The 288,358-nt window shown below is 42.5% G+C and overlaps 2 protein-coding genes, 1 long non-coding RNA gene and 1 other non-coding gene across 5 annotated transcripts; 2 read left to right on the plus strand and 2 right to left on the minus strand.

Annotated features, from left to right (window-relative positions):
• Positions 1–17,707: 17,707 nt before the first annotated feature.
• LOC144683333 (short transient receptor potential channel 5-like) lies at positions 17,708–115,837 on the plus strand. Its single transcript, XM_078546267.1, has 12 exons — positions 17,708–18,504; positions 52,442–52,841; positions 75,832–76,353; positions 81,285–81,621; positions 84,788–84,927; positions 92,155–92,477; positions 97,221–97,416; positions 101,005–101,208; positions 104,794–104,835; positions 110,528–110,617; positions 113,947–114,073; positions 114,116–115,837. Exons 2-12 carry the CDS (start codon positions 52,464–52,466, stop codon positions 114,691–114,693), a joined length of 2,937 nt encoding a protein of 978 aa, XP_078402393.1. The 5' UTR covers positions 17,708–18,504; positions 52,442–52,463; the 3' UTR covers positions 114,694–115,837.
• Positions 115,838–129,501: 13,664 nt separating this feature from the next.
• On the minus strand, positions 129,502–234,757 carry LOC144683214 (UDP-N-acetylglucosamine transferase subunit ALG13-like). Its single transcript, XM_078546171.1, has 25 exons — positions 234,568–234,757; positions 226,275–226,437; positions 224,319–224,457; positions 218,926–219,034; positions 204,681–204,792; positions 203,500–203,681; positions 203,168–203,251; positions 200,521–200,571; positions 190,159–190,205; positions 188,328–188,400; positions 182,882–182,963; positions 180,521–180,677; positions 178,059–178,137; positions 176,160–176,268; positions 175,489–175,553; positions 169,617–169,717; positions 166,245–166,372; positions 165,460–165,706; positions 164,824–164,943; positions 154,715–154,871; positions 137,553–137,727; positions 133,667–133,771; positions 133,537–133,577; positions 132,779–132,956; positions 129,502–129,842 (listed from the first exon to the last, which is right to left on the minus strand). The coding sequence occupies exons 1-25, from the start codon at positions 234,646–234,648 to the stop codon at positions 129,589–129,591; spliced, it is 3,039 nt and encodes a 1,012-aa protein (XP_078402297.1). The 5' UTR covers positions 234,649–234,757; the 3' UTR covers positions 129,502–129,588.
• On the minus strand, positions 139,459–149,435 carry LOC144683925 (uncharacterized). Of its 2 annotated transcripts, XR_013577366.1 has the most exons (4): positions 149,316–149,435; positions 147,166–147,201; positions 146,074–146,129; positions 139,459–139,536 (listed from the first exon to the last, which is right to left on the minus strand). It is a non-coding gene; the product is annotated as an uncharacterized LOC144683925 (long non-coding RNA). The 2 variants fall into 2 exon arrangements; XR_013577365.1 differs by lacking the exon at positions 149,316–149,435 and having other exon boundaries at positions 147,166–147,242.
• Positions 164,602–164,741, plus strand: LOC144684126 (U11 spliceosomal RNA). Its single transcript, XR_013577412.1, has one exon. It is a non-coding gene; the product is annotated as a U11 spliceosomal RNA (small nuclear RNA).
• Positions 234,758–288,358: the final 53,601 nt, after the last annotated feature.

The following is a 288,358-nucleotide window of genomic DNA, read 5'->3' on the forward strand; positions in this document are numbered from 1 at the left end:
TTGGGTACGGGCATTGAAGATTGATACAATGTATGAAGCTCTTAGGGAAGTAATTCTCTTGGAAGAATTTAAAGGTTCACTCCCTCCTGTAGTTAGAACTCATGTTGAAGACCAGACTAAACAAAAAAAAAGTTAGGATCAATCAAGCTAGGTTCCACCTTGGGATTTGGTTTGTCCAGTAGTAACATCAGCTGGGATTATAACATCTCATACAGTATAAATTGTTGTTTTTCCCTTATATGGTATTCTTGCCAAATGTCCTGATGAGTGCAAGATGAAAAGCTTTGATGTGTCTCTTTGTTCAGCAATACTCAAGTTCTGTACTACCAAACAACTAAATATCAGGAATATTGGATATTTTGTTGTATGACACTAGTGTGGAACAGTTGCTCTCTGTTGCCTTTTATTTTAAGATTGTAGCCAAGAGGACGCTATGATGGTTAGGAACAGAGGGGTGGTAAGGTGTGGAACATTGAGCAATAATGATCTAGGAGTTTACTCATGGGAGCTGGAGTTGAATGATGCACTCATGGACAGTCCATCTGGAAAATGGATGTGTAGGCTGCTTCCTCCCTTCCTCCTCTTTCTCCTCCACCTCCTTCTGAGGTGCTCATTGAATATGTGGTGATAAGGCTTGTGCCCTCATGATGGCCAGGCTTTGGAGGATGCAGCAGACCACCACGAGTCAGGGCACTTTCACCAACGAGTACTGGGGATGGAGAGGCAACTGAGCCATCACTTCAGGACCCCAATTGGCTACTCAATAACATTCTTCATGGCAGCATAGCTCTCATTATATGAGTGCTGGCCACATATGGTTGGTTTGCGTAGGGGTTTTCATCAGCCAGGTGTAGAGTGGATGTCCCACATTGCTAAGCAGCCACCCTCGGGGTTGAAATGGTGTCTGATGTCATGAAATATAATAATTTTCATAATATTATTGTGATTTAATGTAAAAGTAGGTTAATAGTGGGGTTCGGATTAGTTTCTCTATGTGAAGTTGTGTGTATGGGGGTTTTAATTGAATTGCAGACAGCTAGTCTGGAGCTTTTGAGTCATCAAAAGGGAAGCTAGGTTTGAAATGCTAAATACATAAACATGGCTGACGTTTTAGAATGTAAGGTGTGAAGAACATTTACATTTTTAGATAAGTCAGAGTCGTACATTTCAAAGAGATGGTAAGGTGTTACACCTAGCCAACAGAGGCTAAGCCAAACAGTGTGTTTATTTTTCCCAAACATTACTGAATATATGAGTACTATGGAAGATTTATATTATGGAAAAAGTAAACTTGCAAAGCTATATTGGGATAACGGAAGGGGGAGAAACCTGTATAAAGGAGATGAGGTTATGTGTAAGGAGAAGGAATTCTAAGATCTAACAAGTGTGAAAATCCTCTAGTTTCTATGCATCAAGCTGCTGTCTACAGGAACCGAAGCTAAGAAAACTCATTGTGAATATCCCTGTCCAGGTATTGTGTGCTTTGCCTGGGTCTGTTGAAATCTATCTTGTTTTACTGTTGCCTTGATGGAAGTTTAACTGGGAGTCAGATTAATTAGGGGAGCTAGGAGTTATCATAGTATTAATTTGTAGGCCTATGTATGTGCTTAAAATCATTTATTTTATTAATAAATGTTTAATTTAGTTTTGTAAAAAAAACCTCCAAGAATTGGTGGACTTATTACTAATGAATTCAAGGCACGCGTCTCGAAATAAAAATACAAGTAGCAAAAACAGTTGTGGCAGCTGTTTCATGTTTCCCTCTGGGATTTGAGCAGCTCAGCATTTACCATCTGTGCCAGAACACTGAATGATTGCTGAAACAGTGGGCTGGTGCAGGATGAAAGCATCATGATCTCTGCTAGAATAGCAGGCATTCACCAGCACATTGTGCTGGGCACGGTCGCACACTAACTGCAGATTGAATGATACCCTTTGTGGTTTCACTACATCTCACCATTGAGATGTGGCACCCACAAAGTGCAGTCGATGGCACCTGGCATCATTGGGCAACCAGCTATCCTGGCAAAACCATATGTGTGCTCCTCTTGCTTCTTGCTGTTCTGAGAGAAGACAATGAAGTTTCCTCTACTGGTTTACAGAACCTTTGTCACCTGCTGCGATATGCAGCGATAGACAGTAAAGTGCAAGATGTTAACTGTGTTGCCTGTTCCAGCTGATCGCTCACAAAGAAGATCAGGGCCACAGCCACCTTGACGACCATTGACAATGCCACTCTCACTCTGCTCTGAGACTGCAGACTGTTTCAGATGGCACAGTTCTGAAATCACCTCCCTGGCGAATCGCAGTCACTCAATCACTGCTCCAGACTTAGGTAGAGATAGGGGCAGTGATCTTAGAAGACCCCAGGTGAATAAGAACTTCTGCTGAGAGGCCTTATCCCACTCCTCAACATCCCTCTTTGAGAAGCATATCTTCTTTGCTGCCACTGCTCCACATCCCTCTGACGCAGGATTTCATCGGTGCAGGTCATGTGCTCAAAGCTCTTGTAATAGCAACCAATGCCTTCTCCACATGCAGCATCACACCCTGCAGACTTCACTGACTATTATCAACTCCTTCAAACACCTAGTACCTCCACAAACTCTACAAGAGCCAGTAGAAAATAAATAGCAACAAACCTGCATGTTTTTAATAACCCTTTTAAATGTCACTGGAGGGGTGTCCTTCATGCTGCTGAATGCATCTTCAGCTGTTCAATGCCTAAAAGAGACGGCATTAACTAGAGCGATGAGGATGAAAATACCAGGCGCTAGATGCTGACTGATGTCACAATCTGCCTAACTGGCGTACTTGATCGCACCCACCCTAATGCCCTCAACAAGGTGGCATTCAGCACGTAGCATGGTAGGGTGCAGACATAATTTTTCTACTAAATTGACACCCTAGCGCCAAAACCACCAGCGCTATAGAGCTGAATTTTGTAGCCATAATGTTTTAAATTTTGCGTATTTTCTTGGTTAATGCAATAATTTCCATAAATAGAAGTTACATAGAATATTTGTGCAGGGACTTTTCAGGTAGCATTCAGCACTTGATATAACATATATTATCAAGAATGTCCGCAAAAGGCTTTTTTTTAGTTGTCCTATAAGTGTAAGGGAACCTTTAAAAAAAGACTCTTTCAAACATAGCAGAAATTTCTTAGAATGGTCGGGGTATAAACTTTGTATTATTTGGTGCCAGCTCTGTTTGCATCTATAATACAGTAAATCACATTCCTGTCACACGTTTGCTATGATATTTGTCCTGTCACGCTTTATTGACCGCATCTCCAATGCTTTAAGCAATCCAACTTCCAATTTGCTGTAAGCCAAACTACAGGAGATAATTAATTACTTAATCAGATCTCCCATTGCTTTGCTTATAGTAAGTCAGAAGTTTGATTAAAACCAAGAGATTAGTTATACCAATTTATCAACACCAAGGGTAGCCCTGGGATCTGGAAAGTCTGGGAACAAACACAGGGAAACAGCACTGGGATGAAAGTCTCATTGCCTGAGAATATTGGTAGGCTGTTTCTAGGAACATTAGTAGGTCCTGAGATCTGGGATCATTGGGAAGAAAAGTCTCAGGATCTAGGGGAATTGTGGTGGTCCTGGAAATGAAGTTGGGGACAGCAGTGGGTTTGTGAGCATTTGAGAGGTGGTCCTGGGACCTCCGAGTAAAGATACATGAGGAGGGGATTCTTGGGGATTGGCAGGAGCAGGAAGGGAATGATGGAGCATTGCAGAGGGGAGTAGAGTCTGATAATGTTGAAATTGTTGGGATATGACACTACTAAAGTTTTAACAGACGTGTGTGGTAGGAAATCTAGGAAAATGAGACCCCTTTAAGATCATCCATGTTACTCACACACTGACATCACTATTGTCAGTCAGTTCCTGTCTTTACATTTATATACCAAAGCACTTTAGAGTAAATTTTCTTCTTAAAATTAATGTGGTCCAAGGCAGGAGCACCTATGTGGGAAAATTACACCTCAATGCTCAATTAGTGATTGTTAACATATACAGACTTCAAAAACAAGATATTTTCCAAGCTCTGGAATTTCTTCTCTATATCTATTCCCTATTTTCTCTCCTCCATTAAGGTGCTTGTTAAAACCTATCTCTTTGACCAAGCTTTTGGTCATTTATCCTAATACCTCCTTATGTGCCTTGCTGTCAGATCTTGCTTGATGCTGTTCTTGTGAAGCACCTTGTGGCATTTTACTGTGTTAAATGTACTAACTAAATGCAAGCTTTTGTTGCAAACAAATAGAAATCACAACATAGAATACCAAAACACTCATCATTTATAGTTTCTAAGAGCTTAATATGTAAAAAAAACAGTTGTTTAGATCTGAGAAATATTTAGCAGAATTTTAAACTAAACATAATCAGTTAACAAGAGCAACAAATAGGATACTGACAATATTTGCCTCTTAAGAAACAATCTCTTTGTTTTATGTTCTAACCATCAACAAAGAATGTGCTGTTAACCACAAGTCTTGTTGATTACAGAGGCAGAATTTTCCGTTTGACGTGTGAGGGGCGGGCGCCGCACGTCTGCGCGTAAAATGACGCATGGTGACGTCGGGCAAGCGTCCCGTCACTGCACGCCATTGCGATATTTCGCTGGGTGGGCGCGCAATGAAGTCCAACGGGTGCCCGCCATTAATCAATGGGCCACTTAAGGCCTTTAGTCTTCAATCAATGCCAATTTTTCGGCGCCCATGCGATCTTCAGGTTGGCGCACGGGCGCAACGGGCAGGCAGGTAGGAGACATTTGTATTAACCTCATCCACGGGCAGGATAAGAGGGCTCAGTGGGGTCGTGAATCTGCTCTGTGAAGTATTTATTGGTGAAAGTTTTTCAAACTTGCCTGTGTGATCTGCAGTACTTCAGAACGCATCCCAGCTGCTTTTTCTGGACTCTTAACCTTCAGGTCAGCACTCTGCAGTGAGGAATCTTTTCTGGGCCTGCAGGTTTCAGGATCCTTTGCCTGGGTATGGAATCTGATCTGTCCACTGGAGGCAGCTCCTCTGAGAAGAAAGGAGGGCTAGAAGGGGAAGGAGGCCAGGAATGCACATTTAGCCTCCAAGGGAGCCATCTTTGGGAGGTCAGGCGCAGGCTCAAGGGGCCCAGGGCCAAGAGGTAGACCAAGGTGGAAGGGGTCACAGAAGACACCACTATCCTGCTTCCAGGATATACAGGCGGCAAAGCAGCTACCTCAATATGTCTGAGGTGCAGTGCCGAAGGAGGCTCCGACTCAAGGGAGACAGTCAACTATATCTGTCAGATGATTGGGCCTGAGATCTCCGCCAACTGTGTGGGTGGACACCCCATGCCCGCGGCTCTAAAGTTCACAGCTGCCCTCAACTTCTATGCTTCTGGCTCTTTCCAGGGCTCAGTGGATGATCTTTGCGGTGTCTCCCAATCAACTGTCCACACTTGTGTCAAGCAGGTTACAGACGCTCTGTTCAGGTGTGCGTTGACCTTCATCCACTTCCGTTGCGACCAGGCAAGCCAGACACAGCGAGCCAGAGGCTTCGTGGTGATTGCTGGCTTCCCCCACATCCAGGGTGCAATCGACTGCACACATGTGGCCATCAAGGTGCCAGCAAGTGAGCCCGGTGCCTTCATCAACAGGAAGGGCTTCCACTCCATAAACGTGCAGATAGTGTGTGATCACAGGATGCAGATTCTGCAAGTCTGTGCAAGGTTCCCAGGCAGCTCCCACGATGCCTACATCCTCAGACACTCCCAGGTGCTGGGGCTCTTCAGTGCTCCAGCCTGGCTGGATGGGTGGCTGCTGGATGACAAGGGCTATCCACTCAGAAGGTGGCTCATGACGCCTCTCCGCCAACCAAGAACAGAAGCTGAGCAGCGGTACAATAGGAGCCACGCCTCCACAAGGGCTGTGGTGGAGAGAGCCATTGATCTTCTCAAGATGCACTTCCGATGCCTGGACCGCTCAGGGGGCGCACTCCAGTAATCCCCAGATCATGTCTTGGTGATAGTGGTTGCATGCTGCACTCTCCATAATCTTGCACTGGAAAGGGGGGGAACGCAGTGGACGATGACAGCTGCACACGAGTCCAGCAGTGATTCCGAGGATGAGCAGGCACAGGAAAATGCTAAGAGGGTAGACGCTGACCTGGGACTACTCCTTAAATACCTGGCCATGGCACCCCAGCCTCACTGACACCAGTAGACCTTGGTACATGGCGCCTCTCTAGTTCAAGGGCCTCCTGCTCGAAGCGGCTTAATATGGAGAGCTGTGCCTGGCTGCCTCCAGTCCTCACATGCTTGGCCATGTAATGAGCATTCTTCTCCTGAAAATTGATTAGGACAAATTGCACATGGGCTCTGCTCACGCATGGCACACCCCAACCAGAGTGGGACATATCAGGCCTCCAGTGCCTCCTCACCCCACTGCTGCTGATCACTCAGACAAAGATGCTAGGCCTGCTCCCCACACCCGCACCGCCCCCTTGGACACATGCTGCCTACATCACATTAGGAACCACATGGTGTTTCCTCCCATAGCAAGGAGGCGCAAGCACGTGGAGCGTAAAGTGCAGCAGATGGTTCGTTGCCACACGACCTTGAGGCTCCCCTTCCACCATCTCATCACCCTGACTAGGACATGTCCTAGAGTTCTGAGTCTGCGTCTAGGTGCAGCTCCTCCAGGTTGCCCCCAAACCAGTCATGTGGGACTAAGATCAACACATGCTGCAGGGGAAAACTCATCTCCTCATGACCCACTCAGGCTGACCTCAGCATTGGCACTATCTTCTTGCTCACCCGGCAAAGGAAAATTACCCTCAATGATTCAGACTTGAGGGGCCGGGCGGGGTGGGGTCACAGAGGGTAAGGCTACCTGCTGGGCTAAGTGACCAATGCCAACATGGTCCTCACCCTGCCAGAGCACAACAAATCATTGAAGCGCTTGCGACACTGGATCCAGGTGCACCGCACCACGACACGGGAGCTCACCACCTCCGCCACCTCCTCCCAGGCACGTTTTGTCATGTGGTGGGGGGGCCTCCTCCTCCCATCCTGGGGGACCAGCACCTCCCACCGTGCTGCCACCTCCTTGAGGGCGGCAGCAAGGCAGTCATCGGAAAAACGAGGGGCGCATTCCCCCCCCCCCCCACCCCTGCTGGCCTACCCTCCAGCCTGGCCTGCTCACCTGAACCCCTCTGCCGACGCCTGGAACTGGCCATTGTGAGCAGCCTACAAAAAGCTGCCAGGCCTTCTTTAAAACAAACTGCCGGGTCGCCATTGCACCTGGTGGTCTGTGCACACCCACCGCCGCCCACACACTCTTGCTACCCACAGGAGTCGGCAAATACGCTGAGCGGGTCTTAATTGGCCCACCCGCGTAACATGGTGGCACAAATGCCCACCGCACCCGCTCCCCAACCCCCTGCCAAACGGAAAATCCTGGCCCAGGTATTGTACAGATGAACACATGAAAAAGGGCAGGAATAGGCCAGAAAGCCCATCGAACCTGTCCCATACTATACGTTGCAACCTGCAAGGACAATTAAACCTATCCCACAACACATCAACCAAGCCTCCATTCTCCTCACCCCAATCCCTTCCCAGCAGCCAGGGGAAAAGTTAGACTCTAGGAATTTCCTTTTGAATTCCTGGGGGAGATCAAGCAAGCTCTGAGAGACTATGGTGAGTGATATCTCTATCTCCATCAACCCACCTATCTTCTACAACTCAAGATGTCTTGAGCTACCCAGCTCTCTTTTGAACAACTGCAGCAAACTCACAATAAATAGCCTGTCAGAGCAGTTCCAAGTAGAGCTTCTTTTCTCTTCCCATGCCTAGTGGCGTATGAGGCAGACAAAGCCAAAACAGAACACAATGCTGGTAATTTTGACTTCGTGAGTTGAGAAAAATGAATGATAGTGAATCTGCAGCCATTTGACATGTCTCTGGATTTTTATTCCCATTGACTTCAATGCTAATGAAACTCAGCAGTGATGTAAAATGTAGAACTTTTGATGTTCTATCATCTGCTTTACACTATTGCACAAAGACAACATTACATGTGTTATTAATGTCAGAATAATCTGAAATGAAATTTTAAGAATTTGACCTCCAGTTTATTTCAGTCTTTTGAAAAAAAAGCAAATAAACTCACTGAATGAAGGAACACACAGTTCTCCCTTTCAAGTCATTCTGATGCACTGATCAAATTCAGCGAAGTGCACATGGTAAGAATGCACAGGTGTAATTGAGACACCTCTCCAGCTGTAACGAGGCAAAACTAGAATATTTAAATTGAAATTTTTACCAGAAGATCTCAACCTGTCTCGAAAGCCTGGGTTACATTTAGATATTTCAAATTTACAGCCGCTAAAAGAAATTTTCAATCACACCTGTGCATTCTGAGAATGTACAGTTTACTGAATTTCCCAGAAAGTAATCAGGTGTATCAACAGGACTTGAAGTGCAGTGTCCCCTTCCTCTTTTAAAGATTTGATAGTCACTTTGCTTTTTGCAGAAACGCTTTGAAAGGAACCGAAAATTGAACGTTTTGATTTTAGACAATTGACGAATTCACAATCGGCCTGAAAAGAATCTGCTCAAAAATCTTTGCTAGGGTCCTCAGGGTGACAGCACTTCCTGTCTGTGTGCATGTGCGTGTGTGCATGAGATCACAGGCACGATTGTGCGCATCTGTATGTTTTTATGATAATTGTATACACGTGAGGGAGATGGGTCGGATTTTCAATTACCGGCCGGGTTGAGCTCTGGAATGGGTGTAATTTAAAAATCACATGTTCCAGAAGGCAACTGCCTATAGGACAGACCACAATTTTCAAATGGAGGGTGGTGGGGTGGGTGGGGGAGTTGGGGGGGTATGGGGGCAGGGGGGCACTCACCTCCTATTAATGACCCACCCACCTCCCCAAGGAGCATGTTAACAGGTGAGGGAGGGTGAGTAAAGGGTTTTCAATTGTCAATTCAGCAAACCCAAAGAGTCTGGTGTACTTTAGTGCAGAACTGTCAGGTTCATTGTGGGGAGATCGGGAAGTTTACTTTTAATAGATGAAAAGTGTCCATTCATGGGGCATCTTGTGCTGGGCGGAGCACATTACATTTATTTTGGCCGCATGGCCACTTTCCTTTGGCTTAGTGCCGCTGGGCCTCCGAGGTGCTGCCTACTCTCGTTGCAAGGCAGCGGCAGCGGCAGGCCTCATCATGGCTGCTGTCTGCTTTTGCTGCTGGCGCTCTGTGGGCAACTCCCACCTCCTGGAGACGCTCAGTGCCACAAGTGGGTGCCAAGCTCGCCTCTTGGCCAATTAGGATATTAACATTTCAAAATAGTGTCACATGAACAACACAGTGGTCGTGCGGGGCCAGGACCTGCAATTTCACCTGAGGATCACGTTCCCAACCCAAATTTGAAAATCCGGCCCATTGTGTATTGTGCGAGTCAGATTATATGTGTCTGTGCATTTAAGATCTGTGTTGCCAGTCAAAACAATGTTCTCTTGAAGGGTCAAGTTGATATATTTTCTCTACTAGATGCTGACTTGACTTAATATGCATTTCCAGAATTTTCTGTTTTTATTTCGTGTTTTCAGTATTCTCAGCCTTTCTTTCAAGCTATACAAAATATCAAAGCAGTTTCTTTTCTTAAACTCTTTGCCATGGCATATTACTTTAGTCTTATAAGAAAAACTTTTAACTAAATTGCAGAACTCCCAGTTGCATCAACTTTAATTTTAGAAATAAGTGATATCTTTCGAGCTTTACGCCAGCCTTTAGGGGCTGATGGTTTTTGTTCGGGTTATATACATTACAATCACAGATACAGTAAGGTTTCTTCCCCAAAGAGCAAAAGGAACATTAAAGACTTACCTTATAATTGAAAATCAAAAACAAAGCCTTCAGTGTATTTGAGAAACACAGCAGTAAATATAACAATGCCATCAGTTGTCAGTTTTTGCTAAGAATACAATTTAGATTTAACTTAGGACGAATCAGATACGTAGCTTCAAAATAACTAATGCCTACAAAAAGTTCAAGCCCTATAGCCTCTTTCCCCTTTGCTCTTTTCCTTAAGAGATGAACGCATGCTGGGGACAGGACAATTATAGGCCTTGTGCAAGCAAAGGAAGTGAATTGCTAAAATAATCTATCTGAAGGACATGAATGCTGAGCCCAGCGCTGACTGTCATCACCCAATGTCCATATACCAGGACCTCTCAGCAGGAGTAGTGATCAGGTCCAAGAACCATGACTTATTGCCCCTTTGCAGGGGGAAGCCTCATCGGGACAGCTCCCTGTTGCATTTCTGCCTCCAGGGTACTTTTCCGTGCCCGCAGAGGGGTTTCCCCTCCAACCTGATGGCGCTACCAGCTTTGGGTCTCTTTATTTGATTACTTCTATGCAGGCAACTGAGGGTACCTTGATGTTGAGGTGCCCTCGAGCTCACCTGCTTGCCTCTGCAGCCCCACCTAGTGAGGCTGCCGGCCTAGCATCATTGCAGGGCCTCTGATTGTCCTCCAGCTTTGGAAGCCCACCTGCCATGCTTAATAGAATGGGGAGCATGGAGACCTTCAATTAGGAGGCCACCTCCGAGAAGGTTGCACCAGCAGGCATGCTGATGACATGGGTGCGTTTGCAACCCCCATCTGTGTGTCTAGAGTCACATGCTCAGGTAAGGATAGCAAATTTCCTTTCCAAAAGAACATTAGTAAACTAGATGGGTTTAATTTTTACAATAACCTGGTAGCTTCATGTTTACCATTGTCAGTTTATTATTCCAGATTTACTTAATTAATTGAATTTAAATTCCTCAGCTGCCATAGTGGGATTTGAACTCAAGTTTAGTCCAGGCCTTTGGATTCCTAGTCTAGTAACATAACCAATATCATACTGTACATCATTCTTATAAAATTACGTATTATCCAATGTGTTGTGAGAAATGTTACGGAGATCCAGCAGTATTACAGATAATGTCAAATAGTCAAGGTGTGTGAAAGGAATTAATTTAATTTTTGAGTTTTAATGTCATTTATAAACAGCTCAAGTTTGTCTTGCTCGGTTTATGTCATCTGATGACCTCTGATTGACTTACTGGCTGTCATATGTCATCTTACAATTATCCAACACTGATCTCAACTCCTAGCTGTGGTCTTTCCTTCTAGATAGATAGAATTAAAAGCCAAGTTTAACATAATGTATCTACCATTTCTGAATTCACTTCACCTTTGGGCCTTCATCATGGTCATTGATATTTCTACAGGGTTTATTAATTTTAAAAAGCTCTTGAAATATAAGGTAAACAAGTGCGAAAAAAGCTGATTTGTCTATTTAATTGGGCCTGCATTGTAGGCCCATGTAAAGGTCTGCTTGGATCCATTTTGTCACATCCCAGCTGTGAAAGCAAGTTTATATCCCCATTTCCTTCTTTCTTAAATTTTCCAATTGACTACAAACATTTTGTGCCTGGACTACTTAGTAGTGATCCCACAAGTATACTTCTCACCTACTATATTGTTATCGCACCTATCCTCACATTTTTGTTATCTGTGCAGATGACGTAAACATAACAATTGTGATGGAATTCAGCCTTCACCAGATCACCGACTTTCCCTTTCATTCTTTTTACACCCTTGCCCCTTTCACTTGCTTAAAATCTATGACATCTCTAACTTTTCTCAGTTTTGACAAAAGGCCATCAACCTGAAACTCTGCTATCTCTATTTCTCTCTTCACAGATGCTGTCTGACCTGCTGAGTATATCCAGAATTTTCAACCATAGATACAGTTGGGTGGGAGGGATGGAAATAGAGGAGCAGGCAAATCACAGTTAGCAATAGAGAAGGGCACAGAGCCCGAAGGCAAAAGGGAACAGAGCCAGAGGTTGAAGGAAGCCGGGGCTAATGGGCAGAGCAGAGCCAGGTGAAGAGGGTGCAGAGTCCAGAAATAGAGGCAAAAAAGAGGCAAACAACAATCTGTTGGGGTGGGATCTTGAGGAGGAAACCAGATCCAAGGGAATTTTAACAAGATGTGAGCAAGAAATACAAAGAAGAACAAATGGAGAGAGAAATGGAGAGAGAGAGAGAGAAAATGAACAAGATTAAATGGGATCTGTGGAAGCTCCATTATCCACTATAATGGATGACTGAATTTGACAAACAACTGAATTTGGTAGATAACAAGAGACCTCAAACTTGAGTGAAGTATTACTCGTGAAATACATTAGTGAAGACTAGTAAAGTACAAATATCATAAACTCAACATAGTATTTGCTGGATTTTGAGCTTGATTTATGATAGGAAGGAGGAATTGTCATTAGTGATTCTTCATTCAAGCGATGTCTGTCACAAAAAAATTGACAGATAATTAGGAAGGCAAATAATTGGAACCTGGATGATGCAGGTTCTCCTGCAGTAGAATTGTAATGGTTTCCAACGTAGAGTGATGCCTGTCCAATAGAATGATACAGCTGGACAATACATAGTCAAAAGCATCTACTTATTAACAGAACCATCGTCACTTGATTTCAGATGGTTTTCAATAATTGACTTTAGTTTCTGTCAAAATACAATTTACATCTTGTCATCCTGTATGACAGCAACAGACTCCGCCAATGGCTCTTTATATCATCTACTGGATTTAAACTAAATTAGTCACAATGATAGAGTCATTCATGCATAGTGACAATCAAACTAAGATTTGCCAAGTACCACTCACGGGAGTGACGATTGAATAATTTTGATTTAAATATGTGGCTTATTTCGATGGCCATCGCTCATAAGCTGGCTTGCAATCTGTGTGACACTACTGATCCTGAATGTCATCCCTAGATAGCTCTGAATCATGAGTATAGCTATTAGAATGCAATCAAAATTAAAGATTTAATAGTGAATAAATACTCTATAGTCTGTGTAACCATTATCTTGATCTACTTCCAATTGGCATCGATGTTGTGATAGCAATATTAAGGCTCCTGCCTAAGGGGGAGCCATCAGCCAATATACCAACTTAAATTTTGGTTTGTTGACACTGAAGCAATGAGTCAGCTAATTGGATCTTAGAAATCTATGTAGAAGACACCAGGAAAATTATTATGAGCTATGGATATGCAGATCTACTTTTTAATGAGTTCTACCTAACTTGTGCAGTAAGTCTGTAGGAACCTTGTTTGCTAGGATTTTAATGCTGGCATGGGGCAATTGACGAAAAAAAAATATCAATGGGAACGCTCCTAGAGGGGCATTATGATTATAGTAAGGAGCTTTCAGCTAAGCACAATCCTTACAATAATCAGGATCAACCTGCTCCAAAAATGCTGCCTTGTTGGTGGCCAGGGATAGCTTGCACTGCAACATCAATGATATCAATTTTCCATGCTTTGATCTTTTTTATTGAGAGTATTATAGGAAGATAAATGACTTCTTCTAGGTGAATTTGAAAATAAAACCTATAGTAATATCCATATACATTAGTTGTGCATATCTTGAATAGAAAGTTAAATTGGCAAAGAAACAACAAAGGACCGCAAGTTGTTAATGTGGGATCTTTCAATCTTCTTCCTGCATCCATATAGAACAGGCTTTAATCTAGCTGTCCCTGGTTATGTTTTTAAGCAAAGCATGTAAATTGTCTGCGTGACAACTATACAGGAAGGAATGACCTTAAACCCTCTTAAAAACAAAATTACCAAAGTACTGGAGAAAACAGTTGAAGATATTACAATCATCAAATTTGGATGATTTGGTGGTGCAGATACTTTGCAGTGTGGTTTATGCTTCTGTTGAGTAAGACCTGTTTGAAGGCCTTCATTTGCTCAACCCTTGGCTTTTGTGGTGTGAAACAGAGGTCACAGCAATTTGATATCAGGAGTGTTTACCAATTTTTTTGTACAACATCATTGAAACAATTTTATTGCTTCCTTGTTTCCACATTGAAATGACCTTTGATTTCATGCAACACAAATGAAAAGACTATATTGAGGTTTTTGTTAAATCTAAGTGGTCAGTGTGACCCTGCTGCCAGACACTGGCTGGTGTTCCGTGACCAGCCATTGGGGATGATGGTCTTGGATCTTCCTTTTATTTCCTTCTAGCTCCCTTTGACTGGCAATCAGTATTTCTTTACAATGATACAGCCAAGGTAATGAACTCAGTTGATGAGAGATTTCAGCTGTAAAACTGTATTGATTGTTTTAAGATTTAATTTTTTTCTATCATGCCATTTTGCTGCCACCTATCTTGTGATGACTAAGTATTCTAACATCTAATAGTCCATATTTCCTAAATATTTGAACTGGTTTCAAATATATATATAACTTCAAAATGAAAAACATTATTTATTGATATCTTGCATCTGATCTCTAAATTGCGTTTGAATGTTGTTGCAAAGTTATAACAACAGGTACAATCTTGAAGGGATGCAGTCTTTTTTTCCCTTGTGCTCTTCCTCAAACTCTCTCCTTCCCTCTCTCCCTTTCTATCCTGCCCCACCCCCACCCCAGCTCTAAAGATTCTAGAGAATTCAGGTTAGGCAATCTCAATTATGTTCTAAGTAAACATTAGCTCCTGAAATTGACAATCTCATTCAAATAACACATAAAGATTGCTGATGTGAGAAATGGACATGTCACAGTATGAGTTCCTGTTCTGAGACTGAAGATTTGTTGCCGTAACATATTCAGCATTAAATATTGTGCCTATGCTCTGTGCATGTTCATGTATGAATAATAATATTAGGAAAAATTTCTTACATTTCATTCAGGTTCATTTAATTTTCAAATTGCCTCTAGAATCATGCAATGCTAGAGGACATAAGAGAGACATTTGAGAAAATGTGACTGAGTTTAGATTGCCTATGAAGATGCTTAGATGCCCCTGAGTACTCTTCTAATTGTGATAATGTGTTTAATCTTTTGTCTGCACACTATCAATGAAGTCTAGATTGTTAAAAAAATGCTTGATAACAGTTGTCAGAAGGAGAGATCATATCCATCCTTCAGTAACATTAAAGTTGGATTTACCAAGGTTTACAAATGACGCTTGAGTTCTACTATAATTGACGTGTCAGTACTAATAGGATTAAGATAAACAGAATATTTTTTCCTATGTTTTCTCTCAATTTTATCTCAATCTCGCCTGAAAATGCAAACACCGTATCAAGGTACAGTTTCAAAGGAGCCTGCTCACCCCTTGACTAAGTGGGCGTTCTTCACCCATTAGCCTTGACAGTGAGTTTGGGTATTCTATTCCAATGGGTGGCTGGGGTTTGGGGGAGAAATCAGTGCTGGTATTTATACAAGTACACTTTCCTGAAGGAGGCACTGAATAAGTATCAGGCTTGGGACACTTGGTTGATTATCCCCCTCCCTAGCCGGGCTGGTGAGGCCAATTGTAACACTCCCAAGTGCCATGCTGGTGAAAATCTGCTAACTGAACACAGATTGGGGTTCAAACCTGGGATCCACCCAATTGTGTGTACCTCAGTATTGCATCGGTCAGTGCACTTAAATCTAACAGATGGAAACCTTAAACTGATTCTTTGCAATTTTGCTACAGGGAAAATGCATAAAGGAAATCGCCACCACTTGGCAAACAATATTCAAGAGGATGGAGGCACTGTGTGAGGTTTCTAGAAATAGGACTGGTAACATGATTATAAACATAATAAAACACAAGTGAAACCTAAAAGAGAGCACAAGTGTACTTTTCTTTCCATTTGGTAAAGTAAAGTAATTACAAAAAGGAATTAAAGGTATTAAATTGATTTTCTCTTTTTCCCACAGAGACATAAGAACATGATGAATAGGGGTAGGAGTAAGCCATATGGTCCCTTGGGTCTGAACCTCTATCTCAACTCAATTTTCCCGCTCAATCTCATACTTCTTGATTCTCTTAGTGCCCAAGAATCTATTGATCTCTGTCTTGAATACACTCAACGACAGAAGATTCACAGCCCTCTGGGGTAGACAATCCCAAAGATTCAAAGATTCATAACTCTCTTAATGAAGAAATTTCTCCTCATCTCAGTCTCAAATGGCCAACCCCTTTATTTGAGACTGTGACTTCTAAGTCCAAACTCTCTAGCCAGGGGAACTAACCTCTGAACATCTATCTTCCGAGTCATCTAAGAATTTTATACATTTCTACGAGATCACCTTTCATTCTTCTAAACACCAAAGAATATAGGCAAGTTCTACTCAATCCCAACTTGAAGGACAGCCCTCTCATCTTTTGTCATGCCCTGCCAAAGGCAAATCTATTCTTCCTTAGGTCAGGAGAGCAAAACTGCACATAATACTCTAGGTATGGTTTGGAAAAACAAATTTAATTTTAAATATTGAATTTTTAAAAAAAATAATTTTGATTGATGGTTGAGGGGTACTTAAATGAAAATTATCCTCTTAATCTTTGCTGTCTGCTTTTAACACATAATTATTTTACACTCAAGAACTGATGAAATATGCGACGCACTAACAAGGATTGCTGAGTTAGCTGAAGCATTCAACATTGAAATTGGATTTTGATTCAGTAATGAGCAGGAGACCCCAAACCTGGCACCAAAATCTCTGCGTTTGTCCTAAATGTGGACAAAACAACTGCTTTCTTGATTTACCTGGGGCCAATCTACCCTATTGTACACTCTCTCCAATTTACTTAATTTGTTAAAGGAAAGTTTTGCTTAAAGGCCTCTGATTCCCAATGGTTATCATGAAAAAGAACTCCAGAATGCTCATGCATCTCCACTGTTCAACTCTTTTTGCTATCCTGATTGGGCAGCAATTTCTCCCAGTCCCCATCCCCACCACCCCCTCCCCCCGCCCCATCAACCTATGTCAGTTCAGTCAGTATAGCTTGTATGTAGAGAAGTTAAATGACTGTATTCTGAAATTGAAAATAATCCAGTTATAACAAATGCCTAATCTCTTTACAAATCAATAATCATTTATTCACTTTTAATTCCACTTTTAACCCAGGTCCACATTATTTTGCCCTCCTTGCCAGCACTTGCATATAATGATGTTAAGACAATAATTTTGTGGAGATTGGTAGATTAGCAGTTGTAATTCTAAATAAAAGACTGTATACTCTGCTCTTTGTCAGTGCCACCCTTGGTTCAGTGTATCAGGCTTGCCTCTGAATCAGGAATCAGCCTCTGAATCAGGAATCATGAGTTCAAGTCCCACCCATGAGACCTGAGCACAGAATCAAGGCTGGCACTTCAATGCAGTACTGCAGGAGGTGCCATCTTTACGATGAAGTGTTAAAACGAGGCCCCGTGGATGTAAAATATCCCATGGCACTATTCAAAGAGGAGCAGGAGAGGAGTCCTACCAGCAATTATCAAACACCTAGGAACAGGTGATCTGGCTATTTATTCCAGTGTTGTATGTGGAACCTTGTGCACAAATTGGCTGCTCCATTTCCTACATCATAGCAGTGACTGGACTTCAAAAGAAAGTCATTGGCTATAAGGTGCGTTTGAGTGTCCTAAGGTGGAGAAAGATACGGTGTGAATCCAAGTTCGATTCTTCTTTTGGAGATTGTGAGGGTCAATCCAATTTCTGCCAGTGGCCAGTACCATGTTGGTTAAGGATTGGTCCAGAACATGTCCTGAATTTTGTCTATTCTGAGCTGTAAAAGGACGGGGGAATATCTAACAGATTCTCTCCTCCTGAGCTGCGCGGTGCAAGCTATATCATAGCACCACATGGACACTGGAGTCTGCAGTGTTGTCTCCCACTGCCCAAACACCGGATACAATTATTTTTCAAAGGACAAGGACGGACAAAAGGGAGAAAGAAAGAGATTGAATGAAAGTGACAGAAAGAAGCAAAGGCAAAAGGTGATTTGAATGAAAGAACCTCGTAATTTACCTGTCACCGTTCCTGTGTGATAAACAGGCAGCCCCCGCTTCTGTTGCATGCACTGTGACACAGACGGACTCGGGTACTGCTTCTTATCGAAGAGTGATTGACTGACGGCTCTGTCACGCCAATGCAGAACCGGACCTATATTACTGATCAATCGAAAATCCTGCTCAGCCAAAGATTTCTGCCGGGTTTCTCGCTTAGGCGCAGGGTGCAATCCGAAGGCTCGGATTGAAAAGCCAGCTTCTGGCTTCGCTATCTCGATGGAGAACAACGCGACCAGGTTCCTAAGGAGGATCTGAGAAAGGGAGAGGGGACTGAGAGCAACAAGCCTCGATCCTGCACTTTTACAAGGGAACCGGACCTGTAGGATATAATAACGCTTTCGACACGTTAAAATAAACAGTGTCTTAGGAAGGATCGCAAGGCTGGAAAAGTTCATTTTGACAATCGTGTGAAGATGTGAATTTTAAACGATTTGGGATCCTACGATCATCAGCGTTTTACATTTTATTGCCTTCCAGAATAACAACGTTAGTACAATTGCTGCGTTTTGAATGACCAGATAACTACACCGATATATAAGGGGTAAACCACGGGGAACCTAGCGTACAGGTAAATATGTGTTTTAAACTATTCCAACAGGTTTGGTTGTTTATCTTTAAAACAATATATATATATATATATTACAAATTGACAGTATTTAGGGTTTGGAAAGATGCCATTGCGGTGAGAGGTTATTTTTCAACGTTCTTGTTTGAAACACATAAGAATTGGATGGAATTGAAAAATGCCATTTTTTTTTATTAAAAACACCGAAATGGACCCAGAAGGCACGGAATCGGAACCGGTCCATCCAATAGCAGCCCTTGCTGGCAGCCTTGGATTGAGGAGATGTTGGGTCTGGTCTGATGGACCTGCGTGCAGAGGTTGGAGTGAGAAACCGTAGGCAATCTTATTTCATTTGCAATTTCCGAAGAACTCTTTAACAATCACAGCTTCTTTTTACAAGTCTACTGAGTCAGAGGGAGAAGAATCAGCTCAGTAAGCTTTCATTAAACCCGTCTGGAAAATTGCACTTTAGAAAAATCTGCTGACTGTGGACAGATCTCGCCTTTGGTGGCCGAATCTGAATTCATTTATGGAACCCAGGCGTGTAAAAGTCCCACTGATTTTAGCTTGTTTATTTTGGGGGTGGGACACACCTTCCCATAATTTCACAGAAAGAAAATGTAAGCCTCTCAGTTTAAGCTCTTGTAAAATTGTTGATTGTTTTAGGATGTTCGTCCTTGTGGTATTGTTTTTCGTGGTATATAAAATGTAATGTTACTGCCTGCCACAATAAGGGATCATGTTAGCACCCAACATGCCAGAGATTTATGAACTTTTAATGGGGCTGACAGGATACCCGGATGTCCACCTTATTGAAGACTCACTCAAGCCATTCCTGGGACTGTGGAATACTCCCCTCTCCCAATTAAAAAGGTTCAGTGTATAACCTCACTGCTGAATGTCACATGCAGTGCGGAAACTACTGAGGGCTGATTTTTAAAACGCTGTGGAAGAAAACAGCCTGAATATTTACCTTTGACCAAACCCACAATCGTGACTATATTCCTGAAATTTTCCATTTACCCTCAGGCAATTACACGAGTAAACATGCACAGCTGTGATTGTGGCCAGAGCCCCTGGTTCTGAAATGATGTTATGGTCTCTGTTGCTACAATAAATGGTACGAAGCATGAAGGCTAGGGAGCGGGCTTTGCACTAGACTTAATTATGAATTACTTGTTCAGGTGTTAAATATTGAATATTTAACCAATGTTCGCAAACATCATCCTGAGGATTTGATATCAGTGGAGCAGAGTTTCCATACATGACCGAAGGGGGGGCTGAAAACAAATGATTAATCCAGGATGGATGAAAGACACCCCAAGATAGTCAAAAGACTGGGGAGGAGATTTGTGAAGCTCTGTTGTACTGAGCGAACCCCACGAGCATGAGGTTCATTCTGAGACCTGGTTCCCATACAGAAGGGAGTCACACCTGCAACGTTAGCCTCAATAAAAAAAACCTCACCATATCATAAGCAAAAGTGAAAATGCTCTGCATGGAGATAACTCAGTAAAATAACAGACTTTTAGAAGAGATCTTATCGGGTCAACCTCAAATCCGCTGCCCCAAGATATTGGGAGGAATCCGTATAACGTATTGGGGAATGTAACGGAGGTTGCGGCTGCCAATTTCAGCGGGAAAAGGCGCGGAAATCCCGGAATAAAACGTTTTCACGGCGCTTCCGCCAAATTTACGTCGGCAGGCGAGCGGGGGGGACTCGCACAGACATTCACCCCGTACACCTAGACTTGTAAAAACTAACTGATGATATGATATGTAATAAACTCCTTTATTAACTAGGTTCAGCGGGTTTCATAATTGAATACAGAAGAAATTTTGGGGGTGGGGGTGGGGGGGTGTCCTGTGACGCAGTGAGCTGTACCCCTGCCTCCTAACCAGAAGATCCGGCCTCGAACCCCGCCCCAGAACTAGATGGCCATGGGAGGTACTTTCCAACGTAGCCAAATAAGTCAACTTGTAAAACCTTCTCATACACCCTGATGTGGAGCGGCACCCCTCAAAACCATAGGCTGCTGACTAGGGTTGCCAACTGTGACTAAATGTATTCCTGGAGGTTTTATCACATGACTTGCCCCACGCTCCAGACATTGCTTAGCCAACACATCCATCCTTGTGACCCACTGCTTTCCTGGCCAGTTGGAAAGCCACAATAGTCCTTAGCCCATTGGATGATGCTTGCCTGTCAGCCGAACAGTCCTCTCCCTGCCCCCATTTTCAATATTTTTATATCTGGTGAAGAGAAGTGTTCAAAGAAAATTACAAACATAACCAACCTTTTTTAATGTCCCAATGATTTTTCTCCAGGGTTGCAGACAGCAGTGTCCTAGAGATTGATCCTCAATTCCTGGAGACGCCATGGCCAATCCTGGAGGGTTGACAACCCTACTTGGTGACCTGTTCCAGGAAAATTTGGCTACTGAAACAGACATAAACATGCATTTTGTCTGTGCCAATAGACACAAGAAGCTTCTAGGCCTAAGAATAAATCAGAAGAGGCGCATGATCACAATGGCAGAGATACAATGCAGGATGCACCAGGGGTCCTGATCTGGAATGACATTAGGTAATTAAATTCACCAATAAACATAATGCTTGGAAGGAGAAAGAGGCAAGTAACATTTTGTAGAAAGAGCTCAACAAAGTATGCACTTGGAAAAATCAATGGTAAATGAAATTCAATATGGACAATTGAAATTTTGTATTGGAAGTAATATGTAAGAGACACATCTATTCCACAACTTGACCAAGGAGGTATATAAATGATATGTAGTGGAGTTGGCTCATCATTCACCATGTCTAAATGTGAAGCGGTGACAATAAATAAGGTTGCTGTCTTACATTGCTAAATCAATACAGTTCAAGCTGTAAGGAGCCTTTGCTGAAACTGTACAATATTCTTATCAGACCAGTCTTGGAGTACTGCATACAGCTCTGCTCACTCTAATATAAAGAGCCACTTGGGTCACAGAGATAGGTTACCTGTGTACTGTGGGGCTGATCGCTAATATTGGAAAGAAGAATTTTAAGGAATAGTTTTCTAAGCTAGATCTCTTCATCCTCAGAAAGGGATATCTTCGGAAAGACGTTACAGCCATATTTAATATACTTAACAAAAGAGAAAGTACCAAAACTTTATCATTATTTGATAAGATAGCACCACAGAACAAGGAGATTTAGGTTCAGCCCATGTGGGTAAATTTAGGGCAGAGATCAGGATGCATTTATTTATACTGACAGTGATCAGCAACTGGACTGTCAGGAAGGTTTGTAGATGTCAGGACACTGAATTTATTTAAGAAGTAACTCTGTAAGGTTCGTGTTCTGGAAGGATGAAAATAGCTATTCTCATTGAGCCTGTCTTGTGAACTCAATAAACTATGAGTTGAGAAGTGTAAGAATAGCCCAGCATAAAAGAGACAAATTTCCTGTCATCCCATGTTTTGATTCTTACCTGTAGAACTACCAAAGAAAGTAGGTACGGAAGATCATGCTCAAAAAGGGAAGGAAACAAAATATGATTGGCACACACACACACTATAAGTTAGGGATAAACAATCCTACTGAGAATTGAATACAGTTTTGTCATTAGGCATATTGATGATTGAGATGCTGTTGAACGATTATCATTTAGATGGAAGATAAAATAAGGATAACACAACTTAATTAGAATTCTCTCCGTGCCTATTGCTTGAAATACTGGAAAGTTTCCAGGATTTCCCAGGAGAAAGGAGAAGGAGAAATGCATTGAATTTATTCAAGACTGAGTTAAACAAATTTTTGATTGACAAGGGAGTCAAGGGTTATGGGGGACAGGCAGGAAAGTGGAATTAAGGCCACAATCTGATCAGCCATGATCCTATTGAATGGTAGAGCTGGCTCGATGGGCCAAATGGCCCACTCCTCCTATTTCTTATGATCGTATGGGAGGCTGTCCAGAAAAGTGGGTGAAAATTGGGATTAGAGAAATAAAATGAATGACAATTGAGAAGGTAAAGAATAATGATTCCCCAAAGCAATTAAAGGAAAACATTAGTCACTCAGTTTATAAATTTATTGTAAACTATACGTTCATTATAAAAACAACAAAATATTGAGATATGGCAAAGTGTTTGTGTCTGAAAGGTGAAGAATTTAACCCTTCATCAGAACAGAAGATGGAATTGAAAATCATAATGTAAAGAGAAATAGAACGTCACCTGTGCAGATATAGCAGGAAGCTACGTGGAAGGAATTCAAATAGTAGACAGAAAAACTATGGACACTTGTAGTCTGGTAATATTTCCATGGGGAGTTGTCAGAATTTGGTGTTGTGATTTCGGTCGAACCTGTAGAAATACAAGATGAACAGGTCTTCCACTGAAAGCGCTGCAGGAGATTGGAAGAACCACTGTGGAAAACCTTCCCCCAAAATATCAGAAATACACAACAGTTGAAGGGTTTGCAGTATTTCTTGTTATGTCTCATATGGCTTTCTCCCAACACTTTTTATTTACGTTTATAGCAATAGGCAGTTTCCATAAGTAGGACAGCATCCTCTAAGACCTGAAACCTTTTTGATGCCATATAATGGATAGGGAATGCAGAGCGAACAATTATTCTTTATCAACATGTTAATTTTCAGTGTTCTACATGGTTTACAAGCCATGCAATCCTGTACTCCAAAGGGAGAAAGTAACACACTGTCAGACTTTATTATTCAGGCTAAATCTATGATTACTTATTTAGACTTGGTGCCTCTGGTCCCATGCAGGACAGTGGACAGCAAAACTCTGCCACTGGCCCTGGTCCATCGCTGTCTCTTTCGCTGCAGCTCAGGTGGTGTCCCTCTCTTGGAAGCCCTCCTTAAATGTACTTCACCAGGTCTTCTTTCAGAAAGATGATTTTCCACTTCTATTGTGCTTGCATTTAACATTTCAAAGGCAAGGTAATTTCTGATGCATTTATCTTCTGAATGCAGACATATGGGGCCAGAACTTGGGAGGAACGGAAATCGCAGTTGGATTGCCACTCCGCTGCTTTTTCCCTACCTTAGTCGGGAGCTGCACCTTCCTCGCTCAACCTTCCAACTCTGGCTGGGTGAGAAAAGTGCAGTGCAGCAGGTTCCTAAAGCCTTCAGTGCAGTGCGGCAGAGTCGAGGGAAGTGAAGCCATGTCCCCTTTTTCCCTCACTAGCTGCCCTAAAGCAGACAAGTTTAAAGGTCCAACCACTTTCAGAAGCCAGGAAGAAGGTAAGTGAGTAAGGTAAGTGATGGGGTTGGGGGGGGGAGCGAAGTGGGGGAGTGGGGTCTTGTGGTCGGTCGGCAGGGGTGAGCCGGAGGCATAGGATTGGTTGGGGGGGGAGGGGGAGGGTGGTAAGTCAGGCCGTCAGGAGGGTAGTCGGGGGTTAGTCGGAGGATGGGAAATAATCGGCAGGTCGGGAGGGTAGTCAGGAAGTTGGGGGGGAGTTGGGAAGTTGGGAGGGTAGTCGGGGGCTGGTGGCTAGTCGGTGGGTCAGGTGGGTAGTCGGGGTTGGTGGGGAGGGAGTAAGGCCAGGCAGGTAGTCAGGTGAGAGGTAATTGGGGGTTTGCAAAGGTAGTCAGAGTGTCAGGAGGGCAGTTGGAGGGGTGGGGGTGTTAGTAGAGGGGTCAGGAGGGTAGCAGGAGGGGTTGGGATAGTTGTTGGGGGATGAGGGATGGAGGGAGTAGTCGGGAGTTAGTCAGGGTTGGGGTGGTAGTCAGGGGATCAGGGGGTGGTCAGGGGGTCCAATGAAGGGGTTGGGGGGTGCAGTCAGTGCTATAGTTACTCAGGAAGTGGTTTTAATCCTTTTAACTTTTCCTGGGTAACTATTCTGTTAAGACAGTCGGAACCATCCGAAGTCTCTGACTTAAATCAGAGTATCAGATGGTTCCCAGTGCAGGGTGATTGCCCATCAGAAGTTTGAACTTCCTGGGCAATTCCCCTGCAATTCTTGCTTGGGGACTTCCCAGCACATGTTCTCGTGTACCCACCCCCCCACCCCCCACCCCCACCACCCCCCCACCCCTGGGTACGACCCTCCAGAGATCAGAAGTTAAGGGCCATGATATAATTGGCAAACTGACTGGCTTTGTAGGGCACTCTGCAGGTGTATTTTAGTGTGTAACTTACCTGGGGTGTCAAGGGAAAGGGCTTCTTAAGAAAAGGTAACTAAAATGCCTTTTAGGGCATGAAAATCCTCCTGTGATCTAAGGCTATCCTCCTCACTATTTACCACCCCACCAATTTTCGTGTCACCCGCAAACTTACTGACCAACTCCCCTACATTCAAGTCTACATCGTTTATATATACCACAAACAGTAAGGGACCCAACACCGATCCCTGTGGCACCCTACTGGACACAGGCATCCAGTCACAAAAACACCCCTCGACCATCACTCTCTGCTTCCTGCCACTCAGCCAATTCTGGATCCAATTTGCCAAATTGCCTTGGATCTCATGGGCTCTTACCTTCATTTTCAGTCTCCCATGCAGGACCTTATCAAAAGCCTTGCTGACTGTCCTTGATTAATCCTTGCCTTTCCAAGTGTAGATTAATTCTGTCCCTCAGAACTGCTTCCAATAGTTTCCCCACCACTGAGGTTAGAGTGACTGGCCTGTAGTTCCCTGGTTTATTCCTTCCTCCCTTCTTGAATAACGGTACCACATTGGCTTTCCTCCAGTCCTCTGGCACCTCTCCTGAGGCCAGAGAGGTATTGAAAATTATTGCCAGTGCCCCTGCTATCTCCCCCCTTGCCTCACTCAACAGCTTGGGATGCATTTCATCTGGGCCTGGAGATTTATCTACTTTTAAGCCTGCCAGACCACTTAGAACCTCCTCCCTTTCTATGCTAATTTCTTTAATTATATCACAGTCCTTCTGCTTGATTTCCATACCCACATCGTCCCTCTCACTTGTGAACACCGACACAAAGTATTAATTTAGAACCTTACCTACGTCTTCCGGCTCCAAACACAAATTACCACAATGGTCCTCATAGCTGCCAGATTTGTGGAGGATGATGATGACATGCAGTGAGGTGTCCTCGTAGATCCTCACATCGCAGTTGCGAATATTTGACTCCAGTCTGGCTTATCGCAGCACAAATACCCTTTGTGAGAATGTTCATGTCATGGAGATGCAGTGGAGGCCCTAATAGTCATTTAGTTACAGGAGAATGATGACAACATGCAGTGAGGACACTCCATAGATCTTCACATGACCTCTGAGAATGGCTGACTCCTGTCTGGCCGAGGGCAGCTGGCTTGCGCTCTGTGATCAGGGCCATCTCAAAGATGCTGCCATGAAACTTTAGATGCATCTGATGCTGTGTCCACCTTCAGCACCTCAGCCCTTCAGGAGTTGGTGCACAGCATCACTGGTCGCAGATGCTGGTGTGCTGGGGGCCTGCCCCACCTAAAGTTGCTGAGAGCACACAGAGAGTATGCTACATTCTGGCAGCAATGACTAGCACCACCGAGGTGCAGGCATCAGTAATGTTTCCAGGGAGTGTGAGGCTGGACCATCACTGTGGTTTGAAGGCCGCACAGAGAGCACAGGAAAGCAGCCCTGGACTGAGACATCTGCCTTTTATCTTGTGCAGAAAGGTTTCACATCTGAGTGACAAGAACACTGCTCATCAGAACAAGGAGCCACAGGCAGGGAGACATTCTTAGGAGTTTATTGACAACAGTGAACAGTATGTACAAGTGATCAACACCCGTGCCCAGGCTGTGCAACTATTTTTACTTAACTTTCCTAACCCTGCCACCACGTCTTGGTGCTCCCCAGACAGCCACATCGGAGGTGGAGGCAGCCTGCTGACTGTGACACCCTGTCTGTGATGACTTTGGCAAGTGTCCTCTGGAGGGCCGAGATTGGTGGGCCCTGGCCTGCTTTCGAGGTCCTGCTGTGTGGCAGTCACACCCTCCTTGACCTGTGAAGCTGGATCTGCGGAGGTCACAGGAAGAGGGGAGTCAGATGGGCCGGTCACTCCCAGAGTCACCTGGCCGGACGGCCCAGAGTGTGCACCTACTGATCCTCCTCCCTATGGGTACCCGAGGGCCCCTGGCTGCCTCCGTGAGCGGAAGGGGTAGCTGGAGTGAAATCGAGTTGCTCAGCATCCCTCTAGTGTACACACTGTTGGAGGCCAATTATGGCATCAGTGATGGAGTTAAACCCAGGCAGCAGTGCGGGAGTGACATCCTGGACCAAGACCTCCATAGCAGCCGCCATCCTGCCAGTGTTGACCTCAGTGCGTTGCAATGCCGGTGCTATCACCTCAGCCTAAAGACGGATGGACTCCTCCATCGTGCCTTGCAATCTGAGGAGTGCAGCGGACATCCTTTCCTGATGTTCCCGAGCTTGCCTTTGCCGCTCCAGCAACTGTGACATGACCGAGTCCAGAGGCTCATCATCTGACTCGGACTCAGCAACGTTCTGGCCTCCAGCAGTCCTCTGAGTGCCAGGGGCCTGGGAAGTCCCTGCCTCTGCCTGCTGTGGATCAGAAAGTGTGGTGTGCTCACCAGATTGTGATCCCAAGGCTACTCTAAAGCTAGGTCACACCGAGGTGTGTGTCTCTGCGCTGGTGACAGTTAACTGTCAATCACCTGAAGCCTGTTTAGGGCCTGAATAGGTGTTGATTACTATTTGAAGCTTAACTAGTGTGAGTCATCTCAGCTCTATTTAAGAAAGGGTCTATTTAGAAGCACACTACGGTGTGCTTGCCCAAGAACAGGGGAGAGAGTTCATCGTGAGTGAGACATAGCCAGAGTGAGTATGGGTATTGCAATTTGGTGCACAGTGGGAATTTGGTGCAGAGGAGATGAGGTGCTCCTTGTATCTTTTTCTTTGCTATCCAACTTCTTAAATCTTCAGAGAGTGGTCTTGCCCTGCTGCAGCAGTAGAGGCTACAAGACTGGTAAGTAGTGGGTAAGGTCGGGTAAGTATTTACTACTTTCATCGCATATAGTTTAAGGTCTTTTTGTGGTTTATAGTTTGTATATTCTGTAGTAACGAGGATCAGGAAAGAAGGGCCCTAGAGTAATTGATTTAAAAGGTTTAATTTAAAGGGATAAGTCATGGCAGGAGAGCTCAAAGCCCTGTGGTGTGCTCCTCGTGCTCCATGTGGGAAGCTGGGAATGTTTCCAGTGCCCAGGACCAGCATGTGTGCAGGAAGTGTGTCCAGCTGCAGCTCCTGGAAGCTCGGGTTTCAGAGCTGGAATGGCGGCTGGGGACACTGTGGAGCATCCGCGAGTCTGACAGCATCGTGGATAGCACGTTTAGAGAGGTGGTCACACCGCAGATGAAGGGACTTGAGGAAGGAATGGAATGGGTGACCATCAGGCAGTCCAAGAGAAACAGGCAGGTAGTTCAGGAGTCCCCTGGGGTCCCACTCGCAAATCGGTATTCCATTTTAGAGGCTGATGAGGGCACTGGTTCCTCCAGACAGAGCCAAGATTCTGGCACCACAAGCAGCCTGTCTGTACAGGAGGGGAGGAAGGGAGGAAGAGCAATAGTAATAGGGGATTATATAGTCAGGGGAACAGATAGGCACTACTGTGGCCGTCAATGTGACTCCAGGATGGTGTGTTGCCTCCCTGGTGCCAGGGTCCGGGATGTCACTGAATGGCTGCAGGGCATCCTGAAGGGAGGGTGATAAGGCAGAGGTCATGGTACATGTTGGTACCAATGACATAGGTAGAAAGAGGGATGAGGTCTTGCATCAAGAATTAGGCAGTAGACTAAAAAGCATGACCTCAGGTTGTTATCTTTGGATTACTCCCAGTGCCACGTGCTAGCGAGTTCAGAAATAGGAGAATAACGCAGATGAATACGTGGCTTAAGAGTTGGTGCAGGAGGGAGGGTTTTAGATTCCTGGATCACTGGGACCATTTCTGGGGAAGGTGGGACCTGTACAAGCGGGATGGTCTACTTCTGAACCAGAGTGGGACTAACATCCTTGCGGGTGGGTTTGCTAGTGCTGTTGGGAGGAGTTTAAACTAATTCGGCAGGGGGAGGGGACACGGAATGTGAGCAGAATAGGGACACATCATAATACAGTAAAACAATCAAGTCATATGGAGTACAGCTGCATTAAGTTTCAAGGGAGTAAGGCAAGGCTGGATGGCCTCTACTTTAATGCCAGGAGTATTACAGGTAAAACGAATGAGTTAAGGGTGAGGATTGACATGTGGAATTGTGATATAGTAGCCATCACTGAGACGTGGTTGAGTGAGGGGCAGGATTGGCAGCTCAACATTCCGGGATATAGAATCTTCAGGTGAGACAAGGGAGGGGGTAAAAGAGGAGGAGGCATTGCATTATTAGTTAAGGAGTCAGTTACTGCAGTAAGGAGAGATGGTATCTTGGAGGGGGTATCGAATAAATCTTTGTGGGTAGAGCTTAGGAATAAAAAAGGGGCAGCCACATTGTTAGGTGTTTATTATAGACCCTCAGATAGCCAGCGGGAAATTGAGGAGCAAATAGGTGCACAATTTGTGAAGATGTGTAAAAGCAATTCCAATAGGGTAATTATATTAGGTGATTTAAACTTTCCCAGCATTAATTGGGAAAGACATAGTGTTAAGGGCTTGGATGGAGTGGATTTATTGAAATGTGCAGAGGAGAACTTTTTAGGCCAATATGTAGAGGGTCCAACAAGGGACGGCGCAGTGCTGGACCTAATTCTGGGGAATGAAGCCGGACAGGTGGCTGAGATGGTGGTGGGGGAGCATTTTAGTGATAGCAACCACAACATGGTACAGTTTAAGTTTGTTATGGACAAAGAAATAGACAAGTTGCCAAAAAATGTTTTGGATTGGGGGAGAGTGGATTTTAATTAAATACGGCAGGATCTGGCCAAGGTAGACTGGGAACAGCTACTTCTGGGAAAATCTACAGAGGAGCAGTGGGGGGCATTTAAAAAGGAAATGGGGAGGGTACAGGCTCAACATGTTCCCTCTAGGGTGATAGGAAGGAGTAACAAGCCCAGAGAATCATGAATGACCAGAGATATTCAGGCTACGATGAGAAGGAAAAGAGAGGCTTTTAGCAGGTACAAGGGGAGCAAATCAGCGGAGGCATTAGTGGAGTAGAGAAAGTGCAGGGTGGAGCTTAGGAAAGCAATTAGGAGAGCAAAGAGGGGATATGAGAAAGCTCTGGCTGGTAAAAGTATGGAAAATCCCAAGATATTCTATAAGTATATCAATGGGAAGAGGATAACCAGGGAAAGAGTAGGGCCCATTAGGGACCAAGGGAGCAATCTATGGGTGGAGCCAGAGGACATCGGTAGAGTGTTGAACAAATACTTCACATCCGTCTTCACCCAAGAGAATGAGGATGAAGGTATCGAACTTGGGGAGAGAGACTGCAAGGTTCTTAAGCAAATTGATATAGGGAGTGACAAGGTATTGGAGGTGTTGACAGGTTTAAAAGTGGACAAATCTCCAGGTCCGGATGATTTGTGTCCCAGACTGCTGAGGGAGGCAAGGGAGGAGATCGCAAGGGCTCTGACCCAAATTTTTAATTCCTCTCTGGCCGCAGGTGAGGTGCCAGAGGACTGGAGAACAGCTAATGTGGTTCCGCTATTTAAGAAGGGTTGTAGAGAGAAGCCAGGGAAATACAGACCAGTGAGTCTCACGTCAGTTGTAAGGAAACTATTGGAGAAAACTCTGAAGGAGAGAATCTATCTCCACTTGGAGAGGTAAAGCTTGATCAGAGATAGTCAGCATGGCTTTGTCAGAGGGAGGTAATGCCTAACGAATTTGATTGAATTTTTTGAGGAGGTGACCAGTTGTGTAGATGAGGGTAGTGTAGTTGATGTAGTTTATATGGATTTCAGCAAAGCCTTTGACAAGGTCCCACATGGGGGACTTATAAAGAAGGCAAATGCACATGGGATACAGGGTAATTTGATAAGGTGTATTCAAAATTGGCTTAGTTGTAGGAGACAGAGGGTGATGACAGAAGGAGGCTTTGGTGACTGGAAGTCAGTGTCCATTGGCGTACCACAGGGATCTGTACTGGATCCCCTATTATTCATAATTTATATAAATGACATAGATGACTATGTGGGAGGGTAGGATTAGTAAGTTTGTGATGCCACAAAGATTGGCCGGGTGGTTAACAGTGAGGTTGAATGTCTTGGGCTACAGGAAGATATAGACAGGATGGTCAAATGGGCAGATAAGTGGCAGATGGAATTTAACCCTGAAAAGTGTGAGGTAATACACTTTGGAGGGAGTAATTTGACAAGGAAGTATTCAATGAACGGCATGACACTAGGAAGTTCTGAGGAACAAAGGGACCTTGGCGTGTGTCCATAGATCTCTGAAGGTGGAGGGGCATGTTAGTGGGCCGGTGAAAAAGGCATATGCAATACTTGCCTTTATCAATCGAGGCATAGATTACAAAAGTAGGGAGGTCATGTTGGAGTTGTATAGAACCTTGGTGAGGCCACAGCTGGAGTACTGTGTGCAGTTCTGGTCGCCACATTATAGGAAGGATGTGATTGCACTGGAGGGGGTGCAGAGGAGATTCACCAGGATGTTGCCTGGGATGAAGCATTTAAGTTACGAAGGGAGGTTGGATAGACTTGGGTTGTTTTCGTTGGAGCAGAGAAGACTGAGGGGCGACGTGAAAGAGGTGTACAAGATTATGAGGGGCATGGATAGGGTGGATAGGGAGCAGCTATTCCCCTTAGTTGAAGGGTCAGTCACAAGGGGACATAAGTTCAAGGTGAGGGACAGGAGGTTTAGGGCGAATGTGAGGAAAAACCTTTTTACCCAGAGGGTGGTGACGGTCTGGAATGCGCTGCCTGGGAGGGTGGTGGAGGCGGGTTGCCTCACACACTTTAAAAAGTACCTGGATGAGCACTTGGCACGTCATAACATTCAAGGCTATGAGCCAAGTGCTGGTAAATGGGATTAGGTAGATAGGTCAGGTGTTTCTCACGTGTCGGTGCAGACTCGATGGGCCGAAGGGCCTCTTTTGCACTGTGATTCTGTGATCTTATGATTCTGTGGTGGAGGGTGAGGGTGAGCGCTGTGACGGGACTTCAGGGAGGCTGCCTTCAGATTCCTCTTCACAGGTTTCTTCAGGGCTTGATTGGAGGCCCTGGGTCATGAACTCTGTTGGCTGTTTGGCAGATGTGCCTGTGAAAGCAAGGGGAGATAATTAGTGCATGGCAGAGGCCTGTGAAAGAGGACACATCACTCACAGCATGGTTGCCTGATGGATGTTGCACTGCTGGATCCTCACTTAGTAGAGCAGCACTGACCTCAATATCAGCACAGGACCGGTCCAGATCCTCACCGGCCAGCTGGATAGCCCTGATTTTGAATTCTGTCAGATCTTTGTTCTCCGGCATCCCTCCATCTGTTTACGACCTTTCCCTCCTGTTGTGTGTTGGTTTGTCCTGCATGGATAGAGATGGGGAGAGTGTATCAGGATGCCTGCCGGGCCAGATGATAAGTATGCCTGGCCTGTGTGGGTGGTGAATGGTCCCATGGACAGGATGAGGACAATGATGTTGTGTGTGACAGAGTGAATGGTGATGTCCATTACACTGGCAGTGAGTGAGGGCCCTGTGGATGTGTGATGGGTTTCTGAGTGTGTGAGTTGGGAGTGATGAAAAGAGTGACTTACCCTGGCGGAACAGAAGAGATCATTCATCCTTTCACAGCATTGAGTCGCTGCCCTCCGCTGCAGGACATTTGCACTGACCACCACTGCCACTGCCTCCCAAGCCAGGTTGGTGACTTTGCTGACCATCCTGCGGCCAGAGCAGGGTTAGAGCACATCTTGCTGGGCCTCCACGGCATCCAGCAGTTGCTCGAGGGACCCATTTTTGAAGCAGGGGGGCTGCAGTCTTTTTTCCTTTGTTGACCATGTCTCCTGGGCAGCGGTGGTGAGCTGGTGGTGATGAGCGCTTTGCTGGTGGCTGCCTTTTAAAGATGGCAGCCAGCGTGATGCAACAGCGGAGTGATGACGGGCGGGCGAATGAGAGCCCGCCCACCATGGAAACGACGTGTTTCGCTGGAGTGAACTAAATAATGAAGTGGGCTTTGGACGATACGGTGTGAAAACCTGCCATTTTTGTCGGCGGGTAGGACTGCATTTTACCCACCCGCACTTAATGCAATACTGGGAAAATTACATCCTATGATAATAAAAATTCTGTCAAAACATTTTTTTAAAAATTATTCCCGGAAAACTCATCCCACCCATGGATGAGGTTTCCTCCGAAATCCAAAGGCTACCTCGCTGATTCATCTTCCCACCAACCCTGAATATGCTGACTGTCACTGGAGTACACTTCCTGAATGTGCTGACTCTCACTGGAGTACAGTTCCTGAAGGTGCTGACTCTCACTGGAGTACAGTTCCTGAATGTGCTGACTCTCACTGGAGTACAGTTCCTGAAGGTGCTGACTCTCACTGGAGTACAGTTCCTGAAGGTGCTGACTCTCACTGGAGTACAGTTCCTGAATGTGCTGACTCTCACTGGAGTACAGTTCCTGAAGGTGCTGACTCTCACTGGGGTACAGTTCCTGAAGGTGCTGACTCTCACTGGGGTACAGTTCCTGAAGGTGCTGACTCTCACTAGGGTACGGTTCCTGAATGTGCTGACTCTCACTAGGATACAGTTCCTGAAGGTGCTGACTCTCACTGGAGTACAGTTCCTGAATGTGCTGACTCTCACTAGGATACAGTTCCTGAATGTGCTGACTCTCACTAGGATACAGTTCCTGAATGTGCTGACTCTCACTGGGATACAGTTCCTGAAGGTGCTGACTCTCACTAGGATACAGTTCCTGAAGGTGCTGACTCTCACTAGGATACAGTTCCTGAAGGTGCTGACTCTCACTGGAGTACAGTTCCTGAATGTGCTGACTCTCACTGGGATACAGTTCCTGAATGTGCTGACTCTCACTGGGATACAGTTCCTGAAGGTGCTGACTCTCACTGGGATACAGTTCCTGAAGGTGCTGACTCTCACTAGGGTACAGTTCCTGAAGGTGCTGACTCTCACTGGGATACAGTTCTTGAAGGTGCTGACTCTCACTGGGATACAGTTCCTGAAGGTGCTGACTCTCACTAGGATACAGTTCCTGAAGGTGCTGACTCTCACTGGAGTACAGTTCCTGAATGTGCTGACTCTCACTAGGATACAGTTCCTGAAGGTGCTGACTCTCACTAGGATACAGTTCCTGAATGTGCTGACTCTCACTAGGATACAGTTCCTGAAGGTGCTGACTCTCACTAGGATACAGTTCCTGAAGGTGCTGACTCTCATTAGGGTACAGTTCCTGAAGGTGCTGACTCTCACTGGGATACAGTTCCTGAAGGTGCTGACTCTCACTAGGATACAGTTCCTGAAGGTGCTGACTCTCACTGGGATACAGTTCCTGAATGTGCTGACTCTCACTGGGATACAGTTCCTGAATGTGCTGATTCTCACTGGAGTACAGTTCCTGAATGTGCTGACTCTCACTGGAGTACAGTTCCTGAATGTGCTGACTCTCACTGGGATACAGTTCCTGAAGGTGCTGACTCTCACTAGGATACAGTTCCTGAATGTGCTGACTCTCACTGGGATACAGTTCCTGAAGGTGCTGACTCTCACTGGGATACAGTTCCTGAAGGTGCTGACTCTCACTGGAGTACAGTTCCTGAAGGTGCTGACCCTCACTGGAGTACAGTTCCTGAAGGTGCTGACTCTCACTAGGATACAGTTCCTGAATGTGCTGACTCTCACTAGGATACAGTTCCTGAATGTGCTGACTCTCACTGGGATACAGTTCCTGAATGTGCTGACTCTCACTGGAGTACAGTTCCTGAAGGTGCTGACTCTCACTGGAGTACAGTTCCTGAATGTGCTGACTCTCACTGGGATACAGTTCCTGAAGGTGCTGACTCTCACTAGGATACAGTTCCTGAATGTGCTGACTCTCACTGGGATACAGTTCCTGAAGGTGCTGACTCTCACTAGGGTACGGTTCCTGAAGGTGCTGACTCTCACTGGGATACGGTTCCTGAAGGTGCTGACTCTCACTGGGATACGGTTCCTGAAGCTGCTGACTCTCACTAGGGTGTATTTCCTGAATGTGCTGACTCTCACTAGGATACAGTTCCTGAAGCTGCTGACTCTCACTGGGATACGGTTCCTGAAGCTGCTGACTCTCACTAGGGTGTATTTCCTGAAGGTGCTGACTCTCACTAGGGTACGGTTCCTGAAGGTGCTGACTCTCACTGGGATACGGTTCCTGAAGCTGCTGACTCTCACTAGGGTGTATTTCCTGAATGTGCTGACTCTCACTAGGATACAGTTCCTGAAGCTGCTGACTCTCACTGGGGAACAGTTCCTAATGGTGGTGAGTCTCACTGGGGTACTGTTTGTGAAGGTGCTGATTCTCATTGGCACGCAGCGGAAAATCGCTCTTAATTAATGCATTAATGGTCTTAATAGGCCTCTTAATTGTTGGCGGGTGCGCTACCAACTCTCGTGCGCGCCTGCAGACCAAAGTATCGCACGCTATTTTACCCCCGATCGGGTCAGGCTTGCATCCGCCCGCGAGACGTAACATTCTGCCCATGGATTACTTGTTCAAGTGGCCATCCCTTACATGTGGCTCCAGCAATGGCTGTTTGCAGAAGTTTCACTGGAGACTTGAGTCTCCAGTGAAACATCTGCAAAGAACTGGAACATTAAGCAGCTGCAGGATTGATATTGACAATGATATTCTGTATACTTGGTAACTGAAGCAGCTCTGACAGAGTGGCCTGGAATATCAGAGTATTCATTATGTTTATCCTGGTAATATGATATTCAAATAGATTGGAACATTAACACCATAATGGCAGAGTGCAAGGGGCTATAGACAAACCAGAGATTATAAATGCCCTTTAGTAAATGTTAACGTTTCAATTAAACCAAAATCATGTACCAGGAATTCACCACGGCTCCTTCATCAGCACCTTTCAAACCCACGACCACTACCATCTAGAAGGACAAGGGCAGCAAATAGATGGGAACACCACCACCTGGAAGTTCCCCTCCAAGCCATTCACTGTCCTGGCTTGGAAATATATCACCGTTCCTTCACTGTCGCTGGCTCAAAATCCTGGAACTCCCTCCTTAACAGCACTGTGGGTGTACCTACACCACAGGGACTGCAGCGATTCAAGAAGGCAGCTCACCACCACCTTCTCAAGGGCAACCGGGATGGACAATAAATGCTGGCCCAGCCAGCGAAGCCCACACTCCATGAATGAATTTTTTTTAAAAATTCTCAAATCCTGAGCAGACACGTATTAGCATGAAATGTAAATCCACTGTTTCCGGGTTCAAATCTTGAAACCCCATTTATAATTTTATTACTATGTGTATGAACCACTAACGTTGCGTGTGTGCACATATACAGTGTTTTGTAAACTAGAACATTTGACATTTTCTATCTGGTAGGATCATTCCTGCTGGTGTAAAATGGGTGTGCAAAGACCACTGGAATACCCTAACATGCAATTTTCTAGTCTAGCTTAACAACTGATTGACTGCCCTTGCATATTTTGTGCAAGGGCCTTTGTATACTATTCAAATAAGATGATAATATATGTAAATCAGATTGCATGCAATTTCCTGTCATTCATAGTGGAATCATGCTGTGTGTTGAACCCATCTGGTATGCGTATAAAGAGAGGTTCCAATTTCAAAAGAATTCTTACAGGAACAAAACATTTTTAATGAATATTTTTCCTTTTTTTCCCCCCAATGGTCTTTTACTTTTTTTTTAAGCACTGTCAATATCATTTTTCTGTATTTCTTCCTTTTTTTCAGTTTGTTTCTTTGTGGACTATTTTCTTTCCTTTTTGGAATCAGATCATATGGGAAAGCTTATGTGGTATCAGAAACAGTCGAATATTGACTGCAGACTGCAAAGAAGCCAACTACAATTAAAACAGTTACAAATGTTGAACAAAATAGACAAATATAGTGAAAGGAGAATGGACATAAAAACATTCACCCCAGCTCAGGAAGTAACAAGTCATCTAATTACAAGCTACAGAACCCCATGCCAGTTGACCAAAAACATTATATTAATGATAGCAATTGCTGTCGGTACCCAGGTCATATTATTTCACGGTAAAAGTGGTACAAAATAAAATAAATCATGCTTGATGGGCCATATAGCCTAGTCCTGCTCCCATTTCCTGTGTTCCTATAACTGGACCACTGGCAGTCACCGTGATACCACCAGCTATGTATGCAGGCCCTGTCGTAACTACTACGTAATAACACTCTCCCAGACTCTCAGCATAGAACCAGAGCCACCGCTGCACCATTTGAATCCAAACTTCAATAGAATATTCCAGTGGCAGTCAAGGTTATCACTGTCCTCAAATGTTTGAATGCACTTCCCTCCAGGTTACGTAGAGATCATCTACAACATCAACCAATGTGCTGGCTATGTACCTATCAGACAGGTGACAGATATATTGATCAGCACGGTCAGTATTTTCACATCCTTTCTCACTGAATAACAACAGGAGCATGACACAGCTACCCAGTTTCACTCCATTACCATATTTCTCAAATACCATCTGGATAGCTGGTTACTAGTCCTCCTCTGCTACCATCACATGCTCTTCCTACTGTAAACTATGACTCAGTCACTACTAGCTTCTGAAGTTCATTAACTCACTGTGTAAAATCTGGTTCTGGTGCTTACAAATGTTATTAAGAGGGATGAAGGGCATTGGTTTCTTGGATGGCAGTTGCTGTTTCTTGAAGAATACCTATGGAAAAATAAAAGAAAGAAACTTGGGCATGTTCCCCTTTCAGGTATTAATTGAATGTGTGGCATGGGGCTGTGCTTGACTGTTTATTGCCTTACAATGAGTGAGTGTGCGGATAAGAGAGTATGAGAAAAATGGTAATTTTGGAATAATGGATAAAGGAATCCTCCCCCTTCACAATGTATGACCTCTTTAATCACAGGGTTTATAAAAAGGTGTTCAGGGAGAAATAATTCCAAATCCTATAGTTCTGGTTTGCTCCTCACCATTATTGCCACTTTGCCCTATAAGTCAACAAGCAGCTTTGACGTGTTGGAAACATATAAAGTGACACCCAATCTTCCATGCCAGAACCCGTCCTACATGTGAGTACATGAACTGCTTCACACAGACAGGCTTTGTTAGAGGAATTTGTTGCATGAATTTGTTGAGATTTTATGTTGTCAATATGCCAAGAGTAGCAGCAATAAGTTACAGCAAGAATTGGTGCGCTACTTCCATTTGGAATGCATGACGAAACATTCAAAGAAATACGTGCTTTATGTGAGGCTTTAGTCAATGTGTCGGAACACTTTGTCCATCTCTTTGGTAAGAAGTATAAGTGGATAGCTTAACCTTGGCTGATTTATTTAAGTCTGCAAATTTTCCTGATTTGGTTCAATCCCTCTGTGTAATGCAAATTTTTTTGATCCTTGCATTATATTTGGTCAGGTGCTATGTACCATTATTTTTTTCCCTCCTTTCTGATGCTGCTATAAAAGGGCTGCTGCATTTTTCTTGCACTATTAGGAAATTTGGGTCCTCTGTCTTGCCAGTGTTCGATTATAAATAAGTCTGTGAACTGCAAATAAGTAATTGAATCTTCCTTCTATCGGTTCGCTTGAAGAACTATCTTTCCCTTTAAATGACAATTAGAACCAATTTAAATAGATACAGCAATCTACAATATCCCACTCCAAATCTATGATTTCACTCTAATGGGTGATTACATGCCAGCGGCTTGCAGGAAATATATAATTAAGGTTGGTCCTGGAACATTATTTGGGGCCAAGCATATGTTACTCAGTGGGTATACACCTCAGTACAAAATCTTATCACCATTCAAGAACGTGACACCAAATTGGGCTTAATGTGTTATTGCCCTATTAGGGGAGCCAGTTTTGCGAGCACAACATGATTTTATACTGGACAAATCTTTGAAACTATTCATGTGCACAACAAATATAAAAGTTTTATCACTTCAACAAATATTAGAATAGTCAAGAAAAAAGTTCACACCCCATATAAAAAATATTTCTTTCTTAATTAATGTCAAATTCTCCACAATACTTTTAACAATAATTTTGGACTCTACAAAGCTAGAATGTAATTTAAATACGAACACAATAAGTTTCGGAAAACTCTCTCATTAATTTAAAAGTACACAAGAAATTAGACTCAATAAATTCCAATTTTTCTGACTGTTGCAGATATTAAAGAGAATTTGCTCAGTAATGTTATGGCAGGTTGGTGATTCATCTCATAGAAGAATACCGGTTGCATAGAGTTCATTGCATGGATGTTAGACAAATAAAGGATTGATCTAAAGTTATACGCCACCCAAATTGAAGCACTACAGTGTGAATCACATAATACAGTAACGCTACATTTTTTTTGAGTCACAAAATAGAGTGTAGCCAAGCTATTTTCAGTTCAACCCTGTAATTAATTTTTATGAAATAGTCATATCTAATAAAGAACAGTGCCTTTCAATCTATGTTACATGGTGGTTGCAGTGTGTTTAGATGACATTGATAAAGCACTTCAAAGTCCATCTGATCTCCTTAATATCTTACCGGCTTGTAGCATAAATAAAAATACAACCTTGTAATGATTTCTTAGCGATCTTTTATTCATTATATAAATGATGGATGGCAACACAACCCATCTGGTACACATCATTGGGTTAAGTAGAATTTCAGCTTTTTCAGGTATTAGGTGAAATATAAGGAAAATTGTCTCTAATTTTCTCTTAATACGAATCATAACCTTTACTTTAAAAATTGGTGTCCAGTTGTTTTAGTGTGAATGTAGTGGGGCTGAATAATAAGATATTTCTGCCAGTATGCATCAGGGAGGCTTAAGTTCAAGGAGACATAACATGAGAGGAAACTGAAATTGAAAGGGCAAATTCCATTTCAATGTGGTGAGCTGAAGGAGAGCCAGATCAGTGTGGCCGTACCTCGAAGCATCATAACCTCCACTATGACCGTTTTCTCTCCCCGAATTTTCCATTGATGCAGTTTCTATGAAACAATTTTATAAATAATGACTTGGTCACACAATTGGAAAGTGATCTTTTCAGTGCTATCAAGTCACGCTGTCTAATGACTTTTAAGTACTCAGCTTAACTGACCTGCACATTTGAGAACATAACATGACTCACAGCCTCTTTCCTCTCACAGTAACTCAAAGAATGATCTTTGGCAGTGAATTAGTGCAGCACTGGTTTTTCTGCAGCACAAGTCAGTTTCCGAGTGGCAGTTCCTTGTCCCGGTTGTTCGAAAACCTCAGCTAAATTCATCTGGTTAACAAACAAGCAGAACCAAGAGGGTTCAATTCATAAAGAGCAGGAGGATGGAATGTGAGAATCAACTTAAATCAATCGCTCATTTATTTGGTTACAGAATGCCAATGTGGTGCCTGGAAAGTTGTCCTAAGAATATGAAACGTGGAACAGCAACAAAAAAATTATTTAGCGTAACAAGCTGAATCCTTCTAAACACCAAGTGCAATGCATTCTGTTGTCCTCTACTCAACCTATGTCATCCTCTAAGAAATGTTTCTACAAAGTTTTGCCATGTTCTCCTCCCCACAAATGGTAAATCAAATAAAACACCAAAATGTGGACCTAAGTCTGCATCCGATATTATATATTCTGAACAACTCTTTTCCTAGGCTTGAAGTGTCGACAGACTCAATAGCTCAGGCGTCATTTGTGTGAATTTAGCAGGAGGAATGACAGTGAACTGTCAATGTTCGCCGTTATTATGCCTTTGAAACTGACAGCAACATCGAGGGTCTGCATTTAATTGCAGAAATCCCAAAGTTTTTGTCAGTGATTCTACTCTTCTCTTGAGGGTATGTATGTTGTTGAAGCCCCCACAGACTACATTCAATTAGAAATCATTGAACCGACGAAAATTTCCACCCTTACACTAGGGCTGCCACACACCTTTATTTTTCAAGGACAGTCCCTGGATGAGGTTCTGTGTTTCTGGGCAAATAATGTCCCTGGAAGAGCCCCTCATTCACAAAAATCATCCCGAGTACCCTAACATTTAATTTCTCATGCTGGAAAACATCCAATGCATAAGTGAGATATGTAGAGTGTGTTGTCTTAGGGTACCAGATAAATATTTAAAAGGCAATAATAAATGCAATAGAAAGAAATACCAGATTGTTTCTACTACAGTAATTAATACCATTAGTTATTACATAGATGGGAACAGCACTATTACAGTTGCCGTAGCTATGACGCTGACTGAATGCCATCTGACGTAGAACACACGCAAGATTCGAGATTTGTTGTAAAGTGAAAATTGTGTTCTCAAAAAGGCATAATTGCTGCTTTAATAACCAGCTCTAAAAGATTTTTCATATTTACAGCCAGCCAGAAAAGAAACATCTCTATTAAGTTCAATATGCCAATCAGCACTTCCTGTTTCAAGCAAAGGCAGGCATCTATAAAAGGACACAATGAAAAGACCACTAAACACAAAGCTGATCTTACCTCACATGCTGATTCAAGTTCTGTTACTGATCTTTTTTTCGGATAGTTGAGACAGCAGCGAACAGGCCACATAGGGTACAAAAAGCTGATCTTCCTGCATTGTGTTATTGTATTATTTATACGCAATGTCCGAACGTGCTTAAAGAATGTGACGTCACATCCAGGGGAATGATATCCACATCGGTTTTGCATTTACAGTGTATATGTATATAGTGTATATAGTGTATAGTGTATATGTGTAGGCTGCTAAAGGTATTTTCCAGACTATGCTGGGCAACCTACATTTTCCATCCTGGCTACTTTGCCGTGCTCCCACTCTGTGTGCCCCTGCATCCAGTTGAGAAAATATTGTCATCCTGCTTTACACTCTTCAGGCTGAATTATCCCTGAATTGCACTAAGTGCAGTAGCGGACGGATAAAATGGAGTCCTACCCGCCGACGAAAATGGTGGGTTTTCATGGCATATCTTCCTGGGCCTACCTCATTATTTATGCATTCCCAGGAAACAAGCTGTTTCCATGGTGGGCAGGCTCACATTCACCAGCCCGCCATCACTCCGCTGTTGCATCACGCTGGCCGCCATCTTTAAAAGGCAGCCACTAGCAAAGCGCTCATCACTACCAGCTCACCACCGCTGCCCGGGAGACATGGCCAGCAAAAATACTGCAGCCCCCCTCCCGCTTCAATGACAGGTCCCTCGAGCGACTGCTGGATGCCGTGGAGGCTCCCGGGATGTGCTCTACCCCTGCTCTGGCCGCAGGATGGGCAGCAATGTCACCAACCTGACTTGGGAGGTAGTGGCAGCAGCAGTCAGTGCGAATGCCCTGCAGAAGAGGACAGCCACTCAGTGCCACAAAAGGATGAATGATCTCCTCCGTTCCGCCAGGGTAAGTCATTCTTTTCATTCTTCCCAACTCACACACTCACAAACCCATCATACACCCACAGGGCCCTCACTCGTTGCCAGTGTAAGGGACATCACCATTCACTCTTTCACACACACCATCATTGTCCTCATCCAGTCCATGGGACCACTCACCACCCACACACAGGCCAGGCATACTTAGCATCTGGCCCAGCAGGAGTCCTGCTACACTCTCTCTATCTCTATCCATGCAGGACAAACTGGCTCACAACAGGAGGGAAAGGTCACAGACAGGTGGAGGGATGCCAGAAATCAAAGTTCTCACAGAATTTGAAAACAGAGCCATCCAGCTGGCCGGCGATGACCGGGACCAGTCCTGTGCTGACGGTGAGGTCGGCGCTGCTCTACCAAGTGAGGATCCAGTAGTGCAACATCCATCAGACCACCATGCTGTGAGTGATGTGTCCTGTTTCACAGGCCACTGCCATGCACTAATTATCTCCCCTTGCTTTCGCAGGCACATCTGCTAAACATCCGACAGAGTCCATGACCCAGGGCCTCCAAGTAAGTTCCAAAGAAACCTCCGAAGAGGAATCTGAAGGCACCCTCCCTGAAGTCCTGCAACAGCACTCACCCACACCCTCCACCAGCGCAGAGACACACACGTCGATGGGACCTATCTTTAGAGTAGCCTCGGGATCACAATCTGGTGAACACATCGCACTTTCTGATCCACAGCAGGCTGAGGCAGGGACTTCCCAGGTCCCCAGCACTCAAAGGATTGCTGGAAGCCAGAACGTTGCTGAGTCCAAGAAGGATGACGAGTCTCTGGACTCGATCATGTTACAGTTGCTGGAACTGCAAAGACAAGCTCTGGAACAGCAGGAAGGGATGTGCTCTGCATTCCTTAGCTTGCAAGGCACGAGGGGGGAGTCTGTCCATCTTCAGGCTGAGGTGATAGTGCCGGCATTGCAACGCGCCGAGGTCAACACTGGCAGGATGGCGGCCACCTGGAGACTTTGGTCCAGGACGTCACTCCTGCACTGCTGCGCGGGCTCCATTGCTGATGCCATAGTTGGCCTCCGACAGTGTCTACGCGAGTGGGGTGCTGGACAGTACGATCTCGCTCCAGCTACCCCTTCCGCTCACACAGTCAGTCAGGGGCCCTCGGACACCCATAGGGGAGGAGGATCAGCAGGTGCACACTCCGGGGCCATTCACCCAGGTGACTGACCCATCTGAATCCCATCTTCCTGCAACCTCCGCAGATCCGGCTTCACAGGCCGAGGAGGGTACCACTGCCACACAGCAAGACCCCAAAAGCAGGCCGGGGCCCTCCAAGTCTTGGCTCTCCAGAGGACGCCCGCCAAAGTCATCACAGACAGGGTGCCACAGACAGCAGGCTGCCTCCACCGCTGCTGTGGATGTCCGGGGAGCAACAAGATGTTGCAGCAGGGTTAGGAAAGTTAGGTAAAAATAGTTGCACAGCCTGGCCATGGGTGTTGACCTCTTGTACATACTGTTCACTATTGTCAATAAACTAAGAATGTAACCCTGCCTGTGACTCCTAAGCAGTGTTCTTGTCACTCAGATGTGAAACCTTTCTGCACAAGATAAAAGGCGGGTGTCTCAGTCCAGGGCCTCTTTTCTGTGCGGCCTTCAGGCCACAGTGATGGTCCAGCCTCACACTCCCTGGAAACATTACTGATGGCTGCACCTCAGTGGTGCTGATCATTGCTGTCAGAATGTAGTGTGCAGGTGCCACAGAGTCCTCTCATTCTCTCTGTGTGCTCTCAGCACCTTTAAGTTGGGGCTGGCCCCCATCACACCAGCATCTGCGACCAGTGATGCTGTGCACCAACTCCTGAAGGGCTGAGGTGCTGACGCATCAGATGCGTCTAAAGTTTCATGGCTGCGTCTCTGAGATGGCCCTGATCATGGAGCGCAAGCGAGCTGCCCTCGGCCAGACAGGAGTCAGACATTCTCATGAGGCCAAGTGAAGATCCATGGAGTGCGCTCACTGCATGTTGTCATCATTCTCCTGCGATCGAACAACTATTAAGGCCTCCACTGCATCTCCATGACAAAAGCATCCTCACAGAGGGTATTGGCGCTGAGATAAGCCAGACTGGAGTCAAACATTCACAACTGCGATGTGAGGATCTACGGGGACACCTCACTGCACGTTGTCATCATCCTCCACAAATCTGGCAGCTATGAGCACCTCCCGAGTGCGCCTGCCTCATCTGGCCAGTGCAAGAGCTTCATCCCCATTGTCGTCACCACTGAGGACCCCCTCATCTTCATCCCCGTTGGCATCCTCTTCATCGGAGGAGACTTACAGCTCCTCCATCTCCTCCACAGCCAGCTCCTCACACCGTTGCAGTGCCAGGTTGTAAAGGGCGCAGCAGACGACGACGATGCGTGACACCCTCTGTGGACTGTATTGCAGGGCTCTACCAGACCAGCCCTGGCACCGGAACATCTGCAGCATCCCGATGGTTTGCTCCACCAAGTTGCGAGCTGCTGCATGAGCCTCATTATAGCGTCACTCTGCTGCAGTCTGAGGCTGCCGCAAGGGTGTCATCAGCCACGGCCTCTTGTCCCCAAGGAGCCAACCCTGCAGCCTCTGTGGACCCTGGAAGACTGCAGGGATCTGCGAGTGACTCAGGATGTAGGCGTCGTGCACAATCCCTGGAAACCATGCGCATATCTGCAGGATGCGTTTCTGGTGGTTGCATACCAGCTGCATGTTCAGTGAGTGGAAGCCCTTGTGGTTGATGAAGTCCACTGAGTGTAGCGATGGAGGCCTGAGCGCCACATGAGTGCAGTCAATCGCACCCTTACCTGTGGGAATCCCGAGATCAGGGCGAATCCAATGGCCCTTGCATCCTGGCTATCCCGGTCCCGGGCGAAATGCACAAAGTTGTGTGCCATGGAGAAGATGGTATCCGTGACCTCGTTGATGCATTTGTGGCGGATTGTGAAATCTCACAGAGATCACCTGCAAAGCCCTGAAAGGAGCCACTGGCGTATAAATTATTAACCACGGTCACTTTCACAGCCACTGGCAGTGGATGCCCTCCATGTCCCTTTGGCATCAAATCCTGCAGCAAGTGGCAGATGTGAGCCACCAGGTCCCTAGACATATGCAGTCGTCGGCGACACTGATTTTCAGTCATCTGCAGGAATGGCAGATGGTGTCTGTAGACCCTCACTGTCGCTCCTGGGCAGTGTGTGCAGGAGCACCTATTGCCCTTCGTGAGGTTGCTGCTCCTGTCTGCGCAGCCAGGAGCTTCAGTCATTCTCTCCTCCATCTTCTACGGTCTCTGTAGGCCATCAGGCATACAGCTAGATCACCAGGATCCATGATCCTGACGTGGCCTCCTGCAGCATGAAAGAGAGAGAGACATGATTTTCATGGCTGTACTTAGCACCTTTCCTGGCCCTGTGTGTCCGCCCCTTAATGCTTCCCGGAGATTGCTGGTCACCCCTGGATGGCCAGAGATGTCTGCGCTGCATACTGCCCTGTCAACCTGCGACATGGGGGACACTGGTCCAAAGCAGGGTGCTGAGATTGCAAGGAGCTGTGAATGCCTCCAGCAGTGACTGTTACATGGCCAGTGTCGGCGAGGAGATTGTACAACATGTACAGTCCAAATGTTCCGCGGTCCAATAAAGTTCTGGCAGACTCGAAGTCTGTGCCAGGGGGTGGGGGTGGGCGGGGTGCAGGGGGTTTGGTGGGGTAAAGTATGGAGCGCTTGGTGGCCCTTTGGTGCCTCCGCATTGCTTTCATGAGCCCAACCCCAATCATATCACTGTGGCTGTGCTGGATCTGTCTTGATTGCCTGTGCATGGGATGCAGTGCCAGGACAGCACTTGACCTCCCCCCCCTCCTCACAGTCACCTCTGAGGCTGGCCAGCACTTGCCCCCGGACACTCCCACTTCAGCAGTCGCCTCCGAGGCTGGCCAGCACTTGCCCCTGGACATGACCGCCCCTCAGCAGTTGCCTCCGGGACCAGGCATCAGTTGCCCCCGTTCCCCGGCACCCCGAGGCCTGTAAACAACAGGCGAGCCGTGGAGAACGCTGCTGGTCACTCACCTCAGTTCCTCCAAAGTGAAGGCCGCCAAGTGCACATCGCCTGCGTGCTGTTGTGAAACATGTCGGCGGGAAAGCACGGACGATATGACGGGGTTCCAAGAGCCTGGCGGGATGGCCTTTTAATTATATGCTGATGTATTACAATTAGCTCCCCGCTGACCGATGGTGGGAAACGTGGCCCACCATTGGCGGGCTGAGCGGACGATCGCGACCTGCCTTCATGTCATTGTGAAGCAGGTCGCGCCATATTTTCCCCGCACGCCGCCTAGCACACCCATCACTAGCGGGCTCGGAATATTCCACCCTTCATCTTTTTGTAAAAATCCTTGAAAAATTTACACTTTGTTGAAATGAGATGTGACTAGATTTTTAACAGCATAATAAGTTCATAATTACTGCTAAACACCCTCACTGACACTGAAAGAATAATTTTCTGTTTGTCGAACGTCAAAATTCTCCATTATGATAAAAAATTCCACCTATTTTTAAAATAATATTTTAAAAAGTTTTGTTCATGATACTTTAGCTTCTACCTTTATCCCAAATGCGTGTCCCAACCATTTATTTTGCTATCTGTAAAAATTTTTAAATTGAAAATGGAAATGGTGTTTTTCTTCTTTGTTTGCTCACTGTGAGAATACTTCAATGTGATTTGCTGCTTACCCTGCTTGATGGCATCATTGTTGCTGGACCCTGGAAATCCCTTTGACTTGGTGCCAGATTCAAACTGATGTCGGGAAAGTGGAATCCATGCCACAGAGATCAGTGGATCTTGGAAGGCAACTCTCTTCAAGGTCAGCAGCAAGTGCCATCACTTTGCCACTGACTGCAAAAAATCTGCCCTGTTATGTTCCTCGCAGCATTTGTTTTCTTACCTGCCCTTATCCTTATAATTGTGTTCCTAAACGGTTAGTCATGTAACCATTTCTTTCATTAAAAGTTAAATAGGAGCAGGAGTAGGCCATTTGGCCCAATGAGCCAATAATCCGCGATTCAATAAGATCATGGCTGATCTGATTGTGTCCTTAACTCCACTTTCCTGTCTCTCTCCATAACCTTTGACTCCCTCGTAGATCAAAAATCTGTCTAACTCAGCCTTGAATGTATTAAATGATCCAGCCTCCAATACTCTCAGGGGTAGAGAATTCCAAAGATTAACGACCCTCTAAGAGAAAGGAAATGCCTCCTCACCCCTTTTTTAAATGGAAGATCTTTTATTTTGGAACTATGCCCCTAGTTCTAGACTTCCCCACAAGGGAAATATCCTCCCTGTCAAGTCCTCTCAATTTCTTATATGTTTCAATAAAATTGCCTCTCATTCTTCTAAACTCCGTGAGTATAGGCCCAGTCTGATCAACCTTTCCTCACAAGACAACCCCTTCATCCCAGGAATCAGCCTAGTGGTTCTTTTCTGAACTGCATCCAATGTAAGTATATCCCTCCTTAAGTAAGGAGACCAAAACTGTACACAGTATTCTAGGTGCAGTCTCATCAATGCTCCGTAGAATTAGCAAGGCTTCTTTGATACTCAATCCCCCTTGAAATACAGGCCAATATTCCATTTGCCTTCCTGATTACTTTCCAACTATGCCAACATTTTGTGATTCACACACAAGGACACCCAGATCCCTCTGTACCACAGCATTCTGCAATCTCATTTTATTTATATAATGTCCTGCTTTTCTATTTGTCCCGTCAAAGTGGGCGACATCATATTTTCTCATGTTATATTCCATCTGCCAAGTTTTTGCCCACTTACTTAACCTGTCTGTATTACCATTCAAACCTTGCAGATTTTTTTGAGTCTTGCTCACAACTTGCTTTCCTGCTTATTTTTGTATCATCAGAAAATTTTGGTAAGGTACACTTGGTCCCTTCACCTAAGTCATTAGTATAGATTGTAAATAGTTGAGGCCCCAACATTGATGTCTGTGGCACTCCACTCATTACAGTCTGGCAACCTGAAAATGACCCATTTATCCTGACTGTCTGGCTGGGATTTTCTGGCCCCCATCATTGGCAGGCCCAGCTGTGGGCGAGGTGGCACCCCAGCCAGAAGCCCATTGACTTGTGGCGGGACTGGAAGATCTTGGTGGTAGGCGGATGCGGAAAATCCTGCTCTCTGTTTCGTGTTAGTTAGCCAATCCTCTATCCATGCCAATATATTAAAACCAACACCATAAGCTCTTATCTTGTGCAGTAACCTTTTATCAGGCACCTTGTCAAATGATGTTTGGAAATCTAAATACACTAGATCTACTGGTTCCCCTTTATCTGCCTTATTGTTACATCTTCAATGAACTCAATATATTTGTCAAACATGATGTCCCTTTCATAAAACCACATTGATTCTGCCTGATTGTAGTTTAAGTTTCTAAATCTCTTGTTATTACTTCCTTAATAATGGATTTCAGCATTTCCCCAAAGACAGATGTTAGGCTAACTGGCCTATAGTTTCTTGCTTTCTGTCTCCCTCCTTTCTTGACTTGAGATGTTACATTTGTGGTTTTCCAATCTGCTGGGGCCTTTCTGGAAGCTAGAGATTTTGGGTGATTCACTTTCTCTGTAGCTACTTCTTTTAAGACAGCCATCTGGTCCATCGGACCCGTCAGCCTTTAGTCCTATTAGTTTTCCCATTACTTTTTCTCTAGTGATAGTGATTGTTTTAAGTTCCTCCCTCCCTTTTTCCCCTTGATTTTCCACTACTATTATTTGGATGCTTTTTGTGTCTTCTAGCATGAAGACAGACACAAAATCCTTATTCAAAGCCTCTGCCATTTCCTTGTTTCTCATTATTAATTCCTTAGTCTCCTCCTCTAAGGGACCAATGCTTACTTTAGCTACTCTCTTCCTTTTTATATACTTGTAGAGCTCTTACTGTCTGTTTTTATATTTCTTGCTGGTTTACTTTCATAGTTTAATTTCTCCCTCTATTATATTTTGGTCATCCTTTGCTGGTTTCTAAAACTTTACTAATCTTCTGGCTTACCTCTAATCTTTGCAGCATTATATGTCTTTTCTTTCAATTTTACACCTTCCTTAACTTCCTTTGTTAGCCATGGATGGTACATCCTTCTCATAGAATCTTTCTTTCTCAATGGAACATATCTTGGTTGAGAGTTATTAAATATCTACTTAAATATCTGAGACTGCTTCTCTACTGTCTTACCATGCAACCTATTTTCACAGTCCACTGTAGCCAACTCTGTCTTAATATCTTTGTAATTGTTTTTATTCAAGTGAAAGACACCAGTTTTAGACACAAGTTTCTCACCATCAAACTGAATGTGAAATTCTATCATGCTATGATCACTCTTACCCTTCAAGTGAATTAATGGATATAGTGCTAACTACTTTATCTGGAGTCTGTTCTACATGTGCAAAAGGAAACATACATTAATCTTAAGCTCATTCCACGGGGATAGGACATGCCTGACCTCAACCCGAAAAGTGAATTCTCAGTTGGTTTCATATGGGTTGAGCTATTCGCCTGGAGGGGCGGAAACTCTCGACATTCATGGGACATAAAACTTCCTTTGTTAGCCATGGATGTGCATTCTTCTTGTAGAGTCTTTCTCAATGGAATATATCTTTGTTGAGAGTTATGAAATAGCCCCTTAAATGTCTGCGACTGCTTAATAACAGAGGCCATTATTCCCAATAAAATGGAATGAAAGTGACTCCACTAGAGTGGTACAGGTTTGAGAAGCAGTTTGGACACCAGAAATAATAAGAGTTTTTGTTTAAATACCTAACAGATCAGACCTTAACCAAGTGGAGTTTTTAGCCTGACGATAGGCAGATGCAGTGTTTCTGACTGTATGAGGCAGGCCGGTGCCTGACTTATACCTGTAGTGGTACAGGCTTCCACCAACCACATGCAGGTGCAGTGCCTACCCACTGACCCCAGCAACTCCAGTGTACTCAGCACTGGAGGGTACCAACAGTCAGGATCACAGCTGTTGCATTTCAGAGCCTCAATTTTTAGGCACTTTGGTGAAGCACCAGGGCCATGGAACTCCACTCCAACAAAAATGAGGCAATTAAAGGGAAGAAAGGAAACACTACATTGCCTTGTCTCTTAGTTGGAATCTTGAATGTAATCCTAAATCATTTATTTCTGTTCTTCCCCTACAACCGAGGCCCGTTTGAACTCTTGGTTCAAGTATTTCTGGGTATTTTGAAATAATGTGAAGTAGAGTAAAAACATCCCAAGGCATTTCCCAAAGGTGTAAACATATAAAAAAAAACATGATGCTGAGCCAGAGAAGGAGATATTATGAAGAGTGACCAAAAGTTTGATCGCAAAGGTGTCTTTTAAAGGGGAGAGAATGACAGAGGGGCTGAGAGGTTAAGGGAGGGAAATCCAGTGTGTGGGGCCTTGGGAGCAAATGGAGAAGCCAGAGTGAGAGGAACATAACAATGACAATTTTAAGTTTTTAAATTGAAGGCTTTGGAGAGTGCAAACAAATGTTTTTCAGAAACGATAAGGGTGATGGGTAAGTTGGACTTGGTGCAGGAGGAGCTATGGGCAACAGAGCTTTAGATGGGCTGATGTGTGGAGGGAGAAAAAGAAAGACTTGCATTTATATAGCGCTCTTCACGACCACTGACCATCTCAAAGTGCTTTACAGCCAATGAAGTACTTTTGAAGGATAGTCACTGTTATAATGTAGGAAATGCTGCAGCCAATTTTTGCACAGCAAATTCCCACAAACAGCAATGTTATAATGACTAGATAATCTGTTTTTGGTAATGTTGATTAAGGATAAATATTGGCCAGGACATTAGGGATAACTCTCCAGCTCTTCTTCAAAATAGTGCCATGTGATCTTTTATATCCACCTGAGCAGGCAGTTGGGGCCTCAGTTTAACATCTCAACCAAAATACAGCACACCTCACAGTGACACTGGAGTGTCAGCACAGAGGTTTGTGCTGATGCCATGAGTGGGACTTGAACCCAGGACCTCGTGGCGAAGCTGCTACTGGCGGAGTCACGGCTGACATGATGGAATAGGTAGCAAGTATACAGAATATATGGTGGTCATCCCAATATTTGGCTAGAGGAAATTGTGACATATCCAAGATTGGACACAGAGGCAATGGAATGCTCGAGAGAAGTGCTGGAGAGTAGAGCTGGGCATTGATGGCTGATTCTATATCAGCGAATCATATTACCAGGGTGCAGTGTGTAGATGAGGAAGAGGAGGAGGCAGGAAATTGATCCTTAGGAACCTTTGTTTAGGGGTAGGAAGAGAAGCCATTGCTGGAAAACTGTGACTACAATAAGGATAAGTGGATCACATCAAAGTTTATCCCTTTTCTTATAAATATTCATAAATAAATATTTATCTCCCTGCCCTCCCCCACCCTCATCCCAGGAAATTATGTGAGAGGATGAGTGGATCCCACAGTGTCTTTGCAAATGAACGGAAGAAATTTGACTCAAAAAGGAAAAGAAAACAATCTATATAAGATATTTCATGATGTCAAGACATCCCAAAGCACTGAATAGTCAATGAGGTACTTTAAAAGTTGCACTACTATTGTACTTAAGGGAGGCATGGCATCCAATTTGTTTACTGTAAGGTTCCACAAAGAGCAATTAATTAATGACTAGGTGTTCTTTTTCAGGGACAAAGTTTGCACCACACGTTTCCCCAACAACAAATATTATTCCTATAGCACACATTGTGTAAAAAGCAGAGCAATTTACTGAGCAGCAATAAGAAAAGTGAACAACATAAGAGTGAAAAGGGAAAATATTGTGATTGGCAGACACTCAAAGAGAAGGGTTTTTAGAAAGGAAGGTGCCAAAGATAGACAGGGTTAGGGATGGTGTTTCAGAAGACATGTTCACAAACTTCAATAAATATCTCACCAAAGATAGTGAGCATTGAGTGGGAAAGATTCTTAATTGACCAGAGATGGAGCCACTAGTGAGGTTTTATTCTCACTTCTTTCCAAACTTTCTTCCCTGTTCTCCTCATGGTGCTGACTTTTCTGTATTTCCATAGACATCAGCCATTCTTTGGTAGCTCATCCAAGTGATCAGCCTTTGTGTATGAGCCAAGAGGGCTGGCAGGCTATTTGGCTGTGAAAGGCATCATGAGCAACCTAATCCTGTCCACATACGCATACACACAGGTCCTGGGTAGTGATTAAGAGTGAGAATCCTGGGTGTCTTTTTTCCTCTCCCTAATCTTGGAGTACAAAGGCCAATGGTAGCCTCTCCCTCCTCCCCCACCACCCCAAATGAGGTCAGCTAATTCTGCTTTTTTAATAAAAATGCTTCATAGCACTCAAAGAGTCAATTTGAATCAGTTCTACTCTAAAAGCTAAGCTAAGCTTCCAGAATTTTCTTTTTCTCATTTTAAAACAGGGTCCATGCGGCACAATGAACAATGGCCCAGCAGTACTACAAAAAGGTCAACTATTCTCCATACATAGACCGGATTCCATTGCAGATAGTGCGGGCAGAAAATGAGCTCTCGCTGGAGGAAAAAGCTTACCTGAATGCAGTGGAAAAAGGGGACTATGCAACAGTGAAGCAGGCTCTGGAGGAAGCTGAAATCTACTTTAATATTAATATCAACTGCACAGATCCTCTGGGACGGAGCGCACTCCTCATAGCAATTGAAAATGAAAACTTGGAGATCATGGAGCTGCTCCTGAGTTTCAGTAGCTATGTGGGGGATGCGTTGCTCTACGCTATACGAAAGGAGGTTGTTGGAGCCGTCGAGCTTCTGCTGCATTATAGGAAACCAAGTGGAGAAAAGCAGGTAATTAATCTACTTACAAATTATGTCAGCACGTTTGAATATGTGATCCTGCAGAGTGGCATGTTGAGGTAAGAGATTGGATGGTAAGCCATCTGCTATAGGAACAGGACTCATGTTCACATGCATAATTCTACCTCATGGTGAGTTTCTCCAATGTTCCTCACATCAGCCACTTTTCCACATATGCTGACTATCACAGGCCACATCCCAGATACAGAGCAACCTGGGAGCTGGTCTCTTGACCACTCTGTTTCCAAAATGTGCTGCATGATAATTGGCACTTGAATAGGAAACTGGAAGGGGAATCAACATTAAATACTCGCATTAATAAAAACAATAGGATAGAAATTTGTTACAGCCAGTTTTTGGGTTCAAAACCAATGGTGTGCAAACAACAGAAATTTGAAACAGGAGGCTCAAGATTTGCCTTAAATTAGGCCTCAGGCCTCAATTCAGTAATTTGTCTGGGTCACCAGTGCCAGCCACACCTCCTGAAACAGATTAACCATTTCAAGGGGATCAGCTTTGAGCTTTTTGTCTCACTGACAGTGGTCCTAATGTCAATCGGGGGGAGGTTGGCAGGGGGGTAGGTGAGGAACAATAGCAGGAGGACAACAGGGTGGGGTTGCTTGCAGGCCAGCTGTGGCTCTCAGAGTGCTTTGGGGCCAAGGAAAATGGGAACCGTGGAGATTCAGGAGCACTTCTGCTTCTCCTGGCTCCACATCAAACTTATTTTAAAAAATGCACTTACTCTCCTGACAGGAGTTGGCCTAGCACCAGCCAATTTAGAAGAGGGCTCCTAAAAGAGATACAATGTAAGGCTCTTCATTTACATATGAAAGAGGCCTAACCCCTGTTTCAGCTGGCCACCGGGGTGTCTGGAAAATTGTCCAGGGTTAGCATGAAATTGGTGCTTCTTGTCCCCCTTCTGCTTGTTTCCGAAAAACAGGTATGGTGGGGCCCAATGGGACTGTGATCAACAAGCTCAGGTTAAACAGGTATGGATTAACAGCAGGAGCATTGCAAAACAAAATCTGACACCGAGCCACAGAAGGAGATATTAGGTCAGATGACGAATAGCTTGGTCAAAGAGGTAGGTTTTAAGGAGCGTCTTAATGGAGGAAAGTAAGGGAGAGAGGCGGTGAGGTTTATGGAGGGAATTCCAGAGCTTAGGGACCAGGCAGCTGAAAGCACAGCCATGAAAGGCGGTGCAATTAAAATCAGGGATGCTCAAGAGACTGAAATCAGGTGAGCACAGATATCTCGGTTGGTTCTGGGGCTGGAGGAGATTACAGAGATAGGGAGAGGGTGAGGCCATGGAAGGATTTAAAAATGAGGATGAGAATTTTAAAATCAAGATGTTGCTTGACCAAAAGCCATTAGAGTTCAGTGAGCACAGGTATGATAGGTGAATGGGTATTGGTGCAAGTTAGAACATGGGCAACAAGATTTTGGATGACCTCAAGCTTATGCAGGATAGAACGTGAGAGGCCAGCCAGGAATGTATTGGAATCGATAAGTCTAGAGGTAACAAAAGAATGTGTCGCAGACAGAATGTTTGTGTTCTCTTACTGCCCAAGATCAGTATGTTTGTGATGAAAGGTGGTGTGTGTTTTCTTACCCTCGGAGTGTGCATCCCAATTAAATAATTCCAGCAGCAACCTTCTGTGAATTTTAAAATAAAGGAGGTTATTTATTCTCATATACTTACCTCGAATCAAACACAATGTATCACACACATAGATTAGATACAGGTGAAGGCAATGTACTGTTACAGTTTACAGTTACCTCAAACTCTAGTTTATGAGCTGCGGCTCCCATGTGGCAGGCCTATAGTTTTTTGGATAGTTTCAATGCTTTACAGTTGAAGCATGGGCCTTGAAAAGTGAAGGATTCTCAGCAGGATGTGAGGTTTCTTGTAGTCCAGTTTCTAGGAGGTTGGTTCTTAGGTGAACTTGAAGTTGGAACAGGATGGGAGCATCCTTCTGCCTGTTGGGCTCTCTCATTTACAAGGTATTGCCGTTAATTACCTTGGCTGCTTGCATTACTTGAAGCTAGTTTGATGGTTTTAGGTGGAACTATCTGCAAACAACTTGTGCTGATTTTTTAAAAAGCGGACAGAAACATGGGCCTGAATTTTTCCGTCGGCGAGTTGGGGGCGGGGCCCACTCGCCGACGCGAAAATGATGCGGGATGACATCGGGCGGAACCCCCGACGTCATCCCGCCCCATTTAAATCTTCAGGAAGGCGGGGGGACAGCGCGATCAGCTGTCTGCCCGCCGACCTGTCAATGGCCAATTGAGGTCATTGACAAGATAATTAAGGCAATTAAAAGCCCTGCCCATCCAACCTTAAGGCTGGCAGGCAGGCCAGGAGCTCCAGCGGGCTTCTGAAAAAACATGAAACCTCATCCACTGGCGGGATGAGGTTTCATGTCTGTTTTTAAAAAGTTTAATAAAGTTTTAGTCATATTTCTTAATTTCTTAACATGTCCTATCTTGTGTGACATTGTCACATGAGGGGGACATGTTAATAATTTTTAAATTATTCTATTTTTGATATTTAAAACACTGTCAATGATCTCCCTGAGACAGTACTTAGTCTCAGGGAGCAGTACACTCTTTCGTGCGCATGCGCGAAAGAGCGCACTCTGACAGTTGGGGAATCCCTTCCCCCTCCCCCTCACACAGGAAGCGCATAGCACTTCCTGTCAGGCAGCCCGCTGGGCGGGCCTTAATTGGCCCACCCACTTAAAATGGCGTTGGGGCCCGTTTTGGTGGCTCCGATCAGCTGCCCGTTGGCCGCCAAGCCTGTGGGGCCCGCCCACCCATCAAGGGCAAATTTCTGCCCATGGCTACTGCATCATGTGAATTTCTACAAGTCCATTTCATTTTCCAAATAAGAATGGTGTTCATGTTGATTCCAACATCCTGTGTTATGGTTTAACAGCTTGAGGCTTTGAGACAGTCAGTGTCTTTGTTTTTGAATGACTCATTAAATTTAATAACCTTTTTGGATTGGTTTCAGGAAAGGGCATTGATTCACATCAATCTGGAACATTCCTTTAGTTTCATCTTGAGATAAGGGACTGGTTTCAATCCACAAAAGAATTCAGGTGATCCTTGGGGTGGGGGGCATCTTTTCAGCCTTTTGGGTCCAGTTTTAAAATATAAAAACTAGTTTGAAGTTCAGAAAAGGACATGTTGATACTGAACATAACACATGAATGAGGGTTTCAGCAGCCCACAGTGGTGAAGTTGAGCGACATTACAGAGGTGGAAATGGTGATGATGTGAATATGTAGTTAGATGCTTATCTCAAGGTCAAATGTGGCACCAAGATTATGAACAGTCTGGTTCGCTCTCAGCCAGTTGCCAGCGCAAGTGATAGAGTCGGTAGCCAGGGAAGAGAGTTTGCAGTGGGGACCGAAAACATTAGCTGCAGCCTTCCCAATATTTATGTGAAAACTAAAGCTGTGCTTTTGATAATGTCACTAAGGGGCAGCATGGACATGAGAAATAGTAGGGGCCAAGATGGATCCTTGGGGGACATCAGAGATAATGACGGTAGGAGCAGGAAGAGAAGCCATTGCAAGTGATACCCTTGCTTTGGTTAGATAGATAAGAATGGAACTAGACAAGAGCAGTTCCACCCAGCTGGACAACAATGGAGAGATATTGGAGGAAGATGCTGTATTCAACTGTGTCAATGGTGCAGACAAGTTCAAGAAGGATGAGGAGGGAAAGTTTACCTTTGTTGTAGTCGCACAGGATGCAATTTGTGACTTTGATAAGAGCTGTTTCAACACTGTGGCGGTGTTGCAATTTGATTAGAGGGATTCAAACATGGAGTTCTAAGAAAGATAGACACAGAAGGGCTTTGGAGAGGAAAGGGAGGGCAGAGATTGGATGTAGTTTACAAGGATGGTGGGTTCAAGAGTTGGTTTTTTGAGGAGAGGGATGATGATGACAGATTTAAAGGAGGGAGGGACAACACCTGAAGAGAGAGAACCATTTACAACATTGGCTAACATGGGAAACAGGGAAGTTGGGTGTTCAGCAGTGTAGTGGCAATAAGGTCAAGTGAGCAAGAAGCGGGTCTCATTGAGAAGAGCTCAAAGGGGGAAGGATATTGGGGACAAACTAGAGAAAGATAGAGAAAGGAGGACCGGAGCAGCTGGGAACCTTATAGTAGTTTCACTCGGTGGGCTAGTGTAAGAGAGGGGCGCTGCAGAGGCAGCTGATTCGATGGCCTCAATCTTAGTGACAAACAGCTTGGTGAGATCCTCGGATTTATTGTTGAAGGTAAGGGTGGAGGATACAGGGTAAAGGGGTTCAAGAAGATGGTTTGCTGCAGAGAAAATATGCCAGGAGTTATCGTTGCATTCCAAGATGATCCCGGAACAGTGAGCAAGTGTGGCAGATGAGAAAAGAACTGGCTATGCTTTTATGGTCCAGCCAGGCCTGTAAAATAATTAAGTTAGGAGTAAATTTCAGTAGAATCCATATCCAAGCATTCAACACAAAAGAGGATAATTCTCCCTTACTACAAGAAGTGAAAGCCCAAGTCAACTGTAGGAAATCCTAACTTCCAAAAGGCATTTGACACATTACATGTGAAAGGTTACTGGTTATGTTCAAATCTATAGAAACTCAGGGCAAAGTTGGTGAATGAAGAGAAAATACAGTTACCTCAAGGGTAGAAAAAAAATAGGTTCTAGATAAAGGTTTATACCAGTATGGAGTGAGTTTGCCCAGGGCTCAGTGTTGCTACTATTTCTAATTTACAACATTGGATTCTGAAAATTAATACAATTTGGTCAAATTTGCGAGCATTACCAAATTGGAATTGAAAGAAACAAACTACCGGTTACAGAATTCGTTAAACAAAGTATGTTGGGCCCAAACAGTGACAGATGAGTGTAAAGTATTGTATAAAGGAAGGAGGAATTGGCAACATATCTATTCCATGAACAGTGCTGAAATAGATAAAGAGGAAATAGAGAGAGGCCCCAAAGTTTTAGGAGATTTAACATCCAATAGGGGCAATCTTATCAGCCATGTGGAGGAGGCTTTGGAGGTGGGGGTGTGGGGAATTTAGAAAGATGTGTGCCCGTCACCTACCCGGGTGATCCCACCTCCAAGTGATCTCGCCAGAGGCAGTGTCAGGCTGGTATCTGCAATCTGCCTGACAGACAGGGTAGCTAATTAGTAGTTATTGTGGTTACTTAGGGCCAGATTGGTGATGCTGCCAAGATCTTCCTGACAACAGTCAGGCCCCCAACTGAAAGGGTAGCCTGGCAGGTGGCTTCAGGTGGCCTCCCAGTAGCAGGCTGTGAGGCCAGCAAGGCGTCCTTTAATTCTGGCCTTGCCATTGTGGCCAACCTTTATTTTATAAATATTGATAAGTGTTCAGAGTCCCCTCCATCTTGCAGCACCTGGTGATCTCCCACCTACAGTAGCAGTGCTCACCTCTACCGGTGGGGCTGTTGGCCACCTACAATCTTGGGCCCTCCGATTAGCCCTTCCAACTTTGCAGCCTGCCCGCTGTCTTCAATTGGATGGGGACCCTGGAGGTATCCTGTTAATTGGCAGCCTCCAGGAAGACCAACGGGATGGGCGGACTCGAAAACCATCAGGATCAGGACCTGGAAATGGTCCAACCCCTCCTTCAGGAACTACGTCGACAAGATCCCACCCAACATGTTCAACCAATACAAATCAGAGGAAGTTGTGATCAAGTTGTACAGTGCTGTGATCACACCTTGAGTTGTGTCCAATTCATGATGTTGAGAAATAAGAGAGGCATTCAAGCCCTGGAAGCAGTGCAATGAAGAACAATTTGGCTGATTACTAATCTCACAGGAGTGAGTCATGACAAAAACTGGAGAGGCTTTTTTTTAGCTTGGAAGGGAGGCATCACAGAGGTGATGTTATCGAGGTATATCAGATAAATATAAGGTGTATAAATTAAATATGCAGACAAATTAGGGAAATGAGTAAAAAACATAGAATAATCATTGGGAATTTAAACTACCCCTATGTTAATTGGACAATAGGAAAAGTATATCCAGAATGCCACTATCAATTGGACCGGGTGAATAGGGTGAAAGAACACAGGATTGAATCAGTAAAAAATAACTTTAGGAATAATATCAGGAGGCTCTTCAATACGGGAGCAATCAACACTTGGAATGGGTGTTGGGGCAGATTAGGGGAGGTGTAAATCTAGTATCATAAGGAATGAGGAGAGTGTAGGATTATTTTGAATAGATGAATTAAGAATGGCCAAAAACCCTTCCTCATCCATAAGTATTTTATGACCTTATGATCTAGTCACTACAAGACATTAGCTGAATTTCCTGATAGATCAGGTGCTTTCTCATTTAATATGGTTTTTGCTTCTGTGAATTGTGGATATCCTTACAATGGAAATTATGGAAAATAAGGAAGGAGGATGAATCCATCAGTCTTATGCATTTTTCAGTTCCCAACTTCAGAGAAGCCCTTAGGCGAGTCACTAAGTAGCTGTAAGACACATCCCCATAGGGGTAAAACTTAACATTGACAAGTGTCCAACACAAGCGAGGGGATTACGATGGCAGCTGATGTTTTGTGCCCCTGCCAAAATTGAACTTGACCCTGAATAAGAGGGTGAGTGAGTTGTTGAACCAGGTAACAGACTGACATTGCAGAGGCATGGTACTAGATAGACTACATATCCTCTTTGTTATGAATTAATATGTAACCTGGGAAGGAAATGGGAAAAGGCATATTTTCCTAGAAATGTGTCTTGTGAGACTCATTAAATCTTCTAACGTTCATAAAGTTTCTATGGTTCCAAACATGAATGACTATATCTATAACATCTCAGGCCACACAATTAGCATTAACTATTGGATAAAGTCGCTGTCACCACCACTTTCTCAAGTGAAACTAGGGATGGGCAATAAATGCTGGCCTAGCCAGTGACACCCACGTCCCATAAGTGAATTAAAAAAAAAACCCACTGTGATGTCACTTGTCTGGGAATATGAGGCATACTAAAAAACAGATTTATTTTTCATCACAAATTTTTGTTTATGCATGAACTTTGACAGGTAGTGTTGACAGAGTATTTCAACATGAGGGATATTGAAGTGGAACCCAAACTCCTTATTGGACATACACAAATATGTGCTCTCTAAGTTCTTCATCAACAGGAGTAATTGAACAGCAATTAATTTTGCCCCTCAATAGCCCAGGCAGGTGGTGGGGGGAAATTGCTGAGACTAATTTTAACACCCTTCCTTCTTCCCAGCCATCCCACCACTGCCCCTCGTTGAAATCAGCTAGCCCCACTTAAGCAAAGGTTGTATCTGGGAGCCTCTGGGGCAGGATTTTCCCCCCGTTGGGGACAAAGTTGAAGGGCAGGCGCGCACAGGCGTGCTTCCAATCGGTGCCCCCAAGTGGGGGCGCGGCACCATTTTACACGGGCAGGCCAATTAAGGCCCGCCCAGCGTGATGTCCGCACAGAAGTGCTGTGCGCTCTGCACGAAAGAGCACAGTCATCTCCCTGAGGCTAAGTGCTGCCTCAGGGAGATCGGCTCTAAATGTAAAAAAGCTAAAAATAGAATAATAAAATTTCCCTAACATGTCTCCTCATATGACACTGTCACATGAGTTGGGACATGTCCATAATCTTGACAAAAACTTAATTAAAAATTTTTAAAACCTACATGAAACCTCATCCCTCCTGTGGATGAGGTTTCATGCTTTTTCTAATTCCCGCCAGGGCTCCTGGCCTGCCCGCCAACCTTAAGGTTGGATGGGCAGGTCCACTAATTAGTTTAATTACTCTGTCAATGGCCTCAATTGGCCATTGACAGGTCGGCGGGCACGCAGCTGATTTTGCTGCGCCCCCGCCTACCAGAAAATTTAATGGGGCAGGATGACGTCGGGAGTTCCGCCCCCCCACTCGCCAACGGGAAAATCCTGCCCCTGATCTGTGTGGCTCAACTGCTTCATGGAAAAATTCGCTGAACTGACAGCAGATCCAGAAAAGCTTTATTTAAACTTTTATGAAATAATCTAATGCTCCCTAGCAAATAGGCCAATGTCGCTAATGGAACAGGAATCCCTTCAGTCTTAAGTTTACATCCTGAGCTAGTAAAAGGTTTTGTTTGCAATGCCTAAATGATGGATTGAGGCCTAACTTGGGTCCCCATCAGATTATGTACTTCCACAGTTTTAATTTCCTCAGGGCTTAGGTATGACATCAGTAGACTTTTAACTGCCTGTTAACAAAAATGGCACATCACTGCTTTGCTTGATAAATCATAAGCAAATTACTGAGTCATGACTGCAAGGAATCAAAGGCTCTGATACCCTTCAGGAGTTTTGACATAGGATTACATAGAATATATGGCACAGAAATAGACCATTCAGCTGAACCGGTTATATCAGTGTTGATGCTACACTCAAGCTACCTCCCGTCATTTCTCATCTAAATATATCAGTGTAAGTATAATCCCTTCTCCTTCATATGCTTGTCTAGCTTCCCCTTAAATACATCTATACCGTTTGTTTCAACCACTCCCCATGGTCATGAGTTCCATATTCTCACTTCTCTGTTGGTAAAGAATTTTCTTCTGAATTCCTTGTTGGATTTGTTGCTGACTATCTTATATTGATGGCCTCTAATTGTGTTCTTCCCCACGAGTGGAAACATTCTCTGTATCCACTTGATCAAAACCTTTAATAATTTTAAAGATCTCTATTAGGTAACCCAACAGCCTTTTTTTAAGAGAAAAGACAACCAACCTGTCAATGCTTTCCTGATATGTATACCTAAACATTTCTGGTATCATCCATGTAAATTTTCTCTGCACCCTGTCTAGTGCCGATATATCCTTTTCATAATATAGCAAACAGAGCTACACCCAGTACTCTAAATGTCTTTAAAATTATGATAAGTTTTAATCAAGTGCCTGTAAAGAGAATATTTCCACTTGTGGGAAAGAGCATAACTAGAGGCCATCGACATAAGTTAATGGTCTAAATGTGATCTAACCAAGTTTCGACACCGTTTAGCATAACTTCCCACTTTTCAATTCTATCCTTCTTGTTTTAATCCCAGCTGTGATTACCCCTGGACAAACCTGATCCCAGGGTGGAACCCAAATTGATAGATCCTAACTTTTATTTGTTTGTTTAGATACGTTAAAGAGGGACATGTATGTTTAGAGAGGGACTACTGAACAGAGCCACCGGAGGCAGCTAACAAACTTTTAACAAAAGCATAGAACATTTATTAAACAAGAAAAAATGAACTATATTACAATACTCCTTCATTCACAACTATATCTTTACAGATTTATACAGATTTGTAAGGATAACACAAGTTACAAAAGTTATCTTATACTCTAATATTCCCAGTAGGTACACATTCCATGTAAATCTATGCCACCCTATGGTCAGACACACCATACTCTCACAGATGCCACCTCAACCAGATGCTATGGATCTCTCCTAACTACCCCCCAGATGCTTGTCCCACCACGAGCCAACTGGTCTCACTAAACTCTGTTTTTCACACAAGGGCTTTCAATCTCCACTCTCCACTCTTTGGAATCTTCTCCCAAACCGACACTTTCTCTCAGACACCTTCCGCAAGAGTACGTCTTCAGGGTTTTGAACTCTCCTTCCGATGTTCCTTTCCCCAGGTCACCACATGCATTCAAGCTGTCCTCCATGTGCCCAGTCTCACTGACTTAGTTATCAACAGTACCACTGCTTCATGTGCCCATAGCAAAGAGTTACAGGCCTTCAGTTGTCTCTTTGGACCTTCTTGCCTCTTGGAAGCTGTTCTCACTTAAATCTGCTTTCTGTAGCTTTTGTCTCCTTAAATCTGAAGCTTAGAAAGCTTGGAGCCTTTCCCTCTGCACCCCCCCCCCACCCCCCCCAACCCCGCTCTTAGCTTCACTTAACAGGGCCTATTCCAGGTTCCTGTCTTTCCTTTGACTAGAAGGTCTACTTGGGACTTTCCCCTGTTCCACTCCCTTGGATTTTGGGATCTTTTATTCAGCTTGGGACTGGCTATCTGCCCCCTTTGCTCCAGTCTCTCCTGGCAGCTACTTTCAAAACCAACTGAACTCAAACAGCTTCCAAAATCAAACTGCTGTTTCTCTTCTGTGTGTGAGTCTGTGGGAGGGATCTGTCTCTCTGGACCCCTGTTGCTAGGCAACAGCACTGTTTTTTTCTACTCTTGTTTGTTTACCTTAGTTGCAACAGTTGTAAAAACCTCATTCGAAATGCAAGCACCTTTTAAAGTGAAACTAAAACTCAATTTGACCTTTTCCTAACACACAAGTACAGAAATACAAATCAAACTTAAACTTTAAAGCTACAACTCATTCCTAACACCTACAGATACCAATATAACTTAAATTGTCTCTGCTTCCCAACACTCTAGAAATAAAGTGTAGTGCTTGGTTTGCTATTTTTATAGCCTTGCTAACCTGTGGCACAATTTTTAGTGTTTAGTGTAATAGTACTCCAAAATCCTTGTTCCCTTACCTAGACTCACATCTTCCAAGTTTTTGCTCCCTATTTTTCTACCAAAATGTACTACTCCACATTTATCTGTGCTGAACTTCATTTGCTAATTATTTTCCTATTCTGCAAGTTTATTAATGATCTGATTCCAAAGTCTAATATATGAACGCAAGTTGTGCACAGTACTTGTCCCAGCACTGGTCCTTGTGGAACCCCACCTTCTGCCACTCTGAATAACTACCCTTTACTCCCACTGCCTGCTTTGTGTCTTGAAGCCAGCCAGCAATTCATTCTGCGTCTTGTCCCCTGACTCTGCCTTCTCTGACCTTATTCGTTAGCCTATTCTGGGGCACCTTATCTGGGCCATTTGAAAATCCAGATAAATTACATCTGCTACATTACCATTGTCTACCCTCTCTGTTACCTTCTCAAAAAATTCAATAAGGTTGGTCAAGTAAGATCTTCCCATTTGATAACCATGATTATATTGCTTTGTTTCTATTCTCTCCTTTAGTAAGGATTCCATTATTTTCCTACCACTGACGTTAAGCTGACTGGCCTATAATTCCCTGGACATGTTCTATTCCCTTTCTTAAATATAGGAATTTCATTATCCAGCTGCCAGACCTCTGGCATTGCACCATTTTCTAACAAATTATTAAATATGTGTAGCAATGCCTCTGCTATCCTAACCCTAGATTATTTTAAAATATGTGGATGTAATCCACCTGGACCAGGGATTTTATCCTCTTTGAGCTTGATTGGTTTAGTTAATACATCATTTTTTTAAAAATTAAGTGGACATATCACACCACTTATCTCATTATTCAATGTCATGTCTGCCTGTTCGATCTCCATGATAAATACCAGAGTGAAACATTTATTTAGTACTTCTGCCATCTCTCTGTCATTACCTGTGGTATTATCCTGTCTATCCCTTAATGGCCCTATTCCCATTGCAACCTTCCTTTTATATTGATGCGCCTGTACAATATTTTAGTATTTTGCTTTATGTTCTTCAATAATTTAATTTCATAGTTCTTCTTTGCCTTCCTAATTGTTTTCTTTCACTTCTCTCCTAATCTTTTCATATTGTCTCTTATCATGAACCCCTCTGCTGTCTATGTCCTTAATGTGCCTTTCCTAACCCTCAAATGTCTTTATTCATCCATGGATTTTCATTCGTGTTTAGTTTCTTCTTTTCTTTTAGCAGAATAGATTTTTCCTGCATTCTGTTAAACACTGTTTTAAATGTTGTTATTCTACATCGTTGTTTGCCAATATTATGTAACTCACTTTATTTTCCAACAGCTCCAGTCTCAGCCCCTCAAAATCTGCTTTTCTCCAATATATTAATCAGGTTTTCATTACACTCCATCCTGCCCATGGGTGAGATTTCCTCAAAAATGCAAAGGTCGCCTGGCCGATTCGCCCACCAACCGTAATGTTGGACAGGCAACGAAAAATCTCTCTTAACTAATAAATTAATGGCCTTAATAAGCCTCTTACTTGTTGGCGGGCGCGCTGCCGACTCTCGCACGCGGCCGCCGACCGAAATATTGCACAAGTGCGCGATGATGTCATCACACTCGCCTGATGTCATCGCACGCAATTTTATGCCCGGTCGGGTCGGGCGTGCACCCGCCCACAGGATGTAAAATTCTGCCGTATGTTTTTTACTCAATTCCCTAATTGTCTGCATTTTTCTTCCTCCATCTTCCTTCCACTATTAGCTGGTCTGTAAACCGCATATACTTGTATGATTGACCATTTATTATATTTTATCTCTATCATCTATCTATGGATTCTATTTTTGTCTTTCTGATAGTTGTGTCCCTTTTTTCTTACTTGCATGATGTTATTCCTAATAAGAGTAAGTACTCCATCCCTTTCTTCTTTTCTATCTTTTCTAAAATGTTATACACGTAATGTTTAATTCCCAATCCTGAATTTTTTGTAGCCATGTCTCAGTAATTCTTACTATGTCTGGCCCCTCCCAATGCATGATCGCTTCCAGTTCCCATTTTATTAATGACACTATGTACATTGTTGTACAGTTGCCCTATTTTAATAGGATTTCCTCTCTGTTTAACCATCTGTTTAGAATCCTTTTCTATAACTCTATATACTCCCTTGCCATTAACATCCTCCTTGCTTTATTTTTCCTTATGCTTTCCTTTGTTGTTTTGGTTACATTTAGGCTGCTAATATTTCTTGTAGATCCCTCCCCGTCTATTAACTTAAAACTTTTTCCACCTCCTTGTTCACCCTTTCTGCTGGGACATGGATCCCATCCCAGCTCAGGTGGAGCCTGGCCTATAGGTACTGCTCCTTCTTGACACAGAACTGGTGCCAGTGTCCTATGAAAAGGATGCCCTCTTTCCTATACCAACCCTTTAGACAGATGTTAATTTGCATATAGTTTGGACAATAATCCAGAAATTATTACCCTCAAGGTCCTGCCTAACTCTCTTAGTAGGACCTCCTCCCTCTTCTTACCTATGTTGTTCATTCCAATGTGTACCCAGACAACTTGATATACCCCTTCCCTTTCCAAGTTGCCCCCCAGCTGCCATGAGATGTCCATTGTTTTTGGTCCTCGCTCCAAACTCCGTTCCTTAGCTACTGACTTCATCCCTGGAAACATTCTCAGGCTAAGCCAGTCTGTACGCAATCATCCTGGGGAGAATTTTCTTCCCATCAGCGGGGTTGTGCGGGTGCGGGCATGGGCATGCACGCAGCCGCCATTTTACCCGGAAGTGCTGAGTGCTCCCTGTGTGGGCAAGGGGGGTGTTGCCTGAGTTGGGGCCTGCGCAGAAATCTCCCTGAGGCATAGAGCTGCCTCAGGAAGATTAATTTAAGTTTTAAAAATTTTAATAAAGGAGAAAAAAAAATTTAGGACATGTCCCCTCATGTGAAACTGCCACATGAGCTCGGACATGTCTATGAATTTTTACTTAAAAATTTTTCAAACCTTTAAAAACCTCATGAAACCTCATCCCACCAGTGTCATGTGATGGGGGCAAAGCCTGATGAAATTGGACCTTAATGTTCCTGCTTCATATTCAAAATAATGGCACAATGAGACCCAATTTTACTTACTGTATATCAAACACTCCTCAGTCGTGTATAACGTGAGTTAGATGCCGAGTTAAACCAAAAGATCTGCCAGAAAATATTTTCTTGTGCGCTATGTGTGGTGAAATCATAAATCTTCACATAGAAATATATTTTGAATTTTGCTACACACATTGTACACAAGAAGCCGGATTTTCAAAGCAGGGCCAGGAACCTGAGTGCCAGATGAATTCAGGGTCCCAACCCTGTGCCTCAACTGTGTCATTCTCACAATGCTATTTTTGAATATAAATATCCTAATTGGGCAGGAGGCAGGCTCGGCGCCCAGTTAGTGGTGCTTAGCGTCTCTTGGAGGCACAAGCTTCCTTCTTGATGCCAGTGAAAGCACGTCAGCATTGGGTTCCAGCCCCACTGGCATTTCAAAACACAGCCCAAGAAATTTACAGGAGAAAGCAGCAATGAAGAAAAATCGTAAGCTCAGGTATCTTTAAAATTTATTCTCGGGGTGTTGGCAAAACCAGTATTTCTTGCCTATTCCCGATTGCCTGAGAAGGTGAAGCTGGGCTGCCTTCTTGAACTGCTGCAATTCTATGTAGAGTGTGATACAACCAAATGGCTTGCTGGGCCACTTCAGAGAGCAGTTAAGCATCAACAACAGCAGAATCACATATAGCTCAGGCTGGATAAGGATAGCAAATTTCCTTCCCTAAAAGACATTAGTGAACTAACTGGGTTTTTACAATAATCCAAAAGCTTCTTGCTAACTTGATATCAAATTATTTTTCCAGTTTTTTTTTAACCGAGGTCAAATTCTCAAATTGCCATAGTGGAGTCTGAACTCATCCTTTCTATTTTAATAGTTCAGTAGCTGCAGTTCCTAAAGAAATTAACAATTGGATGTAAAAACACAAATTGGTTCCATTTTAAAATATACTGGGCCAGAGTCCCATTTTACTTAGTTTATTCATTATAATCTTTCTTGGTCATATTATTTAAATATTATATAAGAATGAGGATTACAAATTCCTCTGGCCGCTTTTTCTAGTAACATTAGAAATGCACTTGTTAAGTTTTCCTCTGGCATTTAGTGAAAGGATGAATGATTTCCTTCAGAATGTGTGTGTAATTTTGTAACGAAGGGAGGAGCTCTTTGGAAACATATTTCTCAACAGATTGACCAGAGGAACTCCTACCCCTATAATTTTGAAATTTTGTATTAGCAATTTAAGTCCATTAATATTATCAATATAATTTCTGGTTTGTAGTGACTATTATTTCAGACGAATCCAATTTGGCAGTGATCTTAAATCCTTTAGTGTGAATATGAGCATGCATCAGATTCACAGATGCACTTTTGCTGTGAGCCTTGATGTCTTCTGTCAACAATGAAAAATGAATATATTATACAAAGATAATTGGCACATGGGATTGATTTCAAGACTGTTAATCTTATTTTTGTTTATGTAATTTAATATAATGAAAACCCTTTGATTGAATCACGGCTATACTATGAACTGCACATTCTGTCTATTTGATACATAACCTATAAAGAACATTCTGTTTTAAAATTGTAACCTCCTAAATTCAGAGAATTCTACACTTGCAATACATGCGTGAAGCCTCAAACATTTCTTCACAAAATGGCTTCTGCGTATTTTGAGTAAATACTCCAGACTGCAGAAGGGAGCCATTTACTGACCTGCATATCCTGACTTTTCAACATTCATTGCTTAACATTCAAACAAATCTGATCCGATATGTGTGCCATACAGCAAAAATGATTTATTTCATAGAAGTGACAGCATAGCACCAAAAAAATTGTGCTTCATAAATGAGCAATAAAAAGAATATGCGCACATGTGAATTAAAGCATAGCTGTTGATGACTGCCTGCAATATTCCAGAATAAGTGCAGAATCAATACATTTCCTCGTGGGCAGAAAATCATTCCAGCGATTCACATACTGAGGAGAAAGATCACTGAAACTCACTTAAGATCAATGAATTTGTTGTATATTGATTAATGTTGATAACAATGTTATTTAAATTACTTTATGGTGAACTATCTACTTACTAAGGGCAGGGATGTCAATACTGAGGAATGGAAAGCTTTCATTTTTCAAACCCATTTGAAAACATCAAGCAAATTGAGCTCAGGGAGAACCAAAACTGTAAGGAGGAATCGAATGAGAAAAATACATTCATCAAGTTCGCAGACCATGTACAAACCATCCTCTCATGCATTCTAACTCATTTATTAGTCACCTGCAGAAAAGTTCTTCAAAGTTCACATGTCATCCAAAAAAAAGTTCGATAAAACACCACACAATCTGTCTATGTCCACACCTCTATTACCTAATATTGACCAGTTGATTTTCACAGCTGATATTTCCATATTTGCAGCACAGGAAACCATCATGTTCCATCAGCATTTGATGATCTCTATCTGTACTTATCTACATAACCTTAAATTGCTATTATAAACTGATATATTCTAGTTAATTTTGAAGGAGTTAATCAACAGGTTAGTTATTCATTTGAGATCCAGAGTAAACATTTCTCTCTACTATGCCACACTACTAGTTTAAGTAGGTACCCATAATGTGCATATAAAAGAAATGACAGCAGTCTTTCTGAAGAAGGATTCCAATTAAGTGCCAGTTAATGATGAATTATGGTTAGTTTTGGTGTGGTAGATTAACTAGGAATTAGATTGATAGAAACTCACTCTAATTAGCATATTTATGGCCAGCAGTGACAGAAGACATTCATCCCATTAACCTGGGTTGAAATTTTCAGACCAAGGTCCCAGGGGCAAGATGGCAGTGATCTAACTCCTGATATAATATTTTATTAGCAATAGAGAACTAATTGCGACTGTTTCTTTTCTGTGAGCATGTGGATTTGGTTGCCTCTTCGCTGAGCATATGTAATGAGTGGTTCAGCATAACCCCGGAAGAGGATTAGTTAGGAACATGCCATATGGTCTTCGTACCCTGCTGCTCAAGCAGAGCTACATTCAAATCAATTTTGAAAACGTGAATGTGCATCCTCCTGCTTGGTAGAATCCTTCAGCTGTGAATTGAAATTAAAATAAAGCAATGTTAAAGAATTACTAGGCTGGTAGCTGTAGTTAGTACTTCAGTTTTCTTGTTGCTTTATCTGCAATGCACATGCAGAATCCATGCCACATGCTCTTCAACATCAAACTTTTGACTGTTAGCATATGTGACTTGTCATGTGGCATCTCTCTGCTGTGCACCACACTCATGATCAACCTCAGGTGATCACACATGGCTAGTTATGAGACTCAGATTGCCAACTCTGTCTGGGTGTATTACTGGAAGATTCAAAACATAACCTTCTATCTCGAACCAGTCCACCCCCAACATTCATGTCAAATTGGTCAATTATCCAGGCACATTTCCTTCCCACAGCAATTTGGAAGGAAACAGTTACCCAATTGAATTAATCTTGACTGTTGGTGAAACAGCCTTTCCTCCCCATCTCTAATACTTAAATATGTAATAAATAAAGATGCTCAATTTTATTTAATGCCCCTACGGTTTTCCTCCGGGATTGCTTGCCGCAGTGTTCTGGAGATTAACCTTCAATACCTGGATATTAATTCTAGGACAATCCTGGAAGGTTAGCCTGAGTGACACTTAATACTTAATAGGCTTCCCTAAAAGAGGTGACGTGAGGCTCTCACTGTCTATCCAGCTGGCAGGCGAGACCCCGTCACCTTTATTTAATATTGTCCTCTGTCCACACAGTTGGCCCAGCTGCTCTGGCCTTTTTTCAGGTGTGAATATTTTGCACCTTTCTCCCAGAAAGTCTCAACCTGAACCCCACCCCCCTCCGTCACCATGGTAGCTAAGCCACACTGGCTTGTTGTCGGGCATGAATTCATAGCAGATCACATGACTCTCTTCATTCCTCCATTTTACCTTGAGTTAAAGAGACATTCCAAAATATAACCATCTAAAAAACAAACCCCCAATATATTACTGCTATCTGCTTCAATCGCTCCATATGGCAGAGGATTCCACATTTTCTCCACTTCCTGTGGAAAGACATTCCTTCAAAATTATCGTTCGATCTCTTAGTAGCTATTTTATATCTATGTTCCCTAGTTGTGGATTTATACTAATGGAAACAGTTTCTCCAAATTTGCGATAACAAATCCCTTGACAGGGTAGACACTGACAGCTTGCTTCTGCTGGCTGGGGAATCTAGGACACAGGGGCACAGTTTCGAGCTAAGAAGGACTGAGATGAGGAAAAATTTATTTATTCAAGGGCTTGTGAATCTTTGGGATTTTTTTACCCCAGAGGATTGTGGATGCTTCATCACTGAATATATTTAAGGCTGGGATGGACAGATGTTTTGTCTTTCAGTGAATCAAGGGAAAATGAAGTTGAGACCGAAGATCAGCCAAGATCATACTGAATGACAGGGCAGGCTCAAGGGGCCAAATGGTCTACTCCTGCTCCTATTTGCTATGTTCTTTTGCTCTTATGTTGATAATGATTTCAGGGATTCCATCAATTCTCCTCTGAATCTTCTCTTTTCCAGAGTAAAACTTCCAGCCTGCTCCATCTTTCTAATAGTTGCATCCCCTTATTTGTAGTAACCTGTAAATCTTTCCTGCTCTTTCTGCAGTATGTCACAACTCTTTTTATAACATGAAGACCAGAACTGCACACAGCACTCCAAATATGAGTGAACCAAGGTTTTATGCAAATTTAACATGACATCCCTGCTTTTGTATTCTACTTCTCTAGAAATGAACCCTATTACATTGTTTGCACTCTTACTGGCCTTATTATCTTGTGTTGTTACTTTTAGTAATTTAAAAATCTGTATTCCAAGATCACTTGAAAGTCCATGAGCACTGCATCCATTGTATTGTCTTTGTCTACTTTTTCTGTTATTTCATCTGGGGAGGTGGTGGAATAGCAGTATTGTCACTGAGGTAGTATTCCAGGGTAATGCCCTGGGAACTTGGGTTTGAATCCCATCACAGCAGATGGTGAAATTTGAGTTCAATAAAAATCTCGAAATAAAAGCCTGATGATGACCATGGGTAGAATTTTACCTATGGTGGGCGGGGGCAGAGCCGACTGCGCGCCGCCATTTAATGTGGGCGGGCCAAATAAGGCTCAGCGCTACCTGTGCAGGCAGGGGGAGAAGGAAGAGTTGGCGCCTGCGCTCTTTCGTGTGCGCGAAATAGAGCATCAATCTCCCTGAGGCACGGAACTGCCTCAGAGAAATTAGGTGGATAATAAAAATTTTTTAAATAAAGTAAAAAATTATTTAAACATGTCATGAGCCGGGACATGTTTGTGAAGTTGACAAAATTTATTTGTTAATTTTATAAAACCTTCAGGAAACCTCATCCCGCCCGTGGATGAGGTTTCCTGGAAAACCTTAAGGTTGGACAGGCAGCATTGTTAATAGGGTAAATTGCTTTCTTAATGGCCTTAATAGGCCGTTAACAGTTCAGCGGGCATCATCTTGCGTCATTTTGCGGGTCAGTGTGTCGGGCCCACCCCCGCACATTGACGGCAATATTGCCAATTGTTGTAAAAACCTGTCTGGTTCACTAATGTCCTTTAGGGAAGGAAATCTGCTGTCCTTACCTGGTCTGGCCTACACGTGACTCCAGACCCACAGCAATGTGTTAACTCTTAAATGCCCTCTGAGCAAGGGCTGTTGGGGATGGGCAATAAATGCTGGTCTAGCCAGAGATACACACATCCCATGAACGAATAAAACACAAGGTCGGTTAAGCATGGTTTTTCCTTTTCAAAATCCACGGTGGCTATTACTGTTATATTCTACTTCTGTGGATGGTTTGTTACTTGATCTTTTGCAAATATTTTGGTTTGTTTCGCACCACTGATTCTAAGGTCTATGACTGCGTTTTTGAAGATAGAAATTACATTTGCTGAAAGATGAAAAGTGAGAAAAGGAGAAATCAAGTGAAATATGTGAAGGAAGAAGGAAAGAGAAACAAAATTAAGTGAAATCAAACAGAAACAGAGTGATAACATTGACTTTAAACATATAGGGCCAAATCTTTCGCTTGGCAGGCAAGTACGCACCAGACCCACTCAAGCTTGAAATGAAACGCATTGATGTCAGCCGAGTGTGCCAATGTCAATGCGCAGTCTCATGATAGCTCGGTAGACGGGCGTGCGCCAGAGTCAGCAGCGCGCCCGCCGAAAATTTAAAGGACTGTTAAGGCCATTAAATAATCAATTAACTTTAATTTTTCGCTGCCCATCCAACCTAGTGGTTGACGGGCAGGCGAAAAGGCCAAGCGGCCTTTGCATTTTTTGGGAAACCTCATCCACAGGCGGGATGGGGTTTCCAAAAGCAAATAAAAATAAAATAAAATTTAATTAATAATATGAGCAACATGAGCAGGGACATGTTTTATTACATTTTTATTTTCTGTTTTAAAAACGCTTCATCTCCCTGAGGCAGCTCTATGCCTCAGGGAGGCTTTCGAGCGCTTGCTCGCGTGCATGTGCGAAATTCGTGCTCGGCCCACTCTCCCTCTTCCCCCCCCCACCCCACACACAGGCAGCGCTGGGTGGTGCCACTCGCGTTTCGAGCTGGGCAGGCCTTAATTGGCCCAAATGCGTGAATTCGCAGACCAGCCCTGATCATGGGCGGTGGTCTGCTTCCTAACTGCCCCCGCCCGCCCCCACCGAGGCTGCCCGACAAGGGCAAAACCCTGCCCATAGATAGTATCAAATCTTGGATTGACAGTTTAGCATCACAGGAATGAAATTTAGGCACTGCCACTGGACCCTCTAACCAATTAGTTAGCTAATTGTTGGGAATAGAATTTGGCTCTTTGAAAAGAAGTCTAACGCTTAACTGAAACATGAAAGGCTCTCCCTCGAAGAACTAATCCTTTCACTTTCCAGATTTTAAGGCTCATCCCCAATCCCACTCTGATTTTCCATTAATGTTCCCATTAATTATCTGTCCTCTGGGCCAGGATTTTTACCTTGTCGGGCGAGCGCGATGAGCTGGCCCAGGAGCGGTCGTGAGGGTGACCGCCGCCCGTAATCGGGCCCCAACATCGATTTCACACTGGCTGCCCAATTAGTGGCCAGCCAATGTGAAACGCCCGCTGCAGCGCTGCCGGGGTGGGGGGCGGGAGGAGGGCAAACACAGAAGGTTGTGCAAGTGCACACAGTGAAAGCTCCATGAGGCATTGAGTTGCAGCTCTGTGCCTCCGGGAGCTGAAGATTTAAAAACACAAAAATAAAAAAACTTCCATTGTTAAAAACATGTCCCCTCATGTGACCCTGTGACATCACGGTTGGCGGGCAGGCGAAAAGGCCAAGCTGCCTTTGGATTTTTTTAGGAATCCTCATCCATGGGACTCTGTCACATGAGCAGGGACATGTTATGAATAAAAATAAAATAAAAGTTTTAAAATTTCAGCCAATTATTACTTTAATGGCCTTCATCGGCCTGTTAATTGCCAGCAGGCATGTTGCTGACTCCCCTGCGCTCCTGCCAATGAAATATAGCGCGAGTGCGTGATGACATCGAGAAACCTGCCCAACGTCATCACGCAGCATTTTACGCTCGAGCACAAATTTCTGCCACTGGTTTCACATATATAACCACGTGTACAGAAACAAGACACACATACATACAAATACACTGTTGGTACAATTATGTTATTAGCATATACAGTGATTGCAAACATTCACACCACACAAGTGTCAGGCAATGACCATCTCCAACAAGAGAGAATCTAACCATCTCCCCTTGATGTTCAATGGCGTTACCACTGCTGAATCCCCCACTATCAACCTCCTGGGGGTTACCATTGACCAGAAACTGAACTGGACCAGCCATATAAATACTGTGGCTACAAAGGCATGCCAGAGGTTGGGAATTCCATGTGAGTACCTCACTCCCTGATTCCCAAAGCCTGTCCACAAATCAGATGTGTGATGGAATACTCTCAAGTTGCCTGGTTGATTGCAGATCCAAAAACACTGAATAAGCTTGACATCATCCAGGACAAAGCAGCCTGCTTGATTGGCATCCCTTCCACCAGCTTAAACATTCACTCCCTCCATCACCGACATACAGTGACAGCAGTGTGTACCATCTACAAGGTGCACTGCAGAAACTTAGCAAGGCTCTTTTGACATCATCTTCCAAACCTGCAGCCTCTACAGCCTAGAAGGACAAGGGCAGCAGATGCATGGGAACACCACCACCTGCAAGTTCCCCTCCAAGACATTCACCATCCTGACTTGGAAATATATTGCCGTTCCTGCACTGTCACTGGACCAAAGCCCTTCCTAACAGCACTGTGGGTGTACCCGCACCACATGGACTGCAGCCATTCAAGAAGGCAGCTCACCATTGCCTCCTCAAGGGCAATTAGCGATGGGCAATAAATGCTGGCCTAGTCAGTGATGCCTACACCCTGTGAACGAATAAATAAGAAAAACATTGCATTTGAAGTATAGGTCCTATAGTTAAAACTGTAAGCATCATTCTTCCAATGGATCCTGAAATTATCCCCCAAATCAGAGAGTGCAAAATAATTGCCAACCTTAGGCTGTGCAGCGCATGTGCACAAGATTGTGACCAGAGATGGAGTACAGGTATTGAACGTGAGAGTGTAAGGATGCATTTAATCAGTTTTGGATAGTTATTTTTACAAATCCAGCATAAAATAAGTCATCACCTTGGACTATAAATGTTGAAAATAAAAGGATTTAAGTTGCCATTTTATTAAGGACTGGATAGGTCAGTGAAAAATGTTGCTTTTTGGGAAGAGAAGGAATTGAATTGAACATTTGAAGAATATGCAGTTCAAATCTTTATTTTATTAGGGGCAGTAAGAGCCTCAAAGTCTGGTCAGTAACCTTACTGACCTGTTTCATTTTAAAACAGACTTACTGCCAAGTATCTAAAATGTTCTACTTCAGATGGTAGGGCTCCTTTTAGTATAGAAAACAGGGTCCTATGATGTAAGTAGAACCCCAACTGCTATTTTAGATGAAAACTGGGCAAGGAAAGGGAAGAGGCCCTCTAAAAGCAAGTGTTCAATTATTTTTGTTTACTCTGGAGGAGCAGGGATCTTCCTCAGAGACCTGCCAGAATAATTTGGGTCTCTGTGGCCCCAGAACCTCAAGCCTCTAAATCAAACTCTAAATCACAAGGACTACCTCATCACTGGGACCACGCTCTCCATCAAAAGCCCAAAGCAAGCCCATTCTGTCTGCTGACTACAACATTTCATGTTGTGTAACCTATTCTTTGATTTGCTTTGATACTCTGAGAAAATCATTATTGATTAATTATTTTTCTCTGCTTGGCAGGTCCTTCCTTTACTGATGGATGCCCAGTTTTCAGAATTCACTCCAGATATTACGCCCATAATGCTTGCTGCACATACCAATAACTATGAAATTATAAAACTGTTGGTACACGGAGGAGTCTCCATCCCTCGACCTCACCAAGTCAGGTGCAACTGCGTGGAGTGTGTTTCCAGTTCAGAAGTTGACAGCCTCCGTCACTCGAGGTCACGGCTGAATATATACCGTGCTCTTGCCAGCCCCTCATTAATAGCCTTGTCAAGTGAAGATCCGATCCTTACAGCCTTTCAACTGGGTTGGGAACTGAAGGAGCTCAGCAAAGTGGAGAATGAGTTCAAAGCTGAATACGAAGAGCTGTCACAGCAGTGCAAGCACTTTGCCAAAGACCTGCTGGATCAGGCTCGAAGTTCCAGGGAACTGGAGATCATATTGAACCACAGAGATGACCAAAGTGATGAGTTAGATCCCCAAAAATGCCATGATCTAGCCAAACTAAAGGTAGCCATCAAGTACCATCAGAAAGAGGTAGGACTAAGACATGGTCATATCTACTCGTACGTAAATCTAAGTAAGTTAACTCATGTCAGAAGCAAGATTTTAAGTCATCATATAATTGGCTCCTTCCTTAAGTTTCTATTCATCAACACTGTTACAACTAGGTTAGGAGGGAAGAGCTGACTCCTCTCTTTATCTCACACCTGGGTTGGTTATAACAGATTTTGAATTTTTAAAAAAATGTGATATTGCCTATCCAATAAGTAAACATATTTTCCAGAAGGAAAATGAGTTCAGGCCAGTATTCCTATTTGCCAGCTTTTACTGTTTTTTCCTTTTGGGTAACTGTGTATAGCTCAGGTGTAAGAATTAAACCAGCCAGATTCTTTGAGTTAACTTGAGTAGTTAGGTTTATTACTGAAACTCACTCAGGTAAAAATACAGAAATTATCAACAAAAAGGTTCAAAATGTAGAAATAGGTCCCATCAACCCACTAATCTAAAAAACACATACACATCTCCCCCAGGCATTAACAAAAGAAAATAAACTTTATAGAGTATCAGATGTTAAAACTTGGACAAGTAAAACGGGTAAAGTCAGAGAAATTATTCATGGATTATCTGAATGCTTGTCCATAGCTAAAGAGTCTCTTTCCATGGTGGCTGCTGAGACTTTGATTTCTCATTGAAGCAATCGCTCTGCAATCATGGCTGATTGATTCTCTTTTCTCTTGAAGACAGTGATGTTGAGTTGGAATCCTCCTTTAAGAACTCTCAGTTTGCAGCAATGAGTTCTTCTGGTGGGTTTTCAAACCACAAACAGGACTTAGCTTTGTTGAGAGAGGAGGGAAGGTTGTTGCTCCTACTGTCCCTGTCTCTTAGTTCAAAACCAGTATATTTTATACCCAAGCGATGGGTCACATGATCTCTCTCTGGTTTCAATATGGTGCTTATCTTGTCCATTATCTCTGAAAGCTCTGTAGACTCTATGTCTCCATAAAGTGGCTTGTGGCGTTTGCAAATGCAACTTAGTTGCTGCTGCAGGCCAGTGTCCTTTGGTTAGTAAAAAATGTTATTTTCAAAAAGTTCTATATATTTATCCAGCAGATTATATTACATCTTCTAAACAACACCCATTCTTTGGAAATAATTCCTAACCTGACAAAATGTAAAGTAGCACAGGCTTTGTAAGCATGATGCCAGGTGGTGCAGGGAGCTCAGTGTCCTACTTAGCTTGCTATATGTATGTTCAAGATATATACTAATTGTTCACTGATAATGTTGTGCATCGTAAGTTAAGACCAAGTGTCATACTCAGGTGAAGTGGGGTTAGAGGGTGGATGATATTTGAACCAGTGCATGTAGACATAATTCAGTCTCCATTTAAAAGTTAAGGGCGCAATTTTTTGTTGCCTACTTCCCATCCGAAAACCAGGCAGCCAACAGTTGAAAACGGGAGGTAGCGGCTGGTGAGGAGGGAGGGACACAACTGTCACCTCATTGATACCGTCTGCAATTTTCAGGCAGAGCTGTGAATGAAGGAACAGCCAGGAATAGTTATAAAGCTACAAATAGATACAAGTTCACTTCCAGTGCCAGTTGTAAGGTTCCGATTGCTAATTCCAGGTTCAAATGAGTGCTGCTTGCATCTTGAATGCTCTGTCTATTTATAGAAGTGTTGAGCGGCCTAACCAGTGGTTGAGACTGCTGGAGGCCAGTTAGTAAACTGTCCAGAAAATGTTTTAATTTTTATTTTTGTGAGGCAGGTGCACTTCTCTTGGTCCCCCTCAAAATCCCTGATCTGTTGCTGGCCATGCGAGGCCCTTCCTTGGGATTGCCTGGGTTCTCTGATTTCCCATTCACCCCAGCCAGAGAGTTACAATCGAATGTCTATTTGGCTGCAGCTCACTGGCAGCATTTAAATGCCACCTGGCACAGGCCTTAGGTTGATTTTGTGCCAATTTCAGGCAATTACAACCTCCCGCTAGTGGTAGCACTGTAGTGTCTTCATTGACAAGTGAGTATGGTTACATTTACCTATCAATTTCCAATGCACCTGTAAGTATAGAACATTATGGTAGATAATTTTGCAGGACTAGGGTAGGAAGAAAGATGAAATGAACCAAATGAAAATGGAAGCTTGGCATTTAAACTTGTAGATTATAGACAGAAGAAAGACAAGGGAAAGAGCCAAGATTCAGGGAAAGAATGAGACAGAATGATGTAGGGCAGGAGATAGCAAGGGTGCAGAGAGGAAGAAAACCAATCGTCTAAAGAAAGACTATAGTCATTTGTTCACATAAAACGTCACCCTCAAAAAAAAACATCGCATGCCTGGATATGAAGGATGATCACCTGCTGGAATGATGATCTGAGACTTCGTGTAGTAATGATGTTCTCTATGAATGTGGACTATTAATGGAGAGGTGAGTGTGAAGTTGTACTGGATTTTGTAAAACACTAAAGGATCGGCTCAGACTTGCCAGCAAATATGACTTCTTACTTTATTTTATATCAACAGCTATTGTTTCTAGAATTTACAAAGAATCCTGATATGTGTTGTGTCACATCCTGAAGCTACTCATTTGTGATTCAGTCACTTGTTAGCAAAGCAGGAAACAGCGTTTGTCTGGTCCTAAAGGAAAATTAACGTCTCATTTTGCATTGCGATTTAAACTGAACTAAAGGGTAAAATTGGCAACATGTTGGGAAGCCGGCTGCAACACGCTGACTTTGACTTTAGCACGTTAGACTTCCTGTGCAGAACCCCTTTGGGAAAGGTTGGTTTTCAGTTTCCGTATATTAATCATTCAATTACATAGGAACATACGAATTAGGAGCAGAAGTAGACCACTCAGCCCCTCAAGCCTGCTCTGCCATTCAGTAAGATCATGGCTGATCTGATTGTAACCTCAACCCCACATTCCTGCCTACCCCTGACAACCTTTCACCCCCTTGCTTATCAAGAATCTAGCTACCTCTGCCTTAAAAAAATTGAAAGACACTGCTTCCACTTGCCTTTTGAGGAAGAGAGTTCCAAAGACTCACGACCCTCTGAGAGAAAAAAATTCTCCTCATCATGTGGTGAGACCACATCTGGAGTATTGTGTACAGTACTGGTTTCCTTATTTAAAGAAAGATGTAAATACGTTAGAAGCAGTTTAGAGAAGGTTTACTAGACTAATACAGGAATGGGTAGGTTGTCTTACGGGGAAAGGGTGGACAGGTTAGGCTTGTATCCACTGGAATTTAGAAGAGTAAGAGGTAACTTAAATGAAACCTTTAAGATCCTGAGGGGTCGTGACAGGGCGGATGTGGAGAGGATATTTCCTCTTGTGCATGAATCTAGAACAAGGGGTCACTGTTTAAAAATAAGGGGTCGCTCATTTAAGACAGAGATGAGGAGAAAAAGCAGGAGAAATCAGGGGATAAATTGGAAAATCTGATAAGAGCAGAAAAATATCAGCTTTTGGAAGATTGCACAAAGCCAATAAACTGAGAACTAAAGGAAAAAGCTAACATAATCCCAGTACCAGGTGATCAACCCTCATATCCAGGCCTGGGATGATTTTTAAAAAAATTATGACATGTGATATGAACGAGTGACTCCAGCTTTCTTTGTATAATTGGTCCTCCTGTCTATGCCCTCACTATCTCCAACTCTACATCAATGATGAACTTTGAACCTAAGCTGTTAAGGTAGAAATAAGGTTCTATCGCAGAGATCAAAGGACACTGTTAATTCACAGCACCACCTTTAATGTTTCTTTAAGTTTTCCGGGGTGATGGTGCTTTTTTTATTTGACCTGATGTCATTGGGGGTCCAAACATTGCATTGAAGGAAGTAGCTGTTCAAATTGTTCTATCTTTTTTTCTGCCCAGGAGCAGCAGTTATCAAATGGGATCTCTTTCTGGATGCAAACACTATTGGTGGCTGAAGCACTAAGGCATGGGATCTTCAGGACCTTTGGCACTCTGAAAACCCGCTCATATGCAAAGATTTTTGATGCATTCTGGGGCCAGCCTTAGTTCAAGTGGTTGGAACCAACAGAAACATGCCTACGAGGCATTTAAAACTATCCACTGCCTACATAAAACAAGGTTGCTTCCCCTGACATTGGTATTCTTGCAATTGTCCTGATGAGTGCAAGACGAAAAGTGTTGACAAAATGTCTTTTTTCAGCAATACTCAAAATGCAGAGAGTGCAAGTCTACAGCTGCTACATGAGCATAACATAACCATCCTCTGGCCTCTCTCAGGGGGAGTGGCCATGCATCACTACAGAATACAGGAATAGTTTTGTGATTTGCTTCCCTGTTTATCAGAAGCTGGGTTTATTAGTACTATATCCATGAAACCACTGCTTGTTGTTCCCCTGGCACAGATCAGCTATTATCACAAGAACCATCTGTGCTATTTTTGGGTTAGTCATTGGAATAGGGTGGAGTTTGCTTGGATCAATTAGAAACAGTCAGCTCTTAATAGCATGATACTCTTTTCAAGTTATCAACAGTCACAGATTGCAACTCTTTTGAGTACAATCACAGTTCTTGGTTTCTGGGAGTGGGACATGAACCCACAACCCTCTGATTCAAAGGCGAGGGTGCTATGAACTGAGCCATGCAGCTCATTGGAAATGCAGTAAATTGGAACACTAATATGTTATGACATGGGATGATGAAGCCAGTATAGTGCCAATGATTCCATTAAGAACTAAATTATGGATCTCAGCTGTGCAGCATAGGAAAGCAGTGAGCAAGAGCAGCTGCTTTTCCACATGGACAGAATAACTGGATATGCTCTTGCACACCCCTGGCCAGGTGATCCTCTTAGGTCCAAATGATGTAAGGGGATAGGGGGAGAAAAATACCTTGAACTGAGGGCTATTAAAGCTCAAAAGGAGAAAAAGTAATATTGTTCTGATTCTAGTGATTTTTATGTATTTTTGTTTTCTTCACAGTTTGTTGCTCAGCCAAATTGCCAACAATTACTGGCTACGTTATGGTATGATGGATTCCCAGGCTGGCGTCGCCATCACTGGGCAGTCAAGCTCCTAGCCTGCATTACCATCGGGTTTCTATTTCCAATACTCTCCGTGGTTTATCTGGTGGCACCAAAGAGCAGGATGGGACTGTTCATTCGGAACCCTTTTATTAAGTTTATCTGCCACACAGGCTCCTACTTGACGTTCCTTTTCCTGCTGTTGTTGGCATCTCAGCACATTGTCAAGACAGACCTTCACATGCAGGGGCCACCACCAACTATTGTCGAGTGGATGATATTACCATGGGTTTTAGGTAAACGTTTCTCTATACACTCACTTCTTCATTTAGAAGAAATTAACATGTTGTTTCATATCATAGAATCTTACAGCACATCATGGAAATGCTGTCTCTTTGGAAGAGTCATCCAACTAGTTGCACACCCCTGCTCTTTCCCCATGACCCAGCAAGTTTTTCCTTCTCAAGTGTGTATCCAATTCCCTCTTGAACGTTACTGTTGAATCTACTTCCACATCTCTTTCAGGCCATGCAGCCCAGATGATAACATCACAGATTTTGGTGTAGCAGGGCATCCAATGACACCTGCCATTAGTTAGATTTGCCCTGTACCCACAAAGTTCTGAAAGTGCAAACTGTTAATGGTGCAGTAATGCAGCACCAGAACCTGAGTGAACTGAATAATCAACCAGCTATCTCATGAACCAATCAGATTGACAGATTGAGAAATAAACAGAGGAAGGATTGAGAAGGAGGGCGAAAAAGAGTGGGTGAATTCAATGTACAATCAGGTAAAGGAAGAGAAGAGGAAAAGGAAGATCAGATTATAAGAGAGAGAAAGAAAGAAAAAGTCAAAAAGAAAATGTAAACAAAACTGTTTAAATTTTAAATTTTACACTTTTTAGATCTCCAAAAACAATACCTGAAGGAATGAAATGCCACACATGTAATAGGTCACTTTCAGTGCCAGAAAACCAACAATTAAGAATTATCACATAGGTAAAGATGTACTTCTGCTTGAAATAACAAGACTTCACTTTCTGTGGTGAATGTAGTTTGTATTGACTGCACAAATGCAGCACCTGCATAGTATTTCATATATTTCAATGCTGAGGCCAAGACTGAAATGCTGCTTTTTTACAGATAATAGTGGAGTGGCATATTTTGGACAACAGCAATTGGTATTTGCATTCAGTCATGCATCTGCTCCTCACCTGAAGTTGATGCACCATTTACACATAAACAAGGACACATGCCATTAGCCTGACCATTAATTTAACAATAAAATCTGGCCCAGCAACTCACTGTATAAAGAAAATTCTCCCCATCTCCCCTCTAATGCTTTTATCAATTATCTGCATTGTCTAGTGGGGTGGCATGGTGGCGCACTGGTTAACACTGCAGCCTCACAACTCCAGGGACCTGAGTTCGATCTATCTATCACGTTCTCCCTGTGTCTGTGTGGGTTTCTGCAGGGTGCTCTGGCTTCCTTCCACTGTTTAAAGATGTGCTGGTTAGGTGGATTGGCTTTGGGAAATTCTCCCCCAGTGTTTGTGTGCCCTGTGATGGACTGATGTGTATCCTACCTAGCACCCATTGCCTGTTGGGATAGGCTCCAACTCCCTGCGACCCTGAATTGGATGAAGCAGTTCTGGGAATAGTGAGTTTATTGTCTAGTTATTGACCCTCCAACAGTGGGGACAGTATCTTCTTTATCAAACCCTCCATGATTGTTAATACCTCTATTAAATACATCCTCAATATTCTCTGCTCTAAGGAGAATAATCTCAATTTCTCAAGGCCTTAGTACCCTTCTTAAAGGGTGGTGCCCAGAATTGGACACAATACTCTAGCTGAGGCCTAACCAGTGATTTATAAAGGCTTAGCACAACTTCCTTGCTTTTGTACTAAATGCTCCTATTTATAAAGCTCAGGAATCCCCTATGCTTTTTAACAGCATCATCAACTTGTTCTGCCATCTTCAAAGTTTTGTGAATGTGAATCCTCAGGCTTCTTTGGTCCTATACCCCTTTTAAATTGCACCATTTAATTTATAACAAAAACAGAATTACCTGGAAAAACTCAGCAGGTCTGGCAGCATCGGCGGAGAAGAAAAGAGTTGACGTTTCGAGTCTTCATGACCCTTCAGCAGAACTGAGTATAGTTAGGAGAGGGGTGAAATATAAGCTGGTTTGGGGGGGGGGGGGGAGAGAGAGAGAGAGAGAGAAGTTGGGGGGGGTGGTTGTAGGGACAAGCAAGCAGTGATAGGAGCAGATAATCAAAAGATGTCACAGATAAAAGAAACAAAGAGGTGTTGAAGGTGGTGGTATTATCTAAGAAAATGTGCTAATTAAGAATGGATGGCAGGACACTCAAGGTACAGCTCTAGTGGGGGTGGGGTGGAAAGACTGACAGGGTATTACCGTTATAGATTTAAAAATAATGGAAATAGGTGGGAAAAGAAAAATCTATATAAATTATTGAAAAAAAACAAAGGGAGGGGGAAGAAACGGGAAGGGGGGTGGGGATGGGGGAGGGAGTTTAAGATCTAAAGTTGTTGAATTCAATATTCAGCCCGGAAGGCTGTAAAGTGCCTAGTCGGAAGATGAGGTGCTGTTCCTCCAGTTTGCGTTGAGCTTCACTGGAACATTGCAGCAAGCCAAGGACAGACATGTGGGCAAGAGAGCAGGGTGGAGTGTTAAAATGGCAAGCGACAGGGAGGTTTGGGTCTTTCTTGCGGACAGACCGCAGGTGTTCTGCAAAGCGGTCGCCCAGTTTGCGTTTGGTCTCTCCAATGTAGAGGAGACCGCATTGGGAGCAACGAATGCAGTAGACTAAGTTAGGGGAAATGCAAGTGAAATGCTGCTTCACTTGAAAGGAGTGTTTGGCCCTTGGACGGTGAGGAGAGAGGAAGTGAAGGGGCAGGTGTTGCATCTTCTGCGTGGGCATGGGGAGGTGCCATAAGTGGGGGTTGAGGAGTAATTTAATTTAATTTATATTGCCTCTCATCCTTCTTCCTTCTAAAATACATCATTTTGCATATTAATTTACATCTACATATTTCGCCAGAGTCTCTATGCCCTCCTGATGTATCCTTCTCACTGTTTGTTTACTACACTTTGAACTCAAGTGTCTTCTGAAAACTTTGAAATTTTGCTTCTTATACTCAAGTACAGTTCATGAATAAAAATGAAAAAAAATAGTGGCCTTAATACCGAGCCCTTTATCATCATTGCTACATTTAAAATGCTTTATCAAAATACATATATGATTGTCTATTTTTAGCTTACAGGCTTACAAACTGAACAGAATAAAAACAGGTCTTAAAGAATAAAATCTCGGGAACAGTTTAAATAAAATAGAAGGAATTAAAACTGAAGACCAATGATACTGAATTCAAATGAAAAGCAGATCTGAATGAAGTGCCAGTTATATAGATACAAAAATATATCTCTTTTTCCAGGTTTTATATGGGCTGAAATCAAAGAAATGTGGGATGGTGGGTTTACTGAATATGTACATGACTGGTGGAACCTGATGGACTTTGCAATGAATTCCTTGTATTTAGCCACTATCACACTGAAGATTGTTGCCTATCTGAAGGTGAGTAGTCAGTCCATGATTTGTCACAGGAACTTAAGTAAACAATAACAATGGCTGTGTGAATTTTTGATACTATGTCTATTTGATCTGTGAAAAAAAGTATTCAATAGTATAGCAATAAATTGTGTCCAACCAAATGTGGACTGTCAGGGGACAATATCTTGAGTTACACATATGCAGAAAGTTGAAGGTGGTGGAAGCAATTTGAACTGAGGAATTCAGAGTATTAAACAACTAATGCTTTCCCAGTATTTAAAGATGTTAGTTTAACTATTCTATATACCAATATGCTAATTAGCCCACATAAATTATGTTTGAGGGGTGATCAATGAACAATTTGAGTCTGCAGAATGACTGCCCTTCATTAATAGGTTGACAGCAGGGTTTTTTTGTGTTTGCTTGCTGCAGCTGTGATCAGGCATTTTCAATTTTATCAGGCTCCGAGGGCTAAATGGCTTTTATGGCTTTTCTTTTTTCACATGTTCTTGGACATTTTTTTTAACAGTGGGCATAGTGACTTGGTGTTAACAATGTCCTTGTGCAACAAACCACCAGTTATCTTCCAACAAGGAAGCAGGAAAGGGGTTGGCGGTGAAGGGTGGGGGAATGGGATCAAGGGGGTGCCTACCTTGTACCCAATGATTGAATCGGGTGGGTTCAAGTGAGATTCTTCTTTTGCCTTTATTGTTTTTTATTTATGCACCCTTGTAAAACCTATAATACCTATCCTTATTGTACACCAATCCCTGACTGAGAAAACAGGACTTCTCTATTACTGCCCTTGACCCTCAAAACCAGAGCTTTTTACCCACATATTTTATCTTAATTACTTGTAAGTGTTGGTATTCCCCTCGAATTACTGTTATTTAGCATAGTTTCATAATTAGCTTTATGAACTTTCAATACAGTTTTCATTTACAAAGGTCTTCAGTTATTTTTTTCTTTTCTTGTTCATTTTCCCATCTCTAAGTCACCACGGGCAAGGCATCAGTCTATTTGCTCAGTCTGAGCTGCAAGGATAGCCTGGGTGAATCTGCCTCCCATTGTAAAAGTGACTAGTCTCTACCTGGTGCCTCCCCACTCGATGACAACTTAGATCAAGGGAAATTGCAGGAAGAAGACTATGGCTACCATTCTGTGGAAAACTACTTTGCAGTCCAGTGTGTTACACCCAGCCGTTCCTATGTTTTCACAAGAAAGCCTGAATGTCCCCCACAGCCTTTGCTGATGGCAAAGTTTTTTTTAAAAATCTGCAATGGCAAAGTGTAAATTTGTACAACAGGCTGCTGTTTATTTATCCAGATGGCAAATTGTCCAATCGAGTAAAAGCATTTCTCCTCAGAAAACACAGGGACGTGTAGAGAATGCATCCATGCTTAAGCAGTGTCAGTCAAATTTCCAGCTCAGTTCAGTTAATAAGATTACATTTTTTATGGAGTTACGTTGTGAATTTCAGGAAGCAGAACTGCAAGTGGGAAGCGAGCCCACATCAGCCACTAGTGAGACTCTGTGGTGGCATATTGCAAATTAGTGGCTGCTGCCAGGGTCACCATCCAATTAAGGACAAGTCGCCCCCTCCCACTCAGAAGTTGCCAGGTCAATCAGTAGGCATTGGCAGCAGATTTCTGTCATGATCAATGCCAGCAGTGTAGCCCTAAAGATCTGGAGGCAGTGCTGCATGAAATTCAGTGACCTCACACAAGTGATCAAATTCAGTGACTGCATCTTCAAATGCCATATCCTTACAACTGAACCATTAGTCTCAGACAGTGATAAACTCACCAAACTCCCTGAACTCACCCACCAACAATCTCCGTCAGCCATGACTCATACCTCACACCTCACATCATGGCATCATCTCACCCTCACACACTTAAACACTGATGCAAGCTTCACATCCACATCTTTTTTTTATTCATTCATGGGAAATGGGCTTCGCTGGCTGGGCCAGCATTTATTGCCCATCCCTAATTGCCCTTGAGAAGGTGGTGGTGAGCTGACTTCTTGAGCTGCTGCAGTCCACCCACAATGCTGTTAGCAAGGGAGCACCAGGATTTTGACCCACCAACAATGAAGGAACAGTGATATATTTCCAAGTCAGGATGGTGAGTGGCTTGGAGAGGAACTTCCAGGTGGTGGTATTTTCATTTATCTGCTGCCCTTGTGCTTCTAGATGGTAGTGGTCGTGGGTTTGGAAGGTGCTGTCAAAGAAGCCAAGGTGAGTTGGTACAATGCATCTTGTCGATGGTACACACAGCTGCTATTGTACATTGGTGGTGGAGGGAGTGAATGTTTGTGGATGTGGTGCCAATCAAGCAGTCTGCTTTGTCCTGGATGGTGTCAAGCTTCTTGAGTGTTGTTGGCACTGCTCTCATCCAGGCAAGTGGAGAATATTCCATCACACTCCTGACTTGTGCCTTGTAGATGATGGACAGGCTTTGGGGAGTCAGGAGGTGAGTTACTCACTGCAGGATTCCTAGCCTCTGACCTGCTCTTGTAGCTACAGTATTTATATGGCTAGTTCAGTTCAGTTTCTGGTCAATGGTAACCCCCAGGATGTTGATAGCGAGGGATTCAGCAATGGTAATGCCAATGAATGTCAAGGGGTGATGGTTATATTCTCTCTTGTTGGAGATGGTCATTGCCTGGCACTTGTGTGGCATGAATGTTACTTGCCACTTGTCAGCCCAAACCTGGATATTGTGCAGGTCTTGCTGCATTTGGACATGGACTGCTTCAGTATCTGAGGAGTCGCGAATGGTGCTGAACATTGCGCAATTATCAATGAATATCCCCGCTTCTGACGTCATGATGGAAGGAAGGTCATTGATGAAGCAGCTGAAGATGGTTAGGCCTAGGACACTACCCTGAGGAGCTCCTGCAGTGATGTCCTGGAGCTGAGATGACTGACCTCCAACAACCAAAACATCTTCCTTTGTGTTAGGTATTATTCCAACCAGTGGAGAGTTTTCCCCCGATTCCCATTGAATCCAGTTTTGCTAGGGTTCCTTGATGCCACACTCGGTCAAATGCTGCCTTGATGTTAAGGGCAGTCAATCTCACCTCACCTCTGGAGTTTAGCTCTTTTGTCCATGTTTGAACCAAGGCTGTAATGTAGTCAGGAGCTGAGTAACCCTGGCGGAATCCAAACTAAGCGTCAGTAAGTAGGTTATTGCTAAGCAAGTGCCGCTTGATAGCATTGTTGATGACCCTTTCCGTATCACAGCTTAAACAGACTGCCTCCTATTCAACCATGACAGACACATCACCCAAACACATTACAGCACATTCCCACACTTCCCTCTCTCTTGCAAGACAAGGTGGTGCAGAAGTACAGACAGCAGCACCAACGGCTGCCTGCTCTCACCCTGATGAAGGGAATGGTGCTCACCATCATTGGAGGGGCCATTACTGAGACCAGCAATGGGACTGAAACCATAGAAGATGATGTTATGTTCATAAATAATCCTCCTTCTTACATCTCCCTTCCTCCTTATCCCACAATTTGTTCCAAGTTACAAGCTGAAGATGATCTAAGTATGCCCGTCTCGCTCCCACCTTTACTGTCATTACTACCCTACCCTTGTGCCTTTCCCCTTTCAGATACCCAAGAACTGCAACCTGGTCAGGCAGTGGTGCAGGAGCAAGAAATAGGTGATAATGATGAAGAGACATTGTCACTCAGTCCCATGCTCTCAGCCACCAGCTCAGACACTGGCACTCTGCAATTTGGGGTGCAGCTTAGAGGCAGGATCTGCATATGGTTAGACACCGGGCATGCAGCCAGGACAGAGGGAAAATGTAGCACGGGTGCCAGTTCACTGGATGGCGAGTTCACACGAGTTCCGCTGCAGAGGATTTTGATGAAGTGGTATACAGAAAATGCCTGATCAGAATGTATACAGAAATGCTTAGTGCTTTAGTAAGCTTGCCAGAATGCCTGTGTTCAAGGAACATGGAGGAGTCCGGCACCCACCCAGGGCAGGGCTCTGCATAGAGCTTGGAATCACCTCCATCCTGTCCACTGTGGAACTAGTGACCAACCCCAGAAGAATGCTTGTGGATCTAGCCATGATGCAGTGCTTGATGGCTGATGTCATTGCAGCACAAGCAGAAGCTAGATAACATCTGGATAAGCTCAGTAGAAGCTCAGAGTGAAGTCATGAAATTTCAGCTCATTGCCATGGAAGTGCAGCTTGTTGCCACATAAGCTCAGACTATTGCCAGTTTGCAAAGAAGTTTGCAGGTCTCCCAGCAATCTGTCCTCCAACCCCTTGCTGGAATTGCACCATCCCAAGGGAATGTCATTGGCTCCATGGAGAGCAAACCTGCTGTCCTCCCCAGGATGGCGGCATTTGTGCTCCCATCACTGCGGCCCCTCCTGGCCCCTAGCTGTTGCCTGTAGTCAGCCAACCCAGACAACTGCTGCCATCCATGGAGGCAATGCAAACAGAAGCCAGGTCTTCTAGGGCCACAGTTGCGTGAAGTTGTCCTTCAAGACCATCTGCGGCCTGCCCTAGTTAAAGCCAGCAGCCTTCCGCCAGCCATGCTGCAATTACTGAGGTAGCATTGAGTAGGAGAACTAGGTCAAGGAAAAGCATATTGAAGACAGGTACTAAGGGAATGCACAAGGGTGATTAGTTGAGTTTTGTATGGGATATTGGATGATTTGTGTTATAAAGCTGGTTTCAATGCTTGCCCTGTGCGGACATTGTGACCAATGGAACATTGTTATGGTAAGTTACAGAGGAAAAGTAAGGTGTGGCAGTAATGTTGAATGAGGAATTGGGATTGTGTTCATTCATACTGCTGGTCACACACAGTCCAGCAGGAAAAGGGATTTGTTGGTTGCCTCTTCTCTTCCTCCCCTTCCTTCTCCTCCTGCTTCTCAACTGTTCATTATATACCTGCTGGTATAGGTTGTGCCCACATGATGCTACGGTTCTGCAAGATGCAGCAAGCCAAGATGAATCACGACATGCACTCTGGAGACAACTGCAGGGCTACTCTAGAGTGCTCTCTTGTTATTTGCGTGTTTCCCCAAGTGTGCATAGCTTGCACACTAAAACTATGAGCCAGGTGGTCAGCAGATAGCCCTTGTCGTCCAGCAGCCACCCTCAGGCATAGCTGTCCAGAGCAGAATACTGGCATCATGGCTGCTGTCACAATATCGGGCATTGATTGCATGATACTTTGCATATGATTACGCATCAGCTGGATGTTGAGGGAGTGAAATTCTTTCCGACTGTGGTACATCTCTGAATATATATGTGACACATGCAAATTGACAGGTATACTGTCAATGGCATCCTCCACCGTGGAGAAGCCTACTATCTTGGCAAAACCATGTTCTGATTGCATATTTCCCTCTGAATGAATGAGACTGAATGAAATATATTCAGTTCCCTTAATAAAGCCTCAGTGATCTCCTTGACACTGCAGCGGATGGTGAACTGGGAGATGTTGTACATATTGCCTGCTCCTAAAGTTTGGAAGGAGCCCAGAGCAAAAAAAAAGGCTTGTGGTCACAGTCACCATCACACCTACTGGCAATGCTCTCCTGGCCCTGCTCTCAGGCTGCAGTTCAGGCTGCAAAAGCTGGCAGATTTCAGTGAGCACCCCCTCATTGAAATGGAGACATTTCCCCCCCCTGTAGATCCTGGGTGGATATGGCCTCCTGCTGAGAGCCTTTTTCCCCCTCCTCCTCCTTCTTGGAGCAGCTTGTCCTCCTCCATGTTGCCGCTGGTCATTCCCCTTGACTTGCTGCAGGTCACAAGTGCACTCATGACTTGGAGTCTGAGTACTGGTCTGAGCAGAATGGTGAGATGAGAACTAAGGCCTTCCCCACATGTCACACCACGCCCTGTCAACTTTAACAACTTTAAATAGCAGTAAAAACCTCCAAACACTGTTGCTAACTCAACAACAACAGATAGAAATCAGCAACTAGCCTGAAAGCTGTTGATGATCTCTTTGCATAGAGCTGGTGGGGGGTTGGGGTGGGGGGGAGGGGGTTGGTGTGCAGGGGTACAGGGTCCTACTTGCTCCTAAATGCATGTGCAGCTGTGCAAAGTTGAGAGATGGCGTTTGCTGGAGAGTTGAGGTTGAAAATGGCGTGCTGATGTGAAATCAGGGCTCCATGCTGACTGACACCACAATCTGCCAGCTTTGCATACTTCTGGCACGTGCTCCCAGCACCCATGTTAACAACCTCACCAAAATGACGCCCGGCACGGCCCAACCAGCAGTATTTGTGTGTGAATGCATGGCATTTTGGTAGCAAAACGGATCCTATGTCTGAAAATAGGGTACTACACTATGGAATTTTGCAGCAAGAATCTCTTGTCAGTATTATCAATTTGCTGTCGACACATGAACAGGCTTGTTTTAGCTCACTAGTGCCACATCAGTGAGTTTTTACATTCAAGAAAGATTTTAGGCCTTTTTCATGGTTTTTGATGCAATAAATTGTATTTCTCCTATTTTAGTCATTTTCTTCAAAAGTACAGCAAGAGTTCAGCAGGCTTGGGCATTATAGTTGCTGGTTCCAGAGGCAGTTTGATAGCTTCAATGGGAGAGCATTGGACTGCTCACCAATAGGATGGGTTTTGACCCAACTTAAGCTGCTACTTGATCGTCTTCTCTGTACAGCTGTTATGTGAAGCGTTTGACAGTAGAAATGCAGTTGATCTTGCAATGTAGGTATAGTTAACAGGACTAGTATATCTCCGTGAATGCCCTCCCTGTTAGAATTGGCAGTCATAGCAAATTTGGACTGGGGTATGAAGCAGACGATCCCATCCTCCAGGATGGAGTACAAACATGCCGGCTGGCAGAATGGGGGAATCTTGGTGGGAAGGACACATTGAACAAAACTACGTTGTATAGAGAGAAGGCTCATGTTCCCTGGGTGAAATTCCAGGATACCTGGGATAAGTCAATTTTAGAGCCAATCACATTGGCTGTGAGACAGTTTAGCTGATTCAGGGTGTACAAGTTTGTTTCTTATGTTGCTACAAGTTGATGATTAACTTAAGAGGAACGAAACATCTGACCTTCCTCTCTGGGTCAGGGAGGTGGGAGAGAGATGTGAGGTGACTGCACTTTCCAAAACTTTAGGGATCTCCAAGTCTTAGAATCAGGAGCAGCTTATTGCTTGTCAAATGCTAAGTTCATCCAGACAGTCAATTAGATTCTCCAGCCCTAACCTGTTGCTTTGTTTTAAAGTACAATGGCTCACGCCCTCGTGAGGAGTGGGAGATGTGGCACCCAACGCTGATTGCAGAAGCCCTGTTTGCAATAGCCAATATCTTCAGCTCCCTTCGTTTGATCTCGCTTTTCACTGCGAACTCTCACCTGGGACCACTACAGATTTCGCTGGGCCGCATGCTCCTTGATATCCTCAAGTTCCTCTTCATTTATTGCCTGGTGCTGCTTGCGTTTGCAAATGGACTGAATCAGCTGTACTTTTACTATGAGACCAGCACTTCTGAAGAGCCCAATAATTGCAAGGGAATACGGTGTGAGAAGCAAAACAATGCATTCTCAACGTAAGTCCACTTATTAAAGATTTATAACCAGTAAAGCGAATATCATCATCAAATAACCTTTAAAAAAATTCTAAGTACGGGTAGACTCATGTTATTTTTTCATATCTATCTTTCCTGTCTATTCCGGTGACTTGCTTTTGAGAAACTATTTGTTTTAACTAATAAATCTACTGTAGAACTGCTCACAAGTCATCTGGCACTTGAATGTGGTTTTTGATGTTTACCATGGGTCCTGTTGCAACCCAAAAATGATAGCAATTCACCTTATATTGTAAACCAGCAAACTAACTGAAACAATATATAACATAACTGATACCATATGAAAAAAAGCTTATATTTGTAACATTGCTTATTTAGCAGTTTGCAAAAAAACATGCTTACAGTAAAATACATTTGTTCTTCTTTTCACAAAACCTGTTCCAATTATTTACATTAGAAAATATTTGTTTGATGTTCCACCTCCCAAGGTCATTTGGAGTACTTTTTTAATTCATTCACCAGACGTGGGCTTCGCTGACAGGGCAAGCATTTATGGCCCATCCCTTAATTACCCTTGAGAAATGGTGGTGAGCTGCCTTAGTGGTTTGCTTGGCCATTTCATACGGCAGTTAAGAGTCAACCACATTCACGTATAAGCCAGACCTAGTGACGACAGCAGGTTTCCTCCCCTAAAGGACATTAGTGAACTAATTCGGTTTTTATAACAGCCTTTGTGGTCACCAGCTTTTTATTGCAGGTTTATTTAATTAACTAAATTCAATTCACAATCTGCCGGGATGGGATTTGAACTCATATCGTCAGATTAGTAGTCTCGCAAATAGTTATTAGTTCAGTAGCATAATCACTATGCTGCTGTACCCAGAGAAATCATCCCCCAAACCTTTTCCCTTTTTTCCGCATTTATGCAATTATAAAAGTTACTCTTTTTGCCCATTCCTTCCCACAGTGGATTTGTAGCTCTTATTGAAGCGTTTATTAGCAAAGCACTGCCCAAGCAGGTTTCTGCCACTGACGAGTGTCCTGTGACCTGTACCTCAAAATGAAGTAATCCCTAATGGTCTGGTCTTTGATGATTGCTGGGACCCTGGCCACATTGTCCTGGATCAGTATCAAAGTGCCTTGTAAAAGTCCTTTTCTGACCTCATCATAAACATTAGTTTCCTTCACTCATGCTATCAATACCTGACAAGCTTTACTTAATGGTCAAATTTGTAAGAAATGCTGCAGTTTTTTTTAAATTTTGATTTTTTTCTCTAAATTTTCATGCTGGTATGCACTGTGCACTAAGGGGTGGATTTCTGTGGGGTGTTCCTCTTGACTGTTATAACTTTGATGGGAGATCCACAGAAACCCCATAGCAGGGTAAAAGCTACAATTTGAATGATGTATCTTACAAACTTACATACAATTAGCCCATAGGAGCTATAATTCTCCACTCCTTTCCTACCTGTTTGTCATGTGGTACGAGTTGTTGTGATATACTGAGAATTGTAGGAGCATAGTGAAAACTACAACTCCTACAATACAGAATTTATCCACAGCAGATAGGAATCCTCAGCACATGTGTCAGGTGCAACAACAAACTCAAGCCTTAGATTCCTGACAGTGGTGCAGGCATAAATGGGGCAGACTGCTTACAGGCATTTCTAAAATTAAACAACCAATTTCATGGGCAGGTTTCATGATCTTTTTCATATTTGCGTAATTTTTTTTATGTGTTATGTATTAAATTCTACTTGTGATTGAAACATTCATGTGAAGAAGAAAATGGTGTCTGAAAACATTGTGGGGAAATTATTTGACTGGTTGGCTTATGTTACTTTCATATTTCATTGCTTTGAGGAAATTGAAGGGTTTGTTTACTAAATTTCAATTGGTTACCCATTCCTCACTAACATTTTTGATATTTTCGACCTATTCCCAGTCACTTGGTTATATGATTATCAACAGGCAAGTGGATGTTTGAGCCATTAGTGGATGATTGCCACTGTGAGATGTGACACTCCCTGAGGCCACACTTCTAGGATTTGGCACTAGATAAAAGACTTCTAATTTTAAAATAAGAAAATGGCGATGACATTGAGAAAGGTCTGGAAGATCAATTTTTTCATCTGATAGTCTCCCTTTCTTAAAGCTGGCAACACTTGCCGAGCTTTGGTTTCACGGGATCTAGCTGCTCTCTATTACTAACGGCCAATTCATTCATTGAGCCTGGAGAATGGAGTGTTGATCTTTTTTTTTAACAGAATGAGTTGCCCAGTTTCATACTAATGTATTATTCTAGCAAGGCTCACTAGATAGCAGTCAAGAGTGGGAACACTAGTCAATTTTATCTCCCTATCCCAAGAACGCTATAGCTGGTTACAGTGCTACTGCCACCGTCTGGTTGAGATCAATTGACACAGCAAAGAGGAAAACCGTGCGTGTTCCTGTTCTGCATTACTCAGCTGATTCATTGAAGGGTTTTGTATTTTTATGATGGCACACTACTGTTTAATTCTCATGCTGCAATTTGAGATTGAGGGAATTTGACAAAGAAAAGCAAATCATTACGTTAGCCTCAAATTTTGTTATGAACACTAAATTCCTTCTAGATTCGCTGCCCCACTCTGGCAAACTCCCAAAGCCCGGTCTTATCGAAATAAACGGACTCTCCAAAATCAGCTGAGTACACTAACATTTAGACAGGTGCCAATCATGCACTGCCTATTCAATGCCCAATCAAAGGTCCCAGTGGACAATCTAGGCTGTAGTGAATCATTAAAAGAAACAGAAATTGCTGAAACATTTACCTTAGATTGTAGTTTCTAGATTGTTTTGAGGGATGAATAAAAGCTCGGGAATATATTGATCTCAGAAATATTTTTGATCCACTTTAGGGAGAACATCTGTGTGTTGCTCCTGCAATAATGCTGTTATGTTTTTTTGTCAGTCCCATTTATCACTAAGGTTCAAGTTTCAGCTTCAGCTAGAGTGCAAAAATATACAATCACAATTTGGGTATGTTGAAGTGAATAATTAACACAGCAGTGACAAGGCTGAACAACTAAATGTATTATGACAGAATTCAACTGGAATGATAAGGGTTTTCATTTTCTGCTGTTGCAGATCCAGATGCATGACGTTGTCATGTCAGGATTTATAGAATACAATAAGAAATGTAATTATAATCAGTCAACCCACTGTCAACTTGCCGTGAGAGCATGACTGTAGTCTAACAAGAAACTTAATGATTAAAAAACAGATTTTGATCAGTGTTTTCTGTTGTGTTTAGGTTGAATCTTTGTATGTTAACTTAGATATGGGAAACAGATTTACAATTTTTGGTTGCAATTTATAGAAATTCATAATTCGCGCAGAATTTTATTTTTGAGAAAGCAGCTAGGATTCAGCTGTCCTGGGTTCTTCACTAAACAAACAAGGGAATTTTAGTGCTACATTGGATTTTTTTTTTTGTTCCTTTACATAATTGCATAGTAATTAACAATTTATAGCTAAAATTTGCAATTCTAAGCTGGCAGAATCAGAGCTGAAGAATGGGACAAAGAATAAATCACCTTTTTTAAATGTTTCTGCAATGATGACAGGAGGGTGATCTGCTTGAGAGGAAGTTTCAGAGCTTTATACCATGCTGATATCTTTTACTGATCTATGCTGCTCAGCTTGCTGAAAATGAAGAACTGTATTGTTGTTGTGAGTCTAACTAATTTTTATAGGTTTTCCTGATTTTGCAAGAATTTTTTATTTCCCTTAAAAACAAAATCCATTCCAAAAAGTGACAGCTGGTTATAAGTTATCAAATCTGCATAGAATCCTACCAAAGGGAACAATAGTATGGTGGTAATGTTCCTGGGTTAGTAGCCCAGCAGTCTGAAGGTATGAGTTCAAATCCCACCACTACAAATTAATTCAAATCAATTAATGAATAAATTTGAAATAAGAAGTATTATTCTATATAAGGAACATTACTGGATTGTCCTAACACTACCCCCCTCCATGTTACACACCATCCTAACTTGGAACTATATTGCTGTTACTGGGTCAAAAACTTGGAACTCTCTCCCTAACAGCACTGTGGGTGTACCTGCATCACATGGAGTGCAGTGGTTCAAGAAGATGGCTCACCATCACCTTCTCAAGGGCAATTAGAGATGGGGGAATAAATATTAGCCTTGCCAGTGCTACTCTCATCCCATGAACAAATATTTTAAAAAGGAATATAGGATCATATAGCACAGAAGGAGACCAGATCCCAGGGTAATCACTAGGATTGTACATTGATTTCCCAAGCTTTTCACTTGTGGATATCAGAACTCTATGACGCATGAGATCAGCACAAAATCAATGTTGTATTTGTTAGTTTTTGTCTATACTCTTTTGTGTTAAAGTTTTGGAAATGGGATTTTAAAAATACATTACTTCCCAGTGTCAGTGATAAACCTATTTCCTTGTTTTGTACCCAGAGTCAGTAGCTGGCACAGTTCCTCATGTGCAGAGTAAAGTCTTCAATAATCTAAAAAAACAATGTGCCTTAACTTTTTGTGGTTTCCAAAAAAAAGTTGTTGAGTATGTGAAATCCATTAGCATTTTGACATCAGCAGTGAATCACTGATTAGAAGTCATTTCTGAATGTTATATGTTAGACCACTTAACAGAAATGTGGTCCTTGGTTCAACTGATGCTGCCATTTCTTTGTGCATAGTCAGAAATGATAACATTGTTACATATCTGTCTGTTATGCAGATTATTTGAGACATTACAATCCCTATTCTGGTCAGTTTTTGGTCTGTTGAATTTGTACGTCACCAATGTGAAAGCTCGGCATGAGTTTACAGAGTTTGTTGGAGCCACCATGTTTGGAACTTACAATGTCATCTCCTTGGTTGTCTTGCTCAACATGCTGATCGCCATGATGAATAACTCTTACCAGCTCATTGCAGTAAGTTAACTCTAATGATTCTTTACAACATAATAATTAGCCAATACATTTAAAAGAATAGGAATTGGATGTAATGCTGTTCTGTGCCGCAAAGTATAAGAGAAAAAAAGTTGCATTTATTTAGCACCTTTCACATCTTCATGAACTTTCACTGTTGTTTTGGAGGTGAAAACAAAAATAGCCAATTTGCTGACCACAAAGTTCTCTCAAACATCAATGATATAAACAAGCACTTAATTTGTTTCAGTGATGTTGGTTTAAGAATGAATGTTGTCCGGGGGTTTTCCCCTAGCTGCTCTTCTTTGAAAAATGCCATGTGATCTTTTGCAATTAGTTATATATTGTGACTTTCCAATTTGCCAAGCTACTTGAGGAAATGGTGCACAGTGAAGGCCAAACACTGAACTGCAAGAGGAGGTAAAAATGTGAGGAGGGAATTAAATCAGGCCACACATTGTAGTGCCTAGCTCATAAATGGCTTTGGTGGAGGCATATGAGATAGATTAGCTGTCACCTGCATCTTAGTTGGAGAATGATGATGTGAGGAGCCAAATATGTAAGGAAGAGCCAAAATAATTAAAACTTCGAAGGGTATAAATTAGGAAATGCCAGTCTGTATTACAGACTAAAACAAACTGTCTTAAGGAATTCAGTATGTTCCGGCATTAAAAATATCTGCGATATGTGATGGTTGAAACAGTAAAACCCACAGATGAACTCAGCTAGGAGCTCATCAGCTAGCAATCCGTGCTCAGGGCAGGGAAAGTTAGCTGCGGGTATCCACTCCTATTTGCAACTTTTACGGTAAGCGCATTTGCAGGAGTTAGGACAGGGTCACAGTGACACCAGCGGGTATCCAGTGCCTTTGCAACTGCACCCCAACTGAGGCAGTCACTACCTTCAGGAGGAAATAAGAGGTGAGAAAATATTAAAAGGGTATGAGGAAAGGGCGAGGGAACAGGACTGAGTGGAAAGTTCTCTCAGGAAGCCAGAACAGGCAAACTGAGCCAAATAACTTCCTTCTGCGTCCCATAAAATTCTTTAATTCTCAAATTGGAGGGAAAAAAAGGGTAAGAAGCTGACATAGTGGAGTTCAAAGCTAAATACCTTGCAATAGAAGTGCCAAGCTGATATCTCACACTACACAGATTCTGGCCCAGATCTTCCAGTCTTCAGATGGTTGGAGACCAGATGTACCCTGGAGGACGCACTATGGGGCCCCTTAAAGTCCCAACGCAAGGACTCCGCGAGAATTGCCCAGGAAGTTTCAACTTATGATGGGCAATTCCTCTGCGTCTGGACCGCTTTGTAGAAGTCTCCAACTGTGAGTTAGAGTCAGAGATTTCTGAGGGCTCCAACTCGGATATCTGGATAGTTACTCAGAAAATATTAGACAGGAAAATCTATGTCTAACTCCTGGGTAACTGACTCCCTAACCTGATAGCACCCCCAATCCCCTAACCCTCTGAACCCCCTTTACCCTCCAATTCCCCAATCCTGCATCTCCCCACAACCCTCTGACTTCCACCAACTCCCCCGAGCTTGCATTTCCCCCCCGAGCCTCCAGCTCCACTCTGACCTCCCCGTGACCCTGAATCCCCTGACCCTCTGATCCCCTCTGACCCTCCAACTCACCCCCTATAGAACCCCCTAATTCCCCACCTGACCCCTCGAATCCCCCCTTGACCCAGATCCTCCGACTCCTCTCCTGACCCTTTGTCTGCCCCCAACTCTCTGACTGCGCCTGACCCTCTGACTACCCCCAACCCTCTGATTCCCCTACGACTCTGCCACTGACCCTCCAAGTTCTCCCTGATCCTCCAACTCACGCCCCAAACATGCCCCCCTCCAGCCCCCATTGACACACTGACTTGGCCCTCCAACCCCCTTGGACCCTCCAACTCTCCCACGATCCTGCAATTCCCCTCTGTCTTCCTCCAGGCCTGACCTCACCACCCTAGCCCTTGCCACTACCACCCAACATGGCTGGATCAAAATCCTGGAACTCCCTCCCTAACAGAACTATACCATATGGCCTGCAGTGGCTCAAGAAGGCAGCTCACCACCACCTTCTCAAGGGCAGTTAGGGATGGGCAATAAATGCTGGCCTAGACAGCAATGCCCACCCATGAATGAATAAAAACACCCTGTCACTCTACCCACCCTGCCACCCTACACATCTGGCACCCTACCCACACTACCCCCTACCCACTTAGTTACACTCATTCACTAACACACTAAAAAGTCATTTAAATATCCAAAAGCTTTATAATGGGTCAGTGAATGAAGACTTACCAAAATATGGCAGCTGGTGTTGTAAAAAGGGGTGTGGCTTGGCTTTCTTCTGACAATCCTGTACTACGAAGAAAGACTCCCAGAACAAGAACACTCCGTAGTTCTAAAGAGGCCTTGTACAGATGTACGGGCCAGAAGTGCTGAGCTCCATCTTAGTGTAAGAAAATAGGAGCAGAGTGGCAATCCGATGGTGATTACCACTCTTCATAGGATTCAGCCCAATATTACATAGTAAATGGCTGGTATCAAATGATACAAAATTTGTAATTATTACCTTATCTTACACACACAGTTAATACTTAATTCACATATGCTTTCTTACAAAATAAATAACATAGCTCACTCATATTTCACAATGAGGTTCGTTTATAACGTGTAGCTAATCTCATACAATGATTCTCAGTTTCCTTCATCCATACAGATAACCGCGTGCTTGCTTTTTTTTGTATTTATGATTACATTGATCTAATCAATGATAAGAGAGAAGCAGAAGATACCAGCTACATGTGATATGACAGAAAATATGGGAAAGATCTAGTTCCACTTGTCTATTTTCAAAGATTCAGCTTAGATTCAGTACTCCCAGAGTTGCATCATGTGACATTATTCCACACAACATGCTATTTTTCTACAGTACTCTTTGAAGGCTACCAACATTTTAAACAGGAATCAAAATGAGACATTTAGGCAAGAATTTTAATCACGCACTTTAATCATTGAAGATTGATTGCATCTGCCAGCTCAGAGCTCCAGCACTCTGTTGCTCGATGCCAGTAACTTGCGCTGTAGATTTCTGTGACATTTAACAAAATATGATCAAAATCAGGCCGCTAATATATTAGGATTAGTATTTGGATGTTGATCTGATCTAGAAATACAGATTTGATTTAGGTTGTAAAGTTTAACATTTGCGGAATAAAGTATAATTGTGAGGCATTACAGTTGACAGAGAATGCATATTACAGAGAGACACATTATAGGCACCAGGAATCATAGACAGCAGACATGCTACAGTCACCAGGAATCTCAGACAGCAGACGGAGGCACTACAGTCACCAAGAATCACAGACAGCAGGCAGAGACACTACATTCACCAGGAATCACAGAAAGCAGGTAGAGATGCTGCAGTCAGCAGGAATGACAAACTGCAGACATGCTACAGTCACCAGGAATCACAGAAGCAGACAGTGACACTACAGTCACCAGGCAACATTAGTTAACAGAAACAGAACAGCAGTTGATATTGTTGACAAGGTTTGTTCATCACCATCTGTGTCTTTGATTCACTTGCAGGACCATGCTGACATTGAATGGAAATTTGCCAGAACTAAACTTTGGATGAGTTATTTCGATGAAGGTGCAACTCTTCCACCTCCTTTCAACATCATCCCCAGCCCAAAGTCCTTCTGGTACCTCTGTAAATGGCTGCACTCTCACATCTGTCCAAGCAGAAATTCGGAGAATGAGCAAAAGCGCGAGAATCTCAGGGAATTTACAGTATGACATTTTCTCTCTTTAATATATTCTATCAAATGCCATATTAACCAAGAATTCACATTTCCCTTCCCTCTCAGCTCTGTGCAAATATAAGTGGCACATCAGTGTGCAAGAGCTGGGGAGGTAAAGTTCGTCATTAAGTTACACTGAGTCCAGTGTAGGGCCTGAAGTTGGAGAGTGGAAAGTACACTTCCCACTGCAAAACCTTGCAGTAATAAACCAAGGCTTGGTTCTATTCACCTATAATTAGTCAGTTAATCCTGTCACAGGAGATTAAACAGTTAGGGTAGAATCCATGACAAGCAAACGTTGGAGTGTTGTGTAAGCATTGGGCTTGACTGGCCAAATAGCCCATCCTTGCCCCATCTTTACAGATGCACATCCTTCTTAATCTATTAAAGGGTAACCCTCAGAGTAAAATATTGGCAATGATAAGCATTCATCAACCAACATCTCTCCAGTTCAATCAAAAAAGCAAGAAAGGCAAGTTTTCTGATTGCACACTCCTGTAACAGAGTGTTTTTTCAAAACTCATTCATGGGGTGTGGGCGTTGCTGGCTAGGCCAACATTTATTACCGATCCTTAATCGCCCTCTTTCAGAGGGCATTTAAGAGTCAACCACATTGCTGTGGTTGTCTGGAGTCACCTGTGGGCCAGACCAGGTAAGGACGGCAGATTTCCTTCCCTAAACGGCATTAATGAGCCAGATGGGTTTTTACGACAATCATCATCAGACTTTTAATTCTAGATTTTTATTGAATTCAAATTTCACCATCTGCTGTGGTAGAATTCAAACCCCAGTCCCCGGAGCATTGCCCTGAGGCTCTGGAATACTAGTCCAGTGGAAATACCCACTGTGCCACGACTTCCCCTTTTTCCACTAGGAGAGGATATCAGGAAATCAGGCATGTGAAGTTCATAATTTTCCATCCAAGTTTACCTTAAGAGCTTTTGGGCAGGGTTTTCATCCTCACATGGGGGTGAGTATGGAGGTGGGCGAGGGCTAAAATTTGCACTGCCAGGTGGTGTGCTAATTTGCCAGCATCATTGTACCTCCAGGATTGGCATTGGAAGAGCCACACACTCACAAGCAGTGGGTAGACTATTAAGGCCGATTGTTTGAGGCTGACTAGAAAATTCCAGTCAGCCTGCGAGGCACCCAAGGCATCGGGACCTAGGCCAGCTGCCTAGAGGCAGCCTCCCAGCGCCAGACTCTGGGTGGACCAACGTTCCAGCCAGGCTTTGAGGCCCCCCGGCCTGCCTGGCCACAGCTACAGCCGCAAGCTGCTCCATGGACGAGTTTAACTTGCTGAGGCCATTTTTCAGTTTAAAGCTTTTATAAGTTCCAGAGAGGGTGTCTCAAAATGGAGGCACCCCCTCTCTATCTATCTCTCTCTCTCTTACCTGAATTACAGTCTGTTACTCCTTCCTTGTTGGAGGGCCTCCTATTAGTCCTCCAGCTTAGAGAGGCTGTCAGCCATCCCCATTTGGAAGGCAAGCCTGCCCTCTGGCCACTAATTGACCAAATCAGGGAAAATCACTGCCAGTGACTGTTTCCCATACAGTGCAGGATCATGACCGCCATTTGACGCCGATATCAGGGTTATGAGCTAAAAGGCAAAGTCTTGCTCTTTATTTCTCAAAATAATTGTATTTGCTGAAGTCGCTATTCTTGTATTTTGTTCTGACAATGAAGGCTGTAGAAATATCTAGGCAACTGCTGCCACTGAGATGAATAACTGCAGAAAATTCAGCATTTCCCTTCATTTCTGCTGAGCCTACTTTTGTGAAATACCTGGCAGAGACTTAAAAGGAAAATGCACAAATTGTCTCAATGGCAAATTGCACTGCCATTTTGGGTGCAAAACATGCATGTTCTGCCGAAGGGTCATGAGGACTCGAAACGTTAACTGATTTCTTCTCCACCGATGCTGCTGAGTTTTTCCAGGTAATTCTGTATTTGTTTTGGATTTCCAGCATCTGCAGTAGCTTTTAGCTTTTTGTTTTTATATGCGGAGAATGTGGCTCCAATTTCAATCTCCATCTTTGCTGAGCTACCTGATCTCAGTTGGGATAGGAATGTGGAAATGAGAGTTGGCCCCTGAGCAGTTGACACAACAGAGTTCATCATGCTGTTTGCTATCTCATGCCCACCTTTTGAAAGTGCAAATTAGTGGACAGTAAATGAGGAGAAGATCAAGTCTCACTCCTAATATGATACCCACCCTACCAAATGGTTAAATAACCTGCCAACATTCATAGTCTGAGCTCACAAATGAAGAATGACTATGTCAGTAAGCTACCAAAGCAGCCAGCGTATGTGGAAGCATTGGCCAGCTTGTACCAAAAAGGAAGGGGACAAAATTAAAATAGACACTGCAAAATCCACAGAGGGGAGGGCATTTGTTCAGCTAATGTTAGTCCGACGTGTCCACTCTGTCATTCTCAGCATAAAATTAATTAACAAAAATCGTCATGTGGGAGCCCCACAAATAGAATCATTTTCAAAATATTTAAAAATACAGTGCAGATAATCTAATGGTGAGAGCCTTCCACTAACAGTACCATTGTGTAGACTTCCTTCTCCCTGCTTGGCCCAGGACATAATCTGATTAAAGATAAATGTCTGATCTACACTTTTGCCAACTCTCTGCGGGCCCAAATATTCTATAACACCACTGAGATCTAGTTACCGTGAAATTCTGTGTCATTTTAACATGAGATTAAAAACGATTGGTAAAATATACTGACTGCTATTATATTCATCTGTCCATTCTTCATAAGACTATGGTAGAAGTGACATTGCATTGATCACATAAGAACAAAATAATAATGCCATTTAAATAGAAGCCAATAAGGAACCAAGCAAGCTTTAGAAACAGGGAGCACCAAATATGCCTCAAAAGGTTCGTCTTTTTTGATAGACTAATCCAGTTATATGCATTTTCACCACAAGAGAGATTTTAACTCCCTGTTTGGCAGATTTGGGGCAATAGCAAGAGTTAAGATTGAGACGGTCAACTCACCATTCCATTCCCATTCTGCCAGTGTCTTCTGCTGGATGGCCCGTGCGGCACCTGAGTCAAACAGGACCTTCCATTGATCTGTACAAATTGGGGGATTCTAATACACAAAGGATACCGATCCAATTTCAGTGGCCTACTGGATTCAGTGTGTATGATCCATTCAGTTAAACTGGGTGAAGAAGCAGCTTCTTTACTAAGGCTGAAGACACGTTGAGAATCATATTCTTAAATCTGCAGTTTCATAGCCTCTGAGCTTGTAATACCCTTTATAAAGAGCCGGAATAAACAGAGGTAAAAGAGCCAAAGCATGTCCCTTCCTCTGCAGCATCGAGGCACGTAAACCTCGGCAGTTTTCCATTGTACTTTGGGACATCCCTGAGGTTTCTCAGATGACAGGGATTTTATTGACAAGTATTTAACCCTATTAATTCCAATCTGTTTATTTTTGAACTTTTGTTGCGCTGTCAATGAAGCATGTGTGCACCTGCAGTTGCGGTGCCCACTGTTTCTGTTTTTTTTTTGATAAATTAAATTCTGAAAACTATTTTCTTCTTTCAGGAACGTCATGCGGATGACTTGATCCAAAACCAACACTACCAGGTTTGCTGACCAGTCAGTATTACAGAGAAATCGCATAAAATCAACTCTCATAAATGCAAATCCTCACTAAGAATCAAAATTCATCCACAAAACCATTCTATTCATAGCCTTCATTTTTAACCTCTTGCCTCTGATCCTTCACTCAGTCAGTCCTTATTCTGCCTCACTATTATATTACAGTCAATGGCTGTCTGAACTTTCCTTTCTTGTTCCTCCTATATTTTAAATACAGCAATTTACATGCTTTATCTTCACTGCCCAGTGCATCAACTCCTATTGAGCCATGTCAAATGCCATTGTCAGGAACAAATTTGCTAAGGCACACTCCCAATGACCATTAAGATAAAAGCAAAAAACTGCGGATGCTGGAAATCGAAAACAAAAATAAAAATACCTGGAAAAACTCAGCAGGTCTGGCAGCATCTGCGGAGAGGAACACAGTTAACCTTTCGAGTCCATATGACTCTTCAACAGAACTGCCAGACCTGCTGAGTTTTTCCAGGTATTTTTATTTTTGTTCCCAATGACCATATTGTGTGACCCTGAAAATTTAGATTATGGTCATGTGGAACCCAGAAGTGATCCCCAATCTACAAATTATTAAATTTGTGTCGTTTTCATGGCTACAGATGAAATCTGCACATCCTTACTAAATAACTTGAATAAAAAAATGGTAGCTATATCATTATTACCAGTTCAACGGAATTCTTGAAAAGGATTAGGCATTTTCAAATATCATGTTACGCGAGCAAAGCATGTACTTCATTATTGGAAGGTTAATGTGATGCTGTTTCTTCTAGTGTTTAAGATTTGTCCTTGTGAATTGTCAGTGGAAGAATAGTAGTAAAGAAAATACCAAATATGTACAGTAGGTAACAACTGTTGTAAGTTTTATGTTACTTAAGGAAATGTGTTCTATGTATCAAGTGAATTGTTCAGTTAAATACAAATTGTTAGAATTAATTTTGTGATTAAAAGCAAGGAAGTTATCTAAATCTTTATAAGGTTATGGGCCATGTGTTCTCTGCATTAAGTCTACAGCATAAATCTGCTCAAAATTCAACACAAATTGCCAGTAGATTATCAGTCTAATTCAGAGTAGCCACAAAGACGGCTAGTGTGGGAGATGTAAATGTCTCATTCCTGCAGTAGAGGATGTTTTTGTCAGGAAACACATCTGACAATATTTCAGGAGTGATAAATGGTCCCCAGAAATATAAATCTGAAAATTTGAAAATATAGGTTCCATGAGATTCAGGCAAGTGGGAATATGTGAATTAAAAAAAAGCTTAAAAGTATCATAAGGACCTAACTAGGTGAAGGTGAAAATTATTTATAATCCCTGGAACATCCTTCTTTCCGCATCTTTTTGCATCTAGGGCAACATAAGCCAGCAGGAGACTATGTTACAGCCCAAGTATTGACAATGCATTATACTCTGAAGTTGGCATCACTGGATCACGAGATATCTAAAGATGAAGAAGGCTATTCAGCCCATCTCAAATTGCATAGTATTTACTGCACAGAAACAGGTCACTCAGTCAAACAGGTCATGCCACAATTAATATTCCTGATAAATTGCCTCCCATCCTTATTCACCTAACCTGTCAACATTCCTTCTGTTCCTTTCTCTCTCAAATGCTTATCCAGTTTCCTCTTAAATGCATCTCAACCACAATCTGTGACCTCATAGCCCGGTATATCCTCCACTCTACCATTCACACCACGGCAGGGAATCAACCCTGATTGAATGAAGTGTGCAGGAGGACAAACCAGGAGCAACACCAGATATAGTTAACGAGGTGTCAACCTGATGAAGCTACAACACAGGACTACTTGTGTGCTAAACAGCATAAGCAGCAAGCGATAGCCAGAGCTAAGCTGAAAAAAAACATTTTGTCGAAGCTTTTCGTCTTGCACTCGTCAGGACAACTGCAAGAATACCAATGTTAAGGGAAGCAACAACTTTATACTGTATGAGAAATATATCCCCATCCTCAATGATGGAGGAGTCCAGCACATCAGTGCAAAATATAAGACTGAAGCATTTGCAACAATCTTCGGCCAGAAGTGCCAAGTGGATGATCCATCTCGATTTCCTCCGGGAGTCCCCAGCATCACAGAATCCAATCTTCAGCCAATTCGATTCATTGCACATGATAACAAGAAATGGCTGAAGGCACTGGATACTGCAAAGGCTATGGACCCTGACAATATTCAGGCAATAGCACTGAAGACTTATACTTTAGAACTTGCAGCGCCCCTAGCTAAGCTGTTCCAGTACAACTAAAACACTGGCATCTACCCGGCAATGTGGATATTTGCCTGTAAGATTTCGGGGTTCAGGGGCCACAGACACCTAAATAGGCAGTCGACTAATCATAAAGTAATTTTAGGGTGGTTTATTAGGTTTATTAAGAAACAACAATTCAGATTTGATATATTAAAGAATTAAACAGGAAAAGTATATGACCCGTATCAGTTTGTGATAACAGCATTCCATCTCTAGTCAATGTGTGAGGAAATGCATCCCTTCATCTCTCGACCTTCCTCCTCCTCCTTCTCCGGCCCATCTTCCACCTGAAGAAGGCAGCTGCCCAATGAGCACTGCCACCTCACCAGCACCTCAGTCTCCTACCATCAATATGACACCTGTATATAGCCTTAACCCAGTGTCAATCATCTATCTAACTATTCTGACTAATGGATACAGGTACTCAAAACATCAGAGTGGTTACCACACCCCACCTTGTGCATCACATTGCTCGAGGTCAGCTTTTTAGTTTACATCATGTTGAGGGTCATGTCCTGGTTCTTTCTAAACAATTTCATAGATAAGGGGGGATACACAAGATGCTGCTCTAACAGCTTGGGAGTGTCAACATGGCAGCCTGAACTAAGACTGTTTAGAGGTCAAAGTGTCTAGAAATCCTCTTTCCAGAGAGAGAATCAATGCTGTTTAGTTAATCCCATAAAATGCAGAAAATACCCATTTTTAAAGACCCCAATTTCTTACATGCCCAGCTATGTCCTACCCACAAAGAGCAGGACAAATCCGACCTGATCAATGACACCCCATCAGTCCACTCTCCATCATCAGCAAAATGATGGAAGATGTGCTATAAAGCAGCACTTGCTTAGAAATAAGCTGCCCACTGATGCTCAGTTTGAGTTCACCAGAGTAACTCAGCTCCTGACCTCATTACAGCCTTGGTTCAAACATGGTCAAAAGAGCTGAATTCCAGAGGTGAGGTGAGAGTGACTGCTCTTGACATCAAGGCAGCATTTGACCAAGTGTGGCATCAAGGAGCCCTAACAAAACTGGAGTCAATGGGAATCAGGGGGAAAACTGTCCGCTGGTTGGAGTTATACCTAGCACAAAGGAAAATGGTTGTGATTTTTCGAGGTCAGTCATCTCACTTTAAGGACATCACTTCAGGAGTTCCTCAGGGTAGTGTCCTAGGCCCAACCATCTTCAGCTGAAGTGGGGATGTTTGCACAATGTTCAGCACAGTTGCGACTCCTCAGATATTGAAGTAGTCCACCTCCAAGTGCAGCAAGACCTGGACAATATCCGGGCTTAGCCTGACAAGTGGCAAGTAACATTCACGCCACACAAGTGCCAGGCAATGGCCAAGACAGAATCTAACCATCGCCCCTTGACATTCAATGACATTACCATCACTGAATTCCACACTATCAACATACTGGGAGTTACCATTGACCAGAAACTGAACTGGACTAGCCATATAAACACTGGAGGCTAGGAATCCTGTGGCGAGTAACTCACCTCCTGATTCCCCAAAATCTGTCCACAAGGCACAAGTCAGGAATGTGATGGAATAATCTCCACTTACCTGGGTGAGTGCAGCTCCAACACCAAAGAAGTATAACACCATCCAGGACAAAGCAGACTGCTTGATTGGCACCCCATCCATAACCATTCACTCCCTCCACCACTAACGTACAGTGGCAGTGTGTACCATTTACAAGATGCCGGAACTCACCAAGGACCAAGGCTCCAAACCCACGACCGCTACCATCTAGAAAGACAAGGCAACAGACACATGGGAACACCACCACCTGGAAGTTCCCCTCCAAGTCACTCGCCATCCTGATTTGGAAATATATCGCCGTTCCTTCACTGTTGCTGGGTCAAAATCCTGGAACTCCCTCCCTAACAAGGCTGTGAGTGTACCTACATCACATGGACTGCAGCGGTTCCAGAGGGTAGTTCACTACCACCTTCTCAAGGGCAGTTAAGGATGGGCAATAAATGCTGGTCTAGCCAGCGACGCCCACACCCCATGAATGAATTTTTAAAAATCTACACAAGTAGGCTCTACTTGTGTTAGCAAGTTCCACATCCTAAACACTGTCTGGGTAAAAGAAATTTCTCCTGAATTCCCTATTGGATTTTTAAAGCAACTATCTTATATTTATGGCCCTTAGTACCGGTCTTCTCCGTTCATATCTTATAGACTTCTCTCGGGTCACATCTCAGTCTTCTAGGGAAAAGTGCCTCAATCAGCTTAATCTTTCCTGATAGGCTTAAGCTCTAAGTCCTAGTATCATCATAGAAAATCATTTTCGCATCTTCTCCATTGCCTCTGTATCCTTTTTATAACATGGCAACCCAATTAATCACAGGACTACAAGTGTGGTCTAACCAAACTGTCCATCCAGAGACACTCTACTGCGTCCCAATGCTGTTTCTGATTAGGTTTCTTAGACATTTCTAGGCTGTTTATCTCTGCCATTCTATTACATGTTACTCTGCATGAAGAACTTCCTGATATAATCCTGAAAATATTTATATACTGATTTGCACACGCGTCACTTGTCCTACTCTCACATTTTAATATAAAGTACCGTAGTATTCTGGATTAAACTTCCTACATTGTACCTTTATGATTAACTCCATGATGCCTCCATTCCAGGTTGAAAAGCCCAACTTTCTTCAATTTTTCCTTTTAACTTGGAGACCCTGGGGCAAGTGATCAGCTTTCTGGTTTTCCTTTGCACAGTCTCCAGCACTTCAATATCAGTCTGTTTGCTCAATGAGCAAAACTTGACACAATACTTGAAGTGCAGCATTGTACAGTTTGACTTGGTATTACACAATCGATACAGATGGGGCCAATTCTACAGCAATCAGTGCAGCATGATAAAAGAGCTACAAGCTCCTGTTTGGTAATTATTTGCTGACATTTTAATGTTGCTTAAAAATGTGACCATCTTCATCAAGAAATAAAAGATTTGCCAAATTTTGATGTTTTTCCAAAATCGGAGCCATGTGGCCCAGTTGTGCGATATTGCATGGTGAAGATGTTACCCGATTGCTTTCACAAAACTTTGCCATTAAAATGATTCTAATCTCCCTTATCTCTCTATTGATGAAGCCAAGGTCTCTATGGTATAGTTATGCAACAAGTTTAGTGGCAGGGCTAGACAGTCTTGGCTTTCCACCATTAATATGAACCTGATTGCGAGGCCTCAGCTTACTCCAAAATTAAGCAGACTGAGACTTTCTTGTCCAGGGACTCTCCCTATTTCTTACTCTAGCATCAGGTGAGGCCCTCATCTGCTTAATATTTTAACAATGCAGCTGATGGTTCAAATTAGTTACAGTAGCAACTATAGTGAAATAATGGACACTGATTTTATAGCATTGTTCCCTTTCATTTGGCAGGAGGTTATTAAAAATTTAGTGAAAAGATACATTGCAGCTATGATCAGAAGTGCCAAAACTGATGAAGGACTTACAGAAGAGAACTTCAAGGTAAACATAGTACTTGCTTCTATAGGTCTTACCTTCTGGTACTTGTGGCTTTCAAGCCTTCAAATTTTTAAGCATACATTTGTTGTCCTGTACACTCAGTTCTACTGGGAATTTGATAGAGACAACCAGTGCGGTATACAATTTGGATTCAAAAATTCATCCTCTTTTTCTCTTGTAAATACCTTGACCTGTTCACTTCCAAATCAGCACCCAGGTCAATAAGACCCGGTTCAAAGACAAATCTTGCCCATGGGCTTCTTTGCTTCCACTTTTACATTACATGACTATCATCATTGCTAGCCAAGACTTAAACTGCACTGGAGTAGTGGTACTGCTGCCTCTGGAGAGATAGAGACCCAACTCAAGAGGTATTTTTCTGTGCTTTGTGAAGGGCAGCAGTGCCAGGTACAATAGCTTTCACAATTTTCTGTTTGCTGGGTTGTATGGAGTTATTCCAACCAACAGGGACAGACTGCTGGCAGAAGTATTGCTGCCTGTGCTGTGGAAATCAATCCACAATGTAAATGGTCAGATTCCAGGACATTGAGTGCCTCAGCATTTTACAGAGACATACCTACATAAAGCAGCTTTGTAATAAATTTCAAGCAATAATTTTTCCGTTTCATTTCAGGTTCTTCTAATGCCATAAAAAACACAAGGTGGAAATATTTGTAGAGCTATAGGGAAAGAGGAGTGGGACTAAATGGATAGCTCCTTCAAAGAGCTGTCACAGGCACAATGAGCTGGATTGCTTCCTTCTGTGTTTTATCATTTTAAGAATCTATAAAAGAAAGATATTCAAAAGTAACTATGGCTGTTCACATGTAAATCTTTGAAACTAAATAAAGCACAAATGCACATAACGGCCTGGTATCAGGCAACTGTGAATTGATGATGGGAGGGTAGAATAGAATAAAAGCATTCAAATGTATAGTTTTTAAAATGTGTCATCTGGGACTTTCTAAACAGAAACTTAAATGTTGAATTAACCATCACTGGCTGCATAAGGGCTGCTAGTAATAAACTAAGCTATTGGAAATCTGAACCCTGGTATAATCTTTCCATATCTTTGTGCTTCTAGCAAGTACCAGGTCAAATTTGTGTTGCATCTCGTAGTTGCTTCAATGCCAGGTAATGTTGGAAGAAAATTACAGATTCCTTCAATGTTCTAGTGATTAAACTGGTTATTCGATTTCATGCTAAGCCATACAGACCAGAGGGTTGCAGGTTTTCAAGACTAGGTTTAGATATTTGCTGTTGAGTCAACCTTCTTCTTCCTATGTTTTTTTTAATATTCATTCATGGGATGTGGGCATCGCTGGCTAGGCCAGCATACATTGCCCATCCTTAATTGCCCTGTTCAGAGGGCATTTAAGAGTCAAGCACATTGCTGTGGGTCTGGAGTCACATGTAGGTCAGACCAGGTAAGGACAGCAGATCTCCTTCCCTATAGGACATTAGTGAACCAGATGGATTTTTACAACAATCGGCAATTGGTTTCATGGTCATCATCAGACTTTTCATTTCAGATTTTTATTGAATTCAAATTTCACCATCTGCCATGGTGGGATTCGAACCCAGGTGGGTCCCAAGAGAATCACCCTGGGTCTTCTGGAATACTAGACAATCCCACTGTGCCACCACCTTCCTCATTTATGTTACGTGCTTTGAGTAAGGCATTCACGACACAGTTTGCATATACCAAACAGGCTTTATTAATACAGCATAGGTGATCAGACCATGCAGTTATAAAGGGTAGATTTGGGTTTCTGTCATTTCAATTCTCTGACTCGCCCTGAAAAAGCAGCCTTATAGATCCCAGTCGTCTAGTTCAAGGGAACATTTCCCAGATAACACTTCATGATTTATCTGTTCTCGAACCTTCCCAAAGACAGTTTATTTACTTAAACTGGATATACTTCTATTCTATACTACAGTTAATTGATCCTTCTGCCTATTTTTATTAAACTAAAGCTATAATCACTTATGGTTTTTGTCATTACAGTTACATCTCCTTTTATGGGCATTCCTTGTAGCTGATAATCAGGCATCGGGAGTGGAAGAGAACTTATACCCCCTTGCTTATAGGATCCCGCTGTTCCCCTGTTATCCTTAGAAAGGCCTTTTGTTCAATGCCAGACATATGAACATACGAACTAAGAGCAGGAGTAGGCCACTCGGCCCTTCGAGCCTGCTCTGCCATTCAATAAGATCATGGCTGATCTCACTGTAACCTCCCACCTACCTCCGGTAACCTTTCACCCCAGTGTTTGTCAAGAATCTATCTACCTCTGCCTTAAAAACAAAGACTCTGCTTCCACTGCCTTTTGAGGAAAGGAGGTCCAAAGACTGAGAAAAAATTTCTTCTCATCTCTGTCTTAAATGGGCAACCCTTTATTTTTAAACAGTGACCCTAGTTCTAGATTCTCCCACAAGACAAAAAATCGTCTCCACATTCACCCCGTCAAGACCTCTTAGGATTTTATATGTTTCAATCAAATCGCCTTTTACTCTTCTGAACTCCAACAGATACAAGCCTAACCTGCTCAATCTTTCGTCATAAGACAACCTGCTCATTCCTGGTATTAGTTTAATAAACCTTGTCTATACAATTTAGTAAACTGTATACAGTTTGCTTGACTATTAACTCCAAACTCTCCAATATGTTGGTAACAGCCAGCAGTTGAGGGGGGGTTTGGGGGGCTCTATTAGTTGAGATTTCTGCAGAGCTCTTGCCTATAGCACACTGAAACCTAAAAAGTTGTTTCCTCTAGCATAGGGAGCAGTGTTGTAAAAGGAGCAATATCCTTTCAGGCATATTAGCAGCTGATTTGGGTAAGTGTGTTGTTGGGGGTACATATATACTTCAAAAGTAAACACTGAATAGAAATGTGAGGAAGTAGACTAGATCAGATTTGACAACAGTACTGGGGACTGCATTTACAAAATTACTGAAACATTAAGTTAGGCTATGACTGTAAATTCAGTTCTTTCACATCATTAAGTTTAGTAACTAGACCCAGCCATCACCAAGTGTTGCCATTGTATTTCTGTGACGGTGAACCTAATAGCACACAACAATTGAACACCTCTTCTGAATATCTTCATTCCAATAATGAACACATCTTTACAATCCAACTGAGATTATATCTGAATTCCTTCTGGTCTGTATGACTTCGAACCTCAATTGGCAGGGAATTTACCAAATAAATGATAAGATTTGGAGAGGAGAAGCATCCTCTGATGTATCACAAGGTAAGATACTAGAATCTGAATTTGATCTGTCCAGTTTATGTAAAGTACAATAACAGGGTTTGTTGTTATCATAGGAACTGAAACAGGATATCTCCAGTTTTCGCTATGAGGTTCTTGACCTTTTAGGAAACAGAAAATCGTCTCGAAGAACATATTCTACCAGTAGCGATGGGATGCAAATAGGAGACTTGGAGGAAGATAGTGCAGAAGAAATGAAAAAAATTGTGTCATTCAATTTGGCAGGTGAAAGCAATGAAAGGAAGAAGCTCAAAATGAACTCTTTCAGTGTTTCAGCTCTAATCAAATCAGTTTCTGGAATTGACCTTAATGAAGAGAAATCGAAAAATAATAGACTGAGTAAACAACCTTCATCGGTCAGAAATGGCAATCGATTCCAGAGATACCCAAACTCTAAGAAGGATTCTTTTAAAAGGCTTGGCCTCTTGTTTAGCAAGATGAATGGGCAACTCTCTGAACCAAGTCCAGAGCCTGTGTCAAGCATTTCTGATGGACTACTTCAAGCACACAATGTGTGGCAGGACTTCAAGTATTCCCAAATTTCCAGTCCTAACCATATAACAAAGAGTGAGAGTAGTCTTAATGCTGTTGGTCTTAATGAGGTGAACAGAAGAAACAGAATTGAAAGCCATTGTTCAGCTAACCATAATGACTCCTTTAATTGCTCTTCCAATATCAGTACCTCCAATAACAAACTCATTGACTCATCAAGTGATGTCTATGACTCCTGGGGGGACGCCTGTGACTTGCTAATGACCAGGTGGAACAGTCGTCAAGAGGACTATGTAACAACTCAGTTATAATAGTATAATATATCTAGATACTACTTTATCACAAGGGGCTTTGGGTCATGTCCATGAGGAATTATTTTTAAAACTATTAAATATATAGAATATGTGGCTGTGAGGGTGTTTTCTAAAGAGAAATGCTGCTTTCTGTAAATTACAACAACTTGTATTTGTATAGCACCATTAATGTAATAAAATGTCCCAAGGCGCTTCACAGGAGCGTTTTAAGACAAAATATGACACTGAGCCATGTAAGGCAATAGTAAGTCAGATTGGTCAAAGAGGTAGATTTTAGGAGCATCTTAAAGGGGGAAAGAGACGGAGAGAGGTGGCAAAGTTTAAGGAAGGAATCCCTGACCTTAGGCCTTGGCAGGGGTGAAGGCACAGCCATCAAAGGTGGAGCAAATAAAATCGGGGGGTGCTCAGGAGACCAGAATTCGAGCAGCACAGGTATCTTGGAGGGTTGTGTGGCTGGAGACAATCACAGAGATAGGGAGAGGCAAGGCCATGGAATCATTTTAAGACACAGATGAGAATTTTAGAATCAAGACGTTGCTTTACCAAGAATTAATGTGGGTCAACAAGCAGCAGGACAATGGGTGAATGTGACTTGGACCAAGGACACAGACTGCAGAGCTTTAGATTACTGCAAGTTTATGGAGTGTAGAATGTGTGAGGTGTGCATTGGAATATTCAAGTCTAGAGGTAAGAAGGCATAATTGAGCATTTCAGGAACAGATGAGCTATGTCAAGGATAGAGCCAGGTGATGATGTGGGGGAAATAGGCAGGCTTAGTGATGGTGCAGATGTGTGGTTGGAAGCTCATCTCAATATCACATCAAGAAATAGATAAAAGCAAAATACTGCGGATGCTGGAAATCTGAAAGAAAAACAGAAAATGCTGGAAAAACTCAGCAGGTCTGACAGCATCTGTGGAAATATCAACTCTGTTTTTCTCTCCACAGATGCTGTCAGACCTGCTGAATTTTTCCAGCATTTTCTGTTTTTCTTTCACATCAAGAAATATTGGGTTAATTTCATCCTCCCTCATTATCCCAGATGTGATATGATCAGACCTCAATACAGACTTCAGTGGTTCTTGAAAGCAGCCCATTACCACCTTCTCAAAGCAACTAGGAATGAGAAATAAATGCTGCTTACCTGTAAAGCCTACATCCTAAGATTGAATTTATTAAATAATGAAGTCAAGTTAACCTAGTGGTGTTACTGAAGTGGTAATCCGGAGGCCTGTACTAATAACACAGAGACACGAGTTCAAATACCACTACAATGGCTGGATAATTTAAGTTGTTAATTAAATAAATCGTGAATAAAAAAAACAGTAATGCTGCCCAAGAAAGTTCCAGATTGTTGCGAAAACCCAACTAATACATTAATGTCCTTTCGGGAAGGAAACCTGTGTTACAATCACTGCAGAGGCAGTTAACTTTTAAAAAGAAATCAGAATTCCCCACAACCCATAAAAAGGAATTATACGACAAGATTTCAAGTAACTGTAACAAGCAAGCTAAAAGCAACATTGACTAAACTTTATTTCATGGACAATTTGCACTTTAAACTTCAGAAAAGAATTTCCCTTTTTAACATTTTAAATGACTCAAAAATCTCCCACTCTACAGTTATACTTCACACTGTTTCAAGTAGACATTCAATTCCCCCAGGACCAGTTCAAAAGTGAGTCTCAGTTCCTGAGGGCCTACTTCCATTCTTTTCCTATCCCAACCCAACGACTTTTAACCCCAGATCTATATTTCATAATTGGAGTTTTCCTGCAGATTCTCCCTCTAGCTGAAACTAGGTGAATCTTTCAGCCTCATTTTAAATCCTCACAAATTGGATCTTTTCAATCTGAGTGCAAGCTCCTACCCGCCTCTGCAGAGAACCATTAGAGACTTGCTGCCTCTAGCTGTTCTCGCGCGCTCTCTCGCATCCTTGCAGGCTGGCCGGTCTCTTAAATTCAGGGATATCTTTTAGGAGAACCTTGTAATATGACCCCATAATGGCTTCCTGTGCACCCTTCCCCTCTCAAAGCCATTGAATTTTACATGAATTTACATTAAATTTCATATGATTGAATTTTACATTCAGTTTGAGGGGGAGAAGAGTGGGTCTATTTTAAATTTAAATAAGGACAATTATGAGGACATGAAAGCAGGGTCATCTAAAGTGAACTGGTAAATTAAGTTAAGAGATAGGTCAATAAAGATGCAGTGGCAGACATTCAAGGGGATATTTCAGAATACACAGAATTGATACATTCCAACGAGAAAGAAAAATTCCAAGGAGAGGACCCACCATCTGTGGTTAACTAAAAAAGTTAAAGATAAGTTTAAAGATAAGTCATATAATTGTGCAAAGATGGGTGACAAGTCAGAAGATTGTATAGAATATAAAAAAGAATAACAAAGGTTAATAAGGAGGGAAAAATTAGAGTAAGAGAGAATGCTAGCTAGAAATATAAAGACAGATAGTAAGAGTTTCTACAGATACTTAAAAAAGAAAAGTTAAAGTGACCGTTGGTCCTAGAGAAAGTGAGTCTGGAGAATCAATAATGGAAAATAATGAGATAACAGATAAATTGAACAGGTATTTTGCTTATGTTTTCACGATAGAGGATACAAGTAATATCCCAGGAAATGGAAGGGAGGGAGGAGCTCAAGAAAATTATAATCGCCAGGGAAGTGGTACTGAGCAAATTGTTGAAGCTGCATGCTGACAAGTCCCCAGGTCCTGATGGATTTCATCCTAGCGTCTTAAAAAAGTGACTAGTCAGATAGTTGATGCGTTAGTTTAAATTTTCCAATCTTCCCCGGATTCAGCGAAGGTTCAATTAGATTAGAAAATAAAGAATACAACTCCTTTGTTCAAAAAGGTAGACAAGACAGGTAACTATAGACCAGTTAGCTTAACATCTGTCATAGGGAAAATGTTGGAAGATATTATTAAAGATGTTATGGCAGAGCACTTAGAAAAATTCAAGGTAATCAGGCAGAGTCAACATGGTTTTAAGAGAGGGGAATCATGTTTAACCAATGTATTGGAGTTATTTTAAAGAGTAACAAGTCCTGCGGTTAAAGGGGAACTGGTGGGTGTACTGTACTTAGATTTCCAGAAGGCTTTTGATTAGGTGCAGAAAATAAAAGCTCATGTTGTAGGGGGTAACACATTAGCATGGATAGATTGGCTAGCTAAAAGCAAAGTGTAGGCATAAATGGGTCATTTTTTGGCTGGCAAGATGTAACTGGCGGTGTGCCACAGGGATCAGTGCTGGGGCCTCAACTTTTTACACTTTATACAAATGACTTGGATGAAGGGACCAAAGGTATGGTTGCTAAATTTGCTGTTGAAACAAAGATAGGTAAGGAAGGTAAGTTGTGAAGAGGGCATAAGGAGGTTACAAAGGGATATAGATAGGTTAATTGAGTGGGCAAAGATCTGGCAAATAGTGTATAATGTGGAAAAATGTGAAATTTTCCATTTTGGCAGGAAGAATATAAAAGCATATTAGTGGTAATGTTGGTCTAGTAATCCAGAGACCCAGGCTAATGCTCTGGGGACATGGGTTCAAATGTCACCACAGCAGCTAGTGGAATTTGAATTCAGCTAATAAATCTGGAACTTAAGCTAGTCTCAGTGATGATGACCATGAAACTATCATCGGTTGTTGTAAAAACCCATCTGGTTCACTAATGTCCTTTAGGGAAGGAAATCTGCCATCCTTACCTGGTCTGGACTACATGCGATTCTAGGCCTTAGCAAGATCAGTTCAAGGGCAATTAGGGATGAGCAAATGCTGGCTGCCAGCGACACCTACATCCCATGAAAGAATAAAGAACGCTGTTTAAAAAAAGGGTCACCCATTTAAGACAGATGAGAATTTCTTTCTCTGAGGGTTGTGTCTTTGGAACTCTCTTCCTCAAAAGATGGTGGAAGCAGAGCCTTTGAATATTTTTAAGGCATATAGATTCATGATAAGCAAGGAGGGGTGAAAGGTTATCAGGGGTAGTCGGGAATGTGGAATTGAGGTTTCAATCAGATCTGCCAAGATCTTATTGAATAGTGGAGCAGGCTCGAGGGGCTGAGTGGCCTACTCCTGCTCCTCATTCGTATGTTTGTATATAAAGCCAATCTCCATGGTAATGTGAATCACATGGGCCTTGTATCCAGTTAGAAATGATGATTAGCTTTCCTTTAGACTCCAACTTAAGAATTTAACATAAGAACTAGGAGCAGGAGTCGGCAATTCAGCCCCTCGAGCCTGCCCCGCCATTCATTACAATCATGGCTGATCTCATTTCAGCCTCAACTCCAATTTCCTGCCCTCTCCTCATAACCTTTCAACCCATTACTAATTAAAAATCTGACTATCTCCTTAAATTTATTCAGCAGCCCGGCATCCACTGCACTCTGAGGTAGTGAATTCCATTCATTCTAACTTGAAATTAAATAGATAGTTAAAAGTATAACTGTTTACAAAACCTGATATTTTTAATGCCTTCCTGGGAATTGAGACACTTAGTGTATTCACTGTCAGCACAGATGCTTCTGCCATCGTCTACAAGCGTAAACCCCTACCTTGTACCTGCTTCCCAATAAGACTATCTGGGCCGTCCTATCATCGTCATCAAACCAAAAGTTTGCTGTCAGCAGAATTCATAAGCCACATGTCAACCTGCATTCCTCCATTTAACCCTATATTGAAATACAGTCCCAAAACACAATTTTATAAAACCTTACATTTCTAACACCTGTCGTCCTTACCTGCTCTGACTGAGACTCGACTGATTGTTAACTGCAAGCTACTTGAAACCGCAATGAAAATCTGTAACCTACACAAGCTGCAGCGGTTCAAGAGTGTGGCTTACCACCACTTTCTCAAGGGCAAATATGGACGGGCATTAAATGTTGATCTTTCCATGAATGATAAAACAAAAAAAACCCACATTTTTTGCTCTCAAGATTGAACTGCTGTAGCCTTGTACTACTAATGATAATGATGCAAGTATCTTTTCTATGCAAATTACTTGAAAAACCAGAAGTTGATTTTTAACTAAATCTAGCCACATGCATGACAAAGCAAAGTCAATTTCTACTGTGCACTATGTTGGAGAAAGAGATGGAGAACAGCAGCAGTGGATCACTGCATGCAGTCTTAATGCTGAGCCATTTGAGAATCAGCAGCATCGCTTCTACATGCAATCACAGGCCCCCTCTCCACATTCCCACCCAAAATATATTCTAAGTTTGCACCAAGAGATCAGCACGCATACACAAATTGTGTTTCCCGATGGCAGGCTGGTACTCAGTATTCCAGTCTCTAAGGCCACTTTGGATCTAATTAAGCTGCTTCATGGATAAATCTTAAGCACTTTCCTGACGCCCTGATGTTTCGGTCAAAAGGTAAGGTGGGTCAAAACAGACCCTTTGTAAATTTGATTATTTAATGCCAACATTTAATTTCTATAAGTCTTGTTGGTTTTAAGGAATTTTTTTGACAAATTTATGCTAGCAATAAATCTATCCAGTAGACCCATCAGTTAAAAATGAATTGATATAGTAGATATACAGAGCATCACTTAGAACTCAGCCCTTATGACCTTTTCGACTTGATCCAGACAGCTTATTTATTTAGAATGACAGAATTTAGCTTGACAACATGCCTACGGGATTCATGCAATATCCAACTTTACTTTAAAAAGTTTCGCCTCCTTGTGATTCACCCACAAATCAAGGTAGTTGACTACTCACATCACTGCTCATTATCAGAAGACAGCCTGGGTTGACTCATTTCTGGCAGGAGATGGGTGTGGGGTAACAAACTTCTGTAGAGTAATACAGCCAAATTGAGTCAAACATTAAAGTAGGGAAACAGCAGGCACAAACCAGCCATCTCCCACCACAGCCTGTTCTCACTAAAAATGCTCAACACTAAAATGCAAGCGAAAAGCAAAAAAGAAACAAAACCATTTCAGTCACATTACTAAAATTTTTTGAGCAATGGTATATGGTTAAAACTACCTCGACTCAATTTGGATGTTGGCCTCCAGTCCAGGATACAGTGTTCTATTTATTAAGAGATCTTATGTCGTACATTTGAGTGTCTTTTCTCCACAATGTCACTGTCCGAGCAAGGTTTCTGGATCACTCCCAACAAACTTGAAAGGAGAAAATGTTTCATTACACAGCCCAGAAAAACCCACATAGAAAGACAACAAATTTTCTCCAGCTTCACCTTTCCTTAGATTTAGACATAGCAGATGTCCTAGGATGATTGGCAGATTCAAGTTTCGGAAAAACTCTAACCTCATTGAGCCTGCCTACACTTGTAATTCCTACTTCACAAGCAACAAAATTTGCACTGCTACACTCCCTTTAATGTAGAAAGGCACCTCGACACTTTGGACATGCAATCGAAAATGATAAACGCTGAGCCAAACCAGGTGGAAATGAGGACAGTTACGAAGTCCAAATAGTTGATCTTAAGTATGGTTTTAAAGGGGTATTACACAGGGCCTAGCTATCTTAAGGCACGTGACATCTTAAGACAAGGGAAGTGCATATCTCTGAGAAACTAAACCATGAACACTAAATACCAGCACCCATGGAAGTAAGCAAAGGCAGACTATTCAGGTAAAAGAATCCTTCTTCAGAATTGAAATAGAGTTAGAAAAAAAGGGAGGGCAAAGAACAAATTCCAATGACGGAGGTTGTTAACAAGTTGTATGATCTGTAATCTGGAAAGTGGGCTATTTAGACTTCTCATTCATGGGATGTAAGTATCACCGGCAAGGCCAGCATTTACCAATCATTCCTAACTGCCCTTGGTAAGGTGGCGGTGAGCTGCCTTTTTGATGGCTGCAAGCCACGTGGTATAGGTACACCACAATGTTATTACAGAGAAAGTTCCAGGAAAAAGTGTGAAGGAAAAGTGATATCTTTCCAAATGAGGATGTTATGTGACTCAGAAGGGGACTTACAGGCGGTGGTGTTCCTGCTGCATTTGTCCTTCCAGGTGGTTTAGGTCACAGGTTTGGAAGGTGCTTTTGAAGGAGCCTTGGTGAGTTACTATATTACATCTTGTAAATGGTACACTGCTGTCACTATGCAAAAGTGGTGGAGGGAGGTGTAGGGACCAATGACGTGGATAGGAAGGAGGAGGAGGTCCTGCAAAGAGAGTTTAGGGAGTTAGGTGCAAAGTTGAAGGACAGGACCTCCAGGGTTACGATCTCAGGAGTGCTACCTGTGCTACGTGCTAGTGAGGCTAGAAATAGGAGGATAATGCAGCTAAATACGTGGCTAAGGAGATGGTGCAGGAGGGAGGGCTTCATGTTTCTCGACAATTGGGCTCTTTTCCAGGGAAGGTGGCACCCGTTCCGACGGGACGGTTTGCACCTGAACTGGAGGGGGACTAACATCCTTGCGGGTAGGTTTGCTAGTGCTGCTCCGATGCGTTTAAACTAAATGTGCAGGGGGAGGGGAACCAGAGTGTTAGAGCAGATAGTGAGGTGGAGGAGGATAAAGGTCAAGCGAGGAATGCATGTATTGACAGAAATCAAGGGTCCGTACGTGATAGAAATGTTCTCAGGTGCATCTATTTCAATGCAAGGAGTATTGTCGGAAAGGCAGATGAGCTTAGGGCATGGATTGGCACGTGGGAATACGACATTATTGCTGTTAGTGAGACTTGGTTGCAGGAGGAGCAGGACTGGCAGCTCAATGTTCCAGGGTTCCATTGTTTCAGACGTGATAGAGGGGGAGGGATGAAAGGGAGAGGAGTGGCATTACTAGTCAGGGAAAATATCACAGCTGTGCATAAGCAGGACAGCCCAGAGGGCTCGTCTATAGAGGCCATGTGGGTGGAGCTGAAGAATGGGAAAGGTGCGACCACACTAATAGGGTTGTATTATAGACCACCCAATAGTCAGAGAGAATTAGAGGAACAAATCTGTAGAGAGACAGACCGATGTAAGAAACAGAAAGTTGTGATAGTAGGAGATTTTAACTTTCCACATATTGACTGGGACTTCCATACTGTAAAAAGGGCTGGATGGCTTGGAGTTTGTCAAATCTGTTCAGGAAAGTTTTCTAAATCAATATATAGAGGTACCAACGAGAGAGGATGCAATACTTGATCTCCTATTAGGGAACCAGACAGGTCAGGTGACAGAAGTATGTGTAGGCGAGCATTTTGGGTCCAGTGACCACAATGTCATTAGTTTTAAGCTAATTATGGATAAGGATAGGTCTGGTCCTTGAGTTGAGATTCTAAATTGGAGAAAGGCCAATTTTGTGGAAATGAGAAAGGGTCTAGGAAGAGTGGATTGGCATAAGTTGTTTTCTGGCAAGGATGTGTTCAGTAAGTGGAAGGCATTCACAGGCGAAATTTTGAGAGTGCAGAGTTTGTATGTTCCTGTCAGGATTAAAGGCAAAGTTAACAGGCATAGGGAACCTTGGTTTTCAAGGGATATTAGCAATCTGGTTAAGAAGAGAGAGGTGTATAGCAGGTATAGGCAACAAGAAGCAAATGAGGTACTTGTATAGAAAATGTAAGAAAATACTAAAAAAGGAAATCAGGAAGGCAAAAAGACATGAGGTTGCTTTGGCAGATAATGTGAAGGTAAACCCGAAGAGTTTCTACAAGTATATTAAGAGTAAAAGGATAGTAAGGGACACAATTGGTCCCCTTGAAGATCAGAGTGGTCGTCTATGTGTGGAGCCTCACGAGATGGGGGAGATCTTAAACAGTTTTTTTGAACCAGTATTTACTCAGGAAACTGGCATAGTGTATAAGGAAGGGAAACAAGCAGTAGTTTCATGGAACATGTAGAGATTAAAGAGGAGGTGCTTTCTGCCTTACAGCAAATAAAGGTAGATAAATCCCCCAGGCCTGACATGATATTCCCTCAGACCTTGAGGGAGACTAGTGTAGAAATTGCAGGGCCCTGGCAGAAATATTTAAAATGTCCTTAGCCACGGGTGAGGTGCCAGAGGATTGGAGGGTAGCTCATGTTGTTCCGTTGTTTAAAAAAGGCTCCAAAAGTAAACCAGGTAATTACAGGCCAGTGAGTCAGTAGTAGGTAAATTATTGGAAGGTGTTCTGAGAGATCGGCTGTATAATTATTTGGACAGCCAAGGGCTGATTAAGGATAGTCAGCATGGCTTTGTGCGTGGTAGGTCGTGTTTAACAAACCTTGTAGAGTTTTTTGAGGAGGTTACCAAGAAAGTAGATGAAGGAAAGGCTGTGGATGTTGTCTACATGGACTTTAGTAAGGCCTTTGACAAGGTCCCACATGGGAGGTTAGTTCAGAAGGTTCAGACACTTGGTATCCATGGAGAGGATGCAAACTGGATTCAAAATTGGCTGTGTGGGAGAAGACAGAGAGTGGTACTGGATGATTGCTTCTCAGACTGGAGGTCTGTGACTAGTGGTGTGCCTCAGGGATCTGTACTGGGACCATTGTTGTTTGTTGTCTATATCAATGATCTGGATGATAATGTGGTGAATTGGATCAGCAAGTTTGCTGATGACACTAAGTTTGGAGGCGTTGACAGCGAGGAAGGCTTTCAAAGCTTGCAGAGAGATCTGGACCAACTGGAAAAATGGGCCAGAAAATGGCAGATGGAATTTAATGCGGAAAAGTGTGAGGTGTTACATTTTGGAAGGTCAAACCAAGGTAGGACATACACAGTAAATGGTAGGGCACTGAGGAGTGCGGAGGAACAAAGGGATCTGGGAGTTCAGATACATAATTCCCTGAAAGTGGCGTCACAGGTAGACAAGGTTGTAAAGAAAGCTTTTGGCATACTGGCCTTCATAAATCAAAGTATTGAGTATAGGAGTTGGGATGTTATGGTGAGGTTGTATAAGACATTGGTGAGGCCAACTTTGGAGCATTGTGTGCAGTTCTGGTCACCTAACTACAGGAAGGATATCAGTAAGATTGAGAGAGTGCAGAGAAGATTTACTAGGATGTTGCCGGGTCTTAAGGATTTGAGTTACAGGGAAAGATTAAACAGGTTAGGACTTTATTCCTTGGAGCGTAGAAGAATGAGGGGAGATTTGATAGAAGTTTACAAAATTGTGAGGGGTATAGACAGAGTAAATGCGAGTAGGCTCTTTCCACTTAGATTAGGAGAAATAAACACGAGAGGACATGGCTTTAGGGTGAAAGGGGAAAGGTTTAGGGGGAACATTAGGGGGAACTTCTTCACTCAGAGTGGTGAGTGTGTGGAACGAGCTACCAACTGATGTGGTAAATGCGGACTCACTCTTAAGTTTTAAGAATAAATTAGGTAGATACATGGATGGGAGAGGTCTGGAGGGTTATGGACTAGGTACAGGTCAATGGGACTAGCGGAATAATATTTCGGCACAGACTAGAAGGGCTGAATGGCCTGTTTTCTGTGCTGTAGTGTTCTATGGTTCTATGGAGTGAATGTTAAGATGGTAGATGGGGTACCAATTAAGTGGGCTGCTATGTCCTGGATATTCCATCACACTCCTGACTTGTGGTTTGTAGATGGTGGACAGGCTTTGGGGAGTCAGGAGGAGAGTTACTCACCACAGAATTCCCAGCCTCTGACTTGTTCTTGCAGATGTGGTATTTATTGGCTGGTCATTAATTTACTGATCAATGGTAAACCACCCCCCCCACCCTGCCCCAAGAATGTTGATGGTGGGAGATTCAGCAATCGTAAAAACTGTTGAACGTCAAAGGTCAGATTCTCTTTTGTTGAAGTTTGTCAATTCCTGACACTTGTATGGCACAAATGTTACTCACCACTTATCAGCCCAAGCCTGAATGTTGGCTAGGTCTTGCTACATGAAAGCATGGATTGCTTCAGTATCTGAGAAGTCTCAAATGATACTGAACACTGTTCAATCAATAACAACCATTCCACTTTTGACCTTGTGTTGGTGGGAAGATCATTGTTGAAGCAGTTGTAGACAGTTAAGTATAGGACACCACCCTTAGGAACTCCTGCAGTGAAGTTCTCAAGCTGAGATAACTGGATTCCAACATTCACCACAATCTACCTTCGTGCTAAGTATGACTTCAAACCTTTCCCTTCCCCAATTCCCACTGACTTCAATTTTGCTAGGGCTCTTTGATGCCACACTTGGTCAAATGCTGCCTTGATGTGAAGGGCATTCACTCTAATCTCACCTCTAGAATTCAGCTCTTTTGGACCAAGGCTGTAATGAGACCTGGAGCAGAGTAGCCCTAGTAGAACCCAAACTGAACAATGGTGGGCAGGTTATTACTGAGTTAAGTGTCCCTTGATAGTGCTGTCAATGACACCTTCCATCTGTTACAAAAACAAAATACTGCAGATGCTGGAAATCCAGAATAAAAACCAAAAACACTGGGAATACTCAGCAGGTCTGGCAGCAGTTAACACTTCAGGTCAATCACCTTTTATCAGATTATTTTTCATTTAGATGTAAATTTAGTACATAAGTGGGGAGGGACACAGGGAAAACAGATGCAGGTTTCGATGAAAATGAGATGCTGGAAAAATGGCATCAGTCTTGTAAAACAAGCCAACATCTTCTACACCCAAGAGTATCCACCTGCCTTTCTCCTGTTTACTGGGGACATTTGACTGGCCTCTCCCTGTATCACTAGCCTCCCCTTGCAGTAAGAAAATGGAGTAACATAACAAAAGTTCAAACTAACTAATGCTTAGGCCAGCGCACTGCAGAGTGTGTCCAGGGAAAAGATTAAATACTGCTCCCAAAGATTGTAATAAGCTTGGCTGGGACAGGAGAAGGTCAAAGATTTTTCAGTTAGCTTCCTGCTTCCCAAGATAAATGCTCATTATAGACCAGTGTTTACTATGACAACTTCCCGGTGAAATATTAGCTAGACCTAAAACTAAACCTTGCAATGGCTAATACCTCAATAATCCGTCACTTGTGGGCACAGAGAAGATTGCATTCTTCTCAGAGAAGAACAAGAAAATTTAGTAAGAGGTGTTTAAAATGCTTAAGGATTTAGATAGAGCACAACTATTTTCAAATGGCTGAAGGATCAATAATCAGAGGATACAGATTTATGACTGGCAAAAGACCGGAGGCGACAAGAAGAAAAAAAATCTTTTTGCACTGCCTGATTAAAGTGATGGAAACAGATTCATTACAGTATTAAAAACAAAAAGCTAAAAGCTACTGCGGATGCTGGAAATCCAAAACAAAAACGTTGGGACCTGGAAAAATTTATTAATTTTGCTTCTAATCTCCACCCCTCCATCATTTTCACATGGTCCATCTCTGACACTTCTCTTCCCTTCCTTGACCTCTCTGTCTCAATTTCTGATGATAGACTGTCCACCAATATCCATTACAAGCCTACCGACTCCCACAGCTACCTCAACTACAGCTCCTCACACCCCGCTTCCTGTAAAGACTCCATCCCATTCTCTCAGTTCCTTCGCCTCCGTCGCTTCTGTTCTGATGACGCTACCTTCAAAAACAGCTCCTCTGACATGTCCTCCTTCTTCCTTAACCGAGGTTTTCCATCCACGGTCGTTGACAACCATGTCCGGCCCATATCCCACACATCCACCCTCACGCCTTCTCCTCCCTCCCAGAAACATGATAGGGTCCCCCTTGTCCTCATTTATCACCCCACCAGCCTCCGCATTCAAAGGATCATCCTCCGCCATTTCCGTCAACTCCAGCATGATGCCACCACCAAACACATCTTCCCTTCACCTCCCCTGGCGGCATTCTGTAGAGATCGTTCCCTCCGGGGCACAGTGGTCCACTCCTCCATCACCCCCTACTCCTCAACCCCCACCTATGGCACCTCCCAATGCCCACGCAGAAGATGCAACACCTGCCCCTTCACTTCCTCTCTCCGCACCGTCCAAGGGCCCAAACACTCCTTTCAAGTGAAGCAGCATTTCACTTGCATTTCCCCTTAGTCTACTGCATCCGTTGCTCCCAATGCGGTCTCCTCTACATTGGAGAGACGAAACGCAAACTGAGCGACCGCTTTGCAGAACACCTGCGGTCTGTCCGCAAGAAAGACCCAAACCTCCCTGACGCTTGCCATTTTAACACGCAACCCTGCTCTCTTGCCCACATGTCTGTCCTTGGCTTGCTGCATTGTTCCAGTGAAGTCCAACGCAAACTGGAGGAACAGCACCTCATCTTCTGACTAGGCACTTTACAGCCTTCCGGGCTGAATATTGAATTCAACAACTTTAGATCTTAAACTCCCCCTCCCCCCATCCCCACCCCGTTTCTTCCCCCTCCCTTTTGTTTTTTTTTTCAATAATTTATATAGATTCTTTTCCCACTTATTTCCATTATTTTTAAATCTACAACTAATACCTTGTTAGTCTTTCCACCCCACCCCCACTAGAGCTGTACCTTGAGCATCCTGCCATCCATTCTTAATTAGCACTTTTCTTAGATAATATCACCACCTTCAACACCTCTTTGATCCTTTTGTCTGTGACATCTTTTGATTATCTGCTCCTATCACTGCTTGCTTGTCCCCACAACCACCCCACCCTCAACTTCTCTCTCCCCCCGCCCACCACCTTAAACCAGCTTATATTTCACCTCTCTCCTAACTATACTTCAGTTCTGTTGAAGGGTCATGTTGGACTCGAAACGTCAACTCTTTTCTTCTCCATCGATGCTGCCAGACCTGCTGAGTTTTTCCAGGTAATTCTGTTTTTGTTTTCATTACAGTTTTAGCTTTCAAAAGGGAATTAGATAAATACTTGGGAGTAAAAAATATCTGCAGGTGTAAGGGGAAAGAGCAGAGACTAACTGGACTGCTCGTCGAAAGAACCAACTGGCATCCTTTGCTGTTATTATTCTCTGATAACAGTAGCTTCAAGTGGCTGCCATCAAGACTATCTTTCCATTTCTTCCCTCAGCCTCGTTTCAGTTTACTAATTCAAATTTCTGCTCTATGATTATGAAAATTTAGATTGAAGAGTCAATACAAGATTACTGCACTGCAACATTCACTGATGAGTTGTCACTGGGTTACACGCAAAAGCAGCACATTGACACAAATAGGTTGCAGTGCTCAGATTTTATTACTTAACATTTTTAAATAAAGGTGAACCCACAACCACACACCATTTCTTATAGAACTGTACTCAAGAACAGAGCAGCAATCATCAACAGTCTGAAACAAAAAAAATCAATGCCAAATATTTTTTCTCTGGCCCTACAAAACTAATAAGAGGAAGTCAACATATTGAGCAGAACTGGATACCTTATAAAAATACACAGGCTTTCACAAACTAAAGGCATTGCAAACATCAAGGTTTTTAAACATGAGGTAGAAGTGGTACAGATTGTATGGTAGAATCATTGGCTAACTTAAACAGGAAAAGGTGGTGAAAAACGGTAATCAATGTCACTTAGGAGTAATTTTCCTTCTTTGAAGGATAGTCCTTCAACTGATTTCCGAAGACAGCCATCACACTCAAGGGGAAGTTGAAATTCTGTTGATACTGTGCAGTGTGGAAAATGAGAGAATTAGCCTTTGATATTGTGCAGTGTGGTAAACTTGTATAGAAGTATACCTACTGGCTAGCAACATTTACCTTATTTTTTGGTCTACAAATCCAATTGGGAATTTTACTGGAAAGTGAAAAAATCTCAGTATTGAGATGAAAGCCACTCCCATAAAAGACCATATATACAATTATTTCAGGCAAATGCAGAGAAAAAAGGTAGAAGATTTCTTGCCTAATTGAATAGAAAGAATCTATAGAAAAGTATTCAATAAAGTTGAACCTTCAGAATTATGGCAATTAAAGGATCTGATACACAATAATGGGGGATTGTGTGGGCAAGCAGGTCAATAATTCACTCCTTTAGTTGGGTCTGTTAAATCCAATTTTTTTTGTACTCTAGTGAGATACATAATGTGTAGGCTGATTGGCAGGTCCAACATAATTTAATGGAGCAGGAGGTGCTGGGCTCTGCAGCCTTGAAGAATTGTTACACATCTGGTTTGTTGGGTACCAGGGACCAACAAAATGAAGTGTGGATGTTACAGGGACACAGGGATCATAAGCAGGTGCTGGAATGTACTGGTCTGTCAGCACTGGATAATACACCGTTGAATGAGGAACTGGTTGAGGCTCCACAGTAGGATAAGAACCTGCAGGGAAAAAAGGAGCCCATTAGTATTGAAAAAAGCTATTCACTTTCCCCAAAGAAAAGCTGTAAGATATTATCACTTAAAAAGAATTTATAGGGACCAAAGACTATTTACAAGATCTCTCAACTTGAACAAATTGACCTTCTGTCCAATTGTGGAAAATGTATTATTATGCCCCAAAGCATCTCTTCTGGTGCAAGAGTCGGGGGCGGGGGGGGGTGTCAGATATGGTGTTCAGATAGAGTTTCAGAGCAACATATATTTATTAGTTTTCATCCAGATTTTAAATCATCTGAATGAGTTATACAGGACCACCTACCTTTTGAAATGGTTTATAAGAATTCTGTAATTATCACATCTAATTCTGCCCAAATATTACTTTGCCATATGTCACACTCAACAATCTTTTTCTAAATTCCTTATTGGGATATGGGCACTGCTGGCAAGGTCAGCATTAATTGCCCATTCCCAAATTGCCCTCAATGTGGTGGTGGAGCTGTCATCTTCGACCCCTGGAGTCCACATGAGATGCTGGAAAGCCCACTTTGTTGTTGGGTAGTGTGTCTCAGGATTTTGACCCACTGATAAAGGAACAATGCTGTATTTCCAATTAAGGATGGTATGGGACTTGGGAGGGTACCTGCAGGTGGTGCCCCCATGTGCCTGCTGCCCTTGTCCTTCTATGTGGTAGAGGTCACGAAGAAATCTTGGTGAGTTTCTGCAGTGTATCTTGTAGATAGTACACACTGCAATCATAGCACACCTGTGGTTGGCAGTGAATGCTTGAGGTGATGGATGGGGTGCCAATCTAGCAAGTGCTTTCTTCTGGATAGCATCAAGCAATTAATAGATCTATATTCATCCAGGCAATTGGAAAGGGTTCCATCACACTCTTGACTTTTGCCATTCCAGATGGTAGAAGGGCTTTGGAGTCAGTTGAGTTATTTGCCACAGATTACTCCGCTTCTGACCAGCTCTTGTACCCATAGTATTTATGTGGCTTTTGCAGTTTAATTTTCTTGTTTATGGTTTGGGGTTCAGAGATGATAATCCTGTTCAATGCCAAAAGGGAGATGGTTAGATTCTCGCTTGTTGGAGATGGTCATTACCTGGCACTTGTGTGGCATGAATATTACTTGCCACTTAGCAACCCAAGCCTGAATATTGTCCAGGTCTTGCTGCACAAGGGCACAGACTGCTTCATTATCTGAGGAGCCATGAATGGAACTGAACAATTTACAATTATCAGTGAACATCTCCACTTCTGACCTTATGACGGAGGGAAGGTTATTAATGAAGCAACTAAAGATGGCTGGGCCCAGGACACAACCATGAGAAACTGCTGCAGCGATACCCTGAGGCCGAGATAACTGTTCTCCAACAATGCCAACAACCGTCTACCTTGTGCTAAGTGTAACTCCAGGCAGCAGAGGTTTCTCCCTAATTCCCAGCAACTTCACTTTTACTAGGGATCCATGAGGCCACATTCTGACGCTGCCTTGACATCAAGAGCAGTCACTCCCACCTCACCTCAGGAATTCGGCCCATTTGTCCTTGTTTGGACCAAGGCAGTAATGTGGTCTGGAGCAGAGTCATCCTGGTGGAACCATACAATTACATTCAGTGCCCTTTAAAAACCAATCTCATCATTTGTGTTTATTTTTATAATGCAAAACATTAATGTTTTTTAAATTGATGGAGGGTTGATGAGATGTTTCTGAAGATAGCGAATAGGAGCTTATAGATGACCATCTACTAAAATCAGTTCAACCTTCGTCCAGACTGCTTTAGCAGAGCAATTCTGCATAAACAGTTCCCATTTCAGTATTCACTAGACTCAGACAAACCACAAGTTAGTCATTTTGTTATCTAAAAGTCTGAAATAAGCGATGAGGATCAATCGCTGTTCCCCATTTAGTTAGGTTCTAAACCCTGAGCACATGGCCAACTCCTAGATCATTATTCAGAAAAAGTGTGTTAAAATTGCCTCAGCCTCCAAGACTATTGGGTACGCTTGCTCAGAAAAGCGGCTTCTAATTTTGCCCGGTGGTCATAGGCCTGGCTGACCACAGCCGAGAATTTTCAGGTTTTTCAAAACTGAAATCCTAATTTAATGTTTTAAGTCATTAGCTCAACTTAAAAAAAAACATTGTTGCGAACTTTAATGCCTAGAACTCATTCTGGTTCCTTTTGTGTTTGTTATGGAATATGATTCACATACCTGTCTTGAGTTCAGAACAGAATTGCTTAATCATTTTAAATAGCTTGGTTTAAATCATGGGGAGTGGGGGGACAGAAGGGGTGGGGAGGGGAAGTTGGGAATTGGTGAAAGAAGTGCCAAATCCACTGCGCTGCCCAATCAGCCACACTGTTATGATCATAAGTCTTTCTGCGAGAGTCCCATGAGAAATAAGATTAAGTGGTGTCAATCTGGTTCTGCCCACCTATTACTAAACCCGATAATTAATTGCTGCATCTGAAGAATCACATTCGGCATCCTTTAAAAGCAACTTTAACATTTAGTTTAGTAAAGTGGGAACAGCTATGGAGAGTGTTTCTTTTTTAAAATTCAGAGCATGAATGACACGCCAGGGATAGTTATTGAAAGTTTATGTATGAAGCTGAAAAATATTTCACATAATGTGGTCATGTGGGCAGCACCCCAAGAACTGGACATAATTCAGAGCTACTGGTCACTCTCAGAATGGCTAAGGTGGAAAATGGATAAAATGTGAAACTGGTGCAGTCAGGATTAAGGGTGTGGTTCTTGGAGTAGAATACAATGAGCTTTACATATAGTGAAGCCATTCCTGACCAGAGTGCATGATACTCTATAAAAACGAGAGATTTGGACAATTTCCCTTCCCGAAACTGATTGAAAATTCAGACAGACATGGGTTTTTGTATTAAAATCTGAAAATATAAAATAAACTTGCCATTAGACATAGTGTCAGAGGAACTTTGATGGTCCTCATTTCTCCCGCTGTCACCATACACATGTGGCATGGTTGACTGTTCAATAAACTGGGAAGCTGCAGGGAATGCTGGGTATACATCCATTGGTTGCTGTTGAGGCACATAGACCACTGAGTGCCAATAGTTTTGGTGGCAACACTAGAAACAAGAGAGAAATGAACTCAAAACTGACCAGAACCAAGAAAATTATGATTTTCAACTTGCTTTGTACAAAAAAAAGCGCTGAATTTTCAACATGGGTTTTACCAATAAATATGAACTCAAAATAGTTATATAAATATACATTGAAAATTCAGGTTGTAACCCACACACTTATAATCAAACTCAAATAGTGTTTACTACTAATCTCCCCAAAAGACAATTTATATCATTAACCCATTAAGTAATAATTTTGTTCCACTTGACCAACGTACGCTAAAGTCTCAATCAATCTAGTGGTCTCAGCTTTAAATGGAAATTTAAGTCAAGTGTTGCTTTAACAGCATCAAGAGGTTTGCAGAGAACTTCATGTATATTCATATACATAAATCTTGTATAAAAGTTATGGGCCACCATTTAAAATGAAGTATGTGCGTGTTAGTAAAACTAAGTACTGAAAAGATGTTCTGAAGTTCTACAGAATGGATGGCTCATTTGAACAGTTTTTGAAAAATGTCAGAAAGGACGGTGGATTTTGACATTTGTGGAACCACGTGCCTGCAATTCCCATTAAACTCACCTGCAAGCCAAGGTTGAAGTAATACTGAACCACCTTTCTATCTAAAAAGAGACATCAAATAGACTTTTGTTACTATAAATCTTGAGCATTTGTGAACTTTGGTTTTGTGCCAAGTGAAAGGGTCTCTCACCTCGAGGGAGATCATTGCCATTGGGATCACAGGAATATGGTGGAGGTGCTGGTGGTGCAGGAGAACTCATAGTTTCACCCATTTCATTGACAGGAAGGGGAGGACCTGAATGGAAGTGAAAACAAAATACATATTAGAAAGCACTACTACCAAAAGGGGGGGGGCGGGGGGGGCGCGGAACAGGAAACATGTTCCAGTTCCAGGTCACTGCTGGAGCATGCATAATTTGAGTGCAGATTGTACATGGGACAGTACTGGGCTAAATGGGATGATTAACCATTATACCAACATTCATTGCACCAGTTTAGGATGTGAACAGTAGTCAACAGTGAAATATCCTGGGGTTACCAGTGCCTTTGGATCCATACCCTAAGCAAATGCTGACCTTGACTAGAGAAGGGAAGGTGGCTAACTAACAAAAGCAGATTTCACTTTGTGCTGGTGATCAGTGGGCCAGTATATAGCAAAATAAAATTAGGCTTTAATTTCAAGCAACTTGTATTCCATGTTTAGTGATAAAAGTTTACACGTGAATACTTGTAGTATGAAAACGGTCACTAAGACCTAAAACAAAGCCTTGACAAAAAAGTGTTTATTTACTCAGGATGTATTTTTTTTTAAAAAGAGAGGAACAATTACAAGGACACATCGAAGATCCCTGCATCAATCCACCGGATCAACTTTATATTTTTAGAACTTTGTGCAGATCATGGTTTGTGAATTATATTTCAGGGCAGGAAAACCTTACAACTGATTCAAAGAATCCTTACGCAATATTTACTTTCCCCTTCACCCTCACTACCATCAAGGATACGATGAGAGGGATACAATGAGAGGTATAAAAGTAACTAACACTGGACAGGAAAGCGTGGTGCTTTTTCTTCCCCTGACCTTTCACTATGTCATGGAGTCAATGAAAGCACATGCTAGCTGTTTTACAATATATGAAGAAAGGAGAAATGACTGCTCTAATCAAATTAAATTTAAACAAAAAAAAAGTCATAACCCTAAGTGCTTTTGGTTCAGGGACAAATGATTTCAGGCATCGTTTTTGCAACAATCAATTCTAATATTTTATAATTTGTAATGCTTCCAATTGAAACACTAAAGTATAAAAATCAATACAAAAAAACTGAACTCATGTTAGCTTAAAGTAGGAAAATTGGAGCTTTGGCTGCCGTCATATTTCTGAAAGACTAAGAAAAGAGTACCATCTACTGGAGTTTAAAAATAGTGCAAGAGGTACTAAGTGGCTAGATTTCTTTTTCCACCTCAAATGATCTGCTCTGCAAGCCATGGGAAAATATATTGTGCGCCAGTGTAAGAAAACCTTTTTGTAAACTGGTTTATAATTTCATTATCGCTTTAAATAACTGCATATACAGAGCACCTCATCACTTCCTCAGGCCAACCCAAAGTGTTATACAACTGCTGCTGCTTGTAGCAGGTCCCATCAAGGTATGTCATGCTTGTCTGTCTCGTGCCATCCTCACATATTCACTGTAGCTTGTCTGCAATCGGCCTGTGACATCCGTCAGCCAACTACACCTAGGTCGATCTCTCTTTCTGCTGCCCTCCACTTTGCCCTCTAGAAGAGATCTCTGTAGCTTTTCAGCTCTGATCAAATGGCCGAAATACTGACATACAATACTGATATACAACTAGTGGATTATTTTTAAGTTCAATAAACATTACACAGGCAACAGTGGAGGCCAATTTGGTCATAAGGATCCCAACAAATAAATGAAGAGATGATTCACTTATGACAATATTAGTTGCAAAGAAACAGACTAGGGGCAGGATTTTGCCCTTGATTGGAGTGCTCTGCGGGGGCGGGCAGGAAGCAGACCACTGCCTGAAATTGGCACCGCACCAAGGTTTCACGCTGGCGGGCCAATTAAGGCCTGCCCAGTGTGAAACGTGAGCCAAGTGCTGCCTGTGCGGGGGGGGTGGAGTGCGAGCTGGCTGAGCACAGCCTTCGCGCATGCTCACAACTGAGCACTGCATAATCCCCGAGGCACGGAGCTGTCTCAGGGAGATGAAGAGATATTTTAAAAATAAAAATATAATAAAACATGTCCCCTCATATGACTCTGTCATGTGAGCAGGGACATGTGATGAAAAATTGAAGTTTTTATTTTTATTTGCTTTTGGAAACCTAATCCCGCCCGTGGATGAGGTTTCCAAAAAAATGCAAAGGCCACTTGGCCTTTTCGCCTTCCCCACCAACCGTTGGGCGAGCAGCAAAAAAACTGTGTTAATTGATAACTCAATGGCCTTAACAGACCTTTTCATTGTCGATGGGTGTGCTGCCGGCTCCAGCATGCGCCCAACGACTGAACTATTGCATGACTGCGCGTTGACGTGGGCACGCTTGGCTCAACGCGTGTCATTTCACACTCAAGCACGTTGGGCACGTGCCCGCCCGCCAAGCAAAAATCTCTGCCCTAGGAGAACTTGCTGCTTTTATTTGAATAGTGCCGTGCATTTGCATCCACAACTTAAAGTGTTAAGTCAGATGAATTTTCAGATGTGCCATTTAAAAGTGTCAAAATGATTTGATAGGGTAGACAGAAACTATATTTCCTGCTTTGGGAAATTTAAAACAAGGCGACATGAAATCATAAGTAGGTTATTCAGGAGTGAGATAAGGTCGCACTTCCCCCCGCCTCCCCCCTCCCTCCCTCTTACACAATGGATGGTGGAAATCTGAAAAACCCTCCCTCAGAAAGGCTATAATTTCTAGAATAGGTGGAGCGTTTAAAACAGAGATAGATTTTTGTTAGGCAAGAGTATCAAGGCACGTGACGCAGACAGGCAAACAGCGTTGAGGCACAGATCAGTTATGATTTGATTGAATTTTGGAGCAGTTTAAAAGGGAGCTGAATGGTGTAATACTGTCCTTCTTCCCATGAAATTTGGTGCATATAGTTGGTGTATAATTTGCTGCTGTACTTGGAACACTTTCAGCTTCTAGTACAGACATGTTTGTGCAAAAGCAATTTACCCATTATATGTATTGGGCTCGCTTCATCAATTTAGTGAAGAGGGGGCCTCGAGTCTAGGCTCAGAAAAGCGCACATTCATCAATTTAGCCACAATGATTTCCCTAGAGCCATTTGAGTGATTGTCATTTTTTAAGGGCAGATGAAAGGTGACCCAGAATCTGGTGCAATCTGTAAAAAGTGTCGCCAATTTCTCAATAACTATCCTTTTTAATTGCAATTGTCTTTCAATTACTCTTATGGTGGTTATTAATAGCTTGACAGCGTAAATGTTTATTGAAAAATAATGAATACCACTGGCGTCGTCCCACATAAGGTCAAACTTTGATACAGGACTGGGGTTGTTTAAGGCTTAATGACAGGTGATCACACTTTAAAACGAGAGGTGAACAGCTACTTGAACTGCTCATTTGATATGGTTTAATTTAATGCAATGATAATGAAAAAAATGGTTAGTACCATTTGTCTGATGTAGGTGGCTAACTGGGATAAACAGGAATGGTATAAATGGTGGGGATTATACTAGGGATGCTTTCCTACTTCTGGTTATCTCAGACCCCCCCGCCCTTTTTCTCTTCTCCACTAAGAAATATGCTGGCGGTATATTTTTCCTCCATTAAACGATCTCTGTTTTTCTGTTGTGAGTGGAATACCAAGTATGAAGATTTCCACGTTTCTATCAGCAGCCAAGTGAATAGGTTTTTGTTATTCATGATATTATGGATTTGCACTACTGATGGCTTTTGCATGGTGTAACAAGAATTTATGATTAGTAATTACTTTGAAAAAACAAGCACTTTGTTCCAATCACAGCTAGAAATGTCAGACTACATGTACAGAAGCATCAAAACTCAGAATGCGTCAATTTTTGGATTATATACCTGGCCTCCCAACAGGATGAGAAGGTACAAGGACAGGTGATACAACAGTCTGCTGTGGCATCGTGGTGTAGGTGACCGAAGTTTGGCTCATTTCTGCCGAGTTAGTGGAGAAACCTGCAACTGGGGGTGAGCTGCCACAGTTGGATGTTGATTCCACTGATGAATTTACCATCATCTAGGATTAATAAGAAAAAACACAACATACATATATTTCAAAAATAAACACACCGCTTAATTATAAATTCAAAAGTTTACAGCTGCAATGTTTTAATAACTGTTTATAAGAGAATACTGATGCCATGATCAATACTCTAAATTACTGGTACCAAGGCAAGTATCATGCATGTCACACAAGTGCCAGGCAATGATCATCTCCAATAATAGTCTAAACCACCTGCTCTTGTTATTTAATTGCATTACCATCACCAAATCCCCCTTCAAAAACATTCTGGAGGTCACAATTGACCAGAAACTTAATTGAATCAGTCACAAACAACTGTGGCTACGAGAGCAGGTTAAAGGCTGGGTATGCAGCAGTGAATATACTTCCTGACTCCCCAAAATTTTCCACCATTTATAAAAGACAAGTCAGGAGTGTGATGGAATGCTCTCCACTTGCCTGGATGAGTGCCGCATCAATACTCAAGAAACTTGACATCATCCAGGACAAAGTAGCCTGCTTGATCAGCACCCCAGCCACCACCTTAAAACATTCACTCCCTCCAACAATGGTGTACACTCAGCATGCACCATCACTGCAGCAACTCACCAAGGTGCCTCTAACAGTATCTCCCAAACCACATTGAAGGCAAAATAAAGCAGATGCATGGGAACATGATCACCTGCAAGTTCCCTTCCAAGTCATACAACATCCTAACTCAGAACTATATCACTGTCCCTTCACAGTCGCCGGGTCAAAATCCTGGCACTTACATCCTTAACAACACTGTGGGTGGTGCCTACACTACATGGACTACAGCAGTTCAAGGCAGCAGCTCACCATAACCTTCTCAAGGCCAATTAACATTAACTAATACTGACTTTACCAGCACAGCCACATTTCAAGAACAACTAATTTTAGAAAGCCACTCATCACCAATAGAACAGACTACTTTCATTTAGGGAACAGTGCCATGTTATCTTCATGGATCATACAGGTCAGATTCACAACAAAATCAGAGACTCCGTGTTGTTCAATCTTCACAGGGTCTTTGAACAACTCTTTAAATTACAGCCTAAGAAAATTGATTAAGTTTAACAGACTACAATTGAGCTGGTCAATTTCTTTATGCCATCAAGTGATCCAGTCAGTGATCTCATTTTCACCACAAAGTGCTCAACTCACAATAATACCAGTAATCATACGCATTAGTAGCAAAATCATTTTTAAACTCCTGCACATGGTCAGTCAAAAATATGCAGTGTATCAGATGTCACACAATGCGTCTGGGAGGATTCACATGCTGTTACTAATATTGTCAAAACTTAAACTAATTTGCTCTGGTATTGGCTAGTTTGGAAATAGATTTCACCTCTTCCAATTCCTAAATTAAATAACAAGCAGTGGATGAATCAGCTAAGTTTATGGCGAAACAATCAGGTTTAAAAACATTAGAATTTTTGCAAGATATGGAATGAAATAGATTATATGTTATCAATGGTCAAAATTTGGCCTGTAGGCCAGGCATTCAACAGTTACAAGCATTTTGTTATGCAATTTCCAGGAGGTAAAACATACACCAACTCACTTGCTAATGTAATTGTTACATCCATTAAACAGAACAGTTTGAAAAGTGGAACTATATTCAGTTGTTTTATTAAAAGAAATCAATATTTACCCCTATTCAACACCAGATTAAGGACAGGAATAAAACCTACTGCTTTCTTCTAGGAAAAAAAAGTGTACCTGCTGTGAATAACTGAAATGTGCGTCAACCTGGCCCTCCTGGGGTGACTCTGCAGCAGAACATCCTTCCTGAAGAGACTACAAGACAAACAAATCATTTTTTTGTCCCACACCTCCCACTATTCCTCAGCTAAGGCCTATGAAGCCAGACCATCAGTCCAATTGAGACACTTAGAGACTACTTAAAAAAACAACTCTCACTATCCGATTTGGATGATACAGGTGTACACATTAAAAGGGTAACCAGTAACCATCGAGATTCTGTATTGCAGCAGTGATCTGTAAGGCAGCAGCCTGATAATTCTGAACTCAAGTTCAGCAGTTCACAAAGATCAGAACCTCAAAGCTGAGTTACTGGCTTCAACTTTAAGCATTTTATTTTAAATCAATGAAAGGTAATGCAATCTGATATCTAGGACTTAAAACATATCACAAGACATGAAAAAATGTCAATGTTCCCCATACAGCTTAAATTGCAAACTATTTTCTGGGTATTAAACGTACAAAGGACAAGTTGGAAACATTTTACTCCTTCCCTTGCTCTTAAAGGATGTGGATGAGGAACTTCAGTTGTGTTGACAGATTGGAGAAGTTGGGACTGTCTTCCTTGAAGAGAAGGTTGAGAAGAGATTTGATGGAGGTTTAATAAAATGAGGGGCCTGGACAGAGTAGATAAGGAAAAACGGTGGAAGGATTGAGAACAAAGCAGCACAGATTTAAGATAATTGGCAAAAGAAACAATGGCAACATGAAGGAAATCCTTTTTATACAGTGAGTGGTTAGGATCTGGAATGCACTGCCTGAGTGCGCACTGGGGGCAAGTTCAATCGAGGCATTCAAGAGGGAAAAAGGAAGAACATGCAGGGCTACAGGAAAGCAGCGGAGGAGTGACACTAGGTAAACTGCTCCTATGGAGAGTCAACACAGACACAATGGGCCGAATAGCCTCCTTCTGTGCTGCAACAATTCTGTGATTCTGGAAAGCACATTAGTTTCTTGAATTTTCAGCTCAAGGTCCAAAAGGAACCCCATCCATTTGGGCAATCCTAAATTTCAACTGCAATGCAACCTGGTTTCTTGAATTGCACATGGTATTCAGGACAACGTGTTTTTGACATTATTTCTCCCGGCAGTTTGTTTCTCCATACATAATGGGTATCTGCATGGCACGTGTCATATAAAGTTAATAGTTCCATTCTCAAAATCACAAAGATTCACTGTAGGTGTTGGAAAACAGTAGACAGGGTGGTTCATACCACAGATTTTGGCATGGCCATTTAATGCCTGGTCAGGATTGGAGAACAAATTAAAAATATTAGCATGAGTAACACTTTTATTCAGATTTTGATTCCCAAAAACAGTCAGAAGGTCATCATCTTTCTGGCCATCACAGTCTGCATGAGCTTCATCCCATCCCCAGCTTCATCTTACCACACCAGCAGATCCTTCTACCCTTTTCTTCCCATATGCTTATCCAAATTCCTCTTAAATACATCTGTGCTACTCACCTCTAATCCTTGTGGTAGCATGTTTCACATTTATAGCATTAAAGAAGTTTCTCCTGAATTTTGTATTGGATTTGTTACTGACTAGCTTATATTTCTGACCTCCATTTTGGACTCTCCAGAAGTGAAACCTTCTCTCTATAAATACCCTGTAAGATTCCTTTCAAAATCTTAAAGACCACTACCAGGACAAAAGAGCTGAACCTCAAAGGTGAGGTGCGAGTGACTTGCCCTTGACATCAAGACAGCATTTGACCGAGTGTGGCATCAAGGCGTCCTAGCGAAACTGAAGTTAATGGGAATCAGGAGGGAAACGCTCTGCTGATTGGAGTCATATCTACCACAAAGGTGGTTGGGGTTGTTGGAGCTCAATCATCTCAGTCCCAGGACATCATTGCAGGAGTTCCTCAGGGTAGTGTGCTAGCCCCAATCATTGTCAGCTGCTCCATCAATGACCTTCCCTCCACAAAGTCAGAAGTAGGGATGTTCGCTGATGATTGCACAATGTTCAGCTCCATTCGCGACTGCTCAAATACTGAAGCAGTCTGTGCCCATATGCAGCAAAACCTGGACAAGATTCAGGCTTGGGCTGACAAGTGGTAAATAACATTTGCGCCACACAAGTGCCGAACAATGACCAACTCCAACAAGAGAGAATCCAACCATCTCCCCTTGACATTCAATGGCATTACCATTGCTGAATCCTCCACTATCAACATCCTTGGTTTGGGGGGGGGGGGGGGGGGGGTTACCATTGACCAGAAACTGAATTGGACTAGTCATATAAATACTGTGGCTACAAGAGCAGGTCAGAGACTGGGAATTCTGCAGCAAGTAACTCACCACCTGACTCCTCAAAGGCTGTCCACCATCTGCAAGGCACAAGTCAGGAGTGTAATGGAATACTCTCCACTTTTCTGGATGAGTGCAACTCCAACAATACAAGAAGCTCCATACCATCCAAAACAAAGCAGCCCGCTTGATTGGCACCCAATTCACCACCTTCAACATCCACTCCCTTCACCACCGACGCACAGTAGCAGCAGTGTATACCATCTACAAGATGCACTGCAGCAATTCACCACGGCTCCTTCAACAGCATCTTTCAAACTTGTGGCCTCTACCACATCGAAGGACTAGGGTAGCAGATGCATGGCAACACCATCAACTGCAAGTTCCCTTCCAAGTCACACACCATCCTGTCTTGAAACTATATCGCCATTCCTTCACTATTGCTGGGTCAAAATCCTGGAACTCCTTCCCTGGCGGCATTGTGGGTGTTTCTACACATGGGCTGCAGCGATTCAAGGCGCTGGCTCACCACCACTTTTCCAAGGACAATTCAGGATGGGCAACAGAAAAGCACTGGACTAGCCAGCAACACCCACATCCCATTAAAGGATTTTAAAATGTCTCCCCTTAGACTATTTTTCTGGAGGAATAAAAACAACCGCCTGTTTAGCTTTTCCTGATAAACATATCTTCTCAACTCTGATACCATTCTTGTGAATCTTTTTTGCACCTTGATCAGTGCCTAAACCCAAGAAGGGAGGTGTTGAAAAGGGGTCAGGTGAAGGAAGGTTTATAAATCTGAAGGCAAAGGTCAAGGCAATAGAGCACGGTAGCAATTTGGGTAAAGATAGGCAGAGTGTGACGGGAAAGGATAGAGAGTTTAATAGTAATAGTGCATCAGTGAATAAGGTCCATGCGAAGAATAGTTAGATAAAATTAAAGGCTTTTTGAACCGATGAAGCATTCTTCATAAGATAGATGACTAGTGCCAAAGAGAGATAAAAGGTTTAGATCTAATCATCATTACAGAGACGTGGTTACAAGGTGAGTAAAGTCGGAAAAAAAATTGAAAGCTACACAGCATTTTGAAAAGACAAAGGAAAAGGAGGAGTAGGCCTCATAGTAAAAGATGACAAGAGCAAGAAAGGATCTTGGTACAGAACCAGTATGTGTGGCGATTTGGCGAAACAGGGGTCAGAAAATGCCTTTGGAGTTGCCTTCAGGCCCCCTTACAATAGTTATACTGTTGGTCAGAGCATTGAGTAAAAAGAGAGTTTATAAAAGGAGGCAATGTAATAATCTTGGGGGACTTTAATCTTCACATAAACTGAATAAAATTGGCAAAGGTAATTTGGAAATGAGTTTGTAGAATGCTTTTGCAATAATTTACTGAACAATACCTTGTGGGAAAAAACTAGGGATAAATCAATTTTAGATCTAGCGCTTGTAATGAGGCAGTGTTATTTTGTAATCCCACAGCAAAAGATCTGGGAGGAAAAAAGTGATCATAATACAATTGAATTTCACATTGTGACTGGAGTTTGGTGCTCCTGAACTCAAACAAAAATCTTTAAAAACAGTCAATTATATAGGTTGGAAGGGAAACCTGGCTGGATAAATAGACTAAAAGGTATGGTAGTCAATAGGGTAACATTTAAAGAAACAATTCAAAATGTTCAACAAAAATACATTCCACCAAAAAACAAAAACTCAGCAAGGTAGAGTTATCCTTGGGTTATTAAGGGAAGTTAAGGATAGCAGTAGATTTAAAGAAAAGGCTATATACTGTTGCAAAGAATAGTGGTAAGTTTTAGAATTAGGAGTGTTTTACTCCTAATAATGCTCAAAATAAAAGCGGAAATTTTAAATGACATGCGGCTTCCTTCAGGCTGTGATGCGAGGGCATTTGTCAGCTTTTAGTCCCTTAAATCTCTCCAAAATTTTGCCTCTGCTGATATTAATTACCTTAAGTTTCTCTTATTAGCCCCTTGGTTACCCTCTATTTCTGGTATGTAATTTGTGCCCTCTACCATGAAGACAAATGAAAATATTTGTTCAATGTCTCTGCTGTTTCTTCATTCCATGATGATTTTTCTTGTCTCCCTCTAAGGGGTCAATGATTATTTTAGCTGCTCTCCTGTTTATATACACTGGGGAGTTGGGGGGACTCTTACAATCTGTTTTTATATTCCTGGTTAGTTTTTTCGCTTTTTAAAAAAAAAAGTCAACTTTTTCGTTGCCCTTTGCCGGTTTCAAAAAACAATCCCCAGGACCTGATCACCTAACATTCTGGAGTTCTGAAAGAAGTAGCTACAGAGAAGGTTATGTTTTTCCAAAAATACCTAGATACTAGAATGGCCCCAGTTAATAAATGTAATACCTCTATTCCAAGAGAGGAAAAAGGGCAGAAAAATCAGGGAACAACAGGCCAGTTAGACCGACAGCTACTGGGAAAATGCTGGAATCTATTATTAAGGAAGGTACTTAGAGTCACTGTACAATCAGACAGAGTCAACGTGGTTTTACAAAAGGGAAACAGCGTTTGACAAATGTATTAGAGTTTTTGAGAATGTAAATAGTAGGGTAGATACAGGGGAGTCAGTAGGTGTGGCATAATTGAATTTCCATAAGTTATTTGGTTAAGGTACTCCACAAAAGGTTAATTCACAAGAGTAGGGCTCATCAGGGGTAATATATTAACATGGATGAAGAATTGATGAACAGACAGGAAGCAGAGAGTAGGGATAAATGGGTCATTTTCAAGTTGCCAAGCTGTAACTAGTGGATTACTGCAAGTATTAGAGCTGAGGCCTCAGCTATTTATTATCTATATTAGTGAAGTGGACGAAGAGACCGATAGCAACGTATCTAAGTTTGCTGATATGAAGCTAGGTGGGAATGTAAGCTGTGAGGAGGACAGAAAGAGTCTGCAAAGATATAGGCAGGTTAAGTGAGTGGGCAAAAAAGTGGCAGGTGGGCTACAATGTGGGGAAGTGAGAGGTTACTCACTTTGGTAGTAAGAATAGAAAAGCATATATTCCACAAAGGCGTAAAACTTGTAAATGTTGATGCTTAGAGACAGACTTGCTTATGCTCGTACAAAGAACACAAAGTTAGTATGAGGTACAGCAAGCAATTAGGAAAACTAAAGGCATGTTGGCCTTTATTGTAAGGGGATTGGAGCACAATTATAAGGAAGTCTTGCCACAATTGTATAGGGCTTTGGTGAGACCAAAGCTGGAAAACTCCGCAGAGTTTTTTTTTTCCAGAACTAAGGAAAATACTTACATTGGGGGCATTACATTGCAGGTTCACTAGATTGGTTCCTGGGGTGAGAGATGGTTGTTCTATGATGCGAGGCTGAGTAAATTGTGCCTATACTCTTTAGAGTGTAGAAGAATGAGAGGTGTCCCATTGAAATATAAAAGATTTGAAGGGGCCTGACAGGGTAGACAGAAGTGGTTTCCACTGGCTGGGAATTTCTAGAACACAGGGCCACAGCCTCAGGGTAAGGGGTTGATCTTGGAGATGAGGAGAAATTTCATCCTTAAAGGGTTGTGAATCTTTGGATTTGTCTACATCAGAGTACATGGGTGCTCCAGGAATATTTAAGGCTAAGACAAGACAGCCTTTTTTATTTCAGGGGGTTAAGGAAAGTAAGCAGTGGGTGAGAAAGTGGAGTCAAGGAAGAAGACTCACTGCTTGGTTTGCTTTTTTTAAAAAAAAAATGGAAAAGTAGCCTTATTAACACGTATCACTACTTTTAGTGCTTTGTATACCTGTACCCCTAGATCTTTTTGCTCCTCTACTCCATTTAGACTATTATCCAAGCAGTACATGGCCTCATTCTTCCTAACAAGATCCACCATCTCACAATTGCGCATATTGGAAATCATCTGCCAATTATGTCCCCATTTAATGCCAACATTGTGGAAAATTCTCATATGATTAGTGGTTCCTGAGGATATATGGTACTATCCAAGGTAAAGGTTTCTGGGCGGTCTTAAAAGGGAATATATGTTAAACAAACATTAACATTAATGTGGAATGATGACATATTTGCTAAAAAAAGAAAAATACTATTTGAATAATAAATACATATAATGGAAAACTATCTAGTACATTTTGAATGTCTTGCTATCAGGTGCATCATGCATTGTCACTAAAATTAAAACTATACAAATATTGAGTTGGTTATTTGGTCTATTAGGCATAAAACTTTTGAAATTTAATTTATGCTCAAATTTAGCACCTTATTCAAAAACACAGGTAAAAGAGGCTACCTTAAAATGAAAATTATTAATTGAAGCATACTTACTAGGTTAGCTGTGGATTCTGCTGTACTATACACTGTTGGATCTGAATATCCTGAATCTGTGAAAGAATTGAAGTTATGCATTTTTGGAAACCAGCAAGGCAAAGAACCAATTACACTTAAAATAATAAAGAGTATTTGACTGAAATGCTGAATATCCAAAATAACATTTTGTCAGCTTAAAATTGAAACCGGTGAGCTTGTTTCCTACCGATATGCTCTGGTTGCTTGGAGATGTGTAAAAAACATGCTGCCTATAATTGCACATTCTCAGAGGAGGAGCAAGGAACAAGTTATAGACAAGGGGAAGGAGAAAACAAAAGTCACCAAGCCCCCTCATGTCTTAGAACCTTAGTGCAGAAGGGGGCCCATTCAGCCAGTTGTGCCTGTGCTTACTTTTTGGAAGAGCTGTTAAAGTCTCATGCCAGCGTTCTCCACATATCTGTCTGCTTAGCAGGAACTGCATTTGGTTGGCAGTGTCACATCAAGACTGTGGCTACAAAAATAGGACAAAGGCTGGATGCTGTGCAATGAATGATTTATCCTCTGACCTGTCAAAGCCTTTCCCCACCATCTATAAAGACTCAAATACATAGGGTGATGAAGTAGTCACCATTCACCTGGAAGATGTCCAACACATAGCGGCTGAGCTGGTCACTTGACTGTGCCCTTGTCATTTCTCAGTCATTCAGCTGATGTAATTACAGTATGCAAGATCTATGTATGCACTGTAGCAACTCATCTTTACATCAGGAAAAGAGCAGAAATGTCTTGGAATCACTACCTCCATTTGCCCCTCCGTCATAAATCATCCTAACTTGGACTTTTACTGCCAGTCAATATCCTGGAATTCCCCATTTAACTATAGGAGCACATGACCACCACCAAAATCTATGGGCATGAGGGGGTGAACAATAAATGTGGCCTGGCCAACAATGCCCATATCCAGAGAAAAATAAAATTCAATACAACTTCATAAACTTCTTTTAGAACTCTACAACAGAAAAAAAATATTTATTAATAGAGCTTATTGAAGTTTCATTAACATTGCTGTAACTTCACTGCAAACTCTACTACTGTGTACACCATACCAACCTGTTGCTGCATAAATAAAGTCTTCATGATATTCTCCTGAGAACAGAAATAGCAGTCAAATTTTCTGGAGATGAAAATTTGTGAAACTCATAAGAAAAAGCAGGCATCAGCAAGAAGCCACGTTAAAAAGGATCAACATGTCCAAGCCAGCTCTTTTACTCAGTGAAGCTAGAATTTAAAAATATTTGAGCAATCTGCTCAAACAAAAAAATTTATTGCTTCAAGATTAAATGGTTACAACATCTGAAAAGCAAAAAAAAAAACAAAATTGTAATCAGAAAACCAAATTACTAAAACAAACATCGTCACTTTTCACCCAGTAGGCTTAATGTATCTTTCACTATATATAACATGAAGCCAGATGAGACTTAAATGGATAGAACATGCCTCCGCTGAACTGATGGAACATACAAGTTCCATCAGTTCAGTGCAGGTATGTAGAAAAAAAAAGAATCACTGGTGACCTGCCAGTATTGAAGATACAATATCAATGGCAAATATGCACAAATGGCTACTTTAAATTTCAGTGTAAAATTTATACATAGCCACTCAATATCTGTGACGGTTCAGTAAATAAATGCAATGTCACTGGTGGAAAATCCTTCAGACACCTTGGTTCTACTCAATGGAATTCCCTCCAAGTCTCTGCTTTTGCACCTGTCTTTATAGGCAAAGAATCTATAGGAGATAGGGTTAGAAACCTGTTAGAAAGGAGGAAGACATGAAGTAGGAATTCATGGCAGTTCCTTAGCGAGTAGCTGAAATTGGGTAATAATCTCTCTTTGCGCTCTGTTTTGTGGCTACTTCTATAAATTAAGTACATCAATGATGTGGCAAGATAGCTGGGGGTGGGGGGGGAATCCAAATTCACAGACAAAACCAAAATAGGAAGATAAGTAAATAATTCTGCAGCACAAAAGCTACAAAGTGATGAAAAAGGCGAAACATAAAAGTGGCAGATAAATTTCAGTGCAAGTGTGCAGTGGCTATTTGGACTTAAAATAACTGAATATTGGGGGAATATTGGATGATGTAGAAAAGCAGATTGATTTAAGGCTCTGGTTTACAAAACATAAAACAGCACCTGAAGTAGAGACAACCACCGATAAGATCAGCTGAATACTTGGTTTAAATGGCAGAAGATATAGAATATACAAGTCAAGATAGAATGATAAATCTATATATAAAACCTTAGTACAGTCACATGTGGAGCAGTGGCTCCACATTGTAGGCTGGTGTTGAGGCAAGAGGATGTGTAGTACAGGTTCCATACATGTTGTATGGTATGAGGAAATACAAATTAGGAGGTTTTAACAGCTGAGGCTGTTGTCATTACAACAGAGAAGATTATGGGAACAAGATACAAATGGACTGCTTTCAGTGTGTGGTCCCTTTAAATTTTGTTGGTCCTGCAGAACAAGGCCTGAGCAGTGTCGTCCAACTCAACTTTCCAGTGGTTGTGAGGCTTATGGAATGTGTTTTGGAGCTGAAAACTGAAGCAATATTTTTTTTTTTAAAGAATATATTAGATAGGCAATTGAATGAAAGGCAGGTAAAAAGGATATAGGTGTAGGGTTAGCATACTGGCGTAGGGCTTGTGTGGACGACATAACATCAAGATCAACTATTTCAGTTGAACGGCCTGCTTATTTGTTGAATTTCTGTGCTTTTACCCTTCTTAGGTTTTGCTTTCCAATGAAGGTGACCAACTTAGTCAACTTTTATAACACAGCATTAAGTCCTAGAATCTTCCTGGTCAGCAGTATAAGTCTGCTTGTCAAACATACATATGATGAATCTAATCATGGAAGATCATAAACCCACTTGATCGTCTGGTTACTGTAAAGGCAGTCACATTTTGAGGCACCCAGACAGTGGGATCAAAATTGAATCTTAGTCTCGACTAGTTTTCAAACTTGACTATCCTCCATGATGTATATATACACACAAGTTTTGATAGATAAAGCAAGGAAAGCAACCCTGCCAGTCAGTCATTCGTGTTATGGTAAAGCCCACAAATACAATATGCACCCACCATCCCAACTAACTGACAGTACTGAAACCAGATTTAAGAAATTCACAAGTGACAATTTACAAAATAAAACTAGTGCAACTAGATTGATGGAAACTCTTCATACGTTTCTACTCACCACCATCACTTGGCTCATCAGCCTCTTCAGAGGAGGAATTGACTTGTTTACCAACAGAGACTGGGCTTCCTCTTCTGGTTACCCAGTACCCAGGTGGAGCTGGTAAAATTGGAGAGGAAGCTGACTGGTTCTGGAAATGAGAAGTACAAGGGCACAATTAATTTAGCGATCTTCAGTTTTTGATGCATCATTTTTGAATTAAATTGAATATTCGTGGAAACTTTACATCAATGAAATTAAGATCAAGTAAGCTGCATCTCATAACACTGAAGTCCCATCATAATGCAACCAGAAATTAATGCCACATATTGTTGCACAATACTAAGTATTGAAGAATGGCAAACACTGAAAAAAGGTCTACAAAAAGTAAAGCAAACCAACTTCTGCAAGGAAGTATGGAAATCTTGTGCTACCCAGAGAGAAATCTGTCTTTCTACAAGTGCCTGAAAACTGCAATGAAGTACAGTCTTGTCATACAAGTGAAGACTGCAACCAATTTAAACTTTATGCACATTGTGCCACAAACAATAATATGCAATTGAGAAATAAATACTGTCTGGGACGTGTGCTCTTGGCACACATTTCCAGTACAGCTCCAGCATTGGCATCTACTTAACAAAGTGGAAAATTGCCCAGGTATGCCCTGTCCACCAAAAGCAGAACAAATTCATTCCAGTCAATTACCACCCCATCTGTCTGCTCTCAAACATTTGCAATGCAATGGAAGATGTTGTTGACAGAGCTATCAAGCAGCACCTGCTCACTGATGCTCACAGTTTGGATTCCGCTAGGACTACTCAGCTGCAGGTCTCATTACAGCCTTGGTTCAAATAGGGTCAAAAGAGCTGAATTCCAGAGCTGAGGTACATGTGTCTGCCTTTGAGTTCATGGCAGCATTCGACTGTGTGAGACAGAGTCCTATTAAAATCGAAATGCAATGGGAACAAGAGGGAAAACTTTCCACCAGTTCAAGCCATACCTAATAAAAAGGAAGATGGTTGTGGTTGTCAGGGCCAAATCAGCTCAGCCCTAGGGCATCTTATGAAAAAGTCTAACCATCTCTTCAGCTGCTTCAATGACCTTCCCACCATATGGTCAACTTGGAGATATTCACTGATGATTTCAGTGCTCAGTACCATTCATAACTCTTCAGGTAATAAAGCAGTATGCGGCAAGACCTGGATAAACATTCAGGCTTGGGCTGATGCGTGCTGTGAATGTTACTTGCCACTTAAGTGCCAGACAGTGATTATTGCCAACAAGAGAAAGTTTAGCCACCTCCACTTGACATTCAATAGATTTCCATCCTTAATGGGACCATGTAAATACTGTGGCCACAACAACCTATGGTGAGTAACTCAGTTCCTGACTCCCTAAAGTGTTTTCACCATTCACGAGACATTAATCAAGCGTGTGATGGAATGTGTTTCCCATGCCTGGATCAATGCAGCTCCAATAATACTCAAGGAGCTCATCATCATCCAGGACAAAGTAGCCTGCTTGACTGGCATCCCATCCAACACTGGCACACAGTGGCTTCAGTATGTAACATTAACAAGGTGCACTGTACAACTCTCCAAGGCTCCTTTCATCATTGGCCAAATCCATGACCTCCACCACCTACAGGGGAAAAAAAAGGACAGCTGGTGCATGTGAACACCATCACCAAGTTTACCTCCAAGTCACACACCATCCCGACTTAGAACTATAATTGCTGTTCCATCCCAGTTGCTGGGTCAAAAACCTGGAACTCCTTTCCTAGCAGCACTATGAGAGTATCTACACCACATGCACTGTAGTGGTTCAAGGTGATGGGCCACCACCTTCTCAAAGGCAATAGGAAATAAATGCTGACCCTTGCCAGTGGTGCCCACATCTCCTGAATGAATTAAAAAAAAACACTATGGTTTTTTTTGATATCCACGTGAAACACCCAAGTGAATCGAGCCTAGGTTTACTATCAGATCTGAAGAATTTGACAAGAAGTCCTCTGTCAACACTACATTGAATTGTCAGGCTACGTTTGTGCTCACTTTAGGAAATGCACTCAGTTGTAAGACTGTTTTTATGTGTTCCGTATTAGAATAGTTGATTATGAGTTGATTCTTAAATTGAATAGCTGGTACGCAATTCCATTACTATCCAGATGCTTTTCCATGTTTAATCAATTTTGCACCAACTTTGGCTGCTCAATAATCAGTTATGCCCATTTCTTCGGCTGTTGATCCTAGAAAAGTCCTGTCTCTATCTCGGCTCTACACTAAGATTATTAGGTTATTAACAAGAACACTAATTGTTAAAATCTAACTTTATTATCAGAAACTAACATCTAATCTTACAGTTTACTAACACTTGACTTTATAGATACCCCTCTTTGTAGGATAGTATAGTAAGGAAACTTAAGAATTAGATCACCGTACAGAAAAGATGTCAAGGTAGAGGGGACTCTGGGAGTTTACATCAAGCGATAAGCAGCTTGGTCACAGCAAAAATGGACAAGATCTTGAAGGCTGTCTGTGGAAAAACTGCTTTGTGAGAGTAGAATGTAGATGTTTCTCTACCAGATAAGGAACCATGGCATGTAAAAGCATTGAGATAGAAAGAACACTTTACTTATGCAAATATGTAAGGTTAGCAACAGCCACATTTAAATATTCCTGGTTGGTCAAGGAAAGTCAGCTCACACACAGGGCTGAAGATGCTGGGGAGGGGAGGGGGGGTGGGGTGGTGGTGGAGGAGAGAGAGAAATAGAGTGACAGAGAGGGCAAGAGTGAGAGAAACCATTTTGTGTGCTCTACCATCCAGATTGTCACATGGGAGTATGTTCTGCATTAAAGTCTAAATCACTGCCCAAGTTTGTTGACATAGTTTATCTGAGAGCTTAATAAACTTGTTCTCACTTTGAGCAAAGTCAATTCACAACAAGGCTTTGCTGCAATGTCTGTTCCTGCCTTAAAGGGGTGAAAGACCCCCCAAAACTTCACAACTCTGTTCCTACAAATTGTTGACTGCTCCTTACAACATGCCTTTCTCTCCACGTTGTGCTCTGGCTGCCATTTCCCTCTCAAGGAGGATCATGTTAGTATACAATTGAGAGGATCAAATTAGGAAGGGAAAGGGAGACGTAAAAGTGAAGGCAAGAAAGTGGGACAGGTTGTAACTGGGCAAAAATGAGAATGAGGAGGTGCATCAGACAAAGACCAGGAGGGAAAGTGCACAGAGTCAAAAAAAGCCAGCACAAGTGGCAAAATAGACAGCAGACTTAGATGTTCAAGTGGACAGAGGATTACCCAACTTAAAAGTAAAATAGAAACAAAAGTACTTGGGTGCAGAACAGTGTCTCCTTTCATTCAGATTGAGGTAGAGAGATGTAAAGGCATTGCAGAACACACAGGAAAGCAAGTTATCTTATTGCCTTCATATTGGTTTCCACAACCATCCTGGCGATGTCCTTTGTGTCCCTCAAGAGTGTAAAAGAACACTGACAACCAAAAAATACAACAGAAGAAACGAGACACACAAGGGTATCCCCACAATCATAAGCTCCAACATTTTAACTCACATAGGCAAGAGACAGCATGCATTGTGACTTTTTTATTCAATCTTGGGATGTGTCCGCTGTTAGCAAGGTCAGCATTTATTGTTCATCCTTAATTGCCCTTGAAACTGTGGTGGTGAACCACCTTCTTGAACTGCTGCAGTCCATGTGGTGTAGGTACATGTTGGTGCTAAGGAGGGAGTTCCAGGATTTGACCTAGCAACAGTAAATAAATGGTGAAATAGTTCCAAGCTGCTGTATGGATGAATGGATGGTATGTGACTTGGAGGATGTGTCCCTGTGTTTATTGCCCCTGTTCTTCTAAATGGAAGATGTTAAGGGTTTGGAAGTGTTGTCCAAGGAGCCTCGGTGAGTTGCTGCAAATGGTACACACTGCTGCCATTGTGTGGCAGTGGTGGAGGGAGTGAATGTTTTAAGGTGGTGGATGGCATGCCAATCAGGTGGACTGCTTTGTCCTGATGGTGTCGAATCTCTTGAATGTTGTTGGAGCTACACTCATCCAGACAAGTGGCGAGTATTCCATCATAGTCCAGGCTTGAGTCTTGCAGATGGTGAACAGGCTTTGAGAGATCTGGTGGTGAGTTTGTCCCCGCAGAATTCCAGCTTTTGACCTGCCCTTGCAGCCAATGTATTTATTTAGCTAGTCCAGTTAACTTTCTGATCAATGGTAACCGCAGGTGGTGATGATGGGGAATCAGCAATGGTAACCAAGGGGAGATGGTTAGATTCTGTCTTGTTGGAGATGGTCATTGTCTGACACTTGGATGGCACAAATGTTGCTTGTTATCTGCGCAAGCCTGAATATTGCCCAGGTCTTGCTGCATGCGGGCAAGGACTGCTTCAACATCTGAGGGGTATGAATGATACTGAACACTGTTCAATTATCAGCAAACATCACCCACTTTTGACCTTGTGTTAGGGTGGGGAGGGGCGAGATCACTGGTGAAGCAGCTGAAAATGTTTGGGCTGAGGGCACTACCCAGAGGAACTCCTGCAGTAATGTCCTGAGACTGAGATGATTGGCCTTCAGCAGCCACAGCATCTTTCTTCATGCTAGGTATGACTCCAAAACAGTGGAGAGATTTCCCCCACCAATTCCCATTGACTCCAGTTTTGTTAGGGCTCCTTCATGCCACACTTGGTCAAGTGCTGCTTTGACGTCAAGGTCAGTCACTCTCACCATATCTCTGGAATTCAGCTCTTTTGTCCATGTTTGGCTCAAGGCTGTAGTGGGGTTTGGAGCCAAGCAGTCCTGGTAGAACCAAAACTGCCCATTGCTGAGCAGACTGCTACTAAGTGAGGGCTGCTTGGCAATACTGTCAATGACACATTCCATCTACTTTGCTGGTGAATGAGTGTTGACTAATGGGGCAGTAATTTGCTGGATCAGATTGTCCTGCTTCTTGTGGACAGGATATATTTGGGCAATTTTCCACATCGTCAGGTAGATGGCATTGTAGCTTACCATAACCAATACCACGGGAGATCAACCTACATTAACCCTTGACTAAGGCACACACATTTATTAGTATTCTGCAACACTTCCCATTTCATAAAAATATATCCTCTAACATACTGAGCAATGCCACTGAGATATGCTCTTTAAAGATATAGATAAATGTGCATATAGCTTGTAAACACAAGTTTAATGCTAACCTTAGCATTAACACAAAAGCAAAATGCTGCAGGTGCTGGAAAGTTGAATTAAAAATAGTGGTGGAGAAAATGTTACCCAGAGTTTGATGCTGCCTGCGCTGAACATTTCCAGCATTTCTGTTTTTAACCATAAGATTTTTTGTCATCAAATATAAAAAAGGATATGCTGCAGCTCTTCACTCACATGTACAACAGGGAAAGTTGGCTCATTTCCTTCTTCAATTTCATAGAAAGTTACAGTTTCTTCAGTTGCTCTTGGTTCTTCCTCATTCTCTGGCATATAGCCAAACTGGCAATCCTTGTTAACATATTGAATGGGTTTACGACTTCTGCTGTAACAGCTAGTGGAAAATGGGAAAAGTTCACAAGCCACAATTAAAGCTATGAGAATACAGCAAACTAATTCTGTATATTTGAGGCTTACCAGTAGAAGGAACCCTTTCTCTTATGTAAAGGATGACATTTTGTACTTTAGCCATAATGAATCAAATGTACCATCCTTTAATTGTAATTTATGTCCATGCTTATTTTGGCCCCTATTTGTCAGAAACAATCCGCTGCTACAAATACTAGATTCATTCCAAAATCAGTTTAAGAAAAATAACAGCTATGCGATATGTCCTAATGCCAGAAAGTGCATCAGTTTCCCTTGAAGATGCCAAGATACTCTACTGTGGAAAATTGCAAAATTTTAGCCAGCAGGAATAATTGGGAAGGAAGAACAACATATTCTGAAGATCCAAGTCAATAAATAGCATTAGGAAAATCATGGAAGTTACATAGATTAACTTCTTGTCTAGCTTGCATTTGTAATGAGTTGAAAATCATATAAAACAAAGGAAGAGGAAACTTAATGGAGTGCATACTTTCACCACACTGTGCTAACCCAGTGCTATTACAATTACACAGCTCTTCTTCAAAGCTCGAACTACAAAGCTGAAAAATGAATTTTTATTAAGAGCTTCCATCTCACTGAGGACGCTATAAAGCAATTCACATCGAACAACCTGCTCTGAAATCTCTGCTCATTTTGTGACAGCAGTGACAAATTCCACAGCAGCTGAGAGAATCCACAACATTCTAAATAAAAAAAAAATAATATTCTGTCAAATCTTCCTATCATACAATGCTAACAGATTCTTTAAAAAAATTCCAGTATTCAGAGCTGCATCTTTGCCAAAAACTAATCAGCTCTTCCTTGGGCCAAGTTTTTGTACCAAGTTGTGTTGAAATCTGTCCAATAGTTTGAGAAATATTGTTTACAGATTAACAGGAGTGAAAACATTACCTCCACCCACCTTCAGTGGTGGGGCTGGAGGGAATTAAGGTGCCCCCAATATGTCTGTCCTTCACTTCCCCTCTGAATTTATTTTCTTCAGTTGTTCCTCCTTCAAGTCTTCCCTATCAAGGAACATTAGCAGGTCATCTGGTCTTGTACATTTACTAAAGCTGTTCCATAATTAATTAACTGGAAGCATCATAAATGGTCCAGACACACACTAACTCCAATTTTAGCTCTTGAGGGGGATCCAAGAATTCATTCGGCATCTTCCCCCAACCCTCCCCACTAGTACAAAAGCAAGACCCAGCATAACTATTTCAAAATAATCCAGAGTCGAAATCAGTGTTTCTAATTAAGTTTTATATTGTAAAAACATAATGCAGGTACACTTGAACTACACAATCATTTCTAAGAAATGCCAGTCTGCTCACATGCAACTGAAACTAGCTCATTTCAAGGCAACACCCAGAAGCAAGTTATCTGCCCGCAGGCATGAGGTATACGTCCATGTGTGAGGGAAAAGCAGTACTGCAGGACTTCAACATATGCAATAATGTGCCATCATTCTACACACTCCAATAGGCGGAGTAATGAGATTTTTAATTGGAATAGTGGGACATTTAGCCCCAAGCTTGTTCCGCTTGATCTGCAATCCAACTCCATATACTCATTTTTAGTTGGCAAGATGTGACGAGTGGTGTGTCACAGGGAACAGTGCTGAGGCCTCAATTATTTACAACTGATATCAATGACTTGGATGAAAGGATAGAATGGTATCGCTGCTAAATTTTCTGATACAAAGATAGCTAGGAAGGCAAATTGTGAAGAAGACATAATGATTCTGCAAAGGAATATATATAGGTTAAGTGAATCGGCAAAGGTTTGGTAGCTGGAGTATAATCTGGGAAAATGTGAACTTGTCCACTTTTGTCAGGAAGAATAGTAAAGTGGCATATTATTTAAATGAAGTGTGATTGCACAATGCTACAGTACAGAGGGATGTGTGTGGCCTGGTACATGAATCACAAAGTTATTACGCAGGTACAGCAAGTGATTAGGAAAGCAAATTGAATATTGTCATTGATTGCAAGGGGAATGGAATTTAAAAGTCAGGAAGTTTTTCTACATTTGAATAAGGCATTAGTGAGATCACATCTGGAGTACTGTGTTAGTTTTGGTCTCCTTATTTAAAAGATATAAGTACATTAGAAGCAGTTCAGAGAAGGCTCACTCAGCTGATACCTGGGATTGGGGGGTGGGGGGTGGTCTTTTGAAGAAAGGTTGGACAGGCTGGACCTGTATCCATTGGACTTCGTAAGAATGAGAGGTGATTTTATTGAAGCATAAGACCCTGACGGAACTTGACAGGTGGATCTGAAAGGATGTTGCCCTTTTGGGAGAGACTAGAACTAGGGAACACACTTTAAAATATAAAGGGGCCTCCCATTTAGACTGAGATGAGGACAATTTTTTTTTCCCCCCCGAGGGTAGTGAATCTTTGGAATTCTCTTCCCAAGAGCACAGTGGAGGCAGGGTCATTGAGTATTTTTAAGGCAGAGAAAAAGAGATTCTTGGCTAACAAGGGATTCAAAGGTTACCAGGGGAAGGCACGAATGTGAAATTGAGGCCATAATCAGATCAGTCATGATCTTATCATACATAGAAACATACACAGAAAATAAGAGTGGGCCATTCAGCCCATCGAGCCTGCTCTGCCATTCATTATCATGGTTGATCATCCAACTCAATAGCCTGTTCCCGCTTTCTCCCCATATCCTTTGATCCCTTTCGCCCCAAGAGCTATATCTAACTCCTTCTTGAAAACATACACTGTTTTGGCCTCAACTACTTTCCATGGTAGTGAATTCTACAGGCTCATCACTCTCTGGGTAAAGAAATTTCTCCTCATCTCAGTCCTAAATTGTCTACCCCATATCCTCAGACTGTGACCCCTTGGTTCTGGACTCCCCCACCATCAGGAACATCCTTCCTGCATGTACCCTGTCTAGTCCTGTTAGAATTTTATAGGTTTCAATGAGATTCCCCCTTCATTCTTCTGAGCTTCAGCAAATATAATCCTAACTGACTCAATCTCTCCTCCTTTGTCAGTCCTGCCATCCCAGGAATCAGTCTGGTAAACCTTCGCTGCACTTCCTCTATAGCAAGAACATCCTTCCTCAGATAAGGAGACCAAAACTTACACAATATTACAGGTGTGGTCTCACCAAGGCTCTGTATAATTGCAGAAAGACATCCCTGCTCCTGTACTCGACTCCTCTCGCTATGAAGGCCAACATACCATTTGCCTTCTTTACCGCCTATTGCACCTGCATGCTTACCTTCAGCGACTGGTGTACGAGGACACCATTATCGAACGGCAGAGCAGGCTCAAGGGGCCATTTGGCCTATTCATGCTCCTAATTCTATGACTGTATGTATGTATTTTAGCCCTGTATTCTTTAATCCTTTGGTTAACAAAATTCTATCAATCTCAGATTTAAATTAATTGACCCAACAAAATTGCTCTTTTCAGAAAGTGTTTCAAACTTCTACCACCCTTTGCATGTAGCACTGATTTCCAAATTCACTCTTGAAAGATTTAGCTCCATTTTAAACCATGCGCCCTACTTCAAGAATCCCCAACCAGCAAAAATACCAATCTACCCGATCTGTCCCCCCTAATATCTTGGGGAAAAAAAGAGGGGTCTCTAATTTCCAGGGAATTTGGAAGTTAACCATTGGAGTTTAGGTATAGCATATTCTGGTAAATCTACACTACACTCCTCCACGGCCAATATAGCTTTCATAAGGTGTGGTGTGCAGAACTGCCCACTGTAGTCCAGGTGTGGTCTAAGGTTTTTAATATAGCTGAAGCAGAATGTTTATCCTCTAATATTCTAGTCCTCTTGATATAAAGGCCAGTATTACCACTAGCCTTTTTGATTGTACTTTATCACATTTTAACGATCTTTGTACATGGACACCTCTACGCCCCTGCCCCAAAAGTTGCTTTCGACCTCCACTGCTTTTAACTTTTCTCCAGTTAGAAAATACTCTGTTCTATCCTTTTTAGGTTCAAAGTACATGACTTCGCATTTGCTGACAATGAAATCCATTTGCACACTGAATATTTTTGTAATTTTATGCTTCCATCTACACTGCTTACAATGCCAGCTATCTTTGCTTCATTGGCAAACTTGAACATATGGCTTTCTACCCTAAGTTGCTGATAAATACCATAACTAGTTGAGGCCCTAAAATAGATGTGACACTGCTTGTCACAATCTGCCAATAAGTACCTACCCATTATTCCTACTGTGCCTGCTGCTCAGCTCGTGTCTTAACCAGATAGATAATTTACCCTCTATTTTAATGAACTCCAACTTTAGCTAACAGTCTAGTCTAAAGGACTTTAACAAATTTCTTCTGGAAGTCCATATTCTGGAAGCCCATATAAATATTCACAGACAATACCCAAATCAATACTTTGATTCAGGTTAATTAGGCATGACCTGCCCTTTACAAATCATCACTTGCTGTTTCCGATCCAGCTGAAAATTCTTTTCCTTTGGATAAAGGAAAGACTCTAGCAATTTCCTAATAGATGTTAGGCTAACTGGTCTATAATTCCTAGTTTTCCTCTCAGCTTTCTTAAATGGTGGAATGACATGTGCAATTTTCCAATCTAAAGGAACGGTTCAGCTCATTTATACAATAAAAATGAGAATACTTGATATTTTATAAACTTGAAACTGAAATAATTGCTTTAGTAACTTGGAGATTAAACTAAAATTCATCATAAATGCAACTCTCAATCAAAAGATGACCTTTTGTGGAGTTTTTAGAATCAGAACTCAATCTATTGCAGAACCTCAAATTATGGTGTTTTGAAGGTGAAGATTTATTGATTGTTGGGCTACAGCAAGATTCCTAGTTCAGTAAAACTATTACATTCCTTAATTTATCAATCACTTCAAAAAATGTTAAAAACAACTTGCTTTTCATAAATATGTCTAGGCTTCTCTCAACTATCCAATGCATTTCTAACTGATCATGAATTGCATCTCAAATTATGGATTTTGAAAAATTTGCTCACAACTGCTAGACAAGTTTATAGTTATCCTCTACTCTTAATTGCTAATCTGTGCTTAGGTAACCCAGTGTCGTCCCAATCAAAATTTAACAGAAGTGCCCCGTTATTGGTAAAAACGGAGCACAAACAATACATAGCAAATCTGCAACTCACTGCCTAAAAGGGTGGTAGAGGCAGAAACCCTCATGACATTTAAGTAGTATTTGGATGTGCACTTGCAATGCCATGGCATATAAGGCTATGGGCCCAGTGCTGAAAAACAGGGTTAGAATAGTTAGGTACTTGTTTGGCTGGCGCAGACTCGATGGGCTGAAGGGCCTTTTTCTGTGCTGTAAACCTCTTATAGCTAAAAGCAAACTTATCAATTTAAAACCCATATTACTGGTGTCCACTGTGCAGTTCTATCTCTCCGTCATCCACTGTTACTCTCTGCTCTAGCAGGAGACTCCTGTCCCTTTACATTCCCCACCTCTGACAATACAGCAGTTCTCCTGGTTCAAAGAAGAGTGCAGGAGAGCATGCCAGGAGCAGCACCAGGCATACCTAAAAATCAAGTGTGAATCTCGTCAAGCTACAACACAGGACTACTTGCATGCCAAACAGCATAAGCAGCAAGTGATAGACAGAGCTAAGCAATTCCAAAACCAACAGATCAGATCTAAACTCTGCAGTCCTACCACATCCAATTGTGAATGGTGGTGAACAACTGAACAACTCAACAACTCACTGGAGGAGGCTCCACAAATATCCCATCTTCATTGATGGGGGAGCACAGCTTATCAGTGCAAAAGATAAGACTAAAGCATTTGCTACAATCTTCAGCCAAAAGTGCCGAGTGGATGACCCATCTTGGCCTCCTCCAGAAGTCCCCAGCATCACAGATGCCAGTCTTCAGCCAACTGAATTGACTCCACATGATATGAAGAAACAGCTGAAGACACTGGATGCTGCAAAGGCTATGGGCCCTGACAACATTCTGGCAATAGTGCTGAAGACTTGTGCTCCAGAACTTGCTGCACCTCTAGCCAAGCTGTTTCAGTACAGCTACAATACTGGCATCTACTCAGCAATGTGGAAAATTGCACAGGCATGTCCCGTACACAAAAAGCAGGACAAATCCAACCCTGCCAATTAACCGGTCTACTCTCCCATCAGTCAACTCTCCATCATTGGTAAAGTGATGGAAGGGGTCATTAGCAGTGCTATCAAGCAGCACTTACTTAGCAATAGCCTGCTCACTGGCACTCAGTTTGTGTTCCACCAGGGTCACTCAGCTCCTGACCTCATTACAGCCTTGGCTCAAACATGCACAAAAGAGCTGAACTCCAGACGCGAGGTGAGAGCGACAGCCCTTCATATCAAGGTAGCATTTGACCGAGTGTGGCATCAAGGAGCCCTAGCAAAACTGGAGTCAAGGAAAACTCACTGCAGGTTGCAGTCATACATAGCACACAAGATAGCTGTGGTTGTTGGAGGTCAGTCATCTCAGCTCCAGGACATCACTGCAGGAGCTCCTCAGGGTAGTGTTCTCAGCCCAACCATCTTCAGCTGCTTCATCAATGACTTTCCTTCCATCATAGGATCAGAATTGGGGATATTTACTGATGATTGCACAATTTGACCATTCGCGACTCTCAGATACTGAAACCGTGCATGGGCAAATGCAGCAAGACCTAGACAATACCCAGGCTTGGGCTGACAAGTGGTAAGTAACATTCAGGCGATGACCAACTCCAACGAGAGAGAATCTAACCATCATCCCTTGACATTCAATGGCATTACTATCACTGAATCTCCCACTATCATCCTGGGGGTTATCATTGACCAGAACCTGAAGTGTACTAGCCATATAAATAATGTGGCTACAAGAGCAGGTCAGAGGCTGGGAATTCTGCAGAGAGTAACTTCACCTCCTGACTCCCCAAAACCTTTCCACCATCTACAAGGCACAAGTCAGGAGTGTGATGGAATACTCCCCACTTGCCTAGAGGACAGCAGCTCCATCAAAACTCAAGTAGCTCGACATCATCCAGGACAAAGCAGCCAGCTTGATTGGCACCCCATCCATAGTCACTCTTTCCGCCACTGACGCATAGTGGCAGCAGCATACACCATCTATAAGATGCACTGCAAACTCACCAAGCCTCCTTAGACAATACCTTCCAAACTCGTGACCACTACCATCTAGAAGGACAAGGGCAGCAGACACATGGGAACACCAGCCTGGAAGTGCCCCTCCGAGCCACTAACCATCCTGACTTGGAAATATGTCGCCATTCCTTCAATGTCACTGAGTCAAAATCCTGGAACTCCCTCCTTAACAGCACTGTGGGTGTACCTACACCACATGGACTGCAGCGGTTCAAAGCAACAGCTCACCACCACCTTCTCAAAGGCAATTAGGGAAAGGCAATAAATGGTGCCCTAACCAGCGATGCTCACTTCCCATGAATGAATAAAAAAATTTAAAAATCTGAATTTCAACACACCCCATAAATCATTCCCCTGGTTAGTACTTCAAAGGCCTCATCAAAAACTACTTCTGACATCTTCCCTCATCATGCACTATAATCTTTGATTCAGTGAAGCCCCTTAAAGCATTTTATTAAATTATACGCTAAATAATAAAAAAGCCTATGGGCAGCTGACAGCAACTATCCTATAGGGCAGAAGACTTCAGAACTAACTGCACCCCTAGCCAAGCTGCTCCAATACAGCTATACCACTAGCATATGGAAATTGTCCAGGTATCAACTGTCCACAAAGTGCAAGAGAAAGCCAATCTGGCTAATTATCACCCAGTCTACTCTCAATCAGCAAATTAATGGAAGGTGTCATCAATAGCACCATCAAATGCTACTAACTCATCCACGCTCGGGCTGAGTTCTGCCAGGATCATTCTGCTTCAAGTCTCATTACAGTCTTGGTCCATGTTTGGACCAAAGAGCCAAATTCCAGAAGTGAGGTGAGAAGGACTCTCCTTGATGTCAAGGTAGCATCTGAAAGAGCGTGACATCAAGGAGCCCTAGTAAAATTGAAATTAATGGGAATCGGGGAAAAATCCTCCAATGATTGGAGTCATGCCAAGCACAAAGGAAGATGGTTGAGGTTGTCAGAGACCAATTATCTCAGCCCCAGGAGTTCCTTAGGGCAGGGTCCTAGGCAAAACCATTTTCAGCTGCTTCTATGACCTTCCATTCAACATAAGGGAATTGGGAATGGTAGCTGATGATTGTACAATGTTCAGTGCCATTCTCGACTTCTCATAATGAAACTACCCATGCCTTCATACAGCAAGACCTGGATAATATTCAGGCTAGCATGATAAGGAGCAAGTAATATCATGCCACACAAGTGTTGGGCAATGACCATCTCCAATAAGAGAGAATTTAACCATCTCCACTAGGAGCGAATCTAACCATCTACACTTGACATTCATTACCATCACTGAATCCACCACCATCTTCATCCTAGGGGTTACCATTGACTAGACAATGACTGGAGCAGCCATATAAGTGCTGTGACTGCACAAGTAAATCAAAGATTGAGAATTCTGCAGCAGGCACCTCACCTCCTGGCTCCCCAAGTCTGTTCACTATCTACAAGGCCCAAATCATAAGAGAATACGCCTGGATGAATGCAACTCCAACAACACTCAAGGAGCTCACCATCATTCAGGCCAAAGCAGCCCACTTGATTTACACCCCATTCACCATCTTAAAACATTCACTTTCTCTGCTACTGGCACACCATGGCAGCAATGTGGACCTTATGCACTGTAGAAGCTCAGGTTTCCTTCAATAACACCTTCCATTTCCACACCTTTACCACCCAGAAGAACAAAGGCAGCAAGTACATGGGGACACTGCCTGTTAAGTTCCCCTCAAAGACACACCATACTGACTTGGATCTACATCACTGCTCCTTCACCATCAATGGGTTAATATCCTGGAACTCCTTCCCTAACAGCTCCACATGGACTGCATTGGTTCAAGGCGGCTGCTCACCACCACCTTCAAGGGCAATTAATGATGACATTGCAGCGATGCCCAAATCCTATGAATGAATAAAAAAAATGAATTTTGATGTACAATACAAATTCCAAATGGCTACAGAATGGGAGTATTGGAATGTAAAGAAATAGATCTGAACCTCAATATAAAAGCAAAACACTGCAGCTGATGGTAATCTGAAATAAAAACAGAAAATGCTAGAAATAGTCAGCAGGTCTTTCTGATTGCTGAGCTGAAACATTAACTCTTTCTTTGTCCCCAGGTGCTGCCAGACCTGGTAAATATTTCCAGCATATTTGGTTTTTATTTCTGAACCTCTCACATTTATGAACATCTGGTTACAGGATAGTATTGGTAAAGACCGTGCAACCATGCATTTATCTGTCCTCATTATTAATAATGGTGCACGCCAAGATGGGCTACAATACTGCCAAGTATAAACAGATAATTCCAGGAATACACAACATATACAGCAGCATCTGAAAGAGAGAGTTTGTTTAGCACTTCAAGCATAAATCTTCATAAACCACCTTTTCTCTGTTAAACACTGATCAACATACTGTGCACTCTCAGAATTCTGTTTTTTCCTTATGGGCTCTACATTTCATGACACTTGAGTCCTCTGCAGATAAGGAGAAATCAGCTTCAAATACTCATCTCACCAATAGCAGAATGTTTTAAAGATAATGGGCCTACTTTAAAAAAAATGTAGCAGATGGACGAGGCGCTTGCGCTTTATCCGTGCGGAATCAATATCAAGAGATTTCGGAAGCACAATTTTTGTTTCTTGGAGCTGCTAGTGATCGTTTGTCTCGGCGCTCCGCAAAAAAGAAAAAAAAACCCCCAACCTTACGGTCACGTAATCCGACCAAGTTATTTCAAAACATAAGCTTAAAACATATTACCGAGATCTATAGGTGAAATTGTCATATTGTTGATAACATCTCTTTCCTGAGCCAGAAAAGCCATAGATGTAGTCAGGATCAACAAAGCCGTGTTGACTCACAAATCGAGTGGCCTGATTCCTGGAAAAGATCAGAAAACTGTGATTTTCCTTCCATATGTTTTCTTAATATTTAAGAGTACTTGGCTTGTAACAAAACACGTAAGCTAGTCATTGCTGATAAGTGACCATGTCTGACTCATTACTCCTACTTCCCACTAATTCCATCCCTCTCAGCTGCACAAATAATTGCATTTAAATATATTCGTTTCATGATACAAACTCCGCTGTAAGATAAGTTTTTCCACTGGCCCAGCAATACTTGCATCTATTAATTTATTACCCTCATTTTATTGTGCTTCATTGGAACTTTCAATTAAAACCACAAGAATACTGAAGAATCCTCAACCATCACTCTACTTCACATTTGAGAGGGGCCACTACACCCATGCTAACATAACAAATGGAGCTACTCAAATCTGCAAAATTTAAAATACTAGACAACATGGCCAGTTTTATTTTTGACAGCATCAACTGACTTATTTCCCCAAGTCTAAATCCCAAAAGTTGCAACCCTAAATGCTCGTTATCTACAAACCTGGATGGGGCATAGTTGTTTCTTCCAGTTCTTTGAGGTGGTGGAGGGACCCGGTACTGATCGTAATGAGCAAAGTTGCCACTTTGGGGTGAAGGAAGGGAAGATGATCTTCCCGACGGAACATTATGTTGTAAGCGTGGAGGAAGTACAGACTGACCCCTGCCATAAGCAAAAGCCATAAAAACCTGTTTCCCTCGAATCTTCTTTATAAACCGTCTGCGAGACTTTGGATCAAGGTCTGTCATAAAAGAAACATTAGCAGGTAGAGTACAGAACTGACCAAACAAACACTTCTAGTATCAATTCTCTTACGAGTTGGCCAGCAATTTAATGGATTTTATTATACTGGGTCATAAGCTGCCCTCCCTCTGGGAGCCAGGAGCAAACAATAACAGAGTATAACATTTTAAATGAAAGAAAACCAAGTCAGATTAATTAGACCGTAGAATGGAAAACAATGATCAGACCACAAAACCAATGGCTGGGGAGCTAAATAAGAAAGCAGCAGGGGGAGAGCCAAACACTAGTTGGGCTGATTTCCATTAAGAACAGAGCAATAAAAGAAAGAAATGTTATCCATTTCCTATTCCTAAGTACCACTTCAATTTCAAACTCTGAAGAATTTAGTAATAATACATCTACGTTGATAATTTGATAATGCCTAAAGAAATGCTTCAATTAGGTGATCAGTATGACTCGAGCTGCAAACTTGCAGTTAATCAGTAAATAGTAATGTCAAGTTTCAATATTTAATCGATTATGATTGCATGCTCCTTATTACTAACCTAACTCTGAAACATATCCACTAGGTATCTTCTGGTAGTTTCCACCTTTTCTGTTTGAAACAATATTCCAGGCAGGAACCGGTGTTACTTGAGTCACAGGCTTCAGGTTTGACAAAGGAACAGTGTGCCTGGGAGTAATTAAAATTCTTTTCACAAAACTTCAAGATAAACCTCAATGTGATTATTCTAACAAACTTTGCATTTGAACCACATGCTATGCCATTTCTCAATTATTCATCTTGTAACACTTCATTTATCTCACTCAGCAATGCAACAACTTTTCCTTTAGGAAAAGAACAGTTTAGACGCCTTTTCTTACATATTTGTTTTTAAATCAATAGGCAAAAAAAATTGTCTAGAAAACTGTGGACACTGCCACTTCATACAAGCTTGGCATAATCCAGTCATCCTTCCCAGAGGTACAAAAAAGAAATGGAATGAGAAGACAATGCAATACCACAAGCGTTTTTCTTCTCTCCAATATCTTCCTTTTACTCCTGCATGCTGAAGCATGGCTCCACAAGCAGCAGCCACCTTCCATTACCTTGCTCAAGTACCCATTATACACGTGAGCCTTGACAACAGATGAGCTTGACCTGTTCTCAATTGATGTGTACACACTTCCACCAGGAGAAATGAAACAGCAATCCAATTAAAATCTTTACATATCAGGCACAAAATCAAGTAGCACACATATGCTGTTGCCGTGTGTTATTAACTCAATATGGATTAGAGATTAGGCTTGGGATCCTCTTGTTCTGTATGGTTTAATTGTTCACTGAATAAACTTGGGGAACGCCAAGTTGCATTTCTATACAATACTGGAAATACACAGCAAGTCCATCAGCATTCATCATTAAAGGCAAGTTAATATCTGGATATATCTATTAAGTTTTCAATTGTGCTAAAAAGATAAACATGCTGTTAAATAGGATTGAAATAAAAAATGGACAAAAAGAGATAACTCAGAAAGGGCAAGTTAATTGGTTAAATAAACCTCAAATTCCTCAATAAAGTGCAAATCTGTTAAATATAAAATCCACCACCAAACACCACATTTGCTTCCTGTGCTCATATTTATATATCCAGGATAAAAAAAAAAGGCCAGTCTCCATCATTTAGTTAATTTTATTTCTGTTCAAGAAATCATCACACTCCCCAAAAACTATATTGGGAGCAGCAGACTTTTAAAAATTGTTCTCTAATCCCCTTAAGTAGGGGTGCTCCAGATCCATTAAACTTTTTGTTCAAATAATTTCCTCTTGCTGCAATCACTTGAGCTTTGCAGAAATCTCTCTCACTTTCTGGATTGCAAAGGATCAGCTATTACTACCAGCATCCCTTCTGGAGTCCTGTTTCACCCTTCAGGAACAATAAACCTTTTGGAGACTTCTCTCACTGTTTCCCCCGTTTAGATGATTGACCATGTATTCCACACAACCCATCACTCTAAACACACTATTTGCACACTGTCTATGTCTTTAATAATCTGCTCTAGTCCTCCATCTTTTTACTAAGTACAACCCAAGGCACCAAGGTCCATCTTCATAGGTCAGTGATCTCATATTGGACTCCCCCAAAATTCCAAAGTCTATCCTGAGGTGGGAGAATCTAAAATATTCCAAATGAGGCCTTACTAATGCTGTCGTAATAACAATCCACGAGAGAAATGTATTTGCCTTGTTCTTTTTCGATCCTTATCTTTCAGTAGCCATTTTTTATCAAAAGGATTATATTCAAAATGTTGTTTTTCCTCTTCATAGGTACTGATTGACCTACTGTAAGTTTATTCAATTGTTCCCTTTTATTGAAAAGATTCAAACATCTGATTTATAAACAAGCCTTTGAAGTTTGGTAATAATCTACTTTAACAGGGTAGCCTATGCTGAAAATTGCTCTAATTTCCTCTACATCGAGATGTAGCAAAGCAAGCAAACTTCAAAACCCTGTATACCTAGTTTTTCAAAATAAATGGACCCAGCAGCACTGATCAGACCAACAGGTTACCTAGCCCAAAGGATTGCCTAGATGTAGGGTTCAAGCAGCAAAAAAAATATATAATTTGTGGTATTTTCAATACAAAACTACAGTCCTCTTATGAAGAGGTAGTCATAAAGACTGTGGCAACATTAATACATTTACTGTCAATGCGAAATGCAAAGCAAAGGCTGTCCATTTGCAGATAACATTTCACAGCTATCTGCACTAGGTGGTGCACAAGAGTAGTTAGTAATGAATTTGGAGATCACAGGCAAACAATTCAGTAAATATTTCACCTCTTTTCTATTTTTCCTTTGTTCTGTTGAAGAGTCATATGGACTCGAAACGTTAACTGTGTTCCTCTCCACAGATGCTGTCAGACCTGCTGAGTTTTTCCAGGTATTTTTGTTTTGGATTTCCAGCATCCGCAGTTTTTTTGCTTTTATCTCAGTAAAATGGCTTGCCTGCTTAGACAGGAAACAGAGATTTGTTTTTTTTTTAAAAATTGCTCCATGTAGAGTGGGGTGCGGAACAATTGAAGTAGGGATGGAGCAGGGATGCAAGAATTTAAACAAGCCAGTTCTATTGTGGCCAAAACAAAAGTAAAATGCTGCGAATGTCGGAAAGCAAACAAAAACAGTAACTGCAGAAAATACTCAGCAGTTTTGGCTGCACCTGTGGAGAAAGAAACAGAGTTAACATTCAGGGAGAGGTTTACTGATCTGAAACAACTGTTTCTTTCTCTACAGATGCTACCCGAGCTGCTGGCTAATTCTCGCATTTTGGTTTTATTTCAATCACAAGCAACCTTTCCCCCCATTACTGGCAATGCTAATATATCATCTGCCAACTTTGGCAATACAGTATTAGATTGGAGCTTTACGGTAAAAAAAGATTTAATTCAGCATTTAGAAACTGTTTCAAGTTGCGATGTTTTGTTTTATAGAACCTATTTTTGAGAAAAAATATTGCTTCACATTCTTATATTAGTGCTATTAACTTCAAATACCTTATAGCAAGTTGGCTTCAAACAGTTATGTTAAAACAAGTGCACTTGGTTCAATATCCTTTAATTTAATCTCACACATATTGTAGATCTGGGCTCGGTTTTGGCAACTGTAATCTAACGGTTTCACTTTTATGAAGTGTAGAAGGTGTACAATTTGTTACAACTCCAATTATATTCCCTACCCCCAGGGTGAAAAGATAGTGCTCCATTTAAACAAATAGAGTCCCTTACTCTTGATGGGGGTAAACACAAAATTGCTACATGTGCCAGTTTCTTCTACTCTTGCCACAATTACATAACTAGGTGATATTACAAAAATGTTTGATAATTATAGATGTTGAACCAGTAAAGCATCGTGGCTGTTGTAGTGAATAAAAGCTAACTTTTCAGCTAGTTCTTCTATGAAAACAGTCACCGAGTTGCCATCTTGTCCTGCTTCTTGAATATGAGCATTGTAGTATTTTTCTCCTTGCTCAAGTTTCACCTGTAGAGAGATACTTCTTTTGAATTGAATTTGAAGGTGTTAAAGTACAAATTACTTAACTGGATTAATTTAAAATATTTCACAAAATTAGATGTAAAAATACCTGGAAACATCTATTGCTACATGATGCTTACAAGTTTCTTAACCATTCAGCTTTTAACATGCATAGAGAGCAGAATAAACAACAAAGAGATAGCTAAATAATGAACTGGAGCTGTGTTTGAGGCAGAATATTGAAATTATAATGGCTCTCAAAACTAACTTTTTTTTCAAGCCAATTATGACATGGTTTCCTACTTCGATTCACAGTCCATCTCCCCAAGCTCATTTAAAATCCTTAACATTTTAAAGGTGGTGATAAGATGTGCATGTGTACTTTTGCTCAGCTCGAGGGCACCCTATTTCACTCAAGCGAGAAATGACTGGGGCAACTATGCACCTTGAGGTGGCACTGTAAGCGACATGGAGTCTGGTGGCCTTTCCACAACAAAACGGTTTTCAAGCTTGTGCATTTCAAAGAAGTTCAAATTTTTAAGTTAGTGGCTCATCTGCTATTTTTAAACTATTCCTACCACTTCCATTCACAATGATTAGCTAGTTATTTCTCTCAATTGTCTTTATCAGGACCATGTTGTATACAAAATAGTTGCTACATTTGTCTGCAGAGCTCAAAAAACTATTCATGAGCAATGCTAAAACAGCATGAAGGAGTTATACGAATGCAATTTCTTTATTTTGCAAAAGTCACATTCAAGGTCAATGTCAGTGTGGTAATGTGATGTGTAATATACCTTTACGAAGAATGTGTTAATGGAAGATCGCATAATCTTAGCATCCAATAGCGGAATAGTGCAGGCTACCTTAGTAATCAGTAGGAGTAGTCTACAGTTAGAGTCTGTAATGTAGAGACAGGGTTTGAGTTGTAAACACACAAGTGTAGCTGTTGAGTTCATTTGTAAATAAATAGAATGTGTTCTATACAAGAGCTGCTGATCTACTCTATGGTGACAACTTGGCCATCCCAAGCGTGCAACCCAGATCCATTAGCCCAACTAAACTAGTGGCCAGGATATAACAAACTAGCGGAGAGGAAAAAGAAAAAGCAAGGAAAAAAAAAAAAGAAAAAGCAAGGAAGGAAATCCAGTGAACCAAATTACCTCACACGTTAATTGTCCTAATCATTGAAGCAATCCCCTTGAAACGTGCCACAGTTTGGAAGAGTTGATTCTTTTGATCCAACTGCAGATAATTGGTCTTATGTTGCATTCTTTTTCCAAGCTAACGACATTATGGGGGAGGAGGAGAGGCGAGCAATCCTCGTATCCATGTGTGGGAGTAAGGCCAATGGGTTGATTTGCAGTTTGATGGCACGCAGTGCCCTGGATTCTAAACGTTTTGATGACTTAGTGAACCTCGTGAAGGGTCATTACCAGCCCAAGCCCTCGGTAATGATGCAACGGTTCAAATTTAATTAAAAAAGAGCCCCAGTTGCTTGCTATGTGACAAGTCTGAAACAGTTAACAAAATATTGCAAGTTTGGAACATCTATAAATGATATGCTTAGAAACTGTTTCATGTGCGGTATAAATGAAGATGCAATTCAGAAGAGATTACTGTCTGAAACAAATTAGGATTTTCAGAAGGTGCTAGAAATAGCACTGGCCATGGGAAGCGCAGTGAGGGACTCTAAAGCCATACAGGGAGCGCAAAATGGCACTGGCCTCCACATTGGGCAGGGAGTCCCGGCCAAAAAGGGCGTGAAAATGCACAGCTCTGATGAGAAGCAGGAAGCAGCCACCACTTGCAAACAAATAAAAATAAACGACTTAGCAGCGAAAACAATAATGGTAACAAGAGGTGAAGCAGACAACGTTGTAATGAATGGAAGTTTTAAAAACAATCGAATGTTTTTACTGTCATCAAAACAGACATCTTGTGAGACATTGCATGGATAGAATCAGAATCAGACAGATTTTCAATCAAATAAAAAAACCCTGTGGGATCCATAATGTAAAAGAGCCTGAAGTAACAGATTCAGATATTTATTTGTTGTATAATTTAAAAGGTAGGAAGAACGGAACCAATCCATATAACAATGAGGGTGAATGATAGACTTATCAGAATGGAGGTGGACACAGAAGCTTCCACTACAGTAATGTGAGCATACCTTCACATACCTGAATTATGGGGGATGTAAATTAAATTTGTAAGAAACAGGTGCCAAATTGAATACTTACACGGGAGAAGAATCAAAATCAAAGGCATAAGCAGGGTTACTGTACAGTACGAAAGTCAATCAGTAAAATTACCCTTGATGGTGGTAGGAGAGGGGCCAGGCCTCCTTGGATGAAACTGGCTGAAAGAAATTAAATTGGATTGGGCTGAGATCTTCCAGCTGAGAGCCAGTGAGCTACCACAAAAATGCGCCTCAGTTTTCGAAGATGAACTCTGAAAGGTTCTGGGGCTACAAGCAAAAATTCATGTGGACCCAGACGCTACCCCCTCCGCCCCCCACCCACCCAACCAATTTATGAAGGCAAGACCGGTACCTTATGCAATGCAGGAAAAGGTAGATGCCGAATTGGATAGATGAGAAAAACTGGAGGTTATACAACCTGTGGAGTTCTCAGGATGGGCAGCACTAATAGTCTCCATACTTAGACCCGACCAAAGCGTTCGAATTTGTGGAGTCTACAAATTGACTGTTAATAAAGTGGCTAAGTTGGACAGGCATCCAATACCAAAAATTGAAGACTTGTATGCTAAGCTGGCAGGTGGAACTGCCTACTCAAAGCTTGATATGAGTCAGGCTTATCAATAATTGGAGTTAGAGAAGGCCTCCCAGGAATTTGTCACAATGAATACACACAAAGGGTTGTACCAATATACCCGTTTGCCTTTTGGTGTATCCTCAGCTTGCGCCATATTCCAGAGAACAATGGAGAGTATACGGCAGGGAATGCCCCACGTTGTAGTTTATTTAGATGATGTTCTGATGGCAAGACTCACTGAAAAGGAGCATTTGGCAAACTTGGAAGAAGTTTTGAAATGGTTCGCATAGGTGGGAGTGCGTTTAAAAAAAGTGCACATTGCAAGAGAAAGAGGTAATTTATTTAAGTCACAGGGCCTCCACCTGGTTGAGGAAAAAGTAAGAGCCATTAGAGAGGTACCAGCGCCAAAGAGCACCTCTGCGCTCAAATCATTCTTGGGGATGATCAATTACTATGGACGCTTCTTGCCTAATTTGTTGACAGAACTGGCACCCCTCTATTATCTACTCAAGAAAAACCAACATTGGTCTTGGCAAACACCACAAAAAGCTTTCACAAAGGTTCTGTTGCATTTATCCACCCTATTAGTACATTTTGACCAAAGAAAAGAGTTAGTTTTGACATGTGACACATCTCCCTATGGAGTGGGAGTAGTGCTCTCCCATCGAATGGATGATGGCCTACTGGAGATGTATCAAGAATGCTCAACACAGCAGAAAAGGGTACTCACAGATAGAAAAAGGCGGCTTGTCAATCATCTTTGGTGTCAAGAAATTTTACCAGTACGTACATGGTTGTCATTTTATTATTGTTCCGGGCCACAAGCTTTAGCTAGGATTGATCAGCGAGGACAAGGCTATACCACCCATTGCTTCAGAAAGAATACAGAGATGGGCATTGATCATGGCAGTGTATGAGTATACATTCATTCACAGGCCTGGAAATCAGATCGAAAACACTAATACACTTAGTCATTTGTCTTTGAAAGAAAATGATGAGGATGTTCCACTTCCTCAAGGTCTCGTTTTGTTATTGAACTTCTTAGATTCATCACCGGTACGTGCTAGACAGATCAGAGATTGGACAAGTTGAGACCCAATCTTATCCAAAGTATGAGAACAAGTTCTTCATGGTTGGTCACAAGAACAGGAATCTGATGCAATGAAACCGTATTTTCACAGACAATATGAGATAACCAGCCAGGATGGTTATCTCATTATGGGGAGCTCAAGTGATTGTAATCCAAAAGGACGGAAGCCTTTGTTAACTGAACTACATAGTGCACATTGAGGTACTTCCCAAATGAAGACCATAGCATGCAGCTACCTATGGTGGCCTGGAATGGATGGAGAAAGAGAGCTCAGTGAGAAGTTGTATGCAATGTCAGCAAGTGCAGAAGTTACCTCCAATAGCTCCGTTACACTCTTGGGGGTGGCCAGGAAAGGCCATGGGTGCAATTGCATATCGATTATGCGTTCCCATAAAAGTTCCCAATGTTTCTCCTTATTGTCGATGCTTACTCAAAATGGATGGACAGATAGGAGGTGAAGTCACCAACATCTTTTGCTACAATTGACAAGCTATGCCAAAGTTTCACCATCAACGGGCTACCAGAAGTGGTCGTATCAGACAACAGCATGGCATTTACGAGTGCTGAGTTTCAATGGTTTATCAGCCTCAACGGTACCACTCGGGAAAACTTTATTGTACCACCCTCCCTCGAATTCACCGGCTGACAGCGCAGTTCAAACATTCAAAACTGGCATGAAGAAATTAACTGGAGACTCCATAGAGACCAAGCTAGCAGGTTTTTTTTTCCATTATAGAACCACCCCTCATACGACAACAGGTGCCACACCTGCAGAATTGTTGATGAAACACCATCTCAGAATGAGATTGAGCTTAATAATGCCAAATTTAAGGGGGGGTGGGAAAAAGAGGTGGAAAGGAGTCAGGGAAGTCAGAAAACTGGACAGGACTGGCATAGTCGTGACAAAGTTTACTGTAGGAGAGAGGGTGGGTATATGTGAAAAATTTTGGTGAAGGACCCAAGTGGTTATCAGGTGAAATAAGTGCAGTGACTAGACCTCTTTCTTACCACGCGTTAAGTGGAAGACTGAGTCATATGGAGACATATAGATCATATAAGGAGGAGAGAAACAAAGTATCAGGAAATGATTCCTCCAGTGTTCATGACTGCGTCAACATCTCCTGTTGAAAGAACACAACTGAGTACAGATGTGTCTGAAGGATCAGCTGTACCTGCAAGAGTTGAGGAAGGTGCCCACTGAAGAACCCAATGTTCAGGCAACACCAGAAAAGGAGGTTCCTGACAAAGCATCTGAAGCTGTAGAACTGAGACGTTCTACACGCATAAGAGAACCCCCAGAAAGACTGAATTTGTAAATAACTTCTGTGTAAATAACTTGATATTTTGAGAATAATTGTAATTGTAACTGTGAAAAGTATTTCTGAGTAAAGGGGGAAGGGTGTGGTAATCTGATGTGTAATATACCTTTAGGGAGGTTATAATGGAAGATCACATGATCTTAGTATCCAATAGCAGAGTAGCGTGGGCGACCTTATAGTCAATAATCAGTAGTCATCGTCTAGAGTTAAAGTCTGTACTGTAGAGACAGGGTTTGAGCTGTAAGCACACAAGTGTAGCTGCTGAGTTCCTTTGTAAATAAATAGAATATGCTCTACATAAGAACTGTCTGCTGATCTACTTTATCTATGGTACCAACTCAGCCATCCCGAAACAAGCATGTAACCCGGATCCATTAGTCCAACTAAACTAGTGACCAGGATCCAACAGTCAAATGTGACTGAGACAGTCACTGCTAACAGAATAAAAACAGGCAAATTCTGGACAGTGACACAGTCAACAGCTTAAATCTGATGGCCAAGAATGAAGTATTTTTCATAAAAATTTCAGAAATTTCCTGCTAATTAAAACTATTTAAAGCATATTAAACATATTAACATTTGGTAACTCACCTGACATTTGTCACCTAAACAGTATTGTCTTCCAGAAACCACCATATAGTCCACCTTCTGTTGCTCTGTAACAAGAATAAAACACTGATGCCTTGTAAAATGTAACAAAAATATTGTTAGTCACCTGGCATGAGAGGTTTTACCTCAATCTTCACCAAAAAAATAAGCACACAAATTAATCTAGTTGTATACTTTAAATAGTATCTATTTGTTAACAAAGAAAAACCAACCAAAGGTGGTACAGTTTCAGACTAGAAATAGGACATGGGAAGTTACAAATTGATAAATATCAGGGGTACACAGTTCAATCAGTATAGAGCACAAAAGGGGCAAAGAGATTTATTCAAATACACAATGTAATTTACTCCCACAAAATCAAACACTGGTTAGCTAACAAGCAGCAGTAGATTCCTAGTCAGACTACACAGAAACTGTGTTTTGTGGATTCCAGTACAACCATCAGAAGTCAGATAAAGGTTGACTGTAGTCCTACATTAGCATTTTAAAACCATTATATCAGTGATTCTAGCATCAAACACAACCTTGCCACATTTGTTCTTTCCATGTTAGAGCTGTGCTTCAGTAATTAAATACCTTCAGGCATTTGGCTAAATTTACATGCCTTGCCTCTATCCTCCCCAAAACCAAGAAAATGTGGCTTTGGCTTATACCTTTCCTGCTATCAAGCCAGACATCAAACTCCACATTGCGGTAAATTTCTGAATCCAATGCCTTCAACACCTTAAAAGGAAATGGCATCTTTGATGGCCCATCAGCAGTCTGAAATACAGAAATCAATTGAATGCTAGAACCCCAAAATTTCCAACAGGTGACAACAGGCAACTTGTAAATCTGAGTGTAAATACAGAAATAAAATCTTAATAGAATAGAATCATAGAATTGTTACAGCAAAGACAGCCATTCAGCCCATCGTGTCCGTGCTGGTGCTCCCAAGAAGCAATTTGTACACTGCCACTCCGTACATCCTTGTACATTCCTCCTACAGCTTCTAAATATCTGAAAAGAAATATTTACAGCGCAGAAGGAGCCCATCATGTCCACGCCTGCCAAAAAACGAGCCACCCAACCTATTCCCATTTTCCAGCACTTGGTCCGTAGCCCTGGAGGTTATGGGGGTTCAGGAGCATAGATGGATACCTTTTAAATGAGTTCAGGATTTTTACCTCTACTACCCTTTCAGGCAGTGACTTCCAAGCCACTGCCACTCTCAGTGAAAACATTTTTCCTCATCTCCCCTCTAATCCTTCTACCAATCATTTGAAATTTATGCCCCCTTAGCCACTGACCCCTCTTGCTAAGGAAAACAGGTCCTTCCCATGCACTCTATCCAGGCCCCTCAACTTTGTAAAACTCAATCAAATCTCTCCTCAGCCTCCTCTGTTCCAGGGAAAACAACCCTAGCCTATCCAATCTTTCCTCATACCTACAGTTTTCCGAACCTGGCAACATCCTCAAATCTCCTCTGTACCCTCTCTAATGCAATTACATCCTTTCTATAAGAAAGTGGCCAGAACTGCACACAGTACTCAAGTTGTGGCCCAACTAGTGTTTAAATATAGCTCCAGCATAACCTCCCTGCTCTTAAATTCTGTGTTACATTCTATATTTTTAATGTGCAATCATAACTTTTATTCCTACCAAAGTCATTCAGAATTTTCAATACTGGACATCTCTGCATTTTGACTGAGCAGAATTTTAAACAAGTAATAGAAATTCTGTAAGATGTTGAGAGCGAAATTGGATCATTTCCTCCACAATAGTTGTGGCCATATAACGCAACTCATCTTGTTTGTTCAAGCACCCAAAGCTTGTTTTTCAAAACTGTAACAAAGATCACTGCAGGAGGACTGGGAACAGAGGTCAAAGGAATTGTCAAGGTAAATTAATCTAGGAAATAGGTCTGAAGCCAAAAACCAAAAAGTGAAATTTACCAAACCATATAACTGCCCCTATTTTACATGTTTTCCAAACAAAATACAATCGTCTATTCCAAACTAGAACATTTCAACCATTTCTATCCTCAACTTGGTATTTTTGATAAAGTTCTAAATCCCCAAAAAGTAATCCTGTACTCAAGCTAAGCATAACTTCAGACAAGGTGAAAGTGTTCCCATCTTTGTTTGCTTCTTAAGTTATCCTTAGCTTGAGCGAATCAACCAACTGCTGTAACACTTTAGTGACAGAATGTTTCACAACATGGCTGGACAAAATCCTTTCGCAAAAAATACTACAAACCACAGAAACACTGTGGCAACTGAAGTTTGAGTTTTACTTTCTTAAATTTCAGAGTGATACCACTTTACGGACTGCAGAACTTCGTGACATCCTGATGTGAAAGCATATATGTTAACATTAGCTTCTTTCTTGTTATCTACAAATGATTGCTAAACACAAGATATTCTCTTCACACATGTGCCAGTGGAAATGGCCAGCTACTAAGAAAAATGTAGTACTGAAATTAACCGTTATTCCTTGACGGCCTTTATAAGTGTTAAGTCTATTAACTTTCCCAAAACCCCTTTCGTGGCAAAATTATGAAACATTAATACCTTTATTTCTTCTGCTCCAGGTTTTGCTGTTTTGTCTTCTGGTGAGCTCTCGTGATCACTATTTTCTGTCTCGCTCTTCCTACAATAGATGCAACCAAAACAATTTTTTTTTAATTTCTAAAAAGGTCACCTCAAAATTTCAATAACAAAAATAGTTCATTTAAAACCAAAGATGCACTGGCTGATTCAAGAATGAGACCCACAACCCACAGTATGTGCTCAAATTTGTGGAAAAACTGCCAAGTTGACAAGTAGCATCTTAAGTGAATCCATTTGATGAAAAATTACAGAGCAATAGTAAGTCAGGTTCATTTAATTCAATCGATACAACTTAATGTTCTGTGATAACATGAACATAGCATCTGCTATACTACTCCAATTTAATGGATCATCTTGGATGCAGATCAACTTCCCTGCATTCTGCCTTTATAGCTACCACTTTTGGAGTGCAGCTCCTGCTGCCAGAAGTTAAATTATCATTTTTATTCTAAACTATATATTCAAAAAGCTCCCAACACAATGAGAGATCAAATTGATTTACAATCTACTGTTAAACAGATAGTTTATTAGCACAGAGATAAAAACAAAAAACTACTGCGGATGCTGGAAATCCAAAACAAAAACAAAAACAGACTTACCTGGAAAAACTCAGCAAGTCTGGCAGCATCGGTGGAGAAGAGTTGACGTTTCGAGTCCAATGACCCTTCAACAGAACAGGTCTGTTGAAGGGTCATTGGACTCGAAACGTCAACTCTTCTCTTCTCCACCGATGCTGCCAGACTTGCTGAGTTTTTCCAGGTAATTCTGTTTTTGTTTTTGTTTTAGTTTATTAGCATGTTATTCCCCCAGCATCTCAGATCCCCTTACTTGCAGTAATATAGAAGTGGGGCATCCAGTCCCTCAAACTTGTTCCACCATTTGTTGAGATCATGACTGACCTACATCTTAACTCCATATTTATTAATTCTCTTGACTGGCAAAAATCTTATCAATCCCAGATTTAAAATTAATTAGTTGAACTAGCATCTACTGCTTTTTGTAGGAGGAAGTTCTATATTGACCACCATTGTGTTTTCCAGCTTCTCTCCCGAAAGGCCTGGCTGATTATGCCCTGGTAGACTTACCCACCATCGGAGGCAGTTTCTTTATCCGCCCTATCATTTCCTTTCAAAAATCCTAAAATCTCAATCAACTCATCCCCTAAACCCTCTATATTCCTGAAGCACAAGCTTAGTTTATATCATCGCTTAGAATATAATCCTTGGAGCCACAATAAGATTTTAATGAATATGCACTTCAAGCTTTTCAAGATCAATATATCCTCTCTTAGTACTGTACACAATACTCTAGATGTGGTCTAATCAGGGCTTTACGTAGCTGTAGAAAAACTTCTTCTCCTTTATATTCTAACACTCTGGACATAAAAGCTAACATTCCATCAATGTTTTTTTTTTGGTAACTGATGAATACAAAGTTTATAAGATGATTTTTTTGGACTCACTCTTTCATTCCAGGTAAAATGGAGTAGTGAAGAGGGTCAAGTGATCTGCTTCGAATTCTGCCTGGCAACAAGTCTGAGTGGCTTAGATACTTTGTGGACAGGGAGGGAGATAGGAGGGAACTGAAACAATCGTCACAATTCTTTACTTTGGACTTTACTGCTGATATCGAGTTCGGGACTTCTCCATGAATGGAGAGACATGCCTCTTGGCAGTCACTATGTTACAACTCAGTGAAACAGGAGAAACAGACCCTTTAGAAGCTGGAAATGATGTCAGACTGGTTCCTGCAAAAACTGCTACACTGCCTTTCTGCAGACAAATATAACTTGCAATGGGATTTTTGGTTGTACAATATTTTCATTTCATGCTATGAAACATCTTTGGCTTCCAAATCTATCTTGTAGAAACATCAGTGCTTTCAAATTTAAATAACCTTCAATTACACTGCTCAAACCATTAAAACTGTACCAATTTCAACCAAAATTAGATTGCAACTATTTTAAAACATCTCCAGGTAACAATTTTACAATGGATTACCCAAGTATCAGTGTGAAAAACAGATTCATCGAGCTTTTAAAAAATGTATTACTCATGTCGCAGTTGTCTTCCTGTCATTCCTGATAATTAAGATATTAATCAGTAATATTTCATAATTTACTTGACTAATACTACTCACTGAGTTATTAAGTGGCGCTGGAAAACAAAGTCAACTAATAAGATACCAATTTTGCATCTAACAAAAAAAAAACTGAAGATAGCACCTCTATTCAGAAGGTTAGCCACATATTTGATTTTTCAGAAAATCTTCAGTCACCAGAACTTCAAATTGTCATTTAAGCTTTCATCATGAGCAGAAAATCCGGATACTAATATTGTCCCTCACCCCACCAAGAGATCACCAACTCAACCATTATTATCAATCAGCACCCCAAAATTGGCGGTCTAGTTAAACCCACATACCGGACAACCTTTTCAGAAAGATATTCAGCATCATCATTTCCTTGAGAAATACTTCTTCTGGTTTTCTTGCCGTGACTGCGGAACAGTTCCACTGCTGCTCGCAGTTCTTCCTCATCCACTCCAAAGACATCTCTGTACAGCATTTCATACACAACCGCTGAAATAAAATATTTAATATATACATTTATTATATATTTAGTTCATGCATAGTAGAAGCAAATGAACATGTGTCAGCTGCAGGGCAGACACAGGTTTCCACATCAATGAGCTGAGCCAATGAGATGCCAGTATTTGATGAAGTGGAATTTGTTGAAAAAGTACTGTCGAGCTGCCACCTTTTACCAAAACCAAAACACAGAGGGACAGGGATGAGGCACTGAGTTAATTTATAACGCCTGCGGTTTTGTTTAAAAATCCCTCCTTCTCCAAATTATTTTCACTTTACTTTTTCAATGAGGAAAGTTTCCACATTACACCACATCTTTTTATAAAGGCTAAAACTTGGTTATTTATTAGGTTCTATATAACACATGTATTGAAGACCTACATTGTAGATTACATTAATAAAACATACAGTGCATGCCAGAAACAGCAACCATTACTTTATTACCTTAAAATGCCCTTGTTACGATCTCGGTGGAGACCAGCAACTTTTAAAAAGAAATTCAAACTCCAAGTTATTAACTGAAAAAATTACACCAAGATTTCATGTTTTAAACGAAACAATTCTGCTACACAAGTTAAGCAAAGCTACTACTAACTTAATACTATAAGCTTTAAACATGAAAATCCCATTCTACTTTTGTTTCCACCTAAGAGTTCTTCTATGCTTCACAGGATCTTGAGGGTTTCTTCACTTCTCCTAGGACCAAATTAACGTGCCACAGCTCTCAGGAATTCACTTTGGCTCTCCACAAGTGTTCCCACTATCCTCATGAGGTTATGAGATTTCTTGGGGTCCTTCCACTAGCATTCAGCTAGGTGACTCTCCAACTCTCTCCTCATGATTGTGGATTCCCAGCTCAAGCATGGGCCTCACTTTTTTTTTGTGACTTTAAAAATCAGAAAGCAACCTTGGTTTTCAACAACACTCTGTTCTTGGTCCACAGCTGATTTACAGCTCCTGGCCCACTCTTCAGCTGCCTGCTTCAAAGCAGCTTCCAAGCAGAATGCCTGTTTCTGTGAGAAATCACACAGATAAAATCCCAAAATAAAAAAAACCTCTCTGCAATCTAGCCCCAAGGCAACATGGCATACCTGGGATGCACCAGATAGAAATTAAAACTAATTAACTTTACCTTCAAAGCATCACTTTGATTATGGGACCACATGGATTAGTTCTCTCTAATGGGGACAACTACAATCTTACAAGTTTCACTGATTCCATTACAAAGCTAAGAGAGGACCACCTCTCTTTTCACATCTCTGACTATAACCCCTTTAAGTAAACATGGAGCATCACTCGAATTGTAATTACCTTAGTGGTACTTTTCAGATTTTCAAACCTAAACTTATTCCATTTACATTACATTTAAAGATTCGATTCCCAAAAGTTACTAACATATGAAGAATCATAAAATTATACATTCATAACACCTTAAGTTCTAAACTTGCAAATTTTGATGAGATTTGTGCTGAATGCAGCATCTACGGCAGTATCGCTTTCTCAGCCTTTATACCAAAACATAAATCTGCATCAGTTGATAACAAAAGCACGCACAATGATTGGGCACTTCACTGTCACTGAAGAGTTAAAACTTAAAGGGTGATACTGTCTGGACTTAGGTGCTTCCTCAGATCTGAAACTATTGTACAAATTTCCTTGTAGGAAAATAAGATTATTCAACTCTTCATGCTTAGAGAAAACTTGTTACCTTAGTGGTTACTAGGCAGCAAACTTTAGTTTAAGAAACTGCTGCTACAGAAAGCGAGAAAAATTTAAAAGTCAGAAAATTATACCATATTGTTTTACCCCTTTTTAACCACCTGTTTTGCTAGAGTTGGAAGAGAAAACTAGCCTGCAGGTTTCTCCAAGCTGCCCTCATCCAAGAAAAGCAGTGGTCAGCAACTCACCCTTTGCGTTCATGGGAAATGTGCCTCTCACCGAGGTGCGTGCAAAGTCCAGTCGGTGGCATAAATTAACGTCAAGAATTTAGGGTCTAGAAACACAACTGTCATTGGACCTGTGCAAGATATCTATTTATGAGCTAATGTTTTACAGTAGATTAAGCAAGTATCCACAAACTGTATGTGACACCATTAGTCTAATTGATTTGTTCTTGCAAATAAATTTGTTTTAATGATAAGGCAGTCAACTCAAGATGGCAGTAGTTTTCTAATTTAGCCTAAAGACAAACTTACCTTGACAAGTGGCTGCATGCCCTTGAAACTGCTTTGTAAACACACTATCATAATGGCCATTGTTGGAACAGCAAAGCAAGATCTTTAAAAAAAAAAGAGAAACACCATTTCATTTCTTTACTTTTTTTTTGTTAATCCCGCAACATTTAAATAAAGTCCAGAAAGTGAAGTCAATAAATAGGCTTGAAAATCAACTAGGAATCAATTAACTTAAAAGCAAAATACTGCAGGTGCTGGAACCATGAAAACAAAACCTGACAGGCTGGAAATAATCGGCAGGTCGGGTATCAGCTATGGAGAAAAACACAGTTAACAATTTGAGGTTGATGGCCTTTCATCAGAAAATCCTGATGTTGTTAAGTTTTAATAAGTTTATTTTTTTTTTACAATTCCCATCCCCTCTTCTCCTCTGTTCCCACAAATATTATCTTTCCCACTCAAAAATTCTAAAGACAGTGATAAGGAAGAAACTGAGCTCAGGAAAAACTGAAGTACATGGGGGTGGGGGGCAGTGTTGGGACAGGGAGCAGGGGTCAAGTGAGCAAGACAGCAGTTGGAAATAAACAAAGATGGGTCAATTTGCAAGACCAAACTCTGTGCCTTTAGCAGCGGGGCAACAGTTTGGTTCCACTTGTCCTCTCTGCAGCACACTCATTTGGCTTCACTTCACTCACTCTGTTTTAGCCCCATTTCCGACTGCCCAACCCTGACTTGTTCTCAAGCCCAGAAGATTACCCCCTCTGCTTTTATCTTGTGCCTTTGAGCAGTCATCACATTGTCTTGAACATAAATGAGAGGCACAACTTCTGCATCTTTCCCTGCCACATTTCTGCTGTTGCACACTTATTGAATCTGCATTTCCTTGTTTACTAATGCACTCTCCTACATTACCAAAGATTCATTTCTGCTGTTGCTGCCCACCACTATTCCTTTCGACTTCCCCACTGCCACAATCTTCAGCCAGAAGTGCCAAGTGGATGACCCATCTCGGCCTCCTCCAAAGGTCCCCAGCATCACAGAAGCCAGTCTTCAGCTAATTCAATTCACTCCCCTGTGATATCCAGAAACAGCTGAAGGCACTGGATACTGCAAAGGCTATGGGCCCTGACAATATTCCGGCAACAGTGCTGAAGACTTGCACTCCAGAACTTGCCGCACCCCTAGCCAAGCTGTTCCAGTACAGCTACAACACTGGCATCTACCTGGCAATGTGAAAGGTTGCACAGGTATGTCCTGTAGACAAAGCAGGGCATATCCAACCGAGCCAATTACCGCTCCAACAGTCTACTCTCAAAGTAATGGAAGGGGTCATCAACAGTGCTATCGAGCGGCACATGCTTAGCAATAAACTGCTCACAGATGCTCAGTTAGTGTTCCACCAGGGCCACACAGCTCTTGACCTCATTACAGCCTTGGTTCAAACATGGACAAAAGAGCTGAATTCCCGAGGCGACGTGAGGTGAGGCGAGGAGAGAATGACTGCCCTTAACATCAAGGCCGCATTTGACCAAGCGTGGCATCAAGGAGCACTAGCAAAACTGGAGTCAATGGAAATCAAGGGGAAATCACTCCGCTGGTTGGAGTCATACCTAGCGCAAAGGAAGATGATTGTGGTTGTTGGAGGTCAGTCTTCTCAGCTCCAGGACAATACTGCAGGAGTTCCTCAGGGTAGTGTCCTCAGTCCAACCATCTTCAGCTGCTTCATCAATGACCTTCCTTCCATCATAAGGTCAGAAGTGGGGATGTTTGCTGATGATTGCACAATGCTCAGCACCACTCATGACTCCTCAAGATACTGAAGCAGTCCATGGCCAAATGCAGCAAGACCTGGACAATATTCAGGCTTGGGCTGACAAGTAACATTCGCACCACACAAGTGCTAGGCAATAACTATCTCCAACAAGAGAGAATCCAACCATTGCCCCTTGATGTTCAATGGCATTACCATCACTGAATCCCCCACTATCAACATCATGGGGGTTACCATTGACCAGAAACTGAACTAATACTAATATATAGAAATATAAATACCGTGGCTACAAGAGGTCAGAGGCTAGGAATCATGTGACGAGTAACTGACCTCCCGACTCCCCAAAGCCTGTCCACCTTCTACAAGGAACAAGTCAGGAGTGTGATGGAATGCTCCCCACTTTTGTGGATGAGTGCAGCTCCCACAACACAAGCCCAAGACAAAGCATCCCACTTGATTGGCACCACATCCACAAACATTCACTCCCTCCACCACCATTGCACAGTAGTAGCAGTGCGTATCATCTACAAGATGCACTGCAGGAATTCACCAAGGATCCTTCGACGGTACCTTCCAAACCCAGGACCACTACCATCTAGAAGGTCAAGAGCAGCAGATAGATGGGAACACCACCACCTGGAAGTTCCCCTCCAAGTCACTCACCAACCTGACTTGGAAATATATCGCCATTCCTTCACTGTTGCTGGATCAAAATCCTGGAACACTTTTCCTAACAGCACTGTGGGTGTACCTACACCACATGGACTGCAGCAGTTCAAGATAGCAGCTCACCACCACCTTCTCAAGGGCAATTAAGGATGGGCAATAAATGCTGGCCCAGCCAGCAAAGTCTACATCCCATGAATGAATTTAAAAAAAGAGACAATTCAGAAAGGATATAAACATGGATTTATTGCAGCCATTGCCTTTGGATCTGAACAGGTCAAGTATTTGGGATAGATTAATGACAAGTTATTTAATTCAAATATGGATATCCAATTAGGTTAATTGTAGGATACTTGCTTGATATCTGTATTTATGTGGGTAAACAAAATTTTGAGAACTGCAGAAGACTACCCATCTAATCTAGTTAGAAAAGCTGCTAATTTCTAATGTCTCTTCACTCTCAGACACCTTCAAAGGAATTTGAAAGTATATTACATAGGATATAGAGCACAGAAACAGGCCATCCGGCCCCATTAAGCTTCCTCCAATCTTTCATCAGAATCTATATTCTATTCCAGCAATTCCAAATGGGTCACAACCCCAATTTGAGTCACAGAAAGAGTGACTGGGGTCGCGAGCTCCCCCCTCTACTGAGATTGTGCCCTGCACCAGTCCTGTGGCCCAGGTGGCATCTGGCCCTGCCCTTAACTTGCTTGTCTCTCTCCAGGCGATCCATCCCGTTTTTCCCAATTGTTCCTCCCCAGACATCGGAGTCACAGCCAACCATGGCGTTAAAAGTTCAACTTTCTTGGAGTTTATGTTTTTGGGATGGCAGTGAGGATTTACCAAGGTCAGAATAGAACTTTTCCCTAACACCTTCATCGGAGTCAAGGGTTTGGGCACAAGTGCTGCTGACGCTGGCATACCGATTATAATTGAGCTGTACGTGAAGTGCCATGAGCCTTTCATTTAGACAACTGGGGAGTTCTGGCAGCGTATCCAAGATTCTATTCCAGATTGTAAAACCAACTCCACGGACACGAGGGTTACTGCCAACCTCTCTTTTCCAGTAGAAGGTGCATCCCCCTGTATGTTCGTTCAGCTGCCCCTACCAAGGGAGGCATGTCTCATTGAGGGTGGCAATGTCAATTTGGAGTCGATAGTTCACATGCAGGACTGCAGTTCTTCTTTCCAGACAGTCTTTCTTGAGATTATCCACGAGCGTTCTAACATTCCAAGTAGCAAAATGACCACAAAGACGGTGATGCTATAGGGTGTGGCTCTCCAGGCAGGGGAGGGTGGAACAGCCCTTTTTTTTTAAGGGCATCTTTTCTAAACCTCTCCCCATTTGGGGTGAACAGGGGGTATCCTGAAGAGGGCTGCTCAGTCAGATGCTGCTGCCCAAAGGCACCTCAGTTCCAACACAGGTGCCAAACAATCTTCATGCATCCATGTCCTGCATGTAGATTTTGACTAGGGACTTCTAGGTTCACAGCCGTGCCCCCATCACTAATTCTCCTCTGCCACAGGACCTGGCAAATCAACCCCGGGAGAAGCCTGTGATTTATTTTGTTTAACATGGGGACCTTGGGATGCCGTCATTGTCCACACAATCTTGATGGGCTGATGGTTAGGTTTCAGTGATGTGTCAAACCACGTGACACATCTTTCACCGATCTTTCCCCAGCCGTGGCTCAGTAATTCCTACTATAACTGTTTTTCCCCCCAGTCTATGTTAGTCAACATGGAATAAAGACAGAAATAGGGGACTCAATGGTTAATAGACAACCCAAAATGAACCATTTCAAGGATAAACAATGTTGAGACTAGTGCAAGGAAAACATCTTGCTGCTTTTGGTCAATTAGTGCTTTGCAATTACTATTTGTAATGAATATTTAAGTAGCCATGTAACGTTCAGTAAATTTTTCTAAATAACTGGAGCCATGTTCCAATAGTGTTTATTCCTCCACCTACCAAAGTTGAAGGGAAATCACGTGATGGCCAGGTTAGTAAAAATCTTGTTTAATTAATTAGAGTCTTGCTCCCTTACTTAGATATAGGGCAGGTTAAGGCACAATACCTACCCTTGATCTAAAAATACATTTTGTGTTTAAAAGCATGTCAGCCCATTGATAAGCACCAAGGGTAAGGGTACAAATAATGCCCAACCTAATACAAGAATTAGGAATTTCACCATCCAAATCCTAACAGGAGCCAGAATTTTATGAAATGTAAGCAGAAAACAAATATTTGCTTTTAAACATGATCAATTTTAAATAACATTAATGTGTTGTTAGCTAACTGAAGGTATAAAAAGGTGATTTTTTTTCCACCCCCAAAAAAATATATTAGACTGGTTTGCCTCTCTCCATTAAGCTTAAAATATGAGCAAATGAAATAATTTTGCATTTTTGCCAATTAGATAAGTGGGGAAAGAGAGTGGGAAATTAATTGTTTTGGGACAAAATTTGAATAAAACGATGATCTTGAATAAAATGATGATCAGTGAATCAGCAAAATTCCCTTAGGTTCTTAATATTTTTAACATGATTCATGAAGAATCATGCAGCAATTATGCAGTTAGATAGGTTTTAGTCAGTACACCATCCAAAAATGATTTGCTTAAGGTGTCTGCAATGAGTGCCTGACTGCCGACCCCTTGCAGTTCTCAGCAAAAAAAGACTATAAGCGCAAATTAAGCTATTTTATTCAGAATTATTTAATATATGGGTTTGTTACAAATAATACTTCTAGTTGAGAGTAAATTGAAAATGGCAATTTCAATAAACCTCAAAAGGGATTGGTTGGTGCTTCTGAATCAATTACAAAGAATCAGACGGTCTTCAGATACCTTAGTAATTTCTGAATTGCAGTTTCCCATGTGCTCTCTCCAGCTGCTATTTTTTCTCTTTTGGTTCATAAATTGCCTAACTTGACTCTGATTTGTTGCCAGTTTACTCTAAGTTTCTGCACACAGACATCATATATGGATGTGTATTACAATACATTCAAGGTAAGGTTTTTCTTACCTTCTTCCCAAATCCACTATTAGTAGCTTGTATGGGTGGTTTTCCAGGATACCGGTAAATGAGAAAATCACAACTTGAGATTTGGAAAAAAAAAAAGTGAATTGATAAATGTTTGAAAACAACTCATTAGTTTGCTTTCTAATTCGGCTAGAAAACAAACAATTTGCTATTAAAATCCACTGCAATATCAGTATTTCTTTCCCTAAAGCACCACCCACACCCCCACAAGTCTGTGGCTCTTGAAACGTTAATTCAGTTTTTTTTTGCAATTATAACAATACTGCACTAAAGAGACTGAGCAGGCTGGAGCTCTGCTCTAGGAAGAAAAAAAGGCTGAGGGCTGACCTGATATAGGATAACAAAAAGGTTTAATATGATGGAGGTGGAGAATTTTTTTCCTTTTGTGGGGGAGACTAAACTAAAGACCCTAAGTGCAAGATTGTCACTAATACTTCTAATAGGAATTGAAGAGAAACTTCTTTACCCAGAGTGGTAGGAATGTTGAATGCTTTCACATGGAGTAGTTGAGGCAAATAAGATTGAACCATAAGGGGTTCAAGGGGAAGCTAGATAAGCAGAGGGAAAAAGGAGAAGGGAATGCTGATAAGGCAGGAGGAAGCCCATTTGGAGCAGAAACCAGCATAGATGAGCTGGGCCAAATGATTCGTTTCTGTGCTGCAGGCTGAAAGTAATGAATATAAATAAACTTATTTGTTTACTATATTTCTTTCTAGCATATCTAACACCACAGTAAAGGACTTAAAAGCTCAAACATTTGAAGGGATTAATAGTACTAAAGTTGCTGGCAACAATGAACTATGTTTGATGGCAAACGAGCACTTGGAAATTTGCAACATCTGGCAAGGCTGAAGCTACTCAAACACCTGGACTAATTATTGACCAAAGGCACTGATTATCGATTAGAAGAAGGTAACATTTCATGATTTCACTTTTCTCTCGATTTCCCCCACCCCACCCAAAAAGACTATTGTAGTGTTCTTTCAAAAGTTGGTTTCACTCAAGTCTTACAACATGGTTTGCTAAGTTTACATATATCCTTGTCACTTACGTTTTAGCCAATGGATGTTTGCTGGAACTAACAATACCACCTCTCCGGTGCCACTTTGTTGACTCATTTTGCACCCAAGCAACAAACCCAGATTGCTATTTTTTGTGGCAATTAAAATAAAGGTTGAATTGTGCTAATGTGCCATCTGTTTCTTGCCTAAACTAAACATCCACTCTGCTACAGAAACGAATGGAAAATTGCACCCATCAACATCTAAATCCTGGACCTATTAAAAAGAGTATTACCAGGACTAGAGAATTTTAACTATTGGGAAAGATTCAAGAGGCTGAGGTTGTTTTCTTTAGAACAGAGAAGGCGGAGAGAAGATTTAATTGAGCTGTATAAAATTAAGACAGGTCTGGATAACATTGACAGGAGGGACCTATTTCCTTTAGAGAAGGCAATAACCAGGGTGCATAAATTTAAAGTAATTTGTAGAAAGATTAGAGGGAACTCAGGAGGAAGTTTCTTTTCACCCAAGGGGTGGAGGAGAACTGGAGCTCACTGCTTGAAAGGGCGGTAGAGGTAGAAACCCTCTTGTGAAAGTACTTGGATGTGCACTTGAAGTGCTATTTCATACAAGGCTACAGACCAAGAGTTGGAATAGATCAGATATCTCTCTGATGAGATTCGATTCGATGATTCAAGTCAGAGTACTTGTCCTCTATATTATAGATATTTGGCCATTGAACTTTTAATTTGCCACTGGCTACACATTTATAGTTGATGTTCAGTTGTTTATTCAATCGGCTTAGCACTTACTTGTACATCAGTGATAGAGCATTCATCTCCAACACACCAGCCCATTCCTATAATAAAATATTGCAGACAGTTTTAATGCAAGCTACAAACATCAGTTAAAATTTCAGGCAGTAAACACTTGTAGTATAGTAATTTGCTCAGCATTCAGCACATTGCCAAGATGTTTCATTAAATCTATGAACTTCAAAAACATAATGACAATATAATTGGAGGATAGAGATACAAACTACAATTAAAAGGATACATTGAAAAACCTACATTTTTTCTGAAAAAAAATGGCATTACTAAAGTAGTAACAGAATTGTGCACTTCTAAGCATCCTGGGCAAACCTCAAAGGCTTGATTAACGAGATTCCCCTGTCTTTATCCTCCCAAGCCATTGCTAAACCCTACCTGTCCCAACAATGGATCAAGCATTTGTAGGATATACACTTGTTACAGCACAATATATGACTTCAACTAGAATTGGGAAAGCACTATTGCTGTAATCTGATGTGTAATATGCCTTTAAGAAGTTATAATAGAAGATCACATGATCTTATTATCCAATGACAGAGTAGCACGGGCTACCTTAGTAGTCTGTAGTTAGTAGTCTAGAGTAGGACTCTAATGTAGAGACAGGGTTTTAGTTGTAAGTACAGAAGTGTAGCGCCTGAGTTCCTTTGTAAATAAATAGAACGTGTTTTACACAAGAAATGTCTACTGATCTGCGATGTTGACGGTACCAACTCGGTCATCGCGAAACAAGTGTGCAACCCGGATCCATTAGTCCAACTAAATTAGTGACTGAGGATCCAATAAACTGGCGACGAGGTGAAGAAAAAAGCAAGAGAAAGCAGGAAGGATGAAAAAAAAAAGTAAGAAAAGCGAGGAAGGAAATCAAGTGAACTGAAATCAGGCCGTACCTCTCACGGTAATTGTAAGTAGAGTTTCCATCCTAATCGTCGGAGCAGTCCCCTCGAAGCATGTCACCGCTTGGAAGAGTTGATTCTTTTGACCCAACTGTGGATGATTGGTCTCATTACTTTGAATGCCTCGCATTCTTTTTCCAAGCTAACGACATTGCGGGAAGAGGCAAACAATCCTCTTATCCATGTGTGGGAGTATTTGATTGATCCGAAGTTTAATGGCACCTAGTGCCCCAGATTCAAAACGGTTTGACGATTTAGTGAACCTTGTGAAGAATCATTACCAGCCCAAGCCTTTGGTAATGATGCAACAGCTCAAATTTAACAAGAAATAGAGTCGCAAGGGAGACAATTGCTTGTTATGTGGCAAGTCTGAAACAGTTAACATAATATTGCGAGTTTGGTACTTCTATAAATGAAATGCTTAGAGATCGTTTGGTGTGCAGTATAAATGAAGATGAAATTCAGGAGAGATTATTGTCTGAAACAAATTTGGATTTTCAGAAGGTGCAGGAAATAGCACTGGCTATGGAAGGCGCAGTGAGGAACTCGAAAACCTTACAAGGAGCACAAAATGGTGCTGTCCTTCACGTTGGGCGGGAGCCCCAGCCAAAAGGGGCGGAAAAAGGTACAGGTCCGACGAGAAGTGGAACCAGCCACAGCTTACGGACAAAAAAAAATGACTTAGCAGCGAAAACATGGAACGATGGTAACAGAGGTGGAAGCAGACAACCTTGTAATAAATCTATGTTTTAAAAAAGTCGAATGTTTTTACTGTCATCGATACGGACACCTCATGAAACACTGCAAGGATAGAATCATGCAGACTTTCAATGAAAAGAAAAAAACCCGTGAGATTCATAACATAGAAGCGCCTGTAGTAAGAGATTCCACTATTTATTCATTGTATATTTTAAAGGCAGGTAAGAAGAACAGAACCAATCTATGTAACTATGAGGTGAATAATAGGCCTACCAGAATGGAGGTGGACACAGGTGATAGGTGAGCATACTTTTAAATATCTCAATCATGGGGAATGTAAATTAAATTTGGAAAAACGGATGCCAAATTTAAAAAAAACTTATACAGGAGGAGACATCAAAATCAAAGACATAAGCAGGGTTACTATACAGTATGGAAGTCAAATCAGTGAAATTACCATTGACTGTTGCAGCAGGTGAGGCGCCAAGTTTCCTTGGGTGAAACTGGCTGAAAGAAATTAAGTTGGATTGGACTGAGATCTTCAAACCGAGAGCCACCAAGTTACCTGAGCTACTACAAAAATAGGCCTCAGTTTTCCAAGATGAATTCAGGAAGATCAAAGGGCTACAAGCAAAAATTCATGTTGATCCAGCAGCTCCATTACACCAGTGGGAATGGCCCGGAAGGCCTATGTAGGACCTTTTATGGGAACAATGTTTCTCCTTATTGTTGATGCTCACTCAAAATGGATGGACATGAGGTATAGTCACCAACATCTGCTACACTTGACAAGCTACAAGTTTCATCATCAACAGACTACCAGAAGTCATCGTATATCAAACAACGGCATGGCATTTATGAGTGCTGGAGTTTCAACGGTTTATCAGCCTCAACGATATTACTCATGGAAAAACTTCACCGTACCACCGTTCTTCAAGTGGGATGGCCATGCGAGCAGTTCAAACATTCAAAATTAACTGGAGACTCCATAGTGACCAAGTTAGCACATTTTCTTTTCCATTATAGAACCACCCACCACACACCAACAAGTGTCACACCTGCGGAATTGTTGATGAACCGCCGTCTCAGAATGAGATTGACTTTAGTAATGCCAAATTTTGGGAGGGGTGGGGGAGGAGAAGAGGAGAGGGGAAAAAAGAGGGGGAAAAAGGTAGAAAAGAGTAGTCAAGGAAGTCACAAAATTGTACATGATTGGCACAGTCGTGACAAACTTTACCATAGGAGAGAGGGTATATGTGAAAAATTTCGGTGAAGGACCCAAGTGGTTATAAGGTGAAGTAAGTGAAGTCACTGGATCTCTTTCTTACCACGTGAAAAGTAGAAGACCGAATCATATGGAGACATATAGGCCAAATAAGGAGGAAAGAAACAAAGTATCAGGAAATGATTCCTTCGGTGTTCACGACTGCGTCAACATCTCCTGCTTAAAGATCTCAACTGAGTACAGACATATTTGAAGGATTTGCTATACCTGCAAGAGCTGAGGCAACAGATTTGCAGGTGCCCACCAAAGAACCACTAGAAAAGCAGGTTCCTGACAAGGCATCTGAAGCTGTAGAGCCGAGATGTTCTACACATAAGGAAACCCCAGAAAGACTGAATTTGTAAACTACTAATCTGTGTAAATAATTTGAGAAAAATCATAACTAAAATATATTTCTGAGTAAAGGGGGAGGAATGTGGTAACCTGATGTATAGTATACCTTTAAAGAAAAATGTTATTGAATAATATCTCACATGATATTATTCAATGACAGTAGCGCAGGCTACCTTAGTAGTCAGTAGTCTAAAGTAACAGTCTGTAATGCAGAGACCAGGTTAGATTTAAGTACACAAGTGTAGCTGCTGAGTTCCTTTGTAAATAAATAGAATGTGTTCTACATAAGAACGGTCTGACCTGCTATGTCTATGGTACCAACTTGGTCATCCTGAAACAAGCGTGCAACACAGATCCACTAGTCCAACTAAACTAGCAATCAAGGATCCGACAACTATGCAGCCTGAATCTCTTTCCTAGAAGTTCGTGTAATGAAAGGCATCACATTACAATAATATATAAACACTCCCAAGGCCCACTTAAAATGCAGCAAAGCAATTTGGGTGTATTAGCAGACTAGATAATAAGAGCTGACTAGCATACATTCCTTTTACCTCAAACTTGGATTTAGTTAAATTCTCCTTTTTGCCCCAGTGTTAGCAAGCTATTTGATCACAGGGACTTCACTGACAAGCTGGTTCCACGCCTAATCTTCAGCTCCTTTACTAGAGCTTTTGTCCATCATATGATTAGAGGCGAGATCGATCCTAGTGTTTAACACAACTTATAAATTCCTGTTTAATGGAACCCATGCCAGCTGTTAGCAGGGCCAGTACAGCATTTAAACCCAGGCTGAGAAGTGGCAGGTAGCAACCACACCATATAAGTGCCAGGTGGTCTCCCATAACATCAACAAAAAAAAGTCCTGAGAGTCAAAGCTTAACTGGACTAGGCACATCAACAGTATGGTTACAAGAACAGGACAGAGCCAAATAAACTGCTGACTTCTGACCCTTTACCATCTACAAAGCAGAAGTCAAGATTGTAATGGAACATTCACTACTTGCATGAAGCTCAACATCATCCAGGGTAGAACAACCCACGTGATCAGTGTCCCTGCCACTTGATGCAGCATCCATTAGTTCATACTCTAGCCATAATATCCTATCTTACAAGATGCAATGTAGCAACTCACCAAGCTTATACATCACCTTGCAAACTTATGACCTTAGACACCAAGGACAAGAGCATCACGATCACAGAAACCATCACATGCCCTTCTTACTTGAAGATACACTACCATTCCTTTCATCACAATACTTGCATTTATTTAGCCTCTGGAACACTCCAATGTGCTTTGCAAAGGAGTAATTAAACCAATATATACAGTGAGCCACAAGAAATATTAGGAAGAGTTGCTAAAAGCTTGGTCAGGTGTAAGCTTTAAGGTCTTAAAAAGAGAGGAATGTGGTGAAGAGGCAGAGGGGTTCAGGCTGGAAATTCCAGAGTTTGGAGCATAAACTAATATAACTATGGCTGCCAATGGTGACTGCAGAAGCAGGGGAATGCAAGAGAGACCAGAGTCAAAGCAACATAGTGGAAGTGAGGGCAAGGGGTTTATAGGGCCAGAAGTTTACAAAAAATGGGGATGGGTGAGGAAATTAAAAACTGAATACCAGGATAAAAATTTAATATCGGAGGCATTAGGGGACTGTTGTGTTTTTCTTCTCCTTGTGCTTACTCAGTGGATAAACATCAGAGCACCAACCACACATAAGGAATTGGTTAATAAGGATCTGAGAAGTTGGTAGCAGTATTACACAGTTGGAGAACTTGTACATGTCTGAATTGTTAGTTTGCTCTGAAGAAGCTAATTCCGAATCACGCGATACATTGCTTCAGGGACTTAGTGGTGGTCTGCTTGTACACCTGGAATTGGTAATTGTGACGTTAGCTGGAAGTTGTTGAATTTTTTTCCTCCACAGTGGTCTGTGGGAGTGTCATGTTTAGACGTTGCCTTGGATCTTGTTTTGGATGCAATGGAGTTTCACAGATTGAGAACTATGCACTTACAGATGTTGTTTTAAAGTATAGCATTGCAATGTGTAGATCTTGCTTGGTCTGTCTACACTTTAGAAGATTGCAGCATACAAATCATTCTTTTGGCCGTGCTATTACATCTGGGATAGTGCACAGTAGTGTAATCTATTCCCCACTTCCCACACAGGTCCCTGAATGGCCTACCAGTAAATTGAGGGCTGTTATCAGAGATCATCTCCCTGGGTGCCTGAAGTCAACTGAAAATAGCATTTACTGTGTGCTAGACATATCATGCAATTGATAGATGATAGGATACTTAGAAAATTAAAACAGTGACAACTAAGAAATCACTCTTGTGGATGTGGAAGAGGTCAGAAACAATCTTGGCCCAACGGCGAGTAGGAAGTGTGGGTGGTAAAAGTGGTTTCTTGTGATTTCCTAACTTGCCTCATACTTACTGTGACTTCACTGACATTGTTCATAGCTGACCAATAGACTATTTCTTTTGCTAGCCTCCTCGTACAATCTACAGGTATATCTTCTGATGCGGATCTCCCTTCCGGCACCTGGCTGATTTCATGGATGGTCACCAATGTGAGATCTCGACAAGCCGAGAGACCTGCAATCATTGGGCTTTTGGCTTCGACTACATAGGATGGCTGGTTGTATTTACACTCTAGCACAATGGATCCTACACATGGAATTACCGAGCCATTGTACACCAAAAGCTTCATGGTAGTGGGTTTCACCATGGCCTTCCACTTCTGTTGGTACATTTCTTGCCGAATTCTCAGACGCAGTATGTTGGCACTTGCCTGTGTCTATTTTTGCCAGTAGCAAATGGACAGATTCTCTGAATCTTGGCAAATACTTCAGAAGGTGTAGTGCTCTATGACCTGTACGGTGTGGATGGACTCATCAAGCCTCCCAGGTGTCTTGATCATCACTGTCATTGTCAGTTTGGTTCGCCACTTCATGTATGCTTTTCCTATGCGATCTGGTATCGTTATTGTTGCTGCTCAAAGATAATGCCTATTTACGTCTACTTGAGCCTGCGCACAACTTCTCACTGCTCCTTCGGCCTTTTTTTGCATTGCCGCTGCCAGTGAGCCTTTTGGCAGAAATCATGAAACACCAGGTAACTCTTCAGTCCATGTAGAAGCCTGCACCTCCCACACGGCTTTGTGTTTGGCTACTCCAATCACTGTGTTGACAGCTAGGGTTGCACATACAAGACCTGTAAGCTTTGTCAGCCCATGATAATAGCCTCAAACTCCTTTTGTGTCTTTGAGTAACTCATTGATACTGTAACTTTTGGATTTGTCCAGCAGGTCTTTCTGAAATGCATCTATTCGAGTAGATGCAATCACTAATGCAACGATTCTCTGTGCCAACCCTGTTTCTGAAGAGAAAAAAAATAGTAGTAGGCACCCTTTTCTTTACACTGACTGATAAAATGATCAATAGATTCCTTAGGCAGCTGATGGTATGACATAAACCCCAGGCGATACTTATGACTTTGAACCAGTCTTCCAAAGTTGCCCAAATCCTTTTGGATCTTTGTCATTTTCTATGAACCCAATCATGTTGAGCCTACGTGGACCTAAATTTCCAATGGCTAAATTAATCTTTATGGCCTGCCTGTATTGACAAAACAATTCTGTACGTTATTTAAATAGTTTAAACTCTGAGTAGGTCAGCTGTCTTCCAATTTAAGCTTGGGAATTTTGTGGACATTTTTACAATATTCTCTTGACCTTTCTTCTTCTCTGCCATTTAAACAAATGCTCCTCCTGCGTTACTGATCAGGATTAGAATGCTGAACGCGTTAATATACTGCAACTAAACACGCTGTGGATACTTTAAGTAGACTGCAGTGTGTCAGCTGCTTGCAGTTCCTTTGCTCACCATTGCACGTTTCAACACTACTGCAGCATTTGGGATGAGTGATGTTGTTGCCAGTTGTGCGTGTGTTTCTGAAGCTCCGCTCAAAGCTGAATTGTGGCAGGAATGCACCATGATGCTCCACAGAATGAATAACTGCAAAGATTTATCCAGTTTTCACCAACTCTCGATTTCGCCTATCGCTTTTGCAACCTTGGTTCGATTTCCAATGTTTCTCGGTTCTCGCATGCCCGCAAATCAAGTCGGCCCACGTTCCAGCTACTTGCTTTTCCTGACTGAGCACTGCCCGGCGCTGAATGTGAACACATTGTCACTGCCTGTTCAACTCGCAGTGTGTGCCCTGATCTCCGGTTAGAGATCATACACTGTGCATTGACTGAGCAGTTTCAAACTTCAGATATTTTTTCTACTTACCTGCTTCTTCCGTCAGTACTGGCACCACGTTGTGTATGGTGTGCTTGAAAATGAAGCATTTTCCACCACTGGCATATTGCGTATTTTTTCCTCGTGCTTAGTGGATAAACATTAAGGCGCCAACCTTGCATTTAGGGATTGGTTGACACAAAAATATGTAGGTTCATTTATTAAGGAACTAAGAACTTGATAGTGACATTAAACGGTTGGAGAACTTGCACACGTGTCAGAGTTGATAGTTGCAGCTTGTTCTGAAGAAGCCAAGTCTGAATCATATGATACATTGCATCATTTCCCCCGCTAATGTACAAAAAAACCACACACACTTAAAGGTGTACCACAACAGGGTTATGAACCAGTGGAGGTCAGCAAGAGCAATAGCGATGGAGAAGCATAATAGAATAAAGGCCTTAGAGTTTTGGATGAGTCTATAGGATGAAAGGTGGAAAGCTAGTCAAGATAGCACTATAATAGTTGAGTAGGGTGACAAAAGCAAGGATGCGGATTCCAGCAACTGAGGCAGAACAGTTGCTACCACTTTGCAATTAAGGGTACGAAGTCAGAAGCTCAGCTCACTGTCAAGTATGATCCTGAAATTACGGGCGGGATTTTCCGCACCCGCCTGCTGCCGGGATCATCCAGTCTTGCCGCAAGTCAATGGACTGCTGGCTGGGGCGCCACCTCGCCTGCGGTGGGTCATGCCCCTGACGAGGCCAGAAAATCCCGGCCTACATTTAAAAGGGTCAAGGATAGATCAGAGGTGGATTCTGGAGCTTATGGTGCACTGATGGCCACTGGATCAAAATCTCAGGATTCCGTACCTTACACCACCTGGAAGCACTGTACCGCCGTGAAGTTAAATTTCTGCAACACTTCTATATTTTTTCCCCATAAAACTGTTAAATATTTGTATAAATCAATCAACAGTCTGTGCCAAATTAGCAGATGTCAACCATACAAGAGAAGATGACAACATTGGGCTACAATGCCCTCACAGGAAAATAATCAGGTGGAAAGCAGTACAAGCTTAGAAGTCAGTACCCATTAAACAATAAGTTCCCAAAGTGGCAGGTTGGATATATGAAAGGAATTCAGCAGGTGTCATGTAAACTGATTTTCAGTAGGCATTTGATATAGTACTAGCAGTGGCAGCACAGTGGTACACTTATTTAATTTGTCAATGGGTTGTTGGTGTCACTAGCTTTCAAGTAGGGAGGCCCAGGAGTTTCACCCAGCAATGAGGGAACAACAATCTATTTCAAAGTTAGAATGGTGTGTGACTTGGAAGAGAGCTTGAAGGTCTTAAGTCTTCCCACACACCTACTCTTGCTCCTCTCGGTGGTAGGAGGCGCTGTTGAAGAAGCCTTGGTGAATTGTGACGGAATGACCTTGGGAGCCCTAAACTTTGACTCAGACTTCATGAAGTCTCAACTTCAAGTCTCAACTTCAAGTCAGACCTGCAAAAGGAAACATGCTTCTGCTTACCACCCACTTTCAGTAAGATCAGTCCTCTTCCATGTTGAGCACCACTACTCCAACTGGAGGAAGCACCAACGGCACAGAATGTAATCTGGGCAGGGGGGCCTCAGTATCTATCACCCAGGGTGGCTCTGTAGCACCACCACGCACCACCCTTAACAACAGTTGTCAGGGCTTGCAGGAGAGAAAACTAACACAAGGAAATAACCTACTTGACCTTGCCTCCACTAATCTACCCATCATATAAGCACCTGTACATGGTTGGAGTTACCATCACAAAGTTCTTGTGGAGACCTGCCTTCACACCAAGAACGTCTTTCCATCGTGTTGTGTGGCACTGCTGACCTAAATGGGATAGATTCACAACAGATCTAGCAGCTCAAAACTGGGCATTCAAAAGGCATTGCGGGCCAAAAGCACCAGCATTATATAGCACCACAATCTGTAATCTCATGGCTAGCATACCACTCACTCCATCACAGGTCACTAACCCAGATTGAATAAGTAGTGTAGAAGAACATAAAGCAACAGCAGCACCAGGCATACCTGGAAATGAGGTGCAAACCTACTGAAGCTACATAGAACTATATGCAAAAAGAGTGGAATCAGAATGCTAGAGATAAGTGGTCCCACAAACAAGGGTCAGATCAAAGCCCTACAGTCTTGCCATGTACAGTAGTGAATAGTGATACAGAATTAAGAAACTGAAAGGGAGGTGCTATCAAATCCCCATCCTCAGTATTGGTGAAATCTAGCATGTGAATGCAAAAGACCAGGTTGAAGTGCTCACTACCATCTTCAGCCAGAGATACCAAGTGTTCCTTCTGAACCTGTTCCTCATGTTCCTATCACTACAGATGCCAGTCTTCAACCAATTCAATTCACTTCACATGGGAACAAGAAAGGGCTGACTGCACTGGATACAGGAGAGGCTATAGCCCCTGATGATAACCTAGCTGAGCGTTGAAATCTGTGCACCAGAACGAGCCGTAACCTTAGCCAAGTTGTTCCAGTAGTACTACAACATGGGAAGATGCCCAACTATGGTGAAATTTTTTCAGATATGTCCTGCCCACAAAAAACTGGACAAATCCAACCTGACCAACTATCAGCAGCTTATTTTCAATCATTGAACAAAGAGTCATCAACAGTGCTATCAAATGACACTTTCTGAACAAATGTTCAGTTTGGTTTCTTCCAGGCAGAACCACTTGGCTCAAGACTTCTTTACAGCCTCAGTCCAACCATGGGCAACAGCTGAATTCCAGAAGTGAGAGTGACTGCCTTTGATATCATGGCAACATTCGACAGTGAGACACCAAGATAACAACTGTAATATAATTTAATCATTCATACCTTGGGATCATCCAAACGTTCCAAGTGCTTGTCAAAAGGACCATCAATAAACTGAGAAAACAAAGTCAGAAATTCTGCCATATCAGGTAACGGTCCATCTCACAAACTTCATGTCAGTTACCTTTTAAAGTCAACAATAAAAAGTTTACAAAGCAAATTCCTGCGCACAATTCCCCAAATAACTCTCGTGCAATCACAGTTTTGCTGTTGGGAAGTGGAACAGGTGTTTTTTAAAAAAAAGAGAAAGGGAATGTGGATGCACATTATGGCTCGCTACATATTAAGGTATATTTATATTCATTAGAAATCAACATAACATCAGGAGAGCCATAGTTAAATCGACATATTGGAAGCGAGAATTAGTCAACTGTCTAAACTATAACCCCGATTCCTCTGTCCTTCACATTTTTAGAAGCAAAGACAATAATCTGGGAGATCTGGCCCTACCAATGCTGCACAGCATTTGATTTGCCTTCCCTGCATGGAACCTCCCACAATTGTCCACTGGGACACACATCAGCTGCTGGTGAAACTTGCAGCTACACCACAGCTTACTTAATTCATATCGCTATGAATCTCAAAAATGTTATGCCACCTAGTTATTGTAATGTGTATAGTGCAATTTAAACAGCGCTTTCAGAAAGGGCAAAGAAAATTCACAGGGGAAGTGAAAATGCAAATCAGAGAAGCTAAGAGAGAGAATGAAAAGAGAAAGACAACTAACATAAAAGTGAATCCCAAAGTCTTCTATAGGCATATAGGGTGGTAAGTGGAGTGGGGCCAATTAGGGACCAAAAAGGAGATTTACACACAGAGGCTGGAGGCAGGGGCCATAGTTGAGGTATTAAAAATTAATACTTTACATCTGTCTTTACCAAGGAAGATGCTGCTGCCCAGGTCATGGTGAAAGAGGAGGTAATTCAGACACTTGAAAGGTTTAAAATTATAAAGAAAGAGCTATTGGATAGGCTGTCTGTACTTAAAGTTGATAAAGCAAGTTGATGAGATGCATCCAAGGATACTGAGGGAAGTGGAAATTGCAGAGGCACTGACCATAATTTTCCAGTCTTAGAAACAGGGGTGATGCTACAGGACTGGAGAATTGCAAATGTTGCAATTTTGTTTAAAAAAAAGGATGCGATGGTAAGCCCAGCAACTACAGGGCAATTTAAATTCAGTGGTGGGGAAGCTTCTGGAAACAATAATTCAGGATAAAATTACTCAATTGGGCAAATGCAGTTAATTAAGGAAAGCCAGCATGGATTTATTAAGGAATAATCATGTTTAACCTACTTGAAGAGGTAACAGAGAGTTGGAGAGTAATGCTGTTGCTGTGGCGTACATGGACTTCTAAAAGGCTTTTGGTACAATTGCACACACAGACTTGAGCGCAAAGTTATAGCTTATGGAATAAAAGGGATAGTAGCAACATAGATACATAGCTGGCTGGCTGATATTAAACAGTAGTGATTAATGGATGTTTTTTCAGACTGAAGTTCCCCAGGGGTTAGTGTTGGGATCGTTGTACTGCCTGACATATACGTGACCTAGACCTTGGTGTACAGGGCACAATTTCATCATTCACAAATTTTGTGAAACTTGGAAGCATTGTGAACAGCAAGGAGGGAAGAGTAGAACTTCAAAAGGGCAGAGACAAGTTGGTAGAATGGGTGGAAAAGTGACAGATGAAATTCAATGCAGAAAAAAGTGTGACGCAATTCATTTTGATAAGAAGAAGGCAGAGAGACAATATAAAATAAAGGGTACAATTCTAAAGAGGGTGCAGGAGCAGAGGGACCTGAGTGTATAAGTTATTGATGTGGCAGGACAGGTTGAAAGCAATTAAAGCACTACACAGTAACCTAGGCTTTATTAATAGGAACATAAGAGTACAAGGCTACGTTAAACTTGTATATCACACTGGTTCAGCCTCAACTGGAGTAGTGTTCAATTCTGTACACTACTTTAGGGAAGATGTGAAGGCATTAGAGAGAATGCAGAAAAGATTCACAAGAATAGTTCCAGAGAGGAGGAAGTTCACAGGGATGATGAAACTCAACTACGTGGATAAATTGGAGAAGTTGGGACTGTTTTTTTTGGTGAAAAGATTGAGAGGAGACTTGGTAGAGGCATTCAAAATCATGCGGGGCCTGGACAGAGTGGACATGGAAAAACTGTTCCAACTGGTGAAAGGATTGAGAATAAGAGGGTACAGATTTTAGGTAATTGGCAAAAGTAGTAATGGAGGCATGCAGAGAAACTTTTTCATGCAACAAGTGGTTAAGATCTGGAAGGTGCTGCCCCAGTGTAGTGGAGGCTGGCTCAATCCAGGCATTCAAGCAGGAATCAGATTAATTGACAAGGAAGAAGTGCAGGGTCACAGGGAGAAGACAGGGGAATGGTACTAGGTGCACTGTCCATTCAGAGCCTACACAGATACCATGGGCTGCATGACCTCCTGCTGCGCTGTAACAACTTTGATTCTGAAAGTCACATTAATAAAAAAACACCAAGGTTAAAAATTCCTTGATTTAGGTAGATAGATATTTAGAGATTCACCTCCCATTTTACATGTGGAAAGCAACTACCACTTCCTAAATTGTTTAGAAAAGCTAATTTCTGGAACTTCAGAATAGTTAATACTTACTGCCTCAAACTTGCTTCGATTCACCCTCATGTAAGTAACGCAGGTTTTTCGGATCTCCAAGTGATACATTTGCGTCATAAACAGCTGTCAAAGATGCGAGATTTTTTTTTAGGTCAAAAAGGGTAGGGGGGGGGGGGTGAGAAAAACAGAAAATTAATACCAGGCTTTCCAAGAAATACGAATATAAACAAACACGCCCGTTGACGAAAATCAGTTTATTAAGTGAAACAGGTGAAGTCGAAGAGAAAAGTTGGCCAAATATAAGACAGTGCAGCGCGGTGTTTGTTGTTGCTAAGTTTAGAAAAAAACATAACACTTCGGCTGGAGTTTACCTGCTCGGAGACAGTCCTGAAGAGACAGGAGCCATCCTTAGCGGTGAGTTTTCGATACAGCCCCTGACTGCTCAGATACTCATCCATGGTCACTTCACTCAGAGACTTCTGGCCGAAATACTTTCTAACCCCCTTCTGCATTTCTCCACCCCGCCATAAGGCAACATATATGTTTTTTTTTCCTTTTTTTCGGGGGTTAAAAAAAAATAAGTAAAAAAAAAACGAAGATTGAATTTAAGCTAAAAAGCAAAACATTCTTTTAAGTGAAAAAGTTTTTTCCCCAGCTCCCCGGTTGCGAGAATCGGACGGTTTTTTTTTGTGCAGACCGACTGTGCCGGGCCGAGCCAGCAGGCCAGGTGCATCACATCCCATTGATTACAAATAGCCCCTACCCCACCCCCCACAGACATAGTGTCTCCAGCAAGCTGCACCAACAGCTCACGTTTATAAATTGTTATTTACATTACCCCCCTCATGTAAACAAAACAAAAGGCCCATCACTTATATATTACATAATGCAAACAGTTAAAATGTTTGTTTTTTTTTAATGCCAACGACATCAGGGGGTTTAAAAGGTTCGTGAAAGGCTGAACTCGTACACAAATAAATAAATGTGGTCATCACGAAACGCGTCGTCACTTCACATGGACGCGATGTCACGAGCCACATCGCTCTCCCAAACAAGTCATTTTTCATAAAGCAAATGCCCCTTTAAAAATTTTTGGAATTGAAACAAAGGCTGAATATCTCCGCGACGCCTGCACACAGCAGCGGCTATTCTGTTGATGCAGCCCGGCCCATTAAAGAAAATCTACTTTAAACTTTTAAGGAATGAGAATCAATCTCTTTATTCAGGAAAAATTTGGAACTGCAGAGAACGTCGCAGCACAAATTAATCAGAAGTGAAAGCTTCCCATTGCGAAAGACATTGTCTGGTGCATGCAACGTGCCAAATCGATAAAGTGCTTAGATTCAATATCTAATCCATGGTAATTTAGCCAGTTTAGCCAGGATGCTACAATTGAATTCCGTGCCCTTGAGCCAAAAACGGAGTAGAAATAATTGGTCACAGTCCTCTTGTCCTGATGTTCAGTGATCCTGGCTGGAAAGTGTTCATGTTATGAATTTTGGTTGTGGATTCAGCTCAACTCTAATGTTGTGTATGGTCAAATGCCAGTTACCATTCACTATTTGACGCATTTTGAATGACTTTTTGGACAAAGTATCAATTCTGGGAGGCACTCCAATAGGAGTTGGCTTCTTCTGGAAAGGAGGGGAGAAAATAAAGTAGCTCTAAAAGAAAAAGTAAACAGCATGTCCTATCGTTTTAAGTCTCAACCCAGGAAATTCTACTCTTTCAGCAACTCCCGAGGCCCACTGTAATGGGGAACAATACATTGGTATTCTAATGTAGTGAATCATAGGGACACAAAGTGGATTTTCTCCACAATGATAATAATGGAAGGAAAGCCCATCTAAATCCTTTCACACATCTCTATGAGTTTAAACAGTCGCTTACTGTTGAGAGAAATTTTCATTAAAATTATGCCAAATCAGTGATGCAATCTTTCAGCTTTGCATTGTAGGCTTGCAGAAAATGAAGCAGCAACCAAACATTTATATAAGCAATTAAAGTATATATTTAGGAATAATTGCACCAAGCAGATCCCAACCAGTTTACCTTGGGTGAGGCAATTAGCCTAATTAAATTGAGGGAATGGAAAGTGGGCTGTACATTCTTACATCCTGGTAGTTGACCAATGAAAACATTGACAGAGCTAGAAAAGTGCCTCCTTTTATAGGTTGAAATGGTACGTAGCACTTAATGTAGGTAGCACGTAGCACTTAAGGAATAGGAGTAAAACTTGGCAAAATAAATGATGAGAGGGAAAAAAAATCATGAATGCTTTGTACCAATAAAAGGCAACTTATATTAAGCTTGATCAAAATCAAAGTGTACATTATATATCTATTAGTTCACTAAGAGTAGTTGACTTATTGTCACCCGTTGTACATATTTTTTGTAGGTCATATTTGAAAGGAACTTGTTTTTCTTCTATTTTGTTTTCCTTTCACAATATCAGACTCAGCAATAATATCTTTCAAAATTACTTCTGCTATCTCTCCAAAGTTTAGAAGAGGTACATTGTTTTAAAAATTGCATTTGACCGCCACACAAATTTTCCAAAAGAATATAAAAGATAAAATGCCTGATTTCTAATATCAGGGCCATCTGATCTCTATTAACAACATGCAATTAATGAGGTCATGTTAAAAACATGAGTATTGGATCTGCTTCTTTCAACTAGACTTAATTATGCAAATTACTTCATATACCAAAATTAAGCAGGTCAAACAAAGATTATGAGGCTCACCTGAACATCACTATAATGCCATTTTTAATTAGCTGTTGAACCAGTCATGCCTAGTGGTAACTGGTTTTGAATTGTTTGCCTGGGTGAATGTGATGTATTTAATTTCAGGAATGAGGGGCCATCTTCTTTTATAGATGAGTGGAGTTATGGGTTTGAGGCCTTTCTGGCTCTCTCAGGTGGATGTAAAAGATCAGATGGCATTATTTTGAAAAAGAGTATGGGAGTTATCCCTGGTTTCCTGGCCAATATTTATCCATCAATCAACAAAACAAATTATCTGTTGACAATTGTTAGAATGAACAAATTGTTGGAACAATGCTGTTTGTTGGCTCTTCTCCATCGATGCTGCCAGACCTGCTGAGTTTTTCCAGGTATTTTTGTTTTTGTTTCTGTTTGTTGGAACTTGTGCTCAAATTGGCTGCTAGTGCCTCCTAGTGGGAAAATAAGGAAAAATGAATTGAAACCGGTTGAAGATTGCAACTGCGTTTAACTGGTCTCTAGAGAGTTATGAGGAACAGAATGCAGTGAATAAGGGCTAAATGCCAAAAGACAAAGTGATACCGATGCACACAATTGTACCCAAAGGACAAATGCCTAAGGTTGGTACTGGGGTACTGTACATACCAGAAGAATCCATTGAATGGAGGGATGTGATCATTGTAGGGAGAGTAGGGAAAACCACCAGCAAATTCAAACAATGGCTAAATGTCCAGGATTCTGGACAAGAGATAAGACCCATGGACTAGGAAAATGAGGTGAAATGGCGGAAAGCAAGAAAACGCAATACAAGTTCCCATAGTGGATCTGGAAGTGACTCTGGCATTAGGAAATGATCATGTACTGGCAACAGAGCCTCTGATCATAGGAGGAGAGATCCTGTAGTAGTAGTCCAGAAAAAGATAGGAGAGCAAATAGGGGCTGTAGTTTGATGAGGCCATGCAATAGAATAAGGACCACATAACAATCTAGGAACACTACTAAAAGTAGAAGCCCTTATCACAGAATTTCACAGAAATGTTACAGTGCAGAAGGAGGTCAGTCAGCCATCGTGTCCGCACCAGCTCTCCAAATGAGCAATTCTATTCGTGCCATTCTCCTATCTTCTCCTCGTAACCCTGCACATTCTTCTTTTCAGATAACAATCTAATTCCCTATTGAATGCTTCGATTGAACCTGCCTCCAACACACTCTCAAACAGTGCATTCAGGCCTTAACCACTCGCTGCATGAAGAAGTTTTCCCTCATGTCATTTTTGCTTCTTTTGCCAGTTACTTTAAATCTGTGCTCTCTCATTCTCGATCCTTTCATGAGAGGGGAAAGTTTCTCCCTAAATACTTTGTCCAGACCCCTCATCATTTTGAACATCTCCAAATCTCCACTCAGCCTTCTTTTCCCCAAAGAAAACAGTCCTATCTTCTTTAATCTATCTTTATAACTGAAGTTTCTCATTCCTGGAACCATTCTCGTGAATCTTTTCTGCACTCTTTCTAATGCCTTCACATCCTTCCTAAAGTTCGGCACTTAGAGCTGGATGCAATACTACATCCGAGGCCAAACTAGTGTCTTATAGAAGTCCTCTTTGCTCATGTACTCTATGCTCCTATTAATAAAGCCTAGGATACTGTATGCTTTATTGACTGCTCTGTCAACCTGTCCTGCCACCTTCAATGACTTATGCACATATACTCCCAGGTCCCTCTAGTCCTACACCCCCTTTAGAATTATACCCTTTGTTTTATATTGTCTCTCCGTGTTCTTCCTATCAAAATGAATCACTTCATATTTCTCCACAATGAACTTCATCTGCCACCTTTCTGCCCATTTCACCAGCTTGTCTATGTCCTTTTGAACTTCTACACTTTCCTCTTCACAGTTCACAATGCTTCCAAGTTTTGTATCATCCGCAAATTTTGAAGTTGTGCCCTGAAAACCAAGGTCTAGGTCATTAATATATATCAGAATGTATAGGGGAAGTTTTAGCGGCTGCAAACAAATTAGAAGATAAATTAATGAGAGGCAAAACAAAAAGAATTGAATAGTTGGAAGGAATTTGGTGTCTACTCTGAAGTGCCAGATAGAGGCCAGCCAGCCTTATCATAGAGATGGATATCTATGGAAAAAGTACTCCCAGGTGGGACATATAAGACTAAAGTGAGACTAGTGGCTTACAGTTTAGAAGAGAGACTTAATGATCAAAGTGTTAGAGTGGACTCCCCACAGTAGAAAAAGCGGTCTTAAAAATGTTCTTAGATCTTTCAGACACATACTCATGGGAATGTAGGTCAATTGATAGAAAAGCCGCATTTGTGCCGGGTGAAAATTATCAAAAATAAGTGGTTTTTTAAATCACCTAAAGAAGCGAATTATATAGAAGATAAGCTGTGGAAAGTAAACAATTATGTTTATGGATTCAATAATGCGTCAAAGGTATGATATTTCTCAACTAGGTCCCCCATGCCGAAAACAGATCCAGCAATGTTCTACTGGTATCACAAAGAGAAATTCACATGCATCTTTATGATGCATGTCAATGATTTTCTGCATGGAAATTTTGCGGAATTTGAGCCATTTGTTATAGATATGATAAATGGGGAATTTAAGATTGGAAGTCAAGTTTCTGAGGTCTTAACTATAAGCCAGTTAGCTTAACATCTGTCATTGGGAAAATGTTAGAGTCTATTATAAAGGATGTAATAGCAGAGCATTTAGAAATATATAATCAAGCAGATTCAGCATTGGCTTCATGAAGAGGAAATTATGCCTGACAAATGTATTAGAATTCTTTGAGGAGGTAACAAGCAGGATAGATAAAGGGGAACCAGTAGATGTAATATATTTGGATTTCCAAAAGGCATTCGATAAGGTATCACACATAAGGCTACTGAATAAGATAAGAGCCCATGGTGTTGGGGGTGGTATATTAGCATGGATAGAGGATCAGCTAACTAATAGAAGACAGAGAGTTGGGATAAGGGGAGCATTTTCAGGATGGCAACCTGTAACTATTGGAGTGCCACAGGGATCAGTGCTGAAGCCACAATTATTTACAATATACATTAATGACTTGGATGAGGGAAGTGAATGTACTATCGCCAAGTTTGCGGATGACACAAAAGTAGGTGGGAAGGCAAGTGGTGAGGATGACACAAAGAGTCTCAGAGGGATATAGTCAGGTTAAACAACTTGGCTGATGGAATATAATGTTGGAAAATGTGAGGTTCTGCACTTTGGCAGGAAGAATAGAGGAGTTCAATATTATTTAAGTGGAGAAAGACTGCAGAAAGCTGCAGCACTGAGGGATTTAGGGGTCCTCGTGCATGAATCACAAAATGCTAGCATACAAGTTCAGCAGGTAATAGGGAAGGCAAATGGAATGTTTGCCTTTATTTCAAAGGGAATGGAGTATAAAAATAGGGAAGTTTTGCTAAAAATATACAAGGCACTGGTTAGACCACACCTGGAATATTGTGAACAGTTTTGGCCCCTTTAGCTAAGGAAAGCTATACTGGCATTGGAGGCAGTCCTGAGTAGGTTCACTACGTTGATCCTGGGTATGGAGGGATTTTCTTATGAGGAGAGGTTGACTAGGTTGGGCCTGTATTCACCGGAGTTTAGAAGAGTGAGAGACGACATTATTGAAACATATAAGATTCTCGGGGGTAGGGTAGATGCTGAGAGGTTGTCTCCCCTTGTGGGAGAGCCTAGGACCAGAGGGCATAATCTCAGAGTAAGGGGTCACCCAAGACAGAAATGAGAAGGAATTTCTTCTCTCAGAGGGAAGCAAATCTGTGGAATTCTTTACCACAGAGGGCTGTAGAGGCTGGGTCGTTAAGTATTCCAAGGCTGAGATAGACAGATTTTTAATCAGTAAGGGAATTAAGGGTTATGAGGAAAAGGCAGGAAAGTGGGAGCTGAGGATTATCAGATCAGCCATGATTTCATCGAATGGCAGAGCAGACTCGATGGGCTGAATAGCCTACTTCCTGTGTCTTATGGTCTTAAATATATAGGCTTAGACATTAATCAATATAGATTGGGAGTAACCTTGAATCAAAAATCATAACTAGAGAGTGTTAGTCGCATCCCAATAAATTGGGCCAGATGCTCATAGAAAGATGATCTTATATCCAAAGAAGAAACAGAGCAGTTAAGAAGCTTGATTGGACAGTTAAACGCCAATGCACTTAAACAAGACTTGATACCAGTTATGACATATTGGAACTATTATGAAACATGCTTCAGTTGAGGAGGTTTTGAGGGCAAATAAAACATTTAAGAAATTAAATTTCGAGAAATGCATACTCAAGTTTCCAGCCCTGGGTGACTTGAAAGGCATGAAATTCGTCCATTTTAGTTATGCCACGCCAATCTTCCGAATGGATATTTAATTACAACTGAGTATAATATTCTAGGTGGATAAAAATGGAAAGTGTTGTCCCTTGGCCATGGAAGCCAAGAAAATAAAAATGGTGCTTAAAAGATATCCTAATTGCTGTCTAGTACAACTGATAGATATGGGGCTTATCAAACATTGAGAAAAATCCTATACATGGGACATTCTGAGAAAAGTTTGCCCATTGAATGCTATGTGGATAACCGTTCTCTATGGCATAATGTACATTCGACAAAGAGTATGACTGAGGAAAGATTAAGGGTTGACCTTGATAGCGAAAGAAATTGTAGAGAGAAAAGAGATCTCTAAGGTTAAATGGGTCAACCCAAGTCACCAATTATTGGACTGCTCTACAAAAAGGAATTATTACTTGAAGAAATTGTTGGAGGTCCTAGAAGAGGGATTTCTTTTTGTCGTGGGGTGGCCGAATTGTACTATTAATGATAGAGTTGATCAGCAGCCACTTCTTGGGTGGGAACTTCAAGTTTATTTACAATATACCCAGCAGCAACTACACGTGTGCTCTCAACTCCAACTCCACCTCTACACTGATGCGGAGGTAGCCCCTGCTCCTATCCTATTGGTTACTCCAGATCATGTGATCTTTCTTAACAAGAATTATCCTTAAAGGTACAATACACACTAAATAAAACCATAATTATTACATTCTTTCCCCTTTAACGCAGCTATACATATTATATTTACAAATACATATTTTTCAAGACAACATAATATTTACACTCGGTAAGGAGTTTACAAGTTCAGTCTTTCAGGTGGTTTCCTGGTACGTGTGGAATGTCACAGCTCCACAACTTCAGATTCTTTGTCAGGAACCTCCTTTTCCGGAGTTGCCTGAACATCAGGAGCTTCGGTGGGCACTTGCAGTTCTGTATCCTCAACTCTTACTGGAACATCAGACATGTCAGTCCTGGGTTGAGTATCCTCAACAGGAAACGCTGACCAGGTCGTGGTCACTGGTGGAACCAAATCTTGATGATTTCTCTCTTACTTAAATAGTCCACATGTTTATGGATGATCCGGTCTTCCACCTCCATGTGGTAAGATAGAGGTCCAGTCACTGCAGTTATTTCAGCCGGTAACCACTTTGGTCTTTCCCCAAAGTTCTTCACATATACTGGCTCTCCCACGGTAAATTTCCTCTCGCGACTATGCCAGTCGTGTCTGGTTTTCTGGTTTCCCCAACTCCTTTCCATCTCCCCCTCTAAAGTCGGCATTATTAAGCTCAATCACATCCTGAGATGGCGTTTCAGCAATAACTCCGCAGGTGTGACACCTGTTGTTGTGGGAGGGGTAGTCCTGTAATGAAAAAGAAAGTGTGCTAGCTTGGTTGCTAAGGAATCTCCAGTTAGCTTTTTCATGCCTGCCTTGAACATTTGAACCACCCTTTCGGCCAGTCCATTTGAGGAAAGGTGGTATGGTGCAGTTTTCACATGAGTGATACCGTTGAGCCTGACAAACCATTGAAACTCAGCACTCGTAAGTGCCATGCCATTATCAGAAACGACTATTTCTGGTAATCCGTGAATGACAAAACTCTGACGTAGTTTCTCAATTGTAGCGCCCGATGTTGATGACTTCACTTCATATACGTCCAACCATTTTGAATGGGCATTGACACTGAGCAGAAACATTGTTCCCAAGAAAGGTCCACGTAGTCAATGTATAGCCACACCCAGGGTCTACCTGACCACTCCCATGGATGTAATGGAGTGGTCACTGGCAACTTTTGCAGTTGCTCACATTGCGCACAGTGCTTTGCTAAACTCTCTAATTCGCCATTCATCCCTGGCCACCATAGATAGCTGCATGCTGTGGTCTTCATTTGGGAAATTCCTGAATGGACACTGTGTAGTTCAATTAAAAGTGGCTCTCTTCCCTTTGGAGGAACTATCACTCATGCTCCGCACAATAAGATGCCATCCTGGCTGGTTATTTCATGTCTTCTGTTGAAGTGTGGTTTCATTTAGTCAGCTACGGGCTCCTGTGACCAACCATGTAGCACTTGTTCTCATACCTGAGATAGAACTGGGTCCCGACTTGTCCAGTTTTTGATCTGTCAAGCACATACCAGCGAGGAATCTAAGCAAATTTATCAGTAAAACGAGTTCCTGTGGAACTGGGACATGCTCATCAATTTCTTGTAAAGGCAAACTAAGGACATCGGCATTTACAATTTGATTGCCAGGCCTATATACGAAAGTGTATTTGTATGCTGCCAGAATTAAAACCCATCATTGTATTCTTGCTGAGGCTATGGATGGTATAGCCTTGTCCTCATTAAACAATCCTAGCAATGGTTTGTGGTCTGAAATAATTGTAAAATGGCAGACGTGTACGTACTTGATAGACAGGCCTTCTTTTTCTATCTGAGAGTATCCCTTTTCCACTTTGGTGAGCTTCCTTGATACATAACCTATTGGCTGTTCCAATCCGTCATTTATCCAATGAGATAGCACTGCTCCCACTCTGTAGGGAGTTGCGTCACACGTCAGCACCAATTCTTTCGTCTGGTCATAATGCACTAATGGATTGGACGAGTGCAACAATTGTTTCACCTTTATGAAAGTTTCTTTCTGGGGTGCCTCCCAAGACCAACGTTGGTTCTTTTTGAGTAGAGAATGCAGGGGGGCCAGCACTGTAGACAAATTGAGTAAGAACCGCCCATAATAGTTGATCATTCCTAGGACTGATTTGAGCTCTGAGGCATTCTTTGGCGCAGGTGCCTCTCTTATGGCTCTCACTTGCTCCTCAACCGGGTGGAGGCCCTGTGAATCTACCCGGGTGACCCAAGTAGATTACCTCCCTCGCTTCGAATGCGCGCTTTTATTTTTCTTTTAGCACACACTTTGATCTCGACCTTTTTTTTTACTTCATTATTGGCCAGACTTCTCTCAGATGCAATCTCAGCTTGTCTTAGCTCAGTGCCCGGGTTTCCCAAAAGTTAATTATCTGTCTGCTTCTTGGGAAATTCTGTGACTTTTGCTTCCAAATACTTGTTGGCTTCATTTAGCTGATTCTTCAGCTCTTTACTAGACAGCTAGCTTCACTGAGCTGGCACTGCCTTGGAGTTATCCAAACTCATGTCTCCTGACTGTATCCTGCTATACATGACTCCCAGGGCTTCTTGTGAGCCCTGTTCAATCACCAGGGCTTCCCCTGAGTACTCTTCGAATACCAGGGCTTCTCCCAAGCCCTCTTCGATCACCAGGGCTTCCCCTGCGCCCTCTTCGTGTTTCTTCTGCTGTGCTTCCATTCTACTGTTTGAGACGACCTTCATTTCTTCATGTTCCTGAATGGTTACGCATTCCTTTTGCATTTGATCTTGAAGGACAATCAACTGTTTAATTTCTTGTTGCCCTCTCTCTGGGGCCTCTTATTCCCTTCAGCAGAGTTGCCCTCTCTCTGGGGCCACTTATTCCCTTCAGCAGAGTTGCCCCCTCTCTGGGGTCTTTTATTCCCTTCGGCAGAGTTACCCCCTCTCTGGGGTCTCTTCTAATTTTCTGTCCATAGCCATTTTTCTTGTATTTACCATTTTAAATGTATTGCCACATTAACAGCAGTCACCTGTTTTTTTTACTCTGCAGCTGTTGGCTTTTCTGTGCTGTGTTTCCCACACTGAGTTTTGGCAGGATCCACATGATTGTGGGCTTCTCTTTTAACTAAAACTTCATTCCTGTTTAGAAAAAAAAAACGCCAGCAATTTCTTCTCCTTTTTCTGGGCAATTCTGCAGGGTTTTATCTTTTTTTAAAATTTAAAATTGTAGCACTGCTCCGACTCCCCCTCCTTCCAACTTGCAAGTTGTGTGCCAGCTTCTCCAACCTACTGAGCCTGCGGAGCTGCCGCCTATTTTACAAATAGTACAGATTCTCTTTTTTTTGTTTTGCTCACCTGTATTGTGAATTCTCACTTGGGGGTCTTGCAATTTTGGTATTTTTTTTAAATGTCAGGAGTGCTCCGGGAGATTTCTCAGCCATTTGGATCGGGGGCCTTTCTTTAGAACTTAAAGCGACAGCAGACTGGTGAGTATATCTTCCTTTTTTTTTAACCTGATTTCTTCTATTCAATCCTATTTTATCCTCATCGCTAGTTTGTTGTGGGGTGGCCGAGTTGTACTATTAATGATAGAGTTGATCAGCAGACACTTCGTGGGTGGAAACTTCTAAGTTTATTTATAATATATTCGGCAGCAACTACGCATGTGCTTTCAACTCCAACTCCATCTCTACACTGATTGCTGAGGTAGCCCACGCTACTCTTCTATTGGTTACTACAGATCATGTGATCTTCCTTAACAAGCATTATTCTTAAAGGCACATTACACACTAAAAACCATAATTAATACATTTTTATTATGGTATATAGAATTTTTAAAATGATTTGTTTTGTTATTACTTGAGTAAGCCATAAAGTATTGCTTAAAGGGGAATCTGTTAATTGCATGTTAATTATATTAAGATACATAGGTGAAAGCATTGTTTAATTAAGTGCTTAGAGCACTTATAAAGAGAGACTTATCAAGCTTCTTAGACAGGTTCATATACCCCACCTGTCACACAGGAGACTGGGGTTCAATTCCCTAACAGGGAATTATGTTGCTGTCTAAATAGACATCTGTGGAATAATTAGTATAAAGACTGCTGGGACACTAGGTTGGTAAGCGGAAGACAGACATATGTAGTGCATTCTGCAAATAAAGGATTTACATCTGATTTCATACTTCACCATCAGGCTTGGGATCCATTTATCAACCACTTCAACTGAAGTGAGCCATGATCAGTGATCAAACCTGAGACTGGCCCAGCTCACTAATACACTGTTTGTTTGCAGTTACCCATTGGGAAACTGCAGGTAAATTCTAACTTACAATTCATGTGAATTGTTTATTGATAGGGCAGGGAGATGACACACACAGACTGATAGTAGTCAAGTGTCAAAACTAAATCACTGCATGAGAGTGCAAGAAATCTCGGACTAGTTCCCATGTCTCTATTTTTATAAACATCATAAAAGTATCTTTGAAACATTTAAAGATGGCAATTTAATCACTGACCTGGAGTTCATCCTCAATTGCTTCAGCCTTCATATTTCATCTCCTCTATGTACTTGGATTATTGCCCCTTTCAAGTTAAATATAAATTCAAACTCTTTTTTAAATTGTTTAGCACACTGGGTGCAGAGACAGCAGACCAATTACACAGTGGGGAAACCATACTGTGAAAGATGACAAGCTAAGCCAAAATAGAAAAAAAAACAATCAAGGCATATGCAAGTCAAGCAAGGTCATTTTTATAAAAGCAAAATACAGGAGATGCTGGAAATCTGAAATGAAAACATAAATGCTGGAAAAATTCAGCAAGTCAGGCAGCATCTGTGGAGAGAAAAAGAATTAACATTTCAGGCAGATCACCTTTTTGTTGAGCTTCTTGCATATAGAAAGAAAGCACTTTACACTGAAGAAAAATGGTCGATGCTAATTAGGAAGAAAAAAGGAAAACAAAAATGTGGAGGACTGAAAGTATGATTATAAAGGATCTTTTTGAAGCTAAAAGTAAGAGGGTGGTGGCGAGGTGAAGATTTCTAGGGAAGGATGTGGTGGCCAATAAATGGCCAACAATGATGAGGCACAGAGAGCAGATCACAGGAGGTAATCTGGTGTTGGAGTGCTTGAGATCATCAAACTGGTGGAAGGTCATCTAAACCAGATTTGAAAACAAGGCCAAGGATCTGGAAGCCAATTTGCTAGTGCACAGAGACCTAAAAAAGTGAGGGTGATGTGACTTTGTGCTGCTGAAAGCACAGGTCATAGTATCTTGGCAGAGTTTTAGTTTGTGGCAGCATGAAAGCCAGAGAAAGCACTTGAGAAGTCATGATTTAAGATAGGAAAGATATGGGTCAGGGTTTCAGCAGCAGTGAGGATAGAGAGGTAGGAGCGAGGTGGAGAATATTGCAGAATTTGAAGAAAGCAATCTTTGTAACTAAATGGATCTGGACAAAAAAGGTCAGTTCAGAGTTTAGCAGTTTTCCAAAGTTCTACACCTCTGGATTTAGCCTAAAGTGGCAGCCATGGAAGTGACTAGAGTCAAAACACAAGCATATGGGTTCTATTTATCTATATACTTTGCCAGCCCCAAATTCCAATACTTTTAATATATATTACTTTTATTACACATTATGAATTTTGAGAATACATGTGATATACAGTAAGTAACAACCATATTTCTTTTACCTATACACTCTGAATCTTCAAAACACCTATTCAAACAAGACTTGGCTCTTTATAAACTCAGGTGACTGTCCCGGATTAGTTCATGCCTGTTCATTAATTTTGCCCCATAAAATTTTGTTGAAATTTACCTATGATCCAACCGACTAAAGGTGCAATCATTCCCCAGATTATCCCTATCTTGAACACGGGTGTAGCATTCATCACCCTCCAGTCTTTTTGTATAACTTTTGTTTCTAAAGGTTTTTTTTTTGTTCATGCTTTTATTTTTTAAATGTTAATTAGTGATTAATGACAGGTGTCATCACCAATTAAAAGGTAGCAGGTGTCTCCTACTTAAAAGGGCACAATCAATAGGTTTTCTTTAAATTATATATCATTTACAGTTTAATGAATCAATTAAAATTTGGTTCCAGGGTGTGATGAAACACTCCAATTTCTCCAGCGTCCACCAGTAGCAGAAGGCATCAAGCTTATCGCCAGGGATGCAAACATAACTGCACAAGAGAGACAGACAGTTGGGCCAAACAACCCCTTCAACTCCACACCACCTGGACATGTTGATGTCAGTTTGTCAAGGCCCAGGAATAGTCCTATGAGGAAGTCCTCAAACTTGTCCACTAACTCTCATACTGGGTGGCCAAAGATCAGGAATGTTAATGTGCAGCCAAATATTGAGGGGCAGCAAAGCAGCATCTTCAAATAGTGGAAGACGGACTGTAATCTCTCACATTCTGTATTTATGAAACACTAACTCCTCATTGGTGCTTCTACTATTTCCTCCCCAACTTCCTTCAGTATGTTGGATGCATACCATCGGGGCCTGAGGGCTTTCTGACTTGTAGTCCCATAGAAATAAGTTGATGATGCCATCAAGCATGGAGCTCAGACCAACTACGGCAAACAATGTCCCTCAATCCCAAAGATTCCTTAACAGGCATTTATCATGAAATGTGCAATTTTAAAGTAACAAGTAAGTACATTGCTTTGAAACTACTGCACTGTACTGTGCTACAGAATATAGAAAAATCAAGATGCAATGGTGAAGCCATACAAAAATCTTCATAACAGTCGGTAGTTCAATTTTGGTCTATTTCGGAAGGATATTGAAGAAATTGAGGATTCAGCACTAGGATGCTGCCTTATTTGGTGAAATGCAAATATGAACTATGACTTGAAAAATTGGATCTGAACAAAGGAGATTAATGGGTGATTTGACATAGGCATTTTAAAGTGATAAAAGGATGGGGCAGATAGAAATAGACTCTTTTCAGTGATTAAGGGGTCTAGAATGAGCAGCTATAGGTCTAAGAATAAAGAGATTCATAGAGAACAGGATAGAAACTTACGCAAAGGCTTGTGAGACTATGAATTGCACTGTTTCTATGTTGTAATTGCCCTGCAATCCATAACATGAAGAACATTGCAACCTTGGCATTACTAATGAACTTATTAAAAAGTTTATAATTTGTCATTCTGACCATGATGTATTGACTGCTCACACCAATAAAGAGAACTCCCCTAACATATTGTGCCCATCTATATGATATGCTTTGTACACCTCTGGAGAGTGGCAAATGTTACTTCCACATTCCAGAAAGAGAAAAGGAATAACCCAGAAACCTGTAGACCAGTTAATACTGTATCCACCACATTAACCATAAATTTGTAGTAAACAATATCAAGAGCTTTTCTTTATGAAAATTCCTACCACTAATCTCCCTGCACTGACCCTTCTGTAATCTGCATTACATAGTCCATAATCGAGATTTTAAAGGATAGGAGGTGAAAGTGAAGAGATAAATCAACTAGTAAGGTTCCTGATCCAGAATATCATTGCACGTCAGAGTAACAATTGGGATCAGGTTCAACTGTGGCCCACAGCTGAACAGCCTTCAGGTGCTCATAGCCTGGGTTCACACATAATGAAAGGGTTCTTGGAGATGCCCAAGCACTGTTGACATATAAGCAAATTTACTCCAGCAAGGAGAAAAGGAGCTGAAAAGTAAACTTTTGGGTGGTTACATCTTCACACACAAACACGATTTTACTTTAACAATACTTGCTTGTTTGGTGCTTTCATGTTGCATAAACGCAGAAATATTTTCTAGTTAACAGAATCTACATGCAGAAATACATGTAATAAAATGAGGGAACATCAGTTGGAAAAGAGTTGTGTGAAAGATACATTTGTTACACATATGAATTTTCAAACAATATTGTCTTATTTCTGTTGGACAATAATTCTTTTCCTGGTTCCATTCACAATTGTTTTACAAAAGCTGGGGCAGAAATGATTAAATTTCTATCCACAGGATAAGTGTGGGTCTTCAGTTTGTTGCTCTTGAAGGTTGGTATTCCAAAGAGATAGAAATAAAAAGTCAATCATTCTTTAAAATTACTGTCAATGTCACTGGAATCCAAGGATTTTATCCAAAAATGTTGAAAATTTTTCTGGGCGACCTGGTGGGAATGGTTTCAAGGATGTGAAGTCCAATTTTTGTAATGTTTCAGAAAGTGTGCTGAAACAAGAAGCAAAAGCGAGTTAATAATGTGGCTAGAGATCTGCAGTAACAGTTTCTACTTCCTGAAACTTCATTGTAATGAACTTGGCTCAAGACATCACGGCACCTTTTGACAGGGCTAAGTAATGCATTGCTTATAAAGTAACCAGTCTAGAGTACACATTTACACAAAGGACATTGTCTAGGCAAATCCAGTGTACATTGTAACTTTATAAAACGTTTTTTGCAAAGGCAAATGTACATTGTGTAGATCAGACATAATGCATTATCCAGAATTCATAGATTTAAAATTTGTTTGTGAACATTCTAAAAGGTCAACATGATTTGCCTGGGACATATAACAATAATTCATTTCCATTACTAATTCCTTTTGCTAAATGACATATCCTTTTAAAGGTCTGGGCATCATTACTGTATACCAGCTTTTTCTACAGTGACAAGATCAGTGAGAATTGATGGATCAGTGGGAAAATATTACTAGCTTAAACAACATGGTATTTGGCGAAGCTCAGACCCGAACATTTTGCATCGGACCCACAGTTCCAAATCGTCTGCTTTTTGGGTGGACGGCCAACATTTATCATCCTTTTGTGCAGTTTATGAAAGTCTTTATTGCTTCAGCTGTCTGACATAGATAGCTTTTTATGAAGCTGCTCATCAGTTTTTCTGAGTTTTGTAGTTTGGCATGCATAAACTCAGTACAGATTTTGTGTTTTGTTATCACCCTGATAACAGTAAATAAATACTGCATTAGGTGCAGCACTACCTTAAACAAACCAGACATTCTGGCGTATACTGAGTTAGCTAGCTGATTTTAGCTGCACTAATAGCCTGGGTCACTACAATAGGCATAAGCAGCTGATTTGCATCATCTACACTATTTGCAACACACCAAGTTTAGTATCATGGGCAGGTACACCCAGAGTACAGAGGTGTCAGCTGTGGCTCAGTTCATAGCACCCTCACCTTTGAGTCAGAAGGTTGTGGGTTCATGTCCCACTCCAGGACTTTGAACAAAAAAAAAGTCAAGAACTGTGAATGTACTCGAAAGAGTTACACCCAGAGTGCTGTTAGGGAGGGAATTCCAGGATTTTGACCCACAACAGTGAAAGAACGGCGATATGTTTCCAAGTCAGGATGGTGGGTGGCTTGGAGGGGAATTTCCAGGTGGTGTTCCCATGTATCTGCTGCCCTTGTCCTTCTAGGTAGTAGCGGTCATGGGTTGGAAGGTGCTAAGGAGCCTTGATGAGTTGCTGCAGTGTATCTTGGAAATGGTAAACACTGCTGCCACTGTGCTTTGGTGGTGGAGGAAGTGAATTATTTTTTGGATGGGGTGCCAATCAAGTGGGCTGCTTTATCCTGAATGGTGTCAAGCTTCTTGATGTTGTTGGAGCTACACTCATCCAAGCAGGTGGAGAGTATTCCATCACACTGCTGTGTCTTGTAGATGGTGGACAGGCTTTGGGGAGTCAGGAGGCAAGTAACTCGCCGCAGGATTCCTAGCCTCTGACTTGTTCTTGTAGCCACAGTATTTATATGGCTACTCCTGTTCAGTTTCTGGTCAATGGTAACCCCCAGGATGATATTACTAAAGGGACAGAGGGTTCATTTGCATAGATCTTTGAAGGTGGCAGGGAGAGCAGTTTGAAAGAGTAGTTCGATCATAAGAAGCAGGAGGAGTAGGCCATTCGGCCCATCATGCCTGCTCCGCCATTCAATAATATCATGGCTGATCTGATGTGGCCTTAACTCCACTTTCCTGTCTGGCCCCCATAAACGTTAACTCTCTAATCGATCAAAAGTCTGTCTAACTCAGTGTTGAATATATTCAATAACACAGTCTCCACTGTTCTTTGTGGAAGAGAATTCCAAAGACCCTCTGAGAGAAGAAATTCCTCCTCATCTCCCTTGTAAATAGAAGTTCCCTTATTTTTAAAATCTGCCCCCTCGTTCTAGATTTCACCAGGAGAGGAAACATCTTCTCAGCATCTACCCTATCCAGCGCCGTCAGAATCTTTCATGTTTCAATAAGATCACCTTTCATTTTTCTAAACTCCAATGAATATAAGCCCAACCTACTCAACCTTTCCTCATAAGATATCCCCTTCATCCCAGGAACCAGCCTAGTGAACCTTCCCTGAACTTCTTCCAATGCAAGTATATTTTTCCTTAAGTAAGGAGACCAAAACTGTCCACAGTACTCAGGCATGGTCTCACCAATGCCCATTCAGTACAGAGGAAACACTAGATTGCCAGAAGGGTACTTTGAACGAGTGCTGCTCTGTCTGGGGGTAGGGGGTGAGGGAGTACCATGGGAGGGTCAGCACTGACAGAGCGCTGCACTATCAGAGGACAAGTACTGAGGGAGCACTGCACTGTTGGAATGGTAGTACTGAGAGAATGGTGCACTGTTCAAGGGGGCAGTTTTTTTCAGATGAGATATTAAACCAAGGACCCGTTTCCCCGCCGCTCCCCCCTACCCCCCATTACGGTACTATGGGGACTGCAGTGTATTACAGGGAACTTGGGCTTCATAAATAGAGGTATTGAGTATGTGAGGGAATCTATGTTTGTGGATTTCTTTTTCGTATTTTCGGGTCTGGGCTGAGGACTACAGCTCCTAGCATGCTCGGGTATCCGGTGTAAGCACAGCGCGGCAGCACACACGCTGGGCTCTGGGTTTATTTTGACAGCTGGTGAGATGGCGTGAAAAATGTTGCCCATGTGACCAGGTGTGTGGTGTGAAAAATGAGCCCATGTGACAAGGTTAGGTCGGAGCTGAAGAGATGACAATTGAAGTGCTGTTGTTAGCTACATGCATCTGGGGCTCAGAGAAGCACTAGAGCTGTGGTAGCTCCATGTTGTGAGGAGATGGGGTTCAGAGAAGCCCTGGAGCAGGTGTCAGCTCAATGAAGCTGTCTGCTCCATGAAACTGGCAGCTGAGGCAGAGAGAAGCCCATGGTGAGCAGTGGCTGTCAGCTCAGTACAGCTTGATAGCAGGGATTATGTCAGTGGTTAGTTGCTGGGGTGCAGCCTGGCCAACCCAATTGGTTGCAGTTTCAAACAGATTCAGCGGTTGGGAGGTGAGCAGACATTGGGGCAATCTGAGCTGGATTCCAGTCAGCCTGACAGCTCAGTGCAGGCAGAAGAATCAAGAGGGTTTCCAAGCTGAGTTGGAGCGGCATTGAGGGAAATTGGAGGTTATATCCTCAAAGGAGGGGAGCTGAAATCCCTCGTTTGAACAGCGTTTAAAGGATTTTTGTAACTTACAGTGATCACTCACATCTGGGTGGGTTGCTGAGAAACTTGTAGGATCTGACTTGGTTATGTCTGCCGTTTAACATACAGTTTGATGTGTTTGACTACAGTTTGCCTGTCAATTCATGTTTAACTTGTTATTTTTATATGTTAGAGTATAAGATAGAAAGTATTGACTGTTTGCTTTGTTGACTCTTGTATAGAAAAATGCTTCTGTTTGTTTATAACCATGGAATCTTGTGGATTTATTTTCTTAGTAAGTAATTGGGATTTCAAATTTTGTCTACTTTATAAAAGAACTTACTGGCCCCTAACTGGATCATAACAAGTACAAAAGCAGGGAACTTATGCTGAACTTTTATAAAGCTTTATAAATCTCTGGTTAGGCCATAACTAGGATATTGTTTCCAATTCTGGTCACCACACTTCAGATAGGATGTGAAGGCTACAGAGGGTGTAGAGATTTGCCAGAATCTTTCCAGGAATGAGGGATCTTAACTACAAGGTTAGGTTGGAGAAGCCTGTGTTGTACTGTTTGGAGCAAAGGAGATTGAAGAGATATTTGATAAGAGGTGTACAAGATTATGACAAGTTCAGATAGGTAGACAAAGAAAAGCTGTTCCCATTAGCTGATGGCACAAGGTCTAGGAGACACAGATTTAATATTAAGGGAAAGAGATGAAGGTGGGACATGAGGAAAAGCCTTTATACATGATAATGCCCTGGCACTCTCTGCCTACAACGGTGGTGGAAGCAGAGACAATGAATGATTCCAAAAATAAATTGGATGGGCACTTGAGAAAAATAAACTTGCAGGGATATAGGGATAGAGCAGGGGAATGGGATTGACTGGATTGATCCAAAGAGAGCTGGCAATGACCCAATGGTCTGAATGGCCCCTGTGTGGTTAACGGCTCTATGATTCTGAGCACTCCTGGGTTACAGAGGTGCAAAACCTAATACTTAAAAAATGAAAACTGCTTTTTTAAAAAAGCACTAGGTTTATTCCTTCACAGTAGAAACTTTCTCCAGCAGCCAACATAAATTTGACATTAAGAAAATGTTCCAAAAATTGAATCTGTGCAAAAATATGACCATAATGAGAAAATAATATAACTCTGAAACAAACCGATGCTAAATCTAGGAGGATCAAGAGCACTGAAAATACTCCATCTAGTGTTTTATTTTCATCTAAAATGGAGTAGTTCTCTCAATGCTCTGCCAGGTCACCCTTCTGATTTTTATGTCATCCTCGTGCTGTTCTGCCAACTTGCGCAACTGACCATTCTTCACACATCAACCTAGGCAATGAGTGCAATTAGGCTATCTGGCTATTGACGGCATTACAATCAACCTGATCCTAATACTCAGGAGGTCTGGCAAAAGCTGTGGAGAGAGAAACAGGGTTAAAGTTTCAGGCTGATGACCTTTCATCAGATTTTCCAGACAACACAACAGGAGTCACCGAATAGCAATTAGGAATAGAAACCCTCTTTTTTTTCCCCTTTGTCACCACCATCTGTTCTTATTCCCGTTTGCTAACACAAAACCAGCCTGAAATAAAAATCCAGTACCCCCGGTTATTATTGCTCAATATCATATCCAATGACCCACTGACTTTCAGGGAGCTGTTTTAGAAAATACTTTACCATTTTAAAAAAAATCAGAAAACAAAACTCATGCATGCATACACAAGCAAACGATCAATATTTAAAATTGTTACCAAAGTAGACAATCGTTAAGTCCCACAGACACCTCACTTTTTGGATGAGCGAAAGCTCGACATACTGAAGCTGAATCTTAGCAGCCACCCGCAGGCTGACACTGTCTCTTAGGTAATACCGAGAGCAGTGACATTCATGTAATGGCTCTAGAACTTTTTTTGGTCAGACTTCATAATGCAAAATAGAGTACACCCCTGGTCACAAGGGGTGTGGCATGAATGTGAGTACATGTTAAAAGGGAAACTTTTAAAAAAAATTAACTCTTGCAACCCTTCAGTTTTATAAACAATTATCCCTACCTGCAAGTGCAATACACAAGATGACTATCTCGGTGCAGCTGTTTGGCTAGTTCCAATTGGTGATTGTTCATCAGCTTCTCATTAATGACAACTATGAGGGGCTTTCCAGCTTCAAGGGTCTCCAGGCAACTGCCAGCACCTGGATGTGCATTATAGTGAGAAAAATTAAGTACAAGAAAAATATATCTCCAGCAATCTGTACAAAAATACATCTGGCTCTATTGCACTGCTTTCTCACATTCATTTTGATGATACTGACAAATTTGCTTTTGGAGGTGCTTTTTAAAAACTTAATTAATCCCTGGTGTTATTGTCATTGAGACAACAGATAGCATCAGAAATATTATATAATCCAGTGGACATTTGAGCCCTTTTGCTAACATTAGGCCTTTGTATGTGATGCAAACAATAATAAGTGCATTGCATGTTGCTGACTAACAAAAATATCCAAAGTACTGAGTTCTAGAGGAATAGAATATGAAAGCAGGGAGCTAATGTCTATTCTCACATGACGTTACAGGATAAAGGTATTTAAAATTATAAATGGCTGCGATAGCATAGATGTGGAGAAACTTTCCACGTGGGTGAATCTAGTACAAAAGAGCATAAAAATAAGAGAACCAGTGACAGATGAAATGAAGAATTTAAGAGGGATTTCTTCACACAGGGTGAAAACGTGGAACTTGCTGTTCAAACAGATAGAATTGACACATATAAGGAAAGGCCTGAGGCATACATGAGGCAAAAGGGAGCTGAGGGATTTGAGGGATATGAGGGCAAGGTTGGAATAGGCTCATGTGAAGTATAAACACAGGGGTAGGTCAGTTGAACCAAATGGCCAGTTTCTGTGCTGGAGATTCTATGGAATTACCACAAGCCTGAGTAACAGTTACAAGAAAATATTTTAAATTAACAGCTTAATGATGGTTAAATTCCAATATTACAATCTCTACTCTGAACACTGAATTTCTCTCCTCAATATTTACTTAATTTATCTGGCAAGTTAAATGAGCTAATACAGATCAGGAAGGACACAGATTCCATCTTCAGTCTGTGCTGTTAGTTGATCTCATTCACAATAGTAGTTGGAGCATTATAATTAGCTTTAGTGCTGCTTGGCTAAGCAAAGGAAAATCTGCCAGGTTTCCTGTTTACTATCCAGAGACACTTGCTGGAAGTGCTGTGTTGCCATTGGTGATGATAGGAATGGGCACAATTAAGAATACCCCCCGTAGTTGAATAAACCGTACATGCTCATTGTTATTTTGTTTTAATTAGTTCATGGGATGTGCTTATTGCCCATCCTTAAATGCCCTTGAGAAGGTAGTGGTGAGCTGCTACTTTGAACCGCTGCAGTCCAACTGGTGTAGGTACACCAACAGTGCTGTTATGTAGGGAGTTCCAGATTTTGACCCAGCAACAATGAAGGACAGCAATATGTTTCCAAGTCAGGATGGTATGTGACTTGGAGGGGAACTTGCAAGTGTTGGTGTTCTCATGTGCCCGCTGCCCTTGTATTTCTAGGCAGTAGGGGTCATGGATTTGGAAGATGCTGTTGAATAGACAATATATTTACATTACTGAGTCATCAGCAGAGGAGTTAGAGTGTACCATGCTTCACTCCCTCCTCTTCCTTTCGGAAGAAGTCATCGTCCTATTGGACTTGTAACATTAACCCTTTTTCTCTCTCCATAGATGCTGCCAGACCTGCTGAGTCTTTCCAGTACTTTTTATTTTTATTTCTGATCTCCAGCATCTGCAGTATTTTACTTTAATTATCATATTGCTGTTTGTGGGAGTTTACTGTGTGCAAATTTGCTGCCACATTTCTGACATTTCAACTATGACCACACTTCAGTAAGTACTTCATTGTTTGTAAAGTGCTTTGGTCATTAAAGGCGCTATATAAGTGCAAGACTTTTTCTTTGTTTATCAAAACACAGAATCAACGCTTACCAGCATGACTGATAACGAGTGCAGCATTCTGTATGTCATCTGCTATTGAATCCTTGAACCTATAAACTTCAAGAGTAAAATTTGTTCCAACTAAAGGCTTTGGTTCAACAGAGCCACGGCCAATCTGAAGAATCAGCTTTCTGTAGCCCAAATCTTGAAGAATCTAAGAGTGAACAATAAGTGATATTGTTGTATCACAACAAATCTGAACAGGATAGCAATCGGCAACAAACCAATATTACAATAGAGGACAAAAACAGAATAACCTGGAAAAACTCAGCAGGTCTGGCAGCATCGGCGGAGAAGAAAAGAGTTGACGTTTCGAGTCCTCATGACCCTTCAACAGAACTGAGTGAAGTTAGGAGAGGGGTGAAATATAAGCTGGTTTAAGGTGTGGGGGGGAGAAGTTGGGGGGGGGGGGCGGGGTGGTTGTAGGGACAAACAAGCAGTGATAGGAGCAGATAATCAAAAGATGTCACAGACAAAAGGAACAAAGAGGTGTTGAAGGTGGTGATATTATCTAAGAGAATGTGCTAATTAAGAATGGATGGCAGGACACTCAAGGTACAGCTCTAGTGGGGGTGGGGTGGAAAGACTGACAGGGTATTACAGTTATAGATTTAAAAATAATGGAAATAGGTGGGAAAAGAAAAATCTATATAAATTATGGAAAAAGCAAAAGGGAGGGGGAAGAAATGGAAATGGGGGAGGGAGTTTAAGATCTAAAGTTGTTGAATTCAATATTCGGCCCGGAAGGCTGTAAAGTGCCTAGTCGGAAGATGAGGTGCTGTTCCTCCAGTTTGCGTTGGGCTTCACTGGAACAATGCAGCAAGCCAAGGACAGACATGTGGGCAAGAGAGCAGGGTGGAGTGTTAAAATGGCAAGCGACAGGGAGGTTTGGGTCTTTCTTGCAGACAGATCGCAGGTGTTCTGCAAAGCGGTCGCCCAGTTTGCGTTTGGTCTCTCCAATGTAGAGGAGACCGCATTGGGAGCAACGAATGCAGTAGACTAAGTTAGGGGAAATGCAAGTGAAATGCTGCTTCACTTGAAAGGAGTGTTTGGGCCCTTGGACGGTGAGGAGAGAGGAAGTGAAGGGGCAGGTGTTGCATCTTCTGCGTGGGCATGGGGAGGTGCCATAGGTGGGGGTTGAGGAGTAGGGGGTGATGGAGGAGTGGACCATGGTGACCCAGAGGGAACGATCCCTACGGAATGCCGCCAGGGGGGGTGAAGGGAAGATGTGTTTGGTGGTGGCATCATGCTGGAGTTGGCGGAAATGACGGAGGATGATCCTTTGAATGCGGAGGCTGGTGGGGTGATAAGTGAGGACAAGGGGGACCCTATCATGTTTCTGGGAGGGAGGAGAAGGCATGAGGGCGGATGCGCGGGAGATGGGCCGGACACTGCTTGCTTGTCCCTACAACCACCTCCCCCCCCACCACCTTAAACCAGCTTATATTTCACCCTTCTCCTAACTTCACTCAGTTCTGCTGAAGGGTCATGAGGACTCGAAACGTCAACTCTTTTCTTCTCCGCTGATGCTGCCAGACCTGCTGAGTTTTTCCAGGTAATTCTGTTTTTGTTTTGGATTTCCAGCATCCGCAGTAGTTTTTTGTTTTTATTACAATAGAGGGACAGTTCCCACGTTAATTCAGTACTGAAAAGCTGTGAAAGCGAGATAAATAAATCTTAGGGGTTGAATAAGATGCATGTGAAAATCCTTAAGGAACTAAAGGTAGAAATTGCTGGAACTCTGGCACAAATCTTGCAGAAATCACTGAATACTGGAGAAGGGCCTGAGGACCAGATGTTACTCCTAATTTTTTTAAAGTAGCAAAAGTAACTCAGGAAGCAGAGATCAGTGAGTTTAACATTCATAATTAGTAAGGTGATGGAAACCCAGCAGGTTTGTCATGATTTCCCTTTCATAAATCCATGTCAAATCCCATTTATATTTTCTAAGTGTCCTGTTATCACATCCTTTATAACAGACTCTAACATTTTCCCTACCACTTATGTTAGGCTAACCGGTCTGTAATTCCCTGATTTTCCCTCCCTCATTTTTTAAATAGTGGGGTTACATTTGCCACCCTCCAATATGCCGGGACTGTTCCAGAATCTACAGAATTTTGGAAGATGACAACCAACACATCCGCTATTTCCATAGCCACCTCCTTTCGTACCCTGGGATGTAGATTATCAGGCCCGGTGTACTTATCAGCTTTCATTCCCATTAATTTCCAGCACTGTTTTTTCAGTAATAATAATTTCCTTCAATACCTTCTCCCTACTGGACCTTTGGTTTCCTAGTATTTCTGGGAGGTTATTTGAGTCTTCCTCCGTGAAAACAGAACTAAAGTAGTTATTTAATTGCACTACCATATCCTTGTTCTCGACTATAAATTCTCCTGTTTCGCACTGTAAGGGACCTACATCTGTCTTCGTAAAACCATAGACCATAAGACATAGGAGCAGAAGTAGGCCATTCAGCCCATTGAGTCTGCTCTGCCATTCAATGAAATCATGGCTGATCTGGTAATCCTCAACTCCACTTTCCTGCCTTTTCCCCATAATCCTAGATTCCCTTTCTGATCTGTCTATCTCAGCCTTGAATATACTTAACGACCCAGCCTCTACAGCCCTCTGCGGTAAAGAATTCCACAGATTCACTACCCTCTGAAAGAAGAAATTCCTCCTTATCTCTGTCTTAAATGGGCGACCCCTTACTCTGAGATTATTTGCCCTCTGGTCCTGGACTCTCCCACAAGGGGAATCAGCCTCTCAGCCTCTACCCTGTCAAGCTCCCTAAGAATCTTATATGTTTCAACAAGGTCACCTCTCATTCTTCTAAATTCCAATGAGTGTAGGGCCAACCTACTCAACCTCTCCTCATAAGAAAATCTCTCCATACCCAGGATCAACCTAGAGAACCTTTTGTATACTGCCTCCAATGCCAGTATATCTTTCCTTTGAGAAGGGGACCAAAACTGTTCACAGTATTTTAGATGTGGTCTAACTAGTGCCTTGTATAGTTTTAGCAAGACTTCCCTATTTTTATACTCCATTTCCTTTGAAATAAAGGCCAACATTCCATTTACCTTCCCTATTACCTGCTGAACTTGTATGCTAGCTTTTTGGGATTCATGCACGAGGACCCTCAAATCCCTCAGTCCTGCAGCTTTCTGCAGTCTTTCTCCATTTAAATAATGTTCAGTTCCTCTGTTCTTCCTGCCAAAGTGCATAACCTCACATTTTCCTACATTATATTCCATCTGCCAAGTTTTTGCCTACTCACTTAACCTGTCTATATCCCTCTGTATACTCTGTGTCATTCTCACTGCTTGCCTTCCCACCCATTTTCTGTATCTGTAAACTTGCCGATAGTACATTCACTTCCCTCATCCAAGTCATTAATATATATTGTAAATAATTGTGGCCCCAGCACTGATCCCTGTGGCACTCCACTAGTTACAGGTTGCCATCCTGAAAATGTCCCCCTTATCCCAACTCTGTCTTCTATTAGTTAGCCAATCCTCTATCCATGCTAATATACCACCCCCAACACCACAGGCTCTTGTCTTATTAAGTAGCCTTGTGTGCGATACCTTATCAAACGCCTTTTGGAAATCCAAATATATTACATCTACTGGTTCCCCTTTATCTATCCTGCTTGTTACCTCAAAGAATTTGAATAAATTTGTCAGCCATGATTTCCCTTCAGAGCCATGCTGACTCTGCTTGATTACATTATGCATTTCTAAATGCTCTGCTAAAGAGACTCTTAACATTTTCCCAATGACGGATGTTAAGCTAACTGGCTTATAGTTACCGGTTTTTTTGTCTCCCTCCCTTTTTGAACATTGGCAGTTTTCCAATCCTCTGGGACTTTTCTAGAATCTAAGGATTCTTTGAAGATTACTACTAGTACATCCAATATCTCTGTAGCTCCTTCATTTAATATCCTGGGGTGCAACCAATCAGGTTCAGGGGACTTACCAGCCTTTAGCCCCTAGAACTTTTTCTCCAGTGATAGTTATTGTATTTATTTCCCCCTCACCACACCCCCATTTTGCCTGATTATTTAGTATTTTTGGAATCCTATTAGTGTCTTCTACCGTGAAGACTGATGCAAAGTATTTATTCAACTCCTCTGCCATTTCCTGGTTCCCCATTATTATTTCCCCAGCCTCATTATCTAAGGGGCCTATATTCACTTTGGCCTCTCTCTTCCTTATTATATATTTAAAGAAGCTCTTACTGTACGTTTTTATATTATTTGCCAGTTTACCCTGAAAGTTTATTTTCTCCCTCTATTATTTTTTGGTGATTTTTTGTTGGTTTTTAAAACTTTCCCAACCCTCTGGCTTACCACTAATCTTTGCCACATTGTATGTTTTTCCTTTCACTTTGATACAACCCTTAACTTCCTTGGTTAGCCATGGTTATTTTATCCCTTCCTAGAATCCTTCTTCCTCACTGGAGTATATTTTTGTTGTGAGCCATGAACTATTTTCTTAAACGTCTGTCATTGTTCATCAACCGTGTTTTCTGCTTAACTCCTTTCCCAGTCCACTCCAGCCAACTCTGCCCTCATTCCTTTTTTAATTACGCTATTTAAGTTTAGCACAGTTGTTTCCGATCAAAGTTTCTCACTCTCAAAACTGAATGCTAAATTCTACCATGTTATGGTCACTGTTTCCTAGGGGATTGTTTACTCTGAGATCATTTATTAAACCTGCCTCATATCACATTACCAGATCCAAAATAGTCTGATCCTGGTTGGATCCAAAATATATTGTTCAAAGAAACTGTCCCAAATGCATTCTATGAATTCTTGCTTGTGGCTACCTCTGCCAATTTGATTTTCCCAATCTACATGAAGATTAAAGTCACCCATAATTAATGGACTGCCTTTTTAACTTGCCCTCATTATCTCAATTTATTCTCTGTCCTGCAGTATAGCTACTGTTAGGGGGCCTATAGACTACTCCCAACAGTGCCTTCTTCCCCTTGTTATTTTTTTACCTCCACCCACATGGATTGTACATCTTTCGATCCAAGATCATTTCTTGCTATCATATTTATTCCATCTCGTACTAACAAAGCTACCCCACCACCTTTTCTTTCCTGCCTGTCCTTTCAAAAAGTCACATACCCTTGAATATTCAGTTCCCAGCTTTAGTCTCCTTGTAACCATATCTCTGTAATGGCTATAAGATCATACCCATTAACCAATATTTCGACCGTTAATTCATTTATTTTGTTCTGAACACTACGTGCATTTAAATAAAGAGCCATTCATTTTGCCATTTTTTCCCCCCCTTTGACCCTATTTGCTGCTGTTTTTTTAAATGTTTGTGCACTCTGTCCCTTTCTGTCACACTCTGGGTGTCATTACCTAAATAGCTGCCCTGCAATGCTACCGTATCCTTTTGCTTTGTAAGCCTACGTATCCCCTCTCCAGAACCCTCCCCCCTTCTATTTGGTTGAAAGCCCTCTCTACAGCCTTAGTTACTCGATTTGCCAGCACAATGGTCCCAGCGCGGTTCAAGCGAAGATCGTCCCACTGGAACAGCTTCCTTCTACACCAGTACTGGTGCCAGCGCCCCATGAATTAAAACTCATTCCTCCCACACCAATCTTTGAGCCACGCATTTAACTCCTTGACTTTATTTACCCTATGCCAGTTTGCCTGTGACTCATGTAATAATCCCAAGATTACTACCTTGGAGGTTCTGCTTTTTAATTTAGCTACTAACTGTTCAAATTCTTTCAGCAGAACCTCCTTTCTAGTCCTATCAATGTCGTTGGTACCAATGCAGACGATGACAACTGGAACCCTCCCCTCCCACTCCAAGTTCCTCTTCAGCCCTGAGGAGATGTCCTTAACCCTGGCACCGGGCAGGCAACACAGCCTTCAGGACTCAAGCTCTTGGCTGCAGAGAACAGTATCTATCCCCCTAATTATACTGTCCCCTACCACTACTACGTTCCTATTTCCTCCCCCAACTTGAATGGCTCCCACGATGCTGTGGTTAGTCCGCTCATCCTCACTGCAGTCCCCGCTCTCGACCACACAGCTTGCAAGAACCTCGTAACTGTTGGACAATTGCAGGGGCTGTGGCTCCTCGAACGCTACTCCCTGGGTCCCCATATCTGCCTCACCTGCAGTCATACCCTCCGTGATCACAGACCAAATTTGAATTACCTAATGAGGGGTATGACAGCCTCCTGGGCAAAGTGTCCAGGTAACTTTCCCCACCTTGATATGACGCAATGTCTGCAACTTGGGCTCCAGCTCCTCAACTCGAATCCAAAGCCCCTCGAGCTACAAACACTTAATACAGATAGGTTCGCTTCACTAATTTTTTTCTTCTTACATACTTATAGAAGCTTTTACAGTCCTTTTTTATGTTCCTTGCAAGTTTACTCTTGTACTCCATCCTTCCCCTCTCAACCAATCTTGGTCCTCCTTTGCTGAATTCTAAACTGCTCCCAATCCTCAGGCTTGCTACTTTTTCCAGCAACTTTATATGACTCCTCTTTGGATCTGATACTATCCTTAATTTCTTCTGTTAGCCACAGTTGGGCCAGTTTTCCTTTGTTGTGTTTTTGCACCAGAAAGGTATAACTGTTGCAATGCATACATTTGTTCCTTAAATATTAACTATAGCCTATCCACTGTCATGTTTAATGAAGGTCCCCAATCGACCTTAGCCAACTCACGCCTCATACCTTCATAGTTTCCTTGCTTTAGATTTAGGACCCTAGTTTCAGATCAGGCTACTTCACTTTCCAACCTAAGGAAGAATTCTCTCATGTTATGGTCATTGTTCCCTAAAGGACCCCGCACAAGAAGATTATTAATTAACCCCATCTCATTGCATGGGCATTGGCATGGATTGAGAATTGGTTAGCAGACAGGAAACAGGGAGTAGGAATAAATGGGTTTTTTTCAGGTTGGCAGGCAGTGACTAGCAGGTTGGCAATGACTGCAGGTGACCAGCAATGACTTCCCTACATTTCAATTCTATCTCTCGAGAAATAAAACTGAGTGCTTGAATAGCTTTTTTTTTTGTGGCCTTGCTAACCTGTAGCGCAAATTTTAGTGATTAATGCATTTGTACTCTGAGATCCCTTGGTTCCTCTATCCCACCTAGACCAATCCCCCCGCACCACTCTTTCCCCCAACTCTCTCTGCGCCCACTTCCCTCTCACCCCACCCTCCACTCTCTGCACACTCTCTCCCCCTCCCTCCCCTCACCCCCTTCCTCCCCCCATCCACCTCACCCCACCATCCACCTCACCCCCCCTCACCTCACCCCCCCCACCCCGCACCTCACCCCCCCCTCACCCCGCACCTCACCCCCCCTCACCCCGCACCTCACCCAACCTCCTCACACCCCCCTCCCCCCTCACCACCCCTCCACCCTCCACAACACCCCTCCTCCCCCCCACCCTCCAACCTCCTCACCACCCCTCCTCCCCCCCACCCCCCAACCTCCTCACACCCCTCTCCCCCACCCCTCAACCTCTTCACCCCCACCCTGCCTGCCCCCCCACCCTCCTCCCCTCCCGCCCCCCACCCACCCCCTCCTCCCGCCCCCCACCCACCCCCTCCTCACGCCCCCCACCCACCCCCTCCTCACGCCCCCCACCCACCCCCTCCTCCTCACGCCCCCCACCCACCCCCTCCTCCTCACGCCCCCCACCCACCCCCTCCTCCTCACGCCCCCCACCCACCCCCTCCTCCTCACGCCCCCCACCCACCCCCTCCTCACGCCCCCCACCCACCCCCTCCTCACGCCCCCCACCCACCCCCTCCTCACGCCCCCCACCCACCCCCTCCTCACGCCCCCCACTCTTCCCCCCTCCTCACGCCCCCCACTCTTCCCCCCCTCCTCACGCCCCCCACTCTTCCCCCCCTCCTCACTCCCTCCCCCCCCACTCTTCCCCCCCCCCCACTCTTCCCCCCCCCCACTCTTCCCCCCCCCCTCACCCCCCACTCTTCCCCCCCCCCTCACCCCCCACTCTTCCTCCCCCCTCACCCCCCACTCTTCCCCCCCACTCTTCCCCCCCTCCCCCCCACTCTTCCCCCCCTCCCCCCCACTCTTCCCCCCCTCCCCCCCACTCTTCCCCCCCTCCCCACCACTCTTTCCCCACCCCCCCACCCCCCCACTCCCCCTCCTCACCCCCTCCCCACCACCCACCCACTCTCCCTCTCCATCCCCTTCCCCCCCTTCCCTCTTTCTCCCCCCACCCCGCCTCCTCTCGTCCAGTTACCGAGTCCACTCACCCGAGTCGCCCTTTCAGATGACACTTCTTGGATCAGTTCATCGAAGCTGGTTGTCCCGACTGTCACAAACACCGACTCCATTTCCCGGCCGCTCGGGGCCCGGGTGGCCGACCAGAGGCTGCTCCGGGGGTCAACCGACCAGAGGCTGCTCGGGTGGCCGAGCAACAGCTGCAGCGAAGTTTGTTGCTGGCTTCAGAAATACAAAAGCGCAATAGTAGCACGACGAAGCTTTTCTAACCTTGCGATACCTTCCCCCCTTCTCTGTGTTTTTTAAAAAAATATTCCCTCCACCTCCCCTTTTATGCAGCAAATGTGGACTGGGGTTTTGTAAGGTGATTGTTATCCCTCATGTGGGAGCCAGTGCAGAACCATATTTTACTTCAAGTGGGTCAACATGAAGGTGGATCCTCTTCTCAATTGATATTCACACACACACATTTTTCAACAGAATAATAGGAACCCTGGCTGATACTGTTTAGCCCTTTAATATCCTGAGCTTGCTTGTAATACCTGCCTTACAGGAAATAACCCAGTGGAGGCCAGGAATTGAATTTGAGGACAAGGTGTATCTGACTTTATGCCACATAAGATGCCACATAAGATACCTTTATCCATCAAGTCTTGCAGGAATAAAAACAAAAAACTACTGCGGATGCCGGAAATCCAAAACAAAAACAGAATTACCTGGAAAAACTCAGCAGGTCTGGCAGCATCGGCGGAGAAGAAAAGAGTTGACGTTTCGAGTCCTCATGACCCTTCAGCAGAACCAAAGGGTTCTGCTGAAGGGCCATGAGGAGTCGAAACGTCAACTCTTTTCTTCTCCCCAGATACTGCCAGACCTGCTGAGTTTTTCCAGGTAATTCTGTTTAAGTCTTGCAGGAACCTGAGTTCCATTCTTTTCATTCCACGAGACAAATTGGTCAGTGGCCATAATTCTATAGCGAATAATACCTATCCACTAGGTATACTTCGGAATAAGTGGATGGTGGCGATAATTGGGCAAGACTTTTTTGACAATAGCATGATTATGCACTTAATGCATAGTTGCTTAGACTAGTAGGGCATGGAAATGTGCCCATGATTCATAAGCACTGAATTCCAGGCCTCTTAGGAACCAGGAACTGTTAGAATTATGTTCCAAAAGGGAATAAGAGAGGAGGTGAGGGTGGCTGCCTTGATATCAAGGCAGCATTTGGCCAAGTGTGGTATCAAGGAGCCCAGGCATAATTGAAGGGAATGGGAATCAGGGGGAAAACTCTTCACTGGTTGGAATCATACCTAGCACAAAAGAAGATGGCTGTGGTTGTTGGAGGCCAATCATTTCAATCCCAAGACACCGCTGCACTAGTTCCTCAGGGTAGTGTCTTAGGTCCAACCATCTTCAACTGCTTCATCAATGACCTTCCCGCCATCATAAGGTCAGAAATGAGGACATTTGCTGATATTGCAGATGTCCAACACCATTCGCAACTCCTCAGATGCTGAAGCAGTCCATTCCCATATGCAGCAAGATCCAGACAACATTCAGGCTTGGGCTGAAAGGTGCAAGTAACACACACTCCACACAATGCCAGACAATGACTATCTCCAAGAATGAATCCATCTCCCCTTGACATTCAATGGCATTACCATCACTGAATCCCCAATTGTCAACATCCTGCGGGTCACCGTTGACCAAAAACTGAACTGGACTAGCCGTATCAATACTGACTAGGGCTGCAACTAGTTCTGGAACACAAGTCTTCATTCAGTGCTACTGCCAGGAGCCATATCCTTTGCAGTGTCCAAAGCTGTCTGTTGATATCATGTGGTGTGAGTCAAATTGGCTGAAAATTGACCTCTGAATCAAATGTCCTACAGCACTGCAGAATTGGCTGCCAAAGGAGAGATGGCTTGTTTTTAATTTTCCATCACTAACTGTGTCAGCTTTGACTTCACTGGATTCCAAAGGCACCCCCCACTTCCCTGCTTTCCTCCTCCAAATGAGGAAATACACTAGTCAGTATTGCAAGTTTAGGATCAGCTTTAGATGCTTTTTCACTTCCAGTGGAATCTGCCACTCCTTGTCGAATCCCACATACTTTATAAGCTGTAATTGACTAACACTGCCCAATACCCGCATATATGAGATGTAACCATGTATCCCCTTTTACACAAAACTGGACATCATTATTTTTACACAGGCCTTCATGAGTGCTTTCAAAAGTGAAATAAGCAAATACTTGATAAAATGAACTTAAGCTGCTTTATTTTATGTAGCAAGTGAACATAGAAAGCAACATGTATACTCAGACTCAGATAATTCAATGATGCAACCTATTATTGCGTATTAATACAAGATAACGAAAATGCTCTGCATCCCCATATTAGTGTGTTGTCTTGCTTGACTTGAACAAAATAACATTGTCATGAAAAGTCGATTACGGCCATGAATTACTTCCGGGCATATTGAACTTTTTAAGGAAGCCATGTGTGTTTTTAAAGAAATACAAGCAACAACACTGAGCAAAAGATGGCAGATAACGTAATGTAACCACTTTCTGGAAAATTCCTATGTGGATTTTACTGACAGACCTGTCGTGAGAGAACATGGATTGTCACACCTGAAAAGGTGTCATGGCCTTCTTCAAGTAGAGACACTTGAAAGGGAGGTAGGAAAGATGCAAAAGAGTGAACTTTGATCTCCTGTGGTTGTAGAAATAAAAGGTTGATTACCACGTCTCAGCAGGCATCTAAAATCCATATCCTGTTGATTTATATCTCAGTGTGTAAAATGGTCTGCGATCAAAGGAAACAGACTCTGGCCACAAGACATGGTTTTCTTTCCCTTACAGGAATACACAGGAAAAAAATGGGTTAAAAAACCAGCTGCAGAGCAGTGCAGTGTGTGCTAATGTGCTGTGTGCGTGACAGCAACAAGACGACCAACTAGTCACCCCTGCAATTGCAGGCGATGTCTTTCTCTCTCCTTCTCTCTCTCTCTGTTGCTGGAGGCAAGGCTCAGCAGGAGTCACAATCAAAAAGGAAATAGCACAGCTTCCACAGCAATCCTGCAGAACCAAGTGTCTCGAAACCCACTTTGAAACTGTGGAAGTCAGCCGTACCGGAATCACCCCACTTAACGGACGCAACGTTTTGACACCTATCCCTCGTGGGCAAGCTAAATACTGATTCATATATCTTTTAAACTTTTATTTGGACTCTTAACTTCTCATTTCCAATCTGCGTGTATGTGTGTTGCGTTTTTATTCTTTTTCTAGGGCTTTTAGTAACTAATGTACTTACTCTTTCTTGGATTCAAGAAAACCTGGTTAAATTGGCTCCTTCTAAAAAAAATAAATATATTTGGACTGGGAAAAAATATCAATGGGGAAAGCGATCCCTTTTAGGTTAATCTTGTTACGACTGGCGGGGGGGGTTGAATAAGGAATGGGAGCCAGCTCATTCCTCCTTACCTGGGGCATAACAAAATTGGGGTCCCGTTCAGAAAGTTAACAAATTGGTGGGGGGGGGGGTTTGCCTGGGGCCTGGTCGTAACAACATTTATTATCCTGCATCATAATTGCCTGAGCCCAGCAAAATGTTGTCCTTATGCCTTTCTGCTTCAAAATCTATGAGTGTGTGTTTCTGCTTTTTCTTATTGCTATCATGTTGTCATATGCTACACAACTTATTGCTGAACTCCTAGGGTCAGGGAACTCCCAATGCAATAGACTGGAAGAAACTGCACCAATTGTTTATTGTTTACAATCTTTAGGGAAATAACTTAAAAACCAAGATTTCATCTCTACTGTAAAAAATGCATGAATACTCTTTGCTTCAACCACAACCCTTAAATGCATTTGTTCTTTCTTTTCTAAATCTTTACTTTTGAAAGTTAGTCAAACAAACCTCAAAAATGTGACAAATAGTCTTTGGACAACTTGCAAGTATGGATTTGTGCTCTCCCAGGCCAACATTAGAGACTAAAAAAAAATTCACAGGCAGTAGATTTAAGATGCGAGTGCATTCTTATCTAGTGCATGAACACATACCATACCTTACCATACCATACCTTACCATACCACATACCATACCATACCTTACTGATGGCAGTTCCACCAGTTCTAGCTGTAGATTTTAGCACCAATCCAAATTTCAAAAGGTGTTGTGCTCTGAACATAGCATTGCATGGGATATACAACACAGAAACAGGCCATTTGGCCCAACCAGTCCATGCCAGTGTTTATGCTCCACTTAAGACCCCTCCCATCTATTCTCATATAAACCTACCATGTAACCCTTCTCCCTCATATATATGTCTTGTTTCCCCTTAAATCTATCTATCCTACTCACTTCAACACATCCCTGTGATAGCAAGTTCCACATTCCTACCACTCTTTGGGAAAAGAAGTTACTTCTGAATTCCCTAATGGATTTCTTTGTGACTATCTTACATTGGTGGCCTCCTGTTATGCTCTTCCCCACAAGAAGAAACATTCTTTTTGTATAAACTCTACAAAGTCTTTCATATTTTTAAAGACCTCTAAAGGTCATCTCTCAACCTTTTACTCAAGTGAAGAGTCCCAGCTCATCAATCCTTTCCTGATATATATACACACACACACACACACACATTTCTGGTATCATGCTTGTAAATCCCCTCTGCACCCTCTCCAGTGCTTTTATATCCTTTCAATAATATGGCGACCAGAATTGCACACAGTACTCTTAAGTGTGGTCTAACTAAGGATCAGCATAACTTCTGTCCTTTTCAGTTTTATACCTCAGAAAATAAAGCCTAGTGCTTGGTCTGATTTTTTTTTTATGGCATTTCTAACCTCTGGTGCAACTTTTGGTGATTGGTGTATTTGTACTCCAAAATCCCTTTGTTCCCCTGCCCCACCTAGGGCAGAATTTTGCCATTGTTGGGCAGGCTCAGCAGGAGTGGGCAGGGGTGGTCGGGAAGCCGACTGCCACCCGCAATTGGGGCCGGACTGCGATTTCACGCTGGCGGGCCAATTAAGGCCCGCCCAGCGTGAAACTCGTGCTGCAATGCTCAGCGCTGCCTGTGCGGGGTGGGGGGAGGAGGGCGAGCAGGGAACTTGGTGCATGCGTGCAGGTGCACAGAGCTGCCTCAGGGAGATGAAGAGTTCTGAAAAACAAAAATAAAGAATTTTTAAATGTTAAAAAACATGTCCCCTCATGTGACTCTGTTACATGAGCAGGGGCATGTTATGAATGAGATGTAAAATTTTTAATTTTATTTTTATTTGCTGTTGGAAACCTCATCCCGCCCGTGGATGAGGTTTCCTAAAAAGTGCAAAGGCCACTTGGCCTTTTCGCCTGCTCATGTTAAGCTAATTAATACTCTAATGACCTCAAAACGCCTTCTAATTGTCGGCGGGCGTTACCGCGCGACTGCGCGTTGACGTTGGGACGCTCACCCAACGTCGTCGCGTCTCACTTCACGCTAGAGTGGGTCTGGTGCGCACCCGCCCGCCGAGGTGAAAATTCTGCCCCTAGGCTCAGACCTTTTGCAATGAATGACCTTCCTATACTTCCTACCAAAATGTACTATCTCACGTTTATCTGTGTTGGTGTCAACCACAAACTGAGATATTGTGCTTTTGATTCTAAAGTCCAAATTATTAATGAAACTTGTGAACAGCCATGATTCCAGCACTGATCCTTGTGGAACACCACCTCCTGTCACTCTGAATAACTACCTCACAATCCCGCTTTCTGCTTTCTATCTTGAAGCCAGCAAACAACTTGCATTTTTAGAATCTATCTGCTATAATTGAAATTAACTTTTCTAGAGGCTCAGTCAATAAATGAAGTAACCGTGATAGCTAAAGAAAAATATTACTTGCCATCTCCCCATATACAAGCCTATCTCATTAGATGTCACAGAGCTAACATTTTATGATATTTCTGGAGAAACTAATACACTATGGTGAAGGAAGCAGTCAGTGAATTTGAGAGATGATAAAGCAGTTGCCTAAAATATCAGTTGCTGGTGACACTGCCCTGCGCAAAACAGCCATACAGACTGGAATGGTCCCAGATTTAATCCCTAGTCTGTACTGAATTAACTGATCTCAATCAGCGATGGCATTAAGAATACTATAAATGGATTTAGTGCCCATGAGTTGGTACCGGGTGAGGGGAATCAATCAGGAATCAATCAGTATGCTAGGAAACACACAGGACAAAGACAAGTTTGCCAATAAGCCAATAATCACTGCATACCCTCATGAAAGAGGTCACTTTGGAAACGTACTAAAAATTAGTTGCTGCCTGTGTAGCTATAATACAGCACACCTTCAGGAGAAAGGGAAAAAAATTGTTAAGAAAAGAAGGGAACAAACGAAATCAGGAAATTGTAAAGGACCATATTTTAAGATTATCTTGAATACTTGCAATTGTACCAAATCCACTTCTTTAGTGATTTTCTGTAGCATTTAACTTAATATGAAGTTTGTTGTTATGTTATCAAACAACAGCGCAGCACATAGACCAAAACACACTTTGCATATAATGCATTTGGCTGGGAACTAAGGATGAGAATGATCAGAAGAGTCCATTCATGGCCATTAGGTTTGGATTCTGGAACATTAGGTTGTACAAATCAATGTCCTACTATATTTTCTGCTTCTCACAACTTCTGCTTTGCTCAACACTTGCCTGGATGAGTGCAGCTCCCACAACACTCAAGAAGCTTGACACTATCCAGAACAAAGCAGCCCGCTTGGCTGGCACCACATCCACAAACATTCACTTCCTCCATCATCAGCGCACAGTAGTAGCAGTGTGTACCATCTGCAAGATGCACTGCAGGAATTCACCAAGGCTCCTTCGGCAACACCTTCCAAACCCACGACCACGACCATCTAGGAGGACAAGGACAGCAGATAGATGGGAACATCACCACCTGGAAGGTCCCCTCCAAGTCACTCCCCATCCTGACTTGCAAGTATATTGTCATTCCTTCACTGTCGCTGGGTCAAAATCCTGGAACTCCCTCCCTAAAAGCACTGTGGGTGTACCTACACCACAGGGACTGCAGTGGTTCAAGAAGGCAGCTCACCAACACCTTCTCAACGGCAATTAGGGATGGGCAATAGATGCTGGCCCAGCCAGCGAAGCCCACATCATGTGAATGAATAAAAAGAAACATTTTTATAATTGTGGTTCCAGTGTGCTGCTTTTAATTCTTCCCACAATTGGCAAGCTGCACAAGGCTACTATTTTTCTGGCTCTATGGTGACATATTCCTTGGTCGGGATTTTCCGGCCCCGTTGTGGCAAGACCCGCCATGGGGGATTCGGCTGCCCAGCCAAAAGTCCATTGACGGAAAATCCCGCCCCTTGTCTTAAAATTTTTCTGTGGAATTAAATATGAAAGGCAAATTAGTACACAGTAGTGTTTCAGATAAATGCTGGCCTAGCCAGTGATGCCACATCTTGGAAAGGAATAAAAAAAATGATAATGCTATTGAGCAATATTTAGTTTCACTCAGCAGCAAATGTGTTGAATTCAAATCTGCAATAATCCGTATTAAATGATCTTCCTGCTTCCTTTCAATAATATGAATAGAATTATCCTCTCAAATTGGGAAAAGTTAAATTAATGAAGTTCACAAACATCTGTTTATTTTGCCCAGATGTGATGAGTACCCACTTACTGTTCAGGTACAACTTGAACCCTTGACCAATGAGCCAAAATGATAAAGAAAAATAGGCGTTTAAAATAAATTAATAAATTGGAAACTGCAATACACATTCATCAAGTTCAATATAGTTTTTCTGCTGACTTACTTCTTTCTTTCTCTGTTCATGTTGCATTCAGTTGGCTGCTATATAACCATTCACACCTCATCTGGACATAACCTTTGTCCCTTTCCTGTACCCATTACCACTCTCTTTGGCTTTTGCATCATGAAATCTTCTGTTAATCTCTCCTGCCCTCCGCCCTATCAGAGACTTTCCCTTTTGTCCTTCCCCCCCTCACCCCTTCTGCTGGCTTAAAAACTCTTACATTTCTGTCTTCCCTCTGTCCTGATGAAAGGTCATCAACTTGAAAGGTTAATTCTTTTTCTCTCCCCAGATTTGCCTGATCTGCTGAGTATTTCCAGCAATGTTTTTTTTAATTTCAGATTTCCAGCATCCACAGTATTTTGCTTTTGTAACCAGCCCACATGTCCCTTAAAGTTACAAAATCTTACTGAAGTCAGCTAAACATCAGGTTAGTTTATTCAAGGGTTAATTGCTGTTCAGGTTGGTAAACAGAGCACTGGTTTTGTGTCTCAGAAGGTCAATTAACTGTCTCCAGACATTGTGACACCGGTATGTTTTGTTGCTGGAGAGCTCGTACATTCCAAATCACTGTTTTTGTTTTTATATTTTTCCTCAAACATACCACAGAAATTTGCATTTCCTCCTATGTGATGGATATAACGTGCTTCTAGACATGACATTCTTCTAATACTAGTTGATTTCCTACATAGTTTATCTTACAATATTAGAGCACACGATGTTTTATAAAGAAGTGACAAATATGAACCATTTACTTCAAAACCTGAATTTTTCCCGCGTCGGGCAGGCTCGGCGGGAGCGGGCGGGAGTGGTCGGGGAGCCGACCGCCACCTGCGATCGGCTCCGCACCACGATTTCACACGCGGAGGCCAATTAAGGCCCGCCCTGCGTGGATCGTGAGCGGCAGCACTGAGCAGGCCTCATGCGCAGTTCGTGCATGCACGCGAAAGAGCGCTTCAACCTCCCTGAGGCACGGAGCTGCCTCAGAGATTGAAGCACTTTTTGAAATAACCATTAAAGACAATAAAGATTTAATGAAACACGTCCCCTCATGTGACTGTGTCTCATGAGATGGGACATGCTTTTAAATTCAAAATAAAGTTTTTATTTGAATTGTATTAGCTTTAGGAAACCTCATCCCGCTCGTGGATGAGGTTTCCTAAAAAATGTAAAGGCCGCTTGGCCTTTTCACCTGCCCGCCAACCGTTAGGTTGGACGGTCACTGTCAATTTCCAGTTAATTACCTTGTTAATGGCCTTAATAGGCCTTTCAAATATTGGCGGGCGGCAGCCGACTCTGGCGCGCGTCTGCCGAATGAAGTATCGTGCGAGTGCACAATGATGTCGGGACGCACGCTGGATGTCATCGTGTGTCATATTACATTCGTGCTTGTCGGGCATGCGCCCGCACGCCGAATGTGAAATTCTGGCCCAAAAATTAATTCTGTAACATTATGTTCCTTCTCTGTCAGGTCACTTTGCTCAGCGAACACGGTTTCACGCCTATCTACTGGTGAGTGAGTTGGTGAACAAGATACTGCAGACGCAGAGACCAATGTAAGATGAAGCACATGCTGTTTATTAACACAAGTAACAGAGCACTAACACGTGTGCTTCTCCAACTAGGCCCTATTCTAAACTACTGATTAACATTGTAGCCTGCGCTACACAGCCATTGGGTAATAGAATCACATGGTCAACCTGCTCACATTTTTTTTTGCAAAAATATACTTTATTCATAAAATATCTTCAATCACATTCCAAACCATTTCAAAAACACCATTACAAGGGTACAATCCAGTTAAACTTTTACAAAATGTATCACCAGGTGCATCAGTACAAACAATGTTACCAATCATTTACAGCCTTTCATTTTGAGCTGTACAGCCCGAGGGGCTCTAAACAGTTCCCAGTCCCTCGGTGCACTGTGGCAGAAAGGTCTTAGACAGCGACCCTTCCCCATTGCGCCTTTGCGGCAGCTGCCCCAAGCTTTAGTGCGTCCCGCTCACATTCTCTTACTACAAACATATTTTTGGGGAAAAAAAACTAAAAAAAATTCTTTCTTCCAGTGAGTTAGACTGCCACCTCATCCTCAAGGTGCATGTGAGAGATCATGCAAATATTCAGGCTATAGCATGCTTTAAATTAACTTTATGATAGTTTTTAAAAAAAACAAAGACTTACATTTCTAGGGCTCTTTTCACAGCCACCAGATGTCTCAAAGTGCTTTACAGCCAATGAAGTACTTTTTAAAGTGCAGTCACTTGTAATGTAGGAAGCACAGCAGCTAATTTGCACTCAGCATTAGCCATGCTGTTGTGTGTCAGCTTTGAACCAGCCCACAGACCACCTGGAGGGCCTTCACCAGTAACTAATTTTAGCTGTGGCTCAAACAAAAACAGAAAATGCTGGAAAAACTCAGCAGGTCTGACAGCATCTGTGGAGAGAAAGACAAAGAGTTAATGTTTTGAGTCCGCATGGCTCTGAAGAAGAGTCATATGGACTCGAAACATTAACTCTGTCTTTCTCTCCACAGATGCCCTTAGACCTGCTGAGTTTTTCCAGCATTTTCTGTTTTTGTTTGAGCCACAGCTAAAATTAGTTACTGGTGAAGGCCCTCCAGGTGGTCTGTGAGCTGGTTCAAAGCTGACACACAACAGCATGGCTGAGGGCATATAAAAGAACAGGCCAGAACATTCATCCCCACCAGTTGCTTGACATCACTCAACCAGTCTGGCTCCCCTGTGCATGGCACAAAGTCATCATAAGCACAAGCGACAACAATGTAGTATAAGCAAGATTTATGTTACTGTCTACTTGTTTGATCAATATTGATGTAAGATAAATCTTATTTTCTCAAAAGAAAATTGTTGTGATCATGTTATTTACACAATAGAATGTTTCATATAAATGTGTTCTTTGGCAATATTAAAGTGTATAATATGACCTTTGTTTCTGGCATGAATTAATAATTTACTTATATTTAATTTAAAAAATGCACAAAAATTTATTACATTTCGTAACAAAAAAGCAGCAAAATATTTATAGTTTTGTTAAGATGTGTATGGTATAGCCATTCTTCCCATTAATTCTGATAAGCTTTATCGTGGTCACAAGTGAGAGATGGTAGGGTAGGGCTTGTAAGTGGTCCGCAGGATCTTTTGTTCCACCAATAGTCCATGGATGAAAAAAATTGATGTTGTACATAATAATCTCAACTCCAAGCCGAAGGCCGGGATTTTCCGGCCCCGTCGCGGGCGGGACACACCGTGGGCGAGGCGGCGCCCCAGCCAGAAGTCCATTGACTTGCAGTGTGACCGGGAAATCGCGGAGGCGGGCAGGGGCAGAAAATCCCACCCTAAGCCATTTAAAAAGGCTGAGGCTTTTGCATAAAAACATTGATGAACCTACTCAAATACACAAAAAGAACTTTATGATCCAATGTGAAAGAAGCACATTTTACAGTTTTTAACATGTTGGAAACCTAATTTGCAGCCAAAATTGCTGGATTGAGGGGATTTTTATTTTCAAGTGTTTTGAGTGATTTTGCTGGGCTGCAGCTCTTTTACTGGTAAACCTTGCAGACTTGTGTGTGTTTATTTGTTCTTGTGTAAAGTGCTAAGAAGCTTCTAATTGGTTATTTTCATTCTGATTTTGATCGGTAAATTGTAACATTCTAAAGCTGTGCTTTGTTAGTGTTTTTGAACACTGAAGCAGCATGTATAAAGCCTAAGTATGAAAATGGTTTTATGTGATACATGAAGAGTTTTGTATGCTTATGTGACATTGAGACAAAAAAATAGTGATTGAGGGGCAATATATGCAGATGCAAAGCTTTTAATATATTACGAGCAGATTATTGATGGCTTTGGAGAATAAGCTATATTATAATGCTTTTTTTTCTTCATTTATGGGATGTGCGCGTCGCTGGTTAGGCCAACATTTATTGCTCATTCCTAATTGTCCTTGAGGAGGTGGTGGCGAGATGCCTTCTTGAACTGCTGCAGTCCCTGTGGTGTAGGTACACCTACAGAGCTGTTAGGGAGGGAGTTCCAGGATCTTGACCCAGCAACATTTAGAGGTGTTATGTTATGTGTTACGATCTCCTGTAAATGCCATCTCAGGTTCAGTTACTCTGCTTGTCTAAGCATCTAGACTTTTGTGGGAGTTGCCACCAGCTGGACTATATCTACTTACATGATAGTGTAACCTAGAGTATAACACTACCTTCCCACTAATTTCTCAGAAGGGAGACCAAGCAAACATTTCCAGATCAAATTTTAACCCTATCCACCCGACATACATTTGGGCAGCCAAAATCGGCGAGATGACAAAATCCTTTTGAGAGAAGCATGTGGGAAGGGGGAGTTGGGAGTTGAGGAAGAAAATACGTTGATGATCAGGGACTCTTTCATCTTTTACCACTTGTCCTTAGGGGGAACAAGTGGATGTGGAGGGAGTTGTTGGTGGGTCAATAGTGAGATGTGCGACACCAAATCAAGATGGGGTGCAACATGGAGGGGTTAAGTATGTAGTTTAAAAGGGTTATGGTCAGGGTAATGATGGGAGTGAGTTACGTAAGGGAAATGGTGAAGGGTAGGGGACTTGATGAATGTGTTAGGAGAGGAAAGTATGATCAATTGAGGGAGGATTTGGAAAAGGAGCTCCTGAGATCCACTTTCACCCTACAACCCCACTGCATATATCACCTGCAGTTATTGGTGACTTTTTCCTGATTTTATTTCCAATCAGACATCATAATGCTGCAACATAAGAACTAGGAGCAGGAATAGACCATTCGGCTGCTCGAGCCTGCTCCACTTTTCAATACGATCATGGTTGATGTTCTAATGCAACTCTATTTTCCTGCCTGTTCCCAAAATCCCTTGATTCCCTGAGAGATCAAAAATCTATCAATCTCAGTCTTCAATATATTCAATGATGCAGCAACCACCTTCAGTTCAAAAGATTTGCGACCCTCTGGGTGAAGAAATTTCTCTTCATCTCAGTCCTAAATGATCGACCTTTTATTCTGAGGTTGTGCTCCTGTGTTCTAGATTACCCAGCTAGAGGAAACAGCCTCTCAATGTGTGCGCTTTGGAATCTTGTGTGTTTGAATGAGATCATGTCTCATTCTTATAAACTCCAGGGAATACAGACCCAATTTACTCAGCCTCTCATCAAATAAAATAATAAGGCAAATAGAATGTGTGGCTGGAAAGGTGGTGCAGGAGGGAGGGCTTTAGATTCCTGGTACACTGTGGCTGGCTCTGGGGGTGATGGCACCTGTACAAGCCAGACAGGCTGCACTTAAACAGAACTGAGTCTGAGTTCCTTGTGGGGCATTTTGCTAGTGCTGTTGGGAGGGCTTTAAATTAACTCAGCAGGGGTGTGAGAACCAAGAAAAAATATTAGAGAGGAATACCAGGGCGCACAAAATATTGGGAGGGACAGATAACACTAGTGTAGAGAATAGTAAGTTAGTAGGTAAGGTCGGGGGTAAGGGAGAAAGTAATAAAATCTAAATCAGAGTTACTATGCATGTATGTGAATGCATGTATCTCTTTGATGGTACGCTTCTGCCACTGTGCACTGGTGGTGCAGGGAGTGAATGTTTAAGATGGTGGATGGGTGCCAATCAAGTCTTTGTCTTGGATGGTATTGATCTTTTTGAGTGTTGTTGGAGCTGCACTCATCCAAGCAAATGGAGACTATTCCATCACACCCCTGACTTGCGCTTTGTAGATGGTGTACAGATTTCAGGAGTCAGGAGATGAGTTACTTGCTGCCGAATTCCCAGCCTCTGACCTGCTCTTGAAGCCACAGTATTTGTGTGGCTGGCCCAGTTAAGTTTCCGGTCAACAGTAATCCCCAGGATGCTGATGATGGAGGATTCAGCAGCGTAGTGTTGTTGATTGCCAGGGGGAGATGGTTAGACGCTCTCTTGCTGGAGATTGTCATTGCCTGGCACTTATGATGGAGGGAAGATCATTGAAACAGCTGGAGATGGTTGTACTTAGGATATTGCATTACATGAACATTTAAAAGTTCCATGCCTTTTTAAAAAAAAAATCCACTTTTCTATTTTTACGACAAAGTGAATAACCTCACATTTCCCCGTGTTATACCACATCTGCCGCCTTGTTGCCCACTCTCATAACCTACCTACAACTTTATGCAGCCTCTTCACATCCTCCTCACAGCTTACATTCCCACCTAACTTAGTATCATCAGCAAACTTAGATACATTACTTTATCTCTTTGTCTAAGTGATTAATAAAGGTCATAAACAGCTGAGGCCCTGGGGGAGATGGCACAGTGATAATGTCACTGGACTAGTAATCCAGAGGTCCAAGCTAATGCTCTCAGGACATGGGTTCAAATCCCCATCGAGCCAGTGGGTGGAATTAAAATTTAATTAATAAATTCTGGTATTGAATACTAGTTTCAGTAATGGTGACTGTGAAACTATCATTGATTCTTCATCAAAACCCTTCTGGTTCACTAATGTCCTTTAGGGGGTAAATCTGCTATCCTTACCTGGCTGGCCTACATGTGATTCCAAACTACAGCAATGACTCTTATCTGCTCTCTGAAATGGCCCACCAAGCCACTCAGTTCAAGGGCAATTAGGGATGACTAACAAATGCTGGCACTGCCAGTTACACCCACATTCCATGACAGAAAAGAAGAAAGCTCCTCTAGTTACAGCTTCCCAATATGAAGATCCTTTGTTTAACCCTATTCTCTGCTTCCTGTCCATTAATCAATTCTCTTTCCATGCTATTATAATGCCCCAAATCCACAAACCCTTATCTTGTACTTTTTAGCCTGTAAGCATCTTACTGAATGTCTTTTTGAACTCCAAGTATGCTACATCTACTGGTTCCCCTTTATCAACTCTACTGGTTACATCCTCAAAAAATGAATAAATTTATCAAGCACAACTTCCCTTTCATAAAACCATGTTGAATTTGTTTGATCATACTATGCCTTTCCAATGTTAAGACTTCCCTAATAATAGAATCCAGCATTTTCCCAACAACTGATGTCAGGCTAACTGACCTGTAGTTCCCTGTTTGCTCGCTCCCTCCTTTCTTGAATAGTGGAGTTACATTTGCTAACATACAATCCACTGGGAGCAGTCTGGAATCTAGTGAGTTTTAGAAACTTATAATCAGTGCATCCACTACCTCTGCAGCTTCCTCTTTTAGGACCCTTGGTTGTGGGCCATTGGATCTTGGGGATTTGTCAGCTTTTGGTCCCTTAAGTTTCTCTAACACTTTTTCTCTGCTGATATTAATAATCTTGAGTTCCTCACTCTTATTAGCCCCTTGGTTACCCTTCATTTCTAATATGTTATTTATGTCATCTGCTATGGAGAAAAGCCCTTGGGGGAATGGCAATTTGGAATTGGATTAGTGGCAGGAAGCAAAGGGTATTTTGCAACTGCATGTTTTTGTGACTGGAAATATGTTACCAGTGAGATTCTGCAGGGCTCAGCTGCTCAATCCCTTGCTTTTTGTAGATTATATTGATCACTTGGACTCAAGTGGGAGCATGATAAAGAATTTTGCAGATGATATAAAAAGAATAGCCATGTGGTTGAAGGGAAGAAGAAAGCTTTATGCTGCAGGAAGATGTAGGGTCTGGTCAGTCGGGCAGAAAAGTGGAAAATGGAATTCAATACAGAGAAGTGTGAGGTAATGCATTTTGGGAAGTGAAGCAAGGCAACAGAATCCAAAATAAATGGATGAATACTGAATAGTGTGGAGGAACAGAGGGACATTGGAGTGGATGCCTATAGATCCTTAAATGTAGCAGGACAGGTCAATAAGGAGGTTAAGAAGGCATATGGCATGCTTTCCTTTATTATCTGAGGCATAGGATATAAGGGTGAGGAGGTTATGCTAGAACTGTTTACAACATTAGTTAGATCACAGCTTGAGTACTGCGGACAGTTCTGGTCACCACATTATAGGAAAGATGTAATTACACTGGAGAGGCTGTAGGGGAGATTTAAGAGGATGTTGTCAGGACTGGGAAGTTTTAGCTATGAAGAAAGATTGGATAGGCAGGTATTGTTTTCCTTGGAACAGAGAAGGCTGAGGAATGACTTAATTGTGGTGTATAAAATTATGAAGGGCCCAGATAGAGTAAATAGAGATGATCTGTTTGCCTGAACAGAGGAATCAAACACCGGGGAGAATAGATGTAAAGTAACTGGTAGAGGGATTAGAGGGGAGATGAGGAAACATTTTTTCACGCAGAGGGTGGTAGGGAGCTGGAACTCTGCCTGGATAGAGGCAGAAACTCTCACCATGTTTAAAAAGTACTTGGATGTCTTCTTTGTGGTGAATATCTAGTTTGTGGTTCATGTTAATATTTTACAGGTAATCTTTAGTTCTGGGAAGATTGTTGCTGGTAACTAAAATGTTGGGCTTTAGAGATTGCCAGAACACCTAAAAGAAAATGGCAGTTCAAAAGGTTACTCATGTTTATTTAAAAGAGTCAGAATAGAAGAGATGGAGCCATAAAACAGCAAGTGGGCTTCCTTAGCTGGGGAATTGGAGACTTGGGCCGGAATTTTACTGCCCTGTCCTGGTGGGGACCGGGCCGTAAAATGTGGCGAGCCATTCTAAACTCCATTGGCTTCGGGGGGACTGTAAAATCCAGTTGGCATAAAATTTCACTCATAATGTCTACGCTGCTTGCAAATAAGTGCAGTCCAGAGAGATGTTTTCTTTTGGGAGTTGGAGCTGAATTAGTTTAAAAGCATTCAGTGAACCCTGAAAGACTATATCTTCATAGAGATGGTGGAGCTTAAGAAGGTTCTCTTGTTTTAATTTATCGGGGTATTTGCTGGGGGAGAGGATCAGTTGCAATTTGGACCTCATGTAGTTTGCAGTTCATGGAGAACCCCTGGGCTGTTAGCAGGCTTTCCATGCAATTAAGATTCAGTAAAGTCCTGGGGAGGGGAGAGAGTGGCAGAAGTTCACTGGTTCCATGCCAGGCAATTAGGACTCAGAGAAGCCCTGGAACAACTTATAACTCAGTTCAGCTGGGAGACTGGAGTTTGGAGAAATCTGGGGCAGGGGCAGCTTAGTGAAGCCAGCAGTCTGCAAAAGAGCTGACATTGTGCTGGTAATTAGAGGCAGGAGTGCAGCTTTGTGAATCCTGTGAAATGTGGTCTCAGGACAAGAGGTCAGGAGGTGATCAGTTATTGAGGCAGTCTGAGTCAGAGCAGATTTTGAGGGAATTCAGAGGCAAGATCTTCAAAAGTGAAGTGTTGAAATCCCTCATGAGGGAGACAGAGTTTTGAGGGGATATTGTGACTCACTGTAGTTGCTGATGTCTGGGTTGCTGAGAAATCCATGGGACCTGCCTTGGTCACATCTGCCATTTAATGTGCACTGTGCTGTGTTCAACCAGTTTGCCTGTTAATTCATATTTACCTCATGTTAATTCTGAATGACAGAGTATAAGATAGATATTGTAGATTGTTTTATTCTGCTGACTTTGTATAGTAAAGTTTATTTCATTTGCTTAAAACCATGGAATCTTGTGGCTTTATTCTCTTAGTGGGTAACTGGGATTTCAAATTGTCTACTTTTAAACAAAATGTTAATGGCCCCTAACTGGATCATAACAACTTGAAGAGCCGTTACTTTGCAGTGCTGCGGACCTAGTGCAGGAAGCTGGGATTAAGCTGGCAGTGCTACATCAACCAGAATGGACGTGGTAGGTTGAATGACCTTCCTCTGTATTGTTAATTATCTATGATTTCTGGGTCTTTGTGAAGAGTGTCCATTCAAGTAGGCCTCTTCCCTGACAACTTCCCTGGCAATTGTGACCCAATGGAGCTACAGCTCCCCCTTTCCAGCTGCCAGAATCAAGTGCTTTTGCTTAGCCTCAGGCCCCTCTCTTGCTGCTCACTTCCTAATAGTTGCTATTGCTGTAGCCATCTGCTTTGATCTTGGCTACCACTGGTGAAAGTGTGTAATTGGAGCATAGCTGTTTATTTAGAAAGTTTCCATTCTAAATGTGGATAGAGGAACTTGTGGATAGAGGAACTTATAATGGAGAAAGTTGCCAAAAGTTGTGCGTAGATATGAGGTATTTAATATATTTCTAGTCAATAATGCATAAGACACCAAGGGTTAAGAACTGTGCAGTCTGAAAGTTTTATATCAATATTCCTAAATAATGTGACAACACCAAACCGTAAAATAGTGGAGACAGAAGCTGGCAGCAGAATAATATAAAAATTATAACAAATTACCACTAAATGTGCTACTGGGTTTTTTTTTAGACTAATTGTACAATGATAAAGTTAAAATGTTGTGATTGAACATCGCAGTGCCATTAAGTGGAGTTAAACAAATTAATAGAATACTAGCCACCCCTCCATTAATACATTCAGAGGAACAGGAAGCAGAAAATTAAGAAATTAGGGAAGTAAATAGCTCAGAATTACATTATTAATAGAGTAGCAACAAATCCATAAACTTGTACAACAATGGGTAAGAGGAAATAAATGAATAAAGAGTCCATCTGTGCTGTTATCATAAAGATTTGTAGTGATCAGGACCTGGTGAGAGAGTTGAGAGGGGAGAAAATGAGAATGGAGGCAGGGCAAGTGTGAACAGCAAGGGCAGCGCCTGAGCAAATCTATGAGAGGTAAAGTGTGGAGAGTGAATTGTATCGGGAATTGGGCTGTGGATGAGCTGAACAGAGATGAAAGGCTAATAATTTGGATTGAGTTAGAAAGCAGAATTGGGTAAGAGAGTAATGGGCCGGAGAAACTACATTTTTGTGTTTTTTAATTTGCAGCAGGGATGGGGGAGACTACAGGGAAGATGATTTCTGGCATCATGCTGGAGATTGAAGAGTATGATAATGGCAAACACAGAAGAGTGGTTGGGAAGAGGAGGTGGAAGCCATGGATTGGAAAATAGGCAAAAAGCAGCAAGCAGAATGTCTCCCTGTTGCCACAACGGTATTGAATTTTCTCCCCCTGTTCCATCTCTCAGCATACATAAACCATTTGAGCTTGGAAATAATTTCATCCCCATAAGTCCATAAGACATAGGAGCAGAAGTAGGCCATTTGGCCCATCGAGTCTGCTCTGCCGTTCAATGAGATCGTGGCTGATCTGATAATCCTCAACTCCACTTTCCTACCCTTTCCCCATAACCCTTGATTCCCTTACTGATCTGTTTATCTCCGCTTTGAATATACTTAACGATCCAGCCTCAGCAGCCCTCTGCAGTAAAGAATTCTATAGATTAACTATCCTCTGAGAGGAAAAAATTCCTCCCCATCTTTGTTTTAAATGGGCGACCCCTTACTCTAAGATTACGCCCTCTGGTCCTAGAATCTCCCACAAGGTGAAACAACCTCTCAGCATCTACCCTGTCAAGCCCCCTAAGAATCCTATATGTTTCAATAAGGCTGCCTCTCATTCTTCTAAATTCCAATGAGTACAGTCCCAACTGACTCAGCCTCTCCTCATAAGAAAATCCCTCCATGCCTGGGATCAACCTAATGACCTTCTCTGGACTGCCTCCAATGCCAGTATATCTTTCCTTGGATAAGGGGAGCAAAACTGTTCACAGTATTCTAGGTGTCACAATCATTTTCCACTACCTCTCTTTTGCTCTCTCTTATCTCTATGCCCTTTTCTTCTCTTCTTATGCCTCTTTCAGCTACCCTTTTGCTTTCAACCACGTGGACAAAAGGTCCAGGACCCCATCTCTGTAACAGTCTCTTGCACCATCACTTTGTTCCAGGTTTTCTTTTAGGCACTTGCCCCTGATTGTGTCTGTCCCTTGCTCTTGCCCTCCACCCATTCCCACGGCCAAGCATGAGTAAGGGCAGCAGCAATGGAAAAGGGAGGCTCTGTTCGTTTTTGTTTTATGTTCTATAAACTCTATCGTATATAAGATGAGATGTACAGTGTGCCATTCCGCATCTTCTTTGGGTGAAATGGATAGAAGGAATAGATAAGAAGAGGAAGGGACAAAACTAAACATATTGGGCGGAATCTTCCAGTCCCACCAGCAGCAGGAATCTTGGTGGCCGGGGGGGAGGGGCTTAATTTTGGCGGGAGGCCAAAAATCATTTTCCCAATGTCGGGATGAACTTTAGGAATTCTGTTCTCAGGACTTTAAAGGTGGTTTAAAGATGGGTCAAGCGTCCCGATGAAGAATATTGGGAAGCCCTTTTGCATGCACTAGTATTTCATGCATGCTTATTAAAAGACCACCTTGCTGAAATTAAGTTCCCCCTCCAAATTAAGTTCCCCGCCAGTAAGATATTCATTTTTCCGAATGTACATAAGTGGCGTACACCTGGTGAGCTTGATTTCTCCTATGACTTTGAAGTGAGTGGTCACTGCTTTTGCCTTCCTGAGTACTGCTCACAACTTGACTCATGTCGGGTGCCAGTAAGACAAGTTGTGCAGAGACTGGATGTGGGAGGCAGGCGAAGGATGGAAGGGTGGAGTGGAGCTGGACATGGGAGGCAGGCTGAGGGGGTGGAAAGTTGGAGCAGAGAGTGGACATGGGAGACAGGCAAAAGAGGGAAGGTGGGGTAGGGTGGAGTGGAGTTTGGATATGGGAGGCTGGCTGGGGAAGAAGAGACTGTCCAGGGAAGGGACGGAGGCTGTTTGGGATGAAAGATTTGGTCCAGGGAAGGGGGGCAGGCAGCGAGGGAATGCGAGGGTGCAGCGACGTGGGATGGAGGGAAGGGCCTTTCCTCTTGGGCCTGAGGGTCCTGTGGCTGGGTGGGGAAGGAGGGATTCCAGGCAAGGAAGGTGGGAGAGAGATGGTTCTAGAGGGTGGGGTCAGTACTTTCGATGGTGGAGTCCTGGTGTTGAACTGAGTGTACTGGGCAGCAGAGGGAATAGTCACAGTGAGGGGGGGGAGTGGGATGTGGGAGGATGGCAGGTCCAGAGTGATAGTCAGGTGGGTGAAGGTTTTGTGGGGCGGTGGGGGGTAGGTAAATGGACAAAACAGGTGGATCGGACAACGGGCATGGGGATGGAAACAGGTGTAGGTTCAGAGGAGAGGAAAGGCATGTGGAGGTGGATGGTAATAGGTGCAAAGGTAATGGGGAAGTTCAAGGGTGACAGAGCAGAGAGGAATGGCGATATTGGGTGGTGCAAGGGTGAAGGGGGGATGTTGGTAGGTAGAAGGTGGTGGAATGAGTTTGAAAGGTGAAGTGCACCATTTTTTAAAATCTGACCTGGAGAACGCAGTTAGTCAGTAAGTGTGACCCCTCGAAGTGGGAGAAGGGTCTTTTCGGGTGAGTGAAGTTCAAGTCCGGCACAAGTGGCCAACTAAAAGGCCACCTTAATAATCATGAGGCAACTGGATGAGAGCCATACTCAGTTTTGTTCTCCTATCTATGGTGAAGCCCACACAGCATCAGGTTTGCTTTCTGACTCATGGGTCTCATAACATCCCCATCCCAGCAAGGTGTGGAGCTGTCGTTCATTCTGTGCATTTGCCATGTGCAGGGATGAAGGGAGGGAGGGAGGTGGATGCCTCCCAGGGTCACAGCTGGTGGACGCAGAAAACTCCCGACTCCAAACCTCCTTCCTCCTGATAGGAAAAAACGGTAAAAATTGGGAAATAAGAGTACTGGTCTCGACTGGCATTCCCTTTTAAGGTATGCAAGACCAGTATGGACTAGTATTCTTATTTCTCAGTTTTTACTGTTATTTCCCTCTGTCATGTCTGACAAGGTTTCACTTGGTTAGTCTCTTTAGGCTGCCAAGGCAATAGCCTCTCAATAGAGTCTTGACGGTAGTGGAGGCAAGCTGAATAGTGTCTGAGGGAAGGGGCTCACACATGGCTCTCATCACACTGATCAAAGAACACTGTCTCCATGTGCCATCATGTTTGAACGTGAGGAACGCCCATCTCTGGTCCTCCAGGATATCCTTCATCTGGAAGGGGTGGAATTGGTTGCCATGTCTCGATGGAAGCCAAGCACACGGCTTAGCACTGGCTTGGTGGCTCTTAGATGGAGGCAAACCTGCAGAGTATATGCTCACTAGATTCATTACCTCAATCTGTTCAAAGATCCACTGAGGCCTAGATGGTGCAGGCTCCATGCAACTCTGCCTTTCTACTGGCTCTGATCCAGATGAGGAGAAGGAGGGCCCATCGCAGGTTGTCACAGACCCAGGAGAGAGCAATGGCCTAAGAAGCAAGAGGCAGCGGACCCTCAAGAAGGTCAGGATGCTGGCGAACAGCGTCCACTGCAATGGCGAGCAATGATCTGATCATGGCTATTTTGCAGGCAGTGCAGCTGTCTACAAATGAGCGAAAGGCAGTGCTGGAGGTGCCTTAGAATGTCCCAGAATGTGGCTGCAGACACCTGCCAGCTTCTCCATGATGACCTGCGGCTGCAAGAACCTGGACGGAATCCATGCCAGTGGCTCCTTCCAGAGCTCCACTGGGGATCTCTGCGGTATCTCCAAGTCAGTGTCACACAGTGCATACGGGAGGTAGCAGATGCCCTGTTCAGGACAGCGCATCGATTTGTCCAATTCCGTCTGGATCCCAAAAACCAGGCTGCAAGAGTGTTGGGATTTGCAGCAATCAGTTTCCTAACTGCACGTATGTGGCCTTGAGAGCTTCCTGCCAACAGACAGTCATATTCATGAATAGAAAAGGATTCCACTCTTTGAACATGCAGCTCATATCATTTGCCTTCACAGTAGGCAGATCCTGCACGTTTGTGCTCGGTCCTGAGGGAACTCTCAAGATTCCTCCATTCTGAACCATTCCTAGGTGGCACAGGTTTTTGTCAGATCTTGGCGATTGCAGGGCTGTCTCCTTGAGCACAAGGAACACCCCAGAAGACCTGGCTGATGACACCAGTTCGCCATCTGCAGAGTGCTGTTGAGGAGAGCTACAATGTGGCACATGCGTCCACCAGGGCTGTGATTGAGCAGACGATAGGCCTCCTAAAGATGTGGTTCAAATCTTTGGACCTTTCAGGCGGGGCTCTCCAATACTCACCACAGAGTGTGTCCCGGATCACCGTTGTCTGCTACGCCCTGCACACCTGGCACTACAAAGGTTACATGTCTTGGCTGAGGGAGACATGGAGGACCGAGTTATCTCTTCTGATGATGATGACAGTGAAGAGGATGGAGCTGACGAGAGCCAGGATATCAGAGCATATGCAGACGCTATAGTAGGGCTATGATGCAGCAGACAAGCCCGTGTCAATCTGAGAGCTATCAGATTCCAGGCAGAGTAAGCTGCCAACTCATTTCTTTAACTTTTTGGTTTTCTATCGTTTGCTGGCTGGAACTCCCTGTCCCTTTTTTGGTTACAGACATTATGCTTTTCTCTAATGTACCTTGGTTTATGACAGCTGAATTAAATTGCACTAGTTACCTTATGCGCTGCTAGTGATTTGATCCTTTGCAGGCACCAAACTATCCCCTGGTGCTAAATCCGTGCATTCGAACTTGCACGGCAATCTGTTCTCCTGTGACCGTGAGCACCTGTAAGTAGAATTGTGATTTTACCAACGTTCTCACAAAGTCCGTCTGCATGGCAACTTAGAAGCAATATTGGTGGGGGCGCATTCATGCCACCCTCACACCTACTCCCGAGGGGGCGCTGACCTGGCAAAGAGTTCTTTCAGGCAGAACCATATATATGGGTCCACAGGGAGGAGCAAAGCTATGGGCCCATAACTATAAACAATGGTTGTACGCCCATGCCACCTGTGTGCCTTTAATACTTGTTAATCTTTCATTGCCTACTGCTATGTCTATGTGTAACCTTGGCATCCACAGCTGAGGTGGAGGCAGGCTACTGATTGCTATGCACTGTTGACTGTAATGACTTTGGCGAGTGTCCTCTGGTGGCCCGAGGCCTGGAGGGCCCCGGCCTGCTAAGGTCTCTCACTCGGGTGCAGGTGCGCCCTCCTTGGCCTGCTGGAGGTGATGGGATCACTGGCAGAGGGGAGCAGCAGGGCATCCTTGGACTTTCCTGGGATGAAGCCCTCGGGATGCCTGGCTGGTGCTCCTTCTCCCTGTGGGTGCCCGTTAGCACCTTCTGACTCCTTGAAGAGAAGTTACACCTGGAGGGAGGTCAAGGTGCTCCGCCCCCCCTCTCGCCTAGGCACTACTACACTGCACCCATGGCTAGAGTGACAGAGTGCAGGTCCGAGTGCAAATCCGGCAGCCACTATACATTCTGCAGGACCTGGGCCTCCAAGGCAGCCGCTACCCTTTTCATGGAGGCAGCCAAGTGCTTGCATGCTGGAGCCGCAACAGCAGACAGAATGTGGACGGATTCCTCCAGCCTTCGGTCCAATCTGTGCACGACCTCTGGTATCTCTGCCTGATGCCCACCTGCCTGTCTCTGCATCTCCAACATGTCTCTCAGGGCCGACTTCAGAGGCTCGTCACCTGCACAGGGCTGAGCGTGGCCCTGGTCTCCAGCAGTCCTACTAGTGTCAGAGACCTTGGCTGTCACTTCCTCCACGAGCTGTGGACCTGTGTCAATGATGCGCTCACCAAATTATGATCTTAAGCCTACTCTAGATCGTGCACCCACCGAGATGACTGTATCTGCACTGGTGGTGGGTGCAGGCAAACACCATGACATTGCATCCTCTGAGGCTTCCTCCTCAGAGGTGAGGTTGGACATGGAGCTGTGGGTGGTGTCCGCTGTTGGCCTCCCCCTTTTCTTGCTACTACCTGGGATAGAGAAAAGAGAGATTTAGTGGTTGACTAAGCAGGCTCATTAATTAAAGCAGTGTATTACTGTATGGACGCAGCTGACAACTGCTGACCAGAGGCACCCTCACTGGCTTCCTAGCAGAATCCTATCCCGCCATCAGCACAGGTACAGTCCTGCTCCTCCCCAGCTATCTCAGCGACCAGCTGCTCAAAAGGGGTGAGGATTCTAATGTTGGGAATTCTGCCTCTGATCTGGGATTGCTCCCGCTTGTGGGCATTCTTGTCCTGCAGAAAGACAGGATTGGTGGGCACTGCTCAGTGATTGTAGTTCAGGAGCATGGATGTCAATGGCAGCTGCTGAGCCCTCCCTAGTAAGTGATTAAAAAGCAGGATGTCCTGCAACTGATATGAGATTGAGAGCATGAAGTGGCTGGCACACATTCAGTGCAGATATCCCATCTGCTGATGAGTGCTGCAACCCAAACTCCTGTGTGACATCTCTGTGCACTCACAACTTAAACTGTCTGATGCCCTTATGAGTGTCAGTTTGCTGTGAAAGTCGGCGGTGCACTTACCCTGGCGGAGCCCAGTAGATAATTCATCCTCTTCCAACGTTGCTGGGTGTTTCTGTGCATCCTCTTTCTAGGCTGCCATGGTCAGATGGGAAGGCTTCCTGCTGCCATCTTGGGGACACAGCACCTCCAGCCTTTCCTGGACAGCCTGAAGGAGAGTCTCCAGGGAGGCTTCGCTGAATCACGGGGCTGCACGTTGTTTTCTTCTCTGACACATTCTTGTTCAGTGTTGAAGAACAGCCAGACTGAAGCTCCTGGCCTGCAGTGAGCAAATGGCTGTCCAGGTGCCCTTTAAATATGGCGCCTGGGTCTTCGACTCCATTAGATAACAGCAGGAATGGCAACTTCCTGCCTGCTCCCTCCATAAAATCTGCCATGCTCGTCACAGATGCATAGGTAATGAGCTGAACAATGCAAGATCACGCGTGGTCAGCCATCCTGCCTCCCAGCGATAATCACTCCCACTTCCAAGCCTGCCACCGAACTTAGGCTCCAGAATGGAAGATTCCGCTGGTTGAGTGAGCGGGGGTTGAGGCAAGTGAGAAGGGAGTAGATGGAGTGTTAAGGCTGAAATGTGTCAAGATAAAGAGAGAATAAGGAAGTATACAAGGGTTAAGCAGAGTAACATGTTTCAGCTATGCATAAGATATTATCTTGGATGCAGCATCATCAGATACAATGGGCCAAGCACTCACAGCTGTGTAATCAATACAATCTGTCATCTCCCTCACACACACATATACACACAGCCTCTGTCAGCTAGCATTGTCCTTCTACATCAGCTGTTGTGAAGCACAATTAAAAATTCTATTTCGTCAGACTTTAAGTCCTTTTCAGTTTAAATTGGGTAGTAAAATCGTCCTATAAAATTTGAAACGTTAATCATGGAGAGCTGCATTTGTCTTTTGGTTATTTGATTGACTATTAAATAATGTGATGACCAATTTTTCACAAAGCCAATGCACGTTCTCTTTCTTCATAAATGACATAATGCAGAGTAGAAGATAACTGTAAAAGAAACAGATTTCTCATGAGATTGACTTTGTGCTGCATGTGCCATAAATGGCTGAGAACAATATCACCAGCCAATGTTACAATCTACAACCCAGGAAGTGACCATAAAATGATAGAATTTTACATTATGTTTGAAAGTGAGGTAGTTCTACCTGAAGCCAGGCTGTTAAATTTGAACAAAGAAAATTATGAAGGTATGAAGGGCAAATTGGCTGAGGTGGATTGGGAAAATACATGAAAAGGTATGACGGTGTACAGGCAATGGATAATCTTTAAAGAATTATTACATAGTTTACAGCAATTATATATTCCTTCAAGGTGCAAAACCCAAAAGAAAAGTCAGTCAACCATGGCTAACAAAGGAAGTTAAGGATTGTACTAGGTTAAAAGAAAAGGTCTATAAAATTGACCTGAGGATTGGGAGCATTTTAGAATACAGCAAAGGAGGACCAAGAAACTGATAAAGAAAGCAGAATCGAATATGAATGGAAACTAGCAAAAAACATAAAAACAGACTGTAAAAGCTTCTACAAGTACATAAAAAGGAAACCTTTGGTTAAGACAATCGTTGGTCCATTACAGGCAGAGTCAGAAGAATTTACAATGGGGAATAGAGAAATAGCAGAGAAGCTAAATGATTACTTAGTGTCTGTATTCACTGAGGAAGATGCAAGAAATCTTAATTGAAGGAAATTAATATGAATAAGAAGGTTGTATTGTAGAAATTAATGGGACTGAAAGTTGGTAAGTCCTCGGGACCTGATATTCTACATCCCAGGGTGTTGAAAGATGTAGCTATGGAGATAGTGGCTACATTGGGGATCATCTTCCAAAATTTCATAGATTCTGGAATGGTCCCTGTAGATTAGAAGGTAGCAAATGTCACCCCACTATTTAAGAAGGGAGGGAGGGAGAAAGTGGGGAACTACAGACCTGTTAGCTTTATATCAGTAGTAGGGAAAATGCTGGAATCTGTTATAAAGGATGCGATAAATTGACACTTAGAGAATAATGATCTGATTGGGCATAGTCAACATGGATTTGTGAATGGGAAATCATGTTTGATGAACCTGTTGGAGTTCTTTTGAGGATGTTACTAACAATTGATAAAGGTGGATGTAGTGTACTTGGATTTTCAGATGGCTTTTGATAAAATCCCCCACAGAAGGTTGGTTAGCAAAATAAAAGCACATGGGATAGGAGGTAACACACTTGTATGGATTATAGATTGTTAACAGGCAAAAAGCAAAGAGTAGGAACAAACAGGTCATTCTTGCGTTGATAGGCTGTGACCATAAGGGTGCTGCAAGGATCAGTAGTTGGGCCTCAGCTGTTCACAATACATATCAATGATTTGGATGTGGGGACCAAAAATAATATTTCCAAGCTTGCAGATGACACAAAGCTAGGTGGGAATGTGTGTTGTGAGGAAGATGCAAAACGGCTTAAAGGGGATCTGGACAGACTTATAACATTGCAGATGGAATATAATGTAGAAACATGTGAGGTTATCCACTTTGGTAGGAGGAACAGATGTGCAGAGTATTTAATAAATGGTGAGAGATTGGAAAGTGTAAACGTACAAAGGGACCTGGGTGTCCTTGTCAATAAGTCAATGAAAGCTAACATTCAGGTGCAGCAGGCAATAGGAAGGCTGATGGTATGTCAGCCTTTATCATAAGCGGATTTGAGTACAGGAGTAGCGAAGTCTTGCTTCAAATGTATAGAACCTCGGTTAGACCATACCTGGAGTACTGTGTGCAGTTCTGGTCTTCTTACCTTAGGAAGGATATTATTGCCAAACAGGGAGTGCAACAAAGGTTCCCCAGACTTATTCCTGGGATGGCGGGACTGTCCTATGAAGAAAGATTGGGGAAACTGGGCCTGTATGCTCTACAGTTTCAAAGAATGAGAGGTGACCTCATTGAAACCTACAAATTACTTGTAGGGATAAACAGGGTAGATGCAGATAAGATGTTTCCCCTGGTTAGGGAGTTTAGAACTGGGGACACAATTTCAAAATAAATGGGAAGCCACTTAGGACCGAGATGCGGAGAATTTTTTTTACTGAGAAGGTTATGAATCTTTGGAATTCTCTACCCCAGAGATCTGTGATAGCTCAGTAATTGAGTATGTTTAAAGCAGAGATTGACAGATTTCTAAATACCAGTGACATAAAGGGATGTGGCGATAGTGTAGGGTAAAAGGCATTGAAGTGGATGATCAGCCATCATTCTATTGAATGGTGAAGCAGGCTAGTTGGGCTGAATGGCCTACTTCTGCTACTATGTTCCTATGTTCCTGAGTGACAGTTCGATGTTTTGAGATTTTACATATGGGACCAGTGTTCCAAATTTTTTTTATTCGTTCATGGGATGTGAGTGTTGCTGGCTGGGCCAGCATTTATTTCCCATCGCTAATTACCCTTGAGAAGGTGGTAGTGAGCTGCCTTCTTGAACTGCTGCAGTCCATGTGGTGTAGGTATATCCACAATGCTGTTAGGGAGGAATACCAGGATTTTGACCTAGCGACAGTGAAGGAACAGTGATATATTTCCAAGTCAGGATGGTGAGTGGCTTGGAGGGGAACTTGCAGGTGGTGGTGTTCCCATGTGTCTGCTGTCCTTGTCCTTCTAGTGGTCATGGGTTTTGAAGGTGCTGTCAAAAGAGACTTGGTGAGTTCCTGCAGTGCATCCTGTAGATGGTACGCACTGCTGCCACTGTTTGTCGGTGGTGGAGGGAGTGAATGCTTGTGGATGGGGCGCCAATCAAGCGGGCTGCTTTGTCCTGCATGGTGTCAAGCTTCTTGAGTGTTGTTGGAGCTGCACTCATCCAGACAAGTGGAGATTATTCCATCACACTCCTGACCTGTGCCTTGTAGATGGTGGACAGGCTTTGGAGAGCCAGGAGGTGAATTACTCGCTGCACGATTCCTAGCCTCTGACCTGCTCTTGTAGCCACAGCATTAATATATCTAGTCCAGTTCAGGTTCTGATCGCTGGCAACCCCCAGGGATGTTGATAGTTGGGGATTCAGCGATGGCAATGCCATTGAATGTTAAGGTGTGATGTTTAAATTCTCTCTTGTTGGAGATGGTCATTACCTGGCACTTGTGTGGTGCGAGTGTTACTTGCCACTTGTCAGCCCAAGCCTGGATATTGTCCATCCTTGCTGCCTTTGGACATGGACTGCTTCAGTAGCTGAGGAGTCATGAATGGTGCTGAATATTGTGCAGTCATCAGTGAACATCCTCACTTCTGACCTTATGATGGAAGGAAGGTCATTGATGAAGCAGCTGAAAATGGTTGGGCCTAGGACACCACCCTGAGGAACTCCTGCAGCGATGTCCTGGATCTTAGATGATTAACCTCCATCATTCACAACCATCTTCCTTTGCACTAGGTATGACTGTACCAGTGGAGATTTTCCCCCTGATTCTCATTGACCCCAGTTTTGCTAGGGCTCCTTGATGCCACACTCGGTCAAGCACTGCCTTGATGTCAAGGGCAGTCACTCTCACCTCACCTCTGGAATTCAGCTCTTTTGTCCATGTTTGAACCAAGGCTGTATTGAGGTCAGGAGCTGAGTGACTCTGGCAGAACCCAAACTGAACGTCCGTGAGCAGGTAATTCCTAAGCAAGTGCCACCTTGATAGCACTGTTGATGGCCTCTTCAATCACTTTACCCCAGCTCAAATTACTTCTGATATGATGCCTATTGCTCCAGGGAAACAACTGTTCATGTTTCATCACTCTTTCAAGTAGCACAATTCCAGAGGTAAAAATTTCCTTATTCGTGAATATTATTATGGACCTTGTTTTGGCATTGAAGCAGAACCAGGAAACTGTTGCCTGGCTTCCACTGAAGCCACTCTGCAGCGACTAATAGAAGGTGAACAACAGCAGCTCAATTTTCCATCTGCCTCTGCCCCAACATGGGAACTGAATTGAGTGGAGGATTGAACATGTTTGTCACCACTCCATGGAATCTTGAGTTAGCACTCCAATATGCAATGCCACCATACGCAATTGGTAAGACAGAAATATAAGAACCGAATATTATGTTTGAACTGACAAGCAATTTTTAAAATCTTGACAGACATAAAAACTTGACAGCCTTACTGCTAATCTAATGCCTAATTAGAAGTACAGCATGACAGAACATCTCATTTTATAACTCAACTTTAATCATCGCTTTCACGAGAGGCACTGATGGATTCAGGGACAATGTGCCGACCTACATAAAAGCTGAGCTCAACTCCTTATTCATCTTGATAAAAGCAAAATACTGCGGATGCTGGAAATCTGAAACAAAAACAAAAATTGCTGGAAAAACTCAGCAGGTCTGACAGCATCTGTGGAAAGGAAGACAGAGTTAACTTTTCGAATCCGTATGACCCTTCATCAGAACTAAAGAGAAATAGAAATGTGGTGAAATATAAGCTGTTTAAGGGGGGCTGGACAGGTGAAGCTGGATAGAGGGCCAGTGATGGGTGGAGGCAAAGGGGAGATTGCCAAAGATGTCATAACACCCCTTTGACCTTTTGTTTATGACATCTTTGGCAATGTCTCCTTTGCCTCCACCCATCACTGGCCCTCTATCCAGCTTCAACTGTCCAGCCCCCCTTAAACAGTTTATATTTCACCACATTTCTATTTCTCTCTAGTTCTGATGAAGAGTCATACGGACTCGAAACGTTAACGCTGTCTTCCTCTCCACGGATGCTGTCAGACCTGCTGAGTTTTTCCAGCAATTTTTGTTTTTGTTCCTTATTCAGCTTGCTACTATTATCGATATAACTCTCTAATCAATGACCTTGTAAATTATTCAGAGTTTCAAGAGGTCAATGGCTTTGGAAACTTAAGCAACCGTTGATCTAGAATTCAATATAAAAATTACAATTAAGAGGTTACACAGATTTTGTGGATCGAATTTAATGTCTCCCCCCATCCCTCCTGGGCAAGTTCGGAGGTGGTGGGGGGAGGCTTTGTAATTGGGAAGGAGGGTAGTGGGTGGAGATCCAGTCACTGTCGTACCTCCCTCCAATCAAGCCACTTAAAGGCCACTTAAGGGCTTCATCCACTGCTGCTGCTGTTTAACCAGAGGGGGGCATGGGACTTACCATGTAGCTGAACCCCCAGCAAGCCTTGTTGGGTTTGTCAGCAGCCTATCATGGGGGCGTCCCTCATTAACAGGCACTCTGTGCCCTTGCTTCCAACTCCCTTCCTTCTCCCATGTTGGCGATCCCCTCCCAGCAACCCCCATCCTGCCACACTCACCTCTTTCCAGAAATTCGCTAGCGATCTCTAGTGAAGGCCCTACTGTAGTACCGGCAGTGGCCATTGCTCCCAGTGGCACTGCTGTATACTGGAAAGCTGTCAGCTCTTGGGGACAGGATTTCCACCCTATTGGGGGCTTAATCAGAATGGAGGCCGGAAACTGCCCAGGTCAGCGCCAGATTGGAATGTAATAGCATCGGGCCTCCCAGAGAAAAGTGACATGGGGCTCCCATCGGTTCTCCAAATGGTGGGTGAGACCCCTGTTGCCCACATTGATCCAGGCAATAGTTTCTAAAGCATTGTTTTTAAAGATGTGGATTCCCTCTGAATTATGTGAAGCAGGGAAGTGAGAACAAACTAACCACACAACATACTGAAGCCATTCTACTGACAGTGTTATCATTGGAGGCCAACTGAAGGAAGTTAGACAAAATTTTCCATTTGTTGATGGTTGTTAATGAAATGAGATGTGGCATTTATCAGAGATTGCCTTTAGTCAAGTACTAAATCCAGCACTTTTAGCTCTAACAGGACTGATACTTCAGGAGTGGAAGCATTTCAATCAATGCCTAGCTGGTGCTCCTTTTCTGAGCTGTTTCCTATACTCAAAAATATTTTATTACTCCCACCCAATTACCCTTTAAGAGAGACCAATTTCACTCCAGTCTGTAGTTAGTGACATCACCTGGCAACAGCTGAGCATTGTGGGATTAAGTTGGATTGGATATCAGGAAATAAGATTTTTATTCCATTTTGATTAATTGCTGATTACTTACCTTCACCCTGGTCATGTCTTTATGCCAAATGCTGGGTTTCAAAGTGCTGGGTGTACTAGTTACTCAACACATCCAACCATGGTGCTAAGTTTGAAAATCACAATCAGTTCAGGATTGAACATGACACTGAGGTTCCAAGCAGAATGCTTCAGCTGAAGACATTGGCTAGTAAATGCAAATATACAACCATCCTACTTGAATGAAGGTGTAAGAATAAAATGAGAGTAGAAACGGCTCCATAATTTTATAAACATTGCCACGACAATGGGAAATTGTGACTGAGTGAGATCTATCTATAATTTCACCAGCTAACCAAAAAAAATATTGAACTGTTTAAAGAGGACCTCTTTAAAAAAAATACAAGGAAAGACACTGACCAAAAATGGCTGCCATGAGTCACCTATGGTCTGGGGATTGTAAATTAATCTTTTATGGAAAGTTACTATATGGATTGCACTGTAGACCTGCTGACATGTTGCTCATGGAATTTCACACCTGGAGGTGTCAAGGTTCACTTCAAAAAGGGACCATTGAATGAAAGGTATTAAATATGTAAAGTGCTGGACTTTAATCAACTGTAATTCTGGCAAGGCAATGGAAACTGCTAACCAGCCAGATACCCAACAGACATTCAAAACCCCCTTGTCAAGGACAAAATAGCCCCATCTCCTGCTGGTTTCTATGATCTTGAAACTTGTCAAAAGTTTCTGAAATGAAAGATCAAAAATATGATTACTTGTCCTGCAACACTGACTACAAGACATTTTAATCAAATTCCTTCTTGGAATATACAGGCTGGAGTTTTAAGAGCTGGTTTTACCAAGACAGAAACAGAGAGAAAAAAATCAAAGCCATCTGGAAACACTGCCGAAGGGAGCAGTAAGGAATCTCTCTCTCTCTCACACTCTCTCTCTTTCTATCTCTCTTACTATCTCTCTCTCTCTCTCTCTGAAGCTAAAATTGACTCCAGCAAGGCGCATTTACCTGAACTTCAATTCAACTCCAGGATTTTGAAGGAAACCAGCTAACTTCAAACAGCCGCAAAGTTTAATAATCTACGCCTCAAGGACAAGCAAAGGACTTAATCGTATATTGTTTTAACTTATTTGGCCTCTAGCTTTTCTTACTTCTGAGATCTGTGTGTGTGTGTGTCATCGTGACTTTTACTATTTTTTCTTGGGTTTGGTAACTAGTAAATTTACTCTTTCTTTGACTCAAGAAAGCCTTGTTTAATTGGCTCCTTATTAAAAAAGTGAATACATTTGGATTGGATAAGGCACTTACTAGAAAATAAAATGCTAAAAAAAAACCTATGTTGTGACCATCGAGGGGCCTGAATAAAGGGGAGCCTATTCACTCCTGCCAACCGGCCGTAATGACATCAATATTTGTTCTATTCACATTTTAACTTTAATTGATTCTAACTACATGAACAAGTCAAGTACCTGTGGCATTATGAACCTTAGCATCAGTAGATTACAAAGATGTCCCTTCGTGAAGAGGACTGAGCAGTTAAAAAAAAAACCTTGACCCACAATCTGAATGTGAATATTTGTATAATAGTTGTTAATATATGCCTGGTACTCTCCACAGAAGCATATAATTAAGAATACATCTAAACAGCTACCTATTTTAATATTATTCAGTTCTCTATTGAAAATGCAGATTATTTTAAATGTAGGCAAAATAAGAGGCTTTCTTGAATACATTGCTTACATAAGTGTCACATTATATTTTCAAAATGAAATGCCTCTCTTGGAGCTCACGCACTCTCACCTCATGATAATTCAAGCCTTGTACTGAATTTATTAATATTAACAGAAGTGACTATAAAAAGGAAGCCACTGGCATTGCCAATGTTCCCATGATATTTACTTGGACAATGTGGGGTTTCATGGTAATTCAATCATGATGATTGACAGGTAGAGCAGACATGAAGGAATGCTTTCAGTGTGAATTTCTTTCACAGTTTGGTGTGTAAAATTTTTTTGGTCCGTGAAGAGAGAAGGCAGTGGTAGAGAATAGAATTTCAATTTTGGTTTCTTACCATTAATTAAACTTACTTTCTCCTTGTTCCCTTTTCCTTTATAACTCACATGAACTTGTGATGTTGTGGAAAATTGTCTACTTTTCTAGGCTTTCCCAGTGATGCTGGGTTGCACCTCTCGGAAAGGCTAATACTGGAGGAGGGGTAAGACAGGGCAGTGGTGAAATCATGGCTAGAAGTCAAGATGTCTAATGAAAATCCCAATGGTTAAATCTTCCACATTGTGAAATGGAGCATCTGACTGTCTAGTCCAAAGCCAAACAGGTAGTAATATTAGTCATTAGGAAATATTAGCAAACAATGTGACATATTCTGTCTGTTGACTTTTCTCTCCTTAGAACTAGCACACACTCTTTGCACTTAGAAAAGCATAATATGATTAGAACAAGTTAACATGGTTTTACTAAAGGGAAATCCTGTTAGACAAATTTTGAGAGTTTTTTGAGGATGTAACTGCTGAGGTTGATAACTGGAGAATAGCTGGATGTAGTATAGCTGGATTCCCAAAGGCATTCAAAAAGGTGCCATACCAAAGGTTAATAGGCAAAATAAGGGCTCATGGAGTTGGGGATAATATATTAGCGTGGATAGAGAATTGGTTAATGGATAGAAAACAGAGTGGACGTAAATGGGGCTTTTTCAAGTTGGCAGGCAGTGAACAGCGGAGTGACGCAAGGATCAGTGCTGGGGCCTCAGCTATTTACAATCTATACTAATGACTTAGATGAAGATACAGAGAGTAATGTATCCAAGTTTACTTATGATACCAAACTAGGTGGGAATGTAAGCTGTGGGGAGGACACAGAGAGGCTGCAAAGAGAGGTTAGGAGTGTGGCAACCAGATGGTGGATGGAGTATAATATAAGGAAATGTGACGTTATTCACCTTGGTTGTAAGAATAAAAAGCTGAACATTTTTCTAAAGGTGAGAAATTTGTAAGTGTTGGTGCTCAATGTGACTTGGGTGTGCTGGTATAATGCGCCCAAGACAGCTAGCATTGCAGTTGCAGCAAGCAATTAGGAAAGCAAATGGCATGTTGGCCTTTATTACAAGGGGATTGGAGTACAAGAATAAATAAGTCTTGCTACAGTTGTACAGGGTTTTGGTGACACTGCATCTGGAGCACTGTGTGCAGTTTTGGTCTCCACATTTCAGAAAGGATATACTTGCATTGGAAGTGGTACAGTGAAAGTTCACTAGAATGGCCCCTGGGATGAGGGAGTTGTCTTTTGATGAGAGGCTGAGTGAATTGGGCTTATATTCTCTGGAGTTCAGAAGAATGAGAGGCGATCTCATCGAAACCTATAAAATTCTGAAGGGGCTTGATAGGGTGGACGCTGAGGGACTGTTTGGCTGGGGAATCTAAAACACGGGGCACGGTCTCAGGATAAGGGGCCAATCATTTAGGACTGAGATGAGGAGAAATTTCCTCATTCAAAGGGTTGTGAATCTTTGGAATTCTCTACCCCAGAGGGTTGTGGCTGCTCCATTGTTGAATACATTTAAGGCTGGGATAGGGAGATTTTTGGTCTCTCAAGGAATTAAGGGATATGGGGAGCGGGTGGGAAAATGAATTTGAAGCCCAAGATCAGCCATGATGGTATTGAATAGGGTGGAGCAGGCTCCATGGGCCATATGGTCTACTCCTGCTCCTGTTTCTTATGTTGTTATGTTTCTGGTAGGAAAATTTGTCATTTTTAGAATCATAGCAGCTGTAAAAGTAGGTGAACTGAATTCACACAGATATCAATGTCTCAGACGACAGCATGTCTCGCTGAGCTAAATTCCAAACACTGCATTCAGCATGTCAGTAACCTGACAGTTTATTAACCAAACCATGAATTTCAGTGTCCGTTATATAATTACTGTCTTAATTGTAAGGATAATTTCTATAGCATATGGTTGGTTATTGAGGGCAGAACAGTAACAGAAATGTGGACCCATAGTTACATTAGTTTTAAATTAATTATCTATCACTGATTTAATTCTTCACTGAATTTTAAGGCTGAATTTTCACCTCAGTGTGCGGGCATGTGTCCGACACGCATGAGCGTGTGATGATGTCGAGCGAGCGTCTCGATGGCATCGCGCACTTGAGCGATACTTCAGTCGGCAGGTGGGCGTGGAAGTCGGCAGTCCGCCTGCCGGCAATTAAGAGGGCTGTTAAGCCCATTAATTCATTAATTAAATGGAACTTTTCCCTGCCCGTCCAACCTTACGGTTGGCGGACAGGTGAAAAGGCCAAGCGGCCTTTGGATTTTTGAGGAAAACCTAATCGACGCGCGGGATGAGGTTTCTGATGTTAATTAAAAATAAAATAAAAATGTTTAAACCTCATTTCTAGCATGTGCCTGCCCAAGTGACAGAGTCACATGAGGGACGTGTTTTCCTTAATTTTACCATCTTTATTTGTAAAGTTAAAAATCTTCAGCTCCTTGAGGCAGCTCTGTGCCTTCAGGGAGCCTCCTGTGAGTGCACCCGCGAACATGCGCTGACTTCTGCGCTCGCCCTCCTCACCCCCCACCCAGGCAGCATTTCAGCACGCAACTCACGCTGGCTGGCCGTTAATTAACCAGCCGCATGAAATCGTGGCCGGGGCCTGATCGCGGGCATCGGACTGTTGAGTGGCAGCTCATGGGCCTGCCCGCCGTGTCCGACCAATGAGGGGAAAATCCTTCCCTTATACTTTTAAGGCAGCATATCTATTGCTCTCACTTTGAGTTGATTCTCTTCCGTAGATCTCAGTGAAGGTGAATGTACCCAGGCCTTGGCTAATTAATGACAAGTCAGATGACCTAAACCTGCATTTTGTCAGCTTTCATCTGAGTCTGAAGATTCTCGGTTCAAGTCCCACTGCAGGACTTGAGCCTAAATAATGTAGGCTGACAGACACTCCAGTGCAGTGCTGAGGGAGTGCTGCAGTGTTGGAAGTAACAGCCTTTGGATGAGACGCCTGCTCTCTAAGGTGGACATAAAAGATCCCATGACACTATTTTGAAAAAGAACAGGGGAGTTCTGGTGTTCCGGCCAATATTTATACCTCAATCATCATCACAAAAAATAGATTATTTGATCATTATCACATTGTTGTTTGTGGGAGCGCACTGTACACAATTGACTGCTGAGATTCCTACTTTGCAACAGTGACTACACTTCAAGAAGTATTTCACCGACTGTAAAGCACTTTGGGATGCCTTGAGGTTATAAAAGGGGCTTATAAATGTAAGTCTTCCTTTTTCTTTCGCGTATCTGTACAGCATTATTGGTGCACAATGATACACAACTATTGATTTGCTTGGATATGCAACAGACAATGCATCAGAGCTATTCTAGGACTAGCAATAAATACAGAGGGAAGAATTTTTAGGTCACCATGTGGGCGCATGCCTGACCCGATCGGACGCGAAATCACGTGAGATATTTCAGTCCGTGGGCGCACGCAAAAGTCAGAAGCTCTCCAACCGACAATTAAGAAGCCAATTAGTGCAATTAAAGTTGTAATTGTCTCTGATTCTCGTGGTCCACCCAACCTCATGGTTGACAGACAGGCGAATAGGCCAGGCGGACTTTGCATAATTTCATCAAACCCCATCCAAGGGCGGGATGAGGTTTCCATTATTAAATAAAAACAAATAAAAAATGTATGGACAGAATTTTTATCATGGATATGTTCAGGTGATTGTGATGCATGGACATTATTTTCCAGATTTTTAGTATCTTTATTTATTGGTTTTAAAGTCTTCAGCTCCCTGAGGAAGCTCTCTGCCTTCAGGGAGCTTTCATTCAGCACTCGGCCGCGCTTATGTCAGCGCCTGCCCTCCTCCCGCCCCCACCCCAGCAGCGCTGAGCCTTTCACCGTGCTTCACACTGGCTGGCTGTTAATTGGCTAGCCAGCGTGAAATCGCGGTCGGGGGCCGGTTGTGGGCGGCGGTCTGTTCCCCGGCTGCTCCCAGACCCGCCGATCACGTCCGCACGCCGACCCTAAAATCTCGCCGAGAAATATGTTTGAAATGAATGGACTTCTCTCAGTTGAATAAAAGAAAACCTTAATGTTAACGGAATGCCTTTTTGTAAATTATAAATCTTCAATTCAATTATATTGTCTAAAAGCTGCCACAACCCTTCATACCTTTTTGAATATATGTATTTTAATTCTTAGAAAGGCATTCATTGATGGAGATAATCTGAAGCTGTGTGCTTGCTCAGCTGAGGGTGTTGAGGAGTTACTTAGGTTGGAACTCCGAAGGTCTACCAACGTACCCAGTGATCATAAAATGGATATTTGAGACAAATTGGCTATCTTCTGTGTATATAAGATGCACGTTGATTATTCTCTAGCTCTTGATATCTGAAACTCTATCGGCACTGGTGGGCTGTGAGCAGAGCCTAGATACACTACACAGCAGATTGCAGGATGCTCACCAATTAATAGACATTGAGCCACAAGTGGGCACTAATTTGACAGAGAGTTGTATTAAGCGAACTCCTGCTATGGGTAGAATACTTATAGTCAATTTTTCCTCTAAGCTGCACAGCTGCGCAACAACCCAAGGTTCCTGCCAAGGCTATGCATAAGTTGGTCCCTTTAAATTACTAAAGATTTAAAGGAGCCATGCACTTATACAAATTATCACGCAATCTAAAAGAAAATTAGAGGAACATTGCTTATAGTGTGAGACTGTGACTGCTTAGCCCTGTTCTATTGGTCAGGTTTTACAACTAATTAACCTATTGTTATATTGTTATACTATTCCAAAGTAATTTAAGAACTATATTGTTATGTGCATGTATGCATATATGTCCAGAATGCCACATCACTCACTATTTCACTAGTCAGGGTGGCAACTATATATCAGTCCGCAGTACATGGTGTGATCTAGTAAATACATTCGATGAAATTCCAGCATTTGAGTCGAAAAATGTGATTATTTTGAACTTCTGAGAAGCCTAATACATAAAACCTATTGAAGGAAAGATCTGTTTTAAACATCCCTAACAACAAGAAGAAGTTTAATACAAAAGAGAACTTTAATGTTGGCTAAACCACATTGAGCTGCAAGCTGAGAACTGGAATGTGGAGGAACATTTAACAGACATTTCAGCAGCTAGTAACCAAGGTCATGTCTTGCGTTGCTATAGCATTGGCAGAACAAATTGGTATAGTCTTGAGATGAGATACAATTGAATTGCAACAAGTGACAGGCATGATGAAGTAACCCCACTAAACTTCAAACCAACCATGAATAACAAGGGGTATTAGGCATGCCTGAAGAAATCAATCATTGAGATGTGCATGTGAGAATCACAATGTGTGGATAAAAGGAATATAAGAGATACTTTCCCTTTGTTCTTTCCTGGGATGTGGACATTGTTGGCAAGGCCTAATTGCTCTTCAGCTGAGTGGCTTGCTAGGTCATTTCAGAGGGCAGTTAGAGTCAACCACATTGCTGTGGGTCTGGAGTCACATGTAGGTTAGACGAGGCAAGTATGGCAGAGTTCCTTTCCTGAAGTTGGGAGCTGAGGAGCACACCACTTCAGCTACTGTGCTGCAGCAGTGAAAAAAAACTGTGAAATAACAGGAAACTAGTAAGTTGATTGGCTGATAAATGCTCAGTGTAAGGGACAGTGTGTTAATAGCCAACTTAGGGCATGCGAGTTAAGGTAGAACGATAAAAAGAACTAAAACTTTAAAATTAAAATAAAATGTTAAAACTGAAATAAAATAATAAAATAAAAAATACAATAAAAAATAAAATAATTTCAATAAACACCTGTGTGGCTAAGAAGCAAATAACTTATAGTTGTCAGTGGTACTAGTATTTAATAAGCACAGTAAATTGTAGCGTACAAAGCAATTATTCTAAGTTAATTAAGAAAGTAATTAAATTAAATTAACTAAATAACATAAGTTAGAATGGCAGGACAGGTGTTGTGTTGCAGCTGTGGAATATGGGTTCTTTTGGGCCCCAAGGTGATCCATGATCAACACACTGCAGAAAGTGTAAGAAGCTAGAGGAATTCCGGATCAGGATTATTGACCTAGAAGCTGAACTGCAGACACTGCGCAACACAAGGGAGGGCGAGAAAAACCTGGACACTTTGTTGCAGAAGACGGTCACACCTCTTAGAACAGGGTCGCCTGTTTTGGTCAGCAGTGAGGGAGAGGAGGATATGACCGTGAGTGAGGCAGGTAAAGGGACTGAGCAGATAGGAGCGGAGGACCCTCAGACTTTGCAATTGTCAAATAGGTTTAAGGTGCTCACAACCTGTGTGGACAAAAGTGAGGTCTGCAAGGTGGATGAGCAGGCTGGCCATGGTGCCATGCTACAAGAAGCCTTTCAAGAGGGGGGAGAAAACAGGAATGTAAGTGGTAGTGGGGTACAATATAGTGAGGGGGATTGACACGGTTCTCTGCAGCAAAGAGTGAGAGTCCTGAAGGCTGTGTTGCCTGCCCGGTGCCAGGGTTCAGGACATCTGTTCAGGGCTGGAGAGGAACTTGCAGTGGGAGGGGGAGGATCCAGTTGTCATGGTCCATGTAGGTACCAACAGCATAGGCAGGACAAGAAAAGAGATCCTGCATCATCAGTATGAGGAGCTAGGCACCAAATTAAGAAGCAGAACCTCAAAGGTAATAACCCAGTGATCCATGTGAAAATTGGCATAGGGTAAATAAGATTAGAGAGATGAACATGTGGAGGAGCTGGCTGGTGGCATTCCAGCTCCAGTGCATCGCTTTTGTGCTTTGTGAGGATGCATAGATTTGGCCCTCCTCCACCCGTTCTATGGTGCTCCGCAGCGTTATGACTGCTCGTCTCCTGACAGGGACATATAGAAAGCCTCATTATTGCTCTGTCTCCCTGAAGGTCCTTTCCTGGTTCCCACCCGCCCTCCCACCGGGGTATTAGGCAGGCCGTGTCATTGTGCACATCTGACCCTGCAATGCACTGGGGCCAGTCGTGCTGACACCCCAGCCTTGGCAGGGCAGGCTTCAGTGCCAATTGGCAAACACACTTTTAGACCCCTGAACGCTCTGAGCAACAAGCACCCGACTAAAGTTCTCCACACAGGTCCATGCCATTTCTGCACTTACCCTTGCTGACCGCAGCACATCATTGAACCTTTTGCGGCACTGAAGCCATGTGCGGCGCACCACATTGTTCCCACTGACCTGGGTGGCGACTTCTGTCCAGGCCTTCTTGGTCAGGTGGAGCAGCCTTCTCTTGCCATCCCTGGGCATTAGGATACGCTGCCTGGCATTGACCTCCTTGACCAGTACTCCCAGGCACTCATCTGAGAAACGGGGGGCAGAGTGCCCACCCGACTTGCCCTCCCCTCTTCCATGACCACCAGGTGCTAAGGCCATGACTGCGCACCAGGACATTTGTTGGATTGCTTCAAACAGCTTCCTCAGCTTCCCCAACAACCCCTGGCAGTCGCTGCCTCTTCTGTTTTTTGAACACCCCCGCCGGGTCCCCATTGGACCTGGCGCCTGCCTGACACATTCCCAACCCTGTGCACGGAAAATGCATCCAGCAGTTGCGTTTCACACTGGGCGGGCCTTAATTGGCCACCCAGAGTAATATCGCGTTCACAGCGCGAACTTGACCGGGAGCGGGTTTTACATCCGCTTCTGGCCACGCCAGCTTCGGGCGCACCCCAAGTGTATAATTCAGCCCCATATTTGTGTTATCACAAGGCCACTTATTTCCGCCTCTGTAACATAGCCCATTGAAAGGGGCAAATGTGATTTGGGGTGGTGGCTCCAACTGGCACAGGGGGTAACCTCCCCCCATTTTGGGCTTGCTTCAGGGAGGGAATGAGGTCCTTATGTAGCCATTAAGTGGCTAGTATAGGGTCTGAATAGGCCCAAGGGCGGGCCTGACGCCTCCACTGCCCCCTGTAAAATTTCAGGCAGGTCAGGGATGGATGTGTAGGTAGTGGAAAGGCCATGAGCTGTATTTTACGATACCCCCGCCTTCAAACCTGTTGGCAGACAAGAATAAAATCTAGCTCAATACTTCTGTGAAGTGCCTTGGGACGTTTCGTTACATTAAAGCGCTATATAAATATAAGTTGTTGTTAAGTTAAAGGTGTGGTGATGAAATGTAGAATATTTTTGTGCACCAGTTGACAGTGACCTGATGCGGGATCAAATAAATGGATAGTGTGCAACAGTGACGATCTCATGAGCACCTCTGTTGACAGAAGGCCTTGGTGTATAGTGGGGATGGGTAGAGAGATGGTAATGGCCTCTTATGGAGACACAGAATGGTCACTAGGAGAGAACTTCATGTTTTGGTGGCCCTTTGCACTTCGCCTCATGTGAAGCGCCTGCTGATTAGAATGCCAAGTCTACGAGACTCAGATCAAAGATCAAAGCTCTGTTATTCTGCCACACCCAGTTGTGAATAGCGGTAAACAAGTAAACAATTAACTGGAGGAGTTGATTCCACAAACATCCTCATTTTCAATGATGGGAACCCAACATGTCAGTACAAAAGACAAGGCTGAAGAATTTGCAACTATCTTCGGCCAGAAGTGCCAAGTGAATGATTCATCTCAGCCTCCTCCTGAGGTTCCCAACATCATACAGGTCTGTCTTCAGATAGTTCAGTTCACTCCATGACATATCAAGAAATGTCTGAAGGCATTAAATGCAGCCACTTTTATCGCCATACCCTTATACCCAAACTATTCCAGTACAACTACAACAAAGGCATCTACCTGACTATGTGGAAAACTGCTCAGGTATGTCCTGTCCAAAAAAAGCAAGACAAATTCAATCCAGCCAATTAACACCTCATCAATCTATTCTCAATCATCAGCAAAATGATGAAAGGTGTTGTCAACAATGCTATTAAATGGTACTTACTCAGCAACAGCCTGCTCACTGAAGTTCGGTTTGGGTTCTGCCAGGGCCAGTTGGTTCCTGGCTTCATTACAGCATTGGTCCAAACATGGACAAAAGAACTGAATTCCAGAGGTGAGGTGAGAGTGACTGCCCTTGACATCAAGGAGCACTAGAACATTAAAGTCAATGGCAATTAGGGGAAAAACCCGCCGTTGGTTGGAGTCATACCTAGCATAAAGGAAGGTGGTTGTGCTTGTTGGAGGCTAGTCATATCAGTCCCAAGATATTGCTGCATGGATTCACAGGGTAATGTCCTAGGGCAACCATCTTCAGATGCTTCAGCTGCTTCATCAATGACTTTCCCTCCAACATATGGCCAGAAGAGGGGATATTCACTGATGATTTCAAAGTATTCACTGCCATTTGCAACTCCTAAGAAACTGAACCAGACTATGCTCACATGCAGTAAGACCTGGACAACATTCAAGCTTGGGCTGAAAAGTGGCAAGTAACATTCGTACCACCCAAGTTTCAGGCAATGCCAGACCATCTCCAACAAAAGTGAATCTAACCATTTCCCTTGACATCATCTCAATCCTTCACCAAAAACATTCTGGGGGCCTCAATTGACCAGAAACTTAATTGGACCAGCCATTTAAATGCTGCGGCTACAAAAGCAGGTCAGAGGCTGGGAATTCTGTGGAGAGTAACTCAGCTCCTGTCCCCCCAAAACCTGTCTACTATCTACAAGACACAAGTCAGAAGTGTGATGAAATACTCTCTGTTTGCCTGGATGAGTGCAGCTGCAACAACACTCAAGAGGCTCCACACCATCCAGGACAAAGGAGCTTGGTTGATCAGCACCCTATCCACAATCTTAAACATTCACTCCCTTCATGACTGCAGCACAGTGGCCGCAGTATGTATTATCTCTAAGATGCATCACAATAACTCAGAAAATCTCCTTCGACGGCACTTTCCAAACCTGCAACTATCACCTAGAAGGACAAGGACAACAGATGTATGGAAACAAGATCAGCTGCAAGTTCCGTCTAAGCCACACACAATCCTGACTTGGAAATAGATTGCTGTTCCTTCACTGTCATTGGGTCAAAATCCTGGAATTCCCTTCCTAACAGCACTGTGGGTGTACCTACCTGGGCTGTAATGGTTCAAGAAAGTCTCTCACCACCACCTTCTGAAGGGCAATTAAGGATGGGAAACAAATGCTGAGTTTGCCACCGACGCTGATGTCCCAATAACAAATAAAAAAGATCCCAACTAGTAAATATCATATTTCCATTGTTGAACAGTACAACCATAGCATTTGGACAGCTCACTTGAAACATCAATGCAATATTTTAATATGGAGCATACACCAAACTCAGCTAGACCCTCAATCCCAGTGTTCCTTTCACCAAGTTCAAAATGGTGCAATGAATCAGTGAGAATCTTCAAACTGATGCCATATCAATAGTCACTTCATTGGAAAAAAGATTTGATTTATATTTTAAGAATCAGACTTTTGTTTATATTTTTGAACTTTTAAGACAACCCATTCAAAATTAAGAATATCTGGGTGAAGACAGGATATGGTAAAATGGAGTGCTATGTACCTTTAAGAGAATGTAGTTAACTGACCACGTGATTGTATCGACCAATCGCTATACAACGAGGGCTACTTGGGTAACAGGACGTCAAGAGTTGGAGATGATTGAAGAAGCACACATCGTGTGAATGTTGAGTTTTTAGTTCCAATAAACCACCAGTGTTTGTTCAGTTAATCGGTCTCTCTGCCTGTATTGTTTCAAGCACCGACAAATGTGTCAATATCAAGGGCGCAGCTAGCGTTCACTGGACAAAGCGAACCTGATAACCAAAAACATAAAACAGGCGACGAGGATAAACCGGATCAATTGATGGCAATCAAGAATGCCCCGGTAAGCCAGCTACGTTACTTCGCCATTACCTTGAAGCTGTTTGAAAGCGCAGTCTCCTTAGTCATTGAGTACGCTGCAGTTTGGGCGTCTTGAATCATTCGACCCCACTTCCGATGACTGGTCTCATTATGTCGAACGCCTAGCGTTCTTCTTTACTGCTAATAACATCGCGGGGTAGGACAAGAAGAGGGCAATTCTTTTGCCCACATGTGGGAGCAAAACATATGGGCTGATCTGCAGCCTCATGTCACCAAACGCCTTCGTTAAGAAAACTTTTGATAGGTTAGTAAATATTGTCAAAAACCGTCTGAAGCCAAAGCCCTCGGTTACTATGCAGCGTTTTAAATTCAATTCGAGGAATAGGCTTCCAGGAGAGACAATCACTGGCTATAAAGCTGCTTTAAAGGGATTAATGGAATATCGTGAGCTGGGAACTTCAATTAATGACATGTTGAGAGACCAATTTGTAGGCGGAATCGGAGACAATGTTATTCAAAAGCGATTGCTATCTGAAACTAATCTAGACTCCAGTAAGGCATTAGAATTGGCAACAAGCCACTTAGAGACTTGGAGGCAATAAAACAGATACAAAATGGCGCTGTCCATCTTGTAGGGCGGGAAGGACCAGTAACAAAAGGCGCAAAAACATTAGACTCCACAGAAAGGCAGGAAACATCCACTATGTACAGACCATTGAAGAACAACAGTACTACAGTGAAAACCCACAACATTAATGCGAGAAATGCAACCAGGCAGCCTGCAGGAGACTCACAGTTCAGAAATATCGAATACTTTTTCTGCCACCTCAATGGTCACATAATACGGCACTGTAAAGATAGGGTGAGGCAGCATTTTAAAAACAAAGGTAGAGATTGCGAAATCTATCTTGTTGAAGAACCAGAGGAAGCAGAATCTGACATTTATTCAATATACAAACTGAAAGTGGGTGGAACTGAGCCAATGCAGGTAGTCACTAGAGTCAATGAGAAACCCATCAAGATGGAGGTCGATACTGGGGCATCAATGTCTGTCATAGGAGAACATACGTTCAGATACTTGAATAAAGGAGTCCATTGTTTAAGTTTGGAAGAATCGGACACTAAGTTAAAAACATATATGGGCGAAGAAATAAGAGTGAAAGGGCTATGCCAAAGTCCTGGTGCAGTATGGGGATCAGTCTCCAAATTTATAGTAGTATCGCAACTGGCTCAAAAAGATTAAATTGCAATGGGCTGAGATTTTTCAAATCAGAATGAGAAACTTACAGGAATTGTTACAAAAGTACATTTCCATTTTCAGTGAGAGCTAGGAAGGATTCATGCGCTACAAGCCAAAATCCACGTAGACCCTATCGCAACCCCCAGATTTATCAGAGCCAGACCAGTCCCTTATGCTCTACGGGACAAGGTTGAGACCGAGCTAAACAGGCTGGAAAAGTTGGTTAGCTTACAAACAGTGCAATTTTCCAAGTGGGAGGCACCCCTAGTACCTGTATTGAAACCAGACCAAAGTGTTCACTTATGCGGTGACTGTAAGTTAACTGTAAACAGAGTGGCCAAACTTGATAGACACCCGATACCGAAGATTGATGAATTATATTCAAAATTGGCAGGGGGCAGAACATATTCAAAACTCAATATGAACCACACCTACCAGCAGGGAGAGCTGGAAGAAGGCTCTAGGGAATTTGTGACCATCAATACACATCGAGGATTGTATCAATATACTCAACTACCCTTTGGGGTCTCATTGGTGTGTGCTATTTTCCAGCGTACCATAGAAAATCTACGTCAGGAACTCCCCCATGTCGTTGTTTATCTGGATGATATCTTAGTCACTGGACTAACTGAGGAAGATCACTTAGCTAATTTGGAGGAGGTGCTGAAATGCTTCTCACTAGTGGAGATACGCTTGAAACTAGAGATATGTACTCTCCAAGCCAAGGAGGTAGTTTACTTGGGCCATAAGGTCGACGTGCAGGGCCTGCATCCTGTGGAAGAAAAGCTCAAGGCTATTGATGAGGCACCTGCACCAAGAAACACTACAGAACTAAAGGCCTTCTTAGGCATGATAAACTACTATGGGTGATTTCTCCCAAATCTATAAATTGTACTGGCTCTGTCATATGCATTGCTTAAGAAAACCATAAATGGATTTGGCAAGCCTCGCACCAGGAGGCGTTTCTGAAGGTAAAGCAGTTGTTAAGATCATTGGCCCTACTGGTCCACCTTGACCCAAAGTAAGAATTGATTTTAACTTGTGACACAACCCCTTCTGGAGTAGGGGCTGAACTTTCACATCGGACGGTGGATGGCTCCAAACGACCCATTGGTTATACATCTCGCACGCTCAGTGCTGCAGAGTGACGATATTCTCGAATTGAGAAGGAGGGTTTGTCTGTTGTGTTTGGTGTTCGGAGATTCCATCAATATCTCCACAGTCACCATTTTCACATTAGATCTGACCACAAGCCTCTGCTGGGATTATTTGGAGAAGATAGGGCGATACCCCCCATCACATCTGCTCACATCCAGAGATGGGCACTGGCTGCTTATGAATACACTTTTATTCACCGATCGGGAAGCCAGATTGCACATGCTGATGCGCTGAGCCGCCTCCCCCTGCCAGATAACAACGTGAAGGTTCCAATTCCCCAGGAACTTGGCTTAGTACTAATTTTTTTGGATTCCGCCCCTGTATAGGCCAAACAAGACCTTGAATGGACAAGCTGAGATCCACTTTTATCTCACATCCAGGATCAGGTCTTGAATGGATGGTTAGGAGAGCCAAAATTTGATAACATGTAGCTTTAATTCAATTGCAGATATGAGCTCACCTGCCAGGATAGCATATTGCTCTGGGCAGCAAGGGTTATCATGCCCCTGAGAGGGTGAAGGCCATTACTTGCCGAATTACATAGTGCTCACCCTGGCATTAGTAGGATGAAGATACTCGTGCGCAGCTATTTGTGGTGGCCAGGGATGGACGAGGACATTGAAACCTTAGTGAGAAATTGTCTTCAATGCCAGTAGGTACAAAAGCTACCCCTCCCAGCTCCTTTGCACCCATGGGAATGGCCGGGGTGGCCATGGGTGCACCTCCATATCTATGTGGAACCTTTCTTGGGCTTGATATTCCTTTTACTATTAGACGCCCACTCCAAGTGGATGGATGTCTACCAAGTCTGGTCACCCATGCCTGCTGCCACCATAGACCGTTTGCAACAGAGTTTTGCAGTGCACGTGTTACCGGAGGTGTTCGTGTCAGACAACAGGACTGCATTTACCAGCGGGGAGTTTCACAGGTTTACAACCCTCAACGGAATAACTCATATCAAGACCTCGCCTTACCACCCCACTTCTAATGGTTTGGCTGAGCGGGCAGTCCAAACTTTTAAGTCTGGGATGAAAAAGCTGAACGGGGTGAATTACTAATGAAGAGGCGTCTCCGCACCTGTCTAACTCTTATCAGGCTGAATTTAGGGGGAGGGTGGAGAGAAGCCAAGAGGCCCAGAAGACTAGACATCATGGCCATAATCATGAAAGAAATTTCACAGTGGAAAACACAGTTCTCGCGAAGAACTTTGGAGATGGGCACAATTGGCTATTCGGCGAAGTGAGTGCCATGACAGGACCGCTCTCCTATAATGTATCGATAAATGGCCAAATAATTAGACGATACGTGGATCATCTCTGGAGAAGAGAGACAGTCCCACAAGAAGGAATGCAGACATCACTTGCGTTTGAGTCTGTACCTCATGATTTGCAAGTACTGGTGGGGCCTGTTGGACTGAGAGGGTCGAAGACACAAACTTGCCAACTTCCACCAAAGAACCTGGTGGACAGTTGACCCCTGAGAAGGGGGTCTCAGAAAAACCAGCCAAGGTCGTTGAGCTACGATGCTCGATACATCTGAGGAAGCCTCCTGAGAGACTTGGCTTGTAAATAAGTTATTCATGTAAATAATTGGGATGTTGTGAAACTTGTCAATTGTACTTTCAAGTAAGGGGGGAGGGACGTGGTAAAATGGAGTGCTATGTACTTTTAAGAGAATGTTGTTAACTGACCACATGACTGTATCGACCAATCGCTACATAGTGCGGGCTACTTGGGTAACAGGAAGTCTAGAGCTGGAGGTGATTGAAGAAGCACACATTGTGTTAGTGCTTTGTCCTTAATTCCAATAAACCACCAGTGTTTGTTTAGTTAATCAGTCTCTCTGCCTGTATTGTTTCAAGCACCAACTAATGTGTTAATATCAAGGACGCAGCTCGCATTCGCTAGACAAAGCAAACCTGCCAACCAAAAGCATAAAAGGTGTGGATAACATATCCCTTTAAATCCAGGGTTGTTAGGCTCTCCTGTGTATTTGCCATCTGCTGCCTTCAGAGGATCAGGGACTGAAGGAATGGTATCAAATGGTGTCTTTAATAGTGACTGAAATTTAAACTGATCTGATTGGAAAATGCTACTTAATTGGCTACATAAATGAAAATAATCTGTGTGAGGGTTAAAAAGCAGTTTGTCATCCCGCTGAGGAGCTGCATGGCATCTGTTTGCAGCTCTCCTGAGTGAAAAGTGCGAATAAATAAAATAGTGAGATGTCAATATCATTCACCACACCACTAACATGAAGAATTGGGTAATTGTTCTCTCCCTCACACTGATAATTGGCCAGGTTTCTTTGCAGGAGTTGTAGTTGGCAAGTGCATTAACCCTTTAAATATTTAGCTAATATTTGCATCTATATCATTATCTGGTGTACATCCTACAAAGCAATTATCTTTCTAGATCAGCGAAGACAAATTAAATGGATGCAACATAAAAGTAAATTTTACATGGTGTTAGCAATGGTCTATCAGCAGGAAACCAGTGGAAACCACAGACCTCTGGTATAAATGGCTACCTACACCATATTTGTAGGGTGTCTGCCAGCCCCCTGGCAGAATGTCTGTTGAGGGACTGGCCGCAGCCCTGTGGAATTAGAGGGATAAGTTGTTTTTCCGTATGAAGTGCTTTCAACAGATTACAGCCATTTTGGTGTTGCTGTCAGATGTGGTTAGGTGTTGGATAATGTCAGAATAGAATCTGTTTGCTTCTTGTGTCTGGAACAGTTGATTTGTGCTACCATAGGAAATATGTTTTTCATTTTGGTAAAATGGAAATGCGTAAACATGAAGGTGAGCTAGGGCACTTCACATGACTCCATGGGAAATGTGGGTCGCTGTTTCAAAATAAGGGGTCACCCATTTAAGACAGAGATGAGGAGAAACTTTTTCTCTCAGAGGGTTGTGAGTCTTTGGAACTCTCTCCCTCAAAAGGCGTTGGAAGCGAAGTCTTTGAATATATTTAAAGCAGAGGTAGATAGATTCTTTATAAGCAAGTGTCTGAAAAGCTATCGGGGATAGGCGAGAATGTGGAGTTGAAATTAAAATCAGATCAGCCATGATATTGAATAGCGGAGTGGCCTATTCAACTGTACATGCATTGCACTTGGAGAACTCACTATGAGAAGTTGATGCTGCAGCAATTTTATAATATTCGACATTTATAGAACTCAGCTAGACCCTCACCCCCCCCCTAGTCCAAAATGCAGTAAGGAATAGGTGCCTGGATCAGTCCTTGTGTCCTGATGTGTTTATTCCTGATTAGAAAAGATCATTGAGAATCTTAATAATGATGTCACATCAACGGATACATGCAAGTGAAAAATAATTGATTTATATTTAAAATTTAGTGTTTTTCTGCCAGGTTTACATTTGAAAATCTTATGTTTTGGTAGCTGCTGCAATGTAAATTTTCACCAGTTGCTATGCTGGAGTTCACTTGTGTTTCAACAGTTAAAAAAAAATTAGATTAAAAAAAAATAGAAGAGTGGATCGATAATGGGTTGGAATTCTACGCTTTCTTCATAGCAACTTGTGTTCAAAACCATCCTAGTTGCGAGGAAGGGTGAATGAATGAGAGAGAGGATTAAAAGTGAAATGAGATTGGGACAGTCTTAATGAAGTCAGAATTGAAGCAGTGCCATTGTTGGGTTATAACGGCAATCCTGATTGAAGGAGAGTTATATGGATGGCTGTGGTGAGGAATTGAAAGATTCATGCTGGAGGAGTCACTGGTACTTAGGTAGTTTGGGGGTTGGGGTGGTGGTTCTTTACTCTGCATGCAGCTGTGTTTTGCTTGATTTGTTTATGGGGGAGTTGGTTGTGTAGCGGTATCATTACTGGACTAGTAATTCAGAGAATCAGGGTAAGGCTCTGGGGACCTAGGTTCGAATCCCACCATGGCAGATGGTGGAATCTGAATTCAATCAATAAGAATCTGGAGTTAAAAATCTAATAATGACAATGGTTTCATGGTCGTAAAAACTCACCTGGTTCTCACCTGGTTCACTAATGCCCTTTAGGGAAAGAAATCTGTCATCCTTAACTGGTCTGGCCTGCATGTGACTCCATATCCACAGCAATGTGACTGACTCTTAAATGTCCTCTGAAATGGCCTAGAAAGCCACTCAGTTGTATCAAACCTCTATAAAGTCAACAAGGGATGAAATCGGACTAGAAAGGACAATGGCAAAATCAGCCCTTTCTACTCTGCAAAATCCTCCTTATGCCAAAATTGGGAGAGCTGTCTCACAGACTAGTCAAGCAATAGCCTTACATACTCACAGAATCATACCTTGCAAACAATGTCCTAGACACCACCACCACCATCCCTGGGCATGTCCTGTCCCACCGGCAGGACAGATCCAGCAGAGGTGGCGGCACAGTGGTTTATAGTCAGGCAGGAGTTTCCCTGGGAGTCCTCAACATCGACTCTGTACCTAATGAAGTCTCATGGTATCAGGTCAAACAAGTGCAAGGAAACGTCCTGCTGATTGCCACATACTGCCCGCCACCTCCCCACCCCCTCAGCCAATGAATCAGTGCTCCTCCATGTTGAACACCACTTGGAGGAAGCACTGAGTGTGGCAAAGGTGCAAAATATACTCTGGGTGGGGGCTTCAATGTCCATTAACAAGAGTGGCTCAGTAGCACCACTACAGACTCAACTGGCTGAATCCAAAACGGCATAGCTGCTGACTGAGTCTCCAGCAGTTGGTGAGGGAACCAACAAGAGGGATGTTTGACCTCATCCTCACCAACCTGTCTGCCGCAGATGCACCTGTCCATGACAGTATCAGTAGGAGTGACCACCACACAATCATTGTGGAGACCAAGTCGCACCTTCACATTGAGGATACCCTCCATCGTGTTGTGTGGCACCACCACCGTGCTCAATGGGATAGATTTTGAACACATTTAGCAACTCAAGACTGGGCAACCATGAGGTGCTGTAGGCCATCGCCAGCAGAATTGTACTCACCCACAACCTGTAACCTCATGGCCTGGCATATTCCCCACTCTACCATTACCATCAAACCAGGGGATCAACCCTGGTTCAGTAAAGAGTGCAGGAGGGCATGCCAGGAACAGCACCAAGCATGCCTAAAAATGAGGTGTCAACCTGGTGAAGCTATAACACAGGACTACCTGTGTGCCAAACAGCATAAGCAGCAAGTGATAGACAGAGCTAAGCAATCCCACAACCAACAGATCAGATCTAAGCTCTGCAGTCCTACCACATCCAGTCATGAATGGTGGTGGACAATTAAACAACTCACTGGAGGAGGAGTCTCCACAAATATCCCCGTCCTCAATGATGGGGGAGCCCAGCACATCAATGCAAAATATAAGGCTGAAGCATTTGCAACAATCTTCAGCCAGAAATGCCAAATGGATGAACCATCTTGGCCTCCTCTGGAGGTCCCCAGCATCACAGATACCAGTCTTCAGCCAATTCGGTTCACTCCACCTGATGTCAAGAAACTGCTGAAGACACTGGATACTGCAAAGGCTATGGGCCTTGACAATCATCCAGCAATAGTACTGAAGACTTCTGCTCCAGAACTTGCTGCACCCCTAGCCAAGCTGTTCCAGTGTAGCTACAACGCTGACATCAACCCGGCAATGTGGAAAATTACCCAGGTACACAAAAAGTCAGACAAATCCAACCTGACCAATTACTGCCCCATCAGTCTACTCTCCATCATCAGTAAAGTGATGGAAGGAGTCATCAATAGTGCTATCAAGAGGCACTTGCTTAGCAATAACCTGCTCACTGATGCTCAGTTTGTGTTCCACCAGGGTCACTCAGCTCCTGACCTCATTACAGCCTTGGTTCAAACGTGAAACAAAAGAGCTGAACTCCAGAGGTGAGGTGAGAGTGACTGCCCTTCATATCAAGGCAGCATTTGACCAAGTGTGGCATCAGCCCTAGCAAAACTAGAATCAATTGGAATCAGGGGGATAACTCTCCACTGGTTGGAATAATACCTAGCACAAAGGAAGATGGTTTTGGTTCTTGGAGATCAATCATCTCAGCTCCAGGACATCACTGCAGAAGTTCCTCAGGGTAGTGTCCGAGGCCCAACCATCTTCAGCTGTTCCATCAATGACCTTCCCTTCATCATAAGGTCAGAAGTGGGGATGTTCGCTGATGATTACACAATGTTCAGCACCATTCGTGACTCCTCAGATACTGAAGCAGTTCATTTCCAAATGCAGCAAGACCTGGACAATGTCCAGGCTTGGGCTGACAAATGGCAAGCAACATTTATGCCACACAAGTGCCAGGCAATGACCATTTCCAACAAGAGAGAATCCAATCATCGCCCCTTGACATTCAATGGCATTACCATCGCTGAACCCTCCACTATCAACATCCTGCGGGTTACCATTGACTAGGAACTGAACT

Source organism: Cetorhinus maximus, chromosome 8 (genome assembly GCF_964194155.1).
Source record: "Cetorhinus maximus chromosome 8, sCetMax3.hap1.1, whole genome shotgun sequence".
NCBI classification, from domain to species: domain Eukaryota; kingdom Metazoa; phylum Chordata; class Chondrichthyes; order Lamniformes; family Cetorhinidae; genus Cetorhinus; species Cetorhinus maximus.

Coding starts and splice junctions, on each gene's coding strand:
- LOC144683333 (XM_078546267.1), top strand. CDS start 52,464: ATGGCCCAGCAGTACTACAAAAAGGTCAACTATTCTCCATACATAGAC. Junction 84,928..92,154: donor AGATTGTTGCCTATCTGAAG/GTGAGTAGTCAG, acceptor TTTGTTTTAAAG/TACAATGGCTCACGCCCTCG. Junction 92,478..97,220: donor CAAAACAATGCATTCTCAAC/GTAAGTCCACTT, acceptor TCTGTTATGCAG/ATTATTTGAGACATTACAAT.
- LOC144683214 (XM_078546171.1), bottom strand. CDS start 234,648: ATGGAGTCGGTGTTTGTGACAGTCGGGACAACCAGCTTCGATGAACTG. Junction 178,138..180,520: donor CTTTCTGAAAAGGTTGTCCG/GTATGTGGGTTT, acceptor CATCTATTGTAG/GAAGAGCGAGACAGAAAATA. Junction 137,728..154,714: donor CAACTTTCCCTGTTGTACAT/GTGAGTGAAGAG, acceptor TATTAATCCTAG/ATGATGGTAAATTCATCAGT.